At 38.9% G+C, this 288,358-nt stretch overlaps 6 protein-coding genes across 11 annotated transcripts; all 6 read left to right on the top strand.

Annotated features, from left to right (window-relative positions):
• Positions 1 to 891: 891 nt before the first annotated feature.
• Positions 892 to 137,075, top strand: LOC129764629 (sestrin homolog). Of its 4 annotated transcripts, XM_055763892.1 has the most exons (7): positions 893 to 1,772; positions 18,342 to 18,881; positions 125,771 to 125,935; positions 134,287 to 134,469; positions 134,552 to 135,060; positions 135,126 to 135,420; positions 135,488 to 137,075. In XM_055763892.1, the coding sequence occupies exons 2-7, from the start codon at positions 18,831 to 18,833 to the stop codon at positions 135,572 to 135,574; spliced, it is 1,290 nt and encodes a 429-aa protein (XP_055619867.1). In that variant the 5' UTR covers positions 893 to 1,772; positions 18,342 to 18,830; the 3' UTR covers positions 135,575 to 137,075. The 4 variants fall into 4 exon arrangements, with proteins under 4 accessions (XP_055619869.1, XP_055619867.1, XP_055619870.1 ...); XM_055763894.1 differs by lacking the exon at positions 18,342 to 18,881 and having other exon boundaries at positions 892 to 1,772; XM_055763895.1 differs by lacking the exons at positions 893 to 1,772; positions 18,342 to 18,881 and adding an exon at positions 45,282 to 45,441.
• Positions 70,819 to 71,768, top strand: LOC129764636 (larval cuticle protein 1-like). Its single transcript, XM_055763904.1, has 2 exons — positions 70,819 to 70,920; positions 70,992 to 71,768. Exons 1-2 carry the CDS (start codon positions 70,912 to 70,914, stop codon positions 71,352 to 71,354), a joined length of 372 nt encoding a protein of 123 aa, XP_055619879.1. The 5' UTR covers positions 70,819 to 70,911; the 3' UTR covers positions 71,355 to 71,768.
• Positions 92,680 to 93,921, top strand: LOC129764635 (uncharacterized). The gene is made up of 2 exons (XM_055763903.1): positions 92,680 to 93,255; positions 93,321 to 93,921. Exons 1-2 carry the CDS (start codon positions 93,247 to 93,249, stop codon positions 93,714 to 93,716), a joined length of 405 nt encoding a protein of 134 aa, XP_055619878.1. The 5' UTR covers positions 92,680 to 93,246; the 3' UTR covers positions 93,717 to 93,921.
• Positions 97,971 to 99,026, top strand: LOC129764634 (cuticle protein CP14.6-like). The gene is made up of 2 exons (XM_055763901.1): positions 97,971 to 98,001; positions 98,070 to 99,026. Exons 1-2 carry the CDS (start codon positions 97,993 to 97,995, stop codon positions 98,508 to 98,510), a joined length of 450 nt encoding a protein of 149 aa, XP_055619876.1. The 5' UTR covers positions 97,971 to 97,992; the 3' UTR covers positions 98,511 to 99,026.
• An 8,323-nt stretch (positions 137,076 to 145,398) lies between the features above and the next one.
• LOC129767812 (uncharacterized) lies at positions 145,399 to 147,198 on the top strand. 3 transcript variants are annotated; one of them, XM_055769022.1, is made up of 3 exons: positions 145,399 to 145,508; positions 146,170 to 146,313; positions 146,379 to 147,198. In XM_055769022.1, the coding sequence occupies exons 2-3, from the start codon at positions 146,197 to 146,199 to the stop codon at positions 146,934 to 146,936; spliced, it is 675 nt and encodes a 224-aa protein (XP_055624997.1). In that variant the 5' UTR covers positions 145,399 to 145,508; positions 146,170 to 146,196; the 3' UTR covers positions 146,937 to 147,198. The 3 variants fall into 3 exon arrangements, with proteins under 3 accessions (XP_055624997.1, XP_055624996.1, XP_055624995.1); XM_055769021.1 differs by having other exon boundaries at positions 145,423 to 145,540; XM_055769020.1 differs by having other exon boundaries at positions 145,425 to 145,648.
• A 47,298-nt stretch (positions 147,199 to 194,496) lies between these two features.
• LOC129769041 (flexible cuticle protein 12-like) lies at positions 194,497 to 195,147 on the top strand. Its single transcript, XM_055771046.1, has 3 exons — positions 194,497 to 194,576; positions 194,635 to 194,753; positions 194,822 to 195,147. The coding sequence occupies exons 1-3, from the start codon at positions 194,568 to 194,570 to the stop codon at positions 195,009 to 195,011; spliced, it is 318 nt and encodes a 105-aa protein (XP_055627021.1). The 5' UTR covers positions 194,497 to 194,567; the 3' UTR covers positions 195,012 to 195,147.
• The last annotated feature ends 93,211 nt before the right edge of the window (positions 195,148 to 288,358 follow it).

The raw sequence follows: 288,358 nt of genomic DNA on the forward strand, positions 1-288,358 counted from the left end.
CGTTATTCTCAGTTGCTGATTTTGGAACATGGGACAACTATGCGTAGAACGGCAGTATAGGAGTGTTAAAAATCAATGCTTACAATCAGCTTTAAGAGATTTAATTATTTTCTGTATTCTCAATATACTAAACTTTTCAAACAGGTAAAATATGTTTGTTCTCCCAATATGGTAATCTGAAATTACGCTTATGTTTAAGCATATGTGTGGATTCCAAAAATTAGTTAAATATAGGCAAGTTGAAGAAATAATGTTGAAAACCCTTCCCTTTCAGCGGCGGATTTCTAAAGTACGTCAGGGTTGGATTCACTCTCATTTTATCGGCTTAGTGTCAATTATGGTCTTTTCTAATGATCACTGTGAACCAATAGCCAGCGGTTCAATCGGAATTAGTATTTAATCAAAAACAGATTTATAAAACAACAAACGATCGAACATCCGAACCATTCTCAATCATGCGTATAGGAAAACTCTGATTTATGCAAAGTTGATTTGACTTGACACATTGACTCATTAGTAAATTTCATTCCAATACTCGTCCTCCCCTGGCGGCGGCTGAGCCGCATGCTGTCCGAGGTGTCATCAGCAACACCGCCGAATGCGCGTTGATTAAACCACCACCGCTAAATCCGGCACATTTCTACACGCCACCGTCGCGGATGCTTTCTCATGCGTGATATCGGAAGCTTAGTTAGTATTCCTTTCTCTCCCGCCTCTAATACCATAATCAATACGGTAATTCAGCGCCACTGCTGCTGCAGCAGGTTTCGGATGCACTTCGGATGGATCGAACAAAACCAGTTTAGTATTTGCTCAGACTCCAAACCATCACAGGAGAGCGAGAAGAGAACGCACTGCTCTCTTAGTATAATATGTACTAAATACACACTCCCAGCGACGTCGAAAACCAAACGTTGTCTATAATATGCTTGACAACCGCTTGTCAGTCGAGCTCAGTTAGCCAGAAGCCATTGCCGTGGACGGAAGAGGAATCGAATGAGGGAGTGATAACCTTCGCTAAGGGGAAAGAAAACGCAGCTTTTCGAGCACTTTGGGAGAAGGATCTTCCGCAGATTTTCAGATTTGTGTGTGTGTTCTTCCTGTTGAGCGTCGATGATTTGTTTTTGTTAGTTTTAACTTTTCTATACTTTCTGGATTGTGTGCGATTTGAAAAGGATTATCTAGGGTTTCGAGAGCAAACAAGTTTGCCTTTGTGTGTCCGATTGTTGGAAGGGCAAAAGCTATTGATGCGGCAAACAAGTGCACCCCGATTGAGTGTGTGTGAACGAAAGTGAAAATTTGTTGGGCGGCAGACAAATGAAGGAAGCAATAAGTGTGGAAAACTGATTGGGAGTAACAGAAAAATAAAAAAAAAGAAAATCGCCGATAGAGACAAACAAGCCTTTTGCTGCTACTGCTTGTATCCAGCTGTTTTGTGTTGGTGCCGTTTTTACCCGCCCGGACTAGTCACAGAGCCGGAGAGCTGCTGCCACAGTAACTGGTTGTAGGATTGACGCCGGTTTTTATTTCCATTTAGTTATACTTTGATACAAAGCGCATTGGACCATACGCGAGAGAGACTGCACCGCGACCAATCGAAGCGGCGTGGAATAGTTGGAGCAAAAAAAAAACAAAAAAATTATAAATAAGCAAGATAATAACGAACATTGAGTTGGCTGTTTGTGCTTGCTGCTACTACAGCCGATTGTGAGTAGAACAACATTTACACCGGCTTGGAGAGATCAGTGAAAAGCGAGACTGTCGGGACAAGTGTAAGTATTTTTTTATCATACATCCTCCAATCAAACATCTGGCCACTAGTTACGCACACAGTGTCGGAAAAGAATTTCAACGGAGAAAAGAAAAAAAATCGTATTCATGAAAAAATATTCATATTTATGAGCCGAGCAATGGACGGGATGTATATGATGCCTTTGTTGTGAAAATATTGGAGTGAAAGAGCCTTTAAATGATCAGTCGTCAAAAATTGACATAGATTTCCTTTTTTTTGTTTAAAAGAGGCTTTAAATTTTTCAGTTCATTCGCCTCTACAAATAGATTTAAGAGTCACGTTCTGTCACGAAACCTCTCTAAATCGAAGCAGTACATGTGCTTCCTCAAAAGAACATAAATCCCTGTTCAAGTTCATCGAAAACATTGATAATAATTTTGAGTATGAGCATAAGACTTTGTATTTCTGTGTAAAAAAATGCAACGTTACTTGTATATCTATAGCATTATTTGTTCAAGTGAACAGCTTCTTCTGGCAAATTCTGGTCTTTCTTGTCTGATGTCTTGGTGTTGTGCACAGATGATTATAGTGACGTCAACTCGCTTGGGAGGGGGGGGGGTTTTATTTCAGGGTTTTGTGGCTTTCCTTAGAGACATACAATGTCTATTTGCTCATCTTACCCCACCCTAGACTCTTCGAGGTAGTGCAAGCCAGAAAAAATAATTCAGAGACAATTAGGAAAAAAACCATAATTGACGATAGATTTTTTTACCAGAACGAGGATCGAATTAAAACATTTATATTTTGTCGTAAAATAAGAATTTCACAAAAAGTTTCTTGCTATTTTAATTATTTTCGTTGTTTGCGACCAAAGATCTACCGAAAAAGTTCTGAGCTCTGAGTTCACATCAACTCGTGTATTTATTCTTTTTCAAGACATTTAGACACACATTGTTTATAGTTCGCCCTTGAGTGCATAATTCAAATTTAGTGCTGGTCTGAAAATTTGGTTGTTTTGCATAACACCTATCCCTCGATTTACACTGAAGATAGGTTCCTGATAAAACCGTGTAGAATGAAATATTAGATTTTGCTATGCAAAACCGTGTAAAACGAAATAAACTCTCGATATATACTCAATTCAATCATTTATTTAAGTAAAACAATTATAAAAACCTGCTTATGAAATTCATCATAGTTTCTGGATACAAATAAACAAAGAATTCTTCAAGAAACTAAATTGCAATAAGTTTATTCGCTATCACCACTTTTAGGAACCACCAGTATTTTTATTCTGATTAGTATAAAGTCATCCTTACCACTTGAGCATTCCTGATGCGATTCTGGTTCAACAGTCGACGAATTCGGGAAGATCTCAGATACGACTTCAGACTTAGTGATAAAAGATTCAATTAACAGCTGCGTAGATTTGTTTTGCTTTATTTATCCTTAAATTTATTAAAGAGATTTCCAGCCGAAAGCCGAAAAATATAACTTTCCTTTACTTTTCATTTTTGTTGATATTCTTGACATTCTAAGAGCTTGAAAAACTGACACAAATCAGACATCAAGACTCCAAAAGTGATAGCAAATTGATAACTTGCCAGTTCGCACTCGTATTCAAAACTATGATTCTATTCTACTTGCTTACATATGAACTACATGTACACATAAAATAAAAGTGAAATCGTGTAAAACAGGTACCATGTAAATAGGGGGATAGGTGTACTTACGAATCGCTCACCAATCTACTTTTTCTTAGGTGCCAACGAAATGTATTTTAGTCGACGTTTTCAGAAGAAATCTGATATGATACCTCAAATGTCTACTTTTAGGCGAAAAGTTTAGAAGTGTTCGTTTTTTGTGATTTACGAGGCGTTGAGACCTAACAGACCCTAGTTTTAGAAAGTTTAGACTCTTTTACATAAAATAATCAACTTTTAGGAACATCTATTTTTTTCGTTTTTGAGATTTCGTTTTTTTTTTGCTGATTTCGAAAAATATACAAATTTTCAAAAAAATGTATCACACTTTCAATCCGCCTGATCAGTTTCAAATGAAACGTATTTGAATGAACTTTCTCGGAAAAATTGTAAACCGTATTTGAAATGTTTACTTTCAAATGAAAATTGTGAATAAAATAGTTTATTTGCATTTTGATATCAAAAGATTTTATATGCATTCAGTCCAGAGATAATGATTTTTGGAAAGTTGATTTTATCACATAACATATCAAAAACTTAGGAAAACGTGTATTTTGTTTGTTGATATACATTTTTTGAAAATAAATTATATGACCTAATATTTAGAACGAAATCCTCATTCCACTGTATGTAGCGTTCTAAAACACTTCCGTAAGGAGTTGACTGATGATCGAAAAGAAAGACTCGGTGACTTCAAACCGAAGCGGAAAGCTGTACTTAGTAAAAGAGGTTTTGGATGAGCCAGGAAGAAAAGTGGAACACGATTATAAGACGATTATAAGACGAAAATTAACCCTATCCTAAACTATTTTTGTTGTTTTGTTAATGTATATTGTAAAAATATTGTTTGCGTTGTCTATGGATGTTAGAGCCTAGCGCGCGTTTTGTGGGCCTGGGTTATGTTATGTGAACACTGGCAGAACACTGTTATTTAAGGGGGGACCTCGGTCTGAAAAATCGAAAAAAACGATTTTTTTTTCATTTTTGGGAAGCTTATACTCTCAGAAATGTTGTCCCAAAAGGGTTGTTCGATATTTGTTTTCGTTGGAAAGTTACAGCTGAAAGTATGAAGTCACCCCAAGGGGCATAGTATTGTTGTGCGATTTTTTAAACGCGTTATTCTCAAAACCATGTTTTTTCAACTCGTGGTATCGATATCTCAGGATCTGCTCGACCGAAAAATAATGTGGAGTCTGAAGTGGAAACTGGAATGGGGATAGCTCATTCAGAATTGTCGTACTCTATCTTTTTATCGGATGGTTATATCTAGTATTTCTGAATTGTGGTAGATCTCTATCATGTTCTAAGTAGACACTTCTAGATATTGGGTTCAATTCCCAATCTGTCAAGGATCTTCCCGGGTTGGAAATTTTCTTGACATGCCTTGAAAAAAAACTTTGGGCCTAAAGCTAAGATTATTATTATGTTAATGTCGATACGGATAGGACCATTGTTTTTCTTTTAAAGTTTTTGCCTATTTATAATGTACGATTAATAGAAATTCATGCCTGCAACAGAGTCAGTTTGCTTCGATTTTGGTTTTATAATACTGTTCTCTTAATTTGGTTACACATTAATATTATCTATGTGCACCCGTGGCCGAGTGGTTAGCGTCCCACACTATCATGCCGAGTGTTCGGGTTCGATTCCCGTTCTGGTTGGGGGATTTTTCGTCAAAGAAAATTCTTCCAGCTTGCACTGTGGTCACGCGTATTCTAGAGCTTGCCACTCTAGAGTACATTCAAGGCGTGTTATTCGGCATAGAAATCTCAACCAAGTATTAATGAACGACGCTAGTTAATGAATACGTTGAGACGGCAAAAGTTCCACAGGGAACGTTAACGCCATTCAAGAAGAAAAGATTAATATTATCTATTAGATAAATCGGCCATTTCAAACCTTTGTAGGGGTATGAGGTGGGTCATCATCATCATGCGGTTGCATTAAATATTGATATCTGTGTCGTACTAGTTGGAATAAATCTTTCTTAAAAGAGATCCCCTTTTCGCAATTGGTTTCTACGTCAACAAGCATTATCGATCGCGGTTTTCCACATCATCCAGTCGTGTTGCTTCTTCAATTCTTCAATCGATCTCATCACACTGAGGGCGAATCCTGCGTTTTCTTCTTAAGTTCTGCATCACTTGAACACTTGATTTTGCTCCCGAAGATTCGTTTATTCGACACGTTTGGCTTCCGTGACTCCCACAGCTCGTGCGGTGTTTGATTTGATCCAATCGCAAATGGCCTGTTTGACAAATGTCCGATTTAGACGATCGCTGCCTACGTTCTGTTCCGGAATATAGAGTACAGTCTACTCAATCTGGTCTCCTCTAACCTTACAGAGCTTCTTGAATCGATTGTCCGTGTATCCATCTCTACCTTAAACGCGAAATCTCCCGGTTAAACTTTGACGTAACAAGAGGCTCATATTCTTCTGCATACACTGCATCACCTGAGATGTGGTTTGTCGGTTTGCCGATTGATTTCCTGAATAACTCAGTTTGGTTTATTCAAATATGATTTTGCAGAGGACTTTCCCCCAGTGCCATTTGTTGGTTGTTATATGTTACGAATCATGACACAAACGAGAGCGAGAGAACGCTGCTTCAGTTAGCACTTCATGATACGAACCAATACGCCATGATCGCTTTCGGTACTGCAAGTTTATATTTTTCTTTGTCTCGCATTCGCTACATATCGAGCTCCCCATTGTTTTTTAAGCAGCATAATCATACGCACTACGCGAGGCAAATTATTCATACTCTGTTACCCAAACTGAACTCGATCTATTATGTATAACCGAGTGTAACCTAGATGAACGAACTAGTATTGGGCGATCTTTATAAAAATATCGGTTTTGTCGAATCGCTTTTTCAAACGGCGTGGGGATCGATCCACTGATAAAATCGGTACCGAAGAATCGATCTTTGAAAAATTAAAACCTTTTTTTCGATTTATCTGCTTATTCTATATGAATGTCATCTTTTTTTAAATAAGGAATACAAATTTCATATTTCTGTTCAAACGTCGAAAGTATTTTGTTTTGTTCCTCAGCATGAACGCCACAGCCACGGGACATTCATCTTGCACCGTCAGGATGTCGTTTTATTAAATAAATTAATTGAAAAAACATTATTAGAAATTCAGCAACCGCCCAGAACTCAGCTGACAATTATCCCATAAAAGCCAATCCGTCGTTTAGTAGAAGCCGATTCTTGATTTTGGCGCCAGTTCTAAAAAAAACAACCTTTAGCCTGTAACTGATGTCAACATCAGGTTCAGTGATCCTAAGCGCAACTGGTTACTGTATATCGCTGCAGTAGCTGCCGCTAGTTTTGTCTCTGTCAGCATTTGTACAGAAGTGAATCGTAGAAGAAGCGATCCAAATATTGAAATTATCTTTAAAAAAAATGTTAGGTGACCTTTGGTGAGATAAAAAATCGATGTATATTGAAAAACAAATCTAAACAAAGTTTTTCGAAAAATCGAAAAGATCGAAGGCAGAAAAAATCGATTTCCTCGACTTTCTCGAGTACAAAAGATCGATCCAAAAAATCGGAAATCTAAATGGAAAAGATCGATCTTCTAAGAATCGATCCGATATCGCTCAATCCTAGTTTGAAGCCACTAATGATATCTCTGTTCGAATTTTTGGGGATTATAAAGACATATGATCTTGGCCTAACGATCATTCCGCTACCCGAATACTGCTACGGCTTGCGATGAAAAAAAATCGTACCCAGCCGGTAATTCGGCTCTTCAAAAATATTTTTTTTATGAACGACTTTATTGATTGTGCTCAGACTGTGAATTAATCTGAGATAGAAACTAAGACAATTGTAGGCAATTAACGGAAATGGACTTTCATCATGACCTTGCAATGGATAATGGCAATCGCAGCGCCCAAGCGGGTCCGGTTCCTGCGAACCAAAAAATGGAACAACTGTCTGTTCCCCGAAATACTCAAAACCAGTCGTTTTTAATCACTGGAGTGGATTATGATGACCCAATATAAAAGCCCACCCACAAACGTGCAGCCGTTATGATAGAGTACATAAACATTTTTATCTGTTTTTCCACGACAGCAATCGATTCGATCTGTCCTCTCCAGCCTTCATAGCCGCACTACGCACATGAGTCCATCTAAAGCACCTCAGTGCGGCGGGCTGTGGAAAACTACCGTGAAAATTGCCAAAAGGCATCTGTACCGACAGCTTGTAAATACGCATCTGACATTTGAAGATATGATCGTTGTACTCACTCCAATCGAAGCTGCGATGGACTTTTGTCCTTCAGTTCTGCTGTCCGATGATCCCAATGAGTTCGCATACCTACTACCAGTGCCGAGAGGGAGGGGCGGGGGGTCATCATCCATGATGAGACAATGAGGTTCCGTCAGCATCTGGGTGTACAGTTTCTGGACCCGTGACTTTCCCACCGCATTTTACCGTTCGTTACGATTTGAAGCATGCTACACTTTGTACGTATGCAGTCCCTCCGGGTCCTTGGCTTTCTGAACGAAAGACTTGGACAGATTCAACTTTCAGGCCACATTCCTGACCGAAGCACTGCGATTCCGCTTAAACGCCTTCACGACACGCTTGTGATCCTAATAGAACAGCATTGAGAGACTGAAAGATTTGTTAGCTGGAGCTAGACTGTAACCTGAATAATGATGATGATTATGGTTTGAATTATAAAGGCATTAAAAATTTTATGTTCATTCGACTCTAGCCTTGAGAAGGGCCTATTTGGAAAACTAAACTAAACTTTCGGTCGTTAGAAAGGCCATCTAGAAACATCTAAATTGAAAACGGGTGGAACTTTTTTCTTTGATCGGTTTATTTTTACAGGCTCAGTAACATAGGTTTAAATGGTAGAAAAAAAATTTGTAAAGGGTTATATCTAGGACACGACCGGATATTTTCGACGTAGAACTACGCAATTATATTATGCAAGCCACTTGTTTACCAAATATTATTTTAGAATGCATCGAAAATTTTGTAATGGATTATTTTCTTCGTTACAAATAAATTTGATGAACGTCCTTTTACGTTTGATATGATGCCTAGGACTACCAAAATATGTGAACGGAAGAATTGTCAAACGATCATTGTATTTTACATTTTCCTTTGAAATTATTGCACATGCCATGTTTACGTAGTTCTCGAACCGCGAAAGTTCGTTCACCTCTAGTATCTGAAATGACGATTTTCCCAGGCTTCTCAGTTTAATAGTACGTTTTAGGGAAACATATCTACACAACGACGAGCTAGTACAAAAGCACTCAACACCAAAAAAATACCCCCGACTTGCATGTATTTGCAAAGTGGATTCCCCCAGGCACATTAATTTTGAAGTCCGTGTTAGGGAAACCCAGCTCAGTGGGAAAAAAATACCCCCGACTTGCATGTATTTGCAAAGTGGATTCCCCCAGGCACATTAATTTTGAAGTCCGTGTTAGGGAAACCCAGCTCAGTGGGAACAAAAATACCCCTGTATTTCCCCAGGCACATTGATTTTGAAGTCCGTGTTAGGGAAACACAGCTCAGTGGGAACAAAAATATCCCCGACTTGCATGTATATTTACAAAGCGGATTTCCACAGGTACATCGATTTTGAAGTCTGTGTTGGGGAAACCGTAAATCGGGCCAATCAAAACTTGACAGTAGGAAGTTCTTCCAGTTTTCATGAGTTTAAACCGTTTAGAGATTAGCGAACTGTAATGTATAGCATATCAAACAAATCTTAAATAATTTCCGATTCGATTGGTATGCAAATCATGAGAATTCGTTCACAGTGAAAATAGTTATTAACGTTAACTTTATTTCATAAAAACGTGACCTGTTTTCTGATTTGGCACCCTTCCTGAAAGACGTAGTTCTACGTCAAAAAAATTCCAGATGGGCCAATCAGGAGAGCCCAACGGGCCGCAGGTTGGGTGTTAAGGCGCGTCCACATTATGCCGAATGAAGCCGATCGGCCTGTACCAAGCGGTATATTCGGCTCGTTATGTAATGTGGACGCCACATCGGGTGCACATAGCCGAAGCCTCATCGGATGTACGAAGTCGTCACGAACACACGAAGCCCAATGTCGTCAACGCTAATTTACTTCGTTTTGCTTTGGTTCGACTTTCTCGAACCATTATGAACTCCATACAATTACTACACGAATCATGAAAGATTTTTTTTTATTTCTTTAGCATTGGAATAGATAAAAGAATAATTTTATATAAATCATAACCAATCTTCTTCAAATAAAACGGTTCTTCAGGATCCACTTTTTTTGAGAGCAATCTTCCAGTTTTTTGAAAAATATTATTGGCAACCCTGTCGGCAAGCCCGGGCGGTACGTCCACATTTAGTCGGCTTTACCGGGCGGCTTTATTTTCATTCAAAATTAAAATTATGAATGAAAATAAGCTTTTCCATATCAAATTAGTATTCTATTGAAACTAAAAACATTTTTGTTTGCAGTTGATTGTTTATGAAGACAACTTTATATTATAATGAAAAATGCAGTAACAATATTGAAATTGTATATCCATATGGTTGAATGAAAGTCAGAAATACGTGTTTCAAGTAATTACATAACATGATGTGAAAATTACCATTCAAATTTTAAAATTTAGAAACCAGCTTCGTGTCTTCTAATCTGATAGAGATTACACTAACGAGTTTGGAACCCAAATTATGGCCCTAATTTGAAGTCGCCACCAGACGTCGACACTATTTTTCTGTCATCGTGAATTATCAATTTACCACCATCTGACATATCGTGATGTCGATGATGAACTTTTACAGCAGAGGGATAGTGAGATATGTGGTGATGGTAGGTAAAGTTTGATAGCGATAATCGTGCCATACACCTGTAACGAACGGATGGAAATTAATCCGCTATACAAAGCGTTTCGTGCATAGCGAACATTCGAGAAGGAATCCGACCAAAGAATTGATCTCAATTCAGATGACTATGGGACCAACCATATAAATAGGGCACGACATGTTAACAAATTTATTAGAGGTAAATGAAGTGAAAAGTTTAAAACCTCAATCATTCATCACGTTCGTTCGTTTAGAACAAGTTTAGTCGCAATAAATCCTTCGATCAGTATACATCAAACGTCTTGATTATATTCGATCATATCTCATCTTTTTCATTGATCGGGTAGCCAGGAACTCTGCTCAGAAACTATCTGGGTGGATACATTGGGTATCGCTGATCTAGAACTATATAAATGTTGAAATATACAAGGAAGGATGTCTCCATAAGCGTCTTTTGTCATTTCTAATAGTAAAAAGGTTCATTTTTGTTTTGGCTCGATCTAGTTTTGGTAGAATTTGTTCAGCCACTACGCTCCAAATCTGTTGGACTGGTGCGATGCCATAACACAAATAAAGCAAATGAACACTAATTAGTAGTTCTTTTTTTCTGAATGTTTCAATAGAATCGGATAAACGACGATATTTTGGTGAATACACCTACTTATGGTTGAACTAGTACCGAATTCTGGTTTAACCAAAGTATGGGGTATTGAAGCTCTCGCATTCCCCAAAATAAAACAAAATCAAGCAATGGAATCAGACTGGAAAAAATTTCAACCATATGGAACCTCTATCTGCCACCGAATGGTGATAGACTATGAGTCCGAACATTCCCGTCATTGGAAGGTGTTAACACAGTCAATTTAAACATCGAATCTTGACCTACATCTCATCGCGTTCAATTCACTCGTCATGGTTTGTTAGAATCAGTTAAACCGGCAGATGAGCGAATCTTTGTTTTTTCCTGTTTACGTTCTTCACCCGACACCCAGTGCTGCCAACCCCCCTTGGCTCAACCGCCAAGGTGATCTCGACGGGCACGAATGCATAAACAACATTGCCACAGCAAAACAGTAAACCAGCCAGCAAGGGGAGAAAAATCAGGAATCGCCATCGCCGGCGAGCGAACACCAGAATGACGGCGAGGCGACGACTTTCGACGATCGCTTCGACGGGGGAGCGTAAGCTGCACATAGTAACGCCGAATAAAAAGAAGAAGATAACCCAAATCAATGCTGTTTTCCGGTTTTCGCTGTCGTTGTTGTTGTCGTTTCGAGGTTTATTAAAGTCGTTTGGTTGAGGTTCGCATTCGCGTCCATATTTTTATCTGTTTATAATTTGTTTCATTCTCGTTGATTATTTTTTTATCCCTTACCCAGACTCCGTGAATTCGTTAATCAGTCTCGTTCGACCATACGAGAGACCAGTATTTATTATCCTGCTCCAGCAAAAATCCTTGTCCGCTGAAATTTATACTTATTGCGATGAGGCATGTACCGGTTTGCACTGGTTGTGCTGAACGATTCAATATGCGATCGCGAGTATTGATGGTAAGATCTTTAATAGCTTCCGATCGCTGGTGGTTTGTTGGGATAGATTAAAATAAGCTATTTCATTATTTCATGAGCAGACGCGGAGCGAGAGCGGTTGGCCTGTCGTACCCTTCTATTGTGAGGCGGGGATCGTAAAACATTTGAATCGTCGATAGATTTTTGTTACGATTTATTGCTCTGGTTTGGTGCGGCCAGATCACTATTGATGTGGTTTGCAAATGTCTCTATCACTTATCCCAATCGAACATGCTTTTGTGTGTCTCCCGTTGTCTCTCGATTTTCACGCGAACTGGAATCAGCTTGTAATACGCAAAAAAATTATACCACTGGCCGGTAGGTAACGATATTCAAATGTAGCTGGATTCTGTTCAAGGGCCTCAATTAGCACACGATAGACGAGGATATAAATTTCGGTGATGATGTAATGTTTACATCAACATTATTAGTGGCACGAGTTCTTAAGTACATGTCTCCTAAATTTGATTCACAAGTCGAATTCAGATTTTTCTGTACACATTTCCCCAGCATCGCTTGGCTGCGAATACATTTATGGTGGACATAAAATAGGAGGGAAATAACAACCGGCGCGCTACCGGTTTAGTCTCGGTCAATAAAAATTCGTGTCTTTTTTCCCGGCGGCTGTGGTTGGTGAATTAAGAAATGCGTCCGGAAAACGAATTACAAGAACGAACGATCGCTATGCCTAATTGGGAATCGTTAGGGGGATATGCAAGCATAATTGATTATCACACGTTTCCCGTAAATCCAGTTGTTCCTAATCAATCCAATGAACCGCTACAGTCATAAAACAAAAACGCTCGTTTTGGGGAATGCAAAAAGTAAACAGCAGTCCAAGCGCAATCAATTAAACCAAACGGTGTAACATCAAGTACTTTCTGCCCTCGCGGTGCCCAATTGCCGATGATAGCACCCATAGTTCCTCGCGTGTGTAACCCCGCTTGATGTTGGCCAGACCTAGATGGCACGAACTTGTTTTTCTCGCCCGGCAGCAGCCTCTCTTTCTCGCAGTTCGATCGTTACGATTATAATTTTAGAGCATACTCATCTAACACTGCTGACAGTGGTGCCAATCACCACAGTGTGTGCCAATCGCACAGTTGTTTTGATCAAAAGAAGCGGAATTTGGTGATGTTAACACGCCTACACACAGTCCATACACGCGCCATCATCCGAGATTCTGCTCAATGTCAATTCGAATGAGGTTCGAGAGGTCATCCAGGTTAGTAGCGTGGTTCAGATCGTACGGGGAGCTCATTCGTTCTCGATCATGGATGGACGAGATATTATCATATTTTTGGGTTTATTTTGAGGATGACAATGATATGGTTCATATTGTATCGTTAGTCAGTGCTAGAATATATTAACATTCCGATATGGTGTATTATGAGTTCATTACTAGTTGTACTACGTGGATCACTATTTATATTTCGAATCCAATAATGGAAACAAATATAATTTGGGTTTTGAAATTTCGTAGAAGTTTTTGTTACAAAAAATTGATTTTTCGAGAACTCAGTGTGTCATCTGTACTGAGTGGGTCATCTTGCATTCTCTCGATTGAAAGAGATCCAAAGGCGCTTGATTGTTTTCCTTATTTAGCATAAGATTATGGTTGTTTTATCTCTTTTTGCAATAAATACATTTCAGTATTTATTAATTATTTATTCGTTGACGGAATAATTGATGTAAATATTTTCCAAATAATCAATAGTTTTGGGTGACAACGTTATCCTTTTTTATTTATTGTTTCCGATTGCACTGTTCTGTATTTGTTAATTCGATTTTTATTCCTGGTCCTCTATTTTAAAACGTTCGTATTCGTATTCTCACAAAGTTCATTATCCCGTCCCTAAAGAGGGACGGAGTTATAAACGATTTCTTGAAAGTGAGAGAGACGGATCTTGGGATGTAGGGGGAAGTATACAGACAACAACTAACATGACAAGTAATATATAGTCTGACACGATACTTTTGTGACTTGCCAAATCTTAGGATAAAGTTACTTTGGATAGGAGTACGCACGAAAATTTGATTGTACGAATAGAAACAAACAATTTTGTTCAATAGAAGCTGACGAATTCGAACGAAACAAGGGGGAAGCAATGTAACCACACCAATACAACTCAATGTTGTTTACTTTCACTATTGCATACAATTCGTACGACCACTTTTCCGCATCCAGTGTCACCACCGCCTTATTTTCCGTGCCAATACAACAGTTTAACAGTCGGCAACATAATATTAAAATTAACATTAAAAACTTTAATCACTCAAGCCATCGGATATGTATATATATATATATATATATATATATATATATATATATATATATATATATATATATATATATATATATATATATATATATATATATATATATATATATATATATATATATATATATATATATATATATATATATATATATATATATATATATATATATATATATATATATATATATATATATATTATATTCAGGTTTTATTTCCTTAACTTTGCAGCAGCGTCGTTGGCTTGCGAAAATGTGGATTTGAAAAAAATATGAAATTACAATATTTTGTGAAATTTTGAATCCCTATAGGACTGACCTTGAAAAACACGAAGACTATTGTTATAAAAAAAATTGATAAAAATGTTAAGTTGAGTTGAGTCATCATGTTTGTATAAAGATTCTTAATCATTTCCTAAGATACCATTTTCCAATAAGATACCTAATACGTTGTTCGTAATACTAAAGCATCGATGATTTTGTAATGGAATTATACTGAACAATGTCAACTTGTGCAAATTCTGTAGAATCTAACACGGAATGGGTAAGTTGATAGCTTTGTTGTATGATGGTGATTTGTGATTTGTGTTTTCATAATATGTAATAAAAAATGTATACTGCTGTAGAACATTACGGCTAATTGAAAACTTAGGTAAAAATTTAAACATTAATTTCATATAGAATTTGTTATACTCTGAGAACTGTAAATCTTAGGTTAAGGCATTTTTTGTGTCCAGCTACAATTCACAATGTATTCAAATGCTATAAATTTGGAGAAAAAAAAACAATATACTCATTTTCTTCAGGCCGGCAGTGCAACACTATCCTCCAAATTCAAAGAAATCAAGTCAGGTTCCAAGTACAAATAACAGTTCGGCTGAAAAGTTCATAAGGTTGACGTCTAGATGGCGCCTCTTGCAAAAATCTACTTGACTATCACAAAGCACCATCTTTCAATGAATACTTGTCAAAATTTGACAGCTATCGGTTGATTGGTTAGTGAGTTACAGCATCGAGAGTGAAGCAACTTTTGTTATTGTGAAAAAAATGGAAAAATCACAAATCAATGAAAACGATGGCAAAATGGTATGAATTGGTCTTCGAATTGCTTCCGCATCCACCGTATTCTCCAGATCTGGCCTCCAGCGACTATTTTCTGTTCGCAGACCTGAGGGAATGCTCGCTGGCAAGAAATTTAAGACCGATGATGAAGTGATTACCGAAACTGAGGCCTATTTTGAGGAAAAACCGAAAGAGTACTATAAAAATGATGTCATGTTGCAAGATCGCTACAATCGCTGTATCGCCCTCGAAGGCAATTATGTTGAATAATAATATTGAATTTTGCCAAAAAAAAAATGATTCTACTGTGTTACCTTATGAACTTTTCAGTCGAACTGTTATATAAAAAATACTAGCTGACCCGGCAAACTTCGTCTCGTCCAAAATTTATTTTTCGTTATCACATCCACGTTTCTTCCCACTTTCGAAAAAAAGATCAATTTCGTCAGCGCAAATATCAAATGGACTAATAACGCTTGTCAATATGTAATTGTAGAACATACGCGAATTGAATTTTTTGAACTTTTTTGTTTTTTTCAGAGTTTTCCGAAAATTTGCAATTGTCATGTTTGGTTGAAATATTTGTAAATATGTGGGGCGTCATACCATCATAGAAACACTTCTCGTACCCAAAAACCCTCACATCCCAAATTTGGCTCAATTTGCTTGATTATTTCTCGAGTTATTCAGAAGTTTGTGTTTTATTTATATGGCAGCCACCCCTTAGAGAGAGGGGAGGAGTGTCTAACTACCATAGAATCATTTTATGTACCCTAAAACCTTCACATGCCAACTTTGGTTTCGTTTGCTTGATTAATTCCCGTGTAATGCAGAAATTTGTGTATCATTTGTATGTCAGGCCAGCAATTTCACCAACTGTACAGGGCTACATGGATACTTTTAACTCAGTCACCTTAACGACCTACAATAGCTAGTAATTTTGGAGTTAAAAGATAAGTCACTTTCTTATGTATTCCTGGTCACTCAGAAATAATAGGGAACTTGTACTAGTACCAAATGGTACCCTGGAAATGTGATCTCACTCTCCAAATGCTTTTTGTAAACAATTAAATTGAGGAAATAAAGGACAAATTCGATGAAAACAATTTTTTTTTGTTTCGTTTTAGGACCAACATTTTTGAAAGTATCGAAAAAAGAAACTTCTGATTTGGCTTCTGTTTTCCCCTTTTTTTACATTTTTGAACCACTTCGACCAGTAGAGAATACAGCTAAAGAGTTATACATTTACATACTATACATTTCAATGTCGAAAACTTCGAATTTTATGTAATGAATTGCCGTTGGAATTTATGCGGTCGGTTTGCGACCACCTTACCCTACTATCGATCGGCAGAATCATAGCAGGCGTAATAATGTAACAAAAGATCGGAAGCGGCATTTGGAGGCGTTGAGAATGATTAGAACAAACCCAGGACTGAAGGATTATGATATCGCCAAAAAATTCAATCCCATCCAATATACTGTCAGAAAGATTGGTCTGTGAGAAGGTTTTCGATCTTTTCGGGCCAGTTAGCTACCAAACAGGACACTGAAGCAGAATCTAGTGGCCAAAAAATGTGTCCGGAAGTTGTGCAATATTATTCCGGTTCTTACGAAATACGAAGGATGCATCCTCATAGACGACGAAAAAAAAAATGGATCATGGGCAACTTCCCGGAACCACTGGTCGAGGTGATGTACTTAGTAAGTTCAAATTTGTTTTGTCGATTAATTCGCAAGAAAGCTCATGAACTGGCAAGGTATTTCTAGCTGTAGTCAAAATAAACAGGTTTCCGGGACAAACATGTCTATGGATTTCAAAATGTTCAATTAGGAGCGTCTGAAAAAAACGCATTTGTTCGTACATTCAAACTCACAATGGGCCTGCAATGTTTTGGCCTGATTTGGCAAGCTTCCACTACAGTGGAGAAGTACTACAGCGGTATCAAGTATCAGTGGTATCAACGTACATCAATCCACCAAACTGCCCTCAATTTCACCCAGGTGAGAAGTATTGTGCAATTGTCAAACAGAAGTTGAAGATGATTGGAAAGTTCACTCGGGATAAAACTGAGATGAAGAGATGGTGGAATGAAATGGCCGCTCAGGATAGCCAACAGAGTGTCTATTAAAAGAAGTGGTATTTAAAAAAGTCACAGGAGGGTTGCGTCCGAGACACGACCGCATAGTTGACGTAAGATTCCGTTAGGCTATCTATTGATTTTGGATATGTTTTAAGAATTACATCGTTAAACTCTTTGATGATTTGGTGGCCATGAAAAGGGCCGTTTTGTTTGGTTGTTGGTCGTTGTTTGTTCACTCTGTGTCAGCATCCTGTCGGGATATTTGCTGGCATGGTACGACCGGAATCCTTCTCGCATACAGATTCACCGAACTGCGGTGCACAGAACCGTTTACGTCTTTACGTTTGAGCATGGTATTTACAGTCGATTTCATAAATTTGAGCGTCTTGACGATCGTTGCACCTGACCATCGTCGGGTTTTTAACGAAAGTGTGCATTTTTTTCATCCCCAGGATAGATCATTCTTCGTTAACTTTTCATCGCATGTATCCTGATGAGATTTTTATCACTAAATGAACAATCCTGGTAGATCAAAATGCTGTCATTAGTTTTTTGACAACACAACTAGGAGCGCTGTAGTACCGGGAAAGAAGCGACCAAATACTAACTGGAAAAGACTTTAGTGTGCAACATAGGAAGGTTTAGGTTCTCCTGGACCAGAGTACACTGCATTTGCGGAGATATTTGATGGATGTAGAGGCACGAATGTACGTTTTATGTCTCAAAGTTTCTCCAAACACACTCCAATTCATTTCTCCGGATGAAGCACACTTTCTGGGAACTCTGCCGCCGAGCATTACGAAACAAGTTCTGGCCGAAACCAGGATCCTCTCCCTGCTGCTATCAATCTGTTTATTCAACTAATGCGATCGCCATCATCGTCCATCCCCATCGCGGCGATAATCATCCGTCCCATCCACTCTCGGGGTGCTCGAGCGAGCGAGTTCGTGGCCCCGCTCCCAAAAGGCAAGGGCGATAAATTACCTGCTGCTGTTTACGGCAGTTCGGAGCTTGTCACCGCGAAAAGTGTTTATCTAACCTAATTAAATGTTTTCCTCTTTTCTGTTTCTATTTCTGCCCACAGGCATTATCGGACGCGGAGTCGGTTATTTTCACTCAGCTGCTGTTGCTGCTATTGCTGCTGCTGCTGTTCTTGTTGCCCCGAACGAGATTGTTATTGCAACTTGACGAAAACAATTCTCTCCCTGCGCTGCCGTTGGTTCCGCCCCCCCCCCCTTCGCCGCCTTCTCGTGTATGTGTGGATGTTTTGTGAAGCCTGAGTGATTTAAGTGTCTGTTGAACAGGAGAAAAACAACAAAATCATCCCGTGGTGGTGTACTATATATGTGAGCGAAAGGTGCATGAACGCTGGCGAGTGTATTCGAAAAAGTGTAGGAAAGAAAAGAAGCAACTTAAGTCAGTGATAAGGTGCGCTTCGATCGACCATATGGTGAAGTCTATGATCGTCGATCGTCAACTGGTGGATAAAAAGCGATACATTTTCTTCTGATTGGTGGGGTCCTGTGAGCTGTACGCGTTCTCTTGCGATCAACTTCCGGAAAGAGGCTCACCAATGTATTCGATGGTGGATTGCTACAACGACATGGGCCAGCTTGGGCATGATGTGAGTACCCGATTTTGGTCATCACCACATTTTGCATGACAACAAGGACACATTAATTACGCTGCTTGATAAGGAAGCCGTTGATGAAGAGAACTGAGTGTTTGCGTTCTTCTGTTGTTCACAGAGCTCACGGTGTTTCGGGTGCGAGAGGTTTTGGTAAACATGAGTCACACTTAAAGATTTAATCACCCAGTCGGGGCTTGATAACAGCCAAAAATTGTTATCTGAACAGCTTGTCAAAGAAATAATTTTATTTTCCCCCGCAGATTTGGTGGCTCGAATCGACAATCGTTTCAACATCTCTGAAGCTAATGAACCTTCGGAGAAGCTAGTGCCCGAAAAAAAACCATATCTTTCAATGTCTTTCCTACGACGAAGACGACGGAATGACTCGGCATCTGTTCGAAACTCGTTTTCGCTTGGCCCCCGTTAGCGCCGTCGTGCGGCTCTTTAAAAACCTTGAGCGGGTATCAAGTTCTTTACACATGAACCCCGACCAGTCGGTTCCCCTAATTGATATTCTAATCGAATGCCGCAGAAGAGCTGGCGTGAAGTGAAATAATGTCAGCGTTTGAGTTTTTCATCGTGCTCTTGCTGGACTGGGACCGACTCGACAACAGTTTCGAGTATCGTACAAAGTTGACCTCTAACATAAATTGTCAAATCAGAGCGGAGGAAAAAAAATCGACCAATCAAATCACACTTGGCAGCATTCATACCAGCCAAACTAGAATGCGTTATCTACTTCCCTCTCCTTTTCTTCGCTTCGTAGTAGCTTTCCGTTGATTGTAAAGTTTTGGCTTAATTTTTTGTTTTTTTCCGTTCGTCCGTTCGCTTCTCTGATGTGCGATGGTTATCAAAACCACTATTTTGTGTGCTTGTGTGTGCCAAGCCGTGCTGGCGTCTCGTCTTCAAAGTTGAATGTTCAAATATGTGTGGTCGATATCGCATATGACTTCACAGCCGGCCGCAGAGCTAACACTAATTGGACAACAGTGGTGGGGGCTGCGAAAACGTGAAAAATTTAGACGATGCTATTTTGCATATTTTCACTATTATACTAAACAATGGACTCTCGAGCCATCGGACCCGAAGACGGCATCTTCTAGCCGGTTTTTGGATTTTTGAAGAGGATTTTGGGTTGGTCACTGTGGAGTATGTGAAATTCTTCGGCCGCGACCTCCATCCAATGCGGAATGACTTGACGCTTTTGGAGGTTTTCGTAACTTGACGGAGCTGTTTGTTTGACAGGTTGTTCGAAAGCGGGTAGTAGGGCTGTATGGTTTTGTTTTGAATGGTAATCAGGCTCGATATTCAAAAAAGGGCGGGATATTCATGAAACCAAAGACAGGTGAAGTTTACGCGGTTCGAAATGATTATTAAATTATTCAATAATAATTATAATTATGCAATACAAACTCTCAGAATTTCGATGTACTTGTCTCAGTGATATACCTATTCAGCCATTCCATGTCAAACCGATATAGTGGTTCTCAGATTTCCGTAAAAAGTGGTAGTTTCGTTCTTTATTGCAAACTATTAGACCCGTATTTTTTATTTTTTTTCGTTAGGGTGCCCATTTTTATATTGGGGTGATCCGAAATGTCGTTTCCTCTTTTTTCAAAAAATGACATTTTTCAAAAATTCATAACTTGTGAACTACTGAACCGATTTAGACCGATTAGATCGGTCGACATATCAAATTAAAGTTTATTAGCTAGTCATTCTTGGAAAAATGCGCTTGCAAAAATGTCAGGTTTTGGTTTTTTTATTTATGTTTATTTTAGGCTCATTAGCATTTTAGCTGTAACAGTGCCGAATTTTAATCGTGTACATGTCACATGTTTATCATATCTATAATTAGCACATTACACAGTTGCCATTTTTTCGGCGTTAGAGTACTCCCTTCTATACCAACCATTGCATATGGTACACATTTACACAGTAGCCATTTAGGCGTAAGAGTTTTCCTTCTGTTCTTCCATTATCCAGTTAGACCGGACAGCGGAGACAGTTGATTGATCATTATTGAGTTATTTATAGAACAGCAGCCCGATGTGTCTTGCAGAGCAGAGCAGTTGTATGGATGAATCGATCTTATTTCGACCGTGGATCGATTTCCATCGCTGATGATTGTTGCGTGGACGTAGTTATTCTGTAACAACACAAAGATGATCAATGAGGGCCCTGAGTTTTGAACTCACGATCGATCGCCTACTAAGCGAACGCGCAATTAAAGTAGCTACGAGGACCCCCTGGGTTTTGGTTTTGTCATTATCAAGCAAACCATTTGTCATGACAATTGTCATGCGAAAATGCGAAAACAGAATAGAAACTGAGAGAGGTTGGCGTCGACATCATGCCTCATACCGTATGTTTCTATTCTGTTTTCGCATTTACGCATGACAATTGTCATGACAAATGGTTTGCTTGGTCATTATTGATTGTATTTGTTTTTTATAGTTTTCACGGTCTCGAGACCAAGGGCGCTATATATTTTTATATTTTTTATGGAAAGCTGAGAATTTTTCACATAACATATCTCGAAACCAATGAGCCGTTTTTTTTCGTTTTTGAGTTATGATTTTTCAAAGTTACCCGATGGACCAAAAAATCATTTTTCATCATTCTCATCTTTCTAAAAAAAAATAAAAAAAGATACAGCGCCTTTGGTCCCATGAAAACTATAAAAAACAAATACAATCTATAATAACGAGAACATAATTCAAAATTTCCGCAACTGTAATATTTTTTCAAAAAAGACTAATTGGCTTTAATTTAATATGTCGAACATCTGAATTGGTCCAGCGGTTCGAAAGTTATGAATTTTTGAAAAAAGTCATTTTTGGCAAAAATGCGAAAAAATGGATTTTTCGAACCGCACTGAAATGGAAATGGTCATCCTAACAAAAAAAAAAAAAATAATAATACGGGTCTAATAATTTGCTATAAAGAACAAAACTACCACTTTTGGCGAAAATCTGAGAACCACTATATCGGTTTGGCATGGAATGGCCGTATTACAAAAATACGAAATGGTTTTCTAACACATGAACCTTTGAGATGTAAGAACATCCATAAGTCACAGGAAGCTGAATTTGGTGAAAAGGGCGGAGGTAAGAGGGCCAATGGATGTATGGAAAAAAAGTGACCTTCGAATTTTCAAACGGGATACGATTAGAAATGTTGATTCCCACAAAAAACTACACTATGCAAAATGTCAGCTTAATCGGACTTCATTTACTAGTGTCGCACAGCCGTCAAAGTTTGAGTTTATTGAAAACCGAAAAATCACCCGAGGGAGGAGTACATGGAATTGGTTTTCGATTTTTTTTATGTCAAATGTCTTCCAATTGCATGAATCGTAAAGATCTACTGCCCCCTTGGGTGATTTTTCGGTTTTCAAAAAACTTAAATTTTGACATCTGCGACACTAGTAAATGATGTCCGAATGAGCTAATAATTTGCATAGGGTATATTATCGTGAAAATCAACATTTTGTAGCCAGTTCCGCATGAAAAATCGAGATAACTATTTTCATTGGCTAACTATACGTTTTGGCTCGTATTCCGAAAAAACGAAGTCCGAAGAAGTCGAAGAGTCGCTTTTTTACAAAAAAAAAAAGTTTTCAGTTTTCAAAATCTCAAACTTTAACGGCTATGCGGCACTAGTGAACGAAGTCCGGTTGAACTGATATTTTGCATAGGGTAGTTCTTCGTGGGAATCAACATTTTTAAGAAAGTCTGGTTTTAAAATTCTTGTTCGTTGTGTTGCAATTTTTATTTTATTTGTAATTTTTATCGTTCCGAACCTGAAAGTAGAGAGCGAAATATTGGTTATCAATTTGTAATCTAAGAAAAGCAAACATTCAAAGGCAAATAAAAAGGCACTCTCCACCAGACGGTATGAAAACCGACTCGGTGCATTATTTTATCGACTTGTAACTGTGAACAAAATCGCACCGATATATGCGACATTCACATCATTTACAGCACTCTATCGACTTACAACAATATAAAACTAACCGCGCTTAAATTGCAATATTTCTTTTCTTCTCAGTGTACGTAGAATGGGCACCGCTATTGCACGTCAAACGAGCGATTTACTCGAGCCTTTTTGCGGTCATATATGAAAATGTGCCTCGCCACCGCATAAGTTGCTCTTTATTGAGAGCACAGATAGATAGGAACGGAAATTCACAGTATAAATGTATGAGAAAATTACAAATCTTCCATTTTCTTGGTGACATTCACATGGTGCCCTTGCGTGAAAGTTATGGCTCAAAATGTACTGTGAACGTGATCATGAATGTACTACCTTGGCTGTAATTGTCACATCAAAAATGAATACTTTCACTGATATGATACACCCACGCGCTAGTTTCATATCTAAACTGAGGATACAGTCATCACTCACCAAAGAGAAACCGATTTTCCCTTTCACCGGCGAATATAGAAAGAACCAGTGTGCGCTAGTTGCGAGAAATCTTAGTGCGAGTAAGTCCACTCTCTTACACTCTCTTTACTCTTGGGAGCTCGAGTGTGCGAAAACCTGTGTCCAGCACTGAAGCGCGCTAATCCTCTGCCACACTGAGGAGTACACTGAAGAGTAAACTGAAGAGTGCAATCTCATTCGTCATTTAATCCACACGCATGTTTCACCTCGGTTTACTTTTTTCAGTGAACCACAGCGCTAAATTAATCGAAAGTCACTTCTGTTCTTTTACCTGTGCGGTAAGGTATGAGCTCACCAAAGTATACTCTGCATTGAATTTATCCGCTGCACTGTAGAGAGTTTGTGCGCTCTCTTTCCACACTCTAGCGCGACCGAGTGTTGAGTGAAAAAAAGCTTATCTTCCATCATCTTGCGCTCGCACTTATCTAGAATTATGGTGATTATCGACCAAAGAGGAACGCTCTCGTTGATGATGACGCAGAAGGTGGGTGAATTTAAGTTTCTCTTCGCTACTTAGAAGATATAGACATCACTGATCGCGAACACGACCGTCAGTCGAATGTTTATATTAGCTCTCTTTGAAAAAATGCTAATTTCTTCCTCCCATTCAAAGTCAAAATTGTCCTTTTCTTCATGCCATTTGTTTATTTGTTTAAACTTATTAGCATTTTAGCTTCAACAGAGCCGGATTTAATCATGTACATGTAACATGTTAATCATATATACACATATGGTAAATAACACAGTAGCCATTTAGGCGTAAGAGTATTTCTTCGGTTCCATTGTTCAGTTAGACCGGACAGCAGAGACAGTTGATACCATCATTGTTGTGTTATTATTAGCACGCACAACTCCATGTTTCTTGTTGCAAACAGCAGAGCTTGTATGGATGGAGATAAGCCATTCTTTTGATTCCGGCTAATTAGATTTAAGTTAGAATGTAATTTTATTGTCAATGATTTGAGTACCAGTCCTTCCATAGGAAGAAAGTATTTTTAGTCAAAAGCGAATGTTATTATGGACGATCAGTTCACAGGAAACAATGCCTGAACAATTTTATAACAAGTTAGTGGCAAACGAAACATGTTAAGAGTTGTATCGAAAAGTATTTAGCAACATCTATTCGTGAATTAAAATTAATAAAACGCGATTATTATTTTAACTTTTGTTTTTGGTTTATTGAAGATCAGTTCAATGTGAAGTAACAATGTAGCCAACATAAGTCAGCATATTATGCTCTATATAACGAACGCACTTTTGACGAAAGACCTTTCATCAAATTTTGCACAGTAGTTGTTGTTCATTTTCTTTTTGAAATCCTCCATGTTTTGGGAAATTATTCCCTCCTTCTTGATCCTTTTCTCAATCGCCCAGTAATGTTCAATTGGTCGGAGCTCTGGACAATTTAGTGGATTGATGTTTTTCTCGACGAATTGAATATTATTGTCTGAGAGCCACTGTAATACTGACTTAGCGTAATGTGCAGATGCCAAATCCGGCCAGAAAAGAGGGAGAGACTGATGCTTTTTTAAAGAGAGGTAGTAATCTTTTCCTCAAGCATTCATCTTTGTAAATTTGAGCATTGATTGTACCTTTTTTGAAGAAAATAGGAAACCGCAGACCACAAGTACAATTAGCTTGCCATATAAGAACCTCCTCTCCAAATTTTCCCAGCGCAATCGTGCATTCAGTATCATTCACCTTCTCCTCCTCCGATTTCGTGTAGAATTGCGGCCCTGGAAGCGTTCTATAATCCTGTTTGACGTATGTTTCGTCGTCCATCAGGATGCACTGGTTGCTGTTGTCCGGTAACCGCTTTTACATTTTTCCTGCCTTTATTTTGGCTCGAGATTGTTGTTCTGATTGTTATTGTTTTCTTAGGCACCATCCACTTTTTGTATGTCTTCAAGGAGTTCCTGGCCTTGATTCTGTGAATCATTCCATTGTTAGTTTTAAACATTTTGGCTAAATCACGCGTTGATACCGATCGGTGTCGTTTGATGTAAGTCACTACTGTACGATCCAATATGGGCTTACTGGAACCAGGTTTTATACCGCATCTAGGCATATCATTCAAGGAGAACTCGTTGTCATACTTGTGGACAATATAAAGTGTACCGGTAAGTTTTTTTTCGGTTTTACAACAGATAGCGTAACATGATTATTATTCCAGTGAATCAAATTTCCAGATTCGTTGGAAAGCTACTGCCATTGCGCGTCTTTTTCAGTATATGTCAAAAAGTTGAAGCGTAAATAACATAGTTTTTCGCCACTTCTAATATGTCGAATTGCGTACCAATGAGAGTGTTTCTACGGGAAGTGTTACTTCATTTCTTTAATATGAAGAAAAAAGCTGCGGAAAGACATCGCATTTTGGTGGAAATTTATGGTGACCATGCTCCAACTGGGCGAACGTTTCAGACGTGGTTTGCACGGTTTAAAAGTGGTAATTTTGACTTGGAAGACGAAGAACTTGCCGGACCGCCAAAAAAGTTTAAAAATGAATAATGGGAGGTGGTAATTTTGACTTGGAAGACGAAGAACTTGCCGGACCGCCAAAAAAGTTTAAAAATGAATAATGGGAGGCATACTCGATCAAGATCCGTCACAGATGCAACAAGAACTTGAAGATACACTTGGAGTAGCTCAGACATCCATATACGATTGTTTAAAAGCAATCGGAATGATCCGAAAGATAGGACATTGGGTGCCGAAGGCAAGAGTCGTCGAACGTCGTTTTTTCACGTGCGAAAAACTGCCCCAACGGCATAAAAGAATGGTTTTTTTTGCATCCCATCGTTACTGGCGAGGGAAAGTGGGTACATTACGACAAGCCTAAACGTCGGGCAACGTATGGATACCCCGGCCATGCATTAACATCGACGGCCGCGCGGAATATTTACGGCCAGAAGGTTATGCTGTCTATTTAGTGGGACCTGCTGGGTGTGGTGTACTATGAGCTGCTAAAACCGAATTAAATCATTACGGGGGACCAGCACGATAATGCTCGGTGGCATGTCGCGAAACCGGTCAAAACATACTTGGAAACGCTGTAATGGGAGGTCTCATCTCACCCGCCGTTATCTCCAGACATTGCTCCGTCCGATTACTACCTTTTTTGATCGATGCAACATGGCCTGGTTGACCAGCACTTCTCCAATTTTGATGAAGTCATCGATTCGTTAGCCGACAAACCGGCCGATTATTTCCGCAAAGGGATCCGTGAGTTGCCACAAAGATGGAAAACAGTTGTGACTAGCGATGGGCAATACTTTTACTACTAAATTTGTAACCATTTTCGCAGAATAAAGCATTAATTTTTGAAAAAAAAACAAGAAACTTACCAGTACTCCTATTATTTTTCACACTTTAAACCGTTTTGCGATTCGAATGAAGGTAGCACACTTTTCAGTACATCAAGTGTGCGGAATTTTCTTTCTTGTCTCAAGATCAACTCTAGTCATAGCGAAAACGAACAACTTAAACGGAATGAATCGATTGCACAAGCTTTTGATGACATGTAAACAAACTTTTTCTTACATGCACACTAAAACAAGTTCAACAAGTTTAGAACAGAACAAGTTTTTAGGTAAAATCATTATAAAAGTTGCTTATTTTTTTCTATACAGTTCTTATCAGTTGAAATCAAAAATTGTTTTCAAACTACTAAGTTTTGTTCAAATTTTGATTTATGTTGGGGATGGATTTTTCTTTGTGCCGGTCACTGTAACATATCCGGTGCTTTTAGTCGATTTATCACGATGGGCCTCTGCTGTGGTGATTTGGAAAGTTTCATTTGAACAATACATTCATTTAAGCGCAGCCCAGTCTCTAGTTATCTCTTGAATTCTACCAATTTATCAAGTGTTTCTTGTTTTACTAATCACACAGAGACTATTGTTGAAAAGTTTCAGGTAAAAAAACGTGTAGCTACAAATTTGTCTAATAAATTTGAATCACTGCAGTTGATTGGCTTAAATTTAAATAAATAAAAGAAATACTTTTAACACTCCACACATTCAATAATCGGAAGGCTACTTTCAAAAACAAACAGGAAACGGTATCCCAACATATCAATAGCAATGGCCACTTTTCACGTGTTTCTTTGAACGGCTATAATAACTGTCATTGGATTCGAAATGACATTTTTCAGTTTCCATTTTTTTTTCCTACAAAAACCGGCCTCTGAAAGGGACCAAGAAACTAATAATCATGGCCTTTAGCAATGCGTTCGAATCGCCGCAGGTCACACGTTGTTGCAGAGGTCGATGCCGTTTGTTTTATAAAAAAAAATAGAAAAAAAAACCGTAGCCCTTCAAACGCAAAACGCGTGTGTTACGCTGTTTGCGTTTTTCTCCTAATGTCTTTTTTTCTCTCTCTCTCTTTCGATACAACTTTCCAATTTTTGCATATGAAATAGATGATGTTAATCGTACGATTAACGGGTAACCAAGCAATTTATGGATTTTAATATGATATTTTTCTAAATCTTCATCAAGCGGCACACGGGAATTTTCGAACAAAAGATGATACCGCATCGAAAAAGCGTGAAAAATCTCGATGACACTGGTTCCCCTGCAGAGAGTGGGGTCCCCCACCCCACGAGGGGTGAAACAAAACTCAATTGACCTAGAAAGCCGAATCCAACGCAAAAATAAACGCACCAAATGTCAGTGTCGAAGGTGCGGGGTGCGGCGTTGGGGCTCGGATGGGGGGAGCGTAGATATTCACATTAGGTGAGTTATTTGACAGCTCAAAAGAATATATAATTCTGGCATTCTCGCCGTGTATTCATCTTTTGCCCTATTCTGCGCTCTCAGTGGCGCGGTGATTTTTCAGCCAGCTCTAAAAATAAAAATCCATCGCAGAAGCTGCGAGCGGCGGGTGCGAGAGCGGAGCGCATAAACTTTATACTCAGTCACGCAGATAAAACGATCCAAACGCACTGAGGCTGTATTGTTAAACATGACGTCAGGGTTCAATCGAGAAGTGAAACAATTAACCATAAATCACTCTCTTTAAATTACCCATGCAATCAGACAGCGGAGCGCGAGATCGACTGGCTGCAGGCCTTATATGTGATATCTGCGACGAAACAGCGCTCGGCGCTCGATCGAGTGGGTGTTATCCATCGTTAGAGTACGGTTGGATTCATCACTAATGGGGAGAGGTATTGTTCTCCTGGCGAGGAGCAGCAACATCAGCAACATTCCCATTCCGGAACTGTGAATGTCGGAATTGTCAGAGTCGAGGGAATGTCGACATCCATATATTAATTGAAACTCTCCATACGAACCCGAGGTTCGTTTTAATTTTCGCAATCAACAGTATTAATTACCATATATTTGAAACTTTGTAAACAAGATATTATACAGTCTGCGCTCCACTTGAACCGGCGTGCGATTATTCGTGAGAGTGACATTAGTTATTTCCAGTTTCGATTGCAGGCTCCGTTCGTTCAACGAGAAACGCCATCGTCTTCTAGAGAGCCAATAATAATGCCCCGGTTGATTGTCTCTGCGCCTCTAATCATGATCGTGTCTACAGAATCGCCCATCGCACGTCGTCGTCGCCCATCGGGAACCTGGACTTGTTTATCACATTCGGCCGTAGAGACACGTCGCGCCAAACAAGACCATTAGGCGTGTGTGAAAGTGTAAACAAAACTTCTTGCCGACCAATCGGCGGAGAAGCGAATGCACCCGAGAGAGGGATGGTGATGCTTAATTATCATCGAGCAACTAAATCCCTTATCACTATTATTTACTACGGGCTGACGTTGTTTGTGCACTGCGCACTGTTGACAGTGCATCCCGCTTTGTCCCGCATTCGAAGTGCAGCACATTTATCAACCAAGTGGGTGCGTCGATGGGGGAAGAGAGAGTGTTGTTTACCAGGCGGCGGACAAGATCCCAATAACAAAAGGACATGTGTCGTGCCACTGTATTTGTGCTTGATTTGGCGTCTGTGTTGTTATTAATCTTGAGGAGTGTGACTGCCGGCGGTGAGATTTATGAAGAAGAGTATTGTACTTCCACGTATCCCACTGGTAGTTCTATCCACACAAATCGCGTTGAGTTCAGATTCAATTTAGCTTAGGCCGAAGACAGGATAAAATCCTTCCGTCTTGTGCTGGTATGAAACGTGGTATTGAAATCTCAGTTGAGTACAGAGTTATTCATTCCGTGGTTCGGGATATATACAGGGTTTTCCAACTTTAAATTCCGAAAGTAAATTGAAATAAAACACACTTAGAATTCGAATTTCGATGAAACTTTTATGTCAAATTAAAGTTTGGTTTATGCCATTATGTGAGAAATACGACATCATTCAAATGTCCACTTAGGGCTTCCTCGCACACCTTGATCCGGAACAGGTAATTTTCGATGACTTTTCGGCACATATGGGGCGGTATCTCGGTCATAACTTCACGAATATTGTCTTTCAAATGTTCAAGAGTTTGCGGAGAGTTGGCATAGACACGGTCTTTCGCATAACCCCACAAAAAAAGTCTAGCGGGTTCAAATCGCATGATCTGGACGGCCAATTGGCATCACCAAAACGCGAAATTATGCGTCCCTCAAATTTCGTTCGCAATATGGCCATGTTCGGTCGTGTTGTGTGGCACGTGGCCATTCTGCTGAAACCACATGTCATCCGTATCCATATCTTCAATTTGTGGTTAAAAAAATCGGTTAACATGCGGCCATAGCGCTCACCATTCACAGTTACCGTCTCGCCATCCTCATTTTCAAAGAAATACGGCCCGATGACTCCACCAGACTATAATGCGCACCAAACAGTGCAATTTGGCGGATGCAATGGTCTCTCAATAATCACGTGTGGATTTTCTGAGCCCCATATACGCAAATTTTGGGTGTTCACATAGTCACCGAGCTCGAAATGTGCCTCATCGCTGAAGAAAATTTGATGCGAAAATTCAGCATTTTGCTGCTATTGTTCGTTCACCCAATCGACGTATGCCCGACGCATTCCATGGTCCTCACGCTCTAATTTTTGTACCAGTTGGACTTTATATGGATGTAGGTGCAAGTCCAAATGCAAAATTCGCCACAATGATGTGTTTGACAAGCCCAATTGCTGAGCACGCCGTGGAATCGAAACATTCGGGTCATCCTCCAAACTGGCAGCAACAGCAGCAATATTCGGCCGAAACGATGATGCACAGGTTTGTTCGAATTTACGCACTACATTAGCGATTGTGTGCTCTGTAGGCCGTCCATGACGACCAAAATCCGTCCGTAATGCTCGAAAAACATTTGCCGGTTTTTCATCATTTTTATACTATAATTTAACAAAATTAACACGTTTTGCGATGCTAAAACGATCCATATTGTAAAATGGCAGACATTCAACTAACGATATGACGCTTTGGTTGACAGCTATGTCAAACGGTTGTCAGCGCAGGGCTGTATACTTTCGGAAGCCCGAAATGGAAAACCCTGTACATTGATACACACTCGTAATCGTACTCTATAATACAGATCTCCCTTCTTTTAAAATTCGAAAACAAACTTTCGGAACATTCTATTTAGATAATATAGGATAACTAGCTGACCCGCCAAACGTTGTTCTGCCATAAAAATTATTTCTTGTGAATATGTTGGTTGTTAAATAAAAAATAAATAATGTATCGTAAGTGTGTTTAAATGTTTTAACGATCTACACATACGTGAATCGTGCGTAACTCTTGTGTTCATACTTGTGTTTGACATACCCAGAAATAGAACACCAAGTCGAAGACCACTGACAAAAATTTTAAAAAAATACAAAACATTCCTTATATTCTATTCCCAATTTTTTTTATTAACGAATCTGAAATGTTTGGTCACTTGAACGTTAAATGTAAACTGAAAAAATTAATATATTTTTGTCGTAAAGTACAGAAATTACATAAAGGAAATCAATATAAATTTCTATGTTGCAAATGTATTTGTTGTTCTCCATCGAACCATAAAACTCAACATTATTCTGAGTATTGAATGTTTTGCTCAGTTGAGGCGAATATGGCACTGACGAACGATTTTCAATTTCAATGTTTGCGTTGTTAATTTTTATGAATGACTAGCTGACCCGGCAAACTTCGTCCCACCCAAAATTTATTTTTCGTTATCACATCCACGTTTTCTTACTAAGCGCTGTTCATGGGTCCAATCGCAGAATTATTCATTGATTGATCTTCTAATCTACCCTTTAAAATTTCCTTTTACTATAAAATTCCTAGTACTTCTACCAAAACTCGACCTTCTAATATCAGATTATTTTCAGACACAATTCTCGTTCAAGATTTTTCAACCACTTGCAAATAACATGTTTCTCCGTTACGTTACATGCCAAATTTGGTTTTATTTGCTTGAGTAATTCTCGGGTAATGCAGAAATTTGTGTTTCATTTGTATAGCAGAATCAGCCCCCCTCCCCCTTCCTCTTAAGAGAGGGGGAAGGAGTATCTAACCACCATAGATTCATTTATTGTACCCTAAAACCTCCACATGCCAAATTTCATTTCATTTGTTCGATTAATTCTCGAGTAATGCTGAAATTTGTGTTTTATTTGTACGGCAGACCCACGCCTCCCCCTTAAAGAGAGGGGGTGGAGTGTCTAACCACCATAGAATTATTTATTGCACCCTTAAACCTCCATATGCCTAATTTGGTTCCATTTGCTTGATTAATTCTCGAGTAGTGCTGAAATTTGTGTTTCATTTGTATGGCAAGTATGTATATTTTGAATGTTTTATATCACCACACGGCCATGAACCATGTTTGTGGTAACAATATCGGACAGTAAGCCATATTCCGTAATGAGCAGACTCAAAAGCAATTTTAAGTTGTTGAAATTAAAATGAAAATGTTTACTCGATGTTGTTAAAAATACTTAAAAGACATAGTGTTGATCCTAACTTAACTATTTTTTCATAAATCTCCTGGCAATTCAGCCATAATATCTTTGAATATAAAATAATTATCAGAGATAATTTTCGTTCAAGATTTCTCTCTACCAATAGAGTCACATTTCATTTTTGTTGTTATTTTAAAAGTGTGTCTATTTCACACGAAAATTCATAACAATTTAACTTTACTGAAATGGAACACAAAGCTCAACGACGTCTATACGCATTGCGTTTCAAGGTCGGATGACATTTGCACAGCCCGGTGATGTCGAACGGATGACAGAATGCGATAATGCAATCGGTTCGGGTAATTTTGACTCGATCGGACTTAATCGAATTTAAGTTGTTGATTAATAGACGCATCTGGATTTTTTTGACGAAATTACACTATCGATTCTCTCTGACAATGCATGTGTTTAGGCCTGGCAATAGCAAAGGCTGCGTCGGCGTTGCTCATGATAGCGTCTCGCAAATGAATGTATTTTTCCTCACACCGCTTCTGATTGTCTAGAACCGCAGTCGTTCGCTTTCTATCTCTATATCGTTCGCAAGTCATTCTAACGTTGAGATGGTGAACGTTAGGCATTGAAGCATTGAAGATGAAGATGGAGAGCGTCGTTTGAACGGTGTGTGTCAACGCTGAACTCCAGATTATTGTTTCTTCTTCGAATCACAATTTCTCGCGCCGCTGTGCGGTTGCCTACCGTGACTCCAGCAATGTATTCAACAACATACGCATTGAATGTAGACACGTGTTCTCCAGTCGGCATATTATTAGAATTGATGACAATAACGTTATTGTCACCTTGCAAACCGAGCATGTATGATAAGAAGAATTTCAATAATTCATTATGTTTATTCAAAAAGTCTTCCAGCTTGGTTATTGGCGCATGTGAGGATGAAAGTTTGATGAAGTGAACTTAGCGCCATCTGTCATTTAACAACGTATATAAATTCGTTACGGGTCGATTATTTGGATATTATTTATACCAAAATACAAAAATCGCGATTAAAAATAAGAGGTGGGAGTGAACCTTTGATGTTACGTGTACTTTTATGTCAAATTTAAGAAAAAAATAAAAATAAAAATTGGTCATCTTTTTCTCTGCATAGAGCCACCCTAATCGGTATTGAACATACCCTAGCAGTATCATATATAGTTACATACGGAGCAGCCTATTTAGAGCTTCTCGGATCACTCGGATCATGCCAGTCGACATGATAATTCGACCCATGCTCAGAAAAAATTAAATTAAGTTTGACGGGTCTCAGGTGTGTTGCCAAACACTCTAAAAACAGAATCATTTTTATTTTGTTAAATTTTAATCCTGCTCCATCGTCTTTATCGTCCTTACAGTCCTTATTCATCTCGAAGAAATAACCCGATGAATTCCTAGCATACTGCACAACGGCTCAACCAGTGAATTATGCAACATAGTTGAAATTGTTTATGACATATTATCAAACACTTGAGAAAAAGAATGATCGCATCGCTAACACACCACACTCGAAAACAATTTCGCGGCTGTTTGCCCAACCATTCCAACGCGCAGCTCCCACTTTTCCATGCCATTAGCTGCCACTCAGCCATAGCAGCGGGCGGAGTAGTGGAGGGAGGCATCGGTCGTTGCAGCTGTGTTTACACATACTTTCCTTTTTTTGTGTGGCTCCGCGCAGCAGCAGCAGCAGCAGCAACAGAGCGCTCTGTATGCTCAACTGATTACTAACCCGGTGCAATAAACTTTACCCGTCTGCTGCTCTATGTATTCGCTACTGTTCCGTGTCGTTTCTCTAAGCGAACAACTTTTTTTGTCTCTCCTATGTGTTTGCTTAGCTCATTATGGTACCTCGGTATCGAATCCGGGAGTCGACGCGTCCCCCGCCACCTACACGCTATTCGAATGATTGTCTGGAGGAAATTGGGTCACTGGGTGCACTGAGACGAACGAGTTAGTGGGACTAAGCCTAACGCGTTCAGTCCACAATATTTCAGAACAATAGAACCACTCTTTTTTTTAATTTCCAGAAATATGTAACAGTTCGGCTGAAATAATATACATAGACCGGCTTTCAGGTGATCTTCTCTGATCAACATTGGATAAATTTCTTATCTTCAGAGAAGATCACCTGAAGATGTAAGTCGGTCTTATGAACGAGAACAGTTAATACATATTTACTATCCAATGGACGAAGTCAGTTCAAAAAGTATCGCGAATTTGAATTTCCGAGGATATTCGTTTTTCGATTTTTTTTGTGGCGTTATTTTGATATTCATGTCTCTCACTTATGTCGACAATTTCGATCATTTCAAATGTACAATTCATTTCTGATAGCTGGGTCGTGTTTTGGGTCGTCTTCGATTTTGCCTATTCCAATTCAGCACCTTCCATTAGGGTTTCCACACCATAACCTTAAACCCATGATTCGTCACCAGCTATGACCCTCTGGGACAAATTTTGGTAGTCGCGGACATTCTTTAGCAATTTTAATGCGATGCTGTTTTGGTCAAAATTGATTAAGTGTAGTACGAATTTCGCGGCGATCCGTCTCATGCTCAAATCTATTGTCACCATTTAATGGCAAGAACTTATCGATATATTTAAGTTCTCAGAAACTTCTCTAACAGTGACTCGACGACTGACCAGTACTATTTCTTTTATTTCATTAATGTTTTCGTTTGTTGTTGACGTACTAAGGCGTGGTCATTGTCGTTCACAACTTTTTGGTCTTCTTAGAATATTTTGTAGTACCGATAAATCCTGCTTCGGTCCAAGGGAGCATCACGGGTCACCATTCAGAATGCGTCCGTTAGGGTGGCAATGGATGTATGGAAAAAATTTCTTCATCGAATTTCAAAAACTGACCAAGTACATTTTGTTTATTGGCCCAAAAAATCACCTGTGCAAAATTTCAGCTCAATCGGACATGATTTAGGGGTGCCTCAAAGCATTCTAAGTTTTGATTGTTTGGCCACTCAGGCTAAGTTCCAAACAGTCGATTTTCGGCCAAAATTTTTTTTTCGAGATGACACCAGATATCTTCTTTCATGCATTTTTAAGTCATTTAGCAACGAAAAACAATTTTGATTTTCCAAATTTCCTTTACTCTCTCCCCTTGGAAGATTTTCGAGGATGAAAAAATCAAAACTTTGAGCGCTTTGAGGCACCTCTAATCATGTCCAATTGATCTGGAACCTTGCACAGGTCATTTTTTGGGCCAATAAACAGAATGTACATGGTCGGTTTTTGAAATCTGACATGACCATTTTACAAGACATTACAAGAGCCAAAGGTTGTACCGCTCATGACAACTTTACATGAACTGATGATTGCGCCGGTTAGTGACCATTCTATCCTGGATTCCTCGAGTCGAGAAAGACGCACCACGCTAGATATGAGGTACAGACTAGGGGGGCGTTGCTGATTGAGGGTCAGCTGCATCCCAATAGGAAGTATCCCGTGTCAGGCACACGTACAGAGCATTGGAGACAGCAACATCCGAATTACGAAAACACTTGTAATACTAACCTCGAGCCAACCGCGAGTAATCGGTTACATATTACTAACATAGATAATAAGAAAAATTGTCAAAGTATTGAACTCCCGGCCCCGTGAGGCTAACGCCATATGAGCCTTTTTTATTTTTTTTATTTAAATCGTTTATTTTTACAGGCTCAGTTACATAGGTTTAAAGGAGCCGAACTCCTTACTGTATTGTTACTAGTATATATACATTTTTCCTTAACTCTAATGTTAATAATATAGGAAACCGATTACTCGCGGTCAACTCGAGTTTAGAAGGGTGACATATTTTCTTCAGGAAAAGGAGGGGATATGAGGATATGTTGACAATGATCACACTCACACTCTCAATCACACTCATCACACTCAATTCTTAAACCTATCTTATATCTAATATGTATTTACATTTCATCTTATTCTTAAGAAGGGATCCGATCTCTCACAAAGGAAAAGGAAAAGGAAAAACTAAGGGTATAAGGACAATCACACACGAAGATCGATAGCTTTAAGGAATACATATATTTGGGACATGTAATCAAGGTCTAACCGAGCCAACACGTCTCTCACCGGCACCATGGGCTGCCTTCCTCGGGCCCGAAGGGTGACTACTAAATTCGATCTGGCGACAAGATACAGCTCGCATGACCAAACAACGTGCTCGATGTCGTGGTAACCTTGGCCACAAACACAAAGATTGTTGTCGGCAAGATTAATACGAAAGAGTAGCGCATCTAACGAACAGTGATTGGACATGAGTCGGGAGAAGGTGCGAATAAAGTCCCGACTCAAGTCAATGCCAATTCAGCAATATACACTGAGCAAGGATTCTGAAGACTGTGTGAGATGCTAAAAAATTCGTTGAACACTCCAAATCCTGTGGACTCATTCATAGAGGACCCATCAGTAAAGTACATATTATCACAATTGATATCCCCATACTTTGCATCGAAGATCGTTGGAACGATCCTCGATCGAAGATAATCTGATGTTCCATGGATATCCTGCTTCATGGACAGATCAAAATGCACAGAGGAATTGATGTAGTCAGGAAAACAAACACGGTTGGGAATATACGAAGAAGGATCAACCTGCATGGAGACGAATTCATGATATGTGCTCATGAATCCAGAACGAAAATTTAGCTCGATCAGCTGCTCAAAATTTCCGATCACCAATGGGTTCATAACCTTACACCGGATGAGGAACCGAAGAGATAATAAATTGAAGCGATCTTTTAGTGGGAGTAGGCCTGCCAAAACCTCGAGACTCATGGTATGCGTTGAGGGCATACATCCCAACGCGATACGGAGACAAAGATACTGAATTCGCTCGAGTTTAATGAGGTGTGTTTTGGCAGCTGATTGAAAACAGAAACTGCCATACTCCATCACTGAGAGAATAGTTGTTCGATACAACATTATAAGATCTTCGGGATGGGCTCCCCACCAGGTGCCGGTAATTGTACGGAGAAAGTTTATTCTTTGTTGACATTTTTTACTCAGATACCTAATATGGGCCCCCCAAGTACATTTAGAGTCGAACCAGACCCCAAGATACTTGAATGACATAGCATGAGTGATCGGTTTACCCAAAAGTTGAAGCTTTGGTTTTGCTGGTTTATGCTTCCTAGAAAAAACCACCATCTCTGTTTTCTCCGTGGAGAATTCGATCCCTAGCCCAATGGCCCAGGTTGAAAAATTGTTCAAAGTATCTTGTAAGGATTCTTGCAGGTCGGATTCGTTTGATCCTACGACAGACACCACTCCATCATCTGCAAGTTGTCTTAGGCTGCAATTTTGTGTAAGGCAATTGTCAATGTCGCTTACGTAGAAGTTGTACAAAAGGGGGCTTAAACATGAGCCCTGGGGGAGTCCCATGTAAGAGACCCGACTTACCGCCGAATCTCCGTGAGAAAAGTTCAAATGTTTCTCACAAAGCAAGTTATATAACATATTATTCAATAGAGGCGGCAGACCCCGAGATTGTAATTTGTCCGACAAAACCTCTATTGAAACAAAATCAAAGGCCCCCTTTATGTCCAAGAATACTGAAGCCATTTGTTTTTTTTCGGCGTAAGCCATTTGAATTTCTGAAGAAAGCAACGCAAGACAATCATTCGTCCCCTTGCCCCTGCGGAACCCATATTGTGTATCTGAGAGTAGGCCATTCGTTTCAACCCATCGATCAATGCGAAACAAGATAATTTTCTCCAACAATTTCCGTATACAAGACAGCATTGCTATTGGGCGGTACGAATTGAAGTCGGACGCGGGTTTTCCGGGTTTTTGAATAGCTATAACTCGTACTTGTCTCCAATCATCTGGAACAATATTATGCTCCAGAAACCGATTGAATAAGTTCAACAAGCGATGTTTCGCCACATCAGGGAGATTTTTCAGCAAGTTGAACTTAATTCTATCCGATCCCGGAGCAGAATTGTTACATGAAAGGAGAGCAAGAGAGAATTCTACCATCAGAAACCCGGAATCAAGATCGCACCTATCTTGTGGTATATCTCGAATAATTCTTTGCACAGGAGCGGAATCGGGACAAACCTTTCGTGCAAAATTAAAAATCCATCGATGTGAATATTCCTCGCTTTCATTGGATGAAGAGCGATTTCTCATGTTTCCAGCCACTTTCCATAATTTTTTCATTGACGTTTCTCGTGATAAACCTCCCACGAAATTTCGCCAATAAGCACGTTTTTTCCCTTTGATCAAGTTTTTAAATTGATTTTCAAGGTCCAAATACGTCTGAAAATTTTCAGGGGTTCCACGTTTCCGAAAAGCTTTAAATGCATTCGATTTATCTCCATAAAGCTTGGAACACTGGCCATCCCACCATGGATTGGGAGGCCTTCGACGAATAGTGAAACCTGGGATGGGTTTCGTTTGAGCGCGATCCGCGCTGTCATAGATCAAACGAGAAATGAAGTTATACTCCTCCAATGGAGGCAAACCATCTCTGGAATTGATGGCTAGAGCAATCGCGTCCGCATATTTTTTCCAGTCAATGTGTCTTGTGAGGTCGTATGCCATGTTTATTGATTCAGAAGAATTCAACCCATTGGTGATAGAAATTTTGATTGGCAAGTGGTCACTACCGTTGGGAACATATGAGCCTTGATAAAAATATATATTTTGGAAAAAAAAATGACCATTTTCGCTGCCACCCTAGCGTCCGTGCACTCAATTTTGTTTTTCACACAAAATTTGATATAGAATAGAAGACGTGCAAGCAGACCAGCTGTCAAAAATTTTCTCAACGATAAAAATGGCCGAACATGTCGACATAAGTTCCAACATAACGTCACTACAAAAATCGAAAGGCTAATATAAAAAATTCAAAATTTGCGATACTTTGTGAACAGATCGCACATATATATTTCTGACTTTTTTATCGGAATTTGTTTTTGCACCTATTCTTGCATGAATACACGAAGTAATAACACGGTCCTAAACCATCTATCATTCATGAAATTTTACGAAACGAGAATGAAATATGTTTTTTCGCAACAGTTTGTCATCTATAGGTGCACCAATTGCGACATGTATAATATCTAAAAAAAAGTCCTTTTTAATTTGAAGATAATTTGTATCAGGTAAAGAAGATTTCGAGAAAGCGTCTCGCAAATGCTCTAGTATCGGTATCAGCTCCCGGTGTTACTTTTCCACAGACCACAGTACAAGATGAACTACAGAGTGCAAAAACTGTGTGTGCGACAAGCAGAACCATTCACGGTTCGGGCAATGGTTGAGAGAAGGAGCCATTACGGAACCAATTGCACCCACCACCATATGTGCCGTTGCCATTGCTCGTGGGGGGGATATGCATTCGTTGGCTGCGACTTGCGACGACGACGACGACTGCATGTCTTGAAAATAATCCGGCCGAGGTCATCGCCAGTAAGTAGTGTGGCATATATGAAAGTGGTGTACTCACTCAATCAGTCAGTCGGTCAATCAGCAAGCAAGCGGACCAACGAAAGACCGAACGAACGAGGCGGAGTGAATGTGCGAAAATATGCCTTCGCGTTTATTTTCTGTCCGTGCGGAAAGTTCAATGAACTTGATCGGATGGCGCTGGTGCGGGTGGATAGAGCACCATGGTGTGGGGGTACGTTGAGTACTTGTCCGAGCATTCGTTGCTATGACTATTCTCTCTCAGCGACAAAAATGTATGCATTCCTTCAAGTGGCGAAATGTTAATATTCTGAAGAAATTATCATGAACAACAATGTCGTGGAGAAATTTTTAGCGACTAGATAAAGAGACTCAACAGGGATGTCCTTCACACATTCGCTTGAAATTCGCACTTCACACACTATCGTCGTTTCAGCGTCAGAAAATTCCTCTCGTTTCACTGTTCGGCCAAACTTGCACAGTGAGACCAGGGTTGCCAATAATATTTTTCAAAAACTGGAAAAGTGATCATAAAAAAACTGGATCCTATAAAACCGTTTTATTTGAAGAAGATCGGCTTTGATTTATCTAAAATGATTTTTCTTACCAATTTAAATGCTTGAGAATAAACCAATAATGAATCATATCATTCGAGCAGATCAAAAATTTTAAATTCGATCGTCGCTAAACTGATTGACAATATGATTAATTAAGATACATTAGAACACGGTTTCTGGTTATAGATCACTGTGTCGAACTTAATTTCAATCCTCAGTTCTTTTTCTTTTAACGCGAATTTTGACATTTCTGTAGTGTTTCTTTTGACCATCTTTGTTGCTATCGTTTTAGCACTCACGAAGAATGTAGAATAAAAGTAACCAATAATTCAATGCACATCATCTTACCTTACCTTTGTTTTGATGTTTTTACGTGGTTCGTTTCAATTCCCATTTATTAACATTTGAATAGGAACATATGCAAGTTGCAACGAACTGAAGCAGAACATGCAGAACAGTCAAACTGACGTCTCCGTGCACTGATATGTGTAGTGATCTATTATTAGAATTTTGGAATAATTTTGGATTAGGTACCGAAATATTATTCAAATACTAAAATAAGCACATTCAATACTTACACAAACTACTTCGGTGTTGAAATTATAAAATTTTAGCATTAAAAAGCTCTCCAAATTTTTGGTTATTAGTATTTTACTTGTTGTACCAGGTTGTACTTTAATTAACTTGTTGAGCCCATCGTCGGTCTCTAGGGGCTGACGTTGAACTTTTTGATAGGAAAGTGCTAACTGACTGGTACTGACAGTTACAAAATAAGAAAATAAAAAAAACATATGGTTTGTTTTCGGATGTTTTACAAAATCTGACTACTTACTAGTCGAATTTCTGACTATTTTCTATTCATGCAATACGTATCTTTGGGAGCTGGGACCGACACTGATATCTGGAGTTTTTTGTATTTAATTATAACTTTTACTATTTTAAATAAATACAAATAACACCTAAAAATACAAAATAGCAAAATTACAGAGACGAGCACAGCCCGTGATTAAAACTTTGTTTTATTCTTTAGTAGGGTAGGGCGAGGCTAGTTGGTCATTTTTGAATAAATTTGGCTATGGTTTGTAGTACGAAGTTTTGCGTTAGAATGTTATTTACCACAATGAAGATTACCAATGAAAAACAACCAGGGAATCATTCATTTTTCATTTTTTTCTATTATTTAACGTCTGTTTATTTCAGAATAAATTGACCAACTAGCCTCACACACGGAGTTAGTTGATCAATCATAGACATGTTCTTTTTGAGCAAATAATAAGCGTTTTTCCATTAGAAATTTCCTTCATTATACATTAATTTATTAAATAAAAACAAAAACAGTAAACAAATATCATGTAGTCAAGAAAAACAAATTAATGAAAATTTTTAATTCTAATCGTTGGAAATTAGTCAGACAATCTTTTCTAGCGATTTCGTCTCTTTTTCACTTTGCGGCGCACCAGAGATACCAGCTTTGGAGACACGCTTCATTTTAAAGACATTTTATTTTGTGAAGACATTTTGAAAATATTATGAAATATGTGAGTATAATAGCGTAAATGGATTTTTAAAAGATACTTCCATAAAATTGACCAAAAATATCGTCAAAAAAGTAGGGCTTTAATCCTAGCGAACGCAGCGGTCCGAATACATATTGTCTCTAGAAGACATAAGTTTTTTTGCGCTCGAAAATTCGAATGATTGTGACATTGCATTTCTATTATTTTGGGCCTATACTCTAAAATAGATTAACCTAGATCTTTCAAACGACCACTTCACAAATCGGAGGTTTTCCGGTTACATAGCTTTTCAACAATTAGTTTCATAGATATGGTTTGAGTTACAACAAAAACTTCAAAGCAGAAATAAACAAATAGAGATATCATAGTTCCGTTTTTGTGTGAAGAACTTTCCTCCGATGTTTTGGTGAAGACATTTGAAGACATTTTCTCGTACCATGTGAAGACATTTGAAAAAAAATCACCTGGCATCCCTGCGGCGCAAAACCGGTTTGTTGCTTGCATTTGTTTTGATGACCATTCGCCACAAAGTATATTGACAAAACCTTCAGGTATGCTACATTACTCGATGCACTATTGTGAGTTCTGATATTCAATGTTAGCGTTTAAAGGGTGTGTCACATCAAATTGCATCACGGAAAAAACGCTGTAGAAATTTTATTTTTAGGAATTATATCTTCAGCTTTCGCTTATGATCAGATATCGTTGGCCATGCTTCACTGTCATTTTTTCGTAAATTTGGAAAAATGTCGTCGAACGAAAAAGAGCGTTGTGAATTAATCCTGTGCACTCATTTCGAGAATCCGGAGTTGTCACATCGGGACATCGGTAAGATGCTGGGAATCGTCCAATCGGTCAGCAGAGTACTAAAACGATACTTCGAGAACCTAACCATCGACCGGAAGGTGAAGAACGTCAAAAATGGATGCTCCGTCAGTGAAAAAGATCACAAGCGCGTAGTTAAGCAGTTTAGACGTGATCCGAGAAGTTCGGTCCGGGATGTCGCCAATAAGCTGAATTTGTCAAGTTCATTCGTCCAGCGGACCAAGCAGCGGGAGGGCCTGCGTACATACAAGGTTCAGAAGGCTCCTAACCGCGACGAAAGGCAAAACATGGTGGGGAAGACGCGAGCCCGGAAGCTGTACACCGAAATGCTGACAAAGCCGCATTGCCTGGTAATGGACGACGAAACCTACGTCAAAGCGGACTTTCGTCAGCTGCCGGGCCTGTTGTTCTTCTCCGCAGAGGACAAATTCAGCGTTCCGGAGGAGATTCGCAAGCAGAAACTATCCAAGTTTGCCAAAAAGTACATGGTGTGGCAAGCGATCTGCTCTTGCGGAAAGCGGAGCGCCCCCTTCGTGATGACCGGCACGGTAAACGGGCAGGTTTACCTTAAGGAGTGCCTACAGAAGCGCTTACTACCACTATTGAAGCAGCACGAGAGCCCGACCATCTTCTGGCCGGATCTCGCTTCGTGCCACTATTCAAAGGACGTGTTGGAGTGGTACGAAGCCAACGGGGTAACCTTCGTGCCAAAGGAAATGAACCCGCCCAAAATGAAAATGCTTCGCCCAATAGAGAAATATTGGGCGATTATGAAGCAGGCCCTCCAAAGAACCCAAAAGTTGTCAAATCGGAGGCGGACTTCGAGAGAAAATGGATTTCTGTTCAAAAAAAACTACAACCTGACGTTGTACAGAACCTTATGGACGGGGTAAAGAGGAAGGTGCGAGCATACGGGCTTGGGCTAGAAGTATGAATAAAAAGAAAATGCCAAAAGTTGTTTAATAGTTTTTATTTTACTGTCTAAAATTTTCAAAAGGATAGGTCTACTGGGCGAATTTCTACAGCGTTTTTTCCGTGATGCAATTTGATGTGACACACCCTTTATTATATTGAAAAAAAAAATTTACAGCAAAAAATATAAATATGACAATTATATTGCAAATGGTATGTGCGGTGGTTGGTATCAGGTTGTCTCGTTTCAAATACACTGGGTATGGTGGTAAAACATGCTTTCTATATTTGCTTATACGCATGCTATAAGCAAATATATAAAAAAATCGCGGCATACCTGAGAATTTTATATGCGTTGCTCTTAAAAGAGCAATTTGTGTGACCAACTAGTCCCTCTATATATAAAGAACAATATTCATGAAAATTAAATAAAAATAACTTAAAAAACGAATACATGCAATAAATTTTTCTTTTACGTTAGAACCGATTTTTTTTCATGATTATAAACCATTTTCAAACAGTGAATAATTTTTGAAAAAATTGGCATCATGTTCGTATTTTTTAACCTACCTCATAAAAAGTTTTTCCAATTTGCTAAATTTATTGCATCTGCAATTCGCTATTTTTCATCCATAGATCGCAAATTTTTTGGACGCTCAGATTCCAAGATATCGTTACTGACCAACTTACCCCTATGATCAACTAGCCCCGCCCTAAGTCGTAATTTTGTTCTTCATAGCAAAATATTAGACTCGTGTTTTTCAATTTTTTCATTAGAGTGACCATTTCCATTTTAAGGTGGTCCGAAAAATCAACTTTTACCCCTTTTTTTTCAAAAATTCCTTTATTTAAAAATTCATAAATTTTGAAGTACTGGATCGATTCTGATGGTCAACATATCAAATGAAAGGCAATGAACTAGTCTGCTTTGAAAAAATATAACACTTGCGAAAAAAAATGGGTTTTGCTTTCATAATTTTTGATTTTATTCGTTTTTTTAATAGTTTACATGGTCTCGGGACCAAGGACGGTATATTTTTTGCTTGAAAGCTGAGTTTTTTTTACATAACACATCCAAAAAATCAGAGAGGCGAAACGTTATTTTCTGTTCTAGAGTTATGATTTTTCAAAATTAACCGATGGTCCGAAAAAACCATTTTTAATTTCAAATCAATTTTTGTTTCTTTTTTTTAATACTTGAAGATGCAAAAAAATATAGCGCCCTTGGTTGCGAGACAATGTAAACTATGAAAAACAAAAAAACAATCAATAATTACAAAAACAATTGTTTTTTTTTTCGTAAGTATTGTATTTTTTTATAGAAGACTAATTTGCTTCAATTTGATATGTTGATCATCGGAGTTGGTGAAGTAGTTCAAAAGTTATGAATTTTTGAAAAAAGAGATTTTCTGAAAAAAGGGGAAAAACTCGATTTTTTGGCCACACTAAAATGGAAATTGACGCTCTAATAAAAAAATAGAAAAATACGGGTTCAATATTTTGCGATATGGAACAAAACTACCGCTTTTCACGGAAATCTGAGAATCGGTTTGGCATGGAGTGGCTGCTTATTTTTATTTGAATCAAAATGTTCACCTTGCATCGAACCCAAAACTTTATCAAACAGGACATGGCATATTCGGGGAAAATTAAAAATCATTTCAAGTGGACCTAAGCTACCAAACTCTGTTTACTCTAGCAGCATTTCGACTTCGTCTTCTTCTTATCGCTGAAAATAGGTAATAAGCTAGTCGTCGAATAATTTTTCTTTTGTTTTTTCTAGAGGAAAAACTGATTTACGCAAAACAATAACAAATAATAAGCTGTCACTGGTGGACGATGGTTTAACAGATTCACATGTTTTCGTAACTCATTGTGAAGGACTTTAGCGAGAACATTTCACAAGTCAAAATTCGCTCATTACAAAACAAGTAAAGCAGAAGAAAACAGCAAGGTGAGTTTGTATGAAAAGATTCGATACAGAGTATTTACTTGGATCGATCGAAAGATAAATGTCAAAAAACAAAACTGGCCATGAGAATAGAAGGATGAGGGAGGGATAATTTTTATACATTCTGAATTTATTTTACAGAAAATGGGTAAAGCACAAATATAAAAAAAATGGATGAAACTGGATGAAATTTCAAAAATCTGGAAGATTTTCGCTCGCTCTTTGAGCGATTGTGCAGCCTTTCGGCTACGAAGACCCCTTGAAATTAATTTGAGAATCATGAAATTGTGCTATACGAGTGAGATAACATGCTAATTGATATTTCTTATTTTTGATATTTTCATTTGATTAAAAATAATATTTGGAAATTTGTAAATCAATCTACAATGACCCAGATTGACCCGCGGTTTCTACACGCGTTACGATAAGTTTCCGAACTCGGGTAATTCAGTATATCACATCTCTCATTACTACTATGGGTAACAGTCCTGAAAGATTTGATTCAAAAATCAACACGAGGATGTTTGAAAGAAAGGTCTTGATTCACTAAAGAGTTATTTCAATACATATATGTTTATGATGTTTAGAATTTCGGGAGATCCTGCTTGAATTTAGGAGTGCTTTTGGGCTTTTTTTGTGGTTCGGAACATTCCGATCGATCATTTAACTTCCATGAATTGGTGCATTGTTTCCGGATTTAAAGTGGCGTCAAAGTACAACGCATTGCAAGCTGGATGGGACAAAGAATTTTTCCAACAATAAGAGCTGTGTTCATCGGTTGAAAACTGAAGTTAAAATTCGTTCCACTGCAATTGCCGCAAACATTTTCAGTTGCCGTTCTGCGAAAGGTGCTGCATCATATAATGGAATACTGGATTATCTGTTTGAGAGCAATGTTTTGGGGAGCATAAGAAATGTAATTATGCTAAGAGATATGGGAAAACTAATTGGATATTCGGTAAGCTTTTTAAATTGGTGTGATTCTACGTCTCTCCGGTTATATCACCTACACTAGCCTTCTCCCCCTCCAATTCTCATTCATTCTACACGCACACGTTCAAGTTTCTTAAATGTACAATCAAAAGAAATACCTCGAATTTAAAATAACTAAATTTCAATATCTTAGAGCGATTCTATACGCTTTCAACGTTATGTACGTTTCTCCATTGCCTTTTTCACTTGAACCAATGCGACGTTAAGCTAAATGCGTCGACATGAATTTCAATTGGACTAATAACACAAAAAATAGGCAGCTCGAATCGAACGATCCATTCTCGAACGATGAGTGTACAGACGAACTTTCAGTATTAACATGCACTGCTCGCTGTTAAAAGTCAAAATCAAAACACTAAATCTCGGAAAACGGCTTTAATAGTTGATGCACAGGTACAATTAAACGTTACTTGCTCCTTTTAGACGGCCAATCTGGAGGAGCGCAAATTGGCGTAATCTAAACGAAGTGTGAAAAATCAGGCATCAAATGTATGTTTCCCGTTTTATTATTTCTATATAATACAACGAAATAAACAGCTGGGAGAGCATAGATTACTGGTGCCAATCGACCAATCAAAACGCAGGTTTTCGTTTCAATAATGCTTGATGTATTTCATTGGTTCAATAGTTGAATTATTTAAATGTATAATTTTCATTTTTGTAATTGATAGGGAGTGCCCAAATTGATTGATACATCAGGAAATGACTGAACGATAAGCACTCGAAATTGTACGATGTGACCAATTTTCCATTTTTGAATTTACATCCACAATATGTTTCCGGAAAACGTAACCCTACGCAAAAATCCATTAAGTAATACAAAAAAAATTAGTGGGTTATATCTATGATATAACCGCAAGGTTCACGTGGAACTACCTTAGCTGAGCAATCATTCGTTTGTATTGATTAAATTCTTGATTGAATGAAACAGTTTCCAAATTCAATTGAGTTCAATATATTTGCTCTGTGAGTGAAAAAAATGAACAAATGCCGTGTAAAGTCAATTCATTTATTGTGATTGATTGTTCTTCGTTACAAGTAAATTTAATGACGGACCTTTTACGTTTGGTATGATGACTAGAACAAAATATATGTACGGAAGAATTATCAAACGTTTGATGAACCAGCCTAAGGCTGAAAATCTTTCCAATAAAGACAAAAAAAATATTATCAAACGATTATTTTATTTTACATTTCCCTCTGAAGTTTACATCCCAAAAGTGTACATACTTCTCGAATCTCGAATTTGCTTGAAACTGGGAAGTTCATTCGCTTCTAGTGGCTGCACGATTTTCCCAGGTTCCTAAGTTTAGAAGATCATGTTAGGACAGACATATTCCACTCTGCACAAAGGCAAGCGAGGACAAAAGTACTCGCAGTTTGCATTTATTTGCAGAGCCGATTTCCCCAGAAACCACGGTTTTGAAGTCTGTGTTAGGGAAACACATTTCAATCGGAACAAAAATACCCCCGATTTGTATGAATTCGCAATGCCGATTTCCCCACGCTTCATGGATTTGAAGTCTGTGTTAGGGAAACACATTCCAGTCGGAACAAAAATACCCCCGACTTGCATGAATTTGAAATACCGATTTCTTCAGGCACCTTGGTTTAGAAATCTCTATTAGGGAACACATTTCGGTGGGAACAAAAGCTCCCCCTACTTTCGTGTGTTCTTTTTCTTCTTTTTGGCTTTAAGAGGGTTTAAACTTTTCAGTTCACTCGCCTCTAGGCTTTTTCGTGTGCTTGCAATGCCGATTTCGCTGCTTGGTTTTAAAGTCTGTGTTAGGGAACATTTTTCGATGAGAACAAAAGTCCCCCTACTTTCATGTATTTGCAATGCCGATTTCCCCAAGGCTGCTTGGTTTTGATGGCTGTGTTAGGGAAACCGTAAATCGGGCCAATCAAAACGATGCAGTTAGGGCGTTTAGATAACGCCTAATATTTTACAGTTATTCAATTGTTTATCTAATGAAAAACAACATTTTGTTAGTTGCGATAGATGCGTAGAAATATTCCCTATCAAGTGATGCAAACATCTCTCCTATCCAGTACGAAATGTTCGAGCTATAAGCATTCGAAATCTTTCATTTTTTCCTGCATGTTCTGTGTTTAGGTTTTCATTTTACCCTCCATATATTCCGGTTAGACGTAGTCCCACGTCAATACACATAATAGATCACTCTCTTCTGATCCTACCATACCGAAACAGTTTTTCAGCAGTTTCCCTTATATGATAGCAAAAAAAAAATATAGGATACGATCTGTATTTCCCAACTTAGGATTTACATTCTGTCAAATATACTACTACCAACAATTTTCACACACGTTGACGCAAAAAAACATCTTTGACCGTATCGACGCATGTGAATCGCTGCTGAATCGCAACAAAATCGACCCGTTTCTGAAGCGGATGGTGACTGGCGATGAAAAGTGGGTCACTTACGACAACGTGAAGCGCAAACGGTCGGGGTCGAAGCCCGCTGAAGCGGCTCAGACGGTGGCCAAGCCCTCATTAACGGCCGGGAAGGTTCTGCTGTGTGTTTGGTGGGATTGTCAAGGAATAATCTATTATGAGCTGTTTCCCTATGGCCAAACGCTCAATTCGGACCTGTACTGCCAACAACTGGACCGCTTGAAGGTAGCACTCATGAAGAAGAGGCCATCTTTGATAAACAGAGACCGCATTGTCTTTCATCAGGACAACGCCAGGCCACACACTTCTTTGGTGACGCGCCAGAAGCTCCGGGAGCTCGGATGGGAGGTTCTTTTGCATCCGCCGTATAGTCCGGACCTTGCACCAAGTGACTACCACCTGTTTCTGTCCATGGCGAACGAGCTAGGTAGTCAGAAGTTAGCCACAAAAGAGGCCTGTGAAAATTGGCTATCCGAGTTTTTTGCCAATAAGGAAGCGAGCTTCTATAACAGGGGTATTATGAAGTTGGCATCTCGTTGGGAACAAGTCATCGAACAAAACGGCGCATATTTGACTTAAAACAGATGATTGTAACTAATTTTATGAACAAATGAAAATTCAAAAAAAAAATACCGCAGGACTTTTTTGACAGCCTAATATATTATTCAACATTTCAAAGTTCCGGCACAATAAATTTTGTTTCACTAAATTTCACATAATATATTGGACTGATAGAATTATACATATGAAAAATCTCCTAGCAAAAAAAAATTAAGTTGTTTCTTATGACGCTGTAAATAAACTAAATGACAAATCGCGCTCAAAATTGACATTAGTACCACTGACAGTAGTACCAACTTTAAAAGAATTGAGGAATTTTCAGCGGGAAGATTTAGAATTGCAAATTCCCGGTATATATTTGACACAATGTATAATCACAAATCTGGCCCATCAGCCTCTGTGTTCACCAAATTTAGAACACAGTGATTGCGATTCGTTTCTAAACATGAAAATATTCTTCCATGAGAAAGTGATTCATATTTCTCATTCTTCACTAACAAAAACAAAAATTGTTGTGGCTTTGCCGATTATCTTTTCATAATGGTACGAGGCAAGTTTAACGACGTGTTATCGAGCAGAATGCAGATGGCCTTAAACTTTACACAATATTGGTGTATCACAGAAGGTCTGAGCATAAATCCCTCAAAAACAACAATTATTCCGTTCACCAAAACGAAAAAAGTGCATCTGCAGTCTCTACATCTTGGGGGAGAGGAAATAAAAAGCAGCGCTTAAGTGAAATATCTAGGTGTAATCTTAGATGTTAAATTAAACTGGAACGCGCACTTAGATTCAATAATCAGCTAGGTCAACTAGCTCTATGGGCATGCTCTAAAATGATAGGAAGAACATAGGGCCTTAAACCAAAAATGGTAATGTGGGTTTACACTGCAATTGTGCGGCCTAGGATAACCTATGCCTCACTTGTATGGTGGCCAAAGACTAAGGAGACTGTAGCTACAAAAAAGCTAAACAAACTGCAACGATTCACCTGCTATCCTTCACCTGGCACCATTGAACCAATATGTTCAGCTAGAGGCTAAAAAAAGCGCTCTAAAGCTTAAACGATGGAAAAAAATACTAGACGGGGACAAAACTGGTCACTTGAGCATCCTGAATCTCTTACCCATTGGACCAGCCTCAGAGATGAACAGTGATTGGATGGAACCGATGACTAATTATGACATTCCATACAGAGTGATCGAACATTCTCGTTCAGTATGGGATGAAGGTGGCCCCAACGTTCGTAATGGTTCAATCGTGTTCTACACTGATGGGTCGAAATGGGAATCAGAACAGGTGCTGGAGTGTATGGTCCCAGAGCAAAAATCTCTGTGGCTATGGGAAACTGGCCAACAGTTTTTCAGGCAGAAATAGCTGCAATAACAGAATGTCTAAATGTCTGCCTCAAAAAAAAGTATAGACATGCTAACATCTGCATATTCTCTGACAGTCAAGCGGCACTTAAAGCTCTAAATGCCTTCAAGTGCTCTTCAAAAATTGTCTGGGAATGCATTTCCCTTTTACGGCAATTAAGTCAGATAAGTTCGGTACAATTGTACTGGATTCCTGGCCAAAGAGGGCAACGAGCGAGCAGATGAACTTGCCAGGAACGGCTCAAACTCACCATTCACTGGTCCAGAACCATTCTGTGGCTCTTCGACTGTGTGTTGAAAAGCGAGCTGAAAAAATGGGAAGACCGGGAAGTGACAGCCAATTGGGTGGCTGCGAGACTTAAACAGGCGGAAAAATTTATTACGCCGAGTATTAAAATTACTCAACAGCTGCTAATCCTTAATAAGAAAGACTTAAGCACATTCACTGGTCTTGTAACAGGACACTGCCTGAGTAAATACTATCTTAAGAACATAGGTTTAGCACAAGATGATATTTGTCGCTTTTGTAATGCCGAAAGCGAAACCTCGGAACATTTGCTTTGTAACTGCGGAGCTCTAACTAGACGCAGACTTCAACACCTTGATAAAGCTATTCTGGAGCCCAAGGAAATTTGGTCTGCGTCACCGATCAGGATTATAAATTTTATCAAACAGATTATTCCTGATTGGCACCTATCACGCTATAGCTTTCAGTCTACTCCTTCATCAAGAAGTAGTAGATAAGCTTGAAGTGTAGTATAAAAAAGGGGTATACCACAATAGTTCAAAATAATGGACGCAGTGGTTCACACCCAACAGGGGAAAAAAAGCGAGGGCAGCCCATTTTCTGATATTTTTAAGCTCATTTAATATTATAAATCAGGATGTCAAAACATGTGCTAAAAATTAATTTTGGGAGCCCTCGTACGCAGAAATTCAAATTGGAACACTGTCAAAATCACCGTCTTCATTCCATTTCGAACATCATAAAAAAGAAACAATTTCAAGATGGGCGAGCGAAACGAATGGAGACCATTTGGACTACATGTTCGCTACAAAACGTTTGTTTGGTTTTGCCAACACTCGATACCTCTTAGTAACAAGCCGCCGCCTATCCAGCGTTCATTCTTTGCCGAATGCTTATTCACTTCGAACGATTGATCAATCGTAATGTTCGACTTAAATATTTTTTTTGAGGCGTGTGAGGCGTTTTGTTGCTGTTATTGTTAGAGATGTTGGGGGCATAATTAAGTTTGATTGTTGATTTTGTAAACTCTCACACTGCGCGAACAATGCGTTCAAGCTGGTTACTCCGATAGTTGGTATAAACGTTATTAGTTGGTGTTACGCAATGGGTGACGGCGAGCCAATCGAAAGCTTGTGAAATTTTTTTATCAGACTTGTTGTTCCTCGAGCAAGAATTCGAACATCTAATCAGTACGGAAGCGAACACCGAATAGTGATCCTAGAGATCAACTTATTTAATTTATTTAATGGCCAAACTCGAATATTCATGATTGACAACAACAGCAGCACACGATTACGGGGTAGCGCGGGTCAATAGAAAACAGTTCAACGCTAAGCGTTCGTGTGTTAGGCAACAGCTGGGCAGAGTCAAGTCGACTCAACGCTCTCCACACCCATCCCCACGCCCCATTATTTACAGCGGACTTGACAGTCCGTTCCACAATCGTAGGCACACACTTGGCAATCAAATATGATTAGGTGGACTCCTCTTTGCCCGAGGTTACACACTCAACGAATTTAATATTGTTACTGTGTAGATACTCACGTACACACTATGTTCCACTGAGTCTAGAGGGGTGGGTTATGAACTCATTTCGTCCGGAGTCTTCTGTTTCCATGGTGTTTAAAATAAACTGTGTACTATTTGTCAGATAAGAATTTTGTTTGTCATCACCTTTATCGATCACTAAGCCGGGCAAAGCACGGCCCGGCTATTTTTTCTGTTTATTTACGTACCGGCTATATGACTAACAATGGCTGTCTGGCTGTTGCTAAGTGCTCTCGCGCGACCCATATCTACTCTGTTCGTTTGATGTTTGTGCTCGTGACTTCGTGGAAGTTGCGCATTGTTTTCATAATAACTGCTCGGGACAGGTACATCAACAGGTGGCTGTTGTCACAGTGCTAATGTTTCATTTTTCATACTTTTCTTCGGTTTGAAATCGGTGCACCCTCCACCGAAGCCGATGATTATCATTTCGCGCATGTTCTGAAACACGCGAGCCTGTAATCGTGCGACCGCTACTCCCGACCACCAGAGCATTAATTACTGACCTACAGTAGTAGCGCGTAATGGATGGTTCACCTCCACGCGTTTATCATTATGTTTGTTCAGCTTCAAATCAACCTGTCGTGATGCCCGTGGTCGAGTCGGTCGCGTGAGTTTTCATGGTACTCTTGCGCGCTCGGCCGGTGCATGCAGAAGGTAAAGAACATAGCCGATGATAAGCTGCTAGTCCCGGGGTACGCGGAAGTACTGCACCACGGAACGACGACGGTACCACCAGGGCTAAGCCGGGTAGATTACGAACCATATCACGCCAACCGGCACAATCCCACATACACAACGAGGCAGCGCGAGTCGCATGCCAGCGAGTTTTAACGCACAGTTAAATCGGTATCCATGCGGAGCGCCGCCAACCCGGCTCAACTAACAACCAACCAACCAGCTGAGGCGGGATGAATATTCATGAAAGTTCGAGCTTTGTGTACACATGAAGTTCGAGCAGAAGCAGCACAACAATAGCAACGTTTGTCTCGTATATCACGGTACATACAACGGAGGGGAAGGGATACAACACATAAACAAAGAAAACTACAAACACATAATCACAAGCTTTGCGTACAGTTAAGCTCCAAGGTTAGGCTCTTGATTGGTGCTAATTAATTATTCATTTTAATGACAGACTGTTCAATTTCCACTGGCGCTGCTGCTGCTGCTGCTGTCGCCTGGATCAGCCAGCGCTTAATTCTGCTCTTTGTATTCCACCCACCTTGATGGGACGAGATCGATTCAATGATAGCGAGTTGACACCGATGAACAGATTTGTGGCTCCCCGACACGAATTGGCGACAAATTAAGGCGACAGACAGAGTGTAACTTCAAAGAAACCAAAAAAAAGAACAAGTCTCGTGATTGTCAGCGTGTTGGCGCTCGGGCTGCCAAATTGTGAGGGAAGATTAAGATCAAGATTAGGTTACCGCTTGATCACTGTTTAACGGTTGCTCCTGTTTTGGCAAAGGGGTGAGGATATTTTAGAATCAATGTTCGAATTCAACTTTGACAGATTCTTGCTTCGAGTCGTGTTTGAAATGTACGCTGTCATTGCTCCGATCACATGGTGGCACCCTCTGACTAAAAATAAATCAAACTGGATTGAAACACAAAATGTTGAGTTTTTTTAACAAAACACATTTTGTCATTTGAGCTGTACAACCTGGACTAAGGTGATCAAAAAAGATGCTTGAAGTTAGATATATGGCGATTGTAGCAGTATTTGTATTAGACAAGCCAATTGTTTTTGTTTTCGGGGCCAAACAAATTTTAAAAATGTCCAGAGTCATACATTACCCAACTTCCCTAGCAGGATCCATGTAGATCATATTTCATATTTCATATTTTATATTTCATATTTTATATTTCATATTTCATATTTCATATTTCATATTTCATATTTCATATTTCATATTTCATATTTCATATTTCATATTTCATATTTCATATTTCATATTTCATATTTCATATTTCATATTTCATATTTCATATTTCATATTTCATATTTCATATTTCATATTTCATATTTCATATTTCATATTTCATATTTCATATTTCATATTTCATATTTCATATTTCATATTTCATATTTCATATTTCATATTTCATATTTCATATTTCATATTTCATATTTCATATTTCATATTTCATATTTCATATTTCATATTTCATATTTCATATTTCATATTTCATATTTCATATTTCATATTTCATATTTCATATTTCATATTTCATATTTCATATTTCATATTTCATATTTCATATTTCATATTTCATATTTCATATTTCATATTTCATATTTCATATTTCATATTTCATATTTCATATTTCATATTTCATATTTCATATTTCATATTTCATATTTCATATTTCATATTTCATATTTCATATTTCATATTTCATATTTCATATTTCATATTTCATATTTCATATTTCATATTTCATATTTCATATTTCATATTTCATATTTCATATTTCATATTTCATATTTCATATTTCATATTTCATATTTCATATTTCATATTTCATATTTCATATTTCATATTTCATATTTCATATTTCATATTTCATATTTCATATTTCATATTTCATATTTCATATTTCATATTCCATATTTCATATTTTTTTCACGATTTTCACTAACAATCAATCATACAAACAATCACAATAACACTTACACGCAATAGGCCCAACAATGGATTGAAACTAACGAAAAAACTTTTTTCTCAACTTGCCCTCACAATAAGATTTTATGTTTCCCTAACTCATGAATCGCCCCAGCTTCCCCCAGATTTTTTTCTGATAATCAGGAAGTATATGAATATTACGCGAAATTGAAAGAATACATGACATTGAAAATTGAGTATACATTAACAAAAAAAAACCCTGCGTTACATGCATTTTGCCCATAAATGACAATATCGTTTTGTTTTTCTTACAAGCTTTTTTTCCAATCAGTTCAGCTGCACTCGTTCGTTCGCAAACAGTTCGCCCGCAAACACTTCGATCTCAAACAGTTCGTTCCCAAACAGTTCACTCGCAAACAGTTCGTTCACAAACAGTTCACTCTCAATCAGTTCGCTCTCAAACAGTTCACTCGCAAACCGTTCTTTCGGAATCAATTCGTGGGGAGAACTACTGTTCATTGAAAAAGAACGACCGTTCGTTCACTCTTTACGGAGAACTAGTTCTTTCGTACCGTTCATGAACGGTTTGCCCATCTCTATTAGCAATGGTAACTTGGCTACTGAAGCATTCTAAAATCTTTTCACTCCAAAATATCCTCCAATGTAAACAATCCAACATCAAAACAAACAAATTATCCAAATTTTTTTGTTGTGTGCGTCTTCAGCAACAACCGTGACAACGCTGACGGCAATATTTTCAACGTTTTATATCCGTTTTATTATGTCCTTTTTGATTATTTTATACATGGAGTTATGTTCATTTCAAGCGCCATTTTTGTTTGACAAATAGGCCGGATTTCGACGTATACGTTCCTTGACCGTTCCGTTTTTTGAACAATTGTGAAGTAACATACCTCAATCACACTACCACAATTTTTGCAGATAGACATGAGGTCTGGCATTGTACTGGTGGAAAACGATGCCTTGAATTCTGGACGTTTAGCTTGGATCGTTGCCTTTAATTCGTGGATTTGTAAGCATTACTGATTGGAATTTATCGACATGCAGTTTGCTAGAAGCTTGTAATACAGAATTCGTGTACTAATCCTATCAGACATCACCAGCAAGGTTTTTTTTGGGTGAAGATCGGCTTAAGGGGTAGCTAATGAAAGGTAATTTGGCATACTTACCACAAGATTCAACATTGGTGTAAATGATTCGTTCTTCTTCACCCGTCACGATTTCCCTCAATAACAGCGTGATTTCGTTGCGATTAGGAAGCAGTTCGGCAAAGGAGTTTCAATCCATTGAATGTTTTGACGTAGGACAACGTCTTTCAGTAAGGGTGGCAAATCAGAAAACAGGCCACGTTTTTATGAAATAATGTTATTGTTAATAACTATTTTCGCTACGAGGGAATTCTGATGAATAGCATATAAATCCAATTGTAGGTTCTTTAAGATCTGTTTAATATGCTATACATTACGATTACCTAACCCTTGAACAGTTTTAAATTAAGGAATTAATGAATGCTTTCACATTTTCCCATACTTATTTTCAGCCGTTTTGGCAACGCATAAAATCTTAACAATACAGCCATTCCATGCCAAACCGATATAGTGGTTCTCAGATTTTCGTGAAAATTGGTGGTTTTGTTCTTTATCGCAAAACATTTGACCCGTATTTTTTATTTTTTTCATGAGGGTGACCATTTCCATTTTAGGGTTGTCCGAAAAATCAACTTTTTCCTCTTTTTTCCAAAAATGACTTTTTTTTTAAATTCATAACTTTTGAACTACTAGACCGATTCAGATGATCGACATATCAAATTAAAGCCATTCAGCCTGGTCTTTTTTGGAAAAATAATATACCTGCAGAAAATTCGAATTCTGTTCTCGTTATTATTGATCTTATTCGTTTTTTATTGTTTTCATAGTCTCGCTGTATTTTTTTATATTTTTTTATGGAAAGCTGAGGATTTTTCACATAACATATGTCGAAATCAGAGAGGCGTTTTCTTCGTTTTTCAGTTTTCATAATTTTTCAAAGTTAACCGATGGTTCGAAAAATAATGTTTTTCCTCTTTTTTCGAATTCGAACTTTCTGCAGGTGTAGTATTTTGAATGATCAGGTCTGGTGAATGGCTTTAATTCGATATGTCGATCATCTGAATCAGTCTAGTAGTTTCAAAGTTATGAATTTTTGAAAAAAAGTCATTTTTGTAAAAAAAAAGGGAAATTGTTGTTTTGATTTTTGATTTTTCGGAAAACCCTAGAATGGAAATGGTCACCCTACTGAAAAAATAAGCAAACGGGTCTAATGTTTTGAGATAAAGAACAAACCTACCACTTTTCACGAAAATCTGAGATCGGTTTGGCATGGAATGGCTGAATAATGTCTGCGGGTGATACTCTGTGTCATTTCAACGAGTTCCTTGGATTTGATGTTTCGAACCACGATTCCATCTACAACATGATACATTATCGAGCCTCAAAGTGAAGTTGACCGCTCGCGGCGTGAGATTGGTTAATAAAAATTGCAAATATGCTACATTTATGCTCTGATCGTGTGAGTAGGGTGCAATCGAGCGGAGCTCAAATTGCAATATTTTCTTTCTCCATAATGTCCGTTCACATGTGGCGGTGTTATTTACTCTGCGTATCTAAAGTAAATAAAATGTATTAAAAAGAATCAAATAAAAATAGTTTTAATAAGTCAATCACTAGTTGAGCCACGCAGGTAATGAAAGACGAATCCTTCATCAAGGCAGATTTCTATATGACAATTATCTGCACCCATGGCTTGAAAAGCAACTTTTTGACCTGACGGTCCCAGTCAACCAGCAAATTCGCATGAACGAGTGTCCTGCCATTGTTGATCAAAGGTCGAAAGGTCGTGGACTGGGATGAGACTAACAACGTGCAGGAGTTTATTCCTTTATTGCGTTACGAATACCGCATAACGTTACGAATATCGAAATAAAGGACTAAAATGAGGTGCAAACACGAGAAAAAAAGTAGATGGGTCTGGGCCTAGAGGCACGGACGGGAACTTGACGTAGAACTATGATTGTTTGTAGTAATTTCATTTGAATTTAGTTTTTTCATTGTTTAGAAATCTGTAATTCTTACTTTTTTGATACATCAAATGGAGGTCCTGGAAAAGCAGAAGAGGGTTGTAATAACTTGATAGCCAGGTGATGTATATTAAGTATCCTATCCGTATCCGTTTAACTTTTTAAGCCAGGCTCTCGTCAAATCTTTGGGGAGAATAGATTAAAACCAATTTTTTTCGTCAATTTTTCGTCAAAGAAATTTCTTCCAACTTGCACTGTGATCACGCGTATTCTAGAACTTGCCACTCAGAATGCATTCAAGGCGTGTTATTTGGCATAGAAATCTCAACTTAGTACTAATAAAAATGACGCAAGTAATACTACGTTGAGACGGCGAAGTTCCTCTAGGAACGTAAGTGCCATTGAAGAAGAAGAAGAAGAAGAAGATTAAAACCATCCAAGATCATCCCTGAACCGACTCTGCTAACCGATAAATACCTATTATCGGCAAATTGAGAATAATTCATAATACGCATCTACTCACATTGTGAGCTAACGCCTGTATGTAGGCAGTTCGTCTCGTTGTGGGGGAAAACAAACGGCTAGTAACAAAGAAATAACATACCCATTTTAATCGTCAAATTGTTCACTTTTTTACTATATTTACTATATTTTTGGGAAGCTTATGCCCTCAGAAATGTTTTCCTAAAAGGATTTTTCGATATTTGATTTCGTTCGAAAGTATGAAGTCATCTCAAGGGATATAATGTTGCTGTACGAATTCTAAAACGCGTTTTTCTCGAAACCATGTTATATCAACTGGTGGTATCGATATCTCAGGATCTACTCGACCGATTTGGCTGAATTTTTTTATCAGCATGTGAAAATGAATAATCTAAGGCGTTACATAGCCGTTTTTTGATATCTAATTTTTCCGATTTAAAAAAAATCGCTGTTTAGAGATTTTTCATGAGAAATATCTACTTTTTAACAAAAATGACCGCCATTTTGGAAATTTTTCAAATTTTCAAAAACCCCTATGTAACGCTTTAGGTATTGTCATAAAGTTTCAAAATATTCATTGGAATTTGTTCTACGACATCCCGTTGCTTCAGAACTGATACCACCAGCAAGGTACCGATTTTCAGACAGCATCTACGCATTCAGCCGTCAACAGCGTCATAATCATTATTTGTGCACTATAAAAATGGAAAATACATCTTCAAATATACCTTAAACAATAACCAAAATATACGAACACTTCACTTTATTCGTAACATCCGAAAAAAATCCACGAAAATTCATTATTTTCCGACCTTCCAAACAGGGGTCCCCCCTTAAGTAAAAAAATTGCTGGATAAATTTCCTGTGTAATGGTGTACAACATAACATACTACATGGGCGAAAAGTTCCGGAATTTTTCAGCAGATGGCGTCACTAAAAAAACTAATTCAAATGCTTATAGCTCGAACATTTCTTAACAGATCGGAAAGATGTTGGCATCAATTGATAGGAAATCTTTCTACGCGTCTATAACAATTAATGAAATATTATTTTTCATGAGATGAACAATTGAAAAACTGTAAAATGTCAAGTGTTATTTAAAAGCCATAACTACCTCGTTTTGATTGGCCCGATTTACGGTTTCCCCAACACAGATTTCAAAATCGATGTACCTGTGGGAATCCGCCTTGCAAATATTCATGCAAGTCGGAGGTATTTTTGTTCCCACCGAGCTGTGTTTTCCTAACACGGACTTCAAAATCTATGTACCTAGTGGAATCCGATTTGCAAATACACGCAAGTCGAGGGCATTTTTTGGTGTTGAGTACTTTTTTACTCGCTTGTCGTTGTGCAGACCGGAATATGTTCCCGAACAAAGGCCGGATGAAAAGCAAAGCTATTCTACACGACTTCGCTATCCACATTATAAAATGTTGTTCGATCTTAAAAGTACGAGAGTAAAGCCTGTCCACGTTAAAGTTCGGACACCAAGATGATGCCAGTAAAACAAAAATTCACGTAATACAACAAAACCGATTGTTTATTTCAGTAAAATAGACTTATATCTAAAACAAGGAAAGCTTACTTCGATGTTAATTACGTTGTCTGTAAAATTTACGAACTTTCTTGGGAACATCTGCCATTAGGTTCCGTACAGTATCCTCAGATATGCTGGCGGCGGCGCTTTTCCATCTCCTCTCATCATTTATGCCATTCGCTTTCTTCTTAGTTTCGAATAGTTTTCGCTTAATCAGAGCCCAGTACTTTTCCGCTGGGCGAAGTTCTGGACAGTTCAGTGGATTTGCTGTTTTTGGCACATATTTGACCTCATGTGCATTATACCCTTCCAGGATGGATTTTGCATAGTGACAAGAGGCCAAATTTGGCCAAAACAACGCTGGAGAGTCGTGGCTTCTTATGAATGGCAGCAACCGCTTCTGGAGACATTCCTTCTCGTAGACATCTTTGTTGATAGTGCCGGTAGAGACGAAAGATTTGGATTTTCGGTCACAACTGCATATGGCCTGCCAAACCAAGTACTTTTGGGGGAATTTAGACTGCTTCTTGGTCCAAAAACACTCGGCTACGGCATTCCTTCGCATTTCAATATAAAAAGCGATACCCGGAAGCTGTTTGAAGTCTTCGAGAACATAAGTTTCATCGTCATATGGTGCATGAACATTTTTGAAAAAATGAGTGTAGAGCACCTTAGCACGGCTTTTTGTAGTGAAATGTTGCTTATTATCACGATTGGGCACCTTTTTCACTTTGTACGCCTTCAGTCCATGCCTCTGCTTTACTTTTTGTGCATATGATTTTTTCGAGCCACATTTCTAACTGAAAGGCTGGAATGTTTCTCAATAATGGCAACCACCTTTCGGTCCATCTGTCGGTAGCATACTTTTCGATTTGTTTCGCTTCCAACTTATCGATCCATAGTTAAGCGCTGCTCAAACGATTTGCACACACTAAAAACGGTACTCTTCGACAGTTTTAGCTTTTTGGCGAGATCTCGTACCGACAGTGTTGGATTTTGCTGCCGTTCGCGCAAATGGGTTTGCGTACTTCCACTTGATTAGACGCCATTTTACCAAACTGAAGAAGAATGTAAACATGTTGGACATCGAAATAAAGAGGAGGGTTCAGCTGTCATGTAAGTGAAATATTTCATTGATTAGTGAAATATTTCATTGAAGAGTGAAATATTTCATAAACTACACTCAAGAAAAGGTATCTGAAATTTAACGTGGACAGGCTTTAGTCCGATAAGTACTTAGCCTACAAAAAAACGAAAATTTTGGCGATTTATTTCAAAAAGTGGCGATTTATTTCTCAACATAGTCTCCTTTTAGCTCGATACACTTGACCCAGCGATGCTCCAACTTCTTTAATCCATCTGAAAAATACGTTTTCTCGAGGTCTGCAAAGTAGGCCTCCGTGGCGGCGATGACCTCCTCATTCGACACAAATTTCTGCCCGGCGAGTGACTTTGGAAACAAAGAAAGTAGCACGGGGTCAAATCTAGAGAATACGGTGGAGAATGGGACAGCAGTTCGTAGTGCAATTCGACCAATTTAGCCATGGCGACGGCGGAATTTTCATTTGTACCATTTTTCTAAAATCCGTGGACACGCCCGCTTCCACACACGGTCAAAACAAAACTACTAGTCCGATTCGCCTGAAATTTTGACAGTAGTCGTTTACGATAATGTACAACACGATAAGTAATCTCTATTGCGATATTAACACCATCGGGCGATGAGGCTTATCGTACTTATCGGACCGCCCTCGTATTATACAAATGCTATACCAGTATTTGAGAGTCATGACTCTGGCACAGTCTGTTATTTTTAAGCACAGTCTGTTATTTTTGGGCACATTTAAAGTAATAAATCGGGCTGACAAAATATGCGCTCAAACTTAATTTTGAGTGTAGAATCAAGAGATGCATTCGTAAAGTTGACATGAAGACCATACAACGCTTCTGTCCCGACATTAAACGGATGCTTCGCCGTTCAATAGATCAGATCTTCTCCAAGTATGTTTGTTTCTTTTTGACAGCTTGAGAAAGAAATTCCAAAATAGTTGTTGCCATCCGGTAGTACCAGAGAACAAGGAGATGTGAACTTCTATCTGACTCAGTTCGTGCTAGGTCGGGATGGTTTAAGCCAATACCTTCATCGGTTAGTGCACACAACGTCACCTCTGTGTTCAGAATGGGGCAATGTGAACGAAACACCAGAGAAAGTGGTTTTCTGAATCCATGGCTTGGAGTAGTGTGAAGGGAGATGATTGATTTGAACACGGCGGATGTTGCTGAAACTGTGGTACCGGGGTGTAATGAAAAAGTTAGCGAGCAACAGAACACTATAGGCCAGACTTTTGAAACTTTTTTCTCCTTACCAGGACTTCTTCTGGCCTGCGAACCAGAAATTTGCCCAATAGATGGGCGACGATTATAAATGCAGAAGTCGGATAACTAATACCTTCACTCAGAAAGTGAACAAGCAGAGTTTTGGAAGGGCAGAATATAGACGGTTTTCTATTATCCGGGAATTTTCGAACAGAATATTTCGTCGGACTGGAGCTGCTACGTGTCAAATCTATAATATATCTATATAAATAAAAATGTAAGGCAAAATCTGTTGGTAAGCGGAAAACCCGAAGAAGGGATGGTTCGATTTTAGCCTCCTGTATTTTGTTGTATTCGTCTCTTCCCGTAGATCAATATAGTGGAGAGAAAAATCGGAAAATTTTCGGAAAACTCTGAAGGAAGGTCGTAAAATTCGTAAAATTGAATTCCCACATGTTCGAAAATTACATCATAATAAGCGTTGTTAGTCCATTCGATGTTTGCGCTATCGAAATTGATCTTTGTTCGTAAGTGGAAATGAATTTTCAGGCGAAATAACGCATTACCATATCTTATATCTTCTATAAATAAAAATGGAAGGCCAAATGTGTTGGTAAGCGCAAAAGCCGAGCAAGGAATGGTTCAATTTGAGTCATCTATATTTCGTTGTTTTCGTCTCTTCCCGTAAAGGAAATTGTAAAGGGTCAAAGGGTAATCAATCAATGAAGAGTTCAGTGATTGGACTTACTAACGTTCACTTAGTAAGAAAACGTGGATGTTTGAAAGTATTCAAATCAAAAAATCTATTTTTCGCGGGACGAAGTTCGTCGGGTCAGCTAGTATAAAATAAAACCGCCTTAATATTCACACAACCAACAAGAAACCAAGCTCTCAAACGGTATAGAGTACATCAACCATGCGGAGGAAGATTATTTCAAATAGTCAGCATTCATTAGCAATATCGTAGATAACATTAAATCCATTTTGTTCGCCACCAAAGAAACACAAAATTGTGACTGTGTTTCATCCACGACTCATTAGTCTGTCAATGACATCAACGCTCTATTTAATGTATCGCACCAAACAGTTGCAGTAAATCAATACCAATAAATATCCATGCTCGTCATCAAGCTAATATTTTTTTCTTTTATTTTTCTTCCAGGTATGTATCAATTAATATGGTTACGTAAGTTTTGAAAGCTTTTAAAATATTTTAAAATGTTCCGTATTGATTTTGTTTTCAAGTTCGTTTGTTATACATTAGCGATTGAGTGCATTTCTTATATGCACTTATTTTTTTTCATAACAACATTCTTTATTGTAAGTTTGATTGCTCGAAGACTTTGCAGCAGGAAAGACTGTTTGGGACTTAGATCTTCTGATATCGCACAATCAGTGTAAACCGCGGGAATAATTTATAAAATCTAAGAGCGGCAATTATCGATGGAATTTGAGCCAACGGAGATGCAAATGATCCTTGTTTATTTTTACCATTCACATTCTGCTGGAGCAACTCCCCAGGTGAAGGTTGGTCTCCCCGGGTAATGCACACTGAGAGTAAACAATCGCGTCACATCATCCCGGCAAGGTCACACGGCACTTATGTTTGTCAATTCTATCACAAGTGCGTATTTGGTTTTCGCATTCGCTTTGGCAATATTTACCATCGACGCTTCGTCGAAGGATGATTTACGGAAGTCAACACAAGCAAGTTTTGATGCTAGCACCCTTCCGGGAATGTGTCCTTCAACGGGTTGCCCATTCTTCTCCGAAGTACCCAAACAAATCAAAGTGTCCATTGTGTAACAAAAGTTATGAAACGAGTGCCGAGGCACACAGCTCTCGGGTCGCTAAAAAGGGCTTGCCCTAGTCGCCACCGCAGGGCACTGATTGATTATGATAAATGTTTTCAAGAGCTCCGTGAGTTATAAAATGTTACCTCGGCTAGTTCTCCCCCCTACCTTCCCGTCTTGATGATGATCGCGGGGACGTGAGTGAAGCTTTATTATTCCCGATGACCATGAAGTTTTGGCGCCAAACGAACTCTCGTAGTATTTTTGTTTGTGCCAGAGTGTCGACCACGACGATTCCATCCGTTCGTTGGCCCTCCGAACAGCGGCATACGCATTCGAGGCATAGCGACCGACGACGCTCAAAAACAACAACAGCTGGTTTTTGTCATAAATTTTAAGCCGTGGTGATTTTTATCCAAACATTTGAGCGTATGAAGCGAGTGGACCAAAAATGCTTTTCCGGCTTGAGATTTGTTTGCGCGGCGGCGGGCGGCGCACTGCCAGTAGAATTGCCATGTGAATTACGAGTACACTCGACGCCGGTCTGTGTTTTTTTTTCTCTTGGTTGAAGCTTAAGCGTAAACATGATGACTAGTGCTAATCTATAACCGAATTTTTGACACTCACTTGTTTCGTAATGGTTCGAACCTAGTTTCACCGCTGAACCGCGCGCGTAGTGCAACCTCGCCGCCGGTGGTGGGGTTTTGTTGTTACTCGCGTGTCCTTCATGTCATCTCATGCTGACAAATTGATTCTCGATGGGTTCGAGGTATACCGTACTTTCGAATATGTCCTCGAGGATCTCAAAACTTTGCCCAGCATAATAACGCGAGAATCGTGAGGATTAAACTTGAACATGTATCAGCGCATAATTGAGCGGGCAATTCGTTAGGATAATTCTTTTACTTTTTGGAGTAATTATGGTTCAATTCCTGTGCTGAACAACATTTCAAAAATCCTGCAATATCCATTGCCACAATCGTTTAATGTTCGTAAATGAATAGGATGCGATGAAAGAGATCGAACGGGAAAATCAGAAACAATCATAAAGTCATAAAATCATGTTGTTCTCAGTATGACGCAACACCGTTTGCCGATTACATCAACTGGTTTGACAAAATAAAAACAAAGTTCAAATCGATTTCGAATTATAGTACTCGATCTATATTTAACGAAAATCAATGAGACACGTGCCTGAACTTATAAAACGGTTACGCTAACTGACATATATTACCCGTCGTAGTTTGACAGCGGTTATGAGAAAATTGGATTTAGAAATAATAATTCAGAATCGGCTGTGGAGCGTTCTGTGCTCGTACTTTTGAGGGACGACTCCCAAAGCCGATCGGAAATATTTACGAGGGTATTGTAAGGAGTTGGCCAACGTCCACGAGTGGTACCGGTTCTACGTCATATACGGGACAAAACTTCCTGAAATTGAAGTTATCTCTGAAATAAATTACGACACAAGAACATGCTTCGTTGTATATCGTTGAAAAAATCGGTGGAATAGCGTGGAAAATCACAGGAATAGATATAGAACTATAGCGGAATTCCCGAAACTGGAAACGAATGGAGATGGGTCCACTTCTAGAGTGAAGTGCAATCGAGGTCGACATAAGCCTTTATTTATGAAATAGACTTTTCATCCACATCATCCACCAATAGATTAATCATCTCGCAACGGAGGAGAAAAGGGAACAAAACCTACTAATTCCGATAATACGGTGGTTTCTAGAACATGGTTGAATCTCTTGATTTTTTACCCCAGGAAAATGACGGTTGTCGTCCAGAGAACGATGATGGAAAACAACCAAAATCTACCATTTGTTCATTAGAAGAAAATGTTATTTGTTTTTTGGGATCGCTGGTTGAAGTAAGACTACTACACTCTGTCCAACTTCTATAAGACCACCCTGATTCTATTTCGTTGCAACAAAAACAGTTGGAATTTCAACAAGATACATTCATTCATTGTTGAATGCTCAGAATAAAGTATATTCAACATCAATTTCGTTCAAAAGAGTTGTTTGTTTATTTATTGTGCTAAAATATGATAATTTCAGCTGTCCAGTTTCTATAAGACCACTTCTAAATTCATAAGTATTATCAATGAAAAATTCAAAACGATCGGCTGATTTACATGCCAATAATTAGTAACCTTGCCATTTGAACTAATAACTTTGAAAATTCGTATTGGAATACTATTTGCCAAATTCTGCTGAACGGATTTCTCGATATTTTTCCATTTTTCCCAAATTACGACTTTGAGCTCTTCAATCGTGGTGTACCGTTTTCCCTCAGTGTAGATTCTGTGTACAAGGATTCCCCCTAAGATTTTCAACAGGATTCAAGTTTGGAGAGTGAACCGACCAGTCAAAAAAATTAAGTTTTTGGTCCTTAATCCATTCATAGTTTACTTGCTGGTATAAATAGTAGCATTGTTTTACTGGAATGTGAACTTTTTGTGACGATATCCACACAAAAACGGTAGGAGAGAGGATTGCAGAACTTGTGTGTAATCCTTGAATGATATGAAAGCTATCTTGAGCTTTCCGGTTGCTCAGAATCCCGCCCAAACCATGCACGAGTCTCCACCAAAATTCCTGGTTGAAACATACTGTTCCTTCGTCCGTAAATCACGCCAGTACGCGTTGAAACCATGAGAACCATCCAAATTGAATTTTTTTCGTCAGTGAAGATAACCTATACATTGAAGAACTTTTCGTTATGGTATATAGCAAAATGTATTCTTTTGGGAACATTCTTTGTCACAACATACCATGTCCCACTGTCGGTTCATGGGAGCTTTGGCAAAATTCAGACGTCTTCCGATGTGAGATGGTGTAAGATGAGAAGTTTTAACCTTTTAAGCCCTCTTTATGCGAGGATTTTTTACCGAAATTTGACGAATTGTCACCCGAGTAGCAGAGAAGTTGAAATATTGCATTATTTGCATAAGCGATTTTGAGGTATTCGAAGCTGTACTAACTACTTCCCGCTTATCCCGGTCAGAGAGCTTCGATTTACGTGGAGCTCTCTCCTTCTTACCGTATCCTTGAGGATTCGCCAAATAATTGAGCACTACTGGATGGGATCGCCCAATCCGACGTGCAATTTCTCTGATTCCAACATTTTCATGGTGAAATGCATCGATTTGTCTTTCTTCTCTCTCCGTGAGGACTTATCCCATCGGCCTTTGCCTGATTTAATTGATCAAAACAACTAAAACAACGGAAAATGTAACTGGTCTTATAGAAACTTGACAGTTGAAAATACGAAAACATTCGTTTACGCTCAGCGCTTGCACACACACATATGAAAATCGTGAAGTGTATGATAGTCACCAGGGCGCGGCATAGTCATAGTCAACTGAGGATAGTCGGCTGACTAACCGACTGACTATATCCATAGTCAGTCGGTAAATGACTTTTGGCTCTTCACGCAGTTTCTCCGCCAAAACGACTGAACAGTTAGTCGGGCGTTTAGTCGCTATCTCCCTCTTCCGACTCGAATATAGCATTCCATTCTTCCCAGTCAAATTGTCCTCATTGCATTTTGAAGTGACTTCCCCCAAAACGAATTCGTTCCTCTCTCTCTTTCCCATGCACGTTTGCATGCATCAATGTTTGAGTTCACCGTGGTTTGACAAGCGCTACAGGTGAGCTAGATTTTTTGTAGCGTACACGAAAACTACTCACACGTATAAAATAGCGTGCAGTGTGTGTGCGCTATTTTGCACGCCTAATACTAACTAATACTAATGCGAGGACCTTTATAGCATACTTGATAAATGTCTAAGTTCGTTGGTTTGAGTTCACGATGGGTAGAAAAAAAAACGTCCATTGATGGGGTAACTACTTTTTTGCATCAGGAATCAAGTTTTCGTTCCTCTTTATATGGACGTGAGTATGCGGGTACAAAATTAGTATCAGGGGGAAATGGAAATGTGGATTGAAGTCAGTTGAATGAAGAGGCAGAATTGTATTCATTAGTCGAGTCAGTTAAAATAACCACTGACTGGACTAGTTCACCAGTCATCCTCGCTAGTCAGCGCTGGTCAATTCATTTTCTAGTCAAGTCATTTTTTGTTGTCGCCGACTGCCGAAGCAGTTCTAGTCGTAGCAAAGCTACTGGGAGTAGAGTCGGTCCTCATTTTTCACCTTCGAAGATTTCGGGCCCTGGTAGTCACCAATACATACACACTAGAATATAAATAGTAGCATTGTTTGTTTACAATCACACAAAGCAGTAAAATCATCACCTGGTCTTAGATAAGTTGGACAGAGTGTATACTATACTCATCTAGTTAATATTTCTCTTCAAGCAGTGCACTATACTTGCTTTGTGCATATTCTGAGAATGTATTCTGAAGCAACAAATAATCCACGAAAATTGCAACTGTTCACACAATTTGAAGAGTACAAACAGGACCAATCAGAACATAGGATTCAGCGCGTTTAGATAGTGCTCGACATGTTACAAATTTTCAATAGTATGTTTGAATAAAATTCATTTTCTTCATTGTGATGAGTGGAAATATTTCCAATCGATCGAGGCAAACACTTTGGCGAAATATCAAAAATTTATCAAGATATAAATGTTCGAAATCTTTCATTATTTCTTACATGCTCAGCTGTTAGATTTTCATTTTACACACTATACTTTCCTCTCAAACATCCCACGTCAAAAGAAACTAAGAGATTTGTCCAAAATTGGAACCCAGTGTTCTGTCAGCGTGACTAATAATTTCAATCAGACTTGAGTGCACGATAAAGGTAGAACATTTGGTGTAAAGCACGGTAAAACCCCGCGTCGGACAGATTTGATCGATCCCTCTCGCCAAACTGGCGAAAACGCATTTTCGGCCGTCGATGGCGGTGGAAGGAGGTTCATTGCTATCGCGTAAACACCATCAATATTTTGTGTTTTTTTCTCTCCTGCTGATCGTAAAATGAGCTTAGTGTTGATAGCAGGATAGGCGTATCGGCAACAGCCTGTCAGCATGTTTCCGATGTGAAGAATGACATTTTTATCATTCATTTTCGTTTGGGCGACCAATATGTGTGTGTGTGTGTGTGTGTGTGTCCACATGTTGTCGAATGGAAAATTTAGATCTTTTTTTTATTTTGGAAGCAGAAGTATTCTTCCACACTGCTTATTGTTTGCCAAGTGACCCAGATACGGTTTCATTCTTGACGATTTTATATCTTCCAGCTCGGTTTATTTTGGTCGTTTTGAATACCATATCTCTGTTCCGACTGTTTCATATGTCGTGTTTCGGTGAAAATGTAATCCCACCACTGAGAAAAAAATAATAAATATAAATAACGCCACAGTGTATTCAAAACAAAGCAATAAATAATAATTTCGATGTTCTTTTTTTCCGAACCGTTACTTTCGCTATCAAGGCTGCTTGAGCGCGTGTGAGATAAATTATCAAGGGGCCATTTCCACGCCAACTATCTTCGAGTTCACGAGCGGTTGAGGACTTTCCAAAATTCATGACGCCAGGAGACTCCTAAAAAATAGGAAATCAGAGAAAACAATTTTGACCCTGTGGGGATTCTGACCGTTTTGTGCCGACCATCATTCCCAGGAGGGATAAACATCACATTGAATCGATTTTCATTCTGTATCCGGCAATAAACCACATTGTGTACACACACAAACACGGTAGGATTTACGTTGATGGACCATTTCACCCCCTATCGGGGTGCCCTATCTCGTCGACATGGACGTGCCGTTAGCTGTCGTCAATAATGGCTTGCGCAATTAGACACATTTATGGCCGCCCTGGTAATGGCTCCCGGTAGCCACCGGCAGACCGTGTAATGGCGGCAAGAATGTGCAATAGTAAATCATTCGCGGTTCACTATAAATGATGCACGCCCTTTGCCAGAGCACGTTTGACGGATCCCAATCTTTTCCCCTCCGTCGCTTGGTCACGACTACTCTTCAAAGGAACCGATCATCACAGGGCACCAAAGAAATGAGGAAGTAGTCGTAAAATTTAAGTGCGACTATTATGTGTAGGCGGGTACACATTTTAGGTCGTAAAACCGAACGGCCAGTGTCCACACGTATCGAGATGCTTTCTATTTTCAAATTCAAGGTTGTGTCCTTGAGTTTCGTTTACGATGATACCCATCTCATCACTCAGAGGAATCGAAGAAAAATGCTGAATTCCTGAATGGAATTCAATTTTATGCTCACGAGTTTAAAAGCACCTATGTTGAGCGATGTGGGCTGCAGTGAGACTCCGAATCTACTGTTCCACTTTCGGTAATTGTTCAATGTCTAGACTGACGGGGCTGTGAAATGTTATTACCTAGAAGCAACGCACGCTGCACGTCATTAAGTGGCAATATTTTGGTAAAAATTTCCATTTCGGGGGTTGCAATTTTGCTGGGGAGTTGTATAAAAAGTAAGCCAACTGTTCGAAGATGGCATCAGTTTAAACTCATCGATAGATAGCGAAGCTGCAAACCAAAATGAAACTCGTAAGTAGGCGCTCGTTTGATGCTGCATTCAAATAAGATGTTTCACATCTGCTGTTGTTTTTTTCTCATAGCTGTTAGCGTTCTCGGTTCTGATAGTCGTTGGAGCGGCTATCAAGGTCACTGAAGACAAGGAACATACGGAGCACACGGAAACACCCAAGGAGCACATTCCAATCGTGCACAGTGAATCATTCCATGGTCACGACGGAAGCTTCAAACATCGCTTCGAGTCAGCCAACGGGATCCTTGTCGAAGAACGTGGTTCGGTGAAGGATGTCGGGGACAGCGAGCACAAGGCCAACGTGGTTCACGGCTCGTACTCCTACATCGATCCCAAGGGTATTCCGGTGTCCGTGCATTACACGGCCGACGAGAATGGCTTCCATGCCCACGGATCGCACATTCCCACACCAAAGCCGGTGCCGGAGTATTAACTTCTCCCACTGGATTAAGTCTATTTCAGTTCTGATCTCTCGCTATTTCAATGTACCAGTGACAACTGGATTCTGCCTCCATTTATGTACATTTTGAAGAAACGGGAGTTGGGAAAATCTGGATAAAAACAACACCTTAAGAATTTCCACATATTTTCAAAACCTCTCTTGTTTCTTCGACTTCAACTCATTACAAACTCTCTCCTAAACTCAACATGAGCCATTCTACAGTACATGTTGATCATTTACTGAATAGAATTTTGATTGAATACAAAAATAGATGTTTTAAGGTGAAGTAAACGAGAGTGCGGGTAAGATCAACACCCTCTTGGAGTAGTGAACTATGTGACTATGTGACTATACTACTATGTGAACATTTTAAGAGGGAGAGGAGGAATAGTTACTAATAATACGTAATTGGATTGCAAAGATTTTGAATGATAAAAAACAAACAAATCCATATATCCATAAAAGTAAATTTGATGACAGCATTTTGCCTATTCATCACACAGTATGCGTAGAAATTCAATGAAATGAAGGCATATCTTTTAATGCAGTCTGGAATAATCGAGTACAAAAGTACTCACCGCTCGCATGCATTTGCAAAGCGGATTTCCTAAAGCACCTTGGGTTTAAAGCAGCTATGGGTGGTGAAAACAAGTTCCCCCAACTTGGATGTATTTGCAATACCGATTTCCTCAAGCTCCTTACTTTAAAAGTCTGTGTTAGGGAACACATTTCAGTGGCAACCAATGTTTTTTTTTCCTCCACTCACCCCCATCTCGAAGATACTCTTTTTTTGAGGATCCTAGATTTGGGCTCGAGTTATTTTTTTTTAAAAAAAAGGACACAAACAAATATTTAGAAACGAGGTGACTGGACAAAAACATGAAGAACAAAAATGTATGGACCCCAGTGAAAAATAATATTTCTTTTAAGGGAAAAAATAAAATAAGAGGAAAAACATTAAATAGTAAAAAAACACATAAACATGGAACATTAAGTTCACAAAATAGAGTACTGACAAGCATACCACGATACATGGATTATTGTGTTTGATCGATCTCTATTACAAAAACATTGGCCATTGATTTGAGATATTGTTTTGATTTCTTTTTAAAATTATCAGAACGTGTGATTATTCGAGTTTCAATTGGCAAGTCATTAAAACGAGATGGTTCATGAAACAGAATGCGTTGTTGATCAACATTAGTTGTTGCTCTACTTCGCATTAAATTTTGTGTTTGTCGTGTGATGTGTTGATGATTTACTATAGGGATTGTCAAGTTATGGTGAATATTATTGTCATTTATAACGCTGTGGACTGAATTGGCAGCGATACACTGGGCGCTGGACAGCGTCGCCTCACGACCTGTTGAACACTATTACATTGTAACGGATAGTCTTAGCTCTGTCGAAGCTATCCGTTCAGTGAGGCCGGAAAAGCACTCGCCGTACTTCCTTGAGAGAATACGAGAAATTTTGAGTGCTTCACATTGCTCAATTCCGGGTAATGAGAGGGCTGACTCATTAGCAAAGGTAGGTGCAATTGAAGGCGATATTTATCAGCGTCAAATCGCCTTCAATGAATTTTATTCTTTAGTCCGCAAAAATACCATAGTTAACTGGCAACGCAAATGGAACGAAAATGAATTGGGCCGGTGGCTCCACTCGATTATCCCTAAGGTTAGCCTCAAACCATGGTTCAAAAGTCTGGACTTGAGTCGGGACTTTATTCGCACCTTCTCCCGACTCATGTCCAATCACTGTTCGTTAGATGCGCTACTCTTTCGTATTAATCTTGCCGACAACAATCTTTGTGTTTGTGGCCAAGGTTACCACGACATCGAGCACGTTGTTTGGTCGTGCGAGCTGTATCTTGTCGCCAGATCGAATTTAGTAGTCACCCTTCGGGCCCGAGGAAGGCAGCCCATGATGCCGGTGAGAGACGTGTTGGCTCGGTTAGACCTTGATTACATGGCCCAAATATATGTATTCCTTAAAGCTATCGATCTTCGTGTGTGATTGTCCTTACACCCTTAGTTTTTCCTTTTCCTTTTCCTTTGTGAGAGATCGGATCCCTTCTTAAGAATAAGATGAAATGTAAATACATTTTAGATATAAGATAGGTTTAAGAATTGAGTGTGATGAGTGTGATTGAGAGTGTGAGTGTGATCATTGTCAATATATCCTCATATCCCCTCCTTTTCCTGAAGAAAATATGTCACCCTTCTAAACTCGAGTCGACCGCGAGTAATCGGTTTCCTATATTATTAACATTAGAATTAAGGAAAAATGTTTATATACTAGTAACAATACAGTAAGGAGTTCGGCTCCTTTAAACCTATGTAACTGAGCCTGTAAAAATAAACGATTTAAATAAAAAAAAAAATAACGCTGTGTATAAGTTTAATAGTCTGAAATTCGCGTAGTCCAAGAAGAGGCAGTATTTAATGAGAATCGTCGGAATATAAGTCTAACGTTGGATGGAGGATTGGTAGTCTGTGTATTATTTTCAGACACCTATTTTGCAACACTTGTAGTTTTTTAAGTTTCATTTTACTTGTATATCCCCAAACTACTATTCCATATTGCAGTAATGAGTGAATACATGCAAAATAAAAATTTCTCAACGGTCTCTGTGATACAAAGTAGGATACTCTCTTCAATATACTACAAAGTGTGGAAATTTTTTTTTTCTTAAGAATTTATTTGTTGTGTACATGATAAACCTGTGTCTAAGTGTATTCCAAGGTATTCAAAATGTTCACCTTGAACAAATGTTCAAGGTTCACCTTGTCAATCGAAACATTCTCAAACTTTGGGTCGGGACAAGCGAAGATTTGTTTTCCTTGGTGAGTGGAAGAACATGTATTTAGTTTTTGACAAATTTAGTAACAACAAATTTTGTTGAAAATACCTACAACGAACAGAATTAATGATCAATTGTATCGAAAGCCTTTTTAAGGTCCAGAAAAAGAGCACCTACTATCAATTTGTAATCGATTCCATCTATCACCTCATCCACGAGCTCAGTGATGGCAGTTATAAATAGTGCAGCTGCCGCGTCGAAACCCATACTGAACCTTGTAAAATACATTGTTACATTTAAAAAATCAAGTAATCTTACAATGAGAAGTTTCTAGCATATTTTATAGTGATGAAATCGGTCGATAGTTGCTAGGGTTCGTGCAATCACCGGATTTGAAAATTGGCAAAATTCTAGCAAATTTTCAGACAGTTTGGGTATCTTCCTGTAGACAGCAACATATTGAACATTTCCGAACAAATTCTGGAGAAGGCAACTGCGTTCGTTTTTGTGGCTTTCACTGGAATATTATCGGAACCGCAATCTTTTTTGCTGTTCAGATCTCGTATGATCCTAAGCACCTCCATTTGATTTGACGGATACTCAAAGATGGAGTTTGGGACATGATGGGAGTACATTAATGGGTTACCATCATTACGTTTAGGAATTTCGCTAGATAACTGGGTTCCGATACTTGAAAAATATTCGTTAAAAATTTCACACGCTTCTTCGTCATTTGTACATTCAATACCATTATGAGTCAGATCAACTTGGGTTTTTTCCTTTCAGCGTTCTAAAATTAAATTCAGTGTTTTCCATATTCGTGATTGATTTGTATTGTTAAGTATTTGTTCAAAATATGCTCTTTTATATTGTCTTTTCTCTACTTGAATTTTTTTCGAAATATAGTTAAACATTTCTTGTAGATGTGAATCATTAGGCCAATTTTTAACCTTTTTCAGATATTTTCGCTTTATTTTGCTCTTTATTTTTATCAAAATTCCAGAGATCATACGACATCCAAGGACAAGCGTTTCCTTTGGTGTTGACCTCAACAGAAATGGTTCTGGAACATTGCGCCAATATCGAATTGAAAATATTTGTTAAGCAAAATTCAACGCCTTGGTCACAATTCACCGTTTTCAAGAAATTATAGAAGCGGGTATTCAGTATGTTGTAATTTATAATCGTCTTTTTCAATCTGGTTTTGACTTTGCATCCGTGTAGTCTTAATGATAATACAATCAATGAGTGATCGCTAAAATTTGAGAACACAGTATCATTCCGAGTATTTGTCACATCTATGATTTTGCATATAACATGATCCAGTATATTATTACTCGCATTACGTGTGGTGAATGTGTTGCAACATATAAAACCTAATGATCTGTTACAGATTGCTATAACGTACTACAATATTATTTCTAGACAAATTCACAGGTACATTCACATCACCTACAATGAAGTTTGGTCTTGATTTTGAACGATTTACTTCATTCTCCAGAAAGTCATGAAATCTGTGAAAGTCAGAAGAGGGGAGACGATAAACATCTATAACATCGAAAATCTGACTATTAAGTGATAACTTTATATGTATGCAATGAAATCCATCTAAATATTGATTGTCAATGATTTTAAGTTGAAACCGTAAATCAGGCCAATCGAAAGAAAGATTGGCCGATCTTGGAAGGATATTAAGAAGATCCATTTTTTCCAGTCCGATTTCCGATTTTTTGGATTGATATTTTGCACTCAAAAAAATCTCGAAAATCGATCTTTTCGTTTTCGATTTTTTCAATCTCTGAAAAACTTTTTATGGATTTATTTTTCAGTGTACATCGATTTCATTCTCACCAAAGACCACCTAACAAATTTTATACCCATTTTTAATCGCTTCATTAGCTTGCTGACAAGGTGAGTCCGATTCTTCTACGAAAGGTTAATTTCTAGACCTGGCGATAAAACCAAGAATCTGTGTCCTATAAATGACAGACGTATGAACGTCGGCTGATAAAAGTTTGTTGAATTTCTAATAGTGTTCTTTTCCAATATTTCTTTTAATTAAATGATTCCATGACGGCACAAAATAAATGCCAAGGAAAATGCGTTTTTCTGAAATCTAAAGTTTTTTCAATCAAAATGCTTTCGACGTTTGAATAGAAATATGAATTTTTTGTTCCTTGTTTAAAGACGACTCTCATATAGAATAGATAGATAAAATGGAAAAAGGTAAAGATTTTCAAAAAATCGATTCGGCAAAGATCGATTCTCTGGTTCCGATTTAATCAGTGAATCGATTCCAACGCCGTTTCGGAAATCGATCGTCAAGATAGATCTTTTTATGAAGATCGCCCAATTCTAGACTGAAGGTGTCGGTTTTTATCCCGAATCGACTCGAACTTTGAAAAAAAAAAGCTTTTGAGCACCGAGAAACAACAAAACCACCCACCTTCTCACAGAACACCCTGAACAATGTTTTATAATGAATAAGGGGCACAGAAAGTATGAAATTTCGCTAAATTTACCGACTGAAAAACTTAAATTCCACTAGCGATTTTTACACGGACTGTCTACTGTGTGTCAATTGATTTTGTTTTGTTGTTTGTGTGTGTTTATGTGTGTGTGTGTGTGTATGTGTAGGGGAGGCATTGGAAAATTTCATAAAAATCTTTTGAACTGTAAAATCAAATGGTGTCGTTTTCACCCACAATGTCGGATTTACCCTGATTTCCTCTACCAATATGAAAATTATGCAAGTAATACAGAACTCAGAAGGTAAGGTTTTATTAGTATAATATGTTTGAATCCAGATTTTAAGTTTGACATATAGAATCTGCTTTGAATAGTTGAAATCTGAGCTGTGTCTATGGATTTGGAGTTTAATAATTGGGGACCCTTTCAATACATACCCTACAGTTTTAATCTAAAGCGGTGCTTTCATGTCGGCCATTAGAAGTCATGAATTGAAAAACAAAAAACAATATGACTGTGTCTGGTTAATAAATTGTTAACATTTGTTATTTGAAATCTTGTAGCAAAATTTTGAATGTGTATCTTGTAGATTTGGGAGATGTTTTAAAACTAAATATACAGGGTCTTTCAGATTAAACGTTCACGCAACAAATTTAATAGCTTCTATAGAAGTGAACCGATTTTTATTTTTAAAAAACGAAAATAAAGCTTATTTTAGGACATTTTCGATGTGATCACTATCCTTACTACCCTCAGATCAACATCCATATTTCAAAATTCTATTTTGTTCAAAAAATACAAGTCCTGGAGTTATTGTTCTAGATTCGTGTTATATTCATGTTTCTCAGTTTCATATATCAGATTCCATACATAGGTTAAATATTCGAGTTACAAGTTTAGAGTTCAGTTTCATGATCCTAGAATCTTTATTCCATATTCTGTATTCAGGTTCGGTACGTATTATTGATTCAGAATCCAGATTCCAAATTTTGAATGCCAAAATATGATATCAAATTTGGCATCCAAATTCAGAATTATTCCGAATCCAGATACCAGACTCTAGACCCAGTTTGCGGATTGCAGGATTTTTATTCCAAATGTAAAATTGAAGGTTCAACGTTAGAAGATCGGCAAAGCTTTTTTTTTTTAAGAATTCAATCCTTTAAACTCTGGACGAGAACCCATTTATTATCATTTTTTAATTTCGCTGTGCTGCTTGAAGATCAAAAATTATGAATTTAAAATGGTATTGCGGCGAAATTTATAAATGATAGGACTTAGATGTCAAATAACGAAGTGTAGAGCGGTTAAGGAACTTTTTTTTTATCCAAAATATATATTTTTATTAAGGCTCATATGGCGTCAACCTGACGGGGCCGGGAGTTCAATATTTCGACAATGTTTGCCTTATAACTATGTTAGTAATATGTAACCGATTACTCGCGGTTGGCTCGAGGTTAGTATTACAAGTGTTTTCGTAATTGTGATGTTGCTGTCTCCAATGCTCTGTACCTGTGCCCGACACGGGATACTTCCTTTTGGGATGCAGCTGACCATTAATCAGCAACGCCCCCTAGTCTGTACCCCATATATAGCGTGGTGCGTCTTCTCGACTCGAGGAATCCAGGATAGAATGGTCACTAGCCGGCGCAAACATCAGCTCGTGTAGAGTTGTCATGAGCGGTACAACCTTTGGCTCTTGTTGAATGATCAGTGGACTGCACAACCTTTGGCCCGTGTATCTGTAAAGAGTGTGTGTATGTATTGCCGCGACTAAGTAAAAGTTTATAGATCGGATAGGAGGGATATGAAACAGGGACACAACGAAGGAAACATCATTAAACGTTGACATCGGCGTTTCTGAGGAACAGGTATAGATGAAGTAGAAGATCAGGATCACGGCTACCTAAGATATCCCGGACGGGGATATCCGATTGTCTACCTTTTGCTCTCAGTGCTTTAGAGAGCTGAGAGCGAGCAGCATGGAACCGGATACACGACCAGACAACATGCTCGATGTCGTGGTACCCATCGCCACAATCACAAAGATTGTTTGCTGCGAGCCCAATGCGATAGAGATGCGCGTTTAGGTTGTAGTGATTGGACATAAGCCGAGATATCACGCGAATGAAATCACGACCTACATTCAATCCCTTAAACCAATCTTTCGTCGAAACCTTAGGAATAATCGTGTGTAACCAGCGACCGAACTCATCTTCACTCCACATGCGCTGCCAACTAACGAGTGTGTCCTGACGAGGAATGTGAAAAAATTCATTATAGGCAATTTGCCTTTCAAAAAGAGTGCCTTCTAAAGCGCCCACCTTAGCTAGCGAGTCCGCTTTCTCATTCCCCGGAATCGAACAATGAGAGGGAATCCATGCTAAGGTAATCTTGAATAATTTTTTGACCAAAACACTCAATAGTTGTCTTATTCTTGTTAGGAAATAAGATGAGCGTTTATCAACCTTCATTGAGCGGATTGCCTCTATTGAGCTGAGACTGTCTGAAAAAATAAAATAGTGGTCGATGGGCAATGTTTCAATGATCCCCAGTGCGTAGTATATCGCACCCAGTTCAGCGACATACACGGAACAAGGATCTTTGAGTTTGAAAGAGGCACTGGAATTTTCATTGAAGATGCCGAAGCCAGTGGACCCGTTTATGAATGAACCGTCAGTAAAGAACATTTTATCAGATCTAACTTTCCCATATTCTGCCGAAAATATCGGCGGAATAGAATCGGAGCGTAGATGATCTGGGATTCCATGGAAAGGAACTTTATTGCTATTAATTCATTAATAAATTCAGAACATATTCTAACAACATAATTCGCAAGTTTGAGCAAGTGTGGGTCAAAGCACTTATTGCGGAAGAAATCCATATATTTGCATCTGTTTACTTCCCCCCTGATCGTGCTCAAATTAGTTGTTATGAGAAATTCTTTGAAGTTGCTGAAAATATTTTATCTTTCTTTGCACCAGAATCAAAAATCCATATATACGGAGATTTCAATCAACGAAATGCGGACTTTACCACTGATTGATAATGAATTTATCTTGCTTCCAGTTGTTGATGATAATAAGACTCTGACAAATATGACTGAAGATTTCTGTGTGACTGAATCATTAACTCCGCTTTGGAAAAATGAAGCTTTCCACACAGCTATCGAATATTCTATATTTATAGATAACACCCAAAAACCATTTGATCATGAACTCGAGAAAGTCTCTGATCACACTAAAGCAAATTACCAATCAATTAGGTGTAAGCCTAACTATATCAATTGGCAGGATTTATTTAGAAGTGTGGAAAACATTGAAGTAGCAGTGACGACTTTTTACTCGATATTAATTCATTTATTTTTACAGGCTCAGTTACTTAGGTTTAAAGGAGCCGAATTCTTAAATATAATTTTAAAACTATATATATAAACAATTTTCTTACATCTATGGTTAGTAAGGTGGAAAACCGATTACTCGCGGTGTACTCGACTTTTTACTCGATGATCAATGAAATTATAGAGGAGGAGATACCAACAAAACGAAAAAGGAGAAATATAAACACAAAATATCCAATTTGGTTTAATCGAAACATAAAGAATCTAAAAAAAAAGCAGAAGGCACATAAAATTTATAAGAAATATAAATCTGATGCTAATCACGAAAAATATCAGAACATTTGCGAACAGCTCAACTCAACTGTAAAAAGCGCTTTTGAGGATTTGAAGACAACTTAAAAACAGAGTCGGACACAAGGTTTTTTCAATTACATAAAAACAGAATTAAAAAGCAATGGTTTTCCATCACGCATGCACCTTGACGATACCGTGGGAAACGACCCAGAAAAAAATTGCAACATAGTATTTGTAACATCTGAGAAGGACCGAGATCGTGACTTCTTTGCATTTCTTCTAGAATTTCCATGTGATGTTGGAGTCAGAAAACTAACTTACATTGAAATTTTTGACGCATTAAATAAGCTTGATGTCTCGAATGGATCGGTCCTGACGGAATTCCACCGGTTTTTATAAAAAATTTAGCATCTGAATAAATTCATCTACTTTTATGGCTTTTCAATAAGTCATGGGAATCAGAAAGGTTCCTAAAAATATGGAAAAACTCTTTTCTTGTACCAATATTCAAATCCGGTAATAGATCCGATGTAAGAAATTATCGTGGAGTAGCAATTATTTCTTGCATCCCAAAACTCTTTGAAGCCATAATAAACCAAAAACTTTTTCAACAACTAAAGACACGAATAAGCAACACGGGTTTTTAAAGGAAAATCAATAACAACAAATTTGCTGGAATTTGTCACATTCACTTTGATTGCAATGCATAATGGTAATCAAGTTGAAGCTCTATACACTGACTTTATTAAGGCTTTCGATCGTGTTGATATACCCTTACTCCTTCTTAAACTTCAAAAAATAGGGATAGAAGCCAAGCTATTAAAATGGCTAGAATCATATTTTACTCACCGCACGCAAATGGTAAGATTTAATGGGAAAATTTCGAAACCAATATTTGTTACATCCGGAGTTCCTCAAGGCACTCATTTGGGGCCGCTTCTGTTCATTTTATTTGTTAATGACGTTTGCGTTTTTCTTAACAATGTTGAGGCACTTATCTACGCAGATGATATGAAGCTGTATATGGAAATAAAGAATGGAGAAGACTATCAAACATTCAAAAATGATGTTGACATATTTTATAAATGGTGCATCAAGAGTTTATTACAGCTCAATTTTAGGAAGACAAAAAGACAAAAGACAAAGACATTGTATATTACATATGTTAGATCAATTCTCGAATACTGTAGTATTGTATGGTCCCCCTATATAACTTCACACGAAGACAGAATTGAATCTGTACAAAAACAATTTTTATTATTTGCACTTCGTAAACTAGGCTGGTCTTCATATCATCTCCCTCCATATGAAGCACGCTGTATTCTAATCAGTATTAAAAGCCTAAGAGAACGTTGGGACTCTGCCATGATTCTATTTATTATTGATATCATATCATAATATTAGGAAACCTAAATTTTTACGCACCGATTAAACACCTGAGAAACCCTAACATTTTCTACATAGATAACCGAAGAATGATAAGCCTCTGTAATGAACACGGTGAAATAATTGATGTAACCATGTCAAGATCAATGCTTAAAGACTATCTGAATAGAATAAGATATAGTTAAATTTCACTGTAATATTTGGGCAGCATATTTAGTCAACGCTGGTTTGACGAAATAATAAAATAAATTTAAAAAAAAAATTTCATTATGTAACTTGTTAAAATCCTCCTCTAAATTAAACGGATAAATTATCCAGCCAGCTCTCTTTAGTTTTTTTTTAGTTTTAAGTAGTATTGATAATGTATCGGTCTTTGATTGACGACAATAAATAAAGAAATTAATTTGGTCGATAGAAGCAGTTAAGCTTATCATGCACTTGCGGGGAAAAAATCAAAGAAAACACCTAAAACCTACTAACATTCAAGTTTTATACATTGAAAATGTTATTTAATTCCTTTGTTGCTTACAATGTAGAAAAATGAACATATGAGTTTCCAAGAATTTCACTCTTACTGGCAAAACTTTAGAACGCAGCGAGATTTTTCATGGAAACTGAAAAAAATGGAATGGTTTTATTATAGACTGTATTATAGACACAATTACTTAAGTGTATCTCTATGTTCAAGTTTCAAAATCTTTTACTTAAATTTCGCTAAATTTCACAACCAACTGCGGTTTAACTAAGCCGGAACACTACAAGTTTGCTAATTTTTCTTTGATATTTGTAGCCTTTTTTATCATCTATACCCATGTTTACTTCAACTATTTTATTTATATTTTTCAAAACTACAGGAAGTCTTATTTCCGCATTTACATTTGAGTCAAAGAAAACCCAAAATAGAGTCAGAGTGAAACATAGTAATCATTTTCTGTTTCATATACCGTTCCGAATCATATTTCGGACACTCTGATAATAACTTGAAATGCTTAATGCCCTGATGATATAACTATAAAATTAATATTACAATTGATTCTTTAGAGTAACCCTTTAGAGGTATTATCAAGGCAATAAACATTTCAAGTTATTATTACAGAGTGTGCGAAATATAATTATATTAAGGATGGAATCCACTAACCACTAATTCTGCCAGCAAAATGATCCAACTGTATCGAGAAACATCAACATCCCAGCTAAGTACTATTAACAATTTGTTATTTTTATAACCGATCCGAAATGCAATCCGCTTCAAGTCTCTCGGTGTTGTGTGCGAGAGAGAGAAAGTGTCAGTCAGTAGAAGACTGCGGTGATGGCGGGTGCGGCTGCGTGTGAGAGTGTGGCATTACGAGTGCGCGATCGTGGAGGATGACCAGCAAACATGTGATTGTATTGGTGTGGTTGCCTTGCTTCCCAGAACGGACTCGTTTGCTTCGGAAGACCAAGGTAGTTTGATTCTTTTCGTCGGTTGACGTACAGTCGAGTTTTTGTGAGAGGATTGGATCGGAGAGCATATTTTGATTGTGCGATAGCTGACGGATGGAGGCAGGCTGTTTTGTTTGTTCGAGGCAGACGATTTCGGTCACGGCAAGGCGGAGCGGACGGTGTAGCCACGCCGGTGCAGTTCTATGTCGTTGTTTACTTCTCGCAGTTGCGTGAGATTTGTGCAGCCGCATTTTCGCGCGAAGTTGCATTCAATCTAAACGACATTCTAGAGTTTTAGAAGATCCAATAGTTTTAGAGGTTTTTATATATCTAATATTGTCTTCGTGGTAAAGAGCGCATTGACGTCAACGTAACATCGATTTTCTTTTCTTTTAAATCTAGCTAGACGTTGACTTTGATGTGTATGTACAAGCGGCCATAAGATTTCCATGCAAGAATATTCAATGTAGTGTGCGTTTCGACCATGAGAATGTTACGGAGGTCGAGAGAAAAGTTTGAATTAACTTACATTTGTCTCTTTTGCTCACCCATGTTTTGACGTAGGACTACGTCTTTCATTTCTATACCGGGGTGTAAAATCAAAGTTTCGAAAACGAAAGCGTTACGCCGGAGACCGAGATTTTGAGCGTTAATAGCTCCTAAACAACTGAACGAAATGGTATGATAAACACTTCATTCGAAAGATAAAATGTCTACGCGTTCTATACTTGTTACTTTTTGATCCAAAAACTTGTTTCAATAGTCTTAAAATTGCTTTCAAAACAGGCTATTGAAATCACCAATCGGTATATAAGCGAGCGCCGCTCGGAAATCCACTCAGTTCTAATTGAACAGCGATTGGAGCATGTTGTCGATGTTGTGGTGAAGCTCTTCGTTTATCATGAAAGCGCGGATGAACGGTGTCACCAAGAGCCTGTTTGTGCACCCTAGGCCAGAAGGGAATCCATCAGGAGGAGAGTGATGCCACAAACGGTTCCCCGGGAAGACATCGCTACACACACATACACGCGCAGAATTCTTTTCGTTTGGATGCCATTCAGCATCGAGAAAGTTCCGGAAAGATCTAATCATTGCTGGAAAATAATCTGCCAGTTCCTCTGGGAATTTAAAAATACATTCATGTGAAAGAGTTTATTTGAATGTTTTCTATGCATGTAACACTGTGACCACATATTTTTCAATCAAGTACCATTAACAGGTGGTTACCGAGTTAGTATTAACCACTGGTGGGCTTCCAGTATCGAGGAAAATGTGGAAATATCTAATCGTTACTGAAAATAATCTGCCAGTTCCTCTGGGAATTTAAAAATACATTCATGTGAAAAAGTTTATTTTAATGTTTTCTATTCAAGTAACACTGTGACCAAATATGTTTCAATCAAGTGCTATTAACAGGTGGTTATCGAATTAGTATTAACCACTGGTGGGCTTCCAGTATCGAGGAAAATGTGGAAATATCTAATCGTTACTGAAAATAATCTGCCAGTTCCTCTGGGAATTTAAAAATACATTCATGTGAAAGAGTTTATTTGAATGTTTTCTATCCATGTAACACTGTGACCAAATACATTTGGTTTTGTGATTTTTCAATCAATCGCAATTAACAGCTTCTGAAGATTATTCTTCCCCATCAGTAGGATATTTCCGTATCCAATATTGTATGCGCCCGCAATCGATTATTGCTCAGTCGCCGAAAGTTCCGAGCTCAGAGAGTTCATTCCCCTCTAGTTTGCCTTCCAAATTGCCATTGTAAACCACACCTTCTCTCGATTCAATCACACACAAAAAGCATACTTAAGCGATATTCTGGTGGTGAGACACATTCATTTTTCGTGAGGACATCGACAAGACAACATCGTTGCCTAACGTGCTGGAGGAGGTGGACGGCGAAGGATCGACACATACACGCGCAGAATTCTTTCCGTTTGGATGCCATTCAGCATCGAAAAAGTTCCGGAAAGATCTAAACATTGCTGGAAAATAATCTGCCAGTTCCTCTGGGAATTTAAAAATACATTCATGTGAAAGAGTTTATTTGAATGTTTTCTATCCATGTAACACTGTGACCAAATATTTTTCAATCAAGTACTATTAACAGGTGGTTATCGAGTTAGTATTAACCACTGGTGGGCTTCCAGTATCGAGGAAAATGTGGAAATATCTAAACGTTGCTGGAAAATAATCTGTCAGTTCCCCTTGGAATTGAAAATTACATTCAAGTGAAAGAGTTTATTTTAATGTTTTCTATCCATAAAATATACATATAATACATTTGGGTTTATGATTTGTCAATCAAGTACAGTTAGCAGGTTAGCTTCTGAAGATTGTTCTTCAGAACAAGGTTTTTCGTATCCTATATTGGATGCATAAAACCTTGTGCCTCCAACGTAACGCTCTCGTTTTCGAAGTCCTCCAAATATTCATTTATTCATTCATTCAGAATGGATTTAGATTCAACTTCAAACAAATGATCTCTAAATCAACGATAGTCCTACGTCACCCTTGCGGTTATACCATAGATATAACCCACTTCCTGTTTTTTCTTGGGATTAGTAGTTCACCTTGAATGTCAGTGAGTTATTCTTGTATGTATCTCCTTTTCGTTTTTTTTTTTTTGAATAGAGGATTGACGTTGCTTTTCCTTCAATTATGTCATTCTAACCCTTACTACAAGAACAATGATTTCGTTAATAATTGCTCGACTGATTACTTGAGAAATTGTTAGTTTTTATTACAAATCCAAATCGCAGGTATCAAGTTTTCCTTTTCGAGGTTCAAATATAAATTGCAAGACTAGGTTCAAGATGCTAGAGTCCCAATTCGGAAAACTTCCGTGATTTCCGTGTATTACAATGGAAGAGCATGACGTACGACTAGGCACAAGTATTAAGTCCGATCCGAGTCTGATAAGACCTTATCAGGTGACCCTTCAATATATTCAATCTTCAAATGCATTTGATTTTCGAGTTTTTGCTCCGTTGAACAGAGGAGACTTTTCAGGTTACCGTTCAGCTGCTACGAAATGCATTTGATGTTCGAGTTTTCGTTTCAACGAGTAATTGGGTCCACGCTTACAAAATTAATTCACTTACCAGAGTTATGATCCTTTTGCAGAGACCTTTTCAGGTCACCCTTTAATATCTTCACGGCTACGAAATGCATTTGGTTTTCAAGTTTTCGTTTCGTCAAGTGATCTCTAGTTTGCGTTAGCATAATCACATCACTTACCACAGTGAATTTAATGGGAAAATTTCGAAACCAATATTTGTTACATCCGGAGTTCCTCAAGGCACTCATTTGGGGCCGCTTCTGTTCATTTTATTTGTTAATGACGTTTGCGTTTTTCTTAACAATGTTGAGGCACTTATCTACGCAGATGATATGAAGCTGTATATGGAAATAAAGAATGGAGAAGACTATCAAACATTCAAAAATGATGTTGACATATTTTATAAATGGTGCATCAAGAGTTTATTACAGCTCAATTTTAGGAAGACAAAAAGACAAAAGACAAAGACATTGTATATTACATATGTTAGATCAATTCTCGAATACTGTAGTATTGTATGGTCCCCCTATATAACTTCACACGAAGACAGAATTGAATCTGTACAAAAACAATTTTTATTATTTGCACTTCGTAAACTAGGCTGGTCTTCATATCATCTCCCTCCATATGAAGCACGCTGTATTCTAATCAGTATTAAAAGCCTAAGAGAACGTTGGGACTCTGCCATGATTCTATTTATTATTGATATCATATCATAATATTAGGAAACCTAAATTTTTACGCACCGATTAAACACCTGAGAAACCCTAACATTTTCTACATAGATAACCGAAGAATGATAAGCCTCTGTAATGAACACGGTGAAATAATTGATGTAACCATGTCAAGATCAATGCTTAAAGACTATCTGAATAGAATAAGATATAGTTAAATTTCACTGTAATATTTGGGCAGCATATTTAGTCAACGCTGGTTTGACGAAATAATAAAATAAATTTAAAAAAAAAATTTCATTATGTAACTTGTTAAAATCCTCCTCTAAATTAAACGGATAAATTATCCAGCCAGCTCTCTTTAGTTTTTTTTTAGTTTTAAGTAGTATTGATAATGTATCGGTCTTTGATTGACGACAATAAATAAAGAAATTAATTTGGTCGATAGAAGCAGTTAAGCTTATCATGCACTTGCGGGGAAAAAATCAAAGAAAACACCTAAAACCTACTAACATTCAAGTTTTATACATTGAAAATGTTATTTAATTCCTTTGTTGCTTACAATGTAGAAAAATGAACATATGAGTTTCCAAGAATTTCACTCTTACTGGCAAAACTTTAGAACGCAGCGAGATTTTTCATGGAAACTGAAAAAAATGGAATGGTTTTATTATAGACTGTATTATAGACACAATTACTTAAGTGTATCTCTATGTTCAAGTTTCAAAATCTTTTACTTAAATTTCGCTAAATTTCACAACCAACTGCGGTTTAACTAAGCCGGAACACTACAAGTTTGCTAATTTTTCTTTGATATTTGTAGCCTTTTTTATCATCTATACCCATGTTTACTTCAACTATTTTATTTATATTTTTCAAAACTACAGGAAGTCTTATTTCCGCATTTACATTTGAGTCAAAGAAAACCCAAAATAGAGTCAGAGTGAAACATAGTAATCATTTTCTGTTTCATATACCGTTCCGAATCATATTTCGGACACTCTGATAATAACTTGAAATGCTTAATGCCCTGATGATATAACTATAAAATTAATATTACAATTGATTCTTTAGAGTAACCCTTTAGAGGTATTATCAAGGCAATAAACATTTCAAGTTATTATTACAGAGTGTGCGAAATATAATTATATTAAGGATGGAATCCACTAACCACTAATTCTGCCAGCAAAATGATCCAACTGTATCGAGAAACATCAACATCCCAGCTAAGTACTATTAACAATTTGTTATTTTTATAACCGATCCGAAATGCAATCCGCTTCAAGTCTCTCGGTGTTGTGTGCGAGAGAGAGAAAGTGTCAGTCAGTAGAAGACTGCGGTGATGGCGGGTGCGGCTGCGTGTGAGAGTGTGGCATTACGAGTGCGCGATCGTGGAGGATGACCAGCAAACATGTGATTGTATTGGTGTGGTTGCCTTGCTTCCCAGAACGGACTCGTTTGCTTCGGAAGACCAAGGTAGTTTGATTCTTTTCGTCGGTTGACGTACAGTCGAGTTTTTGTGAGAGGATTGGATCGGAGAGCATATTTTGATTGTGCGATAGCTGACGGATGGAGGCAGGCTGTTTTGTTTGTTCGAGGCAGACGATTTCGGTCACGGCAAGGCGGAGCGGACGGTGTAGCCACGCCGGTGCAGTTCTATGTCGTTGTTTACTTCTCGCAGTTGCGTGAGATTTGTGCAGCCGCATTTTCGCGCGAAGTTGCATTCAATCTAAACGACATTCTAGAGTTTTAGAAGATCCAATAGTTTTAGAGGTTTTTATATATCTAATATTGTCTTCGTGGTAAAGAGCGCATTGACGTCAACGTAACATCGATTTTCTTTTCTTTTAAATCTAGCTAGACGTTGACTTTGATGTGTATGTACAAGCGGCCATAAGATTTCCATGCAAGAATATTCAATGTAGTGTGCGTTTCGACCATGAGAATGTTACGGAGGTCGAGAGAAAAGTTTGAATTAACTTACATTTGTCATTTGTTACACAGTCAGCCATGTTTTTTCTTGGGATTAGTAGTTCACCTTGAATGTCAGTGAGTTCTTCTTGTATGTATCTCCTTTTCGTTTTTTTTTTGAATAGAGGATTGACGTTGCTTTTCCTTCAATTATGTCATTCTAACCCTTACTACAAGAACAATGATTTCGTTAATAATTGCTCGACTGATTACTTGAGAAATTGTTAGTTTTTATTACAAATCCAAATCGCAGGTATCAAGTTTTCCTTTTCGAGGTTCAAATATAAATTGCAAGACTAGGTTCAAGATGCTAGAGTCCCAATTCGGAAAACTTCCGTGATTTCCGTGTATTACAATGGAAGAGCATGACGTGCGACTAGGCACAAGTATTAAGTCCGATCCGAGTCTGATAAGACCTTATCAGGTGACCCTTCAATATATTCAATCTTCAAATGCATTTGATTTTCGAGTTTTTGCTCCGTTGAACAGAGGAGACTTTTCAGGTTACCGTTCAGCTGCTACGAAATGCATTTGATGTTCGAGTTTTCGTTTCAACGAGTAATTGGGTCCACGCTTACAAAATTAATTCACTTACCAGAGTTATGATCCTTTTGCAGAGACCTTTTCAGGTCACCCTTTAATATCTTCACATTCCTACCCTTCCCCTGGTGACTGTAAGGACGTGGCCGGCGTCGTTATTGATCATTGAAAGCTCGAATCACCGAAAATTGCACAACGAGAATGATTTGCTAGTCCCAAGCGTCATTCTGTGTGTTCTTTGTGCAATTTGGTTGGTTCAGGTCAATCACGGAGAGCAACTACGAATTGTACAGTCTACCCAAGCTCAAGCTCAAGCTCAGAGTGTGCGAAATATAATTCGGAACGGTAGTGACAAAAACCTGTTCTTGTTGCTCGATCAGCATCGCGAGTGACGTGAGATAATAAAGTCACTCGCATTATTCTGGAAGCCACCTTACTTTTCAGCTCGTTGCTTATACCCGATTCGATAACAGAAAGGCACACGACTCATCTGATTGTTCAGGATTAGGTCAACTATACATTCGGTACCCTAAATGATTTGCTATTGCTTACAAATCGATCGCGCTGATAAAAAATCTCTGAACCTAATTTGCACAAAGCAGATAATAGGTTTCTAATCCCTATTGTCTCTAAACCGAAAGACGGATGAATAAAATAGGATGCGACGATAGTTTCAGCATCACTAGCCACAGACAGATCATCGACTACGCTTCGAACATTATGTCGTGAAGGAAATACAATTTCGAGCCGAGTAATGTAGAGTTTTGTTTCGACTACTTATTCGCGCCAATAGTGTCCCATCCACAACCCGGAGTACCAGCTACAGGGTGGGCCATTTAAAGTGGAAGGATTTGTTTTTGCAATAGCAAAGTAAAGAAGTGGAATTTAAATTTTGTTTTTTGAAATTCATTTATTTTGGTCCAAGGAGATTTGTTCTAACTACTTTTTGATTTTTGATATCTCGTAAATGACCGCCTCTGGCCTTGACCGCAAAATGTGCCCTTTTTTCGACATTTTCCATCACTTTGCCCAATGTTTCGGCCGATATGGCAGCAATTTCTTGTCGGATATTGTCTTTCAGCGCAGCCAGGGTCCTTGGTTTACCAGTGTATACCTTGGATTTTAAATATCCCCATAAAAAAAGTCAGGAGGCGTCAAATCAGGTGATCTCGGTGGCCAGTCATAATCGCCGTTTTTCGTTATTAATCTTCCGGGGAACATTTCGCGCAATAATTTGGTCGTGGCAGCCGCTGTATGGCATGTAGCGCCGTCCTGTTGGAACCAGTAATTGTCCAATTCATTTTCACGAACAAATGGCAATAAAAAATCGGTTATCATTGTCCGATAACGCTCCCCATTCACGGTTACCGTTGCTCCATTTTCGTTTTCAAAGAAGTACGGGCCGATGACTTTATCGGCATAAATGCCACACCACACAGTAACTTTTTGGTCGTAAAGAGGTTGCATTTCGATGAATTGAGGGTTTTCAGTAGCATAAAACCGACAATTTTGTTTATTCACTCCTCCATTCAAGTTGAAATGCGCCTCATCAGACATTATGATTTTTTGCCAAAAGCTACGTTCATTTTTGGCCATTTCGATGGTCCATTTCGCAAAATCAAGTCGACGTGGTAAGTCAGATGGGTTAAGTTGTTGAGCCATTTGAATTTTATACGGAAACATTTTCAAATCAACACGAATTATGCGTCGGAGAGTGGTTCGAGCGATGCCTAACTCTTGCGAACGATGGCGACCTGATGTCGATGGAGTCTCTGCAACACTGGCTCGAACGGCATCAATATTCTCGTCGAAACGTCTTGGTCGTTGTCTGGACAGATGACTGGCATTACCAACACTACCAGACGATATACATTTGGCATATAATCGACGTATAAAGGGTGTGTCACATCAAATTGCATCACGGAAAAAACGCTGTAGAAATTCGCCCAGTAGACCGATCCTTTTGAAAATTTTAGACAGTAAAATAAAAACTATTAAACAACTTTTGGCATTTTCTTTTTATTCATACTTCGAGCCCAAGCCCGTATGCTCGCACCTTCCTCTTTACCCCGTCCATAAGGTTCTGTACAACGTCAGGTTGTAGTTTTTTTTTTGAACAGAAATCCATTTTCTCTTGAAGTCCGCCTCCGATTTGACAACTTTTGGGTTCTTCCGGAGGGCCTGCTTCATAATCGCCCAATATTTCTCTATTGGGCGAAGCTCCGGCGCGTTGGGCGGGTTCATTTCCTTTGGCACGAAGGTGACCCCGTTGGCTTCGTACCACTCCAACACGTCCTTTGAATAGTGGCACGAAGCGAGATCCGGCCAGAAGATGGTCGGGCCCTCGTGCTGCTTCAATAGTGGTAGTAAGCGCTTCTGTAGGTACTCCTTAAGGTAAACCTGCCCGTTTACCGTGCCGGTCATCACGAAGGGGGCGCTCCGCTTTCCGCAAGAGCAGATCGCTTGCCACACCATGTACTTTTTGGCAAACTTGGATAGTTTCTGCTTGCGAATCTCCTCCGGAACGCTGAATTTGTCCTCTGCGGAGAAGAACAACAGGCCCGGCAGCTGACGAAAGTCCGCTTTGACGTAGGTTTCGTCGTCCATTACCAGGCAATGCGGCTTCGTCAGCATTTCGGTGTACAGCTTCCGGGCTCGCGTCTTCCCCACCATGTTTTGCCTTTCGTCGCGGTTAGGAGCCTTCTGAACCTTGTATGTACGCAGGCCCTCTCGCTGCTTGGTCCCCTGGACGAATGAACTTGACAAATTCAGCTTATTGGCGACATCCCGGACCGAACTTCTCGGATCACGTCTAAACTGCTTAACTACGCGCTTGTGATCTTTTTCACTGACGGAGCATCCATTTTAGCCGTTCTTCACCTTCCGGTCGATGGTTAGGTTCTCGAAGTATCGTTTTAGTACTCTGCTGACCGTGGATTGGACGATTCCCAGCATCTTACCCATGTCCCGATGTGACAACTCCGGATTCTCGAAATGAATGCACAGGATTAATTCACGACGCTCTTTTTCGTTCGACGACATTTTTCCAAATTTACGAAAAATTGACAGTGAAGCATGGCCAACGTGATCTATACACTCTTATCTGATTATAAGCGAAAGCTGAAGATATAATTCCTAAAAATTGAATTTCTACAGCGTTTTTTCCGTGATGCAATTTGATGTGACACACCCTTTAGTGTTGTCTCCAGGCGATGTTTTAACTTTATTTTTATTTTTCCACGCACGTTTAGTTAACACAATTGAGAAGTTATTTTGAAATGTACAGCTGAACAATTTAAGCGCGTTGTTTAGGTGTGTATTGTTCCATGGTTAAAATTGTACTGAAATGACGCTTCCAACGCGGTATGACATTTGTTAATCTGACATCTCTGTCAAAAGTGATGGGGTTGCCAGATGCTTCCACTTTAAATGGCCCACCCTGTACTTACATAGTCTCCTACACTCATCTAACAGCAACTATAATCGTGCCATTCTTCTTCGGGTATACTGTGAATCGAGCCATCTAGTATTTCCGTAGAAATCAAACGAACCCGTAGATCTGGCATCTCTGGGTACCGCAAGGAGGTTTGGGATAACCAATATATGAACATTCAATTGCACAATCGATGAAAAATTAGAATAAGACTGACGCTATGAAAAAGAGTAAACAAATCAACATAAATGGCATGAGTGTATTCTACCCCAAAAAAGGAAACACCGAAACACTTTCACTGAATTCAACTTCGGTAGGTGGGGATAAAAAATACCGATAAGTATCATTCGGTTGTTTGGCCACCTTCCTCGTGTTTCATCATACGTACAGAGTTTGGGCAATAAACAGAACAAAATAAATTGAGTTCCATTACTGCTAGCCATTGAACCATTTCCGTCGATGTGGTAACATCGTCTCAGGAATGGAACTCGTAAGTACCATCGAAACCTTGTTTAAAATACATTCCTTTCCTCAGAACGTACGTTTTATTCACAGTACATCAGGCTATCCATTCTGTTCACCGTTGTGGCGGCCTTCGATAGACTCCTGCACGGGGAGCCCGGAGTTGTTCAAATTTGGCCCAATAAATCACACTTCACCACTCATCATCACGATGATGGGCATTTTGGGTCCAATCAGGCTGCACTCGGTGGACTGCGGCTAAGGAAATCGGGCCGGGTCGATTCGATTTCGAATGTTGGGGACGAAACCGCATTCAACCTTGTTCACGGGTCGTATTCGTACCTTGACGAGTACGGGGTTCCGGTGACCGTGCGATATACGGTTGACGAGAAAAGCTACGGACCGCACTTGCCAACGGTTGAGTCCGCCAGTGGAGGTGGCGGTGGGCCGTGGCATCATGATCATGTGCCGGACAGTGATGGTCGATGAAATTTTGGTCGTTATTATCGTGGGAATTCTTTGCACAATTATTGGAAAATAGTCTGTTCAAAGCGAGCCTATCAGCAGGAAATCGGTTGCGTTCGTTTTCTTATTAAGAAAATTTGTTTGTAAAGTAACATACATGATATGAAAAAAACAGCTTTGTAAAAAATGCTAGTTTCGGTTGATTAACAAGATTCTAAGATTTGTAGATTAATGATAGACAAAATACAATTTGGGAATGGAGAGATAACTGAATAAAACGTTTCTCAGCAATTTTTGAAGTCGCTGTAATTCATTTCTGGAAGACATCCCTCAAATTTTAGTTAACCTTGAATCCGTGTTTTGTTTAGATCGAACAGATACGAATGAATGAATCACGTTCCTAAACATTTTCCTAAGAACTGGGTTAAGAGTGACGAAAATGAGGACAAACTTTAAAGATAGAACATATTTTTAACTCATTCCTTTTGGTCGGCTAATAAGTGTTTTGTTGAATTCTCTAGAACAATCGCTAATTACTACATCAGTCATGGAATATATATTTAATACTAGTTGACCCGGCAAACTTCGTCCCGTCCACAATAGCTTTTCTGATTTATATAATTTCGAAGACTCACGTTCACCGAAAATTATTTCATTGAATGCGGTCTATATTCGCAGTATACAATTTCTTTTTCGACGTATACACCTTACGCAGACTGAGACAGATCAATCCTAATACTGACTGTTCAAGTCCGTTGCTCCGTTCTTGAGTTAAATCGTGAGGAACGAACACCAAGTCATTTTTATTTATATAGATTCAAGAAATATGTGAACAATACGTTACAAAATACTTTTATTTCGCTTCGGGTGGAATATGGGGACAACGAAATATGCATCCAGAGATCAGTGCAGGATACAAATAATAGAAATCACAACGTTGTATGTATGATGAAACGGATAAAATGCCGATAATGGAAATTCAACTTACCCAAGATTTTATTTTAGTCTTATCGATGTCCTTGATTAATGAAGGAAGGGGTATGATAACTGCTACCCGCTACTTGCCTAATTATTTTCTAGCTTTTAGTACATTATATGTATTATTATTATCATGTTCAATTACAAAGAAACCGTTTAACTTAAAAAGTTTTTTTTACTTATTTTATTTTCTAGTTTTTAGTATATTTATTTGTATCATTAGCATATTCCTCTATAATAAAACCATTCAACTTTTTTATTCTTTTTATTTCGTGTCTAGTTTTCCTCAGAATATTTTTATGATATACTGTATTCTATTAGTCAAATCATTTCATTTAATACCGACATTGAGAGGATTGCAAAAATACATGGTACCTACCCCACAGACAATCAAATATACATACAAACAGATCAAGCTTAATGAAACCATTTAAACAAGTAATTAGTTATTTGGGGACTGCGGCCATCTTGGATTTGGATTTTTCATGATCTACTATGTTCTACTAGCACTTTCAATTGATACCTGTATCGATGGAGTTTTGAAAAAAAATTCACCGTTTTGTAGTGGTGGTCATTTTGGATTTGAATTTTTTCTGTATAACTATATTATACTAGGCAAGCCCTTTCATTTGATACTCATTTTGATGAGTTTTTTAAAATATATATATATTGCGCCATTTCAAATGTGATCTACTAATCAAGCCCTTTTATTTGATCCCATATTGATGGGATTCTGGAAAAATATGTAATCCGCCATTCTGTAGCGGCTGCCTTTTTGGATTTGCATTTTTCACAAACGATGAGCAGGGGCTGAACGTTGATACTTTTTACTGTTGCAATCGTCGTTCAAGTTTGATGCTCCTTGATGTTCAATTGTTCTGCAGGTTTCCCATCGTCCAGTGGATTTTTTTCCTCTTGTTGTTCTCCTACTGAATCAATATCATCATCGTCAAAGTTAATCAAGTCAGAAGTTGGTCAAAGTTGATCAAGTCAGGAACAAATCTGCATGTACGAAACGTCCAAACATACAAATATATTTTCGAGCAACATTTAGAAGCGGCACAAAGGCAAATATTAATTATGGTGTAAAAATAAAAATTATCGAAATTACCGAAATTACCGGTTACTGATTGTAAATATACCAGTAATTCAGTAATAGAAAATGACCCGGTATTACCGGTAAAACAGATAACGTTTAAACCGGTTAACAATCCCTAATTGATATATTGACAATAAGCAATATTAAACAGCTTACTGATGTGCATATGATCTCTCACTGAATGAATGTTTTAGATCTCGCTTTTGTCATCCCGTTGAGGTCATCGGAAGTGTGGCCTGAAAATGAGAATGTGTAAAATTGCATGAACCAAGAAAGCTGTTTCAATGTTGGAAAGTGATTTCTATATGAAGAGTGTCACGATTTGGTCACACAACAATCTATGAAAATTTTTGAACTAAAAAAACAATTTTAAATTTCAAAAATCAAAAAAAAAATTAAGCTAAGCTTAGCTTAGAATCTGATAGCAGAGTGAAATAAAATTTAAACTTGGTCATTCTGAAACTTAGTTACCGAATGACCAAGTTTAAATTTTATTTAACTCTGCTATCAGATTCTGTACATCCAACTTTTCCAATTTGTTCGACGCAGAACGCCTTAAAACTGCATTCGCTTCCAACAGTTTTTGGGTCTTCTTAAGGTTTCGCTTGATGATGGTCCAATTTCTCTCGATAGGGTGGCGAAACTATGACTTGTTGGGCACCACCTGCACGTTGCTGATGGCATATCACTCCATGGCTTTTGTTCCGTAATGGAGGTATGAAAGCCAGCAGATCTTTTTTCAAGACACTCTTTAACGTAAATTCTCTGGTCGGTCGTCCCGGTTGTAATGAGCATATCGCACAGGAACAGACAGTCTCCAAAACTAGATATTTATTAGTGAACTTCGAGGATTTAATATGGTTGAATCATATCACTTTTGCCCAGAGAGCTGTTGGTCTGTCTGTCTTGACATAGGATTCACCGACCATCACCAAGTTTTGTTTTGTTTATCGTCGCGATTTGGAGTTACTATCTTCTTATAAGTCATCAATTTTAATTACGTTGATGAGAATTGATTTATCTACTTCTAACGATTTTACTAAATCGAAGTGTTAATAGTTTGAATTTTTGCGATGCACAAGCATTATTTTGATGTACTTCCGAGCAATTTTTTTTTAATTCTTTATTTTTGAGACTTTCAGCCTCCTGGGCTGGTTCGTCTCAGAACTTCCGAGCAAGAACGCCATTTTGATAACCGAAGATCAAATGTCAAATTTAAAATAGTGACATCATTCGGCACTCCGAAATTTACAAAATGAGCATGATTAACAATTATAATTATTCGACTAAATTTTGATCATAACACCCTTCATAGATAATTAGAAAAAAAAAAACTATGGTCCTCTATACAAGTACTATTGATGTCTATTAGAAGCGGTAACGAGTAGAATTCAATAGAATCATGAATCTAAAATTTAAATCTAGAATCTATCGAAGGTTCTCCATTCTAGGGTACTAAGTAATCATCTACAAAATAATAAAACACGCGTTCGTTGTGAAATCACACATTCGCGAAGGGTGTAAACAATTTCGGCGATCCATTTGTGATACTTCGTAAACGAACTAACGCCAATATATGCCCTCTCACCGAAACTAGGCTCCATTAAATTGCACCTCGCTTAGCTCGACGGCTCATTCGGGTGGCGCAGTTCGCGCAAGTTTGTTCTTCTTGTAGGGTGAACTCTCCGGTTTGCTGGCAATTCATCGAACCATCAAGCGAAACATCACCCTCGAGCTCACACCAAAAATAAACATCCACCCAAGAGCCACGGAGAAGCTAGGCGTTAAGTGTTGTTGGCTCGAATTTTAAGATATGATTTAATTAATAATTTTATATAACGTTTTCCGACAAACCGCAAGCAATTTCCATTGATTTTTGCGACCAATTATCCCCACAGCCCCAGAGCTAATGGGGGGAAATCACCAATTTGAAGTTGTCTTTGAAGGCCTTGCCGCGGTATGATTGCGCTAACCGAGCATCAAAGAATCGCACCGTCCGCCCGGCCAAATTTTGCGCGGGGTGTAGAAGTAAAAAGACACTCATAAAACGTTTTTTGGGCGGCTAATTCGTGGTGAAGGCTTCCAGAGAGCCACGAAAGGTATGTTCGTACAAATGTGAGGAGAGATATTTTTTCCGGGTGTTTGCTGGTAGTGCGTATAAATAATACTGCAACCAGCTGAAACAATATCAGTGATTTGTGTCATTCCAACTGCGGTGCAGCAATGAGATTTGTGAGTATGGAATGTAGAATTGGGTGCTGTGCGTGTGGCTAAGGTGAAGAATGTTTTCTCCGTTGCAGCTTGTCATACTGTTAGCTCCGGCCATGATCGTGAATGCGGCCATCGATACCAAGCGGGTGAAGAATGCGGACGTTGAGATTGTCCAAAAGCAATTGTACCATAACAAAGATGGCAGCTTCAAACATGGCTTCGAGACGTCCAATGGAATCACGGTGGAGGAGGAAGGATTTATCGGAACGGTTGGTAGAAACGACGAAAAGGGCACTGTTATACGCGGTTCATACTCCTACCTGGATCCAGATGGTGTACCAGTGTCAATAACCTACCGTGCGGATGAGAATGGCTTTCACGCCCAAGGCACGCGCATTCCAACTCCACCCCCACTTCCGAAGGCACTGAAAGATGCCTTCGCGAAGGCCAATAAACGGCCGGAACCGCTGGTGCAGGTCATCCACGAAGGTGTCCACTACAGCCGACCGGACGTGTACAACAAGCTGTGAACCGACGAAAAAAAAAAGAACTAGTGAATATTTAAACTCCTCTAGCTGTGATTGCTTTGCGTGATAGTGGTCGGAGCTAGGCGACTGGGATCTCCAGCATTCCAAAGAGTGAATTATTAATAATCATTTTGTAAACGCTCGTAAACGCGTGATAGGTAGTTCGAATATCGTAATTCCAATTGTATAAGATGTTAAACGACCAACTCAACGAAAAAATCGTTAAAGAATCTTCGTAAATCTAATGTACTGCAATATTTGTATGCAATTCCAAAGATGTGATACTCATAAAAAAGTATTCAGCTGCTAGTTCCGTTATACATTTCCTTTAGTGCGATGTTCCGAATTCAATTTTGTGTTGCCCCTGAACCCTACTTTAAACAACTTTTTTTGCACTCTTTGCAGTATATTAATTAAGAAATAAAACATCCTTCATTGAGAAGCTTTTCGTGAGGGCAACCACTGTTCGAGATAATATGATTTCATTTCAAAAAACGTGATGATAATAAAACACGACAGAATTGCAAGATAAAGTAAAAAATAATGATGAATGATATCTGTAGTACCAATTTCCTTTTAAAAAATTATCTACAGGTGAAGATAGAATAGAAGCAGAAAACCATGGTAACGAAAGGGCCGAGCTAGACTTGTTTAAGGTGTTCTTCACTATACACTTTTGCAGGTATTTTTTCCGGACTGCGGGCCGGTCACCACATTTATTCAGCTTTTCGAGTCTCTTAGCAAGAATCTTTTAGCCGAACTGGGGTGGATACTAGCGTTGTCTCGCGGTATGCTTCGATGATAATTCGGTTCATACGGAACTTCAATTTGATCTGCCAACTTCACCTTGCAATATGCGAATGCCAGATGCAGCTTCCCAGTCGCGCTGCACCCAATCCACAACATTGAAGTTCCTCCTTCGGAATTGTAACTAGAATTGCGATCCGGATCATTTCGTAGAATTTGTCAATAACCCCTAAATCCATCGGGTCCATTACAGCTTTATTTTTCATCAAAAAAAAAAATCTACAAAGGAAGATAAACATCAAAATAATTTAAAACTTTGTAAAAACAGGAATAAACGGAAGCTTAACGTAGGACTGTGATTATTCGAAAACATTATTTTTAATTGTTCAGATACCGTTCTGAATTATATTTCGGACGCTTAAAGCATATGGTGCAGATCTAAACTTTATCCACAGGTATTATATGGTCGATACTTTTTATAAACTAGTTCAATATGCTTTTAAACTTTCTACTTCGTCTGGCCTATTTGATTACATAAAAAAATCATCGAATAAAATGCGAATAAAAAGAGCGAAAGAACGCTTCAAAGGAATTAATTCACTTAGGTGAACGGTTAGCAACAGTGTCGTCCGTCAAAGTGAACTGCTTTGCTCGTCCATAGTCTGGTTTCCTTATTCATTCAACCTTTTTTTAGTTGCGGACAAGGTGAGTCGTGGGTATTCTAGTGTAGAGACACGAATTTTGGACGCTTTGCGAGCTCTGAACAAGTAAACAGAGAATATTTTTAATATCCATTATTTCATTGTTCGATTGTTCATCTTTCAACAATAAAAAAATATATTAAAAAATGGAATAGTTACAAGATGGTGAAGTGAGAGGTTCTATCAAGCTAATTGACTGAAACAATTTCGTAGTCCTACGTCGACAATGCGGTCATGTTCTAGACACAATTCTCCAATACATTCTTTTTTTTTTTTTGAGAGGCTTTGAACTTTGCAGTTCATTCGCGTGTAAACACAATTTCTTTCTTCTTTCTTTGTTTTTAACTTTTAACTTTTAATTCATTCGCCTCTAAAAACACAATTCAATTCAATTCTTTGTTTTAGAGAGGTTTCAAACTTTGCAGTTCATTCGCCTCTAATGGTCTCAAAACATATTTTTTTTATACTATACTTGATATGGGACCGGTACCGCTAGCGATGGATGACTGTAAAATGATTCAATTAGTTGTTGGGTTTTTGATCTGTGAATAAACAGCAAATTGTGATGATGTTCCGAATTACAGAGGCTTCAAACTTTCTCAGTTCATTCGTCTCTAGCCTTAAAAAGGTCAATGTAGAAAACTCGCACGATTTTCTCGTCATTCTTTTGGTGTTCAAATCATCGGAATCCGTCTACAGAAAGAATAGTTATTGATGTAAAGCTATTCAAAAACGTTAACTCATTAAAAATCAACTGAATTCGCAAAACAAAAATCTTAAAACGCCTATTTTATAAAATACTGCTTTAATTATTTCATTTCAATCATTATTTCGATAATATACAAGTGTTTTTTTTCTGGAGCATTGTGATGTCTTCGAATTGTTTGTTGCTCTTACTATCGAGTGCTCAAACATTAATATTTTAATGAACAATCATCACCAAAAATTTAAGTATTTCAATTATATTTTTACACAATTGATTTGTAGGTAAACAAATGGTATCATTTTTATCGGCTGTGTGGTTTAAACATTTTGTTTTCCGAAACAAATGAAAAAATATGTAAGTTATTTTATTTTAAAAAAATATCCGTAGACTGGATCATAAAACGTTGAATCCAATCGTTTGATGCGTTCCAACACTGCTTTCGGTTGCTCTCGTTAACCACGTGTACAATGACAATATTGGGCCTGATCACGAACGTCACTTCACAGTGAAAACAGAATGAAATGCATACAAACTGCATACAATTTATTTCGTTTTCACCGTGAAGTGACGCTCGTGATCAATCCCATTGTGTGCATCAAGTGTTTGTTAATAAAACCGATACAAATTGAGGGGCTTAGAACGAAAGGGGTGTAAGTGATTTGATCGATTTCTCTACATCGACTCTCTCTTTTGGTCATAACTTAGCTGCAAATACATTCCCAGCTGTATTTGACAATGTGGAAGATAGGTCAGAACCTCATCTAACGGATTGTATAGCAAACTTAAATTGGAACGTTTTTGCAGTTGAGTTATTAACTAAATAAAAAGTTGATGAAGAGAAATCGATCAAGTCACTTACACACCTTGCATTCTGAGTCCCTCAATTATAACACGCAAGTGTGATTTTTCGGAATATATTACTTAATACTTGTGTACATCGGACACTGAACGAAATGTCATCAAATTTGAACCAATGTGGAAAGAGTCGGTCAACAGATGGCGTTTGAAGAAGAGAGAATATATCCAATGTTTCCAGCTAAAAACTATTTTTATATTATACTAGAACAATATTTCGGCGTTTCGATAGTTGATTGGGCAATAACAACATAGCATCAGATCAAAATATATTACACTATAAAAATATGATCATTTATATAACATTCTCATAGACTCTATTGTTTCATATATTAGATTTCATTAAAATATATCGTATTTGAACAAATAACAAACATATAATACAAAAAGCACGGTTAATAATTTCGCTCGAGAATGTCTTTTAACAGCAATCAAAATAATACAAAAAATTCTACAGGAATAAAACTCCCCGAGTAGTCTACATTGCATTACGAACAATACAATTTAAGATATTTGGGATCTAAATATTAGGTTTACAATTTTGATAATAATGTTATTGAAAAATTTGGGACGAGAGATTTCAAATGGCTAGTTATTAATTTTAGTAGTACCTATAAATTTTGGGATGAGGATTATAAGACCAATAACTGCGTCTTTCGCCACTGCCACCTCCGCCCCAACCTCCCTCACCACTGCCTCCTTCACCGCTGCCACCTTCTCCGCTACCTCCTTCGCCACTTCCACCCTCACCACTGCCTCCTTCTCCACTGCCTCCTTCACCACTACCATCTTCTCCGCTACCTCCTTCTCCGCTTCCACCTTCGCCGCTTCCTCCTTCACCACTACCGCCTTCTCCACTGCCGCCTTCTCCACTGCCTCCTTCACCACTGCCTCCTTCACCACTGCCTCCTTCTCCGCTGCCAGCTTCTCCGCTGCCACCTTCCCCGCTTCCACCCTCACCGCTACCGCCCTCTCCACTTCCACCTTCTCCGCTACCGCCGCCTTCACCACTACCGCCACCACCCTCACCGCTACCGTCTCCACCCCCTTCCCCACTACCATCTCCACCTCCTTCGCCGCTGCCTCCCCCTTCGCCACTTCCACCTCCTTCTCCACTGCCACCTCCCTCTCCGCCGCCGCCTTCTCCACTGCCGCCTCCCTCTCCGCCGCCACCTTCACCACCGCCTCCGCCGTGGTGATGATGATGATGGTGATGATGATGACCATGATCATGATCCCCCGTTGAAGGAATATGTATTCCATGGGCCTGGAAACCGTTGTGATCGGCGGAGTAGCTCACGGAAACCTTAACCCCATCCGGATCGGTATAGGAGTACGACCCGTGGGCAAACGTTCCCTTCTCGCCCTTCTCCCCAGCCGGCTTGATGACACCCTCCTCGTGCACCTTGATACCGTGAGCCGTTTCGTAGCCGTACTTGTAGCTACCGTCGTGATGATGCTCCGATTCACTGTGCACGATCTTGATATGTTCCTTCTTGCACTCCTTGTGTCCATGGTCGTGTTCTTCTTCCTCCTCGCGCTTCTTGTAGTCGGACTTGAGGGCCAACACGTCGACCACGAGCAGGACAATCAGTACTATGAGCTGTGTAAATAGTGTGGATGGTTGATGAGAGGTACCGTGAGGAAAAAAAGGGAATATGAACACTTACAAATTTCATTTTTGCACCTGAACCGCCTGAACACACCATGGCATGTGGAATGAGTTTGTCGTTTGTCGATAGTGAACTGATGCCAATTTGAATCAGTGCATTTCTTTTTATACTGCATGAAACTGCATCGGAATTCGATGATCGATAATTTGGGGAAAACGATTGATAAACTCATTACATTTTCCCCCCATGCGCCGCGTGAAATCACGAATGGCATAGCACAAAAATTGATAAATTCGAAAATGTGTTGACCAATCATTGAGAGGAGATATGATTATTCACAAGTCGGTTAAATTGCGGAAATAGGATAATCTCATCGCAACAAATCGCCGGGCTATAGCCCATAAAAATACTCTGTGAACATTCAGAGTATCATACAAAAAAATGAAGAATATGTACCTTCTAAATAAATATCTAGTTCTAGTGTGGTAATAGTTTTTTTGGCTGTGAAACCGTGATTCATAACATGATTCTGCGAGCCGCTCTTTTGTAAACACAGAAGTAATTGTGCAAAACGGTACATTAAACGGGAACATGGTTCAACGTGGCATCCGGAATAACATGACCAGATAATTCTACCGTTCGGCCCGTCGAATGATTTGAAATGTCATTGAACCATATTCGAAAATATTGCATGTTTCGCTTCCGTCTTTGCATGTTTTGTTCCTAGCTAAGAGCATTGCAAACAATTATATGATAATTGGGTGCCAATTATATTTGGCATTCACACTGGTGACCTGATTTTTGTGCACTCTGCTTGGAGATCTGATCAAAAGTATAGGCGTGTGAGTATAAGAGAAACAAAAAATGTGACAACACTAACGAATCCATTTGAGCAATTTAAACCAATAGTGCAAACAAAGTGCATTACTGAGTTGCTTTGAACATATTTTTCTTCGACTTCCAATTTACCATTTTCTGTTGTTCTTTCAATTCTTCAATAACCTCATATAAATCTCAGTATTGTCAATCCACGTTCATGGACATCACATGTGATTCTGGTTTCTTCTACTATCTAGCGATAACACGAACCGGCATCAAGTGACGTGTCGCTGGTAATTCGAAATTGAAGTGAACATAAGATCTTCTATTCTTCTAACAGAATACCTATTTTGAAATAGCCACAACAGTATTGGAACTTTCGTTTTTTCAAATGATGCATCCCATGACTCATCGTGTTACGAGTTTATTTTGTGTTACGAATTATCTAAGAGTTCTGATTGACAGAAGGGATAACCAGAAGATGTTTTTGGAAGGCCTTGGATCTTTGATTTCAAAGGTTATCGTCGTTATCTCTCATGTTTAACTTGAGGAGAGAACTATCCCAATGTCGGTTAACATATAAAACGCGATCAATCTGCTATTGATCTGAAGCTAGGTTAGATAAAAGAGAAAGTCGTGATTGGCAGAAAATTATTCAATCCGGGTTTTGTATAGAATAGAAACGACTGAGTCGATTGGTCTGGAATTTACATGTGGGCGACATCGATCAGCTTCTCTAACCATCTCTCTCTACCGCCTTCGTTAAATTCAATTGAATTATATGTTCAACCAAAAATAAATACAGGGGTTAAACGATTAAAATTTGGTCGAAGAAAAATCATCTTATTATTCTTATAGTAATTCAACAAATATTATACCACTCTTACTTTTTATACTCAAATACTCACTGGAGCTTCCGCTTAACTTGTACTCATCTAGTTGACGAGTTGTGTGGTGTCATCAACCGTAGTAGCAATGTTTCGGAGTGGGGAATAGTGACGGGTTCTGGCTGTCAATTGAATAACAAATTTCAACCGTGTGTTGGGGGAGGGCAACATAACAAATTATGCCTGTTGATTTGATAGCCCCTATCCCCGGAGGGGGCCACTGGGTGAAAGCAAACAACAATTTGTTTAAAGTGTTCCTTTGCTCCAGCTAGCAGGGAGTTATCGATGCAACACGCTGTCGCCTCGTGATAACGTTGTGTATAGTGCACTGTTGGTCCTACGACACATATAGGGGAAAGTGGTGCTTGTTCGTGCAATATTTTTTCTTTGTAAAAGACATTTCCAGCCGCGTCTGATTCATCTCTAAACCTGTAATAAAAGAAGTGCTGAAAAAAACATTATCTATGAGAAAATCTGCAGAAAAATACGATATGAAACCTTCAATCATTGAGTTTTTCCGTATTCCAAAAACTTGGAGAAAAGCCAAATACTCCGTGCACGCTCTTTTAGCTTCACGCTCATTCGTTTTATCCTTCATATTGAACCGTTCCCAATCATCAATTCCAGAGGCGGATCGTGACATTTGCTACTATACTATTATACTTATCTACGCTTCTTTTAATATAACTTTTTCGAGGACGGTCAGAAACAATCCATGTCGGTGAAATGAAACACATGAAACTTTCAATTGAAAGTGCGAGTGTTCCTTCGCGTGCGAATTTAAACTCCTTCGCGATGAAAATTGATATAGCCCTTTCGAGCTGAAGCTTCTGCTTCTCAAATTGAAACGAAAGGATAGCAGAAATGGACGAAACAAAAGAATAATAAAAATCAACCGAAAATTACTGTGGCTGAACTGAAACAGTAATAAGTAATAAAATCATTTTCATTTTATGGTATCGTCCATACTTTTGTTGATCATTTACGAATGTACGACCACCTAGAACATCGTTAATAACGGCTTCTTGAAAATATTTAAAACCAGTGACACCACAAATGACAAAAATACAATTTTAACCTATAAAAAACGAAGCCAACTTATCAAAGTAAGTATTTGTACCCAAAACTCTGGAATGGATAAACTTAATAGTATAGAACAAAAAACAGTTGGAAGATAGTGTCCGAGACACGACCGCATAGTTAACATAGGACTTCGATAAGCCGCAGTCGCAGTCGATCACTCACAACAGTAGCATCCGTGCTGCTGATAGCTTCATCTTATGGTTTGTTTGTATCGTAGAGGTATCATTCGTCTCTTAATACCTACTCCTAGAGATGCCAACCTTCTTGATTTTTCAGGATTTCCTGACAAACACTCAATTTTCCCTGATTTTTATTAAATGATCCTGATTTTTCTTGATTTTTTACTTTTTGCTTTATCAGAAAAAAAAACATATAAATATACTGGGAGTTTTGCTGGTTGTGTATGAGAACTGTCATAATAGTCTACATTAAAAAGGCTTTCCGGTCTGCGCTTATATAATGCTTACCCTTCCTTTCGATTATACTTTATCTGTTCGCATTTTCGAAGGTACAGGTCGACATTTTTTGAATTTTGAAGTAAACGTGAAGGAAATATCATCTATAAGAATCATATGCCCGAAGGTTCTCGCAATTCAATTTCAATAAAACGAAGATTAGAAACAGATTTAGAACGGAAACGAGGAATGGAATATTAACGACCAAGAATTATGTACAGTTAAATAAAAACATATCGTTTCATTACATTTTCGCAGCAAATAACATCCAAGTATAACAATCGATGTACAAGAAGTTTAGAACTAAGAACGTGTAAGCATCTTTTTTTATTAAACTGTAATTACTTTTAAAAAGAGTTTTATTTCTTGAAGAATATATATTGAATTGTTTGTAAAGCAAGCAGTTGCAAGAATGATTCGTGAGACACGACAAATGAATTAGCAAGTTCACTTCATATGTTTAAAATCTCCGTTCATGTGAATCAGTTGAAACTTGGTTACGTAAATCGTTACAACTTGTGCGTTTCATCTATGCATCGATTTTTTTAAAGCAAATTGTGGTGGGTGATGAAAACGAGTAATTTTAAACAATCCGGCTGACCCGGTCTTCACCTGAAAAAAAATTATGATCTGGTTCAGGTGGTATTGGAGAGGAATTCTGTATTGTGAGCTTCTACCAAGCAACCAGTCGATATATTCCCACAAATACTGCTCGCAACTGGACAAATTAGCTTCCATAATTAGATAATGTTTAGAATTGTTAGGCTACCTGAAAGATTTCAGAACTTCCTGAATTGATTGAAAAACAACACTGTACATATGAAATTCAAAAAATAATATTTTTGTTTTCTCAAAAATGGGTACGAACTTTCCGGACAACCCAATATGAGCTATCCTGATTTTCCCTGATTTTTTTTTTCATTCTCCCTGATTTTTCAAAAAAAAATAGTTGGCAACCCTGCCTATTCCTATCTCTGGCGAGTTGTTTCATATTACTTCGCTCGGATGTGAGAGTGCTCGCTTTTTATTTTAGTATCCAAGATCGTTGATCACGGATTTTATTCTGGATTCTCGGGAACAAGAAGCCATTGAGTGCCAAATCAAGATTTTACGGTGAACCGCCATACCCATTAAATCGATGTTTTCACCAATCAAATTGTTCGCGTTGGATTCTGCATAATTTGACAATTTCAAGAGAATCAGATCGCATTTTGCACCAATTTACACGATCTGATTCTTTTGAAATTGTCAAATTATGCAGAATCCAACGCGAGCAATTTTTTTACGGCCAAGTGTTCATGCAATATTGTTTGTATCCAATTCATACCAACACCCAGGGATGTCTAAATCTCACGGAATGTCACATGACGATCTTGCATTATCAGTTCATGCACAGCATCTATCTTTTCTAGCGCAGTATTCCATTTTATGACGTAGGATTAATGTTTCAATATATGAAATTCAATGTATCGAGCGGACAAAGTATACAGATTTTTAATGATAATAGATCTTTAATTAAGGGAACGGTTTTGATTCCAAATGTACAAATTATTAGGAAATATCCCCAGCAATATTTTTGTCTAAGACATATATAGTGGAAATAGTTGAACAAGTAAACAATTAAACGAATAAAGTTTTCAAATTTTAGTTGCTGCCTTCATTTTCCCATAATGCAATAAGTAACCTTCTTACATGCAATTAGGGCGTCAGCTTACATGACATGGTTTCTTTCTTCGATGTCACGTTGTATCGAGCAGTCTGTGCAGGTTAATATGTTCTGTTGAAAAGAATAAGGGACTGTGCTATGGAATATTTTTGCCGTTTCTCTCTCATTTTACATGAAGACATTTAATGAGGGAAAGAGAAGAATTACAGTGATTTTAATTTTTTGCAGTTCATTTAGCTTTAGCCTTGAGAAAGACCAATTTAAACAACTTATACTAAACCCTCAGTAAGGCTGATTTATTTTTTAGAGAAAATGTTCTGATCTTAAATTATCTGATTTGATTTGATCTTGAAAATGAATATCCCATATTATCGTAAACCGTAACCGCATTATAACGATTTGGAATGAAAGGGAACTTCATATGACGTTGGACAAGTTCTCAAAGTACCATCGAAACGGTTTAAGGGGGTTTCAATTTGTATTTATAAAAAATCCGAAGTGATCAGTATCAAAAATTGCAAAATCATTGCATTCGGCCAAATCAGCAGTGAGTGGCGCTCTCAAGCGTTTCTGTAGTTTTATTTCTAAGCATGATGCATCAAAGTCGTAGTGGAACTTCCGATCGACGACTGAATGAGAAGGTATTGAGAATAATTGAAACAAACCCTCAATGCTCAGATGGTGTATTTCCATAAAATATAATTAAAACGAAAGAATTTTCCGGAGGATTCATCGGCGAGAAGTTAGTGTTTTTTTTTGCGGTAAGAAACAACCAAACCGAACGCAAAAGCAGAACTTAGTGGTCAAAACACACGACCGAAAGCTGTACAGCAAGGTTCTTACCAATTACCGAGCTATATAAATATGAAAAATTTTCATTGAAAATAAACATTTGTTGTTCTATAATGGATTACAATACATGAGGTTGGGAAAAGAGCATTTGTCTTGATTTTCACAATAAATTCAAGTTTGTTGTTGAATCATATTTTTTTCTCTGTGTACCGTTCTGAATCATATTTCGGACGCTTAAGGCATATGATGCAGAAAACAGATCTTAACTTTATGAACAGATATTATTTGGTGGATATTTTAAATAAATTAGTTCAATTAGAAGTTTGATTTTTATTCGCTTGATTTGAAAAGCATTTTATTCGATGATTTTTTTATGTTTTTAATCAAATAGGTACCAAAGTAGAAAGCTTATAAGCATCTTTCTACTTTGGTACCTATTTGATTAAAAACATGAAAAAATCATCGAATAAAATCCTTTTCAAATCAAGCGAATAAAAATCAAACTTCGGACACTAAATCAAATTCCGGACAAATTGAATTCCAATTTCGGACACTTTATTTTGAAATTTTTTGGACGAAAATTACATTATACTTGATTATATTTTAAAGTCAACTGTGAAACACTTACCAAGCAATCACAGTAAACTGTTAACAATGATGAAAACTGATGAAACACGGGAGGAATTTAAATATGTATGAACGGGTAAATTCTACGTGCTCACGCTAAGCAAACGTCAAACACAAACAATAATGAGTAGTGTTGTCAGATTTTTACCGATTATGTTATAATTCAAATGTAGTTCTCATATGAAATGATAGTGAAACCAAGGAATTAGTCTGAAGAAGCAATTCTGATATTATTTTCATAGTTATATCATCAGTGCATTAAGCATTTCAAGATATTAGAGCAAAGTGTCCGAAATATGATTCAGAACGGTACTTCGTTTTTGAACTTTTTTCTTGGTGAATAAATTTTGCAAGCACGTAAAGAGTGACAATTACATCTTCCACGAGATTTTCCATCTATTTTCAAATTTAAACATGTTTTTGTGTTTTATCTTGTTATGAAATATGATTGATTTTTTTAATGTTTCACAGAAGTGTTATTTTACCCATGAATTGCACCGTTAGTATCCTTGTTCCAAGAGGGAAGTAATGATTATGAGACTTAAGGCCGCATATGTGATTCATACTTGTTGGTAGCTAATTGTTGTATATAAACTTTATAATTTTGTTGGAACAAAAGTTTGAAATGAACAATGAACCATTAGAGATAAAACTGATTTGGAAAATCATATACAAACACCGAAACATTGCAAGAAAATTCAATTGGCATCCACATCCAAATCCATGCTGAATTATGTGGTACATAAATCAAATCCAGTCGCTTAGAAGATTTGGGTTGCAGAAGGAGCTCTTGTGTTGCATCATAGCAGCTTCAAAACCATGGTTTGCACTCCGACACTACTGCGCATGATGTTTGATGACTCGTATAGCACAAAAAAAAACTCCTATGCTCTTACGAAGACAAAAGCTATCATCTCCGGAATATTTTCACCGAGAAATATATTATAAATAATAAGAAAGCAATAGATTTGAGTATTTTGGTCTCTTGATGTGCAAATCACGTACACCACGCACGTGAAGGTTGTTTTAGGGTACCTACTCGGGCAAAAATTCTACAAGGCCACGAATAGAGGAGATGTCAGCAGAAAGTCCAACTTTTTTGTGATAAATTTTCAAAAAAAAACGATCTGGCAAAGGATATGTAGCTGCGAAAAAAAGTCAGGATTTTCGTTACAGATCAGATAAAGAAGAAGTTTTATTAGGAACTAGCTGACCCGGCAAACTTCGTCCCGCCCAAAATTTATTTTTCGTTTGGTTTTCTTACTAAGCGCACGTTCATGGGTCCAATAGCAGAACTGTTCATTGATTGATCTTCTAATCTCCCCTTTAAAACCACCTTTTTACTATGAAATTCCTATTACTTCTACCAAATCGTCATTATAATATTAGATTATTTTCAGACACAATTCTCGTTCAAGATTTTTCAACCACTTGCAAATAACATGTTTCTCCGGTACATTGAATAGAAAGATAGACGAAAGACAGCCCTAAATCGGACAATTCTTTCTCGAGTTTTGCTCTTATCAACACATTCGGCGATTCATTTTATTTATATAGATGGAAGACGATATAGGAGTGCCTTTTATCACATTAAAATCCATTTCCACTTTCGAACGAATACCAATCTCTTTAGCGCAAACATCAAATGGATTAACAACGCTTGTAATTGTAGAACATATGCGAATCGTATTTTCGAGCTTTCCCATTTTCCTTCAGTTTTCCAAAAAATTTCAATTGTCATGTTTGGTTGAAATATATGTATTATTTTTATGGGACCCCCTTCTCCATTCCAGAGGAGGGAGGGGTGTAATACCATCATAGAAATCCAAAAACCCTCACATCCCAAATTTGGCTCCTTTCGCTTGATTAGTTCTCGAGCTATGCAGAAGTTTGTGTTTCATTTGTATGGCAGCCCCCTTGCTCTTAGAGAGGGGTAGGTGAGTCGAACCGCCATAGAAACATGTATTGCTCCCTAAAACCTCCATATGCAAATTTTGGTTCAATTCACTTAATTAGTTCTCGAGTTATGCAAACACCACCCCATCTCCTCCCTGTGAGACCACCTCAGAAACATTCCTTGCCTCCTAAAACCTTCACATGCCAAATTTGGTTCTGTTTGTTTGATTCATTTGTATGTCGAACCACCATAGAAACGTTTATCGATTCCTAAAACCTTTATATGCTAGGTTTGATTCTGCTTGATTAGTTCTCGTGTTATTCAGCCCCCCTCCCCTGTAGAGAGGGGGAGGATTGTCAAACCATCTTAGAAACGTTTCTTGCCTCCTAAAACTTCCACGTGTCAAATTTGGTTATGTTTGCTTGATTAGTTTTCGAGTTATGCAGACATTTATGCTTCATTTTATGGTAGCTCCCCCTTAGAAAGGGGGGAGGAGTGTCTAGTTACCATAGAAACGTTTCACGCCCCCTAAAACCTTTACATGTCAAATTTGGCTCTATTTGTTTGATTAATTTTCGAGTTATGCAAAAAATTTTGTTTCATTTGTATAGCAGCCCCACTCCCTTAGAGAGGGAGGAGGAGTGCCTAACCACCATATAAACATTTATTGCACCCGAAAAACTCCGCACCAAACTTGGTTTTGTTCGCTTGATTAATTCTCGAGTAATGCAAAATGCAAAAAAAAATATTTGCATGGCGGCCCCCCCTCTTGGAGAGGGGGGAGGGGTTTTTTTTTCTCTATTATAGTGACTTTAAACACATTTCGGCTGGTTCGTCACTTTTACTTCCATTTTTGGAAGAATGTCGGGAGTGAGAATTGAACTCGTGATCTCTGCGTGAGAGGTATGGATGTTACCACTACGCCAGATCGCCTCCTCAAGGGGAGGGGTCTCGAACTATCATAGGAACCTTCCCCGACCCAAAAAACCCCTGCATACTTATTTTCATGTCGATCGGTCCAGTAGATTCCGAGTCCATAAGAATCAGACAGACAGAAATGCATTTTTAAAGATATAGCTGATTTTTTGCTTACAGATTCTAACTGAAGCAAGATTTGCGTTTCGTTTAAATCAAACTTCTGAATGTTACGTTATTTCTATGTTCCAATATATCAATTTTCAAGCTAAAAGTATAATCTACTGCACTGGATACTTTTTAGGCGATTTTTTTCCGTGATTTTATTTTACGCGATTTCTTTACGCGATTCTCTCGAAATTCCGCGATTTGCTCGAAATTACGCACACGCATCAGTCGCGTATAAAAAAAAGAATTCAGTGTATATAGTAACAATACATACGGATTTCTTGCAATTCTATCATGATACAAAAACTGTACGAGGGTCTCCGTAGCCACATTGGTTGCGCGTTCGCTTAGTAAGCGATCGATCGTGAGTTCAAAACTCAGGGCCCTCATTGACCATCTTTGTGTTGTTACAGAATAGCTACGTCCACGCAACAATCATCAGCGATGGAGATCGATTCATCCATACAACTGCTCTGCTCTGCAAGACACATCGGGCTGCTGTTCTATAAATAACTCAACAATGATCAATCAACTGTCTCCGCTGTCCGGTGGTTCAAGTGGATAATAGAAGAACAGAAAGAATACTCTTACGCCTAAATGACTACTGTGTGAATGTACCATAGGTAATGGTATAGAAGGAATACTGGCGAATGACAACTGTGTAATGGGCTAATTATAGATATGATAACCATGTGACATGTACACGATTAAAATTCGGCTCTGTTACATCTAAAATGCTAATGAGCCTTAAATAAATAAATAAATGGGATAAAAAAAAATAAATAAACTGTACGACCAAGCCCCACTTTCCCCTACACCGTGTAGCGTGCAGAACTCACAGCTACGGTTTCGCCACTGTTCCGGGGATTCTTTAAAGGCGAGTGGCTTAAGCGCCACCTCTAAGAGGACCACTCGCGCGAGATTTGCCCGGCAAAGGACCAGTCTTATAACTAGCCTTTGAAAATGGTTGAAGAATCGCTCGAACAGTGACTCTTTCCCCAAGTGTTTCCTAATAACGTTCCTATGACTTTTTGGCCTCCAACAAAGAGATCTGGAGGGAATCCGCAGATCTACCCGGAGAAAGGAAGGCCATCAACTACCCTGCTGTCCACTTATCACCTCTCGCTTCAGGCGCAAAAGTGAAACTCCAACGTAAATCCAAAACATGTAAATTCAACAATTATATTATACCCGATGCGAGACTCAAAACGGTTTCTCCAAAAGAAAATTAACACAAATAAATATATCTCATATAAACATTTATTCCTAACTATTTAACACAATACTTTCCCAATCCGAATTTCTACCCTAATGTGTCCCTCGTGCGTCTCCATGAATTTGTCAGTATTGTCTTTATTCTTCCTAAACGTCTTCTTTATCTCGGTGGTCGTTGCATCGTTTACCGTTCAAAAAAAAAAAAAATATATCCACCCACATGCGCATGTTATAACGGGTTAGGGTACTCACGGTTTGAATTCAAACTGGCTCTGCCCGGAGTGCTGTTATAGCGTAGCACTCCCTTCCGACGGAAATGGCTTTGTCGGGAACCTTGACTCCAGATCGTGTGGTTAGCAGTGCGTCACGTTGTCCTCTGCGATGTGCCGAGCCTCGAAGGTTGTGTTTGTTCCCAGGAAAACAACCCTAAATAAACCGCCGTCGAACGGCTGTTCGACGCTATAAGTTTGGCTTTATGGTTTCAAAGAAAAGCTGATTTTTTACCTTTTGGAGCTTTATTTCAAAGCACAGACACTTAATGAAACCTTAATAAATTTGAATTTCTTCGTTAATTTTCCCTATACAAAACAGCAACAACTATTACACATTTTAAAGAAACCGTTTAACACAGAAACCTACTTCAAAAAAACACACCGCGACGCGATTTCAAAATCGCACTCCTGCCTCTTCCACAGATTGGGTCAAAGTGAACGAGCAAAAAGTATTACGGTTGCTTCAAACAATTAACCCTTTCCTCCAGGAGAACAATATTTGCCGAAGCAAATAAGGTTCTTTTTGAACCGCGAATTTCCCCAGACCCCCAGTCCTACAGCCAAACAAGTCATAATTGTCCGCTCTTTGTTTCAAGGTTGAGTCAGCTACTTTTTATTTTGATTTGTTGTGCAACGTAAAAACTTCACGACATTCACTAAGACGCGACGCGAGACAAGACAAACACTTATTGTTTTTACTATTAAACGGTTTAAAAATTACCTTAAGTGTCGACCGGTTTCGGGTTCCTTTATTTTCCTCGCGCATGAGTGACCACTTAGAGCGTCGCTTAAGCTACTCGCTCTTGTATTGGTGTGGTGGAACATAAGCTTTGCCTCGCTCTTAAATGTTGTGTTGCGTACAACAGCACAACGATTTCATGCAAGTTATGAACATCGTCGTGTGCAATGATCAACGGAAAAAAGTCTGTTTCATTTGTACTGAGTACTTATGTTTCAGCAGAAGTTTGGCAAGTGTGATTTAAATATTTTAATTATATTAACATAATAATTCCACCAACAAATAAATAAATAAATAAATAAATAAATAAATAATAAATAAATAAATAAATAAATCTACCAAAAGTGGGTGAATAAATATATAAATAAATTAACTAGAAAGTAAGTGTATGTACAACATTGAAAATAATTACATAACACTTAACAGAATATTTACAAGAAATGTTAAACACTACAATACACAAATGTACACCTGTTACAACCGACTCTGGACATTCCGTAATCAACGCACAGAGAAGGTCAGATTGCGGAAGAAAAATCGATTCGTTAGTAGCGTCGACGATGATGATGATGATGATAGATATGTTATCAAAGGGTTTTGTGTGCTAGTTTGGGTGCTGAGGAAGCGATCGCATTGATAAATGGCTGTCGGACTGCTTTAATCGATTGGAATCAAAGTGCTAATCAGTCGGGAATTGATGCTAATAAGTGATAACGCAGCCCCACTTATGCCGGCTCGTGCGTCTATCGCGACATGATGTAACGAATTTGGTTATCTTGTTCGGATGCATCTAGGTTATTGTTCGTGTTCGTGTTCACCTACGAGAGAGAGAGAGAGAGAGACAGTGAAAGAAAGAAAAAAAACATCAAATCGCTTTGATCTAGATAATACTAATGTTGCAAGCTGTTGGTTCCACCTATTTTGGTATCTCTCCCACCGCATCAGGTAATGGATACGTACTTTGTGTGAAATAAGCAAGATGTGTTATTTTTTATCGTACGATGTGAGGGAAAAAAAACATCGTCAACAGTCTAATTTTAGGTTGTTTTCAACATGCTTTCGCTTCAAGTGCTAAACAAGCGCACACGCGATCGTAGTAAACCACACCTTAGAGGAGAAGCATCCAACGCTGAATACCAACGACCGGGTCAAGAGGAACGGGGCGAAGGGGGAGGCTCTCTAACAGATGTCATCGGTGGGTGGGTGGAGGAACGGAATGAAGCCAAATGGCATGGGATGTGAAAATTGCCTAGCCAAGCTGACTGAGATGACAGCAGCGCTCGAAGACGTATTTCTGGCAAATTATCAAAAACTGCTGAGTGTATGTGTTATTGAGTTACCTTAATTCATTTCTCGGATTTATGTATGCGTTTTTAATTATCACTCAGGCGGAATGATTGATCATAGAAGGTATTAATGATGAACAACCAAAAAACATTTGTTGACATATGGTTTGGCAACCAGTGCTGGCGAAATCGGAACATGCGTGCGTTCATATGCACTCTAAATTCACTAGCTCGCTACGGTAAATTGATTGCTTCTTTTTTGCGTCACATTCCGGTCCGTAATCGGTAGACTTCTACAATGTTTACACCACCAAATACTATATGACGCTGTTTTGAAAGCCAACTTTGTTGCTCCTTGTACCAATAGTGTATACAAGGAATCTTCTTGGACCGTTGTTTATTCCTTAACACAAATCCACGCGTTCCCACAGGGAGACAGCGGCAATTACGCCGCAATCGTAGTATCCGACCGTTGATCTATTTCGGTCCTTCGACAACAACAACGAGCGTTGAGTTTCGCACGAGCGGCGAATTTCTACTGGGAACTGATGCAACTGTCAGGGACTATTTGTGCATCCCAGGAGCATCAACCTCTGTTGACATAGAACGATTCGTCGCGGGATTAGCGCAAATGAGTCACGCCACATCCGACCGCATCCTCTGTTCGCTAATGATATTTACAGCGCGAATTAGACGATTCCTTCCGGCAAATTAGTCGTAGTCACTGCGTTTTGTTTTGCAAGACTCGGGGTGAATTCCTTCTGGACAAGTCAACGTGTTTACGTTGGATGCCTTTTGCTTGATAAAGCAGTTCGTTGGGGTCTGGTTATCCACTTCCAGCCGGGAACAGCCGCCACGAAAAAGCCTGTAATTGTTCGTTTGTTTACCAACCAGTCAACCAGATGATGAAAATAAAGGTATAAATAAAACACAAACTTCGCTTCGTGGTCTTTCCTTTCGTACGCTTTCGCAATACTTCTTTCACACCCCCACCGTAACCGGTTTCGGGCAGTTGGTGGATTAGTTCTCTTGTTTGTCGGTGTGGCCGGTGAGAATCAATGTTGTGTGGTACTTGCCTCAAGAACAAACACGGTCACGCATTTGAGCAGATTTTGGAAAGCTTGCCGTGTTGAGGGATAACTATTGCAAACTGATAATAGATTCTGGTTCAATTTTCAATCGATTTCCAGCTTTTCAGGGATTTCCAGAATTCTCTTCCCATGATTTCCGTGTATATATATATCGATATAATAGGTGGAACGATAAAAAATTGTCCTGTTAAATACACGCTACGTCAAAATAAGGTTCACCAAATTTTGATCGTTCATCCCCTTTTTGTAGATTAGCTATATGAGCAAGCAATTTAAAACTGCATGTTGGATAATCATCGGAAATCTACCTTCTAGCGACATGGCCATGCTCGACGCTATATGAGAGCAGTGTACGAGGCTATGTAGCTCAACACAAACCTTTGCTTTCGAAAAATAATATAAGGACACAACCATATTGTTATCGTAGAACTACAAAACTACTGCCAGCGAGAACAAATATATAGAAATTTTATAACGAACTCTCCAACACAAGTATTTAGTAGCACTGACAAGGATCGATGACGAAATGCTGGCACTGCAACAAAAGCCAATCTGAGTAAATTGTTAAACTATCTCACAGCATTAAAAACTAACTCACAGCATTTCTTGTTTAAATTATTGATTATCTAAGCAGCTTTTCAGTATCTCTTCGGAAAATTACATCCCAAACGCGTTCATTAACTCCATTTCGCGAAGAAATAATCTACAAAATATGCTACGCAGCATCTTTCGCTGAACGGTAACAGAAAATCCGAGTCGTATCGGTTGTGTGGTGGCGGCGACAGCAATCGCCGAAGAACAAAATTCACCTCTAGTTTTAATTGATGATAACGATGTCTTGAACTCTTAGAGGCGAATGAACTGAAAAGTTTAAAGCCTCTTTAATCCAATATCATCATCTTGAACTCTAAAGGCTTGAAATCTTTCAATCCATCCGCCTCTAGAGACAAATAGTGTTTTTCGTGAATGCAATTTATAATACTTCTCTTCTACTCTGCTTTTGCGCGCAGGCGCAAGCTCTGCGCCACAACATACGAACCCATATGAAAAACAAATTTTTTTAAACGATTTTTTTCGGGCCGCTCAAGGGAGATGGTATAATATCCCAAATCAAAGACACCAACGACTCATCGAAATTTCACCACAGTTATTGGAAGTGGTTTATGCACAGAAATTATTCCCCACTAAAGACTAATCATACACTGCGTTTCACAACTATAGAACCATTAATTTTTTTTCTGTGTTTCCAGAGATATGTAAGAAGTCAGATAAATTGAAGTATATAGTGTAGGATATAAAAACTATCTTAATTTAAAATACTAGCCATTTGAACTTTATTGTTGTGTCCAGGCGCGAAACATTCAAAAAACTAAAATTCCAGTGTTTCATAACTATAGAACCAGATGGAAAAACTCTCACTCCTTTGGAAAATTAACGTCAATTTCACATGAATTACAATAAGTTTATAATTCATAGGTCATCTTTAGTTCTCAATCAGTTCAAAAAACCCATTCGGGGTGGTTTTGACCAAGCTGCGCCTTGTTGTATTGTGCATCTCGTTCTACGCAGAAGATACTGCTCGTTTCAGCTCTTCAAATCATTCATACTGCTTGTAAGCTGCATCTTCTATTCGTACGATCACTCTTCATAAGTTCTTGATAAGGTTTTGATCTGGTAATTGAGCTGACCAATCCAGATTCTGAAGCCCCTGTTCAACAAACCATGCCCTGACTTACCGGATGTTACGAATTGATGTCAAATTACCCAATTATCAAGGTGTTTTTGATCAAAAAAAACAAAAGTAAACGATTCTGAAGTACTTCATTGTACTTATGACTGTTCATTCGTGTTGATGGTAAGCTACCTAAGTCAGGCCTTTTTGTGAAAATTCTCCCAAACCATAAAAAATCTCATTTCCAAAGCTGCAACTTCACAAACTAATGTGGAAACTTATCCCATGGGTTTCACTATACCAGGAGAACTTCTCTGATAAAAATAAATACAACTTGAATAGAATTTCTTCATACTGGAAGGACTTACGGAACGTGTCATGTAATTTTTCAAATCGTAACTTTGTTTTTATCCCATTTATCTGTAACAGAGCCGGGTTTTTATCGTGTACATGTACATATGTTTATGTTTCTATAAATTGTAAATTACACAGTAGAAGTAGTAGCCATTTAGGCGTTAGGTTTTCTGTTCCATTACATTATGGTAAATTACACAGTAGTAGCCATTTAGGCGTAAGGGTATTCTATCTGTTCTTCCACTGCTCAGCAGACTGGACAGCGGAGACAGTTGATATTGATCATTGTTGGGTTATTTATAGAACAGCAGCCCGATGTTTCTTGCAGAGCAGAGCAGTTGTATGGTTGAATCGATCATTGTTCCACCGTGGATCGATCTCCATAGCTGATGATGGTTGCGTGGACGTAGTTATTCTATAACAACACAAAGATGGTCAAATTGAGGGCCCTGAGTTTGAACTCACGATCGATCGCTTAGTAAGCGAACGCGTAACCAAGTGGCTAAGAAAACCCCCCAAATCGTAACTTTGAAGGCGGCAGTTTAATGGCTTGAGGAAAATGTATTAAAACAGGCCCGGTTCAGATAGCTTTTCATCAACACGAATGCACAGTCAGAAGTGCAATGAACTACTTCAGAATGAATTACTTCTGTTTTTGCATCAAAACAATTTGATAATTGGGTAATTAGGCATCAATTCATAAAATCCGGAATGTTATGGCAAGGTTTAATGAATATGGGCTTCAGATTCTAGACTGATTAGCTTGATTACCAAATCAAAACCATGTTAAGAACTAATGAGGAGTGATCATATGAATATTAGATGCAGCTTCCAAGCATTATGAGTGATTCGAAGAGCTTAAACGAGAAGTATCTTCTGCCTAGAACAAGATACACACTACAACAAGGCGCAGCCACCCTGAATGGGTTATTTGATCTGGCTGAGAACTAAAGATGATCTACGAATTGGAATCTTATGTAATTCATGTGAAATTGAAGTTAGTTTTAAACAGGAGTGAGAGTTTTTCCATCTGGTTCTATAGTTATGAAACACTGGAATTTTAGTTTTTTATATGTTTCGCGCCTGAACACAACAATAAAGTTCGAATGGCCAGTCTTTTAAATTAAGATAGTTGTTATATCCTACACTATATACTTCAATCTATCCGACTTCTTACATATCTCTGGGAACTCAGAAAAAATGAATGGTTCTATGGTTGCGAAAAGCAGTGTAGCAGAGAAGTGATCTTGAATTATTTTGAATTCACTTCATCAAAATTAACATGCGCAAAAGGGATCAAATAAAATCAAATTGGCAACAATAAAATATCTTCTCAAAAGCTCTATATTATTAGTAAAACAAATGTAATTTGTCGTGGGTATTAAATCCACAGTTTTTTTTCTCTGTTACCTACAAACATGGATGATGCTACTTATAGAGCTATCACTGTATATGTCTCAAAGCGCATAATTCTGCGAATGGATTGTTAATATTCGAATTCCATTTGAAAAGCCAGTGATTTAAATGATGTCCGCCTCGAACAGTTTTACGTAACCCCCATCGGATGATCTGGAAGGTGTAGGAGAAAGGGACAGTTGCAAAAACTTATACATAAACAAAAACAGAAATTTAAAATTATACAAAAAGCAGTCATTTGGTGATTTGGAAATATTTAAAGAAGCAATTTGAATTGAAATCAATTGGATTCAAAAGCAAATGGTAGTAAATTGACACTTAATTGTTGTAATAATATTGTTTCAACCTAGGGTACTATTCCAGAAAACGAGACGAGCAATTCGTCTCGTCTCTTTTCGGCTTCAGCCATTGTCAAGACGAGCAAAATATCCTATTCCAGTACGCGAGTTTCGTTGAAATGTTTTATTTGGTAGACTGGAAAGACTTTTGGCACCTGGTCAATTGATACTCTTTTCTCAGTGCCAAAATACTAAAATCATAACAAAAAGGAATTAGATTTATATATCCTTTGGTTTCATTGATATTTTTTCTACCAGCATATGGTTTCATCACTCAGACGTTTTGTTATTATGGATTTATTAAAACCAATATTTGTTCACCTAAATAATCAACGATTTATCAAGAAAAGTTTCAAATCTATATGCTTGTATTTCCATTTACAGTTATGCAATAAAGTAGTCTAGTTTTTTTTTCACATTCATAGCAATAAACTTCGAAACATTTAGGTACAACGAATGAAACGCATCATTGTAAAATGTGAATCAGTAGAAAAAACATTGGCTGATTCCTATGGAATTGGTGAGTTTCTATGTGAGTTTTTAGTTTTTGGGACCGGGGAAGGTTTTTATGATAGTTTGAGACCCCTCCTCCCTCTCTAAGTGGAGGCTCCCATACAAATGAAACACAAATTTCTGCATAACCCAGGAACTAATTAAAATAATTTGGTTTCAATTTGGCATGTGGAGGTTTAAGGGGACAATATATGTTTCTATTGTGGTACGACATTCTTCCTCCGTCTCTGAGGGGGAGTCGCCATACAAATGAAACACACATTTCTGCATAACGAGGTTCTAGGAAACAAGAAATGTTTTCATTGTGATACGACTCCCATACAAGTGAATCACAAATTTCTGCATAACTTAAGAACTAATCAAGCAAAGGAGTAAGTTTAAAAATCCGATTTCAGATGTCATCATTTTATTATATTTTCTGTACCACGTTCACTTAGTAAGAAAACGTGAATATTTGAAAGTATTTATGCCATACAAATGGAACACAAACTTTTGCATTACTCGGAAATTTATCAATCTAACGAAACCAAAATTGGCATGTGAAGGTTTTAGGGTGTAATAAATGATTTCTATGATAGTTAGACACTCCTCCCCCCACTCAAATGGGGGGGGGATGCCATACAAATGAAACATTAATTTCTGCATTACTCGGGAATCAATCAAGCAAACGAAACCAAATTTGGTATGTGGAGGTTTTAGAATGCAATAAATGGTTCTATGGTGGTCAGACACTCCGCTCTCTTCTCTAAGGGGGGCTGCCATACAAATGAAACACAAACTTCTGCATAACTCGAGAAATAATCAAGCAAATTAAGCCAAATTTGGGATGTGAGTATTTTTGGGTAAGAGAAGTGTTTCTATGATGGTATGGCACCCCTCCCTCCTCTGGAATGGAGAGGGGTCTCATAAAAATAACACACATATTTCAACCAAACATATTCCAACCGAACATGACAATTGAAAATTTTCGGAAATCCATTTGATGCCATTTGATGTTTGCGCTAACAAAATTGATCTTCGTTCGAAAGTGGAAATGGATGTTAATGTCATGAAACGCATTCCTATATCATCTTCTATCTATATAAATAAATATGGATCGCCGAAAGTGTTGATAAGAGCAAAACTCGAGAAAGGAATTGTCCGATTTAGAGCTCTTTTTCATTCTATCATATTTTATTTATCAAAAATTTATTCCATGTAACGAAGAAACATATTATTTGCAAGTGGTTGAAAAATCTTGAACAAGAATTCTGTCTGAAAATTATTTTATTTTATAATGACGAGTTTTGCTAGAAGTACTAGGAATTTTACAGTAAAAGGTAATTTATAAAGGTAGATTGGAAGATCAATCAACGAACAGTTTTGCGATTGGACCCACAAACGTTGGCTTAATAAGAAAACGTGGATGTGGTAACGAAAAATAAGTTTTGGGCGAGACGAAGTTTGCCGGGTCAGCTAGTAATAAATAAATCATATCACCCCCTTTGGCCTCGATAACCAACTGACAACGCTTTGATATACTCTCCACGAGGTTCCGGAGGTGTTAGCGGTCCAGCTCGTCTCAAGCCTCCTTCAACACAGCAAAATAGTATTGCTTGCTCGTAACGCCCATTTTTTCCACCTTACTGTCCACAATCGCCCATAAATTATCAATAGGATTGGAAGAATGCTGCTAGGATCCGATTGGAAGAATGCTGCTGTTTTCTCAACAGTAAGTTTCGAGTGCTTATGTTGTTAAACAGCTCGAACAATCCGACCAAATAACGCGCTTCCAGAACTCCAGCGGCTTGTTGACATGGTCCCTCGCAAACTGAAGTCGTTTTTATTTTGTTGATGTTGTTGATCATCGGTCGTATGTTGGCGAAGTAGCTCTTCGGGTCGTCGTCGAATGATGCGATTGGAAAGATCCAGATCCAACCTTTCCTTAATCGCCCGAATGGTCGTTCGTGGATTTTTCTTTACATCCCGAATGATTAACGTGTCCGTTCTTGCCTCAGCCTTGCGTTTCGTTCCTCTTACCGGTCGATCAGCCAAGCTATCGAGCATCTGATGCTTCCGAAAGACCAGATGGACCGCATCACGGCTCACCCCATACTTCGCGGCAATGTTTCGTTGAGACTCCTCAAGCTGGCAGTCACGCACAATCAAATTTTGAACCTTTGTTGAGATTTTCTTTTCACCCATTCCCCGGAAGCTTTCTCAGGGTCAAAAACACGTCACTACGCACGAAAAGTTGACTGAATACCTAGGAAAATTATGTTTGTGTCAGATGTCAGATCCAAACGAAGGGGTGAATCGATGAACAAAACACGTTAAAACAAATTTTTCGCAAGTGGTAATCATTACTTGTTAGATGTACATCTGTATTGCATTACGATCGTTGATAGTAATATTTGCGTTTGTTGTGATGGTTATTATAACATCGTGCATGTGGTCTGCTCCTGTACAAACTTTCATTCTGCCAGGGCTCATCTGTCGGAATCAGTCAGGGCACTAGGAAGGCAATCTGACTTACCGGTTAGAGACATCTTAGCTAGTCCCGACATCAACCTCAAAGCTCCCTCTTTACCAATTTCTCGAACAAATGATATCACTGTTTGATTCCTGCCCTTCTCATCAAACCAAACTACCTCACACGCTCCATCCTAGTCCTGTCCAATCAGTTTAGTGTTAGATTTAGTTATTTTTAAATTAGTAGTCTTAATTATATAGAAAATAAGTTTTATTTTAAGGTTAAATTCGACTCTGTAAACTTGAGATGATAAGTAATTGAGTCTGATAAATAGACGTAAATAGAAATATAAAAATATAAATAGAAATTAATCCAGGGAACGATATCTAAAATACCCGGGTCAAAAGGATTGTTGATATTTCTATCGCAAAGTTGGCACAACTGGCCACTATACTGACGCAGAGTTCTCAACAATTGTTTTCCTCTATCATCCCGTTGAAAATAATAATAATCACCACCCAAATTATGGGGGAACAGTGTGCGCCGAAGCTATAATTCATTCAACTTAATTATAGATGCATTTTATTTGCCTCGTTAGCAGATCGGCAATAAACGTGACCGACTGTCCGAAAACTGTTACCGCAATACAATGGTGAATGTGGGATTCGACGATATGGGAAAGAAAAATAATAAATAACCTTTGCTTTCGGTAGCGAATCTGTTGCACCTTGCACGACTAGCCAAATCTGTTTATAATCATTTTCACTTGCCTAGTAGGGGTAGGAACTGATTCCACTGCATCGTTGGCAGTTGGCATCGGCAAAACAATTAAGAATGAATGATATACATGAACGTGGCTCTTTCGTCTACATTTTCATATAGATGAACGTTAACAAATATATCCGAATGGGACAAAAAGTACATAAATGAAATGTAAAGTGTACCTACCAATTCTGGGTTTTGGAAAGTTCAAAAAATCTCTAAAAGTACCATTTAGTTTGTGATTATGGCAACCCTAATTGGAATGTCCAATATCAATGATAATTGTTAGAGTTCACCAATCAGTACCCGATACGGATACGACAGAAAAGTGACCTAGTCGAAGAAGGTCTACCGACTTCAATCATTGATATCGAAAGTCGGAAGAGTAACGGAATATACATTTCAACATTCATGTATCATGCAGTTTTTCAGATTATAAATTTTATGAAGACATCATTAGGGTTCAAATATTTGGTCAAACAAAACTCTAACACCCCGATGACTGCATAGAAACAATGAGCAATTTAAGGATTTGTGACCTCACGTAAACCGGAATATTCAGTTGGGAACGCCTTGACGTCACCGTCAATTGGTGCAGGGGACGGTTTATCAACTTGATTGGCTCATTCCATTTACACTTAAGATAAGCCTGTTTTCGAGGCACTGCAAAGAGGAGTGATTGAATGTAAGAACAAATGCTATCGCAGCGAGATTCACAATAATCGAATCGTAATAAAGTTAGCACATTAAAACACATCCAGGGGTGCACTGGGATGGTGAACACAATTTTGGACAAGTATGGTGTTAGGCCCTTTTTGGGGATTTCGAGTACGTACTATCAATTTAATTCCTCTTAAAAAAGAAAGGGAAGGAAGAGAGAGACTCCACCATGAACATCTTTAAATAGAAAAACTAAATTTAGAACGTTGTTACCTTTCTAGGACTTGCTTAACAGAATGAAACAAAAAGAAATCAAAAAATTATCCAAAATAGATAAATATGACTAATTTAACACAAATGTGTGAAAGACGTTTGCGCCGAACAATACAAATTCAACCATGTCCTACTAATCAATTCATATGCTACGCGAGGGCAAGATTGCGATTATTCGAACACATCGTAGAATCGCAATCCTCTGAGGCTAATGCGGCATACGACTCCAGTAGTAAACCGTTCCTCTTCTTTGTTCTCATTCTGTGTTTTTTTTTCTCTGTTTTTACAGTACGGGTCGAAGAACTTCATAATGGACAACACCGAACTGGACCATGTCACAAAGGTGATTGCGTATCACCCTCGCTACTTGCAGCACTATCTCAACACACAGAACTTTGTGATGCACTGCGATGGACCACTGCCGTTCGAGTATCGGTATTATATAGCGATCATGGTAAGTTTATTGGAATATATGTATAGTTATGATGTGCTTCATTAAATTTATACTGATGGGGAAAAGGCTGTCAAGGCCAATTGACCGATGTATGTGGCTTAAATCATAGACAGCGAGTCTAGCTTGAGTAGCAAATTAAAACAATTAACACAACACAAATTCAGCTGAATAAAAATAATTTAATAGACCATACATCCTAGTTTGCAATGTCCGTGTCGTTATCAGAAATGTTACTATAAACTCATATGGTGCCCCCTACCAAATCCGATTCTAAATTCAAATCAAAATTTAGTAACCTATTACCGATAGGCTCTGAAATTATGTAATCCTTTTTTGGTGAAAGCCGTTGGTGTAATTTTGATCATTGGTCCTAAAGAAAACACAATGTTCTAGAATTATTTTTCTCCCAACATCCATTTTTCTGGAAATTACTGTTCGATAACAATCGAACGTTGCATTCCACGTACAAGCACGCTACGAAAGAAAGTCACTTTAACTGATAAATGAACAGCATTCATAAATAAATTATTTTACATTTCGAGACAAACAATCACAGGAGGATGAAAGTCTTTGAGGAAAAGCCTGGACTCATACAGCTATGCTGAGATGTGATCTTCCAAATTTTATATAATTTTAGCATATCAACGGCAAGCATTTTCTTTCAAACGAAAGCTATTGCGTCTCATTTTTATTGTTGGAGAAATGTCAATGCTCATCAATTATTTCTTTCTGATTATTCATTTCTGAAAAATCAACAATTTCAAACTCATGCAAAGTACAAAATACGAGGGTTGTTCAAAAAATAAGTTTCAGTGTCCCCCTTTTTGGTTTTTTGGTGAAACAGAGTTGAAAAATGAACTCAGCGTATCCGAAAACCCCAGTCTACCAAAAATTGGGGTTTTAGCTAAAAAAAAATCAGAGTTTTGGCCGCCTAAATTTTCTCAGGGACCACTGTGTGACGGACGACGAACGTGTTAATCATGTACATGCTACATGTTCATTGTGTCTATACATATTCAAACGTAAGAGTATTTCTTCTGTTCCGTTGTTCGGTTAAACCGGACAGCGGAGACAGTTGATTAAGTGCTCTGGAATACCTACTATAGACCTACTGTATAAGAGGCGTTCGGGTTTTGTAAATGTACGATTAATAGCAATGCGTTCTGTTTAATTCGACGAAATTTTGATCTTAGCACCAGTGCGTAAATTTCCAAATCATTCATTTGAATTTTTTACCTTCTGTGATGTTTGACAACATTTCTATTCATACGCATATCGCGTACTCGTGGGCAAATTTGAAATGTGGGCATGTTCCATTCATCTCTCAGATCTCTTTTCATTGTATCCTTTTCGTTCTATGGAATAACCACTGATTCATTCAAGTCGCTTGTCATGTTGTACTTTGAGTTCTACTTTTGTTCCTATCAATCGAAGTAGTGACCAAGACTCGATTGGCACGCGAGTTTGTTTTCAGAAACAGACAAACAGCAGGTTTGACATCAGTAAGAGGGCCTATAGAGAATGCATTCATATCGCTTTGTCCATTGTCAAGTTAGCAGTTTTGCGGAAAGTGTTTTCAGGGCAGTAAATAAACCGAAATCGTGCTTCACTGCGGAAAACCGAGGTTGCGAAAATGAATTGTTTGTTTTCGTATCGGCATGATCCGCAAATTTTAAAAGATGTATCTAAAAGGACATTACATCCCATTAACTTAAGTTTCTCAAACACTGACACGGTTAAGAAACGTTTCTTACTGTTTTTTTGTTTGAGAAACCCCATAAACGTAATTTTTATTAAAATGGACTTTTTGACAGTTTTTGAGTCCTTGAAGGTACCTACATCGACTATCAAAATTTCAGAAAAAGTTAGTTCTACGAACCCCTTTAAACTGAAGATACACATATTCGTTTGTTTGAGAAATCCCATAAGTCTATGTTTCCAATTGTCATCACGGGTGTGTGATATCCTGCAATCTACAGTTCAACCACAGCAGTGGAACTCCATACAATTCACTGACTAAAAAGTGTCCACATTTTCATCGCTTGTTTACGTGAAGAATATAATTTTCTCAGGCACACTTGATTTGAGAGTGTATGGATTTCTAGCTGTCTTGACGCAAGGTCTTTAATGAAGAATGAGAAGATGGGAAGGTTTATATAAGCATGTTTATAATTACATAAGTTTATTCAAATATTAATATTGCTCTTATTCAACTATTCAGTGCCATTTTATCAAAATTTGAAAGAGAAATTAAAAAAGGAATGTTTTTTTTCGATATTTTTCTGAGATGGTTATTAAAAATCCATGATTAATATTGCTTTATTATTTACCCTCCATTATTTGTTAATTTCTCTTGCTTTTCGTTCTTTGACCTATCATTTTAACAGTTCAATTTGAGAGGTTTAAAATTACGACAAGATAAAAATTTGGTGTGAAAGAGCGAATTGTGGAAAATTAAGTTGCAAATTCTCTAAGCGTTATAATTAAAGTTTTTCTGTAGTATTTAATTTTTGAGTTTGTGTGAATGACAGATTAAAGTTGATTCATAAAAGAATAAGATTTCATTTGATATGACGATTTTTGAAATTGACTCAATGGTTGTAAAGTTATGACGTTTTGTAAGAAATCTTACTTACTTAATCAGCAAGAGGCTCTAGTGACATGTGCTGTACACAAAAGTTGTCTCCATTCACATGAATTTTATATTTTTTTTCCGGTAACGTTCAACTCAAAAAATGAAGGCACAGTATAAAAGTATTTAGTTTTGCAGTTTGTTTGACAAATGTATTCGTTTGAAAACATTTATTAATATATATACATATATAAAGTGAATTATATCACATCCACTATTCAAGGAAGTTGATGATATTTTCTAGCATCAATCCAAATGCAGTAATTCTAATTATTATTATGGCCGCACTAAAAGCCATGAAAAACAACAAGAAAAACGCGAACTTTGAAATTTGTGAACTATTGCAGTATTACTTCAGCCATTCCATGCGAAACTGATACAGGGAAACTTCGATATAACGTACCCTCGTTATAACGTACCCTCGATATAACGTCACTCGATATAACGTACATTTTACCTCGATATAACGTACACATTTCCAAAATGTGAAGGAAATTTTTTTTCAATATTTTTTTTCTGATAGAACAATGAAATATCTGTATTGTAATGCTAAAACAAGTATTGTACCTTCAATCAATCCCGAAATACAGCTGGTTTTGTAATTCCGGATTCTAAACGAATCAAGGTTTAATCAACAGTACGAAGGGAAACATCATGAGAAAAGCTGGCTTCGTCTTCTGATTGAAGTTATTCATTAACTTTACTAAAACAGCAAAACAACAATGTATTATAGACTACATTTGTGAGTACTTTATTATACTTCGATATAACGTACAATTCGATACAACGTACAATTTTGAAACTGAAATGTACGTTATATCGAAGTTTACCTGTATAGTGGTTTTCAGATTTTTGGAAAATTGGTATCTTGTTTTCGTTATGATAAAATATTGAACCTGTATTATAATTTTTTTGGGTGATTCGATTTTTTCACTTTTTCCCAAAATGACTTTTATCAAAAACTCATAACTATTGAACCACTAAGCCGATTCAGATGATCGATACATAAAATTGAAGTAAATTAGCTAGTCTTTTTGGAAAAATATCAAACTTCCAAGAAATTTGAATTTTGTTTTCGCAATTCTTGATTGTATCCGTTTTTATAGTTTACATGGTTTCGGGACCAACGGCGCTATATTTTTCTATATTTTTTCTTGAAAACTGAGGAATTTTTTACACATTTATATTTTTTACTCAAAATTAGATATATTCTTTTTTCTTTTTTGAGTTATAATTTTTTAGAGTTAACCGATAGTTCGGAATATTAATTTCTTCCCCTTTTTCCTATTCACAAAAATTCATAACATTTGAACTGCTAGAGCGATTCAGATGATCGATATAACAAATTAAAGCCAAGAATTTTTTGGAAAAATATTGCACTTGCGTAAAAATTAATTTTGTTTTCGTGATTAATAATTGTATCTGTTTTTCATAAATAAAAAAAATTTGCAAGTGTGAAATTATTGACTTAAATTAACTATGTCGATTATATGAATCGATTCAGTAGATCAAAAGTTATGAATTTTTAAAAAACCTAATTTTTGGAAAAAAGGAGAAAAATGATTTTTTGAACCATCGGTTAATTTTGAAAAATCATAATTTAAAAACGAAGAACACATTTTTGGATATGTTATCTAAAAAATCCTCAGCTTTCGAGAAAAAATATAGAAAACATAATAAACATATATGAATGAAAACTATAAAAAACAATTACGATCAATAATCAAGAAAACAAAATTACTTTTTTTGCAAGTATAGTATTTAAAAAAAAAACTGACTAACTGGCCAATTTGATATGTCGATCATATCATAGATTTTTCGAACCACCCTAAAATGGAATGGGATCCAATATTTATCGAAAAGGAACAAAACTACCAATTTACAAGAAAATCTGAGAACCACTATGTCGGTTTGGGATGGAATATATATATATATATAATACTAAAAATATATAGTTTGGTGTTAAATTCCTCTGCAACTAAAAAACTGATTACTAGAAACTAATTGACGTTAACGTTTTATTACCTTGTAAATTCTAGATACAATACCAACAGAGGGTATTTAAAAAAATAAAAATAGCTTTTTATGGGGTGCGTTCAAAACTGAAAAAAAAATAATCAGAATCGTATTTTTATGTTGTTTTTTAAGCATACCTACATTATTTAGTCGTATAATTATTGTATCATTCAATTTATTCCGATGAGAATGCTTTAAAATATTTCAACTGATGCTCTTACCACATTTTAATTTTTTTATTCAATGTTCAGTTTCTATGGCGAAGCTTCATTCGTAAATTACACATTTGTCATCATTAAAATACATATGGGTTTATTTTGATAATGCATTATACATAAACCGATAAAAATGCATTATAATATCTATCCACAGCGTTTTAGCATCTATATGTATATTTTATTCAATTTTGGTTCGTAATTTCTATCCCATTCGCCGTGTTTATCATGATGATGCTAACATTCATAACATTATATACTAACCTCCCACCTCATATATGATGTCTCCCACCCTTTTAGAGACATCTTAACATTATGTTCAATTTTTAGAGCGTAAACTATCTGTCAATTTATTCACTGTTTACATTTTCTTGCCACAAATCGTTGCCACTTTTTTCTCTCAAGTTCCACTTCTCTTCTCTGGTTCAACCAGCCGGGTGACGTCTTTAGAGAACCCCTATTGAACTGACAGGAGCCAACATATCGAGTATCCCACTGACATTTTCCCTTTGTTTTCATATGAATTGGGTATCCCACTGACAGTTCTGCTTGAGATTTTGCTAACGATCCTAGCATCAATTATAGCACCCGGCTGGGTTCAACTCACTGACCAAAACAAACCCTCTTTGACGTTCCCTATCCTAATCCCTCGTTTACACACTCCATGTAATATACGCGGAGTTCGGTAAATACTCTAATCAGGATGCCACAGGGTGGTACTACGGTAGGTATACAATTTCATTCATTCATTTCATACTTGCAAAACCGGTAAGTTTCTTCGTTTTCTTCAAAACTTAATGCTTTATTCTGCAAAAATGGTTACAAATTTAATATTCAAAGTATTGCCCATCGGTAGTCACAACTTTTTCCCATCTTTTTGGCAATTCACGGATCCCTTTGCGGAAATAATTGACCGGTTTTTCGGCTAACCACGAATCGATCGAATTTTTGACTGGCTTCTGGTTGATCCATGGCCAGGTATCCATACGTTGCCCGACGTATAGGATTGTCGTAATGGATCCACTTTTCATCGCCAGTAACGATTCGATGCAAAAACCCTTTCTTTTGAGCCACTGGAGCAGTTGTTCGCACGCGAAAAAACGGCGTTCGACGTCTCGTGACTTCAATGTCCTATCTATTGCTTCTAAACGATCGGATATGGTTTGCTGAGCTACTCCAAGTGTATCTGCAAGTTCTTGTTGCGTTTGTGACGGATCTTGATCGAGTAAAGCCTCTAATTCTTCATGTTCAAACTTTTTTGACGGTCCGGAACGTTCTTCGTCTTCCAAGTCAAAATCACCAATTTTGAACCGTGTAAACCACGTGTGACACGTTCGCTCAGTTGGAGCATGGTCACCATAAACTTCCACCAAAATGCTTTCCGCAGCTATTTTCTTCATATTGAAGTAATGAAGTAACACTCCCCGCAAAAACGCTCTCGTTGGTAGGAAGTTCGTAGACATATACTGAAAAAGACGCGAAATGACAGTAGCTTTCCAACGAATGTCTGAAAATTTGATTCACAGGATTAGTAATCAATTTACGTCATCTGTTGTAAAACCGAAGAAACTTACCGGTACACTCAATAGATTGATATCAAACCGGTGCAACGTCATCGGAAGAGACCTATCCCGGATGGATCAGGTGAACCATGAGGAGGAAATAATTTTGAGTAAAATGTTCGCACATTACAAATTTATAATTTGTGACTAAAAATGATTATGATATCATAAAAAAATTCGAAGTTTCGAAAATTCACAAAAATTCCATGTTCCATAAAGTTCGTCAAAAATAATTTTACCATCTTAGATTTATTTTTTAAATTTTCTGCATAACTTATATTTTATATGAAAAATTAAAAAAAACGTATTTTCCTTTCAGCTACGCAGGAGTTCATTATTTCAACCCGCGGTTTGTTAAGCAAGGTCGATTTAATGCAGTGGTTTTCAACTTTTTTTGCTACATTCCCCCCTTTACGAAAATAATCCCAGTACCCCCTATCAGTATTTTGTAAGGAAGTCTGTAATATATCAGTAAAATAATGAAAGAATGCAAACGGTTTTCGAGTTATATTCGCAACAAATTCGATTTTATACTTGTATCTGATTACAAAAAAGGTATATATAGTTTGGCAAGTCAGTATGGCACCTGCACCTGAACTATTTCCGCCAAAATCGTAATTCTTGAGAACGTTGTCGAAAAGCACACCTCATGTCATCTACGATACCCACTCTGTTCTTCTTGAATGACGTTAACGTTCCCTGTGGAACTTTTGCCGTCTCAACGTATGCATTTACTAGCGTCATTTATTAATTCTTAGTTGAGATTTCTTAAGCCAATTAACACGCCTTGAATGCATTCCGAGGGGCAAGCTCTATAATACGCGTGACCACTTGCACAGTCGAAGGAAATTTCTCTGACGAAAAATCCCCCGGCCAGAACGGGAATCGAACCCGAACACTCGGCATGATAATGTGAAACGCTAACCACTCGGTCACGGGTGCACTAATCCACTCTGTTACGGTGTTTTATTTCCATCAGCAGCATTGTACGAAATGTAGACTTACAGATTTCCAGATTAACACAAAAGACAACAAAAAATTGAAATTGATCCGAAAATTTCGTCACTGCCTGTCGGAAAGCAGTTCAAACCATGTCCAAATCTTGTTTTTTGATATGAAGAAAATTTGTTTCAAGTTTAACTTGTTGTAAAAAGCCTTGACAAATGCTATACAATCACCTTTTTTTATGGTCTTCTATACTGTTTCATCGAATGTTCCATCATCATTCACTGACGAAAGTCTTTCGAACATTGCGAAGTTGTTAAATTGAGCATTACAATTCAGATTTGAAAATGTTTTCCGAGAATCGCAAATTACGCAAATCGCGTATCCAATAAAGTTTTTGTGGCAATTTTTGCTAATCATTTCCAAAGCGAAGTAATTGTGCGATATTCCCTAGCACAATTCCCCCCTTTTATTGGTCAAATTCCTCACTAGGGGGGAATTCCCCACCGGTTGAAAATCACTGATTTAATGTAAAAAGATGGATCGCACTCTTCACGTATTTAACGGTGCAGTTAACTGTACATCTTGACTAATCATAGCCTGCATTAGCCAATTCGTCTGTCGAGTTTTTGTACGACAACGCAATGCCACAAACTTCTTTGGAACCTAACGGATACTAGAAGCCGATGCTATAATAAATACTCGACCTTTGACGTATTTGCCCTTAAGATCTGCGAAGTCTGAAGCCCCTACTCTGCACCATTTCTCTTAGAGAAGCTCAAATGGAGTAAAGCAACACAGGGATCGACAATAACAAAGCTAGAAAATACTTTTAGGGATACTTTTAGTGAGTGCAAAGGGACCGTCAAAAAGTTGCAACTTAAATGCACTAGTAGTATTGAGTGACGATTTGTCAATGAGAGTGAATTTGTAAGTTCCCGCATGCAAATGATCGTATCTCTTTTTTTGCTCTTATTGCAGGCTGCCGCTAGACACAAATGTACCTATCTGGTAAACTTGTACGAGAAGGAATTCCTGCTGCAGGGCGGCGACCGGAACTGGCTCAAAGGCCTGGACCACATTCCCCCCAAACTGCGCAACCTGAGCGATATCAACAAAATCTTAGCCCACCGTCCCTGGCTCCTGAACAAGGAACATATAGAGGTATACAGAGAGCTTCGTACAGAACGATTGATTTGTTCAAATTCTCCAATACAGTTTCTTTTATGTTTTATCCCGCTTTTAGCGATTGACTAAGAGTCAAAGCAGCTGGTCGCTGGCGGAAGTAGTCCACGCAATAGTGCTGCTGGCCCACTTCCACTCGCTGTCGTCGTTCGTGTTTTCCTGCGGGCTAACGCAGGAGCTTGAAGCATCTAGTCAAAAGATCGAAAACAACGTTGTTGTCCCACAAAAGACTGAACCCGAGCATCCGTGCAACGTCCAGGATGGTAAGCAGACCGAGGTAACCGTGGACGCACTGATGCAACGGATGAAGAAGCTCTCGGAGAAAAACACCGAGTGTACCGAGACGGAACTGAGCAATCGTTTCAAGAATGTTGAGCTGCAAGCGGCCGAACTGCCGTCGGTGGTACCGCGGGAGAGTGTCGTTGAAGTACCCCAGCAGGTCAGTCGTTTCGTCGATGATCCGAACTTTACATACCAGGATTTCGCGCGACGTGGTGCGGAGAATATCCCGCAGACCTTCCGGATACAGGACTACTCGTGGGATGACCATGCCTACTCGCTAGTCAACAGGTAAGTCTTCCTGCCGACGTCACTTCCGAGAACAAAGTTGAAAATCACCATTTTTATTTGCGCAGACTTTACAACGATGTTGGTTTTTACCTGGACGAGAAGTTCCGCGTGGCGTTCAATCTGACCTACTATACGATCGCGGGCCGGACCAATGTCGACACGTCAAAGTTCCGTCGGGCTATCTGGAACTACATCCAGTGTATCTATGGAATCCGGTACGATGATTACGACTACGGGGAGGTGAACCAGCTGCTTGATCGTTCGCTGAAGATGTTCATCAAGACGGCTTGCTGTTTCCCGGAGCGAATCACCAAAGCGGACTACGACAGTGTGCTTGTGGAGCTGCAGCATAGCGAAAAGGTTGACGCTCATGATGGCGATAGTTTGGGATCAGTCGATAACGTTTCCTTCTTTTTTTTACCAACAGGTTCATGTGAATCTAATGATTCTGGAGGCCCGTAATCAGGCGGAATTGTTGTACGCCCTGCGTGAGATTATGCGTTACATGACATGATTCGAACCCCGTTTGCAACGGAAGTTGGTGAGGATGATTTAGCTTGCAAAAGCAGTGGTTTTTATTATGTAACAATATTATTGATGATTATTTTAAAAAGCAAAGCCTTCAGGTAACAAAATGAAACAGAGAATTTATACACATTTATACAAACATATATTTTTTGAGGAAGAAGATTAATCGGAAAGCTAAAATATAGTAACTAAAGAAAGGAACAGAATATTCATCCGGTGATATAAGTGTTAAGCAGGAAGGAGCGTGTAACTAACAATACAAGTGAAACGGTACAGATTGGAAGGATTAAATTGTCGAGGTCAACAAACTGGTCGAAGTCACATTTTGAACGATAGATATACAATAAGGGCATTGATCTTTTTTTATTATAACAAATCTGTGTAATAGGAGCTGTTTGTTTTATGCGTTAGCTAGTGATAAAAAAAGCAAAACCAACCAATGATGGAAATACAAATCGCACAAATTAATTCCGCTAATAATCAGCTTCTTGTCGTATAATAACTGTAACATCTTTTTGATGGAGTTACATTTTGTGAGCTGATCTCAGAGCAGACTTGAACTCAGAATTGGTTCCGCGTGCCAATTGGAGAACAAAAATTAGGATTATTTCGTTATATCGGTAAATCGAACCCTGTCGAACTATGGAAAGGTAAAATTACAAAGAAAAAAAAGCTTGCGTTTCTCAATTCACACAAACCCAAACAAATCTTCGGACCAACAAGAACGCAAGCTTTGGTAACTCACGTGTTCAAAAATCTAGTTTCAAGCTCGACATGCATTGTAAGTAGAAGAATACGTCTTTCCCTGCTTTCCTCAATTGGCATTAAAGTCGAGCGCGGCCCGTTTTAAGTCAGGCGATTGTCTACTCTCATTGCACAATAGTTATACCTAGAATAATATACAATATACAAACAAACAAATAAACAACATGTGTAATCCATTTGTGATGGAAATTGTGCCAAAAAATATCTCATTTAAAATTGCGGAAGTAAGACAACAAAAGCTAACATCAAATGGGTAGATTTACCTCGGGATGGCTTGGAAAAGCGGTCCCACAGCAATACACACAGCAGATAAAAGATTACAAACCGCAAAGAAAATCAAACCAGTTGCGACGATAAGTGGACAATGCTGTTTATTATTTGCCACACACACACACACACACACGATGCAGAAGAATGAGAACCGAATTGTTGATTTCCATTGTTTATTTTCTGTTGACTTTTAAGAGATTAAATGGTTCCGCTTGGTTTGCGTATTCCGCGAAGGATGGACCACTAATTTTATGTTTTGTTAATGAATTCGTTGAATTTTTTTGCAAGAGAAAGGAGACGAAGGCAAAATATCATATGCATAGCTTCTGTTCGATTTGGCAATATTGGATTGCCAAATCTGGCACAGGCAATGTTTTATAGGTGTTTTAAGAGAAGAAATCTGTATAAATTGCTAGAAGTCCGTAGTAAAAATAAACGCAGAAATATAATAACAGTGACCGTTCAAACTAAGAAATGTAAAGAGAAATTTCCACTTCTAAAGCTTATTTTTCAACTCTCAACACGATGAAGAAAAGTTTGAATTTTTGCGTATTTTTCCGACAATCAATCAGAACGAAACGCGGGACCACTTACGAAAAAAAAGGAAAAAAAGATAGCAGTTCCCCAACGTGGATTTCACGCCAACTCGTCTATGAAATTGGCATGACCCTCTCAGAACTTAATGGGCGTGAAGACCTCAGCTAATGAGGCAACTTGGCACACTTAATTTTCCGAAAATTTATCAATACTAAAATATGGAAAGGGCTAAATATTTTTGACCATATTTTTATTATTTTTGTTTTACTCGAAAATGGTCATACAAAAAAGTGATCTATGGAAAAGGTTTGGGAAAATAATTGAATTTTCAAAAAAAAAAATATTTTTCTATATTTTTAAAATACTTCTTTTTTCTTGGGTGTATACTGCCGTTCTACGCATAGTTGTCCCATGTTCCAAAATCAGCAACTGAGATAAACGCAATCAAAGTTTTCTAGCATATTTATCTACAACAAGCTTTAGGCATTTCAGTTTGGCAATATACCGGGTTTTTATAAGCAATATACTATTGTTTAATGAAATGTGAAAAGTTCCCCTCACTTGAATCAATCAAGCTTGATTACGGTTTAAAAATACATGGAGGGTCGGTTATGCCTAGAATAACAACATGGGACAATTGAACTTGATGCTGGTTTTTGAAATACTGGGAACAAACAATAACTTTTTTGGTGTTTTTCAAAAAGAAAATAAAAACATCGTTTTATGAAGAAGGGAGTGATCTGCACCATCTTTGCAGAATATAAATCTGATTGCTATTAGGCATTCGCTAACAAGGTGTACATGTGTTTTGTTCTTTGTTTTATTAACAAAAAGAGTTTATTTTTTTGACGTAGAACTACGTCTTTCAGGAAGGGTACCAAATCAGAAAACAGGTCACGTTTTTATGAAACAAAGTATAACTATTTTCACTTTGAACGAATTCTCATGATTTGCATACCAATCGAATCGTAAATTCTCTAAGATTTGTTTGATATGCTATATATTACAATTCGCTAATCTCTAAACGGTTTAAATTCATAAAAACTGGAAGAACTTCATTTTCTCACATATATTTGTTCTGCCGATTTGTGTACTAACCCTACCCGTATTTCGAATGCTTATAACTCGAACATTTCTTAACAGATCGGAATGATGTTTGCATCAATTGATAGGAAATATTTCTACGCGTCTATCTCAATTAATAAAATGTTATAGTTCATGAGATTACCAATTGAATAACTGTAAAATGTCAAGCGTTATCTAAACGCCCCAACTACCAAGTTTTGGTTGGCCCGATCTACGGTTTCCCCAACACAGACTTCAAAATCGATGTACCTGTGGAAATCCGCTCTGCAAATAGACATGCAAATCGGAGGTATTTTTGTTCCCACCGAGCTGTGTTTCCTTAACACAGACTTCAAAATCAATGTGCCTGGGGGGATCCGCTTTGCAAATACGTGCAAATCGGGGGTATTTTTTGGTGTTGAGTGCTTTTGTACTCGCTTGTCGTTGTGCAGACCGGAATATGTTTCACTAAAACGTACTTTTAAACTGAGAAGCCTGGGAAAATCGTCATTTCAGACACTAGAGGTGAATGAACTTTCGCGGTTCGAGAACTACGTAAACATGAGATGTGCAATAATTCCAGAGGGAAATGTAAAATACAATGATCGTTTGACAATTCTTCCGTTCACATATTTTGGTAGTCCTAGGCAACATATCAAACGTAAAAGGACGTTCATCAAATTTATTTGTAACGAAAAACATAATCTACCACAAAAACTTCGATGCATTCTAAAATAATATTCTGAGTGGTAAACAAGTGGATTGTATAATGTAACTGCGTAGTTCTACGTCGAAAATATACGGTCGTGTCCTAGATACAACCCCTTAAAGTTTGGACGTAGAACTACGTCTTCCATTAAGGGTGCCAAATCAAAAAACAGGTCACGTTTTTATGAAATAAAGTTAACAACTCTTGCTACAAATCAATAGAATGGTTTGCACGTAATCTATATTGTGCTGACGCGAATCGATCAAAACCCAGTTATCTATCAAAAACAATTATATATTTCTCGCGAATCGGGGAACCGATAGGTGGCTTCGAAGTTTTTCGCGTGTGTTCCAGAAAATCAACAATTGGTTTTTGCTGAAATTGAGAAGTGATTTATCTTAACTTCTTTGGATCGATAAGCCATTAGCGAAAAACAAAGGAGTTCAATTCGAGCAGTTTTTGATCTCAACAACAACACAACCACCATGGCAAGCGAACGTGGTCTTCGAAGTAACTCAACTACGACATCTAACAAAGGTTCCGGATCAACTACTGACGCAGACATGACCGTTGCAGAACTGGCCAATATGATGAAGTCACAGTTTGTTATGTACCAGAAGAATATGATTGATGAAATCAGAGTACTGAAAGATTCCATACATACACAAATGGATAAACTTAGATCAGATATTGCGAGTGACTTCGAACGTATTCGTAAAGAGAGTGACAGAGTTACCACCCAACTCACCAATTCCATTGCTGATAGTAAGGCTGAGTGTCTAGTAGCTGTGGATAGAAGTTTGCGTTCTAATGATCTCGTCGTTAGTGGAGTTCCATTTCGCTCAGGAGAGAATCTGATGGAGTACTTTTCAGTTTGGCACCGCACTCTGGGATATACCGATGACAACATTCCACACGTCGATATCAGGAGACTCTTCAAAGGCACTCCATCGAACGGGACCGCATATATAATTCTCATTCAGTTTGCTATAACTGTGCAACGTAATGATTTCTTCGCTCGTTACTTACGCTCTCGAAAGCTTTGCCTCTCCGAACTTGGATTCACGACCAACAAACGTATTTTTGTGAACGAAAACTTGGGAGCCGCGGCGAGGGAACTACGAGCCAAAGCTCTACAAATGAAAAAACGAGGACAGCTAGTTAAAGTCTACACGAAGTTTGGTATCGTACATATCAAGGAGAGTGCTGATGGACAAGGAAAGCCTATTTTTTCGGAGAACGATCTACAAGCTTCGCCATAACCTTTCCTATTACGTTTCTGTTTACTCCTATGTATTCCATTCCTCTGGTCCTATGACTCCCTTCCTAAAAGCTAAATGATGTTACTGCTGATGCTGATGCTGCCGATGTTCCTGTTGCTGCTGTTGCTGCTGTTGGTGTTGTTTTTGGGCTAGAAGTTTTCTTCAGTGCAATTATGTTACCTGATTTTGTAGTGCTAATAGGTTAAATTGTTTGATTTCATTCGACATTCGCGTCGCTCATGTTTTTGAAAAGTTGAATTATGATTGAATTTTTGATGAAGATTATTATGCATTCTATTATAATCGTGCAAGTGCTCTCTACTTATTTTCTCTTATTTGCTAAGCTCATCTCCAATCCCTATGGCTAGTCATTACTATGATAATGCCTCCACGAATTTGTGCATACCGGGGACTGTTATGAAGTGTGCTCTTCATCCAGGAAAACTATCCGTGTGTAGTGTAAACAGTCAGAGTATTTGTGCTCGCAAGCTTTGCAAGTTAGATGAATTAAAACAAATATTAAAGCTCGCTGCGGTCGATATTGTATGTGTCAGTGAAACCTGGCTTAATGAACATATTAACGATTCTGCGTTAAAAATTGATGGATATAACATTGTTAGACAAGATAGAAAGGGGCGTCTAGGAGGCGGCATCATGGTGTATGTTAACGACAGACTTAAGTATAGTGTCATTGATTTTTCTTCATATTCACCAGGAACGCCATGTTCCGAGTATATAGCAATTGAAGTTTTACTAAACAATGAAAAGATTTTTTTAGCTACTTTTTACAATCCACCTGAAGTAGATTGTGCAGACATAGTCGATACCTTGCTGTCTCAATATGGGACAAAATTCGAAAATATACTTCTAGTAGGCGATTTCAACACGAATCTTCTTGATAACAATTCGGCTAAAACATCCAGATTTAAATCCATTTTATCCATTCATAAAATGTTCAGCTTTGGTTGCGAACCAACATTTTTCCATAGTAATGGCTCATCACAATTAGATTTGATGCTCTCTAATTGTAGATCACGCTTGCTTCGCTTCAATCAAATAGATTCACCTGTATTTTCGAATCACGATTTGATTTTTGCTTCACTTGATTTTGAAATAGTGTCCACTCCACCACAAGTCGAATATCTTGATTATTCCTCGATGGATGTAGATGGCTTACTTCAGGCATTTTATTCGTTTGATTGGACAAGTTTTTATCGGTTAAATGATTCCAATGAATTACTAAACTTTTTATTATGATAGCTGGACTGACAATAATCTCCCTTCCAAAGAACTATGGAAAAGATTAAAAACATTAGGTTTTTGTCAATCAAAATCATCTTGTTCTGTACAATTTGACTCTAATGAGATAAATGAGAGTTTTGCTCGAAATTTTTCTGGAAATTCCCCTGAGAATAATGTCAATCAATTTGTAACAAACCGAAATTCATTTTATTTCAATTTGATTAATGAAGACGATGTCATAATTACTTTATACCATATAAAATCCAATGCAATAGGTCTTGATTCTCTTCCAATTAAATTTTTGAAAGCAATCATTTCGCTTGTGGCCAAACCGATTACTCATTTATTTAATTGTATCATAACTACAAGTGTTTTTCCTGACGAATGGAAAAAATCTAAAATAATTCCGATAAGAAAAAAGGCAAACATTAATAACATCCAAAATTTGCGCCCTATAAGTATACTCTGTGCGCTGTCCAAGGTATTTGAACGAATTATTAAACACCAAATTTGTCATCATATAAATCAAAATAACCTGCTAAGTTCGATGCAATCAGGATATCGTCCCCATCACAGCACAAAAACCGCAATGCTGAAGGTGTTCGATGATATAGGACTTATTCTGGATAAGGGTCGACCTGTTGTCCTATTACTTCTTGATTTTTCAAAAGCTTTCGACACGATTTCCCACGAAATTTTGTGTAAAAAACTGTCGCAAAACTTTGATTTCTCGAGTCATGCAACGACATTGCTGCGATCGTATCTAATAGGACGAAGTCAGACCGTTTTTAGTAACGATGTTTATTCTAGATTTCTTCCAATATCCTCGGGAGTACCCCAAGGTTCGATATTAGGACCAATCTTATTCTCATTGTATATTAACGATCTTCCTGATGTTCTAAAATGTTGTAAAATACACATTTTTGCGGACGACGTCCAGATATACTTCGACTGCCTGGATAATACAGCATCGACCATTTCAAGAAATATAAATGGAGACCTTGTCAGAATACATGAATGGTCGTGCAGAAATAAACTTATGTTGAATGCCAATAAAACCAATGCATTATTCATAAATAACTCGCAATCCAATAACGTTCTCAAACCAGTGCTGCAGTTGAATAGTTCAATAATTCAATATGTTGAAAGCGGGTTGAGTCTCGGTATAATTATTCAATCTAACTTTAGCTTTGATAAATTTATTTTTAAACAATATGGAAAAGTGTATGGTACCCTTCGTACATTGTATGCTACCACATCGTTCCTCAGCACTGACACTAAACTTAAGCTTTTCAAAAGCCTGGTATTGCCGCACTTCATCGCCTGCGATTTCCTTTTATCTAACTCATCAGTTTTTGCGCAATCTAAACTACAAGTAGCATTGAACGCTTGTGTTCGATATGTTTTCAGACTGAGTAGATTTGCCAGAGTTTCTCACCTTCAACATCGTCTGATTGGTTGTCCATTTCGCAATTTTGCTCCGATGAGATGTTGCATCTTTTTATTCAATCTTGCAAGAACAAAACTTCCAGGCTACTTACACGAAAAACTAGTAACTCTAAGAAGTTCACGCTCAAAAAAATATGCAATTCCACGACACTTCACTTCCAGGTATGGTAACTCTTTCTTCGTGAGAGGCATTTCACACTGGAATTCATTGCCAAATGAGTTGACTCTTGTAAAATCACAAACACTATTTAAGAGGAAATGTATAGAGCACTTTAATTGTTAAACTCAAGAAATTCTTCAAAGTAATAATTAATAATTTAATAATCAGTAATGCACCATTTGTACGTAAATCAGTGTAACAATTAAAGAGACAAAAGTCTCAAGTTACAAATTAAATTTGAATAAAGAATAAAGAATAAAGAATAACGTTAATAACTATTTTTGCCGCGAACGGATTTTGGCGATTTACATACTAAACAAATCGGAAATTCCCTAAGATTTGTTGAATATGCTATACATTCGAATCTCCTGGTTTGTAAATGGTTAAAATTCATGAAAACTTTAAGCGTTTCCATACATTTGTTCTGTCCATTTGTGTGCTTTCCCGAACACAGCTGTCAATAACGAGCAACGAAGGGGAAATCGTAGGATTAAAAGTCTCCGTGAACAAAGGAAGAGAAGAAGGATGAAGGGGAACACTTGCCTAGAGTATAAACAGTGGATCTCGCTGAGGCAAACTTTTATTCGGCATCGGACTGTTGAGTAATCCATATCACTTTGCTTTCGCTGCGCTTCGATCTAAGATTGGACCCCACCAGTGGTAATCCAACTTGGATATCGTCGTGTGGTTTTTTCAGTTCGTTTTTTGCGTTATTCGTATCGTGTGTTTTTGTGGAAGAAGAGGAAGGCAGGCTCGAGCCCTGCAAAAAAACGAACGCAATAAATTTTGGAGGCAAGTATCACCTAATGATGCACGTGATGTTGGTGCAGTGAAAAGCGCTCGCACTGAGCCGAGCATTAGCGAGTGTGACACCGCATCGAACAACAGCGAAGTAGGCGACTTCGGCGCGTCGGTCGAAAATGTAAACGCCGTTACCCAGGCAGCAATCAAAATCAAGCTCCCCCCGCTAGTGGTGAAGGCGGTCGCTCTGGACAAACTCATCAGCGAATTCGCATCGATATGTGTTACAGCAGAGTACAAGCTGTGTGGCGTAATTCAGTCTTTTTCCAAGCAGGGCTTCGTTGGTGCCTTTGACATTGCATCAATGCATTAAACTGACGTTATGGCGAAGTAGGCGTTAAGGTTGTGCGCCAAAAAATTATTTGGGGAATACTAGGCATCTCAGTCATGTCCTACCGGAATGTTATAAGTTATTCGGGTTCACGTGCCAGTCGCAAAACTGCCTTCAACTAGGATTGCATTTACGCTCTTGATCATAATGAAGCAATGCTACTGTTTTCGAGGTTGTTGATATTAACAAAAAGAGTTTATTTTGCTTGCGTTCGAGGTAAATTTTGAATGCATTTACATGAAATGAATTGCGACATAACATCAGCTAGTGTATTGTTCTGCGAGTATAAGAATGTATCATCAATCAATTATCGTCAACTGATTCTACAATGATAAAACCATTTCAGAGATTATTCAACTATGCAGTTATTTCTAAAATTTCACAGCATTATAGAATAATATCCGAACGTATAAACGAGCGACTTTTATAAAATAACAGCGTAGTTCTACGTCAATAATGCGGTCGTATCTTGAACACAACCTCCTATATATTTTTTATTTCATAATGGTTCATTCAGAGAAAAAATCCGGCGCGATTTTTTTTAATTTACACTAACAAACAATCGTACAAACAATCACGATAACACATACACGCAATAGGCCAAACAATGGATTGAAAGCACCGAAAAACTTTTTTCTCAAATTGCCCTCACTAGTATTTTACTGGCTGTCTGTCCAAATGCCTTTCACTGATCAACGTATTTTTATCGCACTGATCACTTTTAACTGGGTGAAATCAAAAACGTAAATAAATAAAGTCGAAAACGATTGTTCCTTTGACAGTAAAAACATTTGACAGATAGTTCACGGGCAAAAAATAAATTTGATCAACTCCGCATGGCTTAGATCACATTTACTAATTATTTCTCTTAGTGCAGCAACTACAGAAACAAGCTGCAATTTCAAGCAATCACACCATTGTAAAATCACCTTGTCATTTTGACATACAAAACCAATCTCAAGAAATTGTTTTCATTGATTCTCGAGAGGTTCGAATTGTGTTGTGTACAGTGAAGCAAGGCGCGTAGAAGTATATCCTAAGGTGGGCCAACTTGCTAAAACCACTCTTCAGCCATCTTGGAAATCTACTGTGTTTTGTTTGTAAACAAAACACAATACGCTAGTGCCGAAGCTCGCTCCTGATCAGTCTGTCTCTTTCACGCTTCAAGGAAATAATTCCCCTTCTGCTTTCTTCCGTACTGTTTTCATATACCGCTCCCCTAACCTACTTAGTGACGAAACGGCCTCACCTAGTACCATAGACCCGTCTTGCAGTGAAGAATTTCTGCATGTTTGAATACGTTTCTGTAGCGAAAAAAAAGGATCAGCGGTGAGGAAAATGAGTTACATTTATATCTGACAGTGTGTAAAATCGAAACAGGAGAAACTGCTGTATCCAAACAAATTCCTTTTGTTATGTGTTGTTTGGACTATCAAATAGAGAAGGAAAAATCAATATCAGAATATCAAGTACAAAGTGATTCCCACTAATGAATGTGTACAAAATGTTTAATGCGACAGATGCAGATGGGAACGTTGAGGAATTATAGTCAATTCACATTTCTCTTGACTATGTCACCAAGATAATAGTCCACGTATAACTGAAACACGTGTGAATCTAGGAATATATATTATATTTAGTCAGTGAATCGCTTGTTATTTCACGATCGAAAGCTTGGAATATTATAAGTCAATCTTGGATTAAAATAAAACGGCCCCCAAAACGCAGGTCCGCGGTGACGTTCGCGTTTCTAGATGGAAAATATATTTCTTTACGTTTTAATTGGAATTATTTCAATTAATTTTCCAACTTGCTTATCAGATTGGGAAATATTTTGATAGATATATCAGAGAGATATTAGATCGAAACGTCGATAAACTATGTGTCAGCATTCGCTTTTTCTCCGAACAACATTTCCTTTCTGCGGAAACAAACCTAAAAATACAGTTACTAAACTACTTCTTAAGGCTTTCTTACTTACCACTTACAGCACTCCGAGGAACACAAAATATAAAGCATGTCGTCAGTCAGCGTAACGGGCGAGGAAAACATTTTAGAGCTACCAATTCCTTCCTCCGGTAACGAAGTCGTGCTTCGCAGTAAAAAGCGTTCGTCAAAAACTAAAAGAAAAGAGGTAACAACATAGAATTTCAATAAAATAATCTTTAAAGAATATTTAAATTCACATGACACTTCCAGCACCGTAAAGAACACAAAGCGAAGAGCAAATCATCGAGAAGTGAAATGAGAGAAGCAAAAATTGAAGGGATTCCTGCCACCGGCACCGAAGTCGTGCTTCGAAGTAGAAAACGCTCCAAGGAGAAGAAACCCGAAAGGACACATACACCGCCACCACCAGCTTTACCTGCCCCAGCTCCAACGCAACAAGTTAGACAGTTTAAACCGGTTGTGCGGCAGGACCCATGGAGATACCGGGTTGGCATGTTCACCTTCCATACCTTCCGAGCGATGGATCCAGCGAGGGGATGTATCTGCATAAACCCTATCATACCCTGCATTGGAACCTGCTCACGGATCGAAGATATGAAGATGGAGAATTATGAAAATGCGATGTATCTGAAGGATATGAGCGACGAAGAGGAACAGATGATGTTCGGCGCAAGACGGGCTATGGATGTTCTGTTGACCAGAGCCTATAAGTATAACTGGAAGTATCTTCGGCCGCTACAGGATCCAACGTTCGACGATGAGTCGGACGATATCTGTAGAATGATAGGAAACATGGGTTTCAATTAAATGAATCTCCAAGTATTTTTAGAAATGTACAGTATTATTTACCATTTATGGCCTAGATTATTTTTTAAAACTGACCTCATTCTTGATAATGGTTCCTGAAGTCCTACAAACTATTTAGTATTACTATTCCTCAAAAATTTAATGGAAGCACATTAAAATGTCGATGGTTTGCAAATCATGCATATATTTACTGTAAACGAAATAGTTCAAATATAATTGATCACGTACAAATTGTCACACAGCACACGCGTACGAGTCTGAACCAATTTTCTTATTTTTTTTCGCCCAGAAAGTCCTCGAAGTTCTTATTTTTACTGTGGTTATTCTCATTTAGATTAGAATCAAAATCTATTACATCATTCAAGGACCATAAAATATTTTTTTATGTCTCAATTTCAATTTATGAAAAGTTGACGGTCACAAATGCAGGGCAGACGATATACAGTCAATCACAAAATTATGGGCCTGATTCTCAAATACACTTCACGGTGGAAACGAAATGAAATGTATCCGCGATGACAACGGTAAGGTGTCGACATACGAAATTAGTTTCCCACTAAAACTTATCATTATAATGTCAAATTATCCTCAGATGAAATTTTTGTATGAGATTATAATACCACATGAAGAAAACAAAGTTCACATTGAATACCAGTTTGATACGAAGAAGTTAATTTTCATTAATGATTTTTTATTTAAAAAGTGCTCATTCTGCCTGGGAACTCATTATTATCTTGGACACTTCACTAACTCGTAAAACGTAGTTCAATGGCGTGCCGTTTCGTTTCCACCGTTAAGTGTATTCGAGAATCAGGCCCTAAGTCTACACTCGTGTTGGTTTGTTATTTTTGAGTTTTTCGGGGTCAAAAAGTAGATAATTAAAAGCGACTCATTTTCATCGTAAAATTTATCCTTTTCACTCTCATGTAGTGATAAGAAACAAATTGAAATGGTCACATTTCTACTTCATGTTTAAAAAACAAACACAAAATCTTCAATTCACACGTTGCAAAAATGAGTGTATAGTTCAAGTTTTTTCTTGCAAATAAAATTGAAATCAGTACAGAAATATTAACAGATAACGAAAATCACTCCCCTAGTATTTGGTATGGCCTCCTTTGACGTCCAGTACTGTTTGCAAGTGCCGAGGCGAGATTTTTGGTCACTGTAAACGGAATGCTCTCCCAGATCTCCTTAATCGTCGTTTCGAGTTCTGCTTCGTTCTCTGGGTATGTGTTCAAACCAGGTGATTGCGGAGGTGTTTTGAGTTGATTGGGACATTATAGAGTAGGCACTCCCGTACGATGAGATCAGTTTGCTTCGGATCATTATCCTGTTGAAAGTAGTAATCACGAAAGAGACCCAATTTATGCACGGGACACTGAAGGTTACATTTCAGGATGTTCAATGAAACCATCTACTCCATCGACGAATCGATAAACTCCATGGTTCCAGTTCCTGAAGCCGCCGCCGTATTTTAATGTGGGAACAACATGCTGAATCTGGAGCACCAATCCTGGTTTCCTTCACACCATTTGTCCTTCATACGATTCAAAGAGATTGGGTTTTGTGTGGGACACGACATAACTACTGTATGTCACCTTGCCGATGTGAAGTAAGCATATGCCGATATGAAGTAAGAGATTGCACACAGCTCCGCAGTGAAAGTCTAACAGCCAAACTGGTGAGACATGTGATAGGATTCCAGACAGTGAATGGCGTAATGAAGATAGGAAATCCCCCATTACGAATCGAAGTAATGTGCCTTGTGAAAACAAAAAAGTGAGAGAGAAAATTTTGCGCGTTGAATGAACCGCAGAGGAAAAAAAAATAGTTTGTCTTGAATCATGTCTATGCGCGTTGAGAGGACAGCATAGAAAAAGGTAAAAAAAAATGTGTGCATGAGAAAAGCCCACAAAGCGTGTTGAGAGGACCGCATAAAAAAATTGCCTTGAATTTCTATGAATGCGCGTTGAGAGTACCGCATAACAAAGGGTTAGAGAGATGTGTGCATGAGAAGAACACACAAAGCGTGTTGGGAGAACCGCAAAGATAACAAAATTTGGCTGAAATTTTGTGAATGCGCGTTGAGAGAACCGTACAACAAAATGTTAGAAAAATTTGTGCGCAAGGGGAGCCCACAAAGCGCGTTGAGAGAACCGCATACCAAAATGTTAGGATAATGAACTGTGTGCGTGAAAGGAATCCAACGTAAACACATGGCGAGTTGAGAGTACCGCTGAGGTGGTGTATTATCTGCAGCAGAAAGAAAAGAACAGCAAGCACGGAGTCATTAGACGATCCATTTGGTTCATTTGTTAGTGTTTGTATAACGTAATGTTCATGAAGGCATGTTGCATATTATATGAAGGGATATGGAACTGATACAAACGAACTACGGCTGTTTGAAATGGTGTTGAATAAGACATACATATACGTATTGTGATTGCCTTATAACAGTTTGTGTAATGGCTTAATGATACAAGAATAATGTGTAAATTATTTTCAGCGAACCGCCATTACACAGAGCCATGAACAGGGCTAGGTGGAGCAGATGGAAGAGTTTGCAAGCGTAGGGTGCGTAATAGCACGCGCTGCCATAGCTACATCGTGACGTCAATTATTATATTTCTTGTTAGCTCATACTTAAGTTAATTCGGCGTAAAAGCATATAGAACAGTAGGAAGTAGACCCTCACTGAGAAAAACAAATTTATTTTCTATTACTCGGAACGTCACATCCGAACGAAAAAATTAACATGTCCAATGCGGAAAAGTATGCCCAAAACCAGCGAGAGGCTTTGGACATAGTGTGGGCAGAATCACCCTTACTTTTTCAATAAATCGCTTAAAGAGCCGAAACGAGCATTGACAAGAGCTGATGGATGGGCTATATGCCTCAGCCTCAACTATGACATTGAGTACATAAAAGAGATGGACAATATAGCGGACCCTTCGTCGCGGCTATATTGTGGAGATGATGACGCATTCAATGAAGAGGCCAGTCCATAGGGCTCTTGCTACACATACATGCAGAGCATGTGTTGGGCACACATTCGCTTGTTTACATTCGTAGTGTCTATGCAGCAGAAGCGGATTTTTATCAATCGGCGTTCTTGTAGATGATTTAAATAGAGTTACGGTCATTCTAATAGTGCATAGAGCTAACATGAACTTTGTGAAACAGTTAGGCAAGCTATTTTATGAACAAGAGTTTTTGTGTAACGCATATTATTTAGTTTACTAGCACCTATTTCGCGATGTTCATTGAGCGACTCTCCCATTAGATTGGAATCGAAAAATTGGCAGAAAAGGATTATCAACATTTTCGCACCTAGATCAAAGTCACAGAGTCTCGAGCTCACGTTTGAATGCTTCCTTGTATTTCCATGAATTGGTCAATCGATGGATTTTTTCCGTTTCCGATAAATTTTCTTATAAACGTATTTAGCTTCTCCGCAGAGCATTCGGGTACTCGGAAATCATATCTGAGAGTTGGTTGATATTTCAGGCTGAAAATGTCCTTAATTTCAACATAATCAACTGCTTTTTTGGCGGAACTAGCCGCCGATTAAGGATATCTGCACACGAATATTCATTATAGTTTATTCTTTCACGAGACCAGCAAAAAGCTTAAAGCCTAAATGGGAGCACACTTCACCTAATCCGGCTATACAATCGCAATGTGCAGTTTGCACTATTTCTGTGAAAATTTTTGAATAATCAATCTGCATCCATTGATATGAATCATGGCCAAAACAGAAATTTCTATTTTTCCCCGTGTGTATGGCTTTGACGCTAAAAGTAAATATTTTTATGTGAAGAAACATATATTCGCATGTTATTGATATAGATTAGCGCGTAATCTTCATAACTATTTCGCTAAAATAATTATTTAAACAAAGCTCAATCTTGTCGCTCCATATAATTCCTATGGAGCGATCACTTTTGCCTGCCCAACAGATCACTAATACATATGCACGCTGCAAGCGCCCTATTGGAGATTTGTCACTTAGAACCGTTTGAGAGAGAATTCCTCACTGAGGAGGAAATCCGCGAGCACACAGAGCAAGACGATACTGTGACAGATGTAATTCGTCCCATGGAAACACACGAAAAATTTGTCCTAATTCAAGTCAGAACGATCTTGTCTTTATCGGAGGATTCATAACGAAGAAAGGGTGTGCTGTTATTCCTTCAGCACTTCGTGAAAAAGCAATGAAGGTAGCTCATGTGGGACATTCACTTGAAGCTAAGATGAAAACCATTCTTCGTAAGCGTGTATGGTGGGCTAGGATTAGTGCTGATGTGGAAAAATGGAGAAAATCTTGCGCCATTTGTTATGTAAACGGACGATCAATGCGACTACCTCCCATGCAAAGAACATTTGCCCCAAAAGTCGTATAGAGACTGCCACTCTTGATATCAACGGACCATACATAAAACTATCCATTTTGGTTAAAAATGGAATATCCATTTTGGTTATCATAGATCTTAGATCCAGGTCGCTATAGAGCGACCTGTGTAGTCAACAAAGTTTGAGCACACGAGAGCAGTGTTGGATTCTATTTTTTGACAGGGAGGGTTTCCCAAGGGCGATGAAGTCGAATAACGAATTGCAATTCAATGGCGAAGATTACGTTAAATATTACTCGGAGCGTGACATTTAAACCATATTTTCGACACCTTTCTACCTTCAGCAGAATGGGTTGGTAGAAAGCTTTATGAAAGTTGTAAATAAAGCCATGCCTACTGTATTTCCAACAGAAAAAACTACCAGAAAGAATTGCAAGCTGCCGTTCAGTCTTATAACGCGGCAGATCACAGTGTAACCAAAATATCTCTGGAAGTGTTAAATGGTCGCAAAATCAAGCGTTGGTTGCCACTTTTAAGTTATGGTAAATCGGAACACGATGAACGTCTACTGGATGCAAGAGATCGTGAGACTAAACTCCTCGAAACAACGGGAGGATCTTCGCCGTGGTGTAAAGGCGAGTGAGGTTAAACCAGGAGACATAGTTATCGTTGAACCCCCTTTCCGAGATAAAGGTGCAAGTAGGTTCAGTGCGATGCGTTTTACTATGATGCATGAACGAAACGGCAGCTTGATCCTTTGTAATTCTGGGGGACATCATATGAGGTGCCATGCTACGCAGACCAAGAAGGTCCAGAATGTTCTAATCCCATAGGTTCGGCCAGGGATGGTTTCCTTGAGCGACAAAATTTTTCATCAGGGTGGAAACTATCGGTTTGTGTCGTCAGCATAAGTTTCAATACAGACTTTGATTTCTCCTAATGATTTCACTTTGCAATGTAATATGCATAACGATTTTTTTTCAAATTGTTCTATTTTCTCTAGAGAAAAAGTGGGATGTGTGGGACACGACATAACTACTGTATGTCACCATGCCGATGTGAAGTAAGAGATTGCACACAGCTCCGCAGTGAGAGTCTAACAGCCAAACTGGTGAGTCATGTGATAGGATTCCAGACAGTGAATGGCGTAATGGGGGATTTCCTAATGGAGTTTGATGTTACACAGGTTTCATCTCATCCGTATAAAAGACCTTGTTCCAGAACTCCTTAGGTCTGTTAACACATGCCTTAGCAAACTGTATTCGTTTTGACGTAGGACTACGTCTTTCATTTCTATACCGGGGTGTAAAATCAAAGTTTCGAAAACGAAAGCGTTACGCCGGAGACCGAGATTTTGAGCGTTAATAGCTCTTAAACAACCGAACGAAATGGTATGATGAACACTTCATTCGAAAGATAAAATGTCTACGCGTCATATACTTGTTAGTTTTTCATCCAAAAACTTGTTTCAATAGCCTTAAAATTGCTTTCAAAATAGGCTATTGAAATCACCAATCGGTATATAAGCGAGCGCCGCTCGTAAACCCACTCAGTTATAATTGAACAGCGACTGGAGCATGTTGTCGCTGTTGTGATGAAGGTCACTTCATTTATCATGAAAGCGCTGATGAACGGTGTTACCAAGAGCCTGTTTGTACACCTTAGGCCAGAAGGGAATCTATCAGGAGGAGAGTGATGCCACGGTTCCGCTTGAAACATCGGAGCAGCCGACACACACACATACACGCGCGGAATCCTCGTTGCTATCATCGTTGCTGAAAAATAATCTACCAGTTCCCCTGGGAATTGAAAAATACATTCATGCGAAAGAGTTTATTTTAATGTTTTCTATCCATACAACACTGCAACCAAATACATTTGGTTTTGACGTAGGACTACGTCTAACCGGAAGATATAGGGGGTGAAATGGAAATCTAGGCACTGAACAAGTGGGAAAAAATGCAAGATTTGGAACGCTTATAACTCGAGCATTTCTCAATAGATCGCAAAGGTTTTTGCATCAATTAATAGAAAATATATCTACGCATCTATCATAACGAATAACATTTCATTTTTCTTGAGATAAATAATTAAATAATTGTGAAATATCAAGCATTGTCAAAATGCACTATGTGCCCATTTTTGATTGGTCCATTTTGTGCTCCTCAAATCGTACCGACCAAAACGGGCAACCAGAGCAGCAGCGAAATAGAATGAAGCACGATTGGAAAGGAAAAAGAAAAAAATGAACGAAACATTGGTCGCAGTCTCACACATAGGTAATTCTCGAGCCAGCCAGTCAGCTTAAAAATCCCCGCTCCGCTGCCGTAACGATCATTCTTTGTGTGGACACCGACTGGACAACATCGTTGCTGGACGAGCTGGACGGCGAGGGATCGAGTGCCTTTCTCAAGGCAAGAGGGCGGAGGTGGTAGCGCTGGAGTAGAGTAATAGAGTAGAGTAGAGTTTTCAAAGGGCCTTTCTCAAGGATAGAGACGAATGAACTGCAAAAGTTTAAAGTCTCTATAATACAAGACCTTCCTTCCTTCCGTAACGATCATTCTCATTCAAACCGTACACCACATCGGTTCGCATCACAACATATCAACAAACCAACCCAAGCAGCCATGTCTGGACATGGTTAAGGAGGAAAAGTGAAGGGAAAGGCAAAATCCCGCTCGAACCGTGTTGATCTGGAGTTCCCCGCAAGGGTAGCTAGGCCGAGCCCGTTAGTACCAGTGCACCAGTCCACCTAGCCGGCGTTATATAGTTTCGGCCGCCGAAGTGATCGAGTTAGCTGGCAAAGCTGCTCGCGACGATAAGAAAATCCGCATTCGGAACAGAACACATTCGGTTCGGTGGACATCAAGACAACAGGCAGTTGCAGCGAGTGGCGAGTGGCAAACGCAATCGCAAAACGGCATCAGGTAGCAGAAGAAAAAAGTTTGTTCTTTATACAAACTGCTTTGGTGGCAAATCCAGAACAAGGCGGCATCGAGGGCGTTCGAAATGGTTTTTTTCAAAACCACGAGTACTAAGTTTTCTAAATTGGAACCATTCCATAAAACAAGGCGCTTTTCAGGGCCATTAAACATTCCAAAAAAGAGTTTAGGAAATACAGTTCAATGCTTTCTAAAACATTATCCAAAATAATAATAAAACACAAATTGATTTTTCATAATTTGTTTGCCAGGATCTGATGAGTATGTGAATTTGGCAGTTGTTCTGAGCTTATTGATAGTTGGGGACTTTCCTGATTATTCAATTTTCACCAATTCTTAAATTGTTTCCAGATTGAAAGTACAGTAATCTACAATTAGTTCGACATTTAGCTAATTGGACGGACATGTAATGTGACTTATTTAGTTGGACATTTTTGTAAACATAGAGATCCAAATTATGACCCCACATTGAAAGTCGACACTGTACCACTGTCATCGCAAATGTTCAATTACAGGTTAAAATCGCCTCCAATGCGACACTGAGTGGCGCTTCGGCACGTCGCATTGAATGTAATTTACTGTACAACATGTCACAAAGCTGGATGGGAAGAAATTTTCCAACTGTGAAAGCTGTGGCGAGTGGCAAACGCAATCGCTAAACAGGAAGGTTTAGCCGAACAAGATGGGGATATCGAGTGATAACAAAACAATAAACTCTTTAGATTGAAGATAATTTTGTGATCCTGAAAAAGACCCTTTTTAGCCTGCATGTGAATCCAACGAGCAAACAAATCGCAATTAATGTATTTTTTCTTCTTCTTTCTTTGCTTTTAAGAGGCTTTAAACTTTGAAGTTCATTCGCCTCTAGCCCAGTGAAGAGCCACAATAAAACCAGCCCAGAACGGACTGGCGAAAGGGAAACCAAAAAAATCACTCATCAAATCTGTCCGCTCGACTCTCGGTTAAAGAAGAAGGTAGGAAGGGATCCTATGCTTCATAAGATATTTAATGTAAGCTGTAAAGGGAAGTAAATATTTAATGATCCGAGGACCAAAGCGGTAACGAAGCACAAGTGACCCAGCGAAAGGCGTGTTCCAAAAACAAAAAGGCCCTTCTCAGGAGGATAGGAAGGAAAGGAGTGGAAAGGATTTGGGTGGGATTAGAGGAGTGGAAGGGGGTGGAAGAGGTATGGGATGTATTTTTTTGCCATCGCTGCCTTTTAACGCTCATTCGTTCGTCTTGTTGGACTCGCCCCTTTGGCTGAGTCTGCCGATTTGTCTCTATCCTGTGAGTGTGTACTGCTAGAGTATAAAACACGCGGTCCCCAAAAAAATATCTTATTTTCTTTCAAACCGTAAACCCGTGTGGTTGTACGGCATCGGCATCGTGGACGTAACAAAGGAGGACAAGTTAAGGGAAAGGCAAAGTCTCACTCAAACCGTGCAGGTCTCCAGTTCCCTGTTGGTCGCATCCACTGATTGCTCCGTAAGGGTAACTAGGCCGAACGGATTGGTGCCGGAGCACCAGTATACCTAACAGCGATTATAGAGTTTCGGCCGTCGGAGTGCTCGAGTTGGCTTGCAAAGCTGCTTACGACAATCAGAAAACCCGCATCAAGAACAGAGCAGCTTCGGTTCGGCGCTCATCAAGGCAACAATTAGTTTCAGTGAGTGGCAAAGTGTTTCACCGGCACGTCGCATTAAATGTAATTTACTGAACAACATGTCACAAGCTGGATGGGAAGAAATTTTCCAACTGTGAAAGCTGTGGCGAGTGGCAAACGCAATAGCTAAACAGGAAGGTTTAACCGAACAAGATGGGAATATCGAGTGATAACAAAAACACAACACCAAAGGTTCTTTTCAGAACCATCAACATATTCATAAAGAGTAAACAGCAAACTAATCCATTTTTCAGGTAGATAGGTAGGTATTCACGTAGGAGAAGAAAATAAAACAATATATTCAAAATATATATTTAACAAAAGCTGTCCCCTTTGTATAGTCCTACGTCACTCCGGTTATGTCCCCGACATTACCCACCCGTCTTTTGTGGGTTAGAAAGGTTTGGTCGTAGTTTTGATTGGAGGAGGCGGAAGCAAAGAAATCTCCAAACGCCTCGGCGATGATTTTCCGGTCATTGGTGTATTGACCGTTAATTAGAAGATTATATTCTTTGCTTCTTTTCTTTCCATGAAGCCTGCCAATCTTACTCCATAACTCCTTTGTTGACGCGTTGGGATTAATTTCGCTGACGAATTTAACCCAACTGTTGTGCTTGGCTGTGTTGATAGCAGTCTTAGCTTCTTTGCGAGCCCTTTGGAACTCTGCAAGCAGAGTGGGTCTCAGTGGGCTGTCCGGATGGGCCTTTCTTAATTTGCGTAGGGCCTTACGTCGACCTTTGATCGCTGCCTTCAGCTCAGGCGACCACCATGGGACACATTTCCTGCCAGGGATGCCACTGGTTCTGGGAATGTGCACCATTGCAACTTCTAGGACAACTTTGGAGAATTCCTTGGCTGTCCAATCTCGTTTAGCGGAGAGGCGGTTTTCAATGTCAAACTGATAGCCAGCCCAGTCAGCGTATTCAAATTTCCATCTTGGCCTTGTTGAAAACTCTGGAGAAGTTTGGCCGAAGGAAGTGAAGATTGGAAAATGATCGCTTCCGCAAGTATCATCGTGGATGTTCCAAGAAAGTTTTGAAGATAGTTTGTCTGATACTATAGTGAGATCGATGGCTGAAGTAGTACCAGAATAATGGATTCTGGTGTGTTGGCCGTTGTTAAGAATGAGAAGAGAATGGTCGGATATGAAATCCTCAATGATGGATCCTTTTCGATCGAGGTATGCACCTCCCCAGGCGTATGAGTGGGCGTTGAAATCACCCATAAGCATGATTGGGGCGGGAAGTTGGGCGAACAGATGGTCCAGTTGGCCGCGTAGAGTGTTCGGATCGGAATCATTAGTGATGTAGATGCTAACGACGGTGATTGGAAAGGGGTGTTTAATGCGCACTACCACTGCCTGAAGATCAGTGGTAATGGGAAGAAGATCATGTGGAGTGCCATCTTTGATTGCGATTGCAACTCCGTTTTTTGAGGGGTTGGGACCCTCTTTGAAGTATGTGATATATTTTGAGATGAAGTGTTTATCGAAGTTGTTTGGAGTCATAGTTTCTTGAAGGGCTATGACTGTGGGATTAGAGTTTGAAATAAGCATTTTCAGTTCTAGAATATTTCGTCGGATACTTCTGATGTTCCATTGTATCCCGAATTTCTGTGTTGGAGTGAATGTGTTGGTGTTTTTAACTCTAATTCCTAAGTCTTAATTGTGTGTATGTTTGAACTATTCAAAGAGAATTAGTTCGATGGTCCTTTACCCTTGGAAAGAGAAGCTTTCTTTGAGGTATTGGTGTTGTTTTTGTTTGGTGTAGAAGTCTTTGGAGTGTTTGTTGTGTTTGTGTTGTTTTTTGTTGAATGTGCGTTTCTGTTGTTGTTATTGTTGTTTTTTGTTTGATATGTGTTGTTGTTGTTGTTGTTGTTTTCTGTTGGGGTTGTATTGTTAAGTGTTGTTGGTGTCTGTCTTTGTTCATTCTTAGTTCTTTTCTTGTCCTTGTTTGTTTGGGTCTCATCTTCAGATTTTTGATCTGACTCTGAGGATGATCCTTTAGTTATTTTTCTTTTGTTTTTGTTTTTGTTTGGAACATCAGACGTATCCATAGAAATGACTGATTCGCTTTCGGATTCAGTTGATGAACTACCAGTTGTTGAATCTGTCATGGTTGTATCGAATGTAGTGTCATTTGGGGGGGTGCTTTCGCGACTAGAAGTGGCCGAAACGGCCGAGGCGCAGTTACATTTGCAGTTACATGTGGGTGCTGGCTTTTGCAAGTTGGTGAGTCTGTTTTGCAGAACACTTGCGAATGAAGAGCCATTGTTTTGTAGTTGAAACTGTTCCTTTGCCTCTTTGTGTGAAATTCCATTATCGATTCTGATTCTGGTAATTTTATTTTCATTTTGCCATACGGGACAATTCCTACTGGAAGAGGAGTGGTTTCCTTGGCAGTTGACACAAAAAGCTGAAGCATTGCAAACTATGTTTGCTTCTGTTTTTTGTTCCAGATGTTCTTGGCCGCAGTTTCTGCAAAGCGGATTTTCGCGCTTGCATCGCTTGGTCGTATGCCCAAATTTATAGCATTTGTAGCACTGCATGGGATTAGGGTAGAAGTTTCTAGTCCCGACTCGGATGAACCCGAAATAAATGAAATCGGGAACAACCGTTCCACGAATGGTCAAAATTAAGGTTGCCGTTGGGACAACAATGTTGTTATCCTTCCTGGTAATACGCTTGACATCGATCACACCTTGATCGGAAAGCTCAGTAACCAGTACGGATTCTTTGATGTCAATGACATCACGGCAAGTGACAACGCATTTGCGTTGATTTAATGTTGGGTGAAAGATAACTTCAACAGGGGTTTCATCTATCAATTTAGTTATTGAAAGGAGCTTACCAATAATATCCTTGTCCTTGGTTGTAAGAATATACTGCGTCCTCTTTTTTTCGTCTCGTTGTGGTCTCGCGCTGTTAAATTTATCCCCCGCAACGTTGGAGATAGTTTTACTAACTATGAACGGATTGGAAGGGATCACGTTCTCTCCTGTTGCACGAAGGAGCAGAATCTGCAAATTGCCGTTGAGTGGGTCGGCCCACTTTGGAGAGGTACGTTGGGTAGGTTTCCCTTCGTACAGGTTTGTAGCCCGGCCTTGAGGAGGCCCGGAGCTACTGGAAGCCATTTTGTTGTCGGCTACACCCTAGGTATAGCCGACAAGTGGGTTTCATTTTGCACTAAAGCACTGAGTTATTCTTGTGAGGGCTTGACACTTGGGGATATGTTCCCAGAAGATACTACTTTTTATATAAGAGCACTTGAAAAACCACCAATATCGCGGGTAAACTTTTGGAATTATTCCCTCTTGTCACTTCACAGTCCGTACGCGTGCGTCTTCTTTTTAAATTTTATTTTATTTTGTAAACACTAAGCACTACTTTTAAAATTGGCAACACTGCCAGAAAAGAAAAAGGGGGCGTGGCGTCAGTGACGCCGCAAAAGCGCGCGCTTTTCCGGTTCACCGGTAGGCGCCCGCTCCTCACGGTCGAAACGAACTGTTGTTTCCTGCTTCTTTTTCTGCTGCCACACTAAAACCGATGAAATCGCTCCTTTCGAAAACGCCGGGGGGGGGACGTCCTAGTCCGCTTGTCCAAAACGTCCAACTGCTAAGCTGAAAATAAAAGCGACCTTCTCGGTCGGAGGTTAAAATCAGTATGATGTATTTTTTTGCCATCGCTCCCTTTTAACGCTCATTCGTTCGTCTCGTTGGACCCGCCCCTTTGGCTGAGTCTGCCGATTTGTCTCTATCCTGTGAGTGTGTACCGCTAGAGTATAAAACACGCGGACCCCAAAAAAAATATCTTATTTTCTTTCAAACCGTAAACCCGTGTGGTTGTACGGCATCGGCATCGTGTACTCAACAAAGGAGGAAAAGAGAAGGGAAAGGCAAAATCTCGCTCGAACCGTGGTGGTCTGCAATTTTCCGTAGGTGTATCCGCCAATTGCACCGGAAAAGGTAGCTAGGTCGAGCGCGTTAGTACCTGTGTACCAGTCCACCTAGCCGGCGTTATATAGTTTCGGCCGCCGGAGTGATCGAGTTAGCTGGCAAAGCTGCTCGCGACGATAAGAAAAACTGCATTCGGAACATAACACATTCGGTTCGGTGGACATCAAGACAACAGGCAGTTGCAGCGAATGGCGAGTGGCAAACGCAATCGCAAAGCGGCATCAGGTAGCAGAAGAAAAAAGTTTGTTCTTTATACAAACTGCTTTTGCGGCAAATCCAGAACAAGGCGGCATCGAGGGCGTTCGAAATGGTTTTTTTCAAAACCACGAGTACTAAGTTTTCTAAATTGGAACCATTCCATAAAACAAGACGCTTTTCAGGGCCATTAAACCTTCCAAAAAAGAGTTTAGGAAATAAAGTTCAATGCTTACTAAAACATTATCCAAAATAATAATAAAACACAAATTGATGTTTTCATAATTTGTTTGCCAGGATTTGATGAGTATGTGAATTTGGCAGTTGTTCTGAGCTTATTGATAGTTGGGGACTTTCCTGATTATTCAATTTTCACCAATTTTTAAATTGTTTCCAGATTGAAAGTACAGTAATCTACAATTAGTTCGACATTTAGCTAATTGGACGGACATGTAATGTGACTTATTTAGTTGGACATTTTTGTAAACATAGAGATCCAAATTATGATCCCACATTGAAAGTCGACACTGTACCACTGTCATCGCAAATGTTCAATTACAGGTTAAAATTACCTCCAATCCGACACTGAGTAGTGGTAATGCGACGTGCCATTGAATGTAATTTACTGTAAAATATGTCACAAGCTGGATGGGAAGAAATTTTCCAACTGTGAAAGCTGTGGCGAGTGACAACAAATCGCTGGGAATATCGAGTGATAAGACAACACCAAAGGTTCTCCTTCAGAACCATTAACATATTCATAAAGAGTAAACAGTAAACTAATCCATTTTTCAGGTAGATAGGTAGGTATTCACGTAGGTGAAGAAAATAAAACAATATATTTAAAATATATATTTAACAAAAGCTGTACCCTTTGCATAGTCCTACGTCACTCCGGTTATGTCCCCGACATTACCCACCCGTCTTTTGTGATTTTTCAATCAATCGCAATTGACAGGAAAGCTTCTATTATTTTTCCCCATCAGTAGATAATTTTCGTATCCAATGTTGGATGCATAACATGAAAAACGGAAAAATTTTCACATCGCCAAAATCATGTAATTTTTGAGTAATTATTTGCTTCCTACTCATATAATGCTGCGACCAAATACATTTCGTTTTGGATTTTTCAATCAAGTGCAAGCAAACCATTTGTCATGACAATTGTCATGCGAAAATGCGAAAACAGAATAGAAACTGAGAGAGGTTGGCGTCGACATCATGCCTCATACCGTATGTTTCTATTGTGTTTTCGCATTTACGCATGACAATTGTCATGACAAATGGTTTCCTTGATCAAGTGTGATCAATGTAAGACCACGTCTTTCGGCAATTTATTAGAGGTGCAATGAATCTTGAGGAATTCCCGCTCTACGCGCACTGGCAAACGATGTTTACTCAACAATTTCTCAAGTGAGAAATGTGTGTTGTGAGAAAGGATTAGCGAACGCAAAAACGACAAACGGGAGAAAGAGATGTTTGGAGGTTGAAGAAAATTGGCAGAAAACATCTTCATTTTATCTTTCGAACAATGTGATTCATACCACTTCGTTTTGCCAGAAAGAGATTATTATTGCTCAAAGGAGGAATCGAGTCCTCCGAGGAAATAACCCAGCGAAAATTAGAGTCGCCTATCGATTGCGGCATTCGTACACAAATGATTCTATAATGCAGTTTCATCAAAGTGATTTCTTCGATATGGGGAAATATTTACTACATAATGTCATGTATTTCATATTCTTCATTATCAAATCCATATCTATGGCATTTATCGGTATCGAATTATCATCGACACAACGATTTTCGTTAAATGCTTCTTCAGTTCGGCCTGCAAAAAACTTTTCTGAACTCTTATTCATCAAATTTGGAGCCCTGAAAAGGGCCGTTGATTATATGCTAAGCTAATATAGCACGCTCTCCTCGGATACGATGGGCCAGCTGGATGTCCTTGGGCATGATGTGACGCGTTTTGCATGGATAGCACACAGATTGGTATCTTCGAATAGGCCTCCTGCAGCGTCATAACCGCGGAACTTTGAAAGCACAAATCGGTTTTGAAGTCCTGAGCAATTCCACGAATCAAATGCTGCAAAGGTAGATGGCGGATCAGCAATTCGGTCGACTTCTGATAGCGACGAATTTCACGCAAAGTTCCCGGTCGATAGCGATGTGGTCACACTCCTCGCGGCTGGTGCACTTATCCGAGCTGCTTTCGTGGTGCCTTACCACCGAAAGACTAACGAGCTGTGTGCTTGGTCCCACACAAACGAGTCCTCACGGTGCGAGAGTAGAGTAAGAAATGAACGAAAGCAAAGGAAGCATCATATTATAAACCATAAAAGTATAAAATGTAAACCTCACCCTCTTTATTATATTCGTAGCTTAGCCTGAGAGAGAAACGAATAACATCGAAGTAAGTATACAGTAATTTATTTGAATCCGGACACTTTGCGTTACATTTAATATCATACCGCAGCCACAACATTTTATGCATGTTGAATTAATACGATTGATTAGTAACTATCAAGTAACTATCAGTAACTATATTAGTAACTATTAATCGCATAAATTCAACATGAAAAAAATGTTATGGCTGTGATATGATATTGAATGTAATGCAAAGTGTCCGGATTAAAAAGCGTCCGGATTCAAAAACATTACTGTAAAAGAGAGTTAACTCGACTGAAAATTTTTCAGTTCGGCCTGCAAAAACGAAATTAATTGGAAGAGTACAGCATAATGCATAAACGTGAGTATGAGCTTCCCCATCTCACATTCCAATAAGATTAATGGGTTTCCAAGAGGGCGCGCTACATACGGATACGAATGATTTCAATAACCTGTTTTCGAAGCTATTATTAAGCTATAGAAACAATTTTTCAAGTCAATAGATAACAATCATATAACTCTTGGACACTTTATCTTTTGTATGAAATGATCCGAAGCAGAATGAATCACGCTTAAAGAAGGGATGGATTTTTTCTTGGAATTTACTCAGCAAAAATAATCCCCTCGTCCCAACAATTAAAAACAACAAACGGCAAACAGTCTCATCAAAGTGATTTCTTTGATATGGGGATATATTCACTACATCATGTTATATATTTCATATTCTTCATTATCAAATCCATATCCATGGCATTTATCGGTATCGAATTATCATCGACACAACGATTTTCGTTAAATGCTTCTTCAGTTCGGCCTGCAAAAAACTTTTCTGAACTCTTATCCATCAAATTTGGAACCCTGAAAAGGGCCGTTGATTTTATGCTAAGCTAATAGCACGCTCTCCTCGGATACGATGGGCCAGCTGGATGTCCTTGGGCATGATGTGACGCGTTTTGCATGGACAGCACACAAATTGTTATTTTGGAACAAATTGTTAACGCGGAACTTTGGAAGCGCAAATCGGTTTTGAAGTCCTGAGCAATTCCACGAATTAAATGCTGCAAAGGTAGATGGCGGATCAGCAATTCGGTCGACTTCTGATAGCGACGAATTTCACGCAAAGTTCCCGGTCGATAGCGATGTGGTCACACTCCCCGCGGCTGGTGCACTTATCCGAGCTGCTTTCGTGGTGCCTTACCACCGAAAGACTAACGAGCTGTGCATACTGATTTTAACCTCCGACCGAGAAGGTCGATTTTTCTTTCAGCAGCTCGGAGTTTTGGCGTTTCTGGACAGCGGACTGGGACGTTCCCCCTGGCGATTGTGGAAGGAGATTTGTTAGAATAAGTTTTAAGGTGACAGCAGAAGGAGAGCGGGAAAAGGCAATAGCTCGCTTCGACCGTGGAGAGCGGGCGCTCACCGGCTTGCCGGAAAAAGCGCGCGCTTTTTCGGCGTCACCGACACCACGCCCCCTTTTTCTTTCGGGCAGTGTTGCCAGTTATATTGTAGTGTAGTGAATCTTTATTATTAAATAAAATCTAAAAAGAAAAACACGCATACAAGCAAGTGAAGTGACGGAAGCAATTATTATATTAAGTGTGATTTGCAATTTTCCGCACCCATTGGTGGCTTTTCAAAGTGCTTTACTAGAACAAAGTGTAATTTTCTGGGAACATACCCCTTAGTGAATATCTCCCAATAAGGAATTTTAGTGATTTCATATCCGTACCTGCTGACTATAACCTAGGTATAGTCAAGCAGAAGCATGGCTTCAAGTAGCTCCGGGCCTCCGGGAGGCCGGGCTACAAATTTCTATGAGGGCAGGCCCACCGAAGCCACCGCTCCACTATGGGCGGACCCCTCGAACGGTAATCTCCAGATACTGCTTCTGAGAGCCACAGGAGACAAGGTGCTTCCAACAAACCCCTTCACAGTCAGCAATACCATCAAGGCAGTTGTAAAAAAATTCAACAGCGCCAAACCACAGCGAGATGATAAAAAGAAACTCCAGTACATCTTGACAACCAGGGATGAGGATACAGTCGGTAAGTTACTTTCGATTACCAAACTGATTGATAATACTCCTGTAGAAGTGATCTTCCACCCAACTTTAAACCAACGCAAATGCGTTGTGACTTGCCGCGAAGTTATCGACCTTCCGGAATCCGAACTGGTGAAAGAACTCACCGCTCAAGGTGTGATCGGCGTCAAACGCATCACCAGAAAGGACAACAACATTGTTGTGCCAACGGCCACTTTAATATTGACCATTCGCGGAACTGTCGTTCCCAATTTTATTTACTTTGGGTTCATTCGAGCCGGGACTAGAAATTTTTATCCCAATCCCATGCAATGCTACAAGTGCTACAAATTTGGACATACGAACAAGCGATGCAAACGCGAAAATCCGCTTTGCAGAAACTGCGGCCATGAACATCCGGAACAACAAACAGACGCAAACAAAGTATGCGATGCTTCAGCTTTTTGTGTCAACTGCCAAGGGAACCACTCCTCTTCTAGTAGGAATTGTCCCGTATGGCAAACCGAAAATAAAATCACCAGAATAAGAATCGACAATGGAATCTCATACAAAGAGGCAAAGGAACAGCTGCAACTTCAAAACAATGCTCCAACATTCGCAAGTGTTCTGCAAGACAGACTCACCAACTTGCAAAAGCCAGCACCCACATGTAACTGCAAATGTAACTGCGCCTCGGCCGCTTCGGCCACTTCTAGTCGCGAAAGCACCCCCCCAATTGACACTACATTCGATACAACCATGACAGATTCAACAACTGGTAGTTCATCAACTGAATCCGAAAGCGAATCAGTCATTTCTATGGACACGTCTGATGTTCCAAACAAAAACAAAAACAAAAGAAAAATAACTAAAGGATCATCCTCAGAGTCAGATCAAAAATCTGAAGATGAGACCCAAACAAACAAGGACAAGAAAAGAACTAAGAATGAACAAAGACAGACACCAACAACAAATAACAATACAACCCCAACAGAAAACAACAACAACAACAACAACAACAACACACATCAAACAAAAAACAACAATAACAACAACAGCAACGCACATTCAACAAAAAACAACACAAACACAACAAACACTCCAAAGACTTCTACACCAAACAAAAACAACACCAATACCTCAAAGAAAGCTTCTCTTTCCAAGGGTAAAGGACCATCGAACTAATTCTCTTTGAATAGTTCAAACATACACACAATCAAGACTTAGGAATTAGAGTTAAAAACACCAACACATTCACTCCAACACAGCAATTCGGGATACAATGGAACATCAGAAGTATCCGACGAAATATCCTAGAACTGAAAATGCTTATTTCAAACTCTAATCCCACAGTCATAGCCCTTCAAGAAACTATGACTCCAAACAACTTCGATAAACACTTCATCTCAAAATATATCACATATTTCAAAGAGGGTCCCAACCCCTCAAAAAACGAAGTTGCAATCGCAATCAAAGATGGCACTCCACATGATCTTCTTCCCATTACCACTGATCTTCAGGCAGTGGTAGTGCGCATTAAACACCCCTTTCCAATCACCGTCGTTAGCATCTACATCACTAATGATTCCGATCCGAACACTCTACGCGGCCAACTGGACCATCTGTTCGCCCAACTTCCCGCCCCAATCATGCTTATGGGTGATTTCAACGCCCACTCATACGCCTGGGGAGGTGCATACCTCGATCGAAAAGGATCCATCATTGAGGATTTCATATCCGACCATTCTCTTCTCCTTCTTAACAATGGCCAACACACCAGAATCCATTATTCTGGTACTACTTCAGCCATCGATCTCACTATAGTATCAGACAAACTATCTTCAAAACTTTCTTGGAACATCCACGATGATACTTGCGGAAGCGATCATTTTCCAATCTTCACTTCCTTCGGCCAAACTTCTCCAGAGTTTTCAACAAGGCCAAGATGGAAATTTGAATACGCTGACTGGGCTGGCTATCAGTTTGACATTGAAAACCGCCTCTCCGCTAAACGAGATTGGACAGCCAAGGAATTCTCCAAAGTTGTCCTAGAAGTTGCAATGGTGCACATCCCCAGAACCAGTGGCATCCCTGGCAGGAAATGTGTCCCATGGTGGTCGCCTGAGCTGAAGGCAGCGATCAAAGGTCGACGTAAGGCCCTACGCAAATTAAGAAAGGCCCATCCGGACAGCCCACTGAGACCCACTCTGCTTGCAGAGTTCCAAAGGGCTCGCAAAGAAGCTAAGACTGCTATCAACACAGCCAAGCACAACAGTTGGGTTAAATTCGTCAGCGAAATTAATCCCAACGCGTCAACAAAGGATTTATGGAGTAAGATTGGCAGGCTTCATGGAAAGAAAAGAAGCAAAGAATATAATCTTCTAATTAACGGTCAATACACCAATGACCGGAAAATCATCGCCGAGGCGTTTGGAGATTTCTTTGCTTCCGCCTCCTCCAATCAAAACTACGACCAAACCTTTCTAACCCACAAAACGGAATGCGAAAGAATTCCCATCGATTTTCATACCGATGTGGAATTTGACTTCAACAAAAACCTCTCCCTCAAAGAGCTCGATTGGGTACTGAACAAAGTCAAACAAGGATCCACAGGACCTGATGACATTAGCTACCCTATGCTTAAGAATCTACCCCATCTCGGGAAAAAAGCACTTCTGAAGCTCCTCAACAAAGTCTGGGACAGTGGAACCCTCCCCAGTTGCTGGAAAGAGGGTTTAATGATCTGTATCCCGAAACCAGACATGAACAACCATCTTCTTGACAATTTCCGCCCCATCACTCTCCTAAGTTGTGTTGGGAAAGTCTTGGAAAAAATGGTCAATCGACGCTTAACGACTTTTCTAGAGTCAAATAAGCTGATTGATCCCAGACAATTCGCCTTCCGTGCGGGAAAAGGTACAGAAGATTGCCTTGTAGCAATCGAAAAAATCCTAGACGACGCAACTGAAAAATTACACCACATTGATATTGTTTCCCTGGATTTATCCAAGGCCTTCGATCGGGCATGGAGGTACCCAGTGCTGAAAAGCCTTTTCGACTGGGGGATTCGTGGGAGATTAGGTCTCTTCGTTAAAAGTTTTCTAGAAAACCGGTCTTTCAAAACCGTTATTAACAACCACCAATCTTCTCTAAAAATCCCAGAAAACGGCTTCCCACAAGGCTCAGCACTTTCACCAACCCTCTTCAACATTGCCATGCAATCTCTATTCGAGATTATCCCGGACCATATAAAGGTCATAGTCTATGCAGATGACATCACTCTTATCTCTACGAGCTGCTTCGGCTTAATTCAGAGAAAGAGGCTTCAAAAAACCTTAGACTCCATCCAAAACTGGGCTCTAAAAACAGGTTTTAAAATTTCCCCGGAGAAATCCAAACACATACATATCGGAAAAGCTCTCAGAAGAAGAACCTATCTTCAGCTCAACAAAATCCCGATCCCTACAATGAGGACATTGAAAATACTAGGGGTTACTTTCGACAAGAAACTCAACTTCCTATCACATTCCCAAAAGACCAAAATAGCCACCAGAAAGAAATTGAACATCATCAAGTCTATCGCAGGCAACCTAGCCTCTGGTCATAGAAAGACGTTGCTAAATGTTGTAAATGTTTGGTTGGTCCCACAAATCCTTTACGGAATAGGCACCTTCAGCCGTGGAGGGGACAGGGTGTTAAACACCATTCAACCAATTTACAATAAAGCAATTAGGCTCGCAATTGGCGCTTTTCCCACCAGTCCCACTCTTGCTGTAATGGCAGAAAGTGGGCAACTTCCCTTCACCCACCTGGTAACAAAAGCCATCACCAATAAAGCCATCCGTCACTTGTCACTCCCCGAAAGCGACCACAATGTCCCATTAATACATAGAGCTAAAACATGGTTCAAAAATCTCACGAACAAAGATCTTCCCGATATATGTGAACGTTCATCTGCGACGGGAAGAAATTGGAACGTCAAACCGCCGAACATTAACCTTGAACTTCTCAAGACAGTTCGAGCGGGAGACCCTTCTCCAAAAGTCAAAGCCTGCTTCAATAACCTCGTTGCATCCAATTTTCAAATCAACCACCAGGTATACACAGATGGTTCAGTCAGTGCCGATGGAGTTGGATGTGGAGTCTTTGAGAGTAGATACACTGGTAGCTTTTCTCTTCCACCGCAATGCTCCATCTTCAGTGCGGAAGCTTTCGCCCTTTTAATAGCTACCCAAGAATGCACCCATGAGTTTCTTCCTACCACAATATTCTCAGACTCAGCTAGCTGTCTCCACGATCTTCTGAGTGGAAACAGCAAACACCCATGGATTAAGCAAACAGAAGAGGCTGCTTCAAATAAAAACATCTCCTTCTGCTGGGTTCCTGGTCACTCAGGAATCCGTGGAAACACAGCCGCCGACATACTGGCCGGCAAGGGCAGCAAAATAGATCCCCCAGACATGCCCTGTCCTCCATCTGACATTGTCCGCTGGGTAAAACAGCAAGTCCGTGAAAGCTGGGACATAGGCTGGATAAACAGCCGTCCCACTCATCTTCATAAAATTAAAAATTCCACTCTCCCTTGGGATGACCGCCTCAATAGTAGGGAAAGGCAAGTCCTTACCCGTCTTCGAATTGGGCACACTAACTTCACCCACTCACACTTGTTCTGCAGAGCCGAAAAACCCCAATGTGCTTGCAACGAAGCTCCGGTTTCCGTTAGCCATCTTTTACTTGAATGTCAACATACCAAAGATGCTCGAGTCCGACACAACATAGGTCAGAGTCTCCGAGATATCCTCAGTAGAGACGAGACCCAAGAAACCAATTTAATTGCGTTTCTGAAAGAAACCGACTTCTTTGGTAAAATCTAAACCGAAATACTAAATACCTTGGAAAGTGCTTATTAAAGTTCGCCACTTCACAGTCATGTATGCGTGTTTATGTGTGTATACACATGTATGTACGGGTCGGAAGGAAGGTATTCATACATGTATATACACGCATTCAATAATATTAAATAACAAATAATATAATATATACTTTCATACCCACATCTATCTTCTATCCATTACATTATACTTTAATCAACTTCCTATTCCTACAGCCACACTCACCAAGGAGAATAAATTCATTAAATAAACCTCTCCATTTTTCAGCTATACTATAGACCATTAAATTCAAAACCACTATATTTTATTATCTATTCAAACTGTATTTCATTTCATTTCACCCCACCCCACACCTACTCCTCCCCTCTTTCCTTCCCATACCACTCCCACCCCCTCCCAATCCACTAATCCCACCCAAATCCTTTCCACTCCTTTCCTTCCTATCCTCCTGAGAGGGGCCGTTTTGTTTTTTGGCTTTGGAACACGCCTTTCGCTAGGTCACTTGTGCTTCGTTACTGCTTTGGTCCTCGGATCAGTAAATTTTTACTTTTCTTTACAGCATATATTAAATATCTTATGAAGCATAGGATCCCTTCCTACCTTCTTCTTTAACCGAGAGTCGAGCGGACAGGTCTGATGAGTGATTTTGTTGGTTTCCCTTTCGCCAGTCCCCTCTGGACTGGTTTTATTGTGGCTCTTCACTGGGCTGGAGGCGAATGAACTGCAAAGTTTAAAGCCTCTTAAAAACAAAGAAACGTGAAACGTAACGAGCTGTGTGCTTGGTCCCACACAAACGAGTCCTCACGGTGCGAGAGTAGAGTAAGAAATGAACGAAAGCAAAGGAAGCATCTTATTATAAGCCATAAAAGTCCAGAATGTAAAACCCACCCTCTTTATTATATAAGCTTACTGTATACTTACTTCGATGTTATTCTTTTCTCTCTCAGAGTAAGCTACGAATATAATAAGGGTGGGGTTTACATTTTATACTTTTATGGTTTATAAAATGACGCTTCCTTTGCTTTCGTTCATTTCTTACTCTACTCTCGCACCGTGAGGACTCGTTTGTGTGGGACTAAGCACACAGCTCGTTAGTCTTTCGGTGGTAAGGCACCACGAAAGCAGCTCGGATAAGTGCACCAGCCGCGGGGAGTGTGACCACATCGCTATCGACCGGGAACTTTGCATGAAATTCGTCGCTATCAGAAGTCGACCGAATTGCTGATCCGCCATCTACCTTTGCAGCATTTGATTCGTGGAATTGCTCAGGACTTCAAAACCGATTTGCGCTTCCAAAGTTCCGCGGTTATGATGCTGCAGGAGGCCTATTCGAAAATAACAATTTGTGTGCTGTCCATGCATGCACCCGTGGCCGAGTGGTTAGCGTCCCACACTATCATGCCGGATGTTCGGGTTCGATTCCCGTTCTGGTTGGGGGATTTTTCGTCAAAGAAAATTCTTCCGGCTTGCACTGTGGTCACGCGTATTCTAGAGCTTGCCACTCCAGAGTACATTCAAGGCGTGTTATTCGGCATAGAAATCTCAACCAAGTATTAATGAACGACGCTAGTTAATGAATACGTTGAGACGGCAAAAGTTCCACAGGGAACGTTAACGCCATTCAAGAAGAAGAAGAAGTGCTGTCCATGCAAAACGCGTCACATCATGCCCAAGGACATCCAGCTGGCCCATCGTATCCGAGGAGGGCGTGCTATTAGCTTAGCATAAAATCAACTGCCCTTTTCAGGGCTCCAAATTTGATGGATAAGAGTTCAGAAAAGTTTTTTTTACAGATCAAACTGAAAGGAATATTTTCGTTTGGATGCCATTCAGCATCGAGAAAATTCCGGAAAGATCTAATCGTTGCTGAAAAATAATCTGCCAGTTCCCTGGGAATTGAAAAATACATTCATGCGAAAGAGTTTATTTTAATGTTTTCTAACCATATAACACAGTGACCAAATATTTTTCAATCAAGTGCTATTAACAGGTGGTTATCGAGTTAGCAATAACCACTGGAGGGCTGGAAAGATAATCTGCCAGTTCCCCTGGGAATTGAAAAATACATTCATGAGAAAGATTTTATTTTAATGTTTTCTATCCGTGTAACACTGCGACCAAATATTTTTCTATCAAATGCTACTAACAGGTGGTTATCGAGTTAGTATTAACCACTGGTGGGCTTCGAGTATCGAGGAAAATCTGAAAAGAATTAATTGTTGCTGAAAAATACTCTGCCAGTTCCCCTGGGAATTGAAAAATACATTGAAGCGAAATAGTTTATTCTAATGTTTTCTATCCATATAACACTGCAATCAAATACATTTGGTTTTGTGATTTTTCAATCAATCGCAATTAACAGGAAAGCTTCTGAAAATTATTCTTCCCCATCAGTAGAAAATTTTCGTATACAATATTGGATGCATAACATGAAAAACCTTGAGCCTCCAACGTAACGCTCTCGTTTTTGAAGTCACCCAAATATTTATTTATCCATTCATTCAGGATGGATTTAGATTCAACTTCAAACAAATGATCTCTAAATCAACGCTAGTCCTACGTCACCCTTGCGGTTATACCATAGATATAACCCACTTCCTGTTTTTTTATAATGGACAATATCGACAAGAAAACAAGAAAAAAAGACGGGTGGGTAATGTCGGGGACATAACCGGAGTGACGTAGGACTATACAACGCAGACAGCTTATTCTAAATATATATTTTAAATATGTTGTTTTATTGTCTTCTCCTACGTGAATACCTACCTCTCTACCTGAAATATGGATTAGCTTACTGTTTACTCTTTATGAACATGTTGGGAGTTCTGAAATGAACCTTTTGGTTGTGTTTTTGCGTTTTTTTTTGTAAAAAATTTCTCATTTTTTTCTCACTGTCTTATATTTGATTCTTGATTTTTTTTCCGAAGGCTTTGTACTCATTAAATGTTCAACGCCGGGCATTTTTCGGCGTATGCACATATCGTACAATCAAAATGATGGCTGTGATAAGGAATGCATAGGTGGTCGTCAGTTATGTTTCTATACAATGCAGATGTAACGTCAGTCAATTTTCAACATCAGTTATCAACTAAAGAAAGCAGTTCTTGCTACCGAGAAAATTCGTTAATGCCATCCTGCATACAATGTGTTGTAATTTGGAGCCACTTTTAATTCGGAGACCATGTATGGGTTTGTGAAAACTGAATGATCAATTTAAAAGACCTCAACCACCAATAAGTTCAAAAACAAGCATAAACAAAATAATTCAGTTCATATTATATGTCATATTATGTCACTTTAGAATGCATTGGTATTGTGAATAACTTTTAATAACTTTTCTTTGAATGGCTTAATGGCCATGAAAGGCGCCGTGTTTTACGGTGGCTGGTTTTGCCACCAAAGCAGTCTGTATAAACAAACATTTTCCTTCTTCTACCTGCTGCCGTTTTGAGATTGCGTTTGCCACTCGCTGAAACTGATTGTTGCCACCGAACCGAATGTGCTCTGTTCTGTAGGCGGGTTTTCTTATTGTCGTGAGCAGCTTTGCAAGCCAACTCGAGCACTCCGGCGGCCGAAATTCTATAACCGCTATTAGGTATGCTGGTGCTCCGGCACCAATCTGTTGATGCGATGTGATGTGAAACGATGCCATACAACCACACTGATTTACGGTTTGAAAGAGAATGATATATTTTTCAGCGGATCCGCGCGTTTTGTACTTTAGCGGTACACGCTCACAGGATAGAGACAAATCAGCAGACTCAGCCAAAGGGGAGAGTCCAACGAGACGAACGAATGAGCGTTAAAAGGGAGCGATGGCAAAAAAATATATTCATTACGATTTGTTCGCTCGTTGGATTCACATGCAGGTGTTTCTAACAAACACGAAGGCACCGAAGACTAGTGGAATAGTGGAAAAGCCGCCAAAAAGTTCGGCACGGCGCAGAAGAATATCTCGGAAACCGACAAGAAGAAGGAGAAGGAAGCAAACGCTAAAAAGGGTCCTTTTCAGGTCCACAAAATCATCTTTAATCTAAAGGGTTTATTGTTTTGTTATCACTCGATATCTCCATCTTGTTCGGTTAAACCTTCCTGTTTAGCGAGTGCGTTTGCCACTCGCCACAGTTGGAAAATTTCTTCTCATCCAGCTTGGGACATGTTGTACTGTAAATTACATTTAATGCGACTTGCCGAAGCACCACTCAGTGTCGCATTGGAGATGATTTTAACCTGTAATTGAACATTTGCGATGACAGTGGTACAGCTTTCACAGTTGGAAAATTTCTTCCCATCCAGCTTGGGACATGTTGGGTCATAATTTGGACCCCCATAGAGTTTACAAAAATCCAATTAGCTAATTATCGAACTAAAATTACTGTACTTTCAATCTGGAAGCAATTTAAGAATTGGTGAAAATTGAATAATCGAGAAAGTCCACAACCATCAATAAGCTCAGCACAACTGCAAAATTCTCATACTCTTAATATCCTGGCAAACAAATTATGAAAAATCAATTTGTGTTTTATTATTATTTTGGATAATATTTTAGAATGCCTTGAACTGTATTTCGTAAACTCTTTTTTGAAAGGTTTAATGGCCCTGATAAGCGCCGTGTTTTATGGAATGGTTCCAATTTAGAAAACTTTGTACTCGTGGTTTTGAAAAAAAACCATTTCGAACGCCATCGATGCTGCCTTGTTCTGGATTTGCCACCAAAGCAGTTTGTATGAAGAACAAACTTTTATCTTCTGCTCGTCACTCGCTGAAACTGCCTATTCTTGTCTAGATGTCCACCGAACCGAATGTGGTCTGTTCTGAATGCGGATTTTCTTATCGTCGCGAACAGCTTTGCCAGCCAACTCGATCACTTCGGCGGCCGAAACTATATAACGCCGACTAGGTGGACTGGAGCACTGGTACTAACGCGCTCGGCATAGGGATTTTGCCTTTCCCTTCACTTTTCCTCCTTTGTCATGTCCAGACATGGCTGCTTGTGTTGGTTTGTTGATATGTTGTGATGCGAAACGATGTGGTGTATGATTTGGATGAGAATGATCGTTACGGCAGCGGAGCGGGGATTTTTAAGCTGACTGGCTGGCTCGAGAATTACGCATGTGTGAGACTGCGACCAATGTTTCGTTCATATTTTTTCTTTTTCCTTTCCAATCGGGTTCATTGTATTTCGCTGCTGCTCTGGTTGCCCGTTTTGGTCGGTACGATATGAGGAGCACAAAATGCACCAATCAAAAATGGGCACATAGTGCATTTGGACAATGCTTGATATTTCACAATTATTCAATTATTTATCTCAAGAAAAATGAAATGTTATTCGTTATGATAGATGCGTAGATATATTTCCTATCAATTGATGCAAAAACCTTTGCGATCTATTGAGAAATGCTCGAGTTATAAGCGTTACAAATCTTGCATTTTTACCTACTTGTTCAGTGCCTAGATTTTCATTTCACCCCCTATATCTTCCGGTTAGACGTAGTCCTACGTCAAAAGAAAAGGAAGTTCCTAGATCCTTTTCTATCACTTTTTTATGACCCATCTAAAAAAAGGCATTAATTCTCAGTTTACCAAGAAAACAGAGACAAAGAATATTAGAAATATGCAAACTTTATCTTCCAAAACCTTTATCATCTGGTAATTATCTAGAAGGTCGTTGTACATTCTTTTCTTCGATAAAAGACCCGAAAAACACGCAACAACTGAATGAAATGTAAAAAATATGTTTGTTTCGAGCATGCAGTTATGCAAGTTCTGATTCTTACTATAATGAAACCACAATCGATTAACACGTTTTTATGTAATTTTATAGCTCTTTATACTCCCATGAATTATATTCAGTTGCTTACATTTAATTAATAACAGTGAAAAATTCGAATTTCGTTATTCGTGTTGGAGTATCAAAAATTACTCTATTTTGAGGGGGCTGAAATAGATGACTGTTAGAACATAACAAAGACGAATAAAACATATTTTTTTGAGTTTTTTCATTCAATCATACCCTCTTCTTCAAATAAATGCCAATAAAGCCTGAAAAATACACAATGGCAATATTACAGAGAAGGTCTATTTTCGGTCTGTGACACCGTGCGCGAGTATACGTGTTATGATTTTGCACGCGAGTACAGGAGGGTTAAGTAGGGTAAAAAAATACGGACATGGTTCCGATCATTCACGGTTTATTATAAAACGTGTTCGATCATTATAAAATGTGTTCTAAAACTGGTTATTAACCATGGAAAAAAACGGCTCAAATGCAAAACAAAGGTTTATTGTACGTGTTAGCTTTAAGTGTTAATGAAAGTCACCTTTAAAATTATTTTCATTGCATTTTCACGAGTATTCTTTTTCATATATAGAGGGGCTAGTTGGTCACACGAATTGCTCGTTTGAGAGCAACGCATATAAAACAGGAAGTGGGTTATATCTATGGTATAACCGCAAGGGTGACGTAGGACTAGCGTTGATTTAGAGATCATTTGTTTGAAGTTGAATCTAAATCCATCCTGAATGAATGGATAAATAAATATTTGGGTGACTTCAAAAACGAGAGCGTTACGTTGGAGGCTCAAGGTTTTTCATGTTATGCATCCAATATTGTATACGAAAATTTTCTACTGATGGGGAAGAATAATTTTCAGAAGCTTTCCTGTTAATTGCGATTGATTGAAAAATCACAAAACCAAATGTATTTGATTGCAGTGTTATATGGATAGAAAACATTAGAATAAACTATTTCGCTTCAATGTATTTTTCAATTCCCAGGGGAACTGGCAGAGTATTTTTCAGCAACAATTAATTCTTTTCAGATTTTCCTCGATACTCGAAGCCCACCAGTGGTTAATACTAACTCGATAACCACCTGTTAGTAGCATTTGATAGAAAAATATTTGGTCGCAGTGTTACACGGATAGAAAACATTAAAATAAAATCTTTCTCATGAATGTATTTTTCAATTCCCAGGGGAACTGGCAGATTATCTTTCCAGCCCTCCAGTGGTTATTGCTAACTCGATAACCACCTGTTAATAGCACTTGATTGAAAAATATTTGGTCACTGTGTTATATGGTTAGAAAACATTAAAATAAACTCTTTCGCATGAATGTATTTTTCAATTCCCAGGGAACTGGCAGATTATTTTTCAGCAACGATTAGATCTTTCCGGAATTTTCTCGATGCTGAATGGCATCCAAACGAAAATATTCCTTTCAGTTTGATCTGTAAAAAAAACTTTTCTGAACTCTTATCCATCAAATTTGGAGCCCTGAAAAGGGCAGTTGATTTTATGCTAAGCTAATAGCACGCCCTCCTCGGATACGATGGGCCAGCTGGATGTCCTTGGGCATGATGTGACGCGTTTTGCATGGACAGCACTTCTTCTTCTTCTTGAATGGCGTTAACGTTCCCTGTGGAACTTTTGCCGTCTCAACGTATTCATTAACTAGCGTCGTTCATTAATACTTGGTTGAGATTTCTATGCCGAATAACACGCCTTGAATGTACTCTGGAGTGGCAAGCTCTAGAATACGCGTGACCACAGTGCAAGCCGGAAGAATTTTCTTTGACGAAAAATCCCCCAACCAGAACGGGAATCGAACCCGAACATCCGGCATGATAGTGTGGGACGCTAACCACTCGGCCACGGGTGCATGCATGGACAGCACACAAATTGTTATTTTCGAATAGGCCTCCTGCAGCATCATAACCGCGGAACTTTGGAAGCGCAAATCGGTTTTGAAGTCCTGAGCAATTCCACGAATCAAATGCTGCAAAGGTAGATGGCGGATCAGCAATTCGGTCGACTTCTGATAGCGACGAATTTCATGCAAAGTTCCCGGTCGATAGCGATGTGGTCACACTCCCCGCGGCTGGTGCACTTATCCGAGCTGCTTTCGTGGTGCCTTACCACCGAAAGACTAACGAGCTGTGTGCTTAGTCCCACACAAACGAGTCCTCACGGTGCGAGAGTAGAGTAAGAAATGAACGAAAGCAAAGGAAGCGTCATTTTATAAACCATAAAAGTATAAAATGTAAACCCCACCCTTATTATATTCGTAGCTTACTCTGAGAGAGAAAAGAATAACATCGAAGTAAGTATACAGTAAGCTTATATAATAAAGAGGGTGGGTTTTACATTCTGGACTTTTATGGCTTATAATAAGATGCTTCCTTTGCTTTCGTTCATTTCTTACTCTACTCTCGCACCGTGAGGACTCGTTTGTGTGGGACCAAGCACACAGCTCGTTACGTTTCACGTTTCTTTGTTTTTAAGAGGCTTTAAACTTTGCAGTTCATTCGCCTCCAGCCCAGTGAAGAGCCACAATAAAACCAGTCCAGAGGGGACTGGCGAAAGGGAAACCAACAAAATCACTCATCAGACCTGTCCGCTCGACTCTCGGTTAAAGAAGAAGGTAGGAAGGGATCCTATGCTTCATAAGATATTTAATATATGCTGTAAAGAAAAGTAAAAATTTACTGATCCGAGGACCAAAGCAGTAACGAAGCACAAGTGACCTAGCGAAAGGCGTGTTCCAAAGCCAAAAAACAAAACGGCCCCTCTCAGGAGGATAGGAAGGAAAGGAGTGGAAAGGATTTGGGTGGGATTAGTGGATTGGGAGGGGGTGGGAGTGGTATGGGAAGGAAAGAGGGGAGGAGTAGGTGTGGGGTGGGGTGAAATGAAATGAAATACAGTTTGAATAGATAATAAAATATAGTGGTTTTGAATTTAATGGTCTATAGTATAGCTGAAAAATGGAGAGGTTTATTTAATGAATTTATTCTCCTTGGTGAGTGTGGCTGTAGGAATAGGAAGTTGATTAAAGTATAATGTAATGGATAGAAGATAGATGTGGGTATGAAAGTATATATTATATTATTTGTTATTTAATATTATTGAATGCGTGTATATACATGTATGAATACCTTCCTTCCGACCCGTACATACATGTGTATACACACATAAACACGCATACATGACTGTGAAGTGGCGAACTTTAATAAGCACTTTCCAAGGTATTTAGTATTTCGGTTTAGATTTTACCAAAGAAGTCGGTTTCTTTCAGAAACGCAATTAAATTGGTTTCTTGGGTCTCGTCTCTACTGAGGATATCTCGGAGACTCTGACCTATGTTGTGTCGGACTCGAGCATCTTTGGTATGTTGACATTCAAGTAAAAGATGGCTAACGGAAACCGGAGCTTCGTTGCAAGCACATTGGGGTTTTTCGGCTCTGCAGAACAAGTGTGAGTGGGTGAAGTTAGTGTGCCCAATTCGAAGACGGGTAAGGACTTGCCTTTCCCTACTATTGAGGCGGTCATCCCAAGGGAGAGTGGAATTTTTAATTTTATGAAGATGAGTGGGACGGCTGTTTATCCAGCCTATGTCCCAGCTTTCACGGACTTGCTGTTTTACCCAGCGGACAATGTCAGATGGAGGACAGGGCATGTCTGGGGGATCTATTTTGCTGCCCTTGCCGGCCAGTATGTCGGCGGCTGTGTTTCCACGGATTCCTGAGTGACCAGGAACCCAGCAGAAGGAGATGTTTTTATTTGAAGCAGCCTCTTCTGTTTGCTTAATCCATGGGTGTTTGCTGTTTCCACTCAGAAGATCGTGGAGACAGCTAGCTGAGTCTGAGAATATTGTGGTAGGAAGAAACTCATGGGTGCATTCTTGGGTAGCTATTAAAAGGGCGAAAGCTTCCGCACTGAAGATGGAGCATTGCGGTGGAAGAGAAAAGCTACCAGTGTATCTACTCTCAAAGACTCCACATCCAACTCCATCGGCACTGACTGAACCATCTGTGTATACCTGGTGGTTGATTTGAAAATTGGATGCAACGAGGTTATTGAAGCAGGCTTTGACTTTTGGAGAAGGGTCTCCCGCTCGAACTGTCTTGAGAAGTTCAAGGTTAATGTTCGGCGGTTTGACGTTCCAATTTCTTCCCGTCGCAGATGAACGTTCACATATATCGGGAAGATCTTTGTTCGTGAGATTTTTGAACCATGTTTTAGCTCTATGTATTAATGGGACATTGTGGTCGCTTTCGGGGAGTGACAAGTGACGGATGGCTTTATTGGTGATGGCTTTTGTTACCAGGTGGGTGAAGGGAAGTTGCCCACTTTCTGCCATTACAGCAAGAGTGGGACTGGTGGGAAAAGCGCCAATTGCGAGCCTAATTGCTTTATTGTAAATTGGTTGAATGGTGTTTAACACCCTGTCCCCTCCACGGCTGAAGGTGCCTATTCCGTAAAGGATTTGTGGGACCAACCAAACATTTACAACATTTAGCAACGTCTTTCTATGACCAGAGGCTAGGTTGCCTGCGATAGACTTGATGATGTTCAATTTCTTTCTGGTGGCTATTTTGGTCTTTTGGGAATGTGATAGGAAGTTGAGTTTCTTGTCGAAAGTAACCCCTAGTATTTTCAATGTCCTCATTGTAGGGATCGGGATTTTGTTGAGCTGAAGATAGGTTCTTCTTCTGAGAGCTTTTCCGATATGTATGTGTTTGGATTTCTCCGGGGAAATTTTAAAACCTGTTTTTAGAGCCCAGTTTTGGATGGAGTCTAAGGTTTTTTGAAGCCTCTTTCTCTGAATTAAGCCGAAGCAGCTCGTAGAGATAAGAGTGATGTCATCTGCATAGACTATGACCTTTATATGGTCCGGGATAATCTCGAATAGAGATTGCATGGCAATGTTGAAGAGGGTTGGTGAAAGTGCTGAGCCTTGTGGGAAGCCGTTTTCTGGGATTTTTAGAGAAGATTGGTGGTTGTTAATAACGGTTTTGAAAGACCGGTTTTCTAGAAAACTTTTAACGAAGAGACCTAATCTCCCACGAATCCCCCAGTCGAAAAGGCTTTTCAGCACTGGGTACCTCCATGCCCGATCGAAGGCCTTGGATAAATCCAGGGAAACAATATCAATGTGGTGTAATTTTTCAGTTGCGTCGTCTAGGATTTTTTCGATTGCTACAAGGCAATCTTCTGTACCTTTTCCCGCACGGAAGGCGAATTGTCTGGGATCAATCAGCTTATTTGACTCTAGAAAAGTCGTTAAGCGTCGATTGACCATTTTTTCCAAGACTTTCCCAACACAACTTAGGAGAGTGATGGGGCGGAAATTGTCAAGAAGATGGTTGTTCATGTCTGGTTTCGGGATACAGATCATTAAACCCTCTTTCCAGCAACTGGGGAGGGTTCCACTGTCCCAGACTTTGTTGAGGAGCTTCAGAAGTGCTTTTTTCCCGAGATGGGGTAGATTCTTAAGCATAGGGTAGCTAATGTCATCAGGTCCTGTGGATCCTTGTTTGACTTTGTTCAGTACCCAATCGAGCTCTTTGAGGGAGAGGTTTTTGTTGAAGTCAAATTCCACATCGGTATGAAAATCGATGGGAATTCTTTCGCATTCCGTTTTGTGGGTTAGAAAGGTTTGGTCGTAGTTTTGATTGGAGGAGGCGGAAGCAAAGAAATCTCCAAACGCCTCGGCGATGATTTTCCGGTCATTGGTGTATTGACCGTTAATTAGAAGATTATATTCTTTGCTTCTTTTCTTTCCATGAAGCCTGCCAATCTTACTCCATAAATCCTTTGTTGACGCGTTGGGATTAATTTCGCTGACGAATTTAACCCAACTGTTGTGCTTGGCTGTGTTGATAGCAGTCTTAGCTTCTTTGCGAGCCCTTTGGAACTCTGCAAGCAGAGTGGGTCTCAGTGGGCTGTCCGGATGGGCCTTTCTTAATTTGCGTAGGGCCTTACGTCGACCTTTGATCGCTGCCTTCAGCTCAGGCGACCACCATGGGACACATTTCCTGCCAGGGATGCCACTGGTTCTGGGGATGTGCACCATTGCAACTTCTAGGACAACTTTGGAGAATTCCTTGGCTGTCCAATCTCGTTTAGCGGAGAGGCGGTTTTCAATGTCAAACTGATAGCCAGCCCAGTCAGCGTATTCAAATTTCCATCTTGGCCTTGTTGAAAACTCTGGAGAAGTTTGGCCGAAGGAAGTGAAGATTGGAAAATGATCGCTTCCGCAAGTATCATCGTGGATGTTCCAAGAAAGTTTTGAAGATAGTTTGTCTGATACTATAGTGAGATCGATGGCTGAAGTAGTACCAGAATAATGGATTCTGGTGTGTTGGCCATTGTTAAGAAGGAGAAGAGAATGGTCGGATATGAAATCCTCAATGATGGATCCTTTTCGATCGAGGTATGCACCTCCCCAGGCGTATGAGTGGGCGTTGAAATCACCCATAAGCATGATTGGGGCGGGAAGTTGGGCGAACAGATGGTCCAGTTGGCCGCGTAGAGTGTTCGGATCGGAATCATTAGTGATGTAGATGCTAACGACGGTGATTGGAAAGGGGTGTTTAATGCGCACTACCACTGCCTGAAGATCAGTGGTAATGGGAAGAAGATCATGTGGAGTGCCATCTTTGATTGCGATTGCAACTCCGTTTTTTGAGGGGTTGGGACCCTCTTTGAAATATGTGATATATTTTGAGATGAAGTGTTTATCGAAGTTGTTTGGAGTCATAGTTTCTTGAAGGGCTATGACTGTGGGATTAGAGTTTGAAATAAGCATTTTCAGTTCTAGGATATTTCGTCGGATACTTCTGATGTTCCATTGTATCCCGAATTGCTGTGTTGGAGTGAATGTGTTGGTGTTTTTAACTCTAATTCCTAAGTCTTGATTGTGTGTATGTTTGAACTATTCAAAGAGAATTAGTTCGATGGTCCTTTACCCTTGGAAAGAGAAGCTTTCTTTGAGGTATTGGTGTTGTTTTTGTTTGGTGTAGAAGTCTTTGGAGTGTTTGTTGTGTTTGTGTTGTTTTTTGTTGAATGTGCGTTGCTGTTGTTGTTATTGTTGTTTTTTGTTTGATGTGTGTTGTTGTTGTTGTTGTTGTTGTTGTTTTCTGTTGGGGTTGTATTGTTATTTGTTGTTGGTGTCTGTCTTTGTTCATTCTTAGTTCTTTTCTTGTCCTTGTTTGTTTGGGTCTCATCTTCAGATTTTTGATCTGACTCTGAGGATGATCCTTTAGTTATTTTTCTTTTGTTTTTGTTTTTGTTTGGAACATCAGACGTGTCCATAGAAATGACTGATTCGCTTTCGGATTCAGTTGATGAACTACCAGTTGTTGAATCTGTCATGGTTGTATCGAATGTAGTGTCAATTGGGGGGGTGCTTTCGCGACTAGAAGTGGCCGAAGCGGCCGAGGCGCAGTTACATTTGCAGTTACATGTGGGTGCTGGCTTTTGCAAGTTGGTGAGTCTGTCTTGCAGAACACTTGCGAATGTTGGAGCATTGTTTTGAAGTTGCAGCTGTTCCTTTGCCTCTTTGTATGAGATTCCATTGTCGATTCTTATTCTGGTGATTTTATTTTCGGTTTGCCATACGGGACAATTCCTACTAGAAGAGGAGTGGTTCCCTTGGCAGTTGACACAAAAAGCTGAAGCATCGCATACTTTGTTTGCGTCTGTTTGTTGTTCCGGATGTTCATGGCCGCAGTTTCTGCAAAGCGGATTTTCGCGTTTGCATCGCTTGTTCGTATGTCCAAATTTGTAGCACTTGTAGCATTGCATGGGATTGGGATAAAAATTTCTAGTCCCGGCTCGAATGAACCCAAAGTAAATAAAATTGGGAACGACAGTTCCGCGAATGGTCAATATTAAAGTGGCCGTTGGCACAACAATGTTGTTGTCCTTTCTGGTGATGCGTTTGACGCCGATCACACCTTGAGCGGTGAGTTCTTTCACCAGTTCGGATTCCGGAAGGTCGATAACTTCGCGGCAAGTCACAACGCATTTGCGTTGGTTTAAAGTTGGGTGGAAGATCACTTCTACAGGAGTATTATCAATCAGTTTGGTAATCGAAAGTAACTTACCGACTGTATCCTCATCCCTGGTTGTCAAGATGTACTGGAGTTTCTTTTTATCATCTCGCTGTGGTTTGGCGCTGTTGAATTTTTTTACAACTGCCTTGATGGTATTGCTGACTGTGAAGGGGTTTGTTGGAAGCACCTTGTCTCCTGTGGCTCTCAGAAGCAGTATCTGGAGATTACCGTTCGAGGGGTCCGCCCATAGTGGAGCGGTGGCTTCGGTGGGCCTGCCCTCATAGAAATTTGTAGCCCGGCCTCCCGGAGGCCCGGAGCTACTTGAAGCCATGCTTCTGCTTGACTATACCTAGGTTATAGTCAGCAGGTACGGATATGAAATCACTAAAATTCCTTATTGGGAGATATTCACTAAGGGGTATGTTCCCAGAAAATTACACTTTGTTCTAGTAAAGCACTTTGAAAAGCCACCAATGGGTGCGGAAAATTGCAAATCACACTTAATATAATAATTGCTTCCGTCACTTCACTTGCTTGTATGCGTGTTTTTCTTTTTAGATTTTATTTAATAATAAAGATTCACTACACTACAATATAACTGGCAACACTGCCCGAAAGAAAAAGGGGGCGTGGTGTCGGTGACGCCGAAAAAGCGCGCGCTTTTTCCGGCAAGCCGGTGAGCGCCCGCTCTCCACGGTCGAAGCGAGCTATTGCCTTTTCCCGCTCTCCTTCTGCTGTCACCTTAAAACTTATTCTAACAAATCTCCTTCCACAATCGCCAGGGGGAACGTCCCAGTCCGCTGTCCAGAAACGCCAAAACTCCGAGCTGCTGAAAGAAAAATCGACCTTCTCGGTCGGAGGTTAAAATCAGTATGCACAGCTCGTTAGTCTTTCGGTGGTAAGGCACCACGAAAGCAGCTCGGATAAGTGCACCAGCCGCGGGGAGTGTGACCACATCGCTATCGACCGGGAACTTTGCGTGAAATTCGTCGCTATCAGAAGTCGACCGAATTGCTGATCCGCCATCTACCTTTGCAGCATTTAATTCGTGGAATTGCTCAGGACTTCAAAACCGATTTGCGCTTCCAAAGTTCCGCGTTAACAATTTGTTCCAAAATAACAATTTGTGTGCTGTCCATGCAAAACGCGTCACATCATGCCCAAGGACATCCAGCTGGCCCATCGTATCCGAGGAGAGCGTGCTATTAGCTTAGCATAAAATCAACGGCCCTTTTCAGGGTTCCAAATTTGATGGATAAGAGTTCAGAAAAGTTTTTTGCAGGCCGAACTGAAGAAGCATTTAACGAAAATCGTTGTGTCGATGATAATTCGATACCGATAAATGCCATGGATATGGATTTGATAATGAAGAATATGAAATATATAACATGATGTAGTGAATATATCCCCATATCAAAGAAATCACTTTGATGAGACTGTTTGCCGTTTGTTGTTTTTAATTGTTGGGACGAGGGGATTATTTTTGCTGAGTAAATTCCAAGAAAAAATCCATCCCTTCTTTAAGCGTGATTCATTCTGCTTCGGATCATTTCATACAAAAGATAAAGTGTCCAAGAGTTATATGATTGTTATCTATTGACTTGAAAAATTGTTTCTATAGCTTAATAATAGCTTCGAAAACAGGTTATTGAAATCATTCGTATCCGTATGTAGCGCGCCCTCTTGGAAACCCATTAATCTTATTGGAATGTGAGATGGGGAAGCTCATACTCACGTTTATGCATTATGCTGTACTCTTCCAATTAATTTCGTTTTTGCAGGCCGAACTGAAAAATTTTCAGTCGAGTTAACTCTCTTTTACAGTAATGTTTTTGAATCCGGACGCTTTTTAATCCGGACACTTTGCATTACATTCAATATCATATCACAGCCATAACATTTTTTTCATGTTGAATTTATGCGATTAATAGTTACTAATATAGTTACTGATAGTTACTTGATAGTTACTAATCAATCGTATTAATTCAACATGCATAAAATGTTGTGGCTGCGGTATGATATTAAATGTAACGCAAAGTGTCCGGATTCAAATAAATTACTGTATACTTACTTCGATGTTATTCGTTTCTCTCTCAGGCTAAGCTACGAATATAATAAAGAGGGTGAGGTTTACATTTTATACTTTTATGGTTTATAATATGATGCTTCCTTTGCTTTCGTTCATTTCTTACTCTACTCTCGCACCGTGAGGACTCGTTTGTGTGGGACCAAGCACACAGCTCGTTAGTCTTTCGGTGGTAAGGCACCACGAAAGCAGCTCGGATAAGTGCACCAGCCGCGAGGAGTGTGACCACATCGCTATCGACCGGGAACTTTGCGTGAAATTCGTCGCTATCAGAAGTCGACCGAATTGCTGATCCGCCATCTACCTTTGCAGCATTTGATTCGTGGAATTGCTCAGGACTTCAAAACCGATTTGTGCTTTCAAAGTTCCGCGGTTATGACGCTGCAGGAGGCCTATTCGAAGATACCAATCTGTGTGCTATCCATGCAAAACGCGTCACATCATGCCCAAGGACATCCAGCTGGCCCATCGTATCCGAGGAGAGCGTGCTATATTAGCTTAGCATATAATCAACGGCCCTTTTCAGGGCTCCAAATTTGATGAATAAGAGTTCAGAAAAGTTTTTTGCAGGCCGAACTGAAGAAGCATTTAACGAAAATCGTTGTGTCGATGATAATTCGATACCGATAAATGCCATAGATATGGATTTGATAATGAAGAATATGAAATACATGACATTATGTAGTAAATATTTCCCCATATCGAAGAAATCACTTTGATGAAACTGCATTATAGAATCATTTGTGTACGAATGCCGCAATCGATAGGCGACTCTAATTTTCGCTGGGTTATTTCCTCGGAGGACTCGATTCCTCCTTTGAGCAATAATAATCTCTTTCTGGCAAAACGAAGTGGTATGAATCACATTGTTCGAAAGATAAAATGAAGATGTTTTCTGCCAATTTTCTTCAACCTCCAAACATCTCTTTCTCCCGTTTGTCGTTTTTGCGTTCGCTAATCCTTTCTCACAACACACATTTCTCACTTGAGAAATTGTTGAGTAAACATCGTTTGCCAGTGCGCGTAGAGCGGGAATTCCTCAAGATTCATTGCACCTCTAATAAATTGCCGAAAGACGTGGTCTTACATTGATCACACTTGATCAAGGAAACCATTTGTCATGACAATTGTCATGCGTAAATGCGAAAACACAATAGAAACATACGGTATGAGGCATGATGTCGACGCCAACCTCTCTCAGTTTCTATTCTGTTTTCGCATTTTCGCATGACAATTGTCATGACAAATGGTTTGCTTGCACTTGATTGAAAAATCCAAAACGAAATGTATTTGGTCGCAGCATTATATGAGTAGGAAGCAAATAATTACTCAAAAATTACATGATTTTGGCGATGTGAAAATTTTTCCGTTTTTCATGTTATGCATCCAACATTGGATACGAAAATTATCTACTGATGGGGAAAAATAATAGAAGCTTTCCTGTCAATTGCGATTGATTGAAAAATCACAAAACCAAATGTATTTGGTTGCAGTGTTGTATGGATAGAAAACATTAAAATAAACTCTTTCGCATGAATGTATTTTTCAATTCCCAGGGGAACTGGTAGATTATTTTTCAGCAACGATGATAGCAACGAGGATTCCGCGCGTGTATGTGTGTGTGTCGGCTGCTCCGATGTTTCAAGCGGAACCGTGGCATCACTCTCCTCCTGATAGATTCCCTTCTGGCCTAAGGTGTACAAACAGGCTCTTGGTAACACCGTTCATCAGCGCTTTCATGATAAATGAAGTGACCTTCATCACAACAGCGACAACATGCTCCAGTCGCTGTTCAATTATAACTGAGTGGGTTTACGAGCGGCGCTCGCTTATATACCGATTGGTGATTTCAATAGCCTATTTTGAAAGCAATTTTAAGGCTATTGAAACAAGTTTTTGGATGAAAAACTAACAAGTATATGACGCGTAGACATTTTATCTTTCGAATGAAGTGTTCATCATACCATTTCGTTCGGTTGTTTAAGAGCTATTAACGCTCAAAATCTCGGTCTCCGGCGTAACGCTTTCGTTTTCGAAACTTTGATTTTACACCCCGGTATAGAAATGAAAGACGTAGTCCTACGTCAAAATTTTCAGGTATGCCGTGTTCCATTACGCAAGCTATAAATAAATATAGAAAGCATATGTTTTACTGCTGAACCCAGTGTATTTGAAACGAGACAACCACCACACAAACCACTTGCAATATAATTGTCATATTTATATTTTTGCCGTATTTATGTTTTTTGCTCACATTCAAAATCAGAATTCACAATATTGCATTGAGTAATGTAGCATACCTGGAGGAAATTTCTATATACTTTGGGGCGAACAGTACAAATGTCATCAAAACAAATACAAGCAAGAATGCAAGCGGTTGTGCGTCGCATGGACACCAGATGATTTTTTTCAAAAGTCTTGACATGGTACGAGAAAATTTCTCTACCATAATATCGGAGGAAAGTTCTTCGCACAAAAACGGAACTGAGATAACTCTATTTGTTTATTCCAGCTTTAAAATTTTTGTTGTAACTCAAACCATATCCATGAAACTAATTGTAGGAAATGTATGTAACCGGAAAACCTTCGATTTGTGAAGTGGTCGTTTGAAAGATCTAGGTTAATCTATTGTATAGAAGGGCCAAAATAATAGAAATTCAATGTCACAATAATTTGAATTTTCGAGCGCAAATGAACTAATGTCTTCTAGAGGCAATATGTATTCAGACCGCTTCGTTCGCTGAGACTAAAGCCCTTCTTTTTTGAGGATATTTTCGGCCAATAGTTAGAATTTCATGGAAATAATATCTTTTAAAAATCCACGTATGTCTTTAAACCTGGCATCTCTGGTGCGCCACAAAGTGGAAGAGAGACGAAATGGCTGGAAAAGATTGCCTGACTAATTTCCAACAACGACGAAAATATAGAATTTTCATTCATTTGTTTTTTTTCTTCACTACATGATAATTTTTAACTTTGTTAACGCTGTTAACTTTAATTTTTTTTGGTTTTGATTTAATTAATTAATTTATAATGCAGGAAACTTCCAATGGCAAAACGCTTATAATTTGCTCAAAAAGAACATGCCTATTATTGACCTACTTACCCCGTGTGTGGGGTTAGTTGGTCAATTCATTCTGAAATATAAATACGTTAAATAAAAGAAAAATGTCAAATAATTGATTTTCTGGTTATTTTTCAATGAAAGGGTAAAAGGTAAGCTTCATTGTGGTACATAACATTCTAACGCAAAACTTCGTACTACAAATTTATAGTCAAACTTATTAAAAAATTTGGCATCGAAAAAAAAATTCGAGAACACCATTTTCATAGTTAACCATTTTTCAAAATAAATAAAAAAAAATGTTAGTGTAACGGTTTAGTTGTGATTAAACATAATAATGTACTAAAAGCTAGAAAATAATTAGGCAAGTAGCAGTTAGCAGTTATCACACCACTCCTTCATTAGTCTAGGGCATTGATAGACTAAAACAAAATCGTGGGATATATGATGAAGTCGCTAATTGTGGACAATGGAAATCCAATGGACGAGTTATCTGAATTAGTTATTAGAATTGACTTTTGTATTATCAATCTGAACCAAGAAACAAGATGAAATAAAAATAAAACGAACTGGTTGTGCCACAGACATAGAATCTAAATTTGATAAACTGTTTTAAGGCAACACGCGACCTTTTTATTTCCACGGCGTGTCGAGAAGATTACCCGAAAAATCCTTGATCGATCGGGAATAGAAACCAATATCTATGTTCGTACAAGACGTGAAATTACAACAGAATTCCCGCTTTACTAGATTCTCGATTACGGTCTTCTCATGCAATCGTTTCCGAATCCAGACAACTGAGTATCGCCAAGCCTAATTCAAGCTAACATTTCAGACCCTTCATATTCTTGTGACAACATTCCCACTGGAACTCGCAATCAGATCTGTCGCAACTCAGAAAAAATCTCGTTATAACCATTGATTTAACAAATTAATTTAGGAGTATTCCGGTAGGTCTATCCCCAACTTCATTCCACTTCCAATTTATAATCTCTTGTATAGATGTTCATCTTAATTTGTTTGTTTACGCGCGATGCAATATTGTAGACTTCGCACTTATTTTGTTACGTTAGAGTTAATTATAATATAGGGTTGGAGAAAAAGAAATGTCGTATTTCTGATCGAAATTTGACGCTCTATTTAACATACTTAAAAATATCCAATTTATGTCAGATATGCGCCGTTTTGTTCGCAAACTTGTTGCCATTTAGAAGGCAACTTCATTACCCTCCCCCCCCTTATAAAACCCCCCTCCTTATTTGCAAAAAAAAACTCAGACAGCCAGTTTTCGCAAGCCTCTTTTGAGTACAACTTAGTATCACCAAGAGCGTTTTGCATGGACTGGAAGAGATGATAATCACTTGGAGCCAGGTCCGGACTATACGGTGGTTGCAATAGGATATCCCATCCGAGCTCCCGTAGCTTCTGGCGGGTCATCAAAGATGTGTGAGGCCGAGCGATGTCCTGGTGGAAAACAACACCATTCCTATTGATCATTTCTGGCCGCTTCTGGTTAATCGCCTGCTTCATCAGCTATGAGTTGAGCAGCTCATAGTGGATGATTCCCTTGCAATCCCACAAAACACACAGCAAAGCCTTCCTGGCCGTCAATCCGGGCTTGGCGATGGTTTGCGCCGGCTCATCGCACTTCGACCACGACTTTTTTCGCTTTAGGTTGTTGTACGTGATCCACTTCTTCAAAAATGGCTCGAGTTCGTTCCGTATCAGCAGTGCATCGCAGACGTTGATTCGGTCTAAAAGATTTTTTTTTTGTCAACTCGTGTAGCACCCATACATCCAGCTTTTTTTGGAATCCAATCTTCTGCAAATGGTTCCAAATGGTTTTATGGTCAATACCCAGTTCCTGGTCAATCAAGCGAGTGCTCACATGCCGGTCTACTTGGACGATTCAATGATTTTATCGGTTTCCACGACGATTGGCCTACCAGTAAGGGGTGTATCTTCGACAGCCACTACACCAGAACGAAATCGATCAAACCAACGCTGTGCTCTGCGAATCGTTACAGTATCGGATTCATAAATTACACGAATTTTTTCGACCGCCTTCGTTGCAGTTTTACCTCGCAGGTAGTAAAAACGTAAAATATGGCGAATTTCTTGCTTGGTGGACTCCATCTTTGACGCGCTAAAACTTGAGACTGAAAAGGACAATCACAACACTGTCAAAACGACACTTGTAGCACAGATTGTAGTCTTTAATTAGCATCGGGTATGACCCGATGCGATAAGTACTATACAAGATATGTTTAAGTGTTGCCATATATTGACAATATACGACATTTCTTTTTCCCCAACACAATATATGATTTTTGTTTCGTGCTCATTCCACCTGAAAATTCATTACTATTTTCACGAATACATGCTGTAATATCATGAAAATGAATTGCGTTTTGACATGACAATAGCGAAGGCTGTGTCGGCGTTGCTCACGATAGTGTCTCGCAAGAGAACGTATTCCTTCTTACTCCGCTTTTGTTGATTGTGTCGCAGTAGTTTGCAGTAGTTTGGAATCGCAGTAGTTTGCTCTCTCCTTCGCGTAAATGTTGACACAGCTCTTGACAACGTAGAATGACGTTTTCCTGGCCGCGTTAAATCATCATATGATACACATAGAAATCCATCGAGCGCATTTTTTTGTTTGTTTCGTCTCCTCTGTTCATAATGGTGGCATAAAAATCTCAATAAAACTGACGCATTCATTTTAGAATTCCACATTATCCACAATTTCTCGGGTTACAGTGCAGTTGCTTTCCATGATTCCAGCAACGTTTTCAATAACATGCGCGTTAGATCTACTCACATGATCTCCAGTTGATGTTGGTGTGTAATCCCAGCAAGTGTGATTTAATGAATTTCAATAATTCATTATGCTCATTCAATAAGCCTTCCTACTCGCCAGTGATGCGCCAGTGATTTAGACTAATTGAGGTTACTTGGGCATATGTGGATGGAAGTACTATAAAGCAGACGTAGCGCTATTTTTTTGTTCATTTAACAACGTAAACAAATTCGTTTTGTTTGAGAAACGAACGGCGGAAAAATGTGTTTTTATATTTTTCATAAAAATATTTAAATAACGATGGAAAAATAGGGAATGGGAAAATGAAAAAACATATATACAAAAAAACTTATTCAGAATAAAAATGCCAAAAATTCCAAAACGAACCAAGCGCCAAAAACATTATTTTGAGATATTTCAATTTGAAGTTTTGGCTCCCACTAATCGGGGTTACAGTGTCGACGTCTGGTAGCCTCCATCAAGGAAGGCATATTATTCTCTACAGTTTGAATGCAGTTTTAAATTGTTCAAATTTTAAGTGAAAATTTTGACGCCTGAAGAAGTAAAAATAACTAAATAAATAAAAAGTAATTTCAAAAATTTCGATGCATCCTAAAATAATATCCGGAGTGATAAACAAGCGGATCGAATAATATTCCATAGTTCTACGTCGGAAATACGGTCGTGTCCTAGATACAACTCCTCACATTTTTTTTAAACGTAAAATTAACAATCTTACTGTCTAAAAAAATGAAAACAAACTGAATAGGGGAGATGCGGGTTAGACGAACAGCTAGGATAAGATGGACAGGTGGTTGATTTGTATAGTTACGTTATTAATTCCAAATTTCTGTTTATGAGGGCCACTTATGCATGCTGTTCTACAATATTTAAACCACCCTATGACGATGAATACTGATCGAAAGTGGAAAAGAGAAACAAAACCCGAAAATCAAACATGAATCCACGTGTGGATGTAATTTTTGCGGCTTCGATATTAAGCATTTTGAGTGGTTCAATTTCAGAATTCAATTCGCTGATGGTTACATTTCGGTTTGTAAGTTAACAGAGAAGCGATATTAGGTATGCACGGAAAAGTAAATTCATTTGTGAGTGAAAAAAATTTATTATTTAATTAATTGTACTGATGGGGTGAAACGGACAGTTTCCAGTGGACTGTGAAAAGTAAGATGAACCGTGAAAAGCCTGTTTATTCTATTCCTTAAAAATGCTCGCGTCTATAAATGGAAATAAAATCTCCAAGGGAGGACTGTCCGAAAGCTGACTGGAACCAAAACCAAAATAGTTGAGGGTCTGTCCGTTTATACTGCGGAAAAGCACAATATCATTTCTAGGTGGATTAATTCGATTTTTTCATCATTGAACGGACATTCGTGGTGAATTCAGACCTTGGTTGAATAAAATTATTCCTCTCGAGAACAATAAACTTCTACGTTTCATATAGTATAAACCTGTCCATATCACCCGCATCGAAAAAAATGTTCCACTTTTTGATCTGTTTTAATTTCAATAAACAACATTGAAAAACACCTTTTCTTTTGAAAACATTTGGCCGATTATTTCGAAAAACAGCAAAATATTGAATTGCAAGAAAATGCATTCAATTTTTGGGAAACATGAGTTTCCAAAGATACAATTGAAGTTCTTATTAACATGTCTCCCGTTCGTGGAAATGTTCGAGGTCACTGCAGGCGGCAGATTTAGCCAAAATTAATAACTTCGTATTTTCCGAGCATGGTTGCGTCAGATCTCAGACAAACATGTCCATGATCAGGTTTCTTCTTTCGGTTTCCATCTGTTATGTTTTTAAACTGAGTGAATAGTACAAAACTTTCACCACTAAAACACAAAAACTTCTCAAACTATGTGAACGACCGGTGTCAAATCTCTTTGAGTCAACAAATAAATGATAAATTTGCATACTCAAACTCTCTATTGGGCGAAGCTCCGGCGCGTTGGGCGGGTTCATATCCTTTGGCACGAAGGTGACCCCGTTGGCTTCGTACCACTCCAACACATCCTTTGAATAGTGGCACGAAGCGAGATCCGGCCAGAAGATGGTCGGGCCCTCGTGCTGCTTCAATAGTGGTAGTAAGCGCTTCTGTAGGCACTCCTTAAGGTAAACCCGTTTACCTTGCCGGTCATCACGAAGGGGGCGCTCCGCTTTCCGCAAGAGCAGATCACTTGCCACACTATGTACTTCTTGGCAAACTTGGATAGTTTCTGCTTGCGAATCTCCTCCGGAATGCTGAATTTGTCCTCTGCGGAGAAGAACAACAGGCCCGGCAGCTGACGAAAGTCCGCTTTGACGTAGGTTTCGTCGTCCATTGCCGGGCAATGCGGCTTCGTCAGCATTTCGTTGTACAGCTTCCGGGCTCGCGTCTTCCCCACCATGTTTTGCCTTTCGTCGCGGTTAGGAGCCTTCTGAACCTTGTATGTACGCAGGCCCTCCCGCTGCTTTGTCCGCTGGACGAATGAACTTGACAAATTCAGCTTATTGGCGACATCCCGGACCGAACTTCTCGGATCACGTCTAAACTGCTTAACTACGCGCTTGTGATCTTTTTCACTGACGGAGCATCCATTTTTACCGTTCTTCACCTTCCGGTCGATGGTTAGGTTCTCGAAGTATCGTTTTAGTACTCTGCTGACCGTGGATTGGACGATTCCCAGCATCTTACCGATGTCCCGATGTGACAACTCCGGATTCTCGAAATGAGTGCACAGGATTAATTCACGACGCTCTTTTTCGTTCGACGACATTTTTCCAAATTTACGAAAAATTGACAGTGAAGCATGGCCAACGTGATCTATACACTCTTATCTGATTATAAGCGAAAGCTGAAGATATACTTCCCAAAAATTAAATTTCTACAGCGTTTTTTCCGTGATGCAATTTGATGTGACACACCCTTTAGTACGCAATGTATTATTGAACATCCACTCATTCTGTACAGTGTCCAACGACGTCACACACGGCAGCTTATTCGCGACTCGGCGAAAAACAAATAAAAAATGAATCTTTATGTTGCACAAGTCAAGATTGAGAAGGAACAAATTTACTTGTGTCTCAGCTAGAACTGAGGATAGATAGAATCACGATCCTAATTCGTTTGGCACGTGTATATTGGAATTCAAAGTGCAATATATGAAGCAGCAGGCGACAGTCATGTATCACCCGACGCAGGGTTGTTCGGGATGAGTTAGTAACTAGTCAGCAGATGTAACTGCAGGTTACCAATTATATTCACTGTCCTATGGGGAAGACCTTTACGAGCACTTTCTTCCAGTCGCAATGTGTTCCTATAAAAGTGGGTGTCGTCCATATTCTGCCCAGTTTGTGTTCTAACGTCTCCCCAGAAAGAAATAGTTTAAAATAGTGCCAGTGATTGACACTATTGACTGAATTACGATGAAAACGGTAACATGATATTTGAGAAGAGTTTCAGTGATCTAACGGTGGCTTCTTACGATTACAGCTAATTGTGTTCGGTGTATTTCTCATTGCTGCTTTGGCTGCTCCTTTGGACGATTCGAAAACCGCGGAAATTATAAAATATGACAGTGAAAACATTGGAATCAATGGATATCAGTTCGAGTGAGTAGCACGTATAGGTTGTCTCCGTTTGAGTTCCGCTCCGACTGAGATTTATCTTCAATGAACAGATTTGAAACCAGTGATGGAACGATTCGACAGGAGCAAGCCGAGCTGCGCAACGCTGGAACAGACACAGAATCGATCGTGGTACGGGGCTCATACTCGTACGTGGGACCAGACGGAACACGATACGTAATCACCTACGTTGCGGACGAAAACGGTTTCCAGCCGGAGGGAGCTCACATACCTAAAATATAGTATCGACCGCGGAATCGTCGTTCTAGATCAGTTGAATCCAAGAATAGGATATAAGATAGCTTTTCATAGAGAATTAAAAATTAACATCAGTCGAACACGAAATCATGTGCTTAATAAAAAAAAATTAATAGTTGAACACGGTTGTTATGTGGAATGGATGGTGATTCGAAAGTGCTAAATATCACACCTATTTTTTGCACAGAAGTAACCAATACCTGATTATTTTATGTTCCATGACGGAGTATAGCTTCGTTTTGGCCGAGGATAGTATGGAAAACCAAAATTCAGACAACATGATTGGTCTTTCCAGTACATATCAGCATTTCAAAGCATCTTTTACCTCTTTTTACCTGTGAACAACGAAAATAAAGATTTGTTTGCCAACAAATATAGCTAAGCAGCGGAAAAAAATAACTACACCTGAAGATCTTGTGAGCCGATTTTTATTCGTCTTATAATATTCTAGCTCAGCAGAGAAGTTTTATCTTAATTGCACAGTTCACACATAACCCCATTTTACAGCTTAGTCACAGTCGGTCTATATCCGCGCTCATCAGCGGTATAATCGACACGGTAACGCTGTCCATTGGGATCGGTAAATTCGTACGATCCACTCACAGCGATCGCAGGCACCTCGGCACCCTCAACGGGCTTCAGGACTCCACTCTCCTCGCGCTTCTGACCATCGGATTGCTCGTAGCTGGAATTGTTGCAAGAAAATCATGTTAGCATTTCAATTTTCTGCTGTTCGATAATATTTTAACTTACGCAAAGTTGTAGCTACCATCGACATTATTTTCGTTGGTAAATTGCACAATCTGAACCTCATCCTGGGCGGCTGTTAGGTGGCAGGAGAGAAGAACGAAAGCGAACACAGCCTGAAAATAGGGAATGCATTCTTGTTAATCGGTTGTTACCCGTTACTTTTCTTTCACTAGTAAGGTATTTAAAATATTAAATAGCGATTTAACATGAAAAACTTTTTATAAAGTTTTATCCTCGGACCAACCGATCTCGAAATATAACCAATTTCTCATAATGAAAATAATGTTAGTAGAATATCGGATATTGGTTTTTCTTGTTGAATTTCATGTAGATTGTATTTTCCATGTTACTTTTCTTAAATGGTTACGATTTCACAAAATATTGAAATTTAATAAATTTTTAAAAATTCATATCTCTATTTTGGAGTCCGACGCGGCAAGACTATAGTCAAACTTTGTTAACACTTTCGTCGTCCAGAGCGATTCGGTCGAGTTTCTTGCGAGGCCCAAATTCAATTCTCGATTCGCTAGAGAAATAAGCGGGCAACGATAATAATGAATTCGGGTTCGATTCAGGACTATTTTTCTGTTGAATCCGAATGAAATCAACTGACTGCTGATTAGAAATTCTTCTGTTCTGAATATATCATACCAAGCACATATTACATTTTTCACTTTTGTGGGAAAATAATCGTCACAAACTATATCACATTTGGCAACTCCGACTTCTCACGTGATTTGTTTTCATTATTATTTGCGCTTGGTAAATAAAAAGCTAAAAGAAGAAGCAAGTTGCAAGTTTTTTTTCTGAGAATGAGAGTAATAATTGCACAACTCGGATAGGCTCAAATTTTTTTGACGTAGAACTACGTCTTTCATTAAGGGTGCCAAATCAGAAAACAGGTCACGTTTTTATGAAATAAAGTTAACGTTAACAAATATTTTTGCCGCGAACGGATTTTGGCGATTTACATACCAAACGAATCGGAAAGTTCCTAAGATTTGTTTGATATGCTATACATTACAATCCCATGGTCTGTATATGGTTTAAATTGATGAATATTGTAAGCATTCCCATTTTTTCATACATTTGTTCTGTCCGTTTGTGTGCTTTCCCGAACGGAGCTGTCAATAACGAGCAACTTATCGACGAGCAACGAAGGGGAAATCGTAAAATGTAAAGTCTCCGTGAACAAAGGAAAAGGAGAAGAACGAAGGGGAATAGGTTATAAACAGTGGATCTCACTGAGGCAAACTTTCATGCTTCGTGAGGAAATCGACAGAACAACATCGTTGCTGGGCGAGCTGGACGGCGAGGGATCGAATGGCTTTCTCAAGCCAATGGGGGTGGAGGAGAAATATGATGGATACAGTAAAGTTTTCCATGGGCCTTTTTGAAGGTCAGAGACGAACGAACTGAAGAAGTTTGAAGTCTCAAGCAAGGAAGGAAGGCAAACATTCAGTATCGTTCTGTATTCAAAGCAATGAATATCGCTTGTTCTTCCTTGTTTGTGTCATCACATGTCTTCGTTTCGGATTGAGTTGTGGACGCGATCAAATTACTCACTCGCTGATGTCTCTAACATTACAATCATTGCAGCAAAGTGACGCCATTGCATTAAGATTCTGAGCTACACAATTGTGTGGGGAATCATCAAGCTATCGTCAGCTCACCAAGAAATAAATGTTCTGGAATTTTATCTGTGATTTGGTTCCGCATGACGGTAGGAAAACTCTCTCCACAAAGGATGACAGCTAAGCTAATCTAGACTGGTATTATCACAGAAAGGGCTTCTGTTGAGAAGAGAAATGGAGAAAAGTGTGTATATATTTAGTTGCTTCAAGCCATCGATAAATGGATATTTGTGTGCGTACGTGCGTGCTTCATTAACCGTACGTAAAAATAGTGCATCTTCGCTAAGCCGAAACCCCATTTGTATCTGCTCACGTGTGCATAGGCCCTGTAACGATGCAACAATCGCCTAACTTTTTTATGCTATGATTGACGATTGTTTGGCGGAGGGAAATATTTACGCTAGGGTATTAGTAATGAATCTCTTCTGATGCAAATATTCAGCCTTTTTCCAAGTAGTTATCATTGTTTGTTTTCTTTCATCAATGCATTGATTTGACGTTATGGCGAAGCAGGTGTTAAGGTTGTGCACCAAATAATGATTTGGGTCATAGCAAGTTATTCAATTAGTTATATTAAGACGTTATTTATTTGGGCTTGAGTACCAGTCGCAAAACTTTCTCCATTAAGGATGACAGCTGCGCTTATCTCGAGCATATATTGTTCTGCGAGCACAAGAATGAATCATCAAACAATTATCGTCGAATTATTCTACAATAGAAAAAACATTTCAGGGCGACCAAACTGGTAGAATGGTTATTTCAAAATGTTCGTAACATTATAAAATAATATCCGCAGTTATAAACAAGCGACTTGAATTAAACTACAGCGTAGTTCTACGTCAACAATGCGGTCGTGTCTTGAGCACAACCTCCTATAATGTATTTTCATATTCACCTTTGAGACGAAAAACATTTCACAGCCAACATGACCTCTCAGATTGTTCCTGTATGCTACTATCCGGACAGTGTCTGTGCTAACAGGTCTTCCAATAGTGCAAGCTACTTTGGTAGTCAATTTAGAAATGCTTGTTTTAAGGTTCTTTCGAAATGTTCGCACAATTACTTGTTCATCATCAGAAGACAGGATACGTTTGTGTCTTCTACTCGGGAGATTTTCCATGGTTCCTTCGTATTTCCACTTGTTTATGAATTTCTTTGCTGTATAGTGAGTTCTTCCGACTATATTTCCTATTTCCTGCAATGTCTTTCCACGACAATTCGTATTTATTATCATTGTACGTGTAACAATATTTATTTCTTTCCTCTAACTTCCCATTTTGACAAAAACTTTTTCAAACATCAATAAAAAACAAAAATCAACACTGCCCAAGCAGTGGTTAAGTGTTGACATCAATCACTGACGAAAAGAAGTGTGATAATTCGCAAAGATTATTCTTACAAGGTTAATTAGTTCGGGGAAATTTAAGATGTACACTCAATTGTCCTATGTCTAGAATAGAGATTGTTTTCAATTTTTAGGAATAAACAATTAGCAGAAAACTTTTCGCTGAATTTTATTGTACGCACAGCTAGGTCAATGTGTGAGTAACTAATATGCATCAAAAGAATCAATGTATTCAAAATATTTTATATCAAATAAATGGAAAATATCGTCAAGTAGCATTTGTACACTCAATTCTGCGATCGACTGTACGTGTATTTAGTATTGCTGTTTAGGTCCTGTCCGAAGAATCGATGCTTTTTCTTCCGAATGGTCACATCCCTCGGGAATTGATGAAATGATAATTTGTGGGATATGTTTTCATAATTCGAGTTGGACTCGAGCCCGGACATCGATGACCGAACGCTCACGCATCCGGGTGCCATACATCGAGCCCTAGAGTTATCTAAAAATGGAAATATTTTATATATGTATTCCGTCGCAGTCGAGCCGCCGTAAAAAGACCAGTTTCAAAAAGCAGTACAGAAACAACACATTCAGAGTTCTAATTCCGTTATTTTAACGTTGGTTCACTAACTCCTCTTTCCCACGTATTATTGGCGTTTTTTTTTAAAGTAACAAAACACGTAATATTTGCAACAAAACAAAAACACTTGTTGTGAATTGCTTTGCGATCGCTGCGTTTCGTCAAAGCTAAGATAGGGGTAGTGGGGGCACATTGGTCATGGGTGGTTACCTGCTTGTTTGGTAGTATAACTATTGACTATAGATACCGTATTGATAGTCACCTTATTTTCGAAGAATTTAATGACTTTTGAGTTCCCCTGTACTTCAGTAGAGCTGTCGTATGTCAAAATATAAATAAAAACAGAAATTGCTCTCTCGATAGCCATTAGGCCGTAGTTCTGTTCGCATGGTATCTAAGGAACTTCTCGTGAAATTTAGTTTATTCAATCTGATATATTGGATAAATCATCAGTTTGGACGACTGTTCACATATTCTAGGAGAGGTGAACATATATTTCGTTCAATCTCAGCGATTAATTAGCATAGAAATTACTTTGATGTTTGGGGGCAAAGTGCCCATAGGTGAATAACGACTTACAATGTTCTGTTTACTAAAGCTGATATACCGCATCACATTCTGCCCTTGGAGAGGATCCTGTTTTGACTTTGACCCTGGATAAATATGCTACTCCAACTAAACCAAGCCTCATTATGCGGAATGTTATGTGTTTCTTACTACGTTTTTGTATACATGAGAAAATTTAAATTGTGCCTCTAGGTGAATGTGCCAAGTTTATTTCATACATGTACCTACAATATCGAATATGATTTGAACAAATTTGAACGAAAAAAACGCATACATCTATCCTATTTAGCTTGACATTAGCGAGTGACCACTTTGCCACCACTCCAAGCAAAAAAAAGTTTAATTTTTCACCTTTTTTTCTGATGATGAAAAGTGTACTATTTTGAATTTTCATAGTCAAAGCCGTTTGCTATCTTAAACAACAATGAGTTGAACTATAATATTCTGCGAGAAACGGGAATTGAAGTGGTATGTGGACGCTGGAAATGGGCATATTCCTTAGGGTGACCACTATGCCCCCACTTCCGCCATCATAGTTGAGAATGCATAAGTGAATCGTATCGTCACACACTTCGAATCCAGATTACCTTGTCATAAACGTATCCTGGGGTAATGAATGATTTTGCTGATGGAAAAATAGGATGTCAGAAAAATTCAAAAACATGCAGAAGTTTAGCCGCTGTAACTTTATTTCCGACTTACTCGCACTTCACTTGTCAGCAAAAAAGTGAATTTCGATGATGTGGCGCTTACGTCAATCATGCATATTTGGGCAGTTTATTTCCTTGTTGTTGACGCTAAAGACTCGGTTCCGGAGAGATAGAATTACACTATATTTCGTTTATTCCAGCTTCATCTATTTGGATGGTGTTTTAAAAACCGCCAAAAGTTCTAACTCTCCTAGACTCGCGCGTACGGTCTCACAGGCCGAGAATCAATCATTTTGTTTTGGGGAGGCTGAATTAAAAACTATTACAACTGAATGAAGGTTGAAGAAAAACTAATTTCTGGAGTTTTTACATTCAATTATATATTTTTATTTGAATAAATACCAAAATAAGCAATAGCATATTTACAGAGCTTTTTGTATGTGTAGTGTTGAGCATCGAATTGACCTTGCTACGCTTTCCATTCAGTTCGCATCAAGAGTATTCGCACAATATCAGTGTCGGTTCCCGTTTCCAAACATATTTAACGTGTTAAGCTTGTTGACGTAGGTACGTCTTACATTAAGGGTTCCAAATCAGAAAACAGGTCACGTTTTCATGAAATAAAGTTAACGTTAATAACTGTTTTTGCTTCGAACGGATTTTAACGATTTGCAATCCAATCGAAACGGGATTTTTCTTAGATTTGTTTGATATACTATACATTACAATCCCATAGTCTGTATATGGTTTAAATTGATGATAATTGGAAGCCTTCCCATATCTCGATACATTTGTTCTGTCCATTTGTGGGCTTTCCCGAACAGAGCTGTCAATAACGGGCAACTTATGCAGCCGCTAGAATAGAAACAACGAAGGGGGATTGCATAGTAAGTAAGCTGTCGCTAGCGTATAAATATTGCATCTCCTCTGAGGAAAATTCTCAGAATCTTTCTGTGCCCGAAACACCAAAAGGTCGCTTATTCTGCTCGTTTTGTGTTTTATGTTTCCCCTCGAGCTGTGAACGCTAGTGAATATTTTACTTGGAGTGCATCTGGCACTGCAGTTCTAGCCATCGATGTTTGGCTTTGTGTGTGTTGCTTGTTTTTGTTGCGCGAAACTTGGAACTTTTTCATTTCCTGTTCATGTGAATAGCACACCTTCGATACTTTTAGTTGCCATTCGTATTTGCTCTCGTACGCATCGGATCTGTTCTGATGCAACTAGCTCCTAGCTTTGTTGACGATTTTTTTTAATTTTTTACGCGAATTTTTGCACACTTTTGAACGAGTAGGACGTTTCAGGAAGATTTGAATTGAGTTACGCCTAATGACCACTGATAGAATCAGACGCTCAAATAATCGATGACGTTTTTAGTAGACTCGACCAAGATTTTAGATTGAAGAATACTTGGAGACTAATGTCGGAAACTGGAAATTGAGATAGAAATAAAATGAATTATTCTGGAAGATTCGAAAGGTTTCGCAATCGAAAAGAATTGAGAAGTCGTTCTTTCCATTCTGAGCCGCCGAACCAGTTTATAAAGTGAAAGTCGAAGTGTATTAAATGTGTACTTCTACATTTTTTTAATATTTTCGGAGTGATTTGAAAGATTTGAGAAAAAAAATCGTGAGTCGTGCGTTTATTCAAATCGTATGAAAGACAATTGTACAACCGAGTACAAATAGTTTAAACAAGGAAAGGAAATTAGTTGCAGCAGTGTGCTTTTGTACCTTAGAAAACGGAGCATTTGGTGGCTCCGGGTACAGGTTACATTTTCTGTATTCGAGCCCTTGTCTGGACTGAGTTTGCGTTCCGGCGCCTCGTGGTTGCCTACCACTGTAGACCATTCTGGAGAGCGTTGGTCAACGAGAGGGAAGCTCCAGCACGTTGAGCTCAGGACGGGGAAGCCCACCAACGCCAGCGAGATTCACCGGGTACAGAAGATGGGTGCAACAATCAAAAAAAAAAGTCGTTCAGCTTCACATCGATGGAATGATGTAATATATTACATATTCAAGCTTGCGGCAGGATAATAAACAATTTTCCGAATTTCTATATATACTTTACAGAATTTCAATTTTTTAATATTGAATTGTATCGACATATACTTGACCTCACATTTGTGAGTAAATGGGTCATGCGGGGTCAATAAAATTCATTTTTCAAGTGCATTTTGCTTGAAAAATAAATTTCTTGCACCTTTTTTCCCCTTGCTGTCTTTTTTCCGCATGCTGTCAGATGTTTTTCCTATAAAAGGAGCAAACGTTTTCGTGACTCGGACTTTGTTTATTCTCCTTTTTGACCGAACCAGAATTGAAATAAATGTTATAATTTCCGTAACTCGTATTTTTTCAAAGAAAAAATTTCAAATAATATAACTCTATCGTTCAGAATAATAAACACTTAACATTTGATGATAAGTACGAGGGTCGTTCAAAAAATAAGTTTCAGTGCCTCAGAAATCGCGGAAAAATAAAGTTAGGACAAAAAACAAAGTGATTTTCGTAATCAACGTTTTATTTTCTATTTCTCTACATAATACCCGTATCGTTCGAGGCATTTTTCATAGCGTGGCACGTGGCACATAGCGTCCAACTTTGAAGTACGATGTAACTGCGTCACGAATTTCTTCAGTGTTACATTGTTTTTTGTCCTGACTTTATTTTTCCGCGATTTCTGAGGCACTGAAACTTATTTTAAATTATAATTAAGTTTATATATGTTTAGAAGTCAATAACACTGAAATTTCAGTATATGCCAAAATGCCCAATGGCTAAGGCATATGTAAACAGACAAAAAAAATTGTACATTCTACTGATGTTTGCATTACCAAAGGTTTTTCTTGCTCTTGCAATAAAATTGATTTCTATGAGATTACAATTTTTTGACGTAGGACTACGTCTAACCGGAAGATATAGGGGGTGAAATGGAAATCTAGGCACTGAACAAGTAGGAAAAAATGCAAGATTTGGAACGCTTATAACTAGAGCATTTCTCAATAGATCGCAAAGGTTTTGGCATCAATTGATAGGAAATATATCTACGCGTCTATCATAACGAATAACATTTCATTTTTCTTGAGATAAATAATTGAATAATTGTGAAATATCAAGCATTGTCCAAATGCACTATGTGCCCATTTTTGATTGGTCCATTTTGTGCTCCTCAAATCGTACCGACCAAAACGGGCAACCAGAGCAGCAGCGAAATAGAATGAAGCACGATTGGGAAGGAAAAAGAAAAAAAAAATGAACGAAACATTGGTCGCTGTCTCACTCATGCGTAATTCTCGAGCCAGCCAGTCAGCTTAAAAATCCCCGCTCCGCTGCCGTAACGATCATTCTCATTCAAACCGTACACCACATCAGTTCGCATCACAACACATCAACAAACCAACCCAAGCAGCCAAGTCTGGACATGGCAAAGGAGGAAAAGTGAAGGAAAAAGCAAAATCCCGCTCGAACCGTGTTGATCTGGAGTTCCCCGCAAGGGTAGCTAGGCCGAGCGCGTTAGTACCAGTGCACCAGTCCATCTAGTCGGCGTTATATAGTTTCGGCCGCCGAAGTGATCGAGTTAGCTGGCAAAGCTGCTCGCGACGATAAGAAAACCCGCATTCGGAACAGAACACATTCGGTTCGGTGAACATCAAGACAACAGGCAGTTGCAGCGAGTGGCGAGTGGCAAACGCAATCGCAAAACAGCAGCAGGTAGCAGAAGAAAAATGTTTGTTCGTTATACAAACTGCTTTGGAACCATTCCATAAAACAAGGCGCTTTTCAGGGCCATTAAACCATCCAAAAAAGAGTTTAGGAAATACAATTCAATGCTTTCTAAAATAATATCCAAAATAATAATAAAACACATTGATTTTTTCATAATTTGTTTGCCAGGATCTGATGAGTATGTGAATTTGGCAGTTGTTCTGAGCTTATTGATAGTTGGGGACTTTCCTGATTATTCAATTTTCACCAATTCTTAAATTGTTTCTAGATTGAAAGTACAGTAATTTACAATTAGTTCGAAATTTAGCTAATTGGACGGACATGTAATGCGACTTATTTAGTTGGACATTTTTGTAAACATAGAGATCCAAATTATGACCCCACATTGAAAGTCGACACTGTACCACTGTCATCGCAAATGTTCAATTACAGGTTAAAATCGCCTCCAATGCGACACTGAGGTGTGCTTCGGCACGTCGCATTAAATATAATTTACTGTACAACATGTCACGAGCTGGAAGAGAAGAAATTTTCCAACTGTGAAAGCTGTGGCGAGTGGTAAACGCAATCGTTAAACAGGAAGGTTTAGTCGAACAAGATGGGGATATCGAGTGATAACAAAACAATAAACTCTTTAAATTAAAGATAATTTTGTGATCCTGAAAAGGACCCTTTTTAGCCTGCATGTGAATCCAACGAGCGAACAAATCGTAATGAATGTATTTTTCTTTCTTTCTTTCTTTGTTTTTAAGAGGCTTTAAACTTTGCAGTTCATTCGCCTCTAGCCCAGTGAAGAGCCACAATAAAACCAGCCCAGAGGGGACTGGCGAAAGGGAAACCAACAAAATCACTCATCAGACCTGTCCGCTCGACTCTCGGTTAAAGAAGAAGGTAGGAAGGGATCCTATGCTTCATAAGATATTTAATATATGCTGTAAAGAAAAGTAAAAATTTACTGATCCGAGGACCAAAGCAGTAACGAAGCACAAGTGACCTAGCGAAAGGCGTGTTCCAAAGCCAAAAAACAAAACGGCCCCTCTCAGGAGGATAGGAAGGAAAGGAGTGGAAAGGATTTGGGTGGGATTAGTGGAGTGGGAGGGGGTGGGAGTGGTATGGAAAGGAAAGAGGGGAGGAGTGGGTGTGGGGTGGGGTGAAATGAAATGAAATACAGTTTGAATAGATAATAAAATATAATGGTTTTGAATTTAATGGTATATAGTATAGCTGAAAAATGGAGAGGTTTATTTAATGAATTTATCCTCCTTGGTGAGTGTGGCTGTAGGAATAGGAAGTTGATTAAAGTATAATGTAATGGATAGAAGATAGATGTGGGTATGAAAGTATATATTATATTATTTGTTATTTAATATTATTGAATGCGTGTATATACATGTATGAATACCTTCCTTCCGACCCGTACATACATGTGTATACACACATAAACACGCATACATGACTGTGAAGTGGCGAACTTTAATAAGCAATTTCCAAGGTATTTAGTATTTCGGTTTAGATTTTACCAAAGAAGTCGGTTTCTTTCAGAAACGCAATTAAATTGGTTTCTTGGGTCTCGTCTCTACTGAGGATATCTCGGAGACTCTGACCTATGTTGTGTCGGACTCGAGCATCTTTGGTATGTTGACATTCAAGTAAAAGGTGGCTAACGGAAACCGGAGCTTCGTTGCAAGCACATTGGGGTTTTTCGGCTCTGCAGAACAAGTGTGAGTGGGTGAAGTTAGTGTGCCCAATTCGAAGACGGGTAAGGACTTGCCTTTCCTTACTATTGAGACGGTCCTCCCAAGGAAGAGTGGAATTTTTAATTTGAAGAAGATGTGTGGGACGGCTGTTTATCCAACCTATGTCCCAGCTTTCACGGACTTGCTGTTTTACCCAGCGGACAATGTCAGATGGAGGACAGGGCATGTCTGGGGGTTCTATTTTGCTGCCCTTGCCGGCCAGTATGTCGGCGGCTGTGTTTCCGCGGATTCCTGAGTGACCAGGAACCCAGCAGAAGGAGATGTTTTTATTTGAAGCAGCCTCTTCTGTTTGCTTAATCCATGGGTGTTTGCTGTTTCCACTTAGAAGATCGTGGAGACAGCTAGCTGAGTCTGAGAATATTGTGGTAGGAAGAAACTCATGGGTGCATTCTTGGGTAGCTATTAGAAGGGCGAAAGCTTCCGCACTGAAGATGGAGCATTGCGGTGGAAGAGAAAAGCTACCCGTGTATCTACTCTCAAAGACTCCACATCCAACTCCATCGGCACTGACTGAACCATCTGTGTATACCTGGTGGTTGATTTGAAAATTAGATGCAACGAGGTTATTGAAGCAGGCTTTGACTTTTGGAGAAGGTCTCCCGCCCGAACTGCCTTGAGAAGTTCAAGGTTAATGTTCGGCGGTTTGACGTTCCAATTTCTTCCCGTCGCAGATGAACGTTCACATATATCGGGAAGGTCTTTGTTCGTGAGATTTTTGAACCATGTTTTAGCTCTATGTATTAATGGGACATTGTGGTCGCTTTCGGGGAGTGACAAGTGACGGATGGCTTTATTCGTGATGGCTTTTGTTACCAGGTGGGTGAAGGGAAGTTGCCCACTTTCTGCCATTACAGCAAGAGTAGGACTGGTGGGAAAAGCGCCAATTGCGAGCCGAATTGCTTTATTGTAAATTGGTTGAATGGTGTTTAACACCCTGTCCCCTCCACGGCTGAAGGTGCCTATTCCGTAAAGGATTTGTGGGACCAACCAAACATTTACAACATTTAGCAGCGTCTTTCTATGGCCAGAGGCTAGGTTGCCTGCGATAGCCTTGATGATGTTCAATTTCTTTCTGGTGGCTATTTTGGTCTTTTGGGAATGTGATAGGAAGTTGAGTTTCTTGTCGAAAGTAACCCCTAGTATTTTCAATGTCCTCATTGTAGGGATCGGGATTTTGTTGAGCTGAAGATAGGTTCTCCTTCTGAGAGCTTTTCCGATATGTATGTGTTTGGATTTCTCCGGGGAAAGTTTGAAACCTGTTTTTAGAGCCCAGTTTTGGATGGAGTCTAAGGTTTTTTGAAGCCTCTTTCTCTGGATTAAGCCGAAGCAGCTCGTAGAGATAAGAGTGATGTCATCTGCATAGACTATGACCTTTATATGGTCCGGGATAATCTCGAATAGAGATTGCATGGCAATGTTGAAGAGGGTTGGTGAAAGTGCTGAGCCTTGTGGGAAGCCGTTTTCTGGGATTTTTAGAGAAGATTGGTGGTTGTTAATAACGGTTTTGAAAGACCGGTTTTCTAGAAAACTTTTAACGAAGAGACCTAATCTCCCACGAATCCCCCAGTCGAAAAGGCTTTTCAGCACTGGGTACCTCCATGCCCGATCGAAGGCCTTGGATAAATCCAGGGAAACAATATCAATGTGGTGTAATTTTTCAGTTGCGTCGTCTAGGATTTTTTCGATTGCTACAAGGCAATCTTCTGTACCTTTTCCCGCACGGAATGCGAATTGTCTGGGATCAATCAGCTTATTTGACTCTAGAAAAGTCGTTAAGCGTCGATTGATCATTTTTTCCAAGACTTTCCCAACACAACTTATGAGAGTGATGGGGCGGAAATTGTCAAGAAGATGATTGTTCATGTCTGGTTTCGGGATACAGATCATTAAACCCTCTTTCCAGCAACTGGGGAGGGTTCCACTGTCCCAGACTTTGTTGAGGAGCTTCAGAAGTGCTTTTTTCCCGAGATGGGGTAGATTCTTAAGCATAGGGTAGCTGATGTCATCAGGTCCTGTGGATCCTTGTTTGACTTTGTTCAGTACCCAATCGAGCTCTTTGAGGGAGAGGTTTTTGTTGAAGTCAAATTCCACATCGGTATGAAAATCGATGGGAATTCTTTCGCATTCCGTTTTGTGGGTTAGAAAGGTTTGGTCGTAGTTTTGATTGGAGGAGGCGGAAGCAAAGAAATCTCCAAACGCCTCGGCGATGATTTTCCGGTCATTGGTGTATTGACCGTTAATTAGAAGATTATATTCTTTGCTTCTTTTCTTTCCATGAAGCCTGCCAATCTTACTCCATAACTCCTTTGTTGACGCGTTGGGATTAATTTCGCTGACGAATTTAACCCAACTGTTGTGCTTGGCTGTGTTGATAGCAGTCTTAGCTTCTTTGCGAGCCCTTTGGAACTCTGCAAGCAGAGTGGGTCTCAGTGGGCTGTCCGGATGGGCCTTTCTTAATTTGCGTAGGGCCTTACGTCGACCTTTGATCGCTGCCTTCAGCTCAGGCGACCACCATGGGACACATTTCCTGCCAGGGATGCCACTGGTTCTGGGGATGTGCACCATTGCAACTTCTAGGACAACTTTGGAGAATTCCTCGGCTGTCCAATCTCGTTTAGCGGAGAGGCGGTTTTCAATGTCAAACTGATAGCCAGCCCAGTCAGCGTATTCAAATTTCCATCTTGGCCTTGTTGAAAACTCTGGAGAAGTTTGGCCGAAGGAAGTGAAGATTGGAAAATGATCGCTTCCGCAAGTATCATCGTGGATGTTCCAAGAAAGTTTTGAAGATAGTTTGTCTGATACTATAGTGAGATCGATGGCTGAAGTAGTACCAGAATAATGGATTCTGGTGTGTTGGCCGTTGTTAAGAAGGAGAAGAGAATGGTCGGATATGAAATCCTCAATGATGGATCCTTTTCGATCGAGGTATGCACCTCCCCAGGCGTATGAGTGGGCGTTGAAATCACCCATAAGCATGATTGGGGCGGGAAGTTGGGCGAACAGATGGTCCAGTTGGCCGCGTAGAGTGTTCGGATCGGAATCATAAGTGATGTAGATGCTAACGACGGTGATTGGAAAGGGGTGTTTAATGCGCACTACCACTGCCTGAAGATCAGTGGTAATGGGAAGAAGATCATGTGGAGTGCCATCTTTGATTGCGATTGCAACTCCGTTTTTTGAGGGGTTGGGACCCTCTTTGAAATATGTGATATATTTTGAGATGAAGTGTTTATCGAAGTTGTTTGGAGTCATAGTTTCTTGAAGGGCTATGACTGTGGGATTAGAGTTTGAAATAAGCATTTTCAGTTCTAGGATATTTCGTCGGATACTTCTGATGTTCCATTGTATCCCGAATTGCTGTGTTGGAGTGAATGTGTTGGTGTTTTTAACTCTAATTCCTAAGTCTTGATTGTGTGTATGTTTGAACTATTCAAAGAGAATTAGTTCGATGGTCCTTTACCCTTGGAAAGAGAAGCTTTCTTTGAGGTATTGGTGTTGTTTTTGTTTGGTGTAGAAGTCTTTGGAGTGTTTGTTGTGTTTGTGTTGTTTTTTGTTGAATGTGCGTTGCTGTTGTTGTTATTGTTGTTTTTTGTTTGATGTGTGTTGTTGTTGTTTTCTGTTGGTGTTGTGTTGTTATTTGTTGGTGGTGTAGTTCTTTGTTCATTCTTAGTTCTTTTCTTGTCCTTGTTTGTTTGGATTTCATCTTCGGATTTTTGATCTGAATCTGAAGATGATCCTTTCGCCATTTTTCTTTTATTTTTATTTTTGTTTGGAACATCAGAAGTGTCCATTGAAATGACTGATTCGTTTTCGGATTCCGTTGTTGAGCTGTCGGTTGTCGACTCTGTCATGGAAGTATCGATTGTAGTGTCAATTGGGGGAGTGCTTTCGCGGCTAGAAGAGGCCGAAGCGGCCGAGGCGCAGTTGCATTTGCAGTTGCAGCTGGGTGTTGGCTTTTGCAAGTTGGAGAGTCTGTCTTGCAGAACACTTGCAAAAGTTGGTCCATTATTTTGACCGTTGTGTTTTTCTTTCGCCTCTTTGTAGGAGATACCATAATCGATTCTGATTTTTGTGATGTTGTTCTCGGTTTGCCATACGGGGCATTTCCTATTCGAAGAGGAATGGTCCCCTTGGCAATTCAAGCAAAATGCTGAAGCGTTGCAGGTTTTAATTCCATCCTTTTGTTCTGGATGTTCCTGTCCACAATTTCGGCAAAGCGGGTTCTCGCGTTTGCATCGTTTGCTAGTATGTCCAAATTTGTAACACTTAAAGCATTGCATTGGGTTGGGGTAGAAATTTCTAGTCCCAGCCCGAATAAATCCAAAATTAATGAAATCGGGAACAACAGTTCCACGAATCGTCAAAATAAGAGTGGCAGTTGGTACAACAATATTGTTCTCCTTTCTGGTGATGCGCTTGACATCGATCACACCTTGATCGGAAAGCTCTGTCACCAGTTCGGATTCTTTGATGTCCATGACATCACGACAAGTAACAACACATTTGCGTTGGTTAAGGGTTGGGTGGTAAATCACTTCAATAGGGGTTTCATCAATTAATTTGTTGATTAAGAGGAGCTTACCAATGATATCTTCGTCCTTGGCCGTAAGGATATATTGCGTCCTCTTCTTGTCGTCTCGTTGCGGTCGCGCTGTGTAGTACTTCTTTCCTACAGCGTTGGCGATCGTCTTACTCACGACGAACGGGTTAGCCGGAATCACGTTCTCTCCTGTGGCACGTAGTAACAGGATCTGTAGGTTGCCGTTCAGTGGATCGGCCCATCTTGGAGCAGTACGTTGGGTAGGTTTACCCTCGTACAAATTTGTAGCCCGGCCTCCCGGAGGCCCGGAGCTACTGGAAGCCATGCTGTTGTCAGGCTATCCCCTAGGTATAGCCGACAAGTGGGTTAATCTTCAGATGAAAACACTGAGAGATTTTGTTGGGTCTTTACACTTGGGGATATGTGTCCAGAAATTCGCACTTTTTTAGCAAGAGCACAAAACCACCAATTATCACGAATAAACTTCCAAAATTATTTTAAAACTGTTTTTCCTACTGTCACTTCACTGTCCGTATGCGCGTGTTATTTCTTTTTTTTTTTTAATTATAACTAGAGATCACTACAATCACTACAAAATAATTGGCAACACTCCCCGGAAAAAGGGGGCGTGGCGTCAGTGACGCCGTAAAAAGCGCGCGCTTTTCCGGTTTGCCGGTAAGCGCCCGCTCTCCACGGTCGAAACGAGCTATTGCCTTTTCCCGCTCTCCTTCTGCTGCCACTTAAAGATAATTAAAAATAACTCCTTCGGAATCGCCAGGGGGAGACGTCCTAGTCCGCTGTCCAAAACGCCAAACTGCCGAGCTGAAAAAAACGTGACCTTCTCGGTCGGAGGTTAAAATCAGTATGATGTATTTTTCTGCCATCGCTGCCTTATAACGCTCTTTCGTTCGTCTCGTTGGACTCGCCCCTTTGGCTGAGTCTGCCGATTTGTCTCTATCCTGTGACCGTGTACCGCTAAAGTACAAAATGCGCGGATCCGCTGAAAAATATCTCATTCTCTTTCAAACCGTAAATTAGTGTGGTTGTATGGCATCGTTTCACATCACATCGCATCAACGGATTGGTTCCGGAGCACAAGTATACCTAATAGCGGTTATAGAATTTCGGCCGCCGGAGTGCTCGAGTTGGCTTGCAAAGCTGCTCACGACAATAAGAAAACCAGCCTACAGAACAGAGCACATTCGGTTCGATGGCAACAACTAGTTTCAGCGAGTGGCAAACGCAATCGCAAAACGGCAGCAGGTAGAAGAAGTAAAAAGTTTGTTTATACAGACTGCTTTGGTGGCAAAACTAGCCACCGTAAAACACGGCGCTTTTCAGGACCATTAAACCTTTCAAAGAAGAGTTATTAAAAGTTTTTCACAATACCAATGCATTCTAAAGTGACATAATATGACATATAATATAAACTGTTTCATTTTGTTTATCTTGTTCTTAAACTTATTGGTTTGGGGTCTTTTAAATTGATCATTCAGTTTTCACAAACCCATGCATGGTTTCCGAATTAAAAGTGGCTTCAAATTACAACACATTGTATGCAGGATGGCATTAACGAATTTTCTCGGTAGCAAGAACTGCTTTCTTTGGTTGATAACTGATGTTGAAAATTGACTGACGTTACATCTGCATTGTATAGAAACATAACTAAGGAGCAACATGATGAGCTATGTATTTCCTGCTGCTCTGTTCTTATTTTAAAGGACTTTAATCCTGTGTTAATTTACTGTTGGTTTTTCAGAACGCTTATAGCTCGTTTAATTCTCGACAGATCGTAGAGTTCGTCTCCAAAACCTCAGTTCTTTTTCATTTCTATTTACTTTGTTTGCGGAGATACAAATCTTACAATTCATTCGTCTCCGAAACCACAGTTTAAGGTACGGTAATGTGCTCAATAGTGAAATATATGATAGTGAATGAGCTGTGGTTATCAGCTCATTCACTATCATATATTATGCATTCCCTATCACAGCCATCATTTTGATTGTACGATATGTGCATACGCCAAAAGATGCCCGGCGTTGAACATTTAATAAGTACAAAGCCTTCAGAAAAAAATCAAGAATCAACTATGAGATAGTGAGAAAAAATTGAGAAAGTTTGTAAAAAAAAAGCAAAAATACAACACAAAAGGTTCTTTTCAGAACCCCCAACATGTTCAAAAAGAGTAAACAGCAAACTAATCCATTTTCAGGTAGATAGGTGGGTATTCACGTAGGAGAAGAAAATAAAACAATATATTTAAAAAATATATTTAGCAAAAGCTGTCCCCTTTGTATAGTCCTACGTCACTCCGGTTATGTCCCTGACATTACCCACCCGTCTTTTTTTTTTGTAGAATTTGCGTTCGTGGATAATCGGCACTCTACTATATATTTTTATAATTACAGTAGAAGCCCGATAATCCGCGTGCGGATGATCCGCGGTACAGATTATTCGCGAGAGAGTGTTCCATAGGAAATATATGACAATTCCCGAAATTTGTCAGTGAGTGGTAAGCTCATCCTTTTATCTTTTGGTCATTACTTTCACATAATCTGACCACTGGTTTACACGACCTTATAGATGGATAGTTTAATGATTTCTGTATTGATAAAACATAGGTTTTATGCTGGAATATCTTTTTTTTTGTTTCCATCTCATTTTTGTCCTGTATTGCGTTACGGTGACCTTGCCAGATTATTCCGCGGATAATCGGGTACTACTGTATGAGAATCTTCCAACTAAAAAGGTATATTGTTTACAGATTTCTGGCTCCTTACTTGTGAAAATTCCAACAAGAACCCTAAAATCCAACACGGTTATTTTTTCTTTGTTCGAGTCTTTGCCTTTTTTAGCGCTTCGTTCCAATGATCATTGAAATCTATGCGTACAGATATCTTCAAAACAAACTTTAAACTACCTGTAACTCAGGTGTGTCTTCCAGAAGTCGCCAAAACTTATTAAGTGCGATGGGTGGGAGAATTTGATTTATAACCCAAGATTTTCCATTGCAGTAATGAGTTTCTCTGCTGTTACCTGCGCGTAGGAATAGAGATTACGCTCGAGTCCGGGACACAACGAAGAACATCACATTTGATGCCTATTGCACTCAACTTGCTTTTTTTTGTGTCTATCGCATTGTTAATTAGTCTGACGAGTTACTGAAATGTTGCCTGTGCGTTTGTAGCTAAGGATTAAATTTCTAGGCGGGCATCGGCAGAGAATATCGTTTTTGTTGATTGTCTTCCATTGTTTATTATCTGTTTATTTGTGGTCACAACATTTTCATCTTCAACCTGAAGCTTTGCTAGTTTTGCTTCACCAGGCCCATCGAATAAAAAGTGTGTTTTGTGTTTTAATTCATACTTGATTACTGATGTTAAAATCCCATTTTTGTGTATAACTTACTTGGTGACTTAGTGAGTAATCTCTGAAACCAACCATGGGAACAATGTTCCAAGCATTATTGGAAGTTATTTCACAGCGCTATGAGATGATGATGCAAATAGAGGAAAACGAAAAGTTTATCCTGAATATTATTTGGAAGGATTGCGAAGATAGGCACCAACAGCAGATGTGCGATTCTACATCGACTCAGTCACGAATCATCGATGTCGCAATGGTAACGATTCAATATGACGTGGCTGGAGATCGGTTTAAAAGCAAACAAAAAATAATCTGTTTTATGTCAATATTCCCTCAAAATACCGTGATGCTCTTGTCTGAAGGTGTGACTGATCCTAAGAAAAGATCGTGGATAAATATACAGCATCTATTATTTCGTACCATCCGCCATGGAGAACAATCAATAAAGCAAAAACATATTGCAGCATATTGCTTGGTTCAGTCAGAGATAATTTTTTTTGGGCCAATAAACAAAATGTACATGGTCGGTTGACCCCGTTGGCTTCATACCACTCCAGGATCCATTCAATAATGGCACGAAGATAGATCCGGCTAGAAGATCGTAGGGCCCTCGTGTTGCTTCAACAGAGAAAGCAGACGCTTCTGTAGAAATTCCTTGAGGTAGATCTGCCCGTTTACAGTCCCGGTAGTCACGAACGGCGCACTCCGTTTGCTACATGAGCGGATCGCTTACCTAATCATATAATTCATGACAAATTTTGATGGTTTCTGCTTCCTTACTTCCTCCGGAACATCAAACTTGTGCTGGACGGTGGAAGCCGTCGGAAGGCTAGTGACAATACCTTATTCGTCAACTTTCAATATTTCTCAACTCCGCATAATATCGCCTGTTGTCGAACCTGTATAAAAAAATCGAGCGGTTGTATCCGAGACACTACCGCTTAGGACGTAGGACTACGCAATCTTTTTTTTTTATTTGTTAGTTTTTCATTTCGTATATTATTTGCGAATACGTCAAAATTTCATAAATAATTCTTTAGTTAAAAGTTCCGGGGACCCTGAAAAGGTTTAGTGGCTTGCGCGGTTGTGTAGAATCATTTCGAGAAGCAACGTTTCTTTCATGCCATTGCGAGAACAATACACTAATTGGATACAATAACAATACACATATGTCGCAATTTGTTTCTTTATATCAATGCACGCATTGCACTGAGTATTTAACGAGAGGCATCTTCCGTGCATCGCCATTCAACAAGCATCAAACACGCGTCTAACAGATGCACACAGTTGCAGCGATAAAATTGAAACATCATGAGAATGACAATTTATGAAAAATCGTTTCTCGACTCTTGGTCAAAACCGCCAACAAAGCTAGGAGCTTGTTGCATCAGAACAGAGTCGATGCGCACGAGAGCAAATACGAATGTAAACTAAAAGTATCGTGCTATTCACATGAACAGGAACTGAACAAGTTCTAAGTTTCGCGCAAAACAAGCAACATACAAAGCCAAACACTGATGGCTAGAAGCGACCTATAATCATTTGTACTCTTCTCTTTTGACATAGGACTATGTCTTTCTTTTCTATATAGGGGGGTCACTCTACGAAAAATGCAACGATTCATTAAGAGTTTTCAAACGCATATTACTCAAAATCGTTATTACGACATATGTTGTGTTATATACCATTAGACAGGAAAATTATCCAAGATTTTTTTTTGTCTGAAACATGAACAGTGAATATAGTAAAAAAGTGAACAATTTGACGATTACAATGGGTATGTTTTCTTTCGAATGCACTCATCACTCGCTTTCCTCTCCGACGCGACGAGCAATCTTTTTGCTCAAATTCGGGCGTTAGCTAACAATTTGAGTTGATGCGTATAATGCGACCTTAATATTATGCTCCCCATATATGTTTTCGTAAGTAACCCGATTCATTTCCTCGAATGCACAACCCCTTGCCTATACATAAGATGAATTTAGAACCCAATGAGATCAATTCATTATAGCAGCAGCACGAACTTCCCAAGAGTACACTCATGGCCATAGAATAATCAATATACATCACCGGGCTATAAAGTAACGTGGCAACGAAGGAGAAAATACTATTTTATCTGTAATGTGTTTGTGTAGTCATAGATTTATTTGACTTAGGCTTATATTTATGTAGATCTTATCTATTTAGACTTATGTTTCAAAATGATAACTGATGACTCTTTCTTTCGCATAATTGTATAAACAGAGGAAAAGGGTAGTAATGGCTTTAATGGTATTTTTATGTACATTTTTGACAGAATGTGGTTCCGGATTCTACCACGTTATCTCATCTCACCCGTTTAAAGTATACAAGATCATATAGGAAACGGTTCAGGGCTTCCATTTGATGTACCAAAAGAAAAAAAAAATACAGGTTGTGAACAATGAAAAAACTCAATTCAAATGCAATTACTACACACAATCGCAGTCCTATGTCAAGATCCCGTCCGTGCCCTTAGGCCCAGACACTTTTTTCGCCTGCTTTGCCATGGCTCGGATGGTTGCGTTAATTGTAATGCCAGATGCACTTCAAGTGAAATATTCGCTAGCGTTCACAGCTCGAGGAAAACATAAAATACAAAACGAGCGGAATAAGCGACCTTTATTGTTTCCGGCACAGAAAGATTATGAGAATTTTCCTCAGAGGAGATGCAATACTTATACGCTAGCGGCAGCCTACTTACACTGCAAGGGTGAAGTTCACTTCGCAAATATTCTCTTTGCGCTATCCTCCTTTGTTGTTTCTATTCTAGCGGCTGCATAAGTTGCCCGTTATTGACAGCTCTGTTCGGGAAAGCACACAAATAGACAGAACAAATATATGGAGAAATGGGAGAAATGCTTTCTATTTTAATCAATTCAAACCATATACAGACTATTGCCTTGTAATGTATAACATATCAAACAAATCTTAGAAAAAATTTCGATTCGATTGGTATGCAAAATGTTAAAATCCATTCGCAGCAAAAATAGTCATTGACGTTAACTTTATTTCATGAAAAGGTGACCTGTTTTCTGATTTGGCAACCTCAATGTAAGACCTCAAACCTCTGTATTTTCGAAAATTTTGTTCGGTTAGAGCACGGTTGGTTGAAATATTTGTAATATTTTTATGGGATCCCCACCCCTTTCCAGAGAAGAGGGGGGTGTCAAACAATCATAGACATATTTTTCGTACCCAAAAACCCTCAGATGCTAAATTTGGGTTCATTTGCTTGATAGTTCTCGAGTTATTCAGCAGTTTGTGTCTTGTCATTTCTGTCCCTAAAACCTCCATATGCCAAATTTGGCTCCATCTTCTTTGTTAGTTCTCGAGTTATGCAGAAATTTGTGCTTAATTTGCATGGAGCCCCTCCATATTTCTAAAAACATAAATGTTGCCATATATACATATGGCGGTTCGTGAGTTTATAAAAATAATTATAGCCTCAAGAACATAGCCCACCATTCGTTTTTTTTGTTTGCCTGTAGTAAATCGTATATACGTATGATAATCGTATTAGATGCATTCGGGGTTACCAAATATAATTTTTTTAAATCAGGAAGAAATCAGCATAGTTCATATTGAGTTATCCGAAAAGTTTTTGTCCACGAGCTTTTGCCATCTAACATGCAGCTTAAAAATTCTATCCTCCGAGAAAATGTTTGTTTTGACAAAGAAAACTGTTCAACGTATTTTATATACCTTAGAGTCGGAGTTCTTGCCTTGGGAGAATTTCGAATTACTTCTTCATTACCCTATTATTGGAACATATGAAGCTATTTAAGACTTTCTTTTATGCATGAAACTGTGAAATGTTGAAAATAATAAATAAAACAGATGTTTCTCTCACGGTAGCCATTCGGATGTAATTTTGCGTGCATCGTATTTAAGGAATTTCCCGCGAAATTTATTTCATTCAACCTGATATCTTCGACGAATTATCAGTTTGAACAACTGTTTGATGATGATGATGATGATTTAATTATGATTTTTGTTTGATTCTAGTGATTAATTCGCATTCGAATTTACTGTGTTGTTTGGGTAAAATAAGCCACCACTGGATAACGACTTACAATGTTATGTTTTCTGAAGCTGATATACCTTATCACATGTTGCTCTTCAAGAAGTTTTTTTTCGTGGTTTTGACCCTGGAAAAATAAACCACCCCAACCAAAACCAAATTTCAAAGTGTAAAGTATTATGTGTTTCTTACTACGTTTTGGAACTCTAATTACTACTCTACATGAAACAACATATAAATCTATCTCAATTAGGATTATATTATTTTGGGAAATTATAAAACATATGAAAAAATTATATAAAAAAATTAAGATAAAAAAATTAATTGCACGTATTTTACACCATAAATTTTGCGTATATTACACCATTAACACACTCCACAATTTTAACGGCCTGGCTTTCGCCTTTATAAAAGGAAAAGTGTAGAATGTACCGAATTTTCCCTTTATTGACTTCCATTGTTAACTCACTTCCAACTTTGTAATTCACAACTGAATGAACCAAACAAAAAAACAGTAAAATATTTTGACGTAGGACTACGTCTTTCATTTCTATACAGGGGTGTAAAATCAAAGTTTCGAAAACGAAAGCGTTACGCCGGAGACCGAGATTTTGAGCGTTAATAACTCCTAAACAACTGAACGAAATGGTATGATACTTCATTCGAAAGATAAAATGTCTACGCGTTCTATACTTGTTACTTTTTGGTCCAAAAACTTGTTTCAATGGTCTTAAAATTGCTTTCAAAACAGGCTATTGAAATCACCAATCGGTATATAAGCGAGCGCCGCTCGGAAATCCACTCAGTTCTAATTGAACAGCGATTGGAGCATGTTGTCGCTGTTGTGGTGAAGCTCTTCATTTATCATGAAAGCGCGGATGAACGGTGTCACCAAGAGCCTGTTTGTGCACCTTAGGCCAGAAGGGAATCCATCAGGAGGAGAGTGATGCCACAAACGGTTCCCCGGGAAGATCTCGAAACAGCCGCTACATACACACATACACGCGCGGAATTCTTTCCGTTTGGATGCCATTCAACATCGAAAAAGATCCGGAAAATAATCTGCCAGTTCCTCTGGGAATTTAAAAATACATTCATGTGAAAGAGTTTATTTGAATGTTTTCTATCCATGTAACACTATGACCATATATATTTGGTTTTGTGATTTTTCAATCAATCGCAATTAACAGTTCTGAAGATTATTCTTCTCCATCAGTAGGATATTTCCGTATCCTATATTGTATGCGCCCGCAATCGATTATTGCTCAGTCGCCGAAAGTTCCGAGCTCAGAGAGTTCATTCCCCTCTAGTTGGCTTTCCAAATTGCCATCGTAAACCACGCCTTCTCTCGATTCAATCACGCACAAAAAGCATACTTAAGCGATATTCTGGTGGTGAGACGCATTCATTTTTCGTGAGGACATCGACAAGACAACATCGTTGCTGAGGGTGCTGGACGGCGAAGGATCGAGATCTGCCCTGAAATGCAAGCAGTTTGTTTGAAACTGTGAGGGAGGACAGAGAAGCCGATCCTTCAGGAGAAGAGAAGGTGACCATCGAAGCAGCCGCTACACATACACATACACGCACGGAATTCTTTCCGTTTGGATGCCGTTCAGCATCGAGAAAGATCCGGAAAATAATATGCCAGTTCCTCTAGGAATTTAAAAATACTTTCATTTGATAGAGTTTATTTGAATGTTTTCTATCCATGTAACACTGTGACCAAATATGTTTCAATCAAGTGCTATTAACAGATGGTTATCGAGTTAGCATTAACCACTGGTGGGCTTCCAGTATCGAGGAAAATGTGGAAATATCTAATCGTTACTGAAAATAATCTGCCAGTTCCTCTGGGAATTTAAAATTACATTCATGTGAAAGATTTTATTTTAATGTTTTCTATCCATGTAACACTGTGACCAAATACATTAGGTTTTGTGATTTTTCAATCAATCGCAATTAACAGGATAGCTTCTGAAGATTATTCTTCCCCATCAGTAGGATATTTCTGTATCCAATATTGGATGCATAAAACCTTGTGCCTCCAACGTAACGCTCTCGTTTTCGAAGTTCTCCAAATATTCATTCATTCAGAATGAATTCAGATTCAACTTCAAACAAATGATCTCTAAATCAACGATAGTCCTACGCCACCCTTGCGGTTATACCATAGATATAACCCACTTCCTGTTTTTTTAGTGTGAAATGTCACCTTTACAACGGGCCTGAACACATCATCTGTTACGGCCCAGACTGGCCAAGAAGAGAATCCACAAAACGGAAACACCTCGATTCTATTACAAGCAACTTTATTCAAAAATATTGAACACTTTACACATTACTACAAACACTTCACACTAAAACACCAAACATATTAAATTCCGCAGGCAGGACCTAAATCCGCACCTGAAAAATAGGAATAGTTAGTAAGTTACATATATAAGAATATTTATTTACTTACCTCTTGCTCCAGGAATAATCACCTGTAAAAAGGATTAAACATTATTCTAATCACAACACATAAAATACTTACCACAGTACAAAACAATAATCACAACAAAACAACATGTAAACAATCACAACACACAAACAATAACCAGAGAATTGTCATGGGATAGGAACAGGTGGAAAACGGACCCGCTATACAATGAGGAATTTTGCTATATATTCCAGACGCAATCCAAACAAAGAATGACTATAGGGTCGATCGTATAAAAGGGCACGAAATGTTCAGAACAGTGTTCAGTCGCAAATATACCATCGAACAGTATAGATCAGCCTTTGACTATATTCGTTCTCTCATCGGGTAGCCAGTCTACTCTATACTCATCAACTCTTCGGAACTCTGCTCAGAAACTATCTGGGTGGAGATACCATCTTTAAGCTTCGAAAAATGTCGACATCTTTGATAACGCGAATCACTTCGAAAAAGATATATAATAGACGAAAGAAAAAGTAAGTATTATAAAGTGCTGACCGAAGACCTTTAAAGGGGATTCCAGTATACTTATTAAGGCTAATTGAAGTGAAAAGTAAAAAAATCAGGATCATTCCAGAAAAACAGGAAGTGGGTTATATCTATGGTATAACCGCAAGGGTGACGTAGGTCTATTGTTGATTTAGAGATCATTTGTATGAAGTTGAATCTGAATTCATTCTGAATGAATGAATATTTGGAGAACTTCGAAAACGAGAGCGTTACGTTGGAGGCACAAGGTTTTATGCATCCAATATTGGATACGGAAATATCCTACTGATGGGGAAGAATAAACTTCAGAAGCTATCCTGTTGATTGCGATTGATTGAAAAATCACAAAACCTAATGTATTTGGTCACAGTGTTACATGGATAGAAAACATTAAAATAAAATCTTTCATATGAATGTAATTTTAAATTCCCAGAGGAACTGGCAGATTATTTTCAGTAACGATTAGATATTTCCACATTTTCCTCGATACTGGAAGCCCACCAGTGGTTAATGCTAACTCGATAACCATCTGTTAATAGCACTTGATTGAAACATATTTGGTCACAGTGTTACATGGATAGAAAACATTCAAATAAACTCTTTCACATGAATGTATTTTTAAATTCCTAGAGGAACTGGCAGATTATTTTCCGGATCTTTCTCGATCCAAACGGAAAGAATTCCGTGCGTGTATGTGTGTGTGTGTATGTAGCGGCTGCTTCGAGATCTTCCAGGGAAACCGTTTGTGGCATCACTCTTCTCCTGATGGATTCCCTTCTGGCCTAAGGTGCACAAACAGGCTCTTGGTGACACCAGTCATCCGCGCTTTCATGATAAACGAAGAGCTTCACCACAACAGCGACAACATGCTCCAATCTCTGTTCAATTAGAACTGAGTGGATTTCCGAGCGGCGCTCGCTTATATACCGATTGGTGATTTCAATAGCCTGTTTTGAAAGCAATTTTAAGACTATTGAAACAAGTTTTTGGACCAAAAAGTAACAAGTATAGAACGCGTAGACATTTTATCTTTCGAATGAAGTGTTTATCATACCATTTCGTTCAGTTGTTTAGGAGCTATTAACACTCAAAATCTCGGTCTCCGGCGTAACGCTTTCGTTTTCGAAACTTTGATTTTACACCCCGGTATAGAAATGAAAGACGTAGTCCTACGTCAAAATCAGGCAAAATTGAGTGTATGTCAGGTTATCGGGACAAACTTATCGTACGAATTCAAAAACACATCGATGCGAATATTTCTCGCTTTCATTCGTTGAAAAGCAATATCGCATATTTCGACCCAGGTTTCATATAGTTTCAACTTTTTTTGACGTAGGACTACGTCTAACCGGAAGATATAGGGGGTGAAATGGAAATCTAGGCACTGAACAAGTAGGAAAAAATGCAAGATTTGGAACGCTTATAACTCGAGCATTTCTCAATAGATCGCAAAGGTTTTTGCATCAATTGATAGGAAATATATCTACGCATCTATCATAACGAATAACATTTCATTTTTCTTGAGATAAATAATTGAATAATTGTGAAATATCAAGCATTCTCAAAATTCACTATGTGCCCATTTTTGATTGGTCCATTTTGTGCTCCTCAAATCGTACCGACCAAAACAGGCAACCAGAGCAGCAGCGAAATAGAATGAAGCACGATTGGAAAGGAAAAAGAAAAAAATGAACGAAACATTGGTCGCAGTCTCGCACATGCGTAATTCTCGAGCCAGCCAGTCAGCTTAAAAATCCCCGCTCCGCTGCCGTAACGATCATTCTCATTCAAACCGTACACCACATCGGTTCGCATCACAACACATCAACAAACCAACCCAAGCACCCATGTCTGGACATGGTAAAGGAGGAAAAGTGAAGGGAAAGGCAAAATCCCGCTCGAGACCGTGTTGATATGGAGTTCCCCGCAAGGGTAGCTAGGCCGAGCGCGTTAGTACCAGTGCACCAGTCCACCTAGCCGCCGTTATATAGTTTCGGCCGCCGAAGTGATAACAAGGCGCTTTTCAGGGCCATTAAACCTTCCAAAAAAGAGTTTAGGAAATAAAGTTCAATGCGTTCTAAAACATTATCCAAAATAATAATAAAACACAAATTGATGTTTTCATAATTTGTTTGCCAGGATCTGATGAGTATGTGAATTTGGCAGTAGTTCTGAGCTTATTGATAGTTGGGGACTTTCAAGATTATTCAATTTTCACCAACTCTTAAATTGTTTCCAGATTGAAAGTACAGTAATTTACAATTAGTTCGACATTTAGATAATTGGACGGACATGTAATGCGACTTATTTAGTTGGACATTTTTGTAAACATAGAGATCCAAATTATGACCGCACATTGAAAGTCGACACTGTACCACTGTCATCGCAAATGTTCAATTACAGGTTCAAATCGCCTCCAATGCGACACTGAGTGGCGCTTCGGTACGTTGCATTGAATGTAATTTACTGTAAAATATGTCACAAGCTGGATGGGAAGAAATTTTCCAACTGTGAAAGCTGAGGCGAGTGGCAAATGCAATCGCTAAACAGAAAGGTTTAGCCGAACAAGATGGGGATATCGAGTGACAACAAAACAATAAACTCTTTAGATTGAAGATAATTTTGTGATCCTGAAAAGGACCCTTTTTAGCCTGCATGTGAATCCAACGAGCGAACAAATCGTAATGAATGTATTTTTCTTCTTCTTCTTTCTTGTTTTGTTTTTTTGTTTTTAAGAGGCTTTAAACTTTGCAGTTTATTCGCCTCTATGTATTTTTTTTGCCATCGCTCCCTTTTAACGCTCATTAGTTCGTCTCGTTGGACTCGCCCCTCTGGCTGAGTCTGCCGATTTGTCTCTATCCTGTGAGTGTGTACCGCTAGAGTATAAAACACGCGGACCCCAAAAATATATCTTATTTTCTTTCAAACCGTAAACCCGTGTGGTTGTACGGCATCGGCATCGTGGACGTAACAAAGGAGGACAAGTTAAGGGAAAGGCAAAGTCTCACTCGAACCGTGCAGGTCTCCAGTTCCCTGTTGGTCGCATTCACTGATTGCTCCGCAAGGGTAACTAGGCCGAACGGATTGGTGCCGGAGCACCAGTATACCTAACAGCGATTATAGAGTTTCGGCCGTCGGAGTGCTCGAGTTGACTTGCAAAGCTGCTCACGACAATCAGAAAACACGCATCAAGAACAGAGCAGCTTCGGTTCGGCGCTCATCAAGGCAACAATTAGTTTCAGTGAGTGGCAAAGTGCTTCTCCGGCACGTCGCATTAAATGTAATTTACTGAACAATATGTCACAAGCTGGATAGGAAGAAATTTTCCAACTGTGAAAGCTGTGGCGAGTGGCAAACGCAATAGCTAAACAGGAAGGTTTAACCGAACAAGATGGGAATATCGAGTGATAACAAAAACACAACACCAAAGGTTCTTTTCAACCCTCAACATATTCATAAAGAGTAAACAGTAAACTAATCCATTTTTCAGGTAGATAGGTAGGTATTCACGTAGGAGAAGAAAATAAAACAATATATTTAAAATATATATTTAATAAAAGCTGTCCCCTTTTTATAGTCCTACGTCACTCCGGTTATGTCCCCGACATTACCCACCCGTCTTTTTTCTCACTGAAAAGCAAGCCTATCAAATATTATATCTGAGATAAACTCAAGAAATCCACGCTACAAAAACCAAATTTTAATTTCTTAATTGCACCCTTTCTGTGTAATAGGAATAGAGGTGTAACCACTGAAACTTTGGATACATTTCTCATGGCCATATGCAATAAAAAATAATTTATCATTATTCAACCAGTACCAGTAGTAGTTTATATTTTATTATAATTTTCATATTTTTCTTTTCTTATATTTCGTTTTTTATTTTTATTTTCACGTAATGAACTGTCTGCAACTCAACTGATTGTTAGTCTGAAAACTTGTTCACTTCCTACACTTTCATTTAATTTTCTTATGTCTCATTTTCACTGTCTTCTTCAGTGTTATGCAAATGATGCACATCGAACCGTTCTGTTTTGATCTTGTTTTTAACTTCGGTGCCATTTTTTTCAATCTTCTTTTGCATTTCTAGATATTCAAGATATCTAGATTTCTCATAGTCGTATTGCAAAGAAAAATAATTTACCATTATTTCAATCAAGAAACCAGTACTTCATATTCTATTTGAATGTTTGAAAATCTGTTTGTTTGTTTTACTATTTTCACTTTTGGTTTTTTTTTCATTTTCACATAGTGAACTGTCTGTAACTCAACTAATTATTAGTCCAAATACTTGTTCACTTCCTCTACTTTCAATAAATTTTCTTCTGCCTCATTTTCACTGTCTTTTCCAGTGTTATGCAAATGATGTACATCGAGTCGTTCTACTTTGATATTGCTTTCAACTTCGGTGCCATTTTCTTGAATCTTCTTTTGCATTTCAAGATATTCCTGATTTCTAGATTTCTCATGGTTGAATACAACAAAATACAACAATTAAATACAAATAATTTATCATTATTTCAATGAAAAAACCAGTACTCCATATTTTATTTGAATTTCCGTCTATTTGTTTGTTTGTTTTCTTCTTTCACTTTTCGTTTTTGTTTCATTTTCATGTAGTGAACTGTCTGTAACTCAACTGATTGTTAGGCCAAGTACTTGTTCACTTCTTACACTTTCATTTAATTTTCTTCTGCCTCATTTTCACTGTCTTCTTCAGTGTTATGTTGTTATCGAAGTAGCAATCGGCTCTTCTGGTTACACTGGATAGCAACGCAGGTTGTCAAGTAAACAAACAAACAGTGTAACGGAAGAGACACGTTTACTTTTTGTTCACTCCATGTAAGCACTTTGTGCAGTCATCACCTTCGTACCAATAAAGCGTTAATACAAGTTTATCGGTCTTTCCTTCGCGTTCCAGAAGATTTTCAACAGGTTATGGTCCCATCACAGAAGGAGTTTGCGAAGGGAATTTCGCAGTTCCGTGGAAATGGAAGCGAATTCCAGAATTGAAGTTTCCGAGTAAAGCTGTTTCTTGAAGCCGTTGGCGTGTCTGAAGTGCTCACCGGGGTGGCCCGGAAGTAGCAGCTGAGCGTGCGAAATTCAACGAATTGGACCGGAAAGAAAAATCGATGCTGGTGAGCTGTATTTCGGACGAGTGCTTGGAAGTAGAACGCGAAAACAAAACTACGAAGGAGATGTGGGAAAGTCTCGAGGCAACGTACGCGAAAATGTCAACGTTCCATCAGCGTTTCTCGTGCACCTAATGCATGAGAAGTGAATGATCACAAGAGTTTGAATGAATTCTGTATTCTCTCAATTATTTTGAAGATTTGAAAGATGACAACTATATGATGGTCCCGAACGGAGTTAAAGCACCTATAAAGACCGTATGAAAGCTATTCAAGTGGCTTGAATCAGTTACCAAGATGTTGGAACGGAAAGTTAAATGAAAAACTGTTAAAATCAGACTTCGTACGATCTCGACATGATTATTGCCTCTACACCCAGATTCAAGATGGTGACGGAATCTATTTTGTCTTGTATGTGGATGATCTGTTGATATGTGGAAGGAAACCGTATCTATCGTGAAGCTGAAAAATCAGTTGGCGAAAATGTTTGCGATGACCGATAGCGGCTGAGTAAGAAACTTTTTGGGTATGCGATTGAACTACAATTTAAAGAGAGGAAAGATGAAACTGTCGCAGGAAGCAAACGTTGACAAGTTGTTGGCGCGTTTCAAGAGGAGGAGGAGAACAATCCAGTGAAAATTCCCATGGAAAAAGGAATTCAGCTTACTCGAAACGGAGAACCAACAACCCAACCCTACGGAGAACTCATCGGGTCGTTGATGTACGTGATGCTGTGTACTGGGCCGGACATATGTTATTCCGTGGGTTTCTTAGGAAGGTTCCAGCAGAAGGCAACCGCACAGCATTGGCAAAGCTTGAAGAGAGAGTAGTTCGCTACATTAAAGCGACGAAAGCCAAAGGTTTATTATTCAATCGACAGAGTTCTGCTGAACCGTTGGTGGGCTACATCGATGCGGATTTTTCGTATTTGGCAATCTCTTCAGCTGGTCAAGCAAAAAGCAAGCAACAGTGGCAACGTCGTCAAGGGAGGCTGAATACATCGCACTCAGCTTGTCAGTATCGGAAGCATGTTATATAAAATGCGGTGTGTATTTTTATTAATTTGGTTCTTCATTCGACTCCACGCGACCTTTCGCGTGGAGTGTGTAACTAGAATTAACTCTATTACTAAACACAAAAGACGCAATCTGAACAACAGCCTCAAACATTGGCATTTGTTGGCATTGTTGGCATTTTCAGTTCTTGTAGATAGCATTTCGAATGCTCTAAACGTTAGTGAGCCTCTTAAGACCCTCATTGTATGCCTACTACCGGCAGTGAAGACCATCTTGAAAGAAAAATTGGCTTTTCTTGCTGCGTTTATATCTTTCGATGGATAATTCAGTACAACAGGCCAAGGATTCAATCACTGTTATACAGTGGAATTGCAGAAGCCTGTTACCTAATTTAGACACATTCAAATTTTTAATTCATTGTTTCAAGTGTGATGCGTTCGCCCTTTGTGAGATGTGGCTCTTTCCAGAGAACGAATTAAACTTCTTCGATTTCAACATAATTCTTCTTGATCGTAATGACACGTATGGTGGTGTATTATTGGGGATCCGAAAATTCCACTCCTTTTATAGAGTCCATTTTCCTCCGATGACAGGAATTGAGGTTGTTGCTTGCCAGACAAAAATCAATGGTAGAGACCTCTGTATTGCTTCATTTTATATTCCTCCTAGAACTACAGTTTACCGTCAACAGCTCAGAGATTGAGCCTTGCCAGGTCCTCGTTTTTTTGGGTGATTTGGATTTTAGGTGATTTCATTCGCATTCGCATGATCTCGGTGCCTCATTGATTTATGATCTGTGCGATAATTTCAACATGACGACTATAAACACTGGGAAAACCCCCGCACGAGATAATGTTCTAGACCTCTCAATTTGCTCCCCTTCTTTATTATTGGATTGCGTATGGAAGGTAATCCAAGACCCCCATGGTAGTGATCATCTTTCTATATATTAATTATCCGCAAAGGCGGATTGGGTGAGTTTTTGAAAAATTAGGAAACACATTTATTCAGAGTTTGTAATATGAACTGACTTTATTCTCGTCTGAACTCTGTTTAAATACCTATCCATCTATCTATCTATGAAAGCAAACCGGGATAATATTAGTAAATATTGAGCTGATCGTGGCCTTGGTTCTCATGATGTTGGATGATGATGCGCTGTTAGCTTCTCCTGTTGGCGATTGTCCGATGCGCTGGTGGCTTTTGTTTATAAACAGACTCTCGTTTTGATGAGGACTAAGGGTTGGATGGATATACTATTCGATGATGGGTGTTTTGTACACGTCAGATAATGTTGAATGGCGTGGTTCTACCAGGCCCCGGCCAAGAGGATATGATCCGCGAGTCAAGATGTGTTGCAAATTTAGCTGTGATTGCCAAACTATCAAACTACTCGGTGAGCTCAAGGCAGATCTACGGAACAAGGTGCGCCCATTCGCTAATCATATTAAACTCTAAACAATCGTCAAATTCGCGAAAATTTAAAGAAGGCAGTTTCATAACCTTAAAATTTGAATGAAGATTCTCAAGTTATTCGATTACTTAAAACACGACGTTCTCTAAACCGTTTGGCTATATATTTCACAACACACAACATTTACAAAAACTCGCCATTGTAATATAAAATCATCATCAGACACAATTCCAGTCCAATATTACGTAACACTGTATTGCATAGAATACATATTCGAAACAGAAAAGTAAATTTTCATTCATAATTTTTTTATTTTAGAAGTGTGTCAATGTCATCCTGTAAATTCATAACTGTAGACAAGTTTTCACATTTTGACCCACCTGGCAGTATGTCAAGCGCCCAGCTTAATATTAGTTTGGCAGTTCTCGCAAGTGACAGTGGTCGCAAATTGCATTTGCGACCCGGACATGTTTGACAAATTGACAAATTCTATTGATTCGTCAGCATTACTCGGTGCATTGGTTGAATGATGGAAATGTCGGTGTTTGGTTGATCAGCGGTTTTGGATATTCGTTGATACGGAATTGATATTCACTTTTTTAGGATCGGAAAAGTAAATGTGCTCGTTGAGTCATCCTTTGGGAAAGGGTATTGTGATAACTCATTTATCTATTGCCAATGACTCATATCCATGTGAGACAGTTGATATTCCGTATGACTCAACGAAAAATATCGACTGGATGAAATGATGGATGAAATAATCTCTGAATCTATTAACTCAGTTCGTGAATTACCTCCTCTCGAAGCATATCATTTCATTTCTGGTTTGATTCAAGAGACCACGCTACAAGCCAAAACAAAACGTGTTCCTACCACTCAATTTCGACGTCGTCTTCCATCATCATGGTGGGATGAAGAGTGCTCCAAAGTTTATCTTGAAAAATCGACTGCGTTAAAGGAATTCAAAAATTATAGGAGGTTGTGTTCAAGATACGACCGCATTGTTGACGTAGAACTACGCTGTTATTTTATATAAGTCGTTTGTTTATAACTTCGGATATTATTCTATAATGCTGAGAAATTTTAGAAACAACTGCTTAGTAGAATCTCTGAAATGTTTTTTTCATTGTAGAATCAGTTGACGATAATTGATTGATGATTCATTCTTGCCCTCGCAAAACAATTCACTAACTGATCGTATGTCGCAATTTATTTAATGTTAATGCATTGAAAATTTACCTCGAACGCTATTCCGGTGGCCTTTTTCGCAATTGGCATAGACTCGGCTACAGTCGATAATATACATGTTGCACCAGCATCATTATTCCACATCTCATAACTACATCAATATATCTTTTGCACCGCTTGGAAACAACAACAATGACAACACTTGCAAGTATCAAATATCATGCTACATGTTATTTAGTATTGCCTGAAAGGAATCGCACCTCTAGGCATTGTTCGTACAACGTAAACCAAGCGCCAAACAAGCGTTCGCCATAGCATGCATACAGAACCATACATTGGTGGCATGAAACTACTAGGAATATAAACACTTCTCATCATTTTACGCTATTCTCAAAAGAAACGCTTCTGTTAATATTATTGGCCTCGAAAATAGTTGCATTACGTTCTCATGCTCGAGAGAAGCGCAGCTGTCACCCTTTGTGGAGGAAGTTTTGATACTGGCAAGCAAAATCTAATCACATACAAAATTCCAGAACAACATTTACTTTCTTGGTGACTAAAAAAGCGAAATAAACTCTTTTTGTTAATATCAACAACCTCGAAAACAGAAGCATTGCTTCATTATGATCAAGATTAGCGCAAATGCAATCCTAATTGAAGACAGTTTTGCGACATAACATTCCAGTAAGACATTCAAGATGCTTGGTATTTCCCAAATATTTTTTTGGCGCACAACCTTAACGCCTGCTTCGCTATAACGTCAGTTTAATGCATTGATGCATTCTCAAAGGCACCAACAAAGCCCTTATAATGACGGAAAACAAACAATGTTAACTGCTTGGAAAAAGACTGAATTATGCCACACAGCTTGTACTCTGCTGTAACACCCATCGATGCGAATTCGCTGATGAGTTTGTCAAGAGCGACCGCCTTCACCACCAGCGGGGGGCACTTGATTTTGGTCGCTGCCTGGGAAACGGCGTTTACATTTTTGACCGACGCGCCGAAGTCGCCTACTTCGCTGTTGTTCGATGCGGTGTCACACTCGCAAAGGCTCGGTTCAGGGAGAGCGCTTTTTACTGCACCAACATCGCGTGCATCATTAGATGACGCTTGCCTCGAAATTTTATTGCCCCTGCTAATGCGTTCTTTTTTGGCAAGACTCGAGCCTGCCTTCGTCTTCTTCAAGCTCATCACACACCACGCGAAGCGTCCAATTCATGACGCGGAAAGAAAAACACACGATACGAATAACGCGAAAAACGAACTGAAAAAATTATAGTAGGTTGTGTCCAAGATACGACCGCATTATTGACGTAGAACTACGCTGTTATTTTATATAAGTCGCTTGTTTATACCTTCGGATATTATTCTCTAATGCTGTGAAATTTTCGAAACAACTGCTCAGTAGAATAATCATTGAAATGGTTTTTCATTGTAGAATCAGTTGACGATAATTGATGGATGTTTCATTCTTGCCCTCGCAAAACAATACACTAGCTGATCGTATGTCGCAATTTATTTCATGTCAATGCATTGAAAATTTACCTCGAACGCTATTCCGGTGGCCTTTTTCGCAATTGACATAGACTCGGCTACAGTCGATTATATACATGTTACACCAGCACCATTATTTCACATCTCATAACTACATCAATATATCTTTGGCACCGAATGGAAACAACAATGACAACACTTGCAAGTATCAAATATCATGCTACATGTTATTTAGTACTGCCTCAAAGCAATCGCACGATGCCTGTTCGTACAACGTAAACCAAGCGCCAAACAAGCGTTCGCCATAGCATGCTTACAGAACCATAGATTGGTGGCTTGAAGCTACTAGGAATACAAATACTTCTCATCATTTTGCGCTATTCTCAAAAAGAAACGCTTTTGTTAATATTACTGGCATCAAAAAAAAGTTGCAATACTTTCTCATGCTCGAGAGAAGTGCAGCTGTCACCCTTAGTGGAGGAATTTTTGCTACTGGTAAGCGAAACCTAATCACATACAAAACTCCAGAACATTTTCGTTCGAGAACTCGCGAGCTGATCGGACAAGTTTGAGAATCGATCCGATAACGGTGTTTTTTTTCACGCAGATCTATATTGTGCTTTTTGACGTAGGACTACGTCTTTCATATCTATACCGGGGTGTAAAATCAAAGTTTCGAAAACGAAAGCGTTACGCCGGAGACCGAGATTTTGAGCGTTAATAGCTCCTAAACAACTGAACGAAATGGTATGATAAACACTTCATTCAAAAGATAAAATGTCTACGCGTTATATACTTGTTACTTTTTGATCCAAAAACTTGTTTCAATAGTCTTAAAATTGCTTTCAAAACAGGCTATTGAAATCACCAATCGGTATATAAGCGAGCGGCGCTCGGAAATCCACTCAGTTCTAATTGAACAGCGATTGGAGCATGTTGTCGCTGTTGCGGTGAAGCTCTTTATTTATCATGAAAGCGCGGATGAACGGTGTCACCAAGAGCCTGTTTGTGCACCCTAGGCCAGAAGGGAATCCATCAGGAGGAGAGTGATGCTACAAACGGTTCCCTGGGAAGACATCGCTACACACACATACACGCGCGGCTATTAACAGGTGTTTATCGAGTTGGCATTAACCACTGGTGGGCTTCCAGTATCGAGGAAAATGGTGAAATAACTAATCGTTACTGAAAATAATCTGCCAGTTCCTCTGGGAATTTTCAAAATATATTCATGTGAAAAAGTTTAATTGAATGTTTTCTATCCATGTAACACTGTGACCAAATATGTTTCAATCAAGTGCTATTAACAGGTGGTTATCGATTTGGCATTAACCACTGGTGGGCTTCCAGTATCGAGGAAAATGTGGAAATATCTAATCGTTACTGAAAATAATCTGCCAGTTCCTTTGGGAATTTTCAAAATATATTCATGTGAAAAAGTTTAATTGAATGTTTTATATCCATGTTACACTGTGACCAAATATGTTTCAATCAAGTGCTATTAACAGGTGGTTATCGAGTTGGCATTAACCACTGGTGGGCTTCCAGTATCGAGGAAAATGTGGAAATATCTAATCGTTACTGAAAATAATCTGCCAGTTCCTCTGGGAATTTAAAAATACATTCATGTGAAAGAGTTTATTTGAATGTTTTCTATCCATATAACACTGTGACCAAATACATTTGGTTTTGTGATTTTTCAATCAATCGCAATTAACAGGATAGCTTCTGAAGATTATTCTTCCCCATCAGTAGGATATTTTCGTATCCAATATTGGATGCATAAAACCTTGTGCCTCCAACTTAACGCTTTCGTTTTCGAAGTCCCCCAAATATTCATTCATTCAGAATGAATTCAGATTCAACTTCTAACAAATGATCTCTAAATCAACGATAGTCCTACGTCACCCTTGCGGTTATACCATAGATATAACCCACTTCCTGTTTTTTCATCAGTGCTTGCGAGTGAAGCGAGCTCAATTAAAAGTGGTGCACGATCGTGACGCTGAGGATCCAGTTCAGATCAACACACATTCATCACACGCTACACAGCAGCGGCAAGTAGAAGTTTATTTTTCTATTGTTCCATATATCATTCCTTCAACCTCCTGTGTACGATTTACACCATTGTCCAACATTGTATTTACCAAATCGGCAAGCGTTGGCATTAGGGGTGTACATCTTTCTTACATTACCGTTGAACTTTTGTTGAAACTTTTTTTCATTTTTGAATTTTATACAATAAAAAATTGAAATAAATATAATTTATATATACCTTGAATACAAATATAATTTATTTACTCATTTATTTTTTTCTATTTTTTATTATTATTCTACACTGTTCACATCGAACAGGTGACTAATTCATTATTATGGCTGAGGGTGGGGAGGATCCCCCATCCACGTCATTGAATGTTTCTGATGCTGACCCACCTCCTGAAGAGCAGGAGGATGAAGCAGACGTTGAGGAGGAAAATTCTGTGTATGAAGTAGAAAGTTCTGAAGATGAGGAAATTGACGAAAAACATGATTTTCGTCTAAAGGAATACCCGGAGGGATTCAAAGGTCCATTCATTGTATACTTTAGACGAAAATCAAAACCTCTTAATGTCATTCGCATCTCAAAAGAACCAACGCAGAAATTTTCCAAAGTTACTGAAATTACTCGGATGGGGCCAGACAAATTACGAGTTGTCGTCTCTTGCAGGACCCAAGCGAATGCAATAACACGCTGTGATCTCTTTGCGATTGAGTATCGCGTATACGTACCCTGTTGCAACGTTGAAATAGACGGTGTAATAAACGAAAAGGGTTTGACTCGAAAAGAGATACTCGATGGTGTCGGTCGCTTGAAGTATTCCTCACTTAAAAGTGTGAAGATTCTTGAATGCGATCGACTGAAGTCTGTGTCACTTAAAAATGACAAACGAGTTCTCAATCGGACAAACTCTTTTCGAGTGACATTTGAGGGTTCCGCTCTTCCAAACTACGTTGCAATAGGTGCTCTTCGTTTACCTGTTCGGTTGTTTGTACCCCGGGTAATGAAATGCAACAAATGTATGCAACTCGGTCACACGGCCGCCTATTGTTGCAATAAACAACGTTGCGCAGATTGTGGAGAGAGTCATGATGGGACTTCTTGCGCAAAAGAGCGCAAGTGTCTTCATTGCGACGGGGCCCCCCATGATCTTTCTCAATGCCCGGTGTACATACAACGAGGGGAAAAACTCAAGCGTTCCTTAAAGGAACGTTCCAAGCGGACTTATGCAGAAATGCTTAAGAGTTCCGCCCCAACGACTCAGGACAATCCCTACTCCATTCTGCAGAACGACGAGCCTGTTGCAGACGCTCTCAATGCAGGAAGTTCCGGTACATCGCAGGGTGCCATTAGGAAAAGAAAAATTACTTCTTTTCCATCACTCCCCAGAAAGAAGACCGAAACTTCCCAAGTTGGAATGAAACCTCGTATCGAACGTGCTGAGAATAGACCGAAGCAAGTACCTCCTGGTTTAAGCGGTTCTTCTACGCACCAGGGGTCCTCAGCACTTCCCGGAGCAGAGCCCAACACGTCTGTTCCTTTTTCGCGGTCGAGGCAACGGCCACAATCTGGCTTGCTTGCGCTTTCTGACCTGGTGGACAATATTTTAAATGCTTTAAATATAAATGACCCTCTTAAAAGCATAGTATTATGTTTGCTTCCGATTGTGAGAACATTTTTGAAAGAAAAATGTGGTTTTTTAGCAGCGTTCATTTCCCTCGATGCCTGATTCAGTGCAAGAGGTCAAGGATTTGACCACTGTAATACAGTGGAATTGCAGAAGCATCATCCCTAAACTAGATCAATTTAAATTTTCAATTCATAGTTCTAACTGTGATGTATTTTCCCTCTGTGAAACATGGCTTTCTTCAGCCGACGAACTGAATTTCCACGATTTCAACATTATTCGCCTCGATCGAAATGACTCGTTTGGTGGCGTACTATTGGGGATCAAAAAACAGGAAGTGGGTTATATCTATGGTATAACCGCAAGGGTGACGTAGGACTATCGTTGATTTAGAGATCATTTGTTTGAAGTTGAATCTAAATCCATCCTGAATGAATGAATAAATAAATATTTGGGTGACTTAAAAAAAGAGAGTGTTACGTTGGAGACTCAAGGTTTTATGCATCCAATATTGGATACAAAAAACCTTGTTCTGAAGAATAATCTTCAGAAGCTTTCCTGCTAACTGCACTTGATTGACAAATCACAAAACCAAATGTATGTGGTCGCAGTATTATATGGATAGAAAACATTAAAATAAACTCGCTTGAATGTAATTTTCAATTCCAAGGGGAACTGGCAGATTATTTTTCAGCAACGATCATTTCTTTCCAGGTTTCCTCTCGATAACCAGCAAATGAAAAGAGTTGCGCGCGTGTATGTGTGTGGGTGTGGCGGCTGCTTCTATGTCTTCCCGAGGAACCGTATTTCGATGCTGATACTCTCTTGGTCACGAGAGTATCAGCATCGGCTTTTCTGCGCTCCCTCACAGTTAAAACAAACTGATTGCATTTCAGGTCAGGTCAGGCCAGGTAATGAATCCCTCGATCCCTCGCCGTTCAGCTCGTTCAGTAACGATGTTGAATATCATTTCAGTATGCTTTTCGTGCGTGATTGAATCGAGAGAAGGTGTGGTTTACGATGGCAATTTGGAAGGCAAACTAGAGGAGAATGAACTCTCTGAGTATGAAAATTTCGGCGACTGAGCAATAATCGATTGAAAATTATATAATTTTCGCGATACGAAACATTTTCCGTTTTTCATGTTATGCATCCAATATTGGATACGAAAATATCCTACTGATGGGAAAGAATAATCTTCAGCAGCTTTCCAGCTGATTACACTTGATTGAAAAATTACGAAATCAAATGTATTTGGTTTCTGTGTTCGCCATATAATTTGAAAACATTAAAATAAACTCTTTCGCATGGATGTATTCTTCAATTCCCAGGGAACTGGCAGATTATTTTTCAGCAACGATTAGATCTTTCCGGAATTTTCTCGATGCTGTATGGCATCCAAACGAAAATTCTTGTTTTAGTTTGGCCTGTAAAAAACTTTTCTAAACTCTAATCCATCAAATTTGGAGCCCTGAAAAGAGCCGTTGATTATATGCTAAGATAATATAGCACCCTTTCCTTGGATTCGATGGGCCAGCTGAATGTCCTTGGGCATGATGTGACGCGTTTTGCATGGATAGCACACAAATTGGTATCTTCGAATAAGCCTCCTGCAGCGTCATAACCGCGGAACTTTGGAAGCGCAAGTCTGTTTTGAAATCCTGAGCAATTCAACGAACCAAATGCTGCAAAGGTAGCTTGCGGATCAGCAATTCGGTCGACTTCCGATAGCGATGAATTTCACGCAAAGTTCCCGGTCGATAGCGATGTGGCTTCTCCACACTTCCTGCGGCTGGTGCGCTTATCCGAGCTGCTTTCGTGGTGCCTTACCACCGAAAGACTAACGAGCTGTCTGCTCCCAAACAAACGAGTCCTCACGGTGCGAGAGTAGAGTAAGAAATGAACGAAAGCAAAGGAAGCGTCATTTTATAAACCATAAAAGTATAGAATCTAAACCCCACCCTTCGTTGCTTACCCTGAGAGAGAAACGAATAACATCGAAGTAAGTATACAGTAATGTATTTGAATCCGGACACTTTGCGTTACATTTAATACCATACCGCAGCCACAACATTTTCTGCATGTTGAATAAATGCGATTGATTAGTAACTATCAAGAAACTATCAGTAACTATATTAGCAACTATTAATCGCATAAATTCAACATGAAAAAAATGTTATGGCTGTGGTATGATATTGAATGTAATGCAAAGTGTCCGGATTCAAAAGCATTACTGTAAAAAAGAGTTAACTCGACTGAAATTTTTTCGGTTCGGCCTGCAAAAACGAAATTAAGAGCCCTCGCCGACTGCAGACTGACTTGTCGACCGATAGTTCGGTCGGCTTCTTAATCAGTACGGAGAAAAAAAGTCTGTAGTGTACAGCATAATGCATAGACGTAAGTATGAGCTTCCCCATCTCACATTCCAATAAGATTAATGGGTTTCCAAGTGGGCGCGCTACATACGGATACGAATGATTTCAATAACCTGTTTTCGAAGCTATCATTAAGCTATTGAAACAATTTTTCGACTCAATAAATAGCAATCATATAACTCTTGGACATTTTATCTTTTGTATGAAATGATTATCATACTGTTCCGTTGATCCGAAGCAGAATGAATCACGCTTAAAGAAGGAATGGATTTTTTCTTGGAATTTAGTCAGCAGAAATAATGCCCTTTCCCAACAATTAAAAACGACAAACGGTAAACAGTTTCATCAAAGTGATTTCTTCGATATGGGGATATATTCACTACATCATGTCATATATTTCATATTTTTCATTATGAAATCCATATCCATGGCACCTATCGGTATCGAATTATCATCGACACCACGATTTTCGCTAAATGCTCCTTTCAGTTCGGCCTGTAAAAAACTTTTCTGAACTCTAATCCATCAAATTTGGAGCCCTGAAAAGGGCTGTTGATTATATGCTAAGCTAATATAGCACGCTCTCCTCGGATACGATGGGCCAGCTGGATGTCCTTGGGCATGTTGTGACGCGTTTTGCGTGGATAGCACACAAATTGGTATCTTCGAATAAGCCTCCTGCAGCGTCATAGCCGCGGAACTTTGGAAGCGCAAGTCGGTTTTGAAGTCCTGAGCAATTCCACGAACCAAATGCTGCAAAGGTAGCTTGCGGATCAGCAATTCGGTCGACTTCTGATAGCGACGAATTTCATGCGAAGTTCCCGGTCGATAGCGATGTGGCTTCTTCATGCTTCCTGCGGCTGATTCGCTTATCCGAGCTGCTTTCGTGGTGCATTACCACCGAAAGACAGTAGCAGGATAGGTGGAGAAGCCACATCGCTATCGACCGGGAACTTTGCGTGAAATTCATCGCTATCGGAAGTCGACCGAATTGCTGATCCGCAAGCTACCTTTGCAGCATTTGGTTCGTTGAATTGCTCAGGATTTCAAAACAGACTTGCGCTTCCAAAAGTTCCATGGCTATGACGCTGCAGGAGGCTTATTCGAAGATACCAATTTGTGTGCTATCCATGCAAAACGCGTCACATCATGCCCAAGGACATCTAGCTGGCCCATCGTATCCGAGAAGAGCTTGCTATATTAGCTTAGCATATAATCAACGGACCTTTTCAGGGCTCCAAATTTGATGGATTAGAGTTTAGAAAAGTTTTTTACAGGCCGAACTGAAAGGAGCATTTAGCGAAAATCGTGGTTTCGATAATAATTCGTTACCGATAGGTGCCATGGATATGGATTTCTTAATGAAGAATATGATATACATGACATGATGTAGTGAAATCACTTTGGTGAAACTGCATTATAAAATTATGTGTGTACGAATGCCGCAATCGATAGTCGACTCTAATTTGCGCTGGGTAATTTCCTCGGAGGACTCGATTCCTCCTTTGAGCCTTAATAATCTCTTTCTGGCAAAACGATGTGGTATGAATCAAATTATTTGAATGATAGAATGAAGAAGTTTTCTGCCAATTTCCTTCAACCTCCAAACGTATCTTTCTCCCGTTTGACATTGTTTGCCAGTGCGCGTAGAGCGGGAATTCCTAAATATTCATTGCACCTCTAATAAATTGCCGAAAGACGTGGTCTTACGTTGATCGCACTTGATTGAAAAAATCCAAAACGAAATGTATTTGGTCGCAGCATTATATGAGTAGAAAGCAAATAATCGCTCGAAAATGACTTGATTTTCGCGATGTAAAACATTTTCCGTTTTTCATGTTATGCATCCAACATTGGATACGAAAATTTCCACTGATGGGGAAAAAATATTCAGAAGCTTTCCTGTTAATTGCGATTGATTGAAAAATAACAAAACCAAATGTATTTGGTTGCAGTGTTATATGGATAGAAAACATGAAAATAAACTATTTCGCATGAATGTATTTTTCAATTCCCAGGGGAACTGGCAGATTATTTTTCAGCAACGAGAATTCCGCGCGTGTATGTGTGTGTGTGTGTGTGTGGCGGCTGCTCCGATGTTTCAAGCGGAACCGTGGCATCACTCTCCTCCTGATGGATTCCCTTTTGGCCTTAGGTGCACAAACAGGCTCTTGGTGACACCGTTCATCAGCGCTTTCATGATAAACGAAATTAGCTTCACAACAACAGCGACAACATGCTCCAATCGCTGTTCAATCATAACTGAGTGGGTTTACGAGCGGCGCTCGCTTATATACCGATTGGTGATTTCAATAGCCTGTTTTGAAAGCAATTTTAAGACTATTGAAACAAGTTTTTGGATGAAAAAGTAACAAGTATATGACGCGTAGACATTTTATCTTTCAAATGAAGTGTTTATCATACCATTTCGTTCAGTTGTTTAAGAGCTATTAACGCTCAAAATCTCGGTCTCCGGCGTAACGCTTTCGTTCTCGAAACTTTGGTTTTACACCCCGGTATAGAAATGAAAGACGTAGTCCTACGTCAAAATGCCACTCCTTCTACAGAGTCACTCTCCCATCGATTACAGGCATTGAAGTTGTCGCTTGCCAGACACAAATCAATGGCAAAGACCTCTGCATTGCCTCGATATATATTCCTCCAAGAACTATGGTTGGCCGCCATCAGTTTTTTGATATCATCGAGGCACTGCCGGAGCCGCGGCTAATCTTAGGTGACCTCAACTCCCATGGAACAGCATGGGGTTCACTCTACGATGACAACCGTGCCACTTTGATTTATGATCTGTGTGACAACTTCAAATTGACAGTTTTGAATACTGGGGAAGCAACTAGAATAACCAACCCTCCTGCACGGGCAAGCATGCTAGACATATCACTTTGCTCTTCTTCGTTATCCCTGGATTGCACGTGGAAGGTAATCCAAGATCCCCACGGTAGTGACCACCTGTCAATAATTTTATCGATCGCCAATGAATCAGGTTCTCGTGAGTCAGTCGATATTGCGTATGACCTCATGAAAAATATTGACTGGAGAAAATTTGCAGAAATAATATCTGAAGCACTTGTTTCAATGCATGAACTTCCTCCACCCGAAGAGTATAATTTTATATCGAGTTTGATTTACGAAAGCGCACTTCAAGCTCAAAAGAAACGTGTTCCTGCTACCACTTTACGACGTCGTCCTCCATCGCTTTGGTGGGACAAGGAGTGTTCAAAGGTCTACCTTGAAAAATCATCCGCTTTCAAAAAATTCCGGAAAACTGGACTAGTGGAATGGTTTCGAAAGCACCAAGCTCTAGAAGCCAAACTAAAAGGTCTGATTAAAGCAAAAAAGCGTGGATATTGGCGAAAGTTCGTCAATGGTTTGTCAAGGGAGACCGCTATGAGCACTCTTTGGAATACGGCTAGGAGAATGCGTGGCTGGAACCATACAAATGAAAGTGAGGAATACTCTGACCGTTGGATTTTCAAATTTGCAAGAAAGGTTTGTCCCGATTCCGTTCCTGCACAAAGCGTCGTACGCGACATTCCACTCCAATGCGACTATGAGAATTTTTCGATGGTGGAATTCTCAATTGCCCTCCTCTCATGTAACAATTCAGCTCCGGGGTCGGATAAGATTAAATTCAACTTGTTGAAGAATCTTCCCGACTTGGCAAAACAGCGTTTGTTGAACTTGTTCAACAAGTTTCTGGAGCTGAATATTGTCCCGCATGACTGGAGACAAGTGAGAGTGATAGCCATACGGAAACCCAACAAGCCGGCTAGCGATCACAGCTCGTTTATTCTCTCAGATAAACTTCATAATCGTGGACTTTCACCAATTCTGAATAATTTCCTGTAACAATTTACTGTCAGAAAAGCACATGTTTTTCAATCATGGCAGCTTGAAATCTTCTCGATACAGTTTTATGGGCCTACCACAAGGCTCCTGCCTAAGCCCCCTCTTGTACAGTTTTTACGTCAATGATATAGATGATTGTCTAACTAGAGACTGCACGCTGAGACAACTTGCAGACGATGGAGTTATTTCCATCACGGGTACTAATCCCGCCGTTCTGCAAAAATCCTTGCAAGATACCCTGAACAATCTGTTCACGTGGGCTCTCAAGCTGGGTATCGAATTCTCTACGGAGAAAACCGAAATGGTCGTTTTTTCTAGGAAGCACGAACCCGCCCAATTCCAGCTTCACCTATCCGGCAAAACGATCAAGCACTCGATGTTTTTCAAATACCTTGGAGTATATTTTGACTCTAAATGTACCTGGGGAATACACATTGCGTATTTGAAACAGAAATGCCAGCAAAGAATCAATTTTCTCCAAACAATAACCGGAACATGGTGGGGTGCCCATCCAGGAGACCTCATTCAGTTAAACAAAACAACGATATTATCAGTGTTAGAATATGGCAGTTTTTGCTTCCGATCAGCTGCCAGGATTCATATTCTCAAGCTGGAGAGAATACAATATCGTTGCTTGCGTATAGCCATGGGGTGTTTGCATTCGACATATACGATGAGTCTCGAAGTTTTGGCAGGAGTACCCCCGCTTACTCTTCGGTTCACAGAATTATCCTACAGATTTCTCATCCGTTGCAAGATCATGAATCCATTGGTGATTGATAACTTCGAAAATCTACTCCAACTGATTCCTCAGTCAAGTTTTATGTCTTTATACCATGAGTACCTTACCCACGACGTGCACCCTTCACCAGGCATCTCCAACCAAGTTTGCTTCCCATACTTTTGCAATTCCTCTGTCATTTTTGATCTGTCCATGCGACAAAAAATCCATGGAATCCCAGATCATCTACGCTCAGATTCTATTCCGCCGATATTTTCGGCAGAATATGGGGGCATAGTTAGATCTGATAAAATGTTCTTTACTGACGGTTCATTCATAAACGGGTCCACTGGCTTTGGCATCTTCAATGAAAATTCCAGTGCCTCTTTCAAACTCAAAGATCCTTGTTCCGTGCATGTTGCTGAACTGGGTGCGATATACTACGCACTGGGGATCATTGAAACATTGCCCATCGACCACTATTTTATTTTTTCAGACAGTCTCAGCTCATTAGAGGCAATCCGCTCAATGAAGGTTGATAATCGCTCATCTTATTTCCTAACAAGAATAAGACAACTATTGAGTGTTTTGGTCGAAAAATTATTCAAGATTACCTTAGCATGGGTTCCCTCTCATTGCTCGATTCCGGGGAATGAGAAAGCGGACTCGCTAGCTAAGGTGGGCGCTTTAGAAGGCACTCTTTTTGAAAGGCAAATTGCTTATAATGAATTTTTCCACATTCCTCGTCAGTATACGCTCGTAAGTTGGCAGCGCATGTGGAGTGGAGATGAGTTCGGTCGTTGGTTACACACGATTATCCCTAAGGTCTCGACGAGGGCATGGTTCAAGGGATTGAATGTAGGTCGTGATTTCATTCGCGTGATATCTCGGCTTATGTCCAATCACTACAACCTAAACGCGCATCTCTATCGCATTGGGCTCGCAGCAAACAATATTTGTGATTGTGGCGATGGCTACCACGACATCGAGCATGTTGTCTGGTCGTGTATCCGGTTCCATGCTGCTCGCTCTCAGCTCTCTAGAGCACTGAGAGCAAACGGCAGACAATCGGATATCCCCGTCCGGGATATCTTAGGTAGCCGTGATCCTGATCTGCTTCATCTATACCTGTTCCTCAGAAACGCCGATGTCAACGTTTAATGATGTTTCCTTCGTTGTGTTCCCGTTTCATATCCCTCCTATCCGATCGATAAACTTTTACTTAATCGCGGCAATACATACACACACTCTTTACAGACACACGGGCCAAAGGTTGTGCAGTCCACTGATCATTCAACAAGAGCCACAGGTTGTACCGATCATGACAACTCTACACGAACTGATGATTGCGCCGGCTAGTGACCATTCTATCCTGGATTCCTCGAGTCGAGAAAGACGCACCACGCTAGATATGAGGTACAGACTAGGGGGGCGTTGCTGATTAATGGTCAGCTGCATCCCAATAGGAAGTATCCCGTGTCGGGCACAGGTACAGATCATTGAGGACAGCAACATCACAATTACGAAAACACTTGTAATACTAACCTCGAGCCAACCGCGAGTAATCGGTTACATATTACTAACATAGATAATAAGAAAAATTGTATTGAACTCCCGGCCCCGTGAGGCTAACGCCATATGAGCCTTTATAAAAATATATATTTTGGAAAAAAAAAAAAAAAAAACTCCAGAACGACATTTACTTACTTGGTGACTAAACAAGCGAAATAAACTCTTTTTGTTAATATCAACAACCTCGAAAACAGTAGCAATGCTTCATTATGATCAATATTAGCGCAAATGCAATCCTAGTTAAAGGTAGTTTTGCGACTGGCACGCGAACCTAAATAACATATAACATTCCAGTAAGACATTCAAGATGTTGGTATTCCCCAAATATTTTTTAGAGCATAACCTTAACGCCTGCTTCCCCATAACGTCAGTTTAATGCATTGATGCATTCTCAAAGGCACCAAAGAAGCCGTTCACATTTTCGACCGACGCGCCGAAATCGCCTATTTTGCTGTTGTTCAATGCGGTGTCACACTCGCGGAGGCTCGGTTCAGTGCGAGCGCTTTTCACTACACCAACATCGCGTGCATCATTAGATGCGTTCGTTTTTTTGCAGGGCTAGAGCCTGCCTCCCTCTTCTTCTTGCTCATCACACACTACGCGAAACGTCCAATTTATGACGCGGAAAAAAAACACGATACGAATAAAGAATAACGAACAGAAAAAGCAAACGACGATATCCAAGTTGAATTACCACTGGTGGGGTCCAATCTCAGATCGAAGCGCAGCGAAAGCAAAGTAAACTGGATTACTCAACAGTCCGATGCCGATTGAAAGTTTGCCTCAGCGAGATCCACTGTTTATACACTACAGTTTTGCGAGGAAGGTTTGCCCGGATTCCGTTCCAACACAAAATATCGTACGTAACATTCCGCTTCAAAGCGAATATGAAAAAATTTCAATGGTAGAATTCTCATTTGCCCTTCTTTCGTGCAACAACTCGGCTCCTGGAGTGGATGAAATAAAGTTCAATATATTGAAGAATCTCCCCGATTCCGTCAAAAGACGTATGCTGAACTTGTTCAACAAATTTCTAGAGCTAAATATTGTTCCGCATGACTGGAGACAAAACTGGAGTTATAGCCATACAAAAACACAACAAGCCAGCCTTCGACCACAATTCATGTAGGCCAATCGCAATGCTATCCTGCATTCGTAAACTGCTGGAGAAAATTATTCTTTTTCGTTTAGACAAATGGGTTGAAAAGAATAATATGCTTTCAGATACGCAGTTTGGGTTCAGAAAAGGTAAAGGAACGAATGATTGTCTAGCGTTGCTTTCGTCTGAAATTCAAATAGCATTAGGTCGTAAAGAACAAATGGCTTCGGTCTTCCTTGATATCAAAGGGGTTTTTGATTTTGTTTCTATTGATATATTATCAGATAAACTTCATAATTGTGGACTCCCGCCAGCAATTTGTATAATTTGCTGTCAGAAAAACACATGAGTTTTGCTCATGGAAATTTGGCAGTCTCCCGACTAAGCTATATGGGCCTTCCACAAGGTTTATGTTTGAGCCCCCTATTATACAACTTTTATATTAATGATATAGATAATTGCCTTTCGGGACATTGCACGCTACGACAACTTGCAACCGATGGAGTGGTTTCCATTGGGAGATCCTCCTCCGTCGATCTGCAAAGACCATTACAGGATACTTTGGACAATTTGTCTACATGGGCTGTCAAGCTGGGTATCGAATTCTCTACGGAGAGATGGTAGTTTTTTCTAGAAAGTGCAAACCCGTAAAATTTCGCTTCATTTATTCGGCAAAACAATAACTCTTTGATTTATAGAATTATTATTCTATAATACCATTTTTTACTGATGGATGGATCTATATATACCATTTTTTACTGATGGATCATACATTAATGGCTCCACTGGTTTCGGCATATTTCATGAAAACTTCAGTACACCGAGCATGGATTTCTCAATCTATAATAGGATTGAGAAATCCATGCTCGGTATACGTTGCGGAAATGGCTGCAATCTATCACGCTTTGGAGAAAATTGAATCCTTGTCGATTGATCACTATTTTATCTATTCAGATATCCTCAGCTCAATAGAAGCTATCCGTTCGATAAAACCTATAAAAGCCTCATGTTATTTTCTTATTAGAATAAGACAGCTCTTGGGTAGATTAGCGGTAAAATCTTATAGGATTACATTAGCTTGGGTTTCAGTCCATTGCTCCATTCCAGGTAACGAGAAAACAGACTCGTTAGTTAAGCTCGGGGTCTTGGAAGGCACCATTTTGACGTAGGACTACGTCTAACCGGAAGATATAGGGGGTGAAATGGAAATCTAGGCACTGAACAAGCAGGAAAAAATGCAAGATTTGGAACGCTTATAATTCGAGCATTTCTCAATAGATCGCAAAGGTTTTTGCATCAATTGATAGGAAATATATCTACGCATCTATCATAACGAATAACATTTCATTTTTCTTGAGATAAATAATTGAATAATTGTGAAATATCAAGCATTGTCAAAATGCACTATGTGCCCATTTTTGATTGGTCCATTTTGTGCTCCTCAAATCGTACCGACCAAAACGGGCAACCAGAGCAGCAGCGAAATAGAAAGAAGCACGATTGGAAAGGAAAAAGAAAAAAATGAACGAAACATTGGTCGCAGTCTCACACATCCGCAATTCTCGACCCAGCCAGTCAGCTTAAAAATCCCCGCTCCGCTGCCGTAACGATCATTCTCATTCAAACCGTACACCACAGCGGTTCGCATCACAACACATCAACAAACCAACCCAAGCAGCCATGTCTGGACATGGTAAAGGAGGAAAAGTGAAGGGAAAGGCAAAATCCCGCTCGAACCGTGTTGATCTGGAGTTCCCCGCAAGGGTAGCTAGGCCGAGCGCGTTAGTACCAGTCCACCAGTCCACCTAGCCGGCGTTATATAGTTTCGGCCGCCGAAGTGATCGAGTTAGCTGGCAAAGCTGCTCGCGACGATAAGAAAACCCTCATTCGGAACAGAACACATTCGGTTCGGTGGACATCAAGACAACACGCAGTTGCAGCGAGTGACGAGTGGCAAACGCAATCGCAAAACGGCATCAGGTAGCAGAAGAAAAATGTTTGTTCTTTATACAAACTGCTTTGGTGGCAAATCCAGAACAAGGCGGCATCGAGGGCGTTCGAAATGGTTTTTTTCAAAACCACGAGTACTAAGTTTTCTAAATTGGAACCATTCCATAAAACAAGGCGCTTTTCAGGGCCATTAAACCGTCCAAAAAAGAGTTTAGGAAATACAGTTCAATGCTTTCTAAAACATTATCCAAAATAATAATAAAACATAAATTGATTTTTTCATAATTTGTTTGCCAGGATCTGATGAGTATGTGAATTTGGCAGTTGTTCTGAGCTTATTGATAGTTGGGGACTTTCCTGATTATTCAATTTTCACCAATTCTTAAATTGTTTCCAGATTGAAAGTACAGTAATTTACAATTAGTTCGACATTTAGCTAATTGGACGGGCATGTAATGCGACTTATTTAGTTGGACATTTTTGTAAACATAGAGATCCAGATTATGACCCCACATTGAAAGTCGACACTGTACCACTGTCATCGCAAATGTTCAATTACAGGTTAAAATCGCCTCCAATGCGACACTGAGTGGCGCTTCGGCACGTCGCATTGAATGTAATTTACTGTACAACATGTCACAAAGCTGGATGGGAAGAAATTTTCCAACTGTGAAAGCTGTGGCGAGTGGCAACAAATCGCTAAACAGAAAGGTTTAGCCGAACAAGATGGGGATATCGAATGATAACAAAACAATAAACTCTTTAGATTGAAGATAATTTTGTGATCCTGAAAAGGACCCTTTTTAACCTGCATGTGAATCCAACGAGCGAACAAATCGTAATGAATGTATTTTTTTGCCATCGCTCCTTTTTAACGCTCATTCGTTCGTCTCGTTGGACTCGCCCCTCTGGCTGAGTCTGCCGATTTGTCTCTATCCTGTGAGTGTGTACCGCTAGAGTATAAAACACGCGGACCCGAAAAAAATATCTTATTTTCTTTCAAACCGTAAACCCGTGTGGTTATACGGCATCGGCATCGTGGACGTAACAAAGGAGGACAAGTTAAGGGAAAGGCAAAGTCTCACTCGAACCATGCAGGTCTCCAGTTCCCTGTTGGTCGCATTCACTGATTGCTCCGCAAGAGTAACTAGGCCGAACGGATTGGTGCCGGAGCACCAGTATACCTAACAGCGATTATAGAGTTTCGGCCGTCGAGTGCTCGAGTTGGCTTGCAAAGCTGCTCACGACAATAAATGATGATGATGGTCCCACCTCTTTCCCCTACAAAGGCTTGGCAATCAGAAAACCCGCATCAAGAACAGAGCAGCTTCGGTTCGGCGCTCATCAAGGCAACAATTAGTTTCAGTGAGTGGCAAAGTGTTTCTCCGGCACGTCGCATTAAATGTAATTTACTGAACAACATGTCACAAGCTGGATGGGAAGAAATTTTCCAACTGTGAAAGCTGTGGCGAGTGACAAACGCAGTAGCTAAACAGGAAGGTTTAACCGAACAAGATGGAAATATCGAGTGATAACAAAAACACAACACCAAAGGTTCTTTTCAGAACCATCAACATATTCATAAAGAGTAAACAGTGAACTAATCCATTTTTCAGGTAGATAGGTAGATATTCACGTAGGAGATGAAAATGAAACAATATATTTAAAATATATATTTAACAAAAGCTGTCCCCTTTGTATAGTCCTACGTCACTCCGGTTATGTCCCCGACATTACCCACCCGTCTTTTTTTAAGCGACAAATAACCTATCATGAAGTTTATTGAACTCCTCGTAGTTATGTACTCTCCAATTGGCAACGCAATTGGAGTGAAGATAATACGGATCGCTGGTTACATACAATTATCCCCAAGGTATCGACGAATGCATGGTTCAAGGGATTGAATGTATGTCGGGACTTCATTCGCGTGATGTACCGTCTCATGTCTAATAATTACTTGTGAGATGCACATCTGTATCGCATTGGGATCGTTGATAATAATATTTGCGTTTGTGGTGATGGTTATCATGACATCGAGCATGTGGTCTGGTCTTGTATAAGCTTTCATTCTGCCAGTGCTCATCTATCGGATTCACTCAGGGCACTAGGAAGGCAATCTGACTTACCGGTTAGAGACATCTTAGCTAGTCGCGCTCAACTTTCAACCTAATGCTTTCTCTTTACCAATTTCTCAAATGAAATTATATCTCTTTTTTAGTTCCTTTCCTCCTCACCAAACCAAACTACCCCACTCGCTCCATCCTAGTCCTAAATCCTCATCCTGTGCAATTAATCTAGTGTTAGATTAAGTTCTTATTCAATTGTTAGTCTAAATTATATAGAAAATAAGTTATATTTTAAGGTGAAATTTGACTCTGTAAACGTTAGATAATAAGTAATTGAGCCAGATTAATATACGGTTTGGAAAAAAAAAATAAACACTAAGTCTTAGGCTGACTTTTTCAACAATTGTGTAGAGTTCTTTACGCTTTCATTGGGAGGAGCCAAGTTGATTTAATAGGGAAATAGCCATTCAATCGAATGCAGTGTTCGATGTGAAAGGGGTTAAGAAATGAAAAATGCTTACTGCGCTCGTAAGCGCGCATATCGATCTCATGGGAAATCATAAAGTGTCACGACTTTGTATATGGTTGCGTATTTCATTGGAATAGAATTACTGCCCATGTTTGTATAGCAGACGTAAGCGATAAAATGAACAAAATCGACTTTTCCGCCGTTTTGCATTCTACGCAATGTAATACGTTTACTCAAAACGCAAACAAACATTTTTTTGTTCGAAAACATTTGAGCAATTTTGAAAAAAACCTTTCCGAAAAATCACTGTTTGTCCGCATAACAGACGTAGTTCCATACAGCATTCATACATCTTTCGAAAATCAACAATTAAAAGTATTATGTGCTATAAGCCAAATCTAGATTTGAATCACATTCTTTGTAGAGTCCCAACATGCCTGTCACGATAGTATCTTATTACTTAGTGTTTCCTAATAGATGAATATAAGAAACCATTGAAACACTGCTCATATAATTACTATTTTCTGTACACTGCACTGCGATGAACAAAGGGATGCGATTGTGTTTTTTAATGTTATAATTACCTAAATTTCTGCATTCGAATCTTCAAGTAGATAATGAAACAATAAGATCAGTAGTAAAATAAAAATAATATTGGTTCTTAGAATTATAAATCCTTGAATTCGACATCGAATTATTCCACATACTCAGCATTTACTCATACCGTTGGTGTAAGTCACTCCACCATCTTTATGCGATTGATCGTGATATCGGTAAATTATGTTGCTAAAATGACCATTGTAGATTACCTTTACAAATTCAATTAATTGAAAAAACACGAACCTGTTGTTCTTATCATATCCCAGAGTATTCAGGAAAAAAGTACTATTCTCTCACAACAAATCCAGAGCAGCTTTTCCAGACATTTCACTAAATTTCTTCCAAACCTTTTTGATATTATCCGATAACAACTGAAACTACCGACGGAGACGTTTTGACTATTATCGGAAATGTAAACACTAACGCTAAATACTAGAGCAACCGGGTGATTACGTCTAGCTATGCGAACAAATGTTCATTGGAACGTAAGCGTTTTCCAAATGGAAAAATATGTTTTAATCCGCAAAATCTCCTAGGCCCTTTTGACGTAGGATTACGTCTTTCGGGAACATATTGGGGTACAAATTGAAAATCGAAAATCGAGTACATCGTGAAAATTGTCTAATTTCAAACGCCTATTGCTCAGTCATTTAATGTGGAATTGATTAAATGTTTGCGTCAATTGATTTCGGCACTCCATAACTATTTTTTATATTGAAGAAAATAATATATGTCATAAAACTAACTATCGAACAGTTGAAAAATCTCAACCCCTATCCTAACGGAAATACCCACTTGTAATTGGTCGAAATTGACGACACATGCGGCGGATCCCTAACAGAGACATCAAAACCAAGCTGCCTGGGAGAAATCGGCATTGCAAATATATGAAAGTAGGGGGAGCTTTTGTTCCTACTGAAATGTATTCCCCAAACAGATACATTAAAACCAAGCTGCCTGGGGGAAATCGGCATTGCAAATATATGCATGTCGGGGGCAATACAAAAGCAAGTAAGGTGGGTGATACGATTAATTCTAGCAAATAAAATTTGAATTTGGAACTTTAATGTTTGTTGCTTCGTGAAATTTCATATCAATGAACGATCGTGTATTGTGAATAATTTAGCACAAGTGTAGGTGTAAAATTGTATATGGTAGCAGTTGTGTTAATAATGACTTGATATAAGAAACAATTTATTCCAATCTTCATAAATAAAAACCAAGGTGTGTTCCCGCTCGAGAGCGGATCGTTTGGTTTAAGCTGTCTGTTATGTTGTGTTCTTTTTCACCCAAGGAAAATTCAACGGCGAGAAAAATTGGAAAAGTGAAGAAATAGTGATTTCCCATATGCTCTACATATAGTATTAGGTGTTGTTAGTCCAATTAAAATTCGCATTGGGTTGAATAAACACTCAGAAAGTAAAATTATGAAAAAAAATTACCTTTCCCAATTCAAATATGTTTTCTCTATATTAAAGTAACATGTTTTACTGATGAGAAAATTTGATAATTATGTTCGGTATTGGTAATTATCTTATATTACATTTTTGAGTTTTTGTTCTTCATTTCATCCATACATATCACAAGAGGCATCTCGTCTAGGATCAAAGAGGGCGGTTTTCATCACATCTCGTTCCACTTCGGTATCTTGTATCTGATACACACCATCCAACGACTGTTTATCATCCTTCTGTCATCATCACTCGGTAAACACTGGTGGAGTGAACAAACAATACCCAACAACCAAACAAAACGGCCCTTTTCAGGGCCACCAAATCATTATCAAAGAGTTTAATGATGTAATTCTTCCAACATATCCAGAATCAACTGATAACCTAACGTAATCCTACGTAATCCACGGACACAACCCTTCTGTGACTTTTTTTGCCGATAATATCCTTCATCTGGACAAATTGTTTCATTGGAAATTTGCATGATTACGTGTTGGTGATTACTAACGGTGTTGGTGATTACGTCTCCTATGCAAACATGGGCAGATTAGGTTTGTTTTGGTTTCGAGTTTATTGTCTTCAGCTGCGCGCGACATGATGTGAGAATGCATTCATACCGCTAGCGCAATGAGGTACATATCGAGGTGCAGCAGTAGGCGAAGCATATCTGTATTAGCAAGCAAAATATCGTGTCGTAATTATTTGCATTCAATATAGAATGTATATGGAAGAAACAAAACAATGTTCAAACGGTTGCATGATGATTTGAGCCAAAATTCTCATGAAATCATCCAACTGTTTGTTTTTTAACAGATGACAACTGTATTGTGGCTTATTCCGATTATTTATGTTATAGAAAGGTCCAGAGAGCAGTCGTATGCTTAGTTCACGAAAGCAGTAACATTTTCGGGGGAATTTTGCTTAATTGGCGATCATTCTCTCACAACATACAAACCGACACTGAGAGCCTTCGAAACATCAACTCCGTAACGTTAAAATAATGAAACTTCGTTTGTTTCTATGAACGTCGGGGAGTGAAAGTGGCAGATGGAAATATCACTTTTATCCGTCTTTTTCGATGTGATTTCACGAATATTCACTGCATGCTATCACATTAGCCTCATATTCAGCAGGAACTCTAAAAAAATGTAGGTTTTTGTTTGATAAATTACTTCTTGAAAATAGCATTTTCATATGGATGCGGTGGGCAATCGAAGATAAACACAACGACTGTCGTCACTATTTGAGAAATAGTTATGGAAGCGTATGCTATGTCGCTCGAAACTATACCATCTTTATTACCTTTTTTCCAGGACATTGCCACTAGCGCATGTTGCTAGTTTTCATGGATGATGAATAATTTGTGGGCAGAAGCAATTAATGAAGTTATGCAGTTATGCTTGAAGAATATTCCATGGGAATCGTAAATATCGAAGTGCTTGCGCATGTGTCATTTGTTATGATACAATTAACTGCTTATGGGAATGAAGGATAATTAATTTATTGTGAGTTTTAAAATGGGACTTGGAATGGGATTTAAAATGAGATTGGAAATCATGCTACAAGCGGTTGGCTCTTTGCTATTCTCGACGATCTGAAATTGAAGAGCTCCAGTGTTCCAGTCACAATCTACGAGAGCAACCAAGGTTGTATAGGGATATATATATATATATATATATATATATATATATATATATATATATATATATATATATATATATATATATATATATATATATATATATATATATATGTATAGGGATATTGATGTGAAGCATCATTTCATACAGGATCACATTTCCAATGACCGAAAATCGACTAACCCATTTCTTCACCAAGCCGATGGAACACTGTCGTCTAGAACAACTTGGTCGCCGTCTCGGAATAGCGGATTGAGAGGGGGTGTCATCGAAGTAGCAATCGGCTATTCTGGTTACACTGGATAGCAACGCAGGTTGTCAAGAGGCACGTTTACTTTTACTCCATGTAAGCACTTTGTGCAGTCAACACCTTCGTACGAATAAAGCATTAATACAAGTTTATCGGTCTTTCTTTCGCGTTCCAGAAGATTCTCAATATATGTAAATGTTTGTTCTTTTTTTCACTTTTGTTTTTTTTATTTTCGCGTTGTGAACTATCTGTAACTCAACTGATTGTTGGTCAGAATACTTGTTCACATCCTCTACTTTAATTTAATTTTATTCTGCCTCACTCTCACTGTCATTCCCAGTTTTATGCAAATGATGCACATCGAGTCGTTCTATTTTAATATTGCATTTCGCTTCGAGGTCATTTTCTTTAATGTTTCTTTGAATTGATAGATGTTCCAGCAGCGTATTGACGTATTCTACGTCTCGAGCTAGGTCATAACTCGAACTAATCGCTCCTTGTTCTGCCTTATCCGCTTGATCCTGCAGCAGACTACTCAAAACGGCTTTCTTATTTCTGGATACTCTAGCAGCGATTGTGTTTCGGTCTCGAATTTTTTGTTGCTCCGTGGTACGATTCGCCGCCCCATCAAATTTTCGGGCCATGTTCTTATTGTATGACATGTCTATGATGATGGGTACCTGACTGTTGATTGAAACTGCCTGCATATGTTTCGGAAGTCTGGTAACTGTCACCGCGACTGCTTGATGGCCGTTCTCTTCCGAACCGCGATCAACCGCTGGTATCGAAGGCTTTTTCTTACGTTTAGATGGATTGATAAAAATATTGGAAAATGACTCTGGTACAGAACCCTCGCTCGATATACCCTCGTCAGAACTAAAGGGTTCTTCTTTAATTGGCAAAGAGTTATCAATATACTGCGGTGCCACTCTTTCGAAAAGTATTCGGCCAATCGGCGGCGCTCCTTGACGACGTTTACTAACCTTTTTGGGTGTGCTCGTAACGATTCTGGGAGGAGACAATGACACTACATCGATTATTGGTTCCTCCAACTTCATCACAGTTGTATCTTCCACTACTATTTCCTCGATTATCATCGAGTTCATTTCATCACTATCTAAAATCACTTCCGACATACTCGAGGGATGATCCGCGGAGTGCACATCCTGTGCTTCCTCGTTCTCGTCTTGTTCCGAAACGGATTGTTCTTTCTTCTGTGATAGTTGCAGAGTTTCCCCCACATGGTCGTTTTGAGGTACGGCCGTAGTTTCGTGTAAATTAACACTACACTCTGCAAGACTATCAGCACCACTGGATGATAATTCCTCTTCTGGTAGAGTTGATTCATATTGTTGCTGATGATTTTCCTCAACTGACTGCTGTTTTTCCTCGGTCAATAATTCTTCGTAACGCCTCGATGCATCTTCTAGCAACATTTCCCATTTGTTCAGGTTCTGGGGAATCATGTTGATCGAAGGTGTATAGAAATAACTGATCCGTGGCAGTGACTATAATCGAGGCGAACTGATTAGTCCAGAGCGCGCATAAATCCTTATATTTGATCTGGGTAGCCAGAAGAAGATCACAGTGAATAGGCTGGTAGATAAATGGGTAAAAATTTGCCTGGAACTTGTACTCCACACAAAGAAACATACAGTCACTCGCAAAATTAAGTGTACAAATGCTACTTGACGATACTTTTCATTTATTTGGTATAAAATATTTTGATTACATTGATTCTTTTGATGCATATCAATTACTCAACAAAATTCCGCGAAAAGTTTTCTGCTAATTGTTTATTCCTAAAAATTGAAAACAATCTCTATTCTAGGCATCGCAAAATTGATTGTACACCTTGAATTTCTCCGAACAAATTAACCTTGTAAGTAAGATTTTTGCGAATTAGCGTACTTTCGTCAGTAATTGGTGTCAACACTTAAGCACTGCTTGGGCAGTGTTGGTTTTTGTTTTTTATTGATGTTTGAAAAAGTTTTTATCAAAATGGCAAGTTAGAGGAAAGAAATAGATATCGTTGCACGTACCATGATAATGAATATGAACTTTCGTGGAAAGATATTGCAGGAAATAACAGATATAGTCGGAAGAACCCACCATACAGCAGAAAAAACATAAACAAGTGGAAATACGAAGGAACTATGGAAAATCTCCCGAGTAGAAGACACAAACGTATCCTGTCTTCTGATGATGAACGGGTAATTGTGCGTACATTTCGAAAGAACTTTGAAACAAACATTACTGAATTGACTACCGAAGTAGCCGGCACCATTGGAAGACCTGTCAGCACATACTCTGTCCGGATAGTAGCATACAGGAACAATCTGAGAGGTCGTGTTGGCCATGAAAATTATTTCATCTCAAAGGCGAATATGAAAAAACGACTACAGTTTGACAAGGCATATGTAAACTGACCTAAGGAATTCTGGACCAAGGTACTTTATACGGATGAGATGAAAACCAATCTGTTTGAATCGGATGAAGGACAGAGAGTGTGAAGGAAACCAGGATTGATGCTCCAGATTCAGCATTTGTTTCCCACAGTAAAACACAGCAGCGGCAGTCAGATGATGGATGGTATGATGGCGGCTTCTGGAACTGGAACCATGGAGTTTATCGATTCGGCGATGGGCTAGATGGCTTCATTGAACACGTAACGTAACGTAACCTTCAGTGTCTCGTGCAGAAATTGGGTCTCTTTCGTGATTACTACTGTAAAATATCTAAGGGATTTATTTCCCCTAGATGCTTGCTTAGCAAGACTTTTCTCTTATGGGCTAAGCCCCTTCCAAAATTCCCGTAATCGCGAACATGTTTCAGTATCAGACGGCTCCAGATTGGTCCGTCCGAGTGAAACTCGCAACTACTTTCGAGTGGAAAATTTTGGGTAGTTCTTACCCTGCTTTGAACTTCTTCCCTGTTAGGAGTTCTTGGCTTCCTGGTGGCTGGATCGTGCTGGTCGTCCTTCTGTGGTGGATTGTGATAGTCCTCCTTCTTGGTGGATTTTCGGATTGGAAATGACAAGTCGTTTTGTCAATTCCTAGTGAGTAGTTTATTCATCTTTCTTTCTTTCTTTGTTTTTAAGAGGCTTTAAACTTTGCAGTTCATTCGCCTCTATAGTTTATTCATTCAAAAACTTAATACTAAGCCTAATAGCAACATCGCATGCTATCGATCGATACTTTCCGTTCGCACTCCGAACGGAAAATTCCTAAACATTCCTGTTGCATCGATCATGCGAAATTCTTATAGAATAACGCGGGTGGAATCACATTGAAGATCCTTATTGGAAATCCTCTTTATTCCTACTAAATACGTGTGGAATCCCATTGGATTTCGCACCTAGCGTTAATTCATCATCTAGATTTAGATCTAGATGTCGCTGTACTACCGGCGGCTATAAAATTTGTATTCAATAGATGACACTGCTTACCGAGTGTCGCATATTTCCTAAAGTATGGCGTTCTTGCTATAATTTCTGCCGCAACAACTACTTTCAACAGGCTAATGACTCGAAGCAAACTGACATCATCATGCGGGAACACCTGCTCTATAATGTCCCAATCAACTCAAAACACCTTTGAAATCACCGGACTTCAACACTTTCGAGTATCTTGGTGGAAAATCAAGAACCAACTGAAGAATACATGTCCAGGGAACAAAGCGGAACTCGAAACAAGGATTACGGGAATCTGGGAGACACATCCGTCTACAGTGACCAGAAATCTCGCCTCGGCACTTGTAGGAAGCCAAAGGGGGCCATACCAAATACTAGGGGATTGATTTATGTTATCTGATAATATTTCTGAACCGATTTAATTTTGACGTAGGACTACGTCTAACCGGAAGATATAGGGGGTGAAATGGAAATCTAGGCACTGAACAAGCAGGAAAAAATGCAAGATTTGGAACGCTTATAATTCGAGCATTTCTCAATAGATCGCAAAGGTTTTTGCATCAATTGATAGGAAATATATCTACGCATCTATCATAACGAATAACATTTCATTTTTCTTGAGATAAATAATTGAATAATTGTGAAATATCAAGCATTGTCAAAATGCACTATGTGCCCATTTTTGATTGGTCCATTTTGTGCTCCTCAAATCGTACCGACCAAAACGGGCAACCAGAGCAGCAGCGAAATAGAAAGAAGCACGATTGGAAAGGAAAAAGAAAAAAATGAACGAAACATTGGTCGCAGTCTCACACATCCGCAATTCTCGACCCAGCCAGTCAGCTTAAAAATCCCCGCTCCGCTGCCGTAACGATCATTCTCATTCAAACCGTACACCACAGCGGTTCGCATCACAACACATCAACAAACCAACCCAAGCAGCCATGTCTGGACATGGTAAAGGAGGAAAAGTGAAGGGAAAGGCAAAATCCCGCTCGAACCGTGTTGATCTGGAGTTCCCCGCAAGGGTAGCTAGGCCGAGCGCGTTAGTACCAGTCCACCAGTCCACCTAGCCGGCGTTATATAGTTTCGGCCGCCGAAGTGATCGAGTTAGCTGGCAAAGCTGCTCGCGACGATAAGAAAACCCTCATTCGGAACAGAACACATTCGGTTCGGTGGACATCAAGACAACACGCAGTTGCAGCGAGTGACGAGTGGCAAACGCAATCGCAAAACGGCATCAGGTAGCAGAAGAAAAATGTTTGTTCTTTATACAAACTGCTTTGGTGGCAAATCCAGAACAAGGCGGCATCGAGGGCGTTCGAAATGGTTTTTTTCAAAACCACGAGTACTAAGTTTTCTAAATTGGAACCATTCCATAAAACAAGGCGCTTTTCAGGGCCATTAAACCGTCCAAAAAAGAGTTTAGGAAATACAGTTCAATGCTTTCTAAAACATTATCCAAAATAATAATAAAACATAAATTGATTTTTTCATAATTTGTTTGCCAGGATCTGATGAGTATGTGAATTTGGCAGTTGTTCTGAGCTTATTGATAGTTGGGGACTTTCCTGATTATTCAATTTTCACCAATTCTTAAATTGTTTCCAGATTGAAAGTACAGTAATTTACAATTAGTTCGACATTTAGCTAATTGGACGGGCATGTAATGCGACTTATTTAGTTGGACATTTTTGTAAACATAGAGATCCAGATTATGACCCCACATTGAAAGTCGACACTGTACCACTGTCATCGCAAATGTTCAATTACAGGTTAAAATCGCCTCCAATGCGACACTGAGTGGCGCTTCGGCACGTCGCATTGAATGTAATTTACTGTACAACATGTCACAAAGCTGGATGGGAAGAAATTTTCCAACTGTGAAAGCTGTGGCGAGTGGCAACAAATCGCTAAACAGAAAGGTTTAGCCGAACAAGATGGGGATATCGAATGATAACAAAACAATAAACTCTTTAGATTGAAGATAATTTTGTGATCCTGAAAAGGACCCTTTTTAACCTGCATGTGAATCCAACGAGCGAACAAATCGTAATGAATGTATTTTTTTGCCATCGCTCCTTTTTAACGCTCATTCGTTCGTCTCGTTGGACTCGCCCCTCTGGCTGAGTCTGCCGATTTGTCTCTATCCTGTGAGTGTGTACCGCTAGAGTATAAAACACGCGGACCCGAAAAAAATATCTTATTTTCTTTCAAACCGTAAACCCGTGTGGTTATACGGCATCGGCATCGTGGACGTAACAAAGGAGGACAAGTTAAGGGAAAGGCAAAGTCTCACTCGAACCATGCAGGTCTCCAGTTCCCTGTTGGTCGCATTCACTGATTGCTCCGCAAGAGTAACTAGGCCGAACGGATTGGTGCCGGAGCACCAGTATACCTAACAGCGATTATAGAGTTTCGGCCGTCGAGTGCTCGAGTTGGCTTGCAAAGCTGCTCACGACAATAAATGATGATGATGGTCCCACCTCTTTCCCCTACAAAGGCTTGGCAATCAGAAAACCCGCATCAAGAACAGAGCAGCTTCGGTTCGGCGCTCATCAAGGCAACAATTAGTTTCAGTGAGTGGCAAAGTGTTTCTCCGGCACGTCGCATTAAATGTAATTTACTGAACAACATGTCACAAGCTGGATGGGAAGAAATTTTCCAACTGTGAAAGCTGTGGCGAGTGACAAACGCAGTAGCTAAACAGGAAGGTTTAACCGAACAAGATGGAAATATCGAGTGATAACAAAAACACAACACCAAAGGTTCTTTTCAGAACCATCAACATATTCATAAAGAGTAAACAGTGAACTAATCCATTTTTCAGGTAGATAGGTAGATATTCACGTAGGAGATGAAAATGAAACAATATATTTAAAATATATATTTAACAAAAGCTGTCCCCTTTGTATAGTCCTACGTCACTCCGGTTATGTCCCCGACATTACCCACCCGTCTTTTTTTTTTAAACTTGAACTGTACACTCAATTTTGCAACGTTTGAATCGAAGATTTTTTGTTTGTTTTTTAAACATGGAGTAGAAAAGTGATCGTTTTAGTTTTTTTCTTATCACTACATGAGAGTGAAAAGGATCAATTTTACGATTAATATTAGCCGCTTTTAATTATTTACTTTTTAACCCGGAAAACTCAAAAATAACAAACCAACACGGGGTGTATACTTAATTTTGCGATCGACTGTATAGTGTTAATTGGTTGGGAAGTTAAAAAAAGTGAGTCACATCACATGAGCCTTGTCCAGAAGCTAGGATGTGTTGGTCCAAATTTGTAATTGAACATTCCGTATATCTTTATTTTGTTTTTATGAAATTCATATAATGGATGATGACAAATCATCGAAGGGCAAAACCACGTTAGCCGATGCAATTTCTATCTAAAAGTCTGTACAATCTGAACGCATTAAAAAAACATGATAATTGTGGAATCTGCCGTTGATCAAAGAGGGGAACTGCTACTGCCTGCGGCACCGCTAATCCTCAAGCCAAAAACCGTTTTAACCTCCCCTTTTTTCATTCGTGTTGATTGTATATTGTTCTACTTGTTGTAGGTTGAAACTTTTCTAGAGCTCATATTGAACGAAGCGCCCAAAAAGAAACGCCCACTCCTACAGGGAGCATTGTTTATAGTTTAGCACACGATAACCCTGTAGGCTGTAAACTGTAATTCTATTCAACGAAGACGGGATTAAACTGAAGTAAATACACGTCATTTTATGTCGACATTTCGTAGAGAAAAACACACCTGGTAAGAAGTTTGTGAGTAATCAGAAAATAATTCAAATTTGGTAGTGAACGCCGCATCGATTTTTACGATGGCTGAATATGTTATACAAAGATCCTATATTAAATTCTACGTAACAAATTAAAGTATGTGTAAAGGATGTCCCACATCAAATTGCATCACGGACAAAACGCTGTACCAAATCACCTAGTGTACCGATCCTGTCCAAGCTTTCAGACAATAAAATATAACCCATTAGCTTTTAGCATATTTATTTCATTCAACTTCAATACCAGGGTGGCCACTCAATCTCAATTTTTGAATTGGTTTCACGATGTTCCCGACTCTCAAAAATGAAAATTTACTCATATTGTGTCGTTAGTTAAAAATTGATTTTTGAAATAAGAATTGCGAAAATATTTTCACTCTATTGTTTCGAAGTCCCGCATGTGACAAAAAAAGGAAGCTGTGTTTCTCAGCAACGGATTTGAGTTCACCCTCAGGAGATACTGATGGAATTGTTTCAGGAATATTTGGAATATATGGAATACTAGCTGTACCCTGCCACGCTTTGCTATGGCAAATTGTGGTTGCATGGCTGAGTTGAATTTTTCATTTGTTTATGTTGTAACAACAATCCTAGATGTATTTGGTTGTTTTGTATATTGTATCATAGTTTGAGCTCAATCGGTTCCGTACTTTTCAAGTTTTTGATGCGTACACAAACGAACAGAACATTTTTATATATAGAGAGATAGATATAGACGAGAGAAATTGATAAATTTTGAGTCACTTCGAAACAAAATTTCAGTTCACGATTTTGTCAAACATGTGGAAAAAAGATGTTTCCATCACATAGAACACATGTTCATTACTGAACAGTCGATTTTCATTAGAAACTCAATTTCAGAAACGCGCTCTGGTCAGATATAAAATCATTTTTCTTCAATTTTTTCAATTTTTTATGTCGTAACAACACTCCTTGAAGTGGATTGTATATTGTGTCCAGTTATGAGCTCAATCGGTTCCGTACTTTTCGAGTTTTTGACGCGTACACAAACGAACAGAACATTTTTATATGTATAGAGATATGTATAGATAGACCTGGGACCTGAAGCACTTTTTTTTTCACTTAAATTCTTTTTATTTCTTAATTTGGTTTACATTATAATATAATACTACATTTCAAGTGATCAACCTAGGGTTCTACATCTTTAAGTTCCTGAAGCACTTTAAAACGTATCAGATTAATCCCACATCTACCTACTCAGATTTCAAAAAGGTTCATTCATTAGTACAACTGACCGGGAGTTCATTGATTACATTTAAACATATTTCGAGCATGTCCCGAAACCCTCTATGATCAGTTACTGAGTTGAACCAAAAATCCATAATGCGACTCTTCTATACAATCGAAATAATTAATTCGATGTAAGTCAAATTAAGTAAGTAAGTTACTTGAATCAAATCGCATCCGCATGTCTGAACAATCAAAATAAAAAAAAGGAATCATGCTTTTATAGATCATTATGTGATTCAATATGAGGATTTGTTCAGGTTTTTATTTGTAGTAACAACCCGTGCTCAGTTATGTCATTAACCATTGCAAATAAAATTACACAGAAATCCTGTCTTGTTAAAATAACGCTGGACTAAAAAGCTTAGCAAAATTAGCAGCATATAACACGATATAGAGTAAATAACTCGAACTAAATAGCACCTTTTCAATGACCCTGAATTTGACTCCTTTTTCTTTATACTGCGTCCCATTTTTACACCAGAGCCTTGACTTTTTTCAAGGACTTGTTTAGACCTGTATACTGGATCTACATTTCAACCATCAACTACACTTTATGGCGTAGGATTACGTCTTTCGGGAACATATTGAGGTACAAATTGAAAATCGAAAATCGAGCACAAGGTGAAAATTGTTCAATTTCAAACACTTACTGCTCAGTCATTTCATGATGTATTGATGACATTTTTGCGTCAATCGATTTCGGCACTCTATAACAATTTTTTATATTAATAAAAATGATATTTGAAAAAAATTATTATGGCGAGAAAATTTGGAAAAGTGAAGAAATACTAGAAAAACTGATTTCCCATATGCTCTACATATAGTATAGTATAGGTGTTGTTAGTCCAATTAAAATTCGCATAGGGTTGAATAAACACTCAGAAAGTAAAAAAAGTTTTCATCATACCTCGTTCCATTTCGGCATATTTTATCTGATACGCAGCATCCAACGACTGTTTACCATCTTTCTGTCTTCATCACTCGGTAAACACTGGTGGAGTGAACAAATAATACCGAACAACTAAATAAAACGGCCCTTTTCAGGGCCTCAATATCTTTATCAAAGAGTTTACCAATGTAATTTTTCAAACATATCCAAAATCAACAGATAACCTAACGGAATCCTACGTCAACCCTGCAGTCGTGTGTCGGACACAACCCTCCTGTGACTTTTTTTTTTAAACGAATGCTTCTGCACTGCGTTTCATAACTATAAAATCACTCCATTTTTATGAGTTTCCAATTCCAGTGTTTTATAACTATGGAAACAGATGGAAAAACTCTCACCCTTTTACAAAATTAGCGTCAATTTCACATGAATTACAATTAGTTTCTAATTTGTAGGTCATCTTTAGTGCTCAATCCGTTCAAATAACCCATTCGTGATAGTTTCGATCAAGCTGCGCCATGTTGTACTGTTCAGGATTCATAGAATCCGGAGAGTCATGGCATGGTTTAATGAAAAGGGGCTTCAGATTCTGTACTGGTCAGCTTGTTTATCAGATCAAAACCCTATCATAAACTTATGAGGACTGACCGTACGAATAGTAGATTAGGCTTACAAGCAGTATGAGAGATTTGAAGAGCTTAAGGGGGAATCCCTGTCTGGAAGGTCGAAAACTAATGAATTTTGGTGATTTATTTTTGGATGTTGGGAATAAAGTGAATTGTTCGGGTATTTTGGTTATTGTTTGAGGTATATTTGAAGATGTATTTTCCATTTTTTGAGCTTGAGCTTGAGCTTGGGTAGACTGTACAATTCGTAGTTGCTCTCCGTGATTGACCTGAACCAACCGAATTGCACAAAGAACACACAGAATGACGCTTGGGACTAGCAAATCATTCTCGTTGTGCAATTTTCGGCGATTCGACCTTTAAATGGTCAATAACGACGCCGGCCACGTCCTTACAGTCACCAGAGTGAGGGAAGGAATGTTAGTATGATATTCGCCGCCCGAAGGCCAGAAGGGTCGCCTCTATAGTGTGGTTCCCTAGCGTTTATCATGGAAGGGATAGTTGTTAGTGGGGAGGATTAAGAATCAGGATTCACCGCGGTAAGTGATGTGATTATGTTAACACGGGCCCTGTCGCCGGATATTATTAATACAGGGAAACTTCGATATAACGTACCCTCGTTATAACGTACCCTCGATATAACGTCACTCGATATAACGTACATTTTACTTCGATATAACGTACACATTTCCAAAGTGTAAAGGAAAAAAACTTTCATTATTTTTTTCCTAATAGAAAAATGAATTATCTGTATTGTGATGCTGAAACAAGTTTTGTACCTTCAATCCATCCCGAAATACAGCTGGTTTTGTGATTCCGGTTTCTAAATGAATCAAGCTTTAATCAACAGTACGAAGGGAAACATCATGATAAAGGCTGGCTTCGTCTTCTGATTGAAGTTATTCATTAACTTTACTAAAACAGCAACACAATAATGTATTATAGACTACGTTTGTGAGTACTTTATTATGCTTCGATATAACGTACAATGCGATACAACGTACAATTTTGAAAGTGAAATGTACGTTATATCGAAGTTTACCTGTATTAGGTTACCTAAAAAGGTTATCGAAAGAACTCCTCTATGATGGCACGAATCGACGAAATATTATGAGATCGTTCGCGCCTAGTGCTCTATTGTAATCCCTGTAAGTTCTGAATGGGCTACCTGAGATGGTAACCGAAGGAACTGCTCTACAATGACTCGAATCGCGTATCGACGGCTTATTATATAATGAAGATGTATTTTCCATTTTCTGAGTGCACAAATAATGATTATTACGCTGTTGACAGCTAGATGCGTAAATGCTGTCTGAAAATCGATACCTTGCTGGTTGTATCGGTTTTGAAGCAACGGGGTGTCGAAGAACGAATTCCAATGTATATTTTGAAACATTAGGACAGTTTTGAAAATTCGAAAAATTGCCAAAATAGCAGCGGTTTTTGTTAAAAATGAGCCATTTTTCATGAAAAATTCCTGTTTAGACTGTTATAAAATATCGAAAAAATGAGATATCAAAATACGACTATGTAACGTTTTAGATAGTTCATTTCTACACTCTACAAATTTCAGCCAAATCTGTCGAGTAGATCCTGAGATATCGATAACACCAGTTGAAAAAACATGGTTTCGAGAAAACGCGTACAGCAATACTATATCCTTTGAGGTGACTTCATACTTTTGGCTGTAACTTTTCAACGAAATTAAATATCGAAAAATCCTCTTAGGACAACATTATTGAGGGCATAAGCTTCCCAAAAATGCAAGAAAATTAAATTTTTACGGCATTCCAGACCGGGGTCCCCCCTTGGACGAGCAGTATCCTCTGCGTAGAACGAGATAAACACTACAACATGGCGCAGCTTGGTCGGAACCACCCCGAATGGGTTATTGGAACTGATTGGGAACTAAACATAACCTACGAATTAGAAACTTATTGTAATTTATGTGAAATTGTTGTTAATTTTGTAAAGGAGTGAGAGTTTTTCCATCTGGTTCTATAGTTCTGAAATACTGGAATTTTAGTTTTGACGTAGGACTACGTCTTTCATTTCTATACCGGGGTGTAAAATCAAAGTTTCGAAAACGAAAGCGTTACGCCGGAGACCGAGATTTTGAGCGTTAATAGCTCCTAAACAACTGAACGAAATGGTATGATAAAAACTTCATTCGAAAGATAAAATGTCTACGCGTTATATACTTGTTACTTTTTGATCCAAAAACTTGTTTCAATAGTCTTAAAATTGCTTTCAAAACAGGCTATTGAAATCACCAATCGGTATATAAGCGAGCGGCGCTCGGAAATCCACTCAGTTCTAATTGAACATTGATTGGAGCATGTTGTCGCTGTTGCGGTGAAGCTCTTTATTTAACATGAAAGCGCGGATGAACGGTGTCACCAAGAGCCTGTTTGTGCACCCTAGGCTAGAAGGGAATCTATCAGGAGGAGAGTGATGCCACAAACGGTTCCCTGGGAAGACATCGCTACACACACATACACGCGCGGCTATTAACAGGTGGTTATCGAGTTGGCATTAACCACTGGTGGGCTTCCAGTATCGAGGAAAATGTGGAAATATCTAATCATTGCTGGAAAATAATCTGCCAGTTCCTTTGGGAATTTTCAAAATATATTCATGTGAAAGAGTTTAATTGAATGTTTTCTAGCCATGTAACACTGTGACCAAATATGTTTCAATCAAGTGCTATTAACAGGTGGTTATCGAGTTGGCATTAACCACTGGTGGGCTTCCAGTATCGAGGAAAATGTGGAAATATCTAATCATTGCTGGAAAATAATCTGCCAGTTCCTTTGGGAATTTTCAAAATATATTCATGTGAAAGAGTTTAATTGAATGTTTTCTATCCATGTAACACTGTGACCAAATATGTTTCAATCAAGTGCTATTAACAGGTGGTTATCGAGTTGGCATTAACCACTGGTGGGCTTCCAGTATCGAGGAAAATGTGGAAATATCTAATCGTTACTGAAAATAATCTGCCAGTTCCTTTGGGAATTTTCATGTTAAATATATTCATGTTAAAGAGTTTATTTGAATGTTTTCTTTCCATGTAACACTGTGATCAAATACATTTGGTTTTGTGGTTTTTCAATCAATCGTAATTAACAGGATAGCTTCAGAAGATTATTCTTCCCCATCAGTAGGATATTTCCGTATCCAATATTGTATGCGCCCGCAATCGATTATTGCTCAGTCGCCGAAAGTTCCGAGCTCAGAGAGTTCATTCCCCTCTAGTTTGCCTTCCAAACTGCCATCGTAAACCACGCCTTCTCTCGATTCAATCACACACAAAAAGCATACTTAAGCGATATTCTGGTGGTGAGACGCATTCATTTTTCGTGAGGACATCGACAAGACAACATCGAGATCTGCCCTGAAACGCGAGCAGTTTGTTTGAAACTGTGAGGGAGCACAGAGAAGCCGATCCTTCAGGAGAAGAGAAGGTGACCATCGAAGCAGCCGCTACACACACACATACACGCACGGAATTCTTTCCGTTTGGATGCCATTCAGCATCGAGAAAGATCCGGAAAATAATCTGCCAGTTCCTCTGGGAATTTAAAATTACATTCATGTGGAAGAGTTTATTTGAATGTTTTCTATCCATGTAACACTGTGACCAAATACATTTGGTTTTGTGATTTTTTAATCAATCGCAATTAACAGGATAGCTTCTGAAGATTATTCTTCCCCATCAGTAGGATATTTTCGTATCCAATATTGGATGCATAAAACCTTGTACCTCCAACGTAACGCTCTCATTTTCGAAATCCCCCAAATATTCATTTATTCATTCATTCAGAATGGATTCAGATTCAACTTCAAACAAAGGATCACTGAATCAACGATAGTCCTACGTCACCATTGCGGTTATACCATAGATATAACCCACTTTCTGTTTTTTTTAATGTTTTGCACCTGGACACAACAATAAAGTTCAAATGGCCAGTCTTATAAATGAAGATAGTTATTATATCCTACACTAAATATTTAAATTCAAAAGACTTCTTACATATCTCTGGAAACTCAAAAAAAAATAGGAGGTTGCGTCCAAGATACGACCGCATTATTGACGTAGAACTACGCTGTTATTTTATATAAGTCGCTCGTTTATACCTTCGGATATTATTCTATAATGCTGTGAAATTTTAGAAATAACTGCATAGTTGAATAATCCCTGAAATGGTTTTTTTATTGTAGAATCTGTTGACGATAATTGATTGATGATTCATTCTTATACTCGCAGAACAATACACTACCTGATGTTATGTCGCAATTCATTTCATGTAAATGCATTCAAAATTTACCTCGAACGCAAGCAAAATAAACTATTTTTGTTAATATCAACAACCTCGAAAACAGTAGCATTGCTTCATTATGATCAAGAGCGCAAATGCAATCCTAGTTGAAGGCAGTTTTGCGACTGGCACGCGAACCCGAATAACTTATAACATTCCGGTAGGACATTCAAGATGCCTGGTATTCCCCAAATAATTTTTTGGCGCACAACCTTAACGCCTACTTCTTCATAACGTCAGTTTAATGCATTTATGCAATGTCAAAGGCACCAACGAAGCCCTGCTTGGAAAAAGACTGAATTATGCCACACAGCTTGTACTCTGCTGTAACACATATCGATGCGAATTCGCTGATGAGTTTGTCCAGAGCGACCGCCTTCACCACTAGCGGGGGGAGCTTGATTTTGATTGCTGCCTGGGTAACGGCGTTTACATTTTCGACCGACTCGCCGAAGTCGCCGAAGTCGCCTACTTCGCTGTTGTTCGATGCGGTGTCACACTTGCGAATGCTCGGCTCAGTGCGAGCGCTTTTCACTGCACCAACATCGCGTGCATCATTAGGTGATGCTTGTCTCAAAAAATTTATTGCGTTCGTTTTTTGCAGGGCTCGAGCCTGCCTTCCTCTTCTTCTTGGTCATCACACATTACGAGAAGCGTCTAATTTATGACGCGGAAAGAAAAACACATGAACGCAAACGAATAACGCAAAAAACTAACTGAAGAAACCACACGACGATATCCAAGTTGGATTACCACTGGTGGGGTCCAATCTTAGATCGAAGCGCAGCGAAAGCAAAGTGATCTGGATTACTCAACAGTCCGATGCCGAATAAAAGTTTGCCTCAGCGAGATCCACTGTTTATATTCTAGGCAAGTGTTCCCCTTCATCCTTCTTCTCTTCCTTTGTTCACGCAGACTTTTAATCCTACGATTTCCCCTTCGTTGCTCGTTATTGACAACTGTGTTCGGGAAAGCACACAAATGGACAGAACAAATGTATGGGAAAATGGAAAGTTTTCATGAATTTTAACCATTTACAAACCAGGGGATTCGAATGTATAGCATATTCAACAAATCTTAGGGAATTTCCGATTCGTTTAGTATGTAAATCGCCAAAATCCGTTCGCGGCATAAATAGTCATTAACGTTAACTTTATTTCATAAAAACGTGACCTGTTTTCTGATTTGGCACCCTTAATGAAAGACGTTGTTCTACGTCAAAAATCAGTGATTCTATAGTTATGACACACGGTGTATATAAAAATCTCGTGTCACGGTGTTTGTGGTCGAACTCCGGCTCGGCTCGGCTCGGCCGATTTTGATGAAATTATGCACAATAAACTTGGTCGGCATGAGAAAAGACCGTAAACTATATATGATACCGCTAGGATGTCATTTACCATATACTCAATACCGATTAGTGTGGCCCTATGCAGAAAAAAATATTTTTTTGAATTATTCTTTTTCTAAAATTTAAGCAATGCATATAACCCCAAGTTTCAACCCCCATCCCCTATTTTTAATCTTTATTTAAGTATGTTTGTATAATATATATCTTTAACCGTTGTTCGTTTCTCAAACAGAACGAAATACTTTAAGCTGTTAAATGACAGATAGCGCTTATTCGCTACAAGCATGCTATTGTCATCAATTCTGATAAAAGAAATGGCTACAGAGCACGCGTTTAGATTCAATGCGAAAGCGTTGCTAGAATAATGGTAGGCGACTGCACAATTACGCAAGAAATTATGATTCGAAAAAAAATAACAATCTGGAATTCGTCGTTTACGCACACCGTTCATAGGACATTCTCCATGTTCAATGGCACTAACACTAACGTTCCCAACGTTCAAGTTCTCAACGTAGTATTACTTGCGTCCTTTTCATTAGTACTTCATTGAGATTTCTTGCCAAGTAATACCCCTTGAAAGTATTCTGAGTTACAACCTTTAAAATATGTATGACTATAATGCAAGTCAGAAGGGTTTCTTGGACAAAAAATCCCCCGGCCACTTTGAACGGACAAGACGGAGATCACATAAACGTTAAACAATAATACTCCGCCACATGTACTTCGTTTCTCGTTTTGAATTAATATTTTTGAACATGCGGTTAGAGAGTACGAAACAAAGAAACAAATTCTACGATGCCGTGAGATGTGCCAACAATTTATGGTCGACATGTACGCGAAGGTAGAGAGCGAACGAATGCATTTTCTTACACAATCAACAAACGGCGGTGAGGAAGAATACATTCACTTGCGAGATGCTATCATGAGCAACGCCGACACAGTCTATACTGTTGCCAGGCCAAGACACAATACATTGTCATGGCCTTACAGCGCGTGTGTTCAAATGAAAAAACTGGTCGGATTCGGTGTCACATATTGCTGGATATATTCGGTGAATGGCGAAAGTGAGAATTACTTCACACACTTATTTTTAGTTCCGTTATTCGACAAAATACGCCCTAAGATCGATAGTGTAATTATCTTAGAAATTCCAGATCTGCCTATTTATCAACTACTCACCCATATTCTGAAATACGATCGAGTCAGAATTACCGGAACGGATCGTAATGTAGCATTATGTAATCCGTTTGACTCAAGTCCAATAGAGTTTTGCAATTATGGCAACCTTACCAAACAATTCGACGTATACGATATTGAGCTCCGTGTGTTCTATGTAACAGAGTAACTCGTTCTCAGCAAGTGGAGAAAAATGTTGAACGAAAATTGTGTCTGATGATGATTTTATACTATGGATAAAGTTATGGTACAGATGCAAGAAAATTTATATAAAAAAGTGACTATGTGTGTCATGACAATGTCTTGTAAGTATTCAAACGACATCGAGTATTAATTTTCATTTAAATTTTGTGAATTAGAAATTGCTTTCGGCTCTGCCAATCTGATAGAGAGTACATTGCTCAACGAATACGGATGAATAACATTGTTTTGCGACAAAGCACGGATTGAATTTGAATCGAACGGATTTGAAAATACAAAGATCGATTTCGATCGAATCGTGAAGTATGTTTTACTGCTGCTAACAGTAATCTTCTCTAAACCAAATCCACGAGTGTATCACATTGGGTACTATATCGCCATTGCGCAAGGCTATCATTTGTGCGCATTGTTTAAATTATTGATTAAACCAGTAAATGAATGAATGAATTTACTATATCAATTGTAAACAAGTATCAATTTAGGTCAATTCATGCAATTATCACACGTTCTTCGTCGCAAGTAAATCTAATGACTAAGTCTGACAGTCCATTGTCCTTTTACGTGCGGCATGATGACTTGGTCATTTCATTCATTTATCGTGGACTCGTAAAACATGTGAACGGAAGAATTGTCAAACGTTCAATGTATTTTACATTTTCCTCTGCAGTTATTGCATCTCCCAAGTGTACGTACATTCTCTATCTGCAAATTTGCTCAATTTGATATGCTTCAGGCACTCAGTTTCAATTTTGACATGGACGTTGAACGCATATTGTTGAATCAATCGTTGATATCGCAGCAAATAATTATCAACATTTACCCCAATCATCAAACGGTATGCGTAAAACCTCATCAAGTCGACGACATGAAGGGATATCTTTAAATGCAGTATTGAATAACCGAGCTTTGTATTGTACCAGCTTTTGTAGTCCATGTTAACAAAACGCATTCCTGAGTGCAAAAATGCATGGGGGAAAAAAAATCGCCATTTTGCATGTCTCCGCAATGCCGATTTCTCCAACAACTTTTATTTGAAGTATGTGTTGGGGAAGCACATTCCGGTCTGCAAAATGCAAGCGAGTACAAAAGTACCCTCAGTTTGCATCTATTTTGTAATGCCGATATCCCCAGGCTCCATTGTTTTGTCGCATGTGTTAGAGAAACATTCCGATTTGTAAAAACGCAAGCGAGTGCAAAACTATCTGCAGCTTGGATCTATTTTACAATGCCGATTTCGTCATGCTACGTGATATTGAAGTTTCAGCGATCGTACATCAATCGCTACGCAATCACAACTAAGTGGATTTCTGTGCGCGCTCCCGCTTATATACAGATTCGTATGATTTCAATAGCCTGTTTCGAAAGCAATTTTAAAGATATTGAAACTAGTTTTTGGATCAATAAGTAACAAGCATATAACGCGAAGACATTTTGTCTTTCGAATGAAGTGTCTTATCATTTCGTTCAGTTGTTTAGGAGGTATTAACGTTCGAAATCTTGTTGGTCCGCTCTCGTTTTCGAAACATTGAACTTACACCCCAGTATAGAAATGAAAGATGTAGTCCTACTTCAAAACAAAATCTGCTCAAAATTCCTTGCAGGAAACTTTAATCATCGCTCATTATTTTTATGTAAGCATTGTATACTTTTTAAAATGCAATCCTTTATTGCTTCTTGCACACATGCAATTCTCCCAATTTTCTATTCGCAAATAAAGAGACGAATATCTCGGCCTCGAATCTTGCCGGATATACGGTATCCGGTATCCGGGTAAACTACTATCCGTTTCATCATTAATAAATATCCAGAAAGATGGTATAAAAAGAGTGAAGGCGATGGATGATATTTCTATGACATGTTCTTTCAACATTATTCATGAATAAAAAAATCTTTTTCTTTTTGGATGGCACTAACGTTCCAAGTGGAATTTTGCCTACTAAACGCAGGTATTACTTGCGTCTTTTTTTATTAGTAGTACTTAGTAGAGGTTTCTATACCGAATAACACACTTTGAATGTATTTGTATTCTGGAGTGATAAGTCCCTTGTCGGTTCCTAGAGACTGAAACTGCATTTTGCCGTCAGGTTTACACCGGTCTCCTAAGACCGGCAGTGGACTTTCCGTTCGGAGAACGTCGGAATTTGGAACGGACGGTTACAAAAATAGAAAATTATGTGCACTATCCGTTCGCAGGGACCAACGTAAGCCAGATGGGAAATTCATTGTCGGTCCGCAAACTCGGTCGGTGCTCAACGCGTTGTATATGTTTTATCAATTTGTTCATATCAGAGCAACTACTGTACACACGATTTGTTGATACACTGTATATCAGCTCGAAATGATCCAATTGTTCATTGTATTGTATCGTATTGTTTTCTATCCGACGAATGATCGGATTGTGGCTTCGTCTTGTACTTAAGGACGAAATTTTTATCAAGATATCATTCTCGTCGTTTGTCTCTTTTGTGTGATCACAAAATTTTCACGAATGTACCAGACCAGACCCGTCGAGTCCATCGAATGAGTAGTGTACTTTGTGTGTGTTCTGTACAAATAAGTTTGTAACTGATTTCTGACGCTAATTATTGTGTGTGTGTATCTTATTCGGTGGCTGCGTAACAAATCTTTGGAAGCAACTATGGGTACAATGTTTCAAGCGCTAGTGGACGTGGCTTCACAGCGCTGTGAGGAGATGATGCAAACCGAGAGAAAAGGAAACGTCCTTTCGGATATTATTCAGAATGGGTACGAACACGGCCAGCAACAACAATTCGGGAGTTCTTCGTTGACTCTGTCAAGAAACATCGGTGTCACAAAAGGAACGATTTCAAGTGATGTTGAGGAAAATCTACGCGAAATCAATGGGGGACAGGAAAAAATTCTATATGCAATGTTGCCTCCCGATACTATAATAAGCAAGTCTGGCAGAAACTCTAGAAAAAGATCGCAGATGGCCCGAAATGAACGAGTACCAGTAGAGCAACAGCAAGTTGCTGGTTCTTTATCGACTCACCCAAGAAATATGGATAACGCAAACCAAACATCGAAGTTCCAGGCTCTAGTGGACGTTGCTTCGCAGCGCTATGAATCGATGATTCGGAAAGATTGTGAAAACGAGCAGCCAGTTGGTAACCCCAGTAAACCATCGACGGTTCCGATTAATGCTCAAAACCGATCCAAAATCAACGGAGGAAAGATGGCTCCAAGAAATTCTGCAACCTGTGTTAAGGCAATTCACCCTGGCAATGTCCTCATAACCAGGTATGAAGGAGAAAAGTCTGCGAACATATCACGGGTAGAACTAGCGCAACGGCATAAACCGATGATCCGGAATGAAAGAGAACCAATGCAGCAACAACAGATTGCAAACTCTCGCAATGTGCAACCAGTTCAGTCAGGAAAGGCTAAAAAGGCGACCCCAAAGAACAATAAGGCTAAAAACACTACCCCGAAGCAATCAAAAACTAAAAAGCGAAACATCGTTGTTGCTGCCGTATATCGCAAAAGCGTATGACTTCTCATCAACATGCGACATAGAAGGAATTGAAAAAATGATTGCTGTTATAGGAAAAAACACTTAACGGATGTTATGCCTCTGAATTTTAGTCTTAGAGTTTCAGTCGTATTTTGTACAACGTTACCTTTCAGAAAACTAGTACTCCCCCAAAACGTTTTAACATGATTCATATGCATCGAACAAAAACTCAATAAATGAGTGTTCATGATTTCATTTTTCTGCGTTTCACTAAGCGAGGTTAGTTCTGTCAGAAATTTTTTTCTCGTTTTACGTCATATGAATCATTTTGTTCGTTACAGCCGTCATCGATCGTTTTCTACGAAAAAAATTATTATGTGTATAGATATAGGGAATTTTTCGACGATAGCAAATTGATTACATCATTGAGATATGCGTACTTCCACGAAACATTAGAAGCGACAAACGATGCGAGAATGCATTAACTCAACAAGTTAACATAGATATTATCCACGCCACATTGTATACTGACACTGAAACACTGTTAAATTATTCGTATTAGTTAAAGTTTGTTGTACTGTTCATTTGAGAACCAAAAAAACGACCCTTGAAAAATAAAAGGCAAACTTGAAATAGTAACCACCGAATTTGCAGTTTGCAGACCATTTTATGACTGTAGAAATGATCCTTCAATGATGAAATTTTTATAACTATTATGCCTTACTCAGTTTCAACAAAACTTGGAAAACAAGATGAAGAAACGATGTAGAAATAAAGAAACGTTGTCAGTGGCCCTACTTTGAAGTACTAAGAGTGTATGCATAAATCTTGAAAATGTTGTTAACATTTCATAAGATAATACAGTTTTTTATACGCATATATTTTTTGTTTAAAAAAATGAACCCATGTTGAATAGAAAGAGCCTTTTAAACTGTATTTCACTAGATTTTTTTGGTAATTCGAGATACGCAACGGTGTGCAGTAATTTCATTAAACAACGATGAATTGAGAATTTATTCAACATGAACCGTTTGAGTGCGGAGCAAATTTTGTTAGCATATGCCAAAAATGCGGATGTGTTTGGGTATATTTAAAAAATACTAAGGAGCTTAGATAACTGATTAGGTCACAAAAGTTGTATTAATAGGAAAAAAACAATAAAAAAGTGAGGTTTATAAAATTTACTAACATAAACTCCCTTATCAATAAATAAAATATATTTTTTTAAATAATGAAAAATAAAATTTTTCAATTTCATTCAAAATTATGGTTTGCTGCACAAAGCACGTGGAATCATCTTTAAAAAATGTCCCCGAAATACGAAATCCTATGTTAAGAGGTGCTAAGTGAAAAATAATAACATAGAACAAGAAGAACGCTATCGCGCTCCCCGCACTTTTCGCATACAACAAGGCCCCGTATTCCAACGGTTAAATAATCAATTCAAAAGCTTTAAATAGTTTCAACCGCAGAATGATGTCATCTTGGAAATCAAATACACCCAATACTTTAACACGAATTTTCGAATTGACCCGGGCAGCGCGTGAATAAAACCCGGACAATCAAATTTTCTCCCTCAGCCGAAGCTTTTTGAATAGTAAATCTAGTTCATCGCAATTCACATACAGGCGAGTGTTTTCTGAACATTTCCATTCTTTCTGGCAATTCACGGATCCCTTTGCGGAAATAATCGGCCGGTTTGTCGGTTAACTACGAATCAATCCAATTTTTGACTCCATCAAAACTGGAGAAGTGCTGGTCAACCAGGCCATGTTGCATCGATCGAAAAAAGGTAGTAATCGGACGGAGCAATGTCTGGAGAATACGGCGGGTGGGATGGGACCTCCCATTTCAGCGTTTCCAAGTATGTTTTGACAGGTTTCGCGACATGCGGCCGAACATTGTCGAGCTGCAAAATAACTTTATCGTGTCTATGCTCGTATTGTGGCCGTTTTTCCTTCAGTACACGGCTCAAACGCATCAATTGTCGTCGGTGGAGGTCCCCCGTAATGGTTTCATTCGGTTTTAGCAGCCCATAGTACACCACACCCAGCTGATCCTACCAAATACCTTCTGGTCGTGAACATTCCGTGCGGCATACGGTACCCAATGTCCTATCTTTTGGATCATTCCCATTGCTTTTGAACGATCGAATATGGTTTGCTGAGCTACTCCAAATGTATCTGTAAGTTCTTGTTGCGTTTGTGACGGATATGCAAATCTACCTCACCAGGAAAACACAGTTGAAAGCGAAATGATTCAAACAGTCTTGTTAAACAGTAAACAAAGATTTGTGTCGCTGATAAAAATATTTTTCATATTATATCATATTGTGCTCGATAATTTTAGGATAGCCGTTCGCGTTTCGGTACAGTTTCGCTATTGACGAATTTACGCAAAACTGAATCAGCTCATGCGACATCTACATTAGAGCTCAGAACCACAGAAGTTAGGGTGTTTGATTATTTTACGCACTGAAAAGCCAGATTCGGTGGTGATTATTCATTTTATTTCAATTTCGATTCATTTCAGCCATTGAATGTCGTCAGTATATGGTAAGAAAGTTGGAGTTTTGTATATTTACGATGGTTTCAACACGCGATTTGACCAAAGTCATAGACAATCTTCGAAAATTTTAAGTTTGACAATGCATACCGGTTATTGATACTATGGATAATTGCGATGAAATCGATATCATATCAAATTGGCTGATATCATTGATTATGTAGGGGCCGATACGAGAAGGATTTGCAGTATTTGTAGCACAAAACACATCATTTACTTAGTTGAAAAAAATTAAAGATACAATAGTTATAACAAGCCATTCCTCGTAATATCTTCTTCTTCTTCAATGGCACTAACGTTCCTAGATGAACTTCGCCGTCTCAACGTAGTATTTACTTGCGTCATTTTTATTAGTACTTAGTTGAGATTTCTATGCCAAATAACACGCCTTGAATGCATTCTGAGTGGCAAGCTCTAGAATACGCGTGATCACAGTGCAAGTCGGAGGAAATTTCTTTGACGAAAAATTGCCCCGACCAGAACGGGAATCGAACCCGAACCTCCGGCATGTTAGTAATGACGCTAACCACTCGGCTAAGGGAGCCTCGTAATATACATAGCACATTGTAAAATTATGATTTTCTAACCTTTTCTGCGTGGAAAGAATACATGAAACCGGGAAATTTGAAGATAAATTCTGATTTTGCTAGAAAATTTGAACGAATTTCATACCAAAAAAAGACGGGTGGGTAATGTCGGGGACATAACCGGAGTGACGTAGGACTATACAAAGGGGACAGCTTTTGTTAAATATATATTTTAAATATATTGTTTTATTTTCTTCTCCTACGTGAATACCTACCTATCTACCTGAAAAATAGGTTAGTTTACTGTTTACTCTTTATGCATATGTTGATGGTTCTGAAAAGAACCTTTGGTGTTGTGTTTTTGTTATCACTCGATATTCCCATCTTGTTCGGTTAAACCTTCCTGTTTAGCTATTGCGTTTGCCACTCGCCACAGCTTTCACAGTTGGAAAATTTCTTCCCATCCAGCTGGTGACATATTGTTCAGTAAATTACATTTAATGCGACGTGCCGGAGAAACACTTTGCCACTCACTGAGCTTTGCCTTGATGAGCGCCGAACCGAAGCTGCTCTGTTCTTGATGCGGGTTTTCTGATTGTCGTGAGCAGCTTTGCAAGCCAACTCGAGCACTCCGACGGCCGAAACTCTATAATCGCTGTTAGGTATACTGGTGCTCCGGCACCAATCCGTTCGGCCTAGTTACCCTTGCGGAGCAATCAGTGAATGCGACCAACAGGGAACTGGAGACCTGCACGGTTCGAGTGAGACTTTGCCTTTCCCTTAACTTGTCCTCCTTTGTTACGTCCACGATGCCGATGCCGTACAACCACACGGGTTTACGGTTTGAAAGAAAATAAGATAATGTCCGCGTGTTTTATACTCTAGCGGTACACACTCACAGGATAGAGACAAATCGGCAGACTCAGCCAGAGGGGCGAGTCCAACGAGACGAACGAATGAGCGTTAAAAGGGAGCGATGGCAAAAAAATACATTCATTACGATTTGTTCGCTCGTTGGATTCACATGCAGGCTAAAAAGGGTCCTTTTCAGGATCACAAAATTATCTTCAATCTAAAGAGTTTATTGTTTTGTTATCACTCGATATCCCCATCTTGTTCGGCTAAACCTTCCTGTTTAAGCGATTTGTTGCCACTCGTCACAGCTTTCACAGTTGGAAAATTTCTTCCCATCCAGCTTTGTGACATGTTGTACAGTAAATTACATTCAATGCGACGTGTCGAAGCGCCACTCAGTGTCGCATTGGAGGCGATTTTAACCTGTAATTGAACATTTGCGATGACAGTGGTACAGTGTCGACTTTCAATGTGGGGTCATAATTTGGACTCTATGTTTACAACAATGTCCAACTAAATATGTCGCATTATAGGTCCGTCCAATTGGATAAATGTCGAGATGAGTGTAAATTACTGTACTTTCAATCTAGAAGCAATTTAAGAATTGGTGAAAATCAATAAGCTCAGAACAACTGCCAAATTCACATACTCATCATATCCTGGCCAACAAATTATGAAAAAATCAATTTGTGTTTTATTATTATTTTGGATATTGTTTTAGAAAGCATTGAACTGTATTTCCTAAACTCTTTTTTGGAAGGTTTAATGGCCCTGAAAAGCGTCTTGTTTTATGGAATGGTTCCAATTTAGAAAACTTAGTAATCTTGGTTTTGAAAAAAACCATTTCGAACGCCCTCGATGCCGCCTTGTTCTGGATTTGTCACCAAAGCAGTTTGTATAAAGAACAAACTTTTTTCTTCTGCTACCTGATGCCGTTTTACGATTGCGTTTGCCACTCGCCACTCGCTGCAACTGCCTGTTGTTGTCTTGATGTGTTCTGTTTTGAATGCGGTTTTTCTTATCGTCGCGAGCTGCTTTACCAGCCAGCTCGATCACTAGGCGGCCGAAACTATATAACGCCGGCTAGGTGCACTGGTGCACTGGTACTAACGCGCTCGGCCTAGCTACCCTTGCGGGGAACTCCAGATCAACACGATTCGAGCGGGATTTTGCCTTTCCCTTCACTTTTCCTACTTTACCATGTCCAGACATGGCTGCTTGGGTTGGTTTGTTGATGTGTTGATATTTCATCGGCATCGTGGACGTAACAAAGGAGGACAAGTTAAGGGAAAGGCAAAGTCTCACTCGAGCCGTGCAGGTCTCCAGTTCCCTGTTGGTCGCATTCACTGATTGCTCCGCAAGGGTAACTAGGCCGAACGGATTGGTGCCGGAGCACCAGTATACCTAACAGCGATTATAGAGTTTCGGCCGTCGGAGTGCTCGAGTTGACTTGCAAAGCTGCTCACGACAATCAGAAAACACGCATCAAGAACAGAGCAGCTTCGGTTCGGCGCTCATCAAGGCAACAATTAGTTTCAGTGAGTGGCAAAGTGTTTCTCCGGCACGTCGCATTAAATGTAATTTACTGAACAACATGTCACAAGCTGGATGGGAAGAAATTTTCCAACTGTGAAAGCTGTGGCGAGTGGCAAACGCAATAGCTAAACAGGAAGGTTTAACCGAACAAGATGGGAATATCGAGTGATAACAAAAACACAACACCAAAGGTTCTTTTCAGAACCATCAACATGTTCATAAATAGTAAACAGTAAACTAATCCATTTTTCAGGTAGATAGGTAGGTATTCACGTAGGAGAAGAAAATAAAACAATATATTTAAAATATATATTTAACAAAAGCTGTCCCCTTTGTATAGTCCTACGTCACTCCGGTTATGTCCCCGACATTACCCACCCGTCTTTTTCTTTTTCCTTTCCAATCGTGCTTCATTCTATTTCGCTGCTGCTCTGGTTGCCCGTTTTGGTCGGTACGATTTGAGGAGCACAAAATGGACCAATCAAAAATGGGCACATAGTGCATTTTGACAATGCTTGATATTTCACAATTATTCAATTATTTATCTCAAGAAAAATTAAATGTTATTCGTTATGATAGATGCGTAGATATATTTCCTATCAATTGATACAAAAACCTTTGCGATCTATTGAGAAATGCTCGAGTTATAAGCGTTCCAAATCTTGCATTTTTTCCTACTTGTTCAGTGCCTAGATTTCCATTTCACCCCCTATATCTTCCGGTTAGACGTAGTCCTACGTCAAAACAAAACATCCTCATTTTACTCGCTGCACCATCTGGTTGTAAATCCAACGTAAATTCGTCAATAGCAGTTATTGCAAAACATCGTAAGAAAAGCAGCGCAATGCTAAGCTTATGAAAATGTCCACGCTTGTCCACGTAGAGGGGGGAGGGGGTATAGACTTTATTCATGTGGACACGAATAATAAATACTTGTATAAATATAATCACCGATACATTCTAAACTAAATAAAAACTGTTCCATATTCAAGACTTTTAAAACATTCCGCCAAACCTGAGTATTCCGTATTTATCAATAAACGGATTGAGCTGCCTGAGAGTGCTTCATATAGTTTTACTAATATCATTCTTCTTCATTGAAATACATATTCTGAAAATAACTCACGTAAACTGTGAACGACCGAGCTATTTCCTATGATCCTATGACTTTTACAGATAGGGGTTATGCGTCAACGTTCATAGCCCAAATCTATAAAAATTGAACGATTTCATTATGGTTGAGTTTTCATGCTATTACGCATACGGTTTTTTTTAATCAAATATGATTTAATATAGATTTTGTTCTATCTCGAGAACAGTTGGTCTTAGGATAATAATGTCTGTATAGTTATTCGTGTGAAATGAATTTTTTGTATTTCTTTTTTCAAAAAGTTGCAATTTTTCGGAGTATTGGAATTTAGTCGATTTCTAGGAATTAATATTTACATTTGCGTAAAATGATCCATGCAACACTAGTCGTCAAACTAATATTTATTTTCCCGAAAATTTCGTGCAGAATGCAGTTGTAAAACATTTAATTTGATGGATTTAAGTACCTTTTAGAGGTGGAAAAAAACTATAAAAAAATCGTTTTTTAATGATTTTTATTAATTTTCGGCTAAAAATATATGCTAAACTTGTTTGTTTCTATCAACAAAATGAAGCTGTTTACCGCAAAATTTTTGCATCTTTCAAATGAATGCAATTAAATCGTTCTAAGCAGCGTACTTTTTAATTTGGGTCAATTTAGCTTGAGCTTGGGTAGACTGTACAATTCGTAGTTGCTCTCCGTGATTGACCTGAACCAACCAAATTGCACAAAAAACACACAGAATGACGCTTGGGACTAGCAAATCATTCTCGTTGTGCAATTTTCGGTGATTCGATCTTTAAATGGTCAATAACGACGCCGGCCACGTCCTTACAGTCACCAGGGGAAGGAAAGGAATGTTAGTATGATATTCGTCGCCCGAAGGCCAGAAGGGTCGCCTTTATAGCGTAGTTCCCTAGCGTTTATCATGGAGCGGATAGTTGTTAGTGGGCCGAGGTAAGAATCAAGATTCACTGCGGTAAGTGATGTGATTATATCAACGCTAACTATCGACCACTCTACGAAACGAAAATCTGAGACTCTGATATGTCACACGCGGCAGAAATTATTTTTAGGTATCCTGAGAATGAAAACCTATAAAATTAATTGAACTCCTATATACCATCTTGATCAAAAAAGTTCACGTAATCAATACCGTGTGGCGCTTTTAGTCACCCGTTTTTATTTTTCTTCTATTTTGTAGGTTGGCTCATCTGTCATTGACATTCTATGAAATTTGTAGTGGGATACACTTTAATACACTTACACTTCTAAAAGTTACGCTGTATTGAGTACATCTGCTATTGTGTATACCTGTACAATTTTCAAAATTTGCAAAATCAATCATTATTCGTGAATATTTGACTAAAAACATCCGCAACCTCCGAATTCACCTGATTTGGCTCCCTGCGACGTTTTCCTTTCGACGTTTCCTTTCGAATGACTCAAGAAACTAGGTTTCAGCACCCGAGATGAGATAAAATCGAAGATGGCGCTGATGGCCATACCGCAAATTGAATATAATTCTCGAGGATTGGAGCGCTGGCATAAGTGTGTTGCAGTCGATGGGGAGTACTTTGAAGGGGTTGCCCCCCTTGAAAGGGAAATTGTTGTATAGTCTTGTATGTTTCATTTTCTGAAAAAAATTCCGGGAACTTTTTGATCAAAATAATATTCTGACGATTCTTTTCGCATCGTACCCATCGCACTTTTTTATCGCAATCCAACTACGACGGTGGAGAATTCACTGGGGGAAATCTGAGAAACTAACCATAAAACATGTTTAAAAACAACCTATTACTATAATCCGTTATTCCACACGCATAGTCTTCATTCAACCCCATTCGTAGTAACGGAGATCTTTAAGAAACCTGAGAAGGTCACCGAGAGCAATCAGAAATCAATCGGACCTGCGAATAATTCCGTAAACCATCGAGTGTATTCTTTATAGAACTTCGATTGCGACGGTGGGATGGATTGAAAGAGAGTTATGAATTAATGAATTGAAAGATTAAAAAACTAATGATTTTAAAAAATAAAAAAAAAGAATTGAAGAATTTATGAGTATAATAAAAATGATATGGATTTTAAAATTTATGAATTTATGCATCTGTGGATCTAAGAATTCCTGAATTTATGACTCTATAAGTTTTTCACATTTCCATTCCATTACTGCAACTGTCTCCAGAAAAGAAAGAAGCAAAATAATAATGAGAACACGAGAGACAAGTACACCGGAACAATTGCAATCGTTTGCTGTGAAGAGAGAAGCGGGTTTAAACTCTTTAGATGGTCTACAATTTAGACTGTAAAGTAAATTAAGCTGTATGTGTGTATGGAAAAAGAAAACTTAGCTGACGCCACTGCATGCTCAATCCATCCATGTTCGATGGCTTCCGGTTGTGATACACTCACTACGATAACCTCGCACTCGATGTATTAGACGAAGGCAAACAAACTGTTCGTCATGCCAATGTTTACACGTGTCGGAGGGAGAGCACTATAACGCTAAATCGATCACGCGACAATTTAGAGAGCAACAAAAACTACGAGTTTTCACTACCACAAACGCAACATCAAAATTGCTTCCCCCAATATTTCACTTCACCGTGCCATCGTCAATCAGCAATCGTAAACGAAATACGCGGAACAACAAAAACACACGTCCGCACTCGACGACTGCCCGATTGAAACTCTCACTTTTTAATTTGGGTCAATTTAAGGCAAAAAATAGGTCGCAAGAAATGTTGAATAATACCAGGGACAGACATACAGCTGTACTTGCGTTGTACGTGTACAGCGTTGTACAGGTACCCTCGTACCATGACAGACATACTTTGGTTGTACATTGTACCGTATGTCAAACTGACAATCAGATATTTTTCCAATTTCCACCACATATTTCAATGAAAAAGGTTTTTATTTAGTGTCTAAACTATCAAACACAACAAACAAGTTTCCAATCTGAGTTATTAACTTAAGAAAAGGCAAAGAAAAGAACGTTTATCAAGTGATTTGATTCTGCTTGTTCATGCTACCCACCACTAACCGTCTATGGCGCTGCGCACAGTACAACTGTAGCCATGTACAGCGGTAAAATAGGTCGGTACAGGTACAACGATTGTACCGAGTTGCTTGCATGGTTCTAGCGCTGTACATGGTGACAGACATACAATTTTCGAAGTAGGGGAAAAGGGGGGAATTTGGACCGCCTAAGCAAATCGCCTAATATTTCCAAACCAATACGGTCTAAATAAAAAATGTCACATTGTATACTGAGCTACACTTGTTTTCTCTCAATAAATAATGTTTAATCATTATATGAAGCTTCAATCTACCAAATATATCATAAAATAAAAGAGATGATTTTTGGACATTAAAATTTGATGCGGGGTGATTTGGACCGTCTGTGGGGTGATTAGGTCCAGTGTGTGTTTCATCGAAAAAAACATACTTATGTTTATGTAAAGTATTTTGGGATAATGTTACAATCAGTAACAATGTTTTGGGATCGATACCAGGTGTCTTGGCTAGATTCCAGACCAGAAATGTTGGATTGACACCATCTCGAATTCTGCCTGAATCTTTTCACTGTTGGTCGAGCATTTTCAAACACTTTTGATGCTTGGTCAAAGAAAATCCGTTCTCGATGGCCTGCGCTGCTCTTTCAAGCTCCTCCTTCTTCCAACGTTGTATGTCCATCCTCTTCTTGTAATTTAGGGGGATCTGGAATCAATTAGACCAAAGAAAAGTCTCAAACCTGTAGGACCAATTCACCCCACAGAAACGTGTCCATGTCACCCCACACAACACGCAAAAATTAAAATGCAGTTAATTTCATTTATTGTTATCAAACTTACAGTTTCGCTACATCAAATTGTTCCTCTTCTGTAGGCGAACAGAACTTTACTGCACAATACACGAAAAGTTTGTTTAATCAGCGGGAAAAACCTTAAAACCACGATCGGAAAACTCACATTTTTTGACGCTCAAAGTACTTGCTGTGTTTATGCTACCGTTTCCCTCTACTTGTGAAGTTTTACCAAAGTTTTTTTACTTTAGGTACATACGGTTCAATAATAGAAGGAAATGACATTATAGAAAATCCAAGTTGAGCCGTAACTTTTGAGATAAAGGGGTGGTCCAAATCACCCCATATGACCAAATCACCCCGTGTTACCATACAACGGTAGTACAGCTGTATGTCTGTCATAAGTATAATTCTTCCATAATTGAGATTTGAGCTTGATTTCATAGTTAGAAATGAATGTATCGTAAGTTGTCTGATGTCACTTTTCCCCGCGAGCACTTTGAAAGTCATCTAAACACTCAAAGCAGAATGTTCGATAACAGAAACTCCAAATGAAATCGTCCTAAAAATGCAGATTTTGAAAACTTGTATTTTTGATTCCAATGAAAGTGTGTATTCCGTTTGGATTGGAGGAAATATGAGTTTTTCACAGCAATTGGGAATTTTTTGACTCAAGCGTAACTTTTGAAAAGGGCGTATCGATTTTAGTAAGAGAAATCTTTGATAATTTATATCTCAAAAACAATGAGTCGTACCGAAATAGTGTTTTAGAAAGAATTATAGAGTATTGATGGTTGAATATGCAAAAAATGTACACTGAGAAAAAAAATAATACTCTTTTTTTTTATTTACAAAATAAAAATTCAATTTGCAATATCCAAAATACATATTTTTAATTTTTTTTATTTTTTCATACAAAATAGAAGTCATGCAGAAAATTTTAAAAATGGGCCCAAGATGGTAAAACTATTTTTGACGAACCTTGTGGATCTTAGAATTTTTAGGAATTTTCGAAACTTCGAATTTTTGTATGTTAACAATCATTTTCAGCCACAAATTATGAATCCTGATGTGATTTAAAACAAAAAAGGTTATTATCAATCTCCTTCTAAATGTAGCCATTCTCGAAGTATTTAAAAAAATATTTCTAATTTATTGTCTTTTTTATAGTAAATAATCCCTTTTAATATGTTTGTCGTGTTATACCGTCATGTTCATGAAATTTTATGAATTTGCTTATAATTTCCAACAACTTTTTCAAATACATCATCATGGTTCATTTTTTGACTCAAGCGTAACTTTTGAAAAGGGTGTATCGATTTGAGTAAGAGAAATCTTTGATAATTTATATCTCAAAAAATATGAGTCGTACCGAAATAGTGTGTTAGAAATGGTTATAGAGTATGTAATGGTTATAGAGTACTCTTTTTTTATTTACAAAATAAAATTTTAATTTGCGATATCAAAAAATATGTATTTTTTTATATTTTTTCATTTTTTTTTTCATATAAAATAGAAGTCGTGTAGAAATTTAAAAAATGGGCCCAAGATGGCTAAACTATTTTTGACGAACTTTGTGGAACATCGAATTTTTAGGAATTTTTGAAACTTCGAGTTTTTGTATGTTAGCAGTCATTTTTAATCACAAATTATGAATCCTGATGTTATTTGAAACAAAAAAGGTTATTATCAATCTCCTTCTAAATGTAGCCATTCTCGAGATATTTAAAAAAATATTTGTAATTTATTGTCTTTTGAATAGTAAATAGGTCCTTTAAATATGTTTGTCGTGTTATACCATCATGTTCATGAGATTTTATGAATTCGCTTATAATTCCCAACAACTTTTCCAAATACATCGTTATGGTAAAGAGTTACGTTTAGGAGTTACGTTACGAAACATTTGAAGACATGTGGGTTAATACAAAACGTAGCGAAACTAAAAAATCGCTTTTATCTTAATACAAACTTCAATTAATCAAAAAAATTGCTGGAAATTATAAGAAAATTCATAAAATTTCATGTACATGACAGTATAACATGACAAACATATTAAAAGAGATTATTTACTATAAAAAAGATTATAAATTAGAAATACTTTTTGACGTAGGACTACGTCTTTCATTTCTATACCGGGGTGTAAAATCAAAGTTTCGAAAACGAAAGCGTTACGCCGGATACCGAGATTTTGAGCGTTAATAGCTCCTAAACAACTGAGCGAAATGGTATGATGAACACTTCATTCGAAATATAAAATGTCTACGCTTTATATACTTGTTACTTTTTGATCCAAAAATTTGTTTCAATAGCCTTAAAATTGCTTTCAAAACAGGCTATTGAAATCACCAATCGGTATATAAGCGAGCGCCGCTCGGAAATCCACTCAGTTATAATTGAACAGCGATTGGAGCATGTTGTCGCTGTGTGGTAAAGCTCTTCGTTTATCATGAAAGCGCGGATGAACGGTGCCACCAAGAGCCTGTTTGTGCCCCTTAGGCCAGAAGGAAATCCATCAGGAGGAGAGTGATGCCACAAACGGTTCCCCGGGAAGAGTTCGGAGCAGCCGCCACACACACACACACACACATACACGCGCGGAACTCTTCGTTTGGATGCCATTCAGCATCGAGAAAATTCCGGAAAGATTCAATCGTTGCTGAAAAATAATCTGCCAGTTCCTCTGGGAACTGAAAAATACATTCATGCAAAAGAGTTCATTTTAATGTTTTCTATCCATGTAACACTGCGACCAAATATTCTTCAATTATGTGCTATTAACAGGTGGTTATCGAGTTAGCATTAACCATTGGTGGGGTTAGAGTATCGAGGATAATGTGGAAACAACTATTCGTTGCTGAAAAATAATCTGCCAGTTCCCCTGGGAATTGGAAAATACATTCATTTGAAAGAGTTTATTTTAATGTTTTCTATCCATGTAACACTGCGACCAAATATTTTTCAATCAAGTGCTATAAACAGGTGGTTATCGAGTTAGCATTAACCACTGATGGGCTTCGAGTATCGAGGAAAATCTGGAACAAACTAATCGTTACTGAAAAATACCTTGCCAATTCCCCTGGGAATACATGAAATGAGAAATGAGAAATACATTGATGCGAAAGAGTTTATTCTAATGTTTTCTATCCATATAACACTGCAACCAAATACATTTGGTTTTGTGATTTTTCAATCGATCGCAATTAACATGGAAGCTTCTGAAAATTATTCTTCCCCATCAGTAGAAAATTTTCGTATCCAATATTGTATGCGCGCGCAACGGAAAATGTTTCGCATCGCGAAAATTATATAATTTTCAATCGATTATTGCTCAGTCGCCGAATGTTTCAAACTCAGAGAGTTCATTCCCCTCTTGTTTGTCTTCCAAATTACTATCGTAAACCACACCTTCTCTCGATTCAATCACGCACAAAAAGCATACTTAAGCGATATTCTGGTGGTGAAACGCATTCACTCTTCGTGCGGACATTGATAAGGTAACATCATAATTGAACGAGCTGGACGGCGAGGAATCGAGATATTCATTACCTAGCCTGACCTAACCTGAAAGACATGCAGTTTGTTTGGAACTGTGAGGGAGGGCAGAAAAGCCGAGCCATCAGGAGAAGAGATAGTGACCAAGAGAGTATCAGCATCGAAAAACGGTTCTCCGGGAAGACATCGAAGCAGCCGCCACACACACATACACGCGCGGAATTTTTTTCTCGTTTGGATGCCATTCAGCATCGAAAAAAATCCGGAAAGATCTAATCGCTGCTGAAAAACAATCTGCCAGTTCCCTGGGAATTGAAAAATACATTAATGTGAAAGAGTTTATTTTAATGTTTTCTATCCATGTAAAACTGCGACCAAATATTTTTCAATTAAGTGCTATTAACAGGTGGTTATCGAGTTAGCATTAACCACTGGTGGGCTTCGAGTATCGAGGAGTATCTGGGAAGATGTTATTGTTGCTGAAAAATAATCTGCCAGTTCCCCTGGGAATTGAAAAATACATTCATGCTAAAGAGTTTATTTTAATGTTTTCTAACATATAACGCTGCGACCAAATACATTTGGTTTTGTGATTTTTCAATCAAGTGCAATTAGCAGGAAAGCTTCTAAAGATTTTTCTTCCCCATCAGTAGGATATGTTCGTTTCCAATATTGGATGCGCGCGCAACGGAAAATGTTTCGCATCGCGAAAAACATAATTCTCAATCGATTATTGCTCAGTCGCTGAAAGCTTCAAACTCAGAGAGTTCATTCGCCTCTATTTTGCCTTCCAAATTGACATCGTAAACCACACCTTCTTTCTATTCAATCACAGACAAAAAGCATACTTAAGCGATATTCTGGTGGTGAAACGCAATCTGTTAGAGGCGAATGAACTGAAAAGTTTAAAGCCTCTTTAATTCAACATCATCATCATGAAACGCAATCATTTTTCATGAGGACATCGACAAGACAACATCGTTATTGAAAAAAAAAAGTGTTTAAATGTGTCGCCGCACAGGTCATGCATTAAGACCGCGATTCATCGCGGAACGATAGAGC

This window comes from Toxorhynchites rutilus, chromosome 2 (assembly GCF_029784135.1).
Source record: "Toxorhynchites rutilus septentrionalis strain SRP chromosome 2, ASM2978413v1, whole genome shotgun sequence".
Taxonomy (NCBI): Eukaryota; Metazoa; Arthropoda; class Insecta; order Diptera; family Culicidae; genus Toxorhynchites; species Toxorhynchites rutilus.

Coding starts and splice junctions, on each gene's coding strand:
- LOC129767812 (XM_055769022.1), top strand. CDS start 146,197: ATGTCGTCAGTCAGCGTAACGGGCGAGGAAAACATTTTAGAGCTACCA. Junction 146,314..146,378: donor CAAAAACTAAAAGAAAAGAG/GTAACAACATAG, acceptor TGACACTTCCAG/CACCGTAAAGAACACAAAGC.
- LOC129764629 (XM_055763892.1), top strand. CDS start 18,831: ATGTATTCGATGGTGGATTGCTACAACGACATGGGCCAGCTTGGGCAT. Junction 125,936..134,286: donor GGTATTATATAGCGATCATG/GTAAGTTTATTG, acceptor CTCTTATTGCAG/GCTGCCGCTAGACACAAATG. Junction 135,421..135,487: donor AGCTGCAGCATAGCGAAAAG/GTTGACGCTCAT, acceptor TTTTACCAACAG/GTTCATGTGAATCTAATGAT.
- LOC129769041 (XM_055771046.1), top strand. Junction 194,754..194,821: donor ATCAATGGATATCAGTTCGA/GTGAGTAGCACG, acceptor TTCAATGAACAG/ATTTGAAACCAGTGATGGAA.